This window comes from Eleginops maclovinus, chromosome 21 (assembly GCF_036324505.1).
Source record: "Eleginops maclovinus isolate JMC-PN-2008 ecotype Puerto Natales chromosome 21, JC_Emac_rtc_rv5, whole genome shotgun sequence".
Lineage (NCBI taxonomy): Eukaryota > Metazoa > Chordata > Actinopteri > Perciformes > Eleginopidae > Eleginops > Eleginops maclovinus.
This window is the reverse complement of record NC_086369.1, coordinates 6,091,651-6,380,008: the sequence shown is the minus strand read 5'-3', so window position 1 is coordinate 6,380,008 and position 288,358 is coordinate 6,091,651. Positions and strand designations below refer to the sequence as shown.

The following is a 288,358-nucleotide window of genomic DNA, read 5'->3' as shown; positions in this document are numbered from 1 at the left end:
GGAAACGTTTTTTCTGGAGGAAGTGTTGGATAGTTGGTACAACTTCATTAGGTTTCCAATCACCAATTTAGTTCAGTTTATTAGCAAGCTACATTTACCAGAAGTTGTTATAGTTGAGTGCGAGTTGTACAAATGTCTGTACCAAATGTTATGAGAACCATTCAACCGTTCAGATCTAAAAACATCTAATGTGATCTTCATTATGATGCAAGTGGAAAGATTAGCGGGTCACCAAGGTTTAATCAAAATGAATAACCAAATTACCATCAAACAGCTATACAAATATTTCAGTCTGGTTCCAAAGTCTGCTATAGCAGCATCTTAATTAACTAAAACACAGGGTCTGAGCATGTGGCTGAGGGGTTTCACTGCTAAAGACACCCAGCAGCCCATCCTGTTAACCTTGACTTGGCCTGCCAATAAAAACCCTGAAACACCTTCACCAATGATGCACATGACCTTTCAAAAGCCTGAACCTCTGCATGGCATTTTATTTAGCATACACACACTGTATTAGTTTTGGTCGGCGCCCACATCATTTGCCAGCATGGCTAATTCCTCTCGCACATTAAGCACACTGGGTGAACAGCCCCTATTGATTAAAGGGTGTTTTCAAACCTGGTCGCTCACGGCTCTTCCCTCTTGAATAAATCAATGCTCTCACCTCGGTAGGACACTGAGGTGACACTACAAACACAAACCACTCATTGGGCCCCCCACCCTACTCGTTGACCGCCATTCACCTCATTCAAGCTCTTGAGGCGTAAAGATTGAAACCAAGACGCAAGACTGGGAATGCATTACACCCAGGTCTTTTTAATTACACATCCCCAAATAATAATCCTCCGTTCCCAGAACTCATTGAGCTTTGTTCTCAGCTATCAGTTTTGTCTGTGTATAACCTTGAGACACCGTAATTACACATTACGCTCCTATGAGGGGGGCCCAGTGGCGTAGTCTGGCTGCTGAAATGTGGGTCGGGAGTGTTTTGTGTTCTTTTCTTTAATCTAAAATATATTTAAGGGAGTCGGGGCCGGACAGGACACAGCTCTACATCACCCAGTGGGGTGCCTGTCTGCTGTAGCCACAGGCTCCGGTCGGGTGATTTATACCACAATACCAATGGCCGTGATGGTAATATACTACAGGTAATTGAAAAGAAAATTGAATTAGGTCAACACAGGCAGTGACAGTCATTGGATGTCACACAAAGGCTTTACAACTACAACATTATTCTGCCGCACTGGCCCCATTAAGCATCTCGCTGCCAATTCTAATATCAGGCTACTTGATAATTGTCGCCATATTTCATTTGGACTTAACACACCCTGAACATGTGGGGAGATACACAGAGTGTAGCACTGATAAGGTTTTGTACAAGTTGTCTCGTTGTATAAAAGGAGATAAGACCTTATCTCTGGAGTGTCCCTCTCTTGCTGTGTGGTGGTATCCCCAGGGGAAGAGGCAGGGATAGCCCGTGAACTGTCCTGCTGCTCTGACATCATGTACAGACATTATGACAGGGGTCAGAGTGCGGGACATGGGTAGTGCAAACCCCCCCGGATTCTGGTTTGCCATCGCTAGCCCCCCTCACCCAACTGAGAGGTAGTTGGTTTATTAGTGTCACATATGGGTTGCTAAACAGGGGAACCAGCTACTGGTCTGGAGACCCCCAGAAGCTCTGTATGAGGTGACGGTTAAAATGTGTTGTCGGAAAGTCAATAATATCACCACATAGAGATTAAAATAAATCACAAAGACCAACAAAAATAATTATAAGTCATGAAAAATGACAATAATGGATGCAATAACACACAAAATGACCTGAACAAACTATAAAACAACTGCTTAGAGACACAAAATGATACCAGAGAGGCCAAAAAACGATCACAAAGACACTTATTGAGATACAAAAAATCCCAAGGAGATGCAAAATTGTCAACAGGAGGATGCAAAGTGCCACGAAGATACATCAAACCACCAGGAAAAGGCAAAAAAACAACCGCCTATAGAAGCAAAATGACAACAGTAGTCGCAAAATGTCCATAAAGAGACTAAAAAGAGATGCAAAAGAGACACAAAAAGAGAGTAAACGACAACGAGATAAAGACAAAACCAAATGGTGCGATAAGGCCATTTAAATGTCTGTGTCCAGGGGCCTGTTGTCTCATTATCTAACCACTGCTGCAGCTATTAATGTATTTATATTATTTAATATTACAATGTTTACAATTCTTTATTTGCCATTCCTTTATCCCCTAATGTAATTGTCAATAATGTACTGTTTATTGTTGTCAAGAACCAGAGCTTTATCGGTCTATATAATGAACAATGTATTTTCTAACAGAGTGCACATGAGCCATGAGCACACATGTAGCTAAATGAGCTCCTCTTCAATGTCAAAGACTTAAATATTAATCTACCACTTACAATAAAATGCCACCTAGACTGTAACAGGCGGAGCGGGCCATTATTCACTTTAACCACCTCTAATGACGCAATGTAATTAACAGATAACAAAATTAATTAATTTGGATTTACCGCGACACCTTTGCCGCTTTGAAGTCACTTGTTTACTCGAATTAAGCCGTTTTGTTGATGCGTAGCCACAGGACCTTTTTAAGTGCTATGAAGAGAGCCGTGAGCGGGTTATCGAATGTGTGGGGAGGATATTGTCCAGAACCGGAAGTACTCGTACGTGTTTGGCAAAGCTCCAGAATTTGACTTACAGCAGTGTCACAACTTGTTTACAGCATCCTGCACACTTTACTGTAATCACCTCGTGAGGTATAGGTATTCAAATCTGCACTTTAATGTTTATATAGAAGCTTGGATGATTTGAGTAAGCTATTTAAAGCAACGTATACGGCATAAATGGAAAGGTTTGACTCCATGTACTGAACATGCTCGGCACCATATTACTATTGCATAACCATGCTGTACTAAACCCACTAATGGCTTCAAGACTTTTGCGGGATATGGTTCAACAAGCTTTTCGTCTGTGAAATAAAACTGAAATGTGTGTATGTGGTACACACCTGCTACTCTGTTATTGTACATTATAACAAGAGTCGTGAGGGAATATTGACAGAGCTCCGCCAGAATGAGAACATTACCTTCATGCAGCAAAATGTAGGGATTATTACAGCGTTTCTTTCTTTAGCCCAGTCAAATAAAAGCCCACAGCTGCCTGTGTAGAAAGTGAAAATGAAAATATAATATGCATTGCTTTCATTCACACAATTATTGCCTCGCAATGTGGAAGATGGTAATATGAAATATCCCTACAACAGCTGGGTCGCAGTCTTTTCTCAGCACGTTGAATATATTCATGATATGGCCACAAGATGTTAAGCTCTCTCTCTCTCTCTCTCTCCGGTTCCTTATATCCACTCTGTCGTGCAATAGTGAGAATGATCAGCACGGACAGTTTTGTCTGAAGGGAAACTGGAGAGGAGACAGGAGTGACACAACTGTAGCCTCCTGCTGAGAAAAGAGGGGAAGGTAAAGCAGGAGGAGAGGGTGGCTGGTAGATAAAGATTCATCTAATTTGTTTCCTCAGCCAAATGCATTCCAAACTCTCCTCTGTGCCTCTCTGTCCCAGCTCGTAGGGGATGATGTTAAAATGTTTGGGCAGGAAGGGGACACAACTGGGAGAGAGCTCGCCCAGAGGAAGTTCAACACTATCCCACGGTCGTCTCTGACACAATCTGTAGTCTGCATTTAAAATCTCTGCCCATCTCCGTGCTGCAATGAAATGCATACACTTATGCAAATTGCAGAATAACCTATGATATTCCACTAATGATGTATTGATAGTAATATATTGCCAGTGGAAATTGAAAATGAGAGATTTTGTCTCTTCGGACCAGAAACCAAAGTACAGATCAATTTGAAACGGCAAATGACTGTGCTCCCTGAGCCCATTTCTGAGAAGTGAGTAATAGATCTCTGATCATAGGCTATTACAGCCTGGTCAGGAAGGGGCGAGGCTGCCTGTGGAATACAGAGAAAACTCCTTGACTTTTTACATCAAAAAGATGCGTCAGAGAAAGTCCTCGAAGCCCTGGGCACCGTGGATCTCTGGGGCCACACCACATGAGGAGCACAGGCGAGGCTTTGGTTTCATCTTTCTCTCTGTGCTTTATTAATGGCGACGGGGTTCTAATTCGAGAGTAGTGCTGAGTTCACTGATGCTAATCACACATGCCTGTTTCAGACAGAGAGGGAGCTCAAATGTGGGAAATGTATGCAGGAGAAGAAAGGCTGCGGCAGATTGAGGAGCTAATGCTAGGTGGAGAATTCTCATTACAACTGAGGACTTATTGATAGTAGGAGACATTTATAGGTGAATTCCACCTTTGATCCTTGTCTTTTGTTGACACTGGCCTTACTTCCTTATCTCATGGCTTCTTATCCACACTTGGTACATATAGGAAAACTCATTTCAGAGAAGGAATGAAAGGAAATGCTAATTAATGTGCATTTCCATCCACTACTGTTCCCACTGGTTGGTGGCACTATTTCTTCTGTTGGCAGCCATCAAACCAGAACATGCTGCAGTGGTTTGGAGATGAAGTGCTGTCATTAAAAGAGATGATGCAATTAAATATGACATCTCTGTGAGTTTTAAATTGAAGATTGCTACGGTCTCCTCATTGCTCCACGCAGATTTGACGTTTCGATTGACTCTATTTTTTGTGTCTAAAGTCAACCCTGTAATTTCTTAGTTTTTTTTTTGCATTTTTCTTTTGGATATTCCTATTTCCTAGCCTAAAGCGCTTTTTGATACAGTATCTTCAGGTTTTTGCACACAGTTTTTCCCATTAACACATAAAAAAGAGTGTTAAAGTAGATGAAAGGAAATATACATACTTTTCTATTTGTAAAAAAATAATATATACAGTAAAAATAAACAAGTTAAAATCTATATTAAATCAGTGGTTTTCAAACTGTGGACGAGTTCCCCTAGTGGGGTGCGGAGGTACTGCAGGGTGTGACGTGTCGGGAAAAAGTTGCTCGAAAAACTGACACAATGTTGAAGTTTTTACCACAGCCGGTAGTTAAAAGAAAAATGGACAAGCCCACGACAAGCAATCCATTCCAGATACAAAGCCCAAATTAAGAAAGTACGAGGCATACACCTTCCTCGGCTTCACACCACTGTGTGTCCTCAAGCTGAAACTGGAAACGAAACCACACACCGCAATAGGAATAGTGATGTGATTATTTGCAACCAGCAGTTAAAAATTGAGGTTAATGTTGATTAATATATATTTTTAGAATTTAAAACTCTACTACTCAGGGAAGTAGGCCTATAGCATCAAATAGGCCTAATTATGTTACAGTGGCACAGGATCATATACCAAACAAGGACTTTTGTTCATGTTCAATCAATAATGAAATATCAAATTATAGTAGGATCTTTGTGCCTTGTAGAGAAAATGTAACGTTTGTACAGCTCTTTACATTAATCCTACCAATCTAGGTGGGCTCAAAAATATTTCCAATTACCCAAGGAGGGTAAATGTTGGGAACTATTGGCCAAATAGAAATCCTATATGGTATTTCAATTTTTGGACACCGTCATCAAATGTGCAAGCTGGGTTTCAAAACAAAGGGAAAGGTGTACTAGCTTAATACAGAGAAACATTTAGCAGTTAAAAAATAATGTTTTTAAGCAATTCTCCCAACATAAAGAAGATTTCAGTGTGATGAAACAATGTAAGGTATGCTTTTGAGCTGTCAATATCCCATTTCCACATCCTTGACTTGCATCAGGAGCATTCTTTTCAGCATCACCAAATTGTTTTAATTATTCAAACGCCGCGCAGACAATGAAAACTCTGCATGTGAGAGGAAAATTCATATGAGCCGATGCAAATGAAGACCTTTTTGATCTGACAGTTGAAATTAATGGGTGGGTCCTCAGATCACTTCACTGGTGTGAAGAGCGATGAGAGAAAAGGAATTTGAATTTCAAATCATCCTTCTTATTACGTGGTCTATGTGTTGCAGGTATCAGGCGGTGCTGAGAGTGGACATACAGTCAATTTGGAGTATGCCATATAAATTGGTATTTTGAAAGCCTTGAACCTCGGAGAACATCATTGTGCGGCAACGACCGCTTAGCACTTCTCAGTATTTCTTGAAAAATAACATTCCTGCCTGAAAAACACTCCCCAGGTCAACCTTAAAGATTGTGCACGCCTTTAGGGCTGGAATATTTTGCTTCTAAATGTCTTGTTTGCAGTTTTTCAAGCGTTCAACAGCATGCATAATCATAAAAAGGCCTGTGTTTGTATACCATCGCCTTTAGTGCGTTCTTATTGATCAAAGTTGACAGCTACACATGTTGGATAAAGAGAAACATCGTCATGATGTATTTTTGTTGCATTATTTATCATGGCTGGCCTGGTAGGGCGACAGTCCCTGAGGTAATATGTCTCCTGATACATTATATCAGACAAATCTCTGGCTCACTCTGGAGAGTTTTCCACTCAGAGTTTGTAATACATTCATTGCTGTTATGTAACAGTTATGTTTTTGGTTGGCAAATCTATGTGTGTGTGTGTGTGTGTGTGTGTGTGTGTGTGTGTGTGTGTGTGTGTGTGTGTGTGTGTGTGTGTGTGTGTGTGAGATTGCAGCAGGGGAACATCTACTGCTAATTTCATGTTTTATTTATCAAATTTCAGTCATCAAGGAAAGGACTTACATAGTGTTTGTTTAATGTACGACATGAACAAGCTGCCTTCATGTGTTCAATAAAAAGACCTCTAGATGTGCAAAAGCTGTAAGGCACTACATTTCTGTAACCATAAATACAACAAGAAGAATGCTACAGATTATGTAACGCATTGCCCTAAGATTGGGGTAATAATAACTAAATAAAGATGTCGGAGGTATACACTGGATACTCATAGCAACTGTTAGCATGACCAAAATTGAAAATCTCACGTCCAATTTTGAGATTTTATATAGATTTATGTGATTTAAACAACCCAATGAACTGTCATTTAAAGGGTTATTCCATTAAGACATAGAATTAAAAAAGAGAAGAGTCAAAATACATGCTAGGATATCCTGGTCAAACTCCTTAAACGCTCAATCCTACGTTTAATAGATCTTTTTTGAACAATTTAACTGAAAGTACAACTGTATACACAAACTATGTTTACATTATAATGTATAATTGTTCATTGCACGTTGGTTTTATGTGCGTAAAGTGTCTCATGTTGACCCACCAAATGTGGGTCAACATGAGACACTTTAAAGCCTGAATTCGTAATAACAAAAGGTAGCTTACTGACATCACTCACTTCCTGTAGCAGCAGTTATTTCTATTTAGTCAATTACAAACTGCCAGATTGGATTAACATGGAATTATCACAGTAAAGCTACTTTCCTCACATTTCTTGTAAACAATGTAATGGGTTTATGTACATAATCCGGGTGCAGACAATAATGAGATTATTGCGTGTAAACACAACTGTAGAACTAATAACATCTGATGATACCAAGCCCCTGATGCTGCTCCGATCAGCTGCTGCAGACCCTCCTGGAGATGGAGTATTAGATTTCTATCAAGTGTCTGAAGGATTTGGACGCCTATAGAGTTTATAATGTTTGTGTGAGTAAGAGGTACTGTGTAAAGGCACAGAGGAGACAAAGTGGTTTGTGAAATGGAAGATGTATGGAAGTGTGTTAAACTCTTCTGAGTCGTGTCACAGTTCCTGCCAAAACACCTGTTGTGCAGAGGCTTCACAAATAAAGCTGTTTGGGTGTCAGGCACATGATGTTTGGATCCCAATTACAGAATCAACACGTCAGCAGGAGCAAAAACATCAGCATTTAGAAACAAGTACAAAAGATGTGTGTTTGCCAGCTAGTTAATCTATAGGTTTACTTTTCAGTAACTAAAATGATACATTATTCATAAGAGCCGATGTGAAGGGATCTAAAGTAGATTATTCAAATTAAAACTCACGATGATAAAGAGATATTAAAGCAACAATACTATTTGTTCAAGGAAGATAAATATATATATGCACAGTTGCGTTATTGTAATGAAATACATGTTGCTACCTTTTCTATATATGTATAAAAAACAACTAATATGTGTATTATGGCACTGGAAGTGACAGTGGGGATAAAGTAGTGCAAAGACTAGCATAACAGAATGATGCAAAAAAACAAAGATGCAGAGCAATGCAAAGCACTGTGGGTAAAGTACAAGAGAAACATGCAGCGCTGAGGTTGGGTAGTGTGTTGTGGGGAACAGAGGATGAGTTGTTGGCACATGTTTGTAGAGATCCTTGGAATAATGAGTTTTCCAAGGATCAATCAGAGTTGTTTTCTCTCATGTGATATCCAGCTGCAATCTTAAGATGAGCAGCTGATTTGCATGAAGTATGTTTACAGCTTTCATTACACTCATATACAGTAGTTATCACCAGGCAATTTGCTATTTTCATATCGATTGAAAAATGATGACTTAATTATGATAATTCGCAATCTTCCCCCCTCTCCACAGAGAATTGTAATTAATCCATTACAAACAACACCTGTTATTCAATATGTTGATGAAGACACCTCTGAGGTTGAACATTAAAAATGGTGGCGATAGCAGCACAGCGCATCAATGCGTGCGACTCGTACTCGTCAAAAAGCCGATTAAGCTATCCTGATTGATTTCCCTGATGAATCATAATAGCAGCGGTGGGTAAACTCCACTGCAGACAGGAGATTGAGACACAGAATGAGCATCTTTCATCCCTAAAAAGATGGCTGACATTGTACATTATGTCTATAGTCTACCTGTTTGTATGTTCACATGTGTCTGCTAAATATAAGCTTCAGCTGGATAGCTAAGTTGAGCACAGAGGCAGGAACATATAGATATATTTATATGGTAAACCAGATATCTTTAGGCAACCAAACCTCTAAAATGTAATTTCCTGACCTGAAAAACATTGTGAAAGGGACGAAAACAGAAACAGCATACCAGCTGGAACAGCACCCTAAATTATAGACGGCCTTATCGTTTATTTGACACTAAATGGGACCCTGATTTACGAAATGAACTGCATTATAAAAAGCTTTGTAAAGAGGAGTGGAAACGATAGCAATACTGACCATGAACGTAATCCGTAAAAGGTTTACTGATGTAACAAATCAAGTGAAATATACCATCATTTTCTCACAGACTTCTATGCAATTGGTAATCTTTTTGCAACCAGTGGAGGCAACCTTTGCTGGTAATTGTAAATATTCAAAGACACTGTGGTAATTAGTGAGCTTAAGATGAGCTGGTTGATATATTTTATAAACCATGGACAGAATAGAGCGAGCTTTTCGCCGCTTTTCTGCAGTTGTCATACCAAGCTAAGCTAACAGGCTTATAAAAGTGGTATCAATCATCTAAGCTGTCTGCAAGAGAGCAATAAGGATGCTTCCAAAAATAACTCCTTTAAGAAACACTGATCATCGTCAAAATTGGAATACCATCAAGGATACCATGAACGGTGAGAGATTGTTAGCCAGCTTGAAGTCGTTGTTATAAATAATGTTTAATAAATTCAGTCAGAATTTATGAGCAGCTAGAAACCGTGATGGTGTCCCGATGAAAACCCTTCAGTTGCTACAGCTATAATTAATTTGGGACTTTGTTCACCAACAACGGTTTCAACAGTGCCTGTCTAAACTTTTACATTTGATTGAGTTTTATATCCGGATGGCGCATTGAATTCCGAGCCACAAATGCATCCTGATCCTCAGGAAATCATCCTGGATTACTGTCAAAGTCACATTTCCTATCATTTACAATTCATTTTTCAATAGATCTGCTCATTGCAAAGTCAGACTGACATTCCACATTATGGCACAGGACATTCTTTTTTCTTCTTTTTGTTGCCGTTATAATGAGACAGAAGCAAAATCTTGAATCCTGTTCACTCAGGATTTGAAGCTAAATATAATATGAAGACGTCTGCAAGACATTTGACAAACTGAGTCTCTCCAAAATGCTGTTGACAATGCACTGTCACTGTTTACGGAATTGTTCTAATCCTTCACATCCACAGTGTAGTCCATCAGTATCATACGTAGCATATCTAAAACACAGGCAGCATATTGTCGGTCACAATTCCTCCACAATATATTAAAGCCTTGGAAGTAATCCCTCTGGATGACATGTTCCTATTTAGCCAGCCTTTTCAAACAGCTGCTGCCTTATTGTCCTGACATTTCCAGGGAATTAGGTATTATTCAGACGTGTTTATTGAGACTTATTGTCTGATCTTGTGTTATTAAACTCCCTCTCTACCCACTTGCCGCCTTTATATTCCACTTCACTAAAGTATCTTGCCTCAGACATAACTTGAAGTTGTATATGAGAAATAAACAATCAACCTCAAGATGACATCCAGCACCAACAGGGGTGAAAATAAAGGTAGTACATATGCTGTGTTTGATCTTTAAACCATGACATATACGTGTAAAAACAGTATGTAACTATTGATAGGAATAATCGGCCCTCATTAAGAAGCAAATAGCAAAGTGTGAATCATAACAGGATGAGGCACAGATGGCGTCAACAAGTGTTAACATACAAATGTTCAACCCAGGTTTGACCTCCAGTTTTGAGCAAAACTTCCCATCAAACAGTTTGTGAAACACCCTCAGAGTCTCAGTAGTCTACCATTTCTGAAAGCCGAGGAGACATTTTCTTTGAACTTTTAAAAATAGAAAAGTGAAAAGCAAAACAGGTTTAAACGGGGGGGATACACGAGGACACAGTGTCTTGTTAACAAGGTCCAAGTGTGAAGAGCATCTTACAAACTGTGTTCTCATTTAGAGATGATTTAGTAAAAAACAGAACGGAGGTTTATTGTGCGACGAAGAAAAGGTCAGGAGTAATTTCTGACAAATGTTGTTTTTATCTCGGGCTTGCTATCTTCCTGATAAATTATGTTGAAGATGAGAATGCAGAACGGACAGACTAAGGAAGCATGTGTGTGGGTGGGAAAGGCACAGATACCCTCAGTTCAGCAAGTCCAGGTAAAAAGAATTGCATTTTGGTTTTTAAAAAAATGCGTTTAACCCTTTATCCCCATGAGGATTGATGTATTGAGTTGCTGCAAACTTTGGAGCTTTGGGTTTGTCGGCAGAAATAGGTCAAATGTTTGGCCGTGGTGGATCTGGCTGGAAGAAAGTTATATTTGAAAAAGTATTCATCATGTATGCTACAAAAAATACTGTTGATATTTATGTTTCATGCTGCAAAATACAATCTTCCCACAACCTGCCACCTATTAACATCCTACATACTCATAATGGTTGTTTTCCCTTTTGAAAACTGTGGTTCCATTATAACTTAGGTAGGTCAAGCATGTAAAGAAATCCATATGATAAAGAGTCAATAAGATAGCCATGCTAGCAGTTGAATCCTAACAGCATGCTAATTGTATAACAATGACAGTGTTAACATCTATGTTTAATAGGTATAATGTGTACCGTCTTCGTGTAGCAGAGGTTAGCATTCTCGCATTTTCAAGTATCACTATAAGTTCTTATTATTTGTGGACATAAACCAAAGTAGTGAAAAAATAATTAACCTGATGATGATGCTAGAAGTCAGGGAACCACCAAATAACATCTACAATTATGCTATTAGGAAACATAAATCCTTTTCTACATTTACTAACAATCTTTTGTCCACGGTTAAGACGCTCAAAATGTCAACCAAGTGTCTGCATTTAAGGAAATCTCAGGGAATCACAAAGTCATCCACCATGCCAACCATAGAGAACAACAATAAATGAGTGATCTGTCAGAGAAGTCATTTCGTTTTATCACCCTCTATTAAGGTTCCAAGAAGAGGAGTAGATGTGGCAGAGAGGGGAACACAAATGTTATAAAACACCGTTCTTTCCTAATTGTAGCTTAGAGCTCTACCTAAGCACCTGAGTGGCCTCTTTAGTGGAATGTTTAGTGGAGTTAAAAGGTTGATCAGAGGAATTAATACCAAGTGGATTGTGTATTGCCTGTCAATATCCATTCTGTAAATGGTCCACGTATTTTGTCATTCGTCTTCACTGTGTGACGCCTCTAGCAGGATGCGGCAAAAAGTCCAAACCATCCCAACCAGCTCCCCTTAATATAGAGTAGCAGACTGCAGTGGCTGTGACTGATATCGTCTTGGATCGCTGAGCTTGTCACCCTGTCAGAACGACTTGACCCCGCAGTGGGACATCATCATTGCCATCATTCCCTTTGATCCCTTGAATATAACTTTAGCCGGACAAGGACTGACTGTTAAATGAAGCGCTTTTTTTCTTTGTCGCCCAGCTCTATTCATCACCACGCTCTGAAATTGCATTACTCCGGCTGCCGCTTCAAACAATTGTAGATGCAGTAAATCTCACAATGTTACTAGGAGACCTAAGGAAGCATGATGAATCCTACTGGGGTCAGCTGTTCATTCTCTATCTTAGTATGGAGCGTTTTTGCAGATAGAGATGTACATTCTGATCCTGACTGTATCACCTTGAGCAGCAAACAGCCTTTAAAGAAGCAAAAGGGATGTCAGCCTCTGAAGATGTACTGCCTAGATATCAAGGCTCTTTGATAACTTGACACTTGGTAGGACATTTTGGAGATTGACCTCTACCTTGAATGAACAAGATTACAGACGTGAAGGCTGTGAGAGTGATTTGAAAGACGAGCACCAACCCCAATTCCTCAATGGATCCCTCAGGGAACACAGGTGTTTTTCCAGCAATCTCTTCTGGTTTTTTCTACCAAAGAGGATTGGTGATGATCTGGTTATTTGAATGTACCCTCTGGGCCCCTTCAAAGACCAGACCACCACCCAGCCTTCTAGTCCTTCCTGATGTCATTTGAGAGATGTATCAACCATGACACCCTGATATCTAGAGCCCTCATTACTTCAGCACCGATCTTGTCCACCCCTGGCACCCTCCCACTGTGCTAACCTTTCCGGTGACCTCTGCCAAAGAGATGAGCAAGCACTCTCTCAGGAATACTTAGGAGACGGTTGAGATTTTTTTTGGTTTTCTGTTGCCACTTTAAGTTGTCAATATGATCATCCGGAGTGCTTGCCAGATGGTCAGTTTATGTCTCACCACCCACACTTTTCTGATGTCAAAAAACGAGGGGTGGTGGGACGGCATTGAACGATATTTGTTACTTGACGAAAACTGACAACCCAATAAGAACACCCACTTCCAGCAGCAATGTGCCAGATGTGTGGAGGTGTGGAAAGCAGCAAGTGTTTGAACTTTCTCTCTCTTTTTTAACACAACCACTTCCATCACTTCGTATCAACAGAGGAGTGAAACACTGTCAGGGTCACATGTTGTATTTTTTTGATTGTTTGGGAGCTTAACAGGGTTTCAGGTAAGGCCTCTTTCCTTCTGTTGTTGATTGGCAACGGAAGGCACTCGGCATAGCTGTAGCCTGTTAGTAGCTGGAACACCCATATGGCTTGGTTGTGATTAAATCCCTTAAACAACAAATCATTACACCAAAATGTCTTCGGGAAAGACAGACTTGGACAGATGCAACAGTGTACAAACTGGACTGTAGGTGATAGCCACCAGCTTGTTCTCGCCTCTGTTCAAGCTAACCAAAAACTGTATTTTCCCTAACTATTTAAAAAGTATAAATCAGGATCTATATATTAAGATCTTACAGATGTGTCACGTGTCCTTTACTCATTTACGGCCAGGAAGGTTTTTTCCCCTCTGTAATGCAACACTGTGACAAGCTTGTGGCTCACAGCGTGGCAAGGGATGTAGATGGCCAGAGCTGAGTAATTGCTCTTGTATCGTGGGAATGAGCCCAAATTGGAATGAGTCTTGGGGGTTGGTGCCACGTTGATTGAGAAGCAGAGCGACGGCGAGAGGGGTCAGACTTCCTCTGAGGGAGCAGAGATGAGGAGGACACAGACAGAAAAAAAAGAGTGTGGAGACCTAGGCATCTATTAAGAGCTGCATGTGTGGGCTGCTAGCAGGGACACACAAGTAAGCAAGAGGGTCAGAAATGTGCTCTCTAATGAGCTGAATGAGTGTAATACTCGGTGGCGGAAAAGTCTAGTTTGGACTTGGCGTGGGAGGCTTCTTGCACCTCACCTAGAGCCCTGCCATTGTTTCTTCAAAGCTTAATGATCCTGCTTTCACAGTGACAAGCACAAGGGTTTATTAGTGACACAGTGCATTCAAACCAGGGATCATTTTAATGAATACGCTGCACAGGCAATGTATCAGAAATCATTTTGACACAGGCCTAAATCTAAGAATGCTACAAGTCAAGAATGAGTAAATGTTTCACCCTCAACAAGCACACAAAGGGCATTTTAAAGCACCTAATGGTAGATTAGCGGTGGCATGGACAGTACCTTAGTTCAACTAAAAATATGATTCAATAGCAGGTATCACCATGGTGAGGCCCATACCTATTTGTCTCCCTATAGTGGGCTGTTGGAAACTTGTGGCTCTAGCACTTGAACTTGCCAACGCGGACTTACACTGTGAAAATAAGTGGTTTTCCAGCTGTCTGCCTACCTATTAGGGTCATTTTTTTTTTAATGCTGAACAAGAGCATGCAGCCCTATTGTCCCTTAGACCCCTAGATAATTAAAAGAAAAGTAAGAGCTTTAGGTGATCTTTATATCCTGATGCACCGCCATGGAGCTCGGCATTCAAGCACCACTTGTGATCTTTCTGGTCTCCGTTGGGGGACAGGAGAGGTCAGCACGATGCTCAGCTTGATCAAGGATTCCTTTGTTCCCCATAGTTTTCCTCTCTGGTGTGCCCTTTTGCTGCAGCAGTCTGTGCTATGTTTGTACCGGCTTTTAATGATGCAAAATTAAAAACAATTAAATGGCTTTAACACACTGTCAGGGAAAATTGGCAATACAAGTTAGTATGATAATTACTATCTGCTGCATTTGTAATCACAGATTGTCTGTTCGAAAAACTCTTTTTTATTCCAACTCTACAAAGCCCACGTAGGGACACACAGATGTCAGTGTCTCTGTGATGCATGGTAGCCAGCCTTTTTCTTTATCAGTGCAGCGTACTGTACTCTTCGGCTCCCTCCCAGCAACATACCTCCCCTGACTCTTAGATAAAACATGGGGTCTGTCACACAGACTTGTGCTCAGGCCCGGCAGGGGAGCCCTAATGATTGCAATAAAAAACAAATGCAAATGATTACCTTGGGGTTCCCTCTTGTGTGGAATCTGTCGCTCAGCCTCTGGCTGTCAGGATGGATCACTGCCATAGTCTGTGGACATGGAGTGTTAGAAAAATAAACACCAACTGGGCCAACGCAGGCAGCAACAATGCAATAACAATAATACTATTATCTGCTCTGTTGTAGGGAGGCAAGTGAGACCATTTTTGGTGAAGAATGATGGGTTTCGCTTGAGCAGAATCACAATCTGCTAGTCCTAGCGCCCAAATTAGCTTGTTTACTTTGTAAGTTGCTTTGTGGTATTGCATCATTTAACTTTTATACTTTAAGATTTTACATACAAAACGTATATCAGCTGATAAAAAGGTGTATAGTTAATGATAAAGCTGTCCAAAAGTAACCTAAATACTGTATGATACAGGGGAAAATCCGGATTTAGAGTACTTTAGTCTACATTTTTCTCATAATATATCCATGCAATGCAAGTCACACCCTAAATGCAGGACATTTTATTTGTAATGTAGTATTTTTATAATGTTTGATGGTGACAATATATGTTTTCCCATAATTATAAGAATATATATTCAGATTGATACGCTTTTGTTTGTTAACTTTGCTTAAAAAGTAAACAGAAGATTCCCTTAATTTACTGGGCAAATATAAAATCACCACATTTGATATAGATCCAATTAATGATAATGGACACGCTGTTCCTGTCAGGAACACTCAGGAGCTATGCAATACAGAGCAAATGTATACTTACATTAGAACTAAAACTACGTATAATGATTTATAACACAACCAATCATTCATTTTCTTTCATAATTAATGTCTACTTAAAGCGAAAAATGTAAACATTATGAAAATTAGGATAATATTCCAACTGTAAAATGTCGGATATAATTCAAATGAGAGCAAACAAACATAATATAACTATGTGTGATTGGTTTATTGTTTCAGAACAACATACATGCTGCTCTTGCCAGGTTATTTATACATGCATTGTATGTGCAGGGCTTCTGTGAATAGAAGATTTTTAAATGATTATCTTTTTCAAGCTTCCAACTCAATAGCCCAACAACGCTGTGTTATAGCTTCTTTTGTTTTTCACATTCCATTCCCAAGTCGGGCTTAGAAAGAAACAAATGATCCTCTTCCATCCACTTTGTCAACTTGAGGATCATCAGCAGTTTTTATTCCTTTTTTTCACTGCAGGCAGAGAAAATGGAAATGAGTCCCGTGCCTGTTGTAGAAGGGCCAGATTTATATTTGAAAATGTTTTGGCTGCAGTAGGTCATAACGAAAGAGCAGAGTCAACATAAAATAAGAGGCCCATATAAAAAGATTTTTTTTTTTTTGTAAATCAGGCTTTTCGATTTAGAGGACAAGAGAGGTCAAAGCAGCACAGAACAGTATGTCATTCTGTGAGGAAAAAATAAGTCATGGATTTCTCAAATTAGGCCTCAGGGGCTGCATGTTCCACATGAAATCTCCTTGGTTGGTCCTTGGTGAATAAAGCGGAGATGTGATGTTTGACTCGGGGGGGTAAAATCCGCCTCCAGCTCTCCGTCAACAGGTGAATTGAGACTTGTGGATATAGCGATGTGAGATTAGTTCAGGGAAGGGCGAATAAGACTTTCTCTGCAGACAGATGGATCATGCATTGTCTCTGGTAAGCATTCCACAGTGTAAGCCGGGCTAATCCCCAAGGCAAGATGTATAGCTCCAGTTGCATTTGTCTGGAAGTAGACAGTTTTGCAGTAAAAGAACGCCTGTAATACCTAAATGACTTACACAGAGACTCAGTATTCAAGGTCAACACTGACGTTTGTACAGACCTATAAAATATATAATAGTAAGATTACAAGCTTGAGATCAAATTACAGTGGTGAAATACAAACATACCTGCAGGAGTATTGCTGCAGCCTCCCTTTTCTATTTCTGCTATTTTTAGTGTGTGTGTTGTAGTTATTTGGTTGTTTGGCTCCTCCGGGGCTCAGGGTGCCTATCGGTCAAAACAATCTAAACAACAATTTTATGATTGATTTGTCATGCAGTTATATAAGAGGCTGATATAAAGTACACACAGTGTGTCCAGGAAGTCCTGAGAAAGACATTCGTTTGTCATTGATGGTTTCTTGAGAAGAAAAACAATAAAAAGGGTGTTTTGTTTTAAGCTCATTTTGCTAATGATGTCTTTATCATTAAGCAAATGGCCAGTAAGACACTACAAGTGCTTCTTAAAATATGAAAAGACTTATTTTTAAATGTGAAAAGTTAACTTCACATGCCTCCTTTGATATTTTGGGAATGTATATGTCATTATGAATAATAGTAAATGGCGACAATATTCCCAGAGCATTACAATGAAACATAATGTCATTAGGGCAGTTCTCCAAGTTTGAGGTGGACTTAACTGTCGGCTGAAATGACTTTTCTAATGAACTAAATTTGAATAATGTATTCACGGACGGATTTGGAACGCCGATATGGTGATGATTAGGATATATGACTAAAGACCAGATGCGGCAAACCACCTCTGTGTGATGCATGACACACTCGCGTGATTAATGACGACTGGTGACGTGTGCGCTAGGTTACTCAAACTCAGAGACACCTCCTCTTGTAGAGAAAAACGAAAGTATCCTGAGAGCATGGAAGAGGATCATTCCCGCCCTGCTCGTAGATTCTCTACAGCACCGGGGCCTGGCAGACAAAATGAAGGCACGTGGTGATCTATATTTTCTGCTTACTGTTAAACAATTGCGAGGATTTCTAAGCACGCACATTCCTCATTCAAGAAACATTAGCATGCATATGTATGGGCTCTGTTTTGATACTAGCATGTGTTGAATCAACAGAAATGCAGGGCACTCATTAATGTACAATTTATGAGGCCAAGGATTTGTTTTTTCCTCTACTGCAACTTTCTAAAAATCACCTCTATTCAAGCCTGCAAACACCTCAGTGGAAGAGGTTGCGTCATCACTCAATATCTTTGATTCACATACAGATTTTTAATCACTTGCTGAGAGAATAGCAGGACATTGTTAGCCCACAAATAAGCATCTCTTTATTGCTGATGATGTCCTTGAGGACTTCGCGGCAACTCTTAACGGCGGGAGATTAAAAAAAGCCACCTGCAGCTTTTACTTCCTGTAATGTAGAGATGTGCATCACACTATCAGCAACCAATTAACAAAGGGCATTACACTTAAACTTAGTGTTAGGTTGTATTTTCAGACTTCTCAACAGTGAACACACACGTTTGAGATAGACATGATATGGCTTTCAATGAAGCAGTTCTTCTAATAAAAGAGGATTTGTTTGTGTCACAGAGACACCTACTGGATTGGATGTTATTTGGGATATTTCTGTGCAGAAAAGAATAACGTGTGGTCGTCTGGAGTTCACATGTTGTGTAGAATTGTTTCCACATGTGTATAAAGGATAGACAAAGTGCGTGTTTCATGCGAGTGCAGCTTGTTTTTATTCCGCAAACAAAAGCAGATGTGTGTAGATTGGGATTTAAGATTCTGATTTAATTAGCTTTGACTCTTGGGGCTGCCTCTAAGGTAGTTGCTCCTACATGCTGCAAAACTCATTATGGATGAATTAATGAAGTGGGACGTACACTTGGCATCATCCATGTGGCATGCACTAATGCATTATGTATTATTATTATTATTATTTTAAAGGCATGAGCACATCAGATGTGTTTGTCGGGTGTATTTCAGGGACAGCTATGGAGAGGCTTATTAATTCTAACATCAAAATAACGCCATAAACAATTGTGGTTCTTTTTAATCATATCCTACATCATTATATAATATACGTACTGTACGTGGCGAATGCTTTTAATATTGACTCCTTTTGATCTGCATGACAATGTCCTCTTTCAGTACTCCACAGCATCTCAATTACATAAAATAATGTTCACTTCAGGTTCCATTTATTCAACGGAGGAAGGTGCTTTAAAGTCCGTTTCCATTTCCTTTGATTAGACGTGGTTTCAACTTGAAAGAAAGTGAGGACTTGACATGTTCTCAAGTATGTCTGGGATACTTTAGCAGCGCACTTTATTTGTACGACCAGGAAATATCTCTAACATTTATTCTTTGTATTGAAATAACAAACTGAACTAACTTGATGGTTTGAAGGTTGACGTTTCAATATGTTCACGTTAACTATGGATCAATTCACTATGGATTGTGTGAAATTGAATTATCTGATAAGTGCACTAGAGCTGCAACTAAGGGTTATTCATTAATCAATTCATCAAATAGTTGATGTTGATTGGATATCAGAACATTTGATATATTTAGTCAAACTCACACTCAAAAGCCTAAAAAAATACAAAAAATAAGTCAACGGAGATTATTTAGGAGCAAGAGCTTGTGTATTTGGGGTACTGGAGATAATACATGATGACGAATCAACTGTCAATAGATACAGATTATTTTTGGGTCGAACAACTAATGGATTAATGGACTTTCCCTTGAGCATCTTTCATTAATGACTCATTTTTGGTCAAATCAGCTCCGTAAACAGAGTGCTCGCTCCCTTGTTGAAGTCTACTTTTAGAAAACTGATTGACAGTTGAGATTGACAGCTGCTCTGCAAGGAGGTGTATGGCGTTAACACCCTTCGCACAAGAAGCATGAAGCAGGTTTGACTGTTAACAGCAGCAAAGACAGTCGTAATTAGTAGCTCAAAGAAACTTTTTTTTTGTCTTAATTGATGGAATGCAACACAAAGCTAAAACACGTCTTCAAATTAATGTGTGTCAATAATCCCAAATTGTAAATATGCAACCATTTGTTAGAATGTTTCAAAGGCTTCAGTCACGTTTTCATAAACCTTCATAAAACAAACTAAACCAGTGGAACAATAGTATGTCATACATATGTAATGTGTAAATGAGCCCTGTGCACCTGGCATGAGCTCTACAGGAGGTGATAAAGCTCACCTCGGCATCATAAATATCCTTGGCTTGTTTATAGCATCTTATCGCACCGTGTGGTTGACAATGCATCATTAATTTAAGAACCTTTTCTAATGAATGTGAAATGAAAGACTCTCAAGCAAGCAATCTCCCCGCACTTATCAAGCGGGGGGAGAGACTATAGTGGGTGAATTTTCCTGAGTCTTTTACCCGAGTGCTTGTGAAACTAGTGAGGTCTGCCATCCCCGCTTTGCTAGCCCCCTCATCTTTCACCCGCGACAGAAATTACATGATTCAATGGTCCTGTGGAAGAAGCTGATGGACAGCCAGCTTTAAAATGTTAATAAACACACTGTTTTATAACGCAGCCTTTCAGTTTTTCACCAACAAATACAGCTTTAACCTTGTATGTTGATCCACCTAGGTCCCCCCCTCCCCTCTCTGCTGCAGAGGTTATAGCTTTAGTGACATCTGCAATTCAATTCCCGCCCACAAAAAAGAAAGACATATGTGAATATGATTCAAAATTAAATTCAAACACAGAGTTCTTGTCCTTGTCACTTCAGATCTCATCGGGAAAATTGAAAGCAAATAAAAGGATGGTTAATGATTTGCAGTGGCGCTTGACCTTCCTTATACAGTAGAGCTCGTCCTCGAGGAAACACTCGACTCCCGCCTGAGGCAAAGTCTACCAGGCAGAACACATAGAATCCCAGATAAATGCTTCAATAAAGAGCGTGTTTTCCTGCATCGCTCAGTGTACTCGTTCAGATCAATGAACGACAGAGTTTCAGTACCCTCTCCTTCAGAATATCGAATGACAGATTTGCTCGGAATATTGTTATGGGGTCTTTTCATATTGTATTGACCTTCCACTATGATGGATGCTCTTAGCTACTGTAAGAAGACTACACCACAGTGTGGGAGATGAGTCAGAGCTCCTTTTTTCCCTTAAGGTAAAAGCAGTTTTGATGAGGCACAGACACACCGTAACACTTTTAGTTGTTGTGTGATATTGATTTGTTTCTTTAAAGGTTGCCTAAATATATTACAGTACTTTTTACTTTGTTCTTTTTTTAACTGAAACTGATATTTCACCTTAAATGAAGGACACATTATTAATTATTTATATAGAAATTATATTTATTATGACATAAGGGAGGAAGAAAAGGAGGAACTGGGTGTATATTGGAAAATTCAATGCTTTAATTAATAGACAGCACACGGTTGTTTACTGGTATACAAAATGAAAGACTGCTAATGTTACCAAGAAAACATGGACTTGACGACACTGCTACCTAGTGGTCATTATCTGCAACTACACACATTCTCATAAAGGAAAATCTAAATTGTTTAAGATAAAATGCCACATAAAAATTACATATAGCATACATGAAAATGTAGAATCAGATCATAACATGTAACTATAAGCATAGTCCTGCATGTGTATATATATTGGGGAAGATATGTGTCAAGTAAATCAGTTTTCCTTGTCATTCTATATGAGAATAGGCAAGAAATAATTAAGAAATGCTTGTTTGTGTACGTGTGAATTAATCTGTTTTCATTTTTGGGGCATATGGTGCAGCTTCTTACACATACTATAATTATATATTAAAAAACAGAATATAATAGCGGAATAGCAGCATTTATCCAGTCAGATATTTCTTGTTTTGTACTATATGTTTTGGCCACTAAGGGGTGCTCTCCCCCCTTTATTGTTCCTGGTTCCTCTTCAGAGTGACAGGATCTGATGAGGATTCAGCTTCATTAAAGGCCCTGCTCACCCTAACAGGTGTTTCCAATTATTGTGTCTGATTAGACCTCAGGCTGGGAATAACTCCATGTCACCGACGTCTCTGTATCATGAATATTGATGAAGAGTCATTTGTGCCACCCGAAAAAGTTTGCCAAAAATGAGTGGTCGGATGTCGCATACAAGCAGATACACATGAAGGGGTTTTAGATCATATCTATTTACTCAACAAATATGCTTGTTGAGAGAACATAATGTTCAAACGATGCTTCATTAACATTAATATTTCAACAGTTTAACAAAACAATTGACTAAAGGGCCTACCACAGATCCTAAGCGTTATGTTGTATCTGAAAGGAAGCCAAAAAAAAGTCATTTGCAGGAAAAAGAATAGAGAAAATGTTTCTTCATACAGCGAATTCATTTACACATCAATGCAGTTAAGTGGGAGCTTTCTTCGGCTTCTGTTGACAACTATGTTGCCATGCATTTTAATGTGCTTTATAGGAGGGAAATAGATTGCTGTAAATGATCAGAGATTTAACGAATGAATCCTAATCAGGGAGTCAGCATTGTGGAAGGGTGCAGTATGCTGGATGTGATCTGAGAGAGCAACAAACATAGTTTGCATAATAAGCTATATTTTAAAACCATCAGAGTTGAGCTTATTATGTCTGACATTTAAAATCGGACTGAAAATGCAAATGAGGGGACTAAGTGGTTCCATGCCACTATTTCACATTACCAATCAGAAAGTACATTTGCAGAGTCAAAACAAATAGGACAGCCAGCAGAGCTGCGGGGATTGGTTTTATAGGAGCTGTCAAATCTGTGAAGGATCTATCTATCTACAGTATAAGATGTGTTGTGTGAAACATCCGTAACAAATGTAAATACCATATCAGTGAGATATGTTACATATTAATATACAATACAGCTAGCAACCAATTAGCTTAGTTTAGCATAAAGGCTAAGAAATAGGGTAAAAACTACTCACTTTAACTAGATATAGTTTATTAAGTCAGCTTTAGAGGTGCAGATAGCTGTCTCCGGCGTCATATTTAATGGATTTTATGAGCATGGCGTTTAGCTTTTCATTTAATTTTTAATAAGTGAGCAAATAGAGAGCAGACCTGAATTCCTGTCCGTCCCAGAAGTTTCAAAAACCTAATTAAAATTCCGTTCCATTGAGATGTGCAATAACTAAATCCAGCACTGCACAAACCTCTCTATAGAATATTATGAATTGTTCATTTCATGATGGAAGAAGTACTTAGATATTTTACTAAGGTACAAGTAGCCATACTGAATTGTAAAAATACTCTTACTATTAAAACTCCTACATTTTTACGTATTAGTGAAAAAAAGTTGTGTTTAATTTCAAAACAATATATTTTGAATGATATTGATATAATGTGATATACATACATATTAATCTATCTTATCTTAATGTTTAACGTGACGTATTTTCTTAAATAATTCTTCATAATATTTTTTTTTCTTTCTATGTCTAAACCTATTTGGCAAAATCCAGTTTTTGATTCTTCTGATTCTGACTGATGCTTTATGTGTCCTTCAAAGCCGCTAAAGGAGGAGCTCATTTAACTGACCTGTGAACTGCTGCTGGATACCTCATCCTATAATAGCATGTCAATGTTCACTTATTAGTTGACTTGTATTTTATATAGTAATTACAGCTGTCAAATAACTGTGGTGAAAAAAAAGCGACATTGGCTTTCAGAATAAAGTAGCATAAAAGTGAAATACTCAAATAAGAGTAACTACAATACTTGAGTATATCCACTTCATGATGTTCCACCAGTGCATATGTACATTTATGGATATACATGTCTGGTCTTGTTATTTCTTTCAATATGTTATAAGCCTTTTACAAACACCATTTCCCAAAAAGCCCAAAGACAAGTCATGACATGTCTCTACTAACAGCAAGACGGAGAGGACTTAACTCTGTTTCCAGAACCAAAGATAATACAGATGAAACGTTGGAAATTATTTATGCATTAAAGTACTAATTGCAGATGCTGCTGTGAATGCCAAACATGTAGTGTAAGTCCCGGGAACAAGCTTCATTTTATCACAATGAGGACATTTGTGTTAAATGAGAGATTGCATTGAAGCTAATGGGACAGTGGCTAGCCTGGATGTGATAACCGGATTTGAGCTCTATAATTATAAACCTCTTCAAATAATGCTGGATTAAATGCATTATACAAAGACTGCCCCACCTTTTAATTCACCGTTTATCTACATGGAAGGAATTTGGTAATTCATTAGTCAGTTAGGCTGCCAGAGGTTTAAAAATCATCCGTGGACTTTGAAATGGAGACTGAGTTTAGTAGGTTGCAGTGTGTGTGGTTGTGTGTGTGTGCGGTCTCCTTGGAAATAAAGGGGAAATCACTTGTAATGGATACTTAGCGTCGAATGAGTTATTGGATGTTTGTTATTCTCCGTTGAGAGAACCAATTTGAGGGTTACAGAGCAATTAGCTATTTATGCACAGTGCCCGGAAAAATAAGTGTGCAGACTCCTAATTGGGACCATCGAGGAGTCAAAAGCCCTACATCCACCTCTCTAAAACCACACATTTTCTTTTATGTTTGACTGTAAAGTATTATCAGTGGATTAAATAGGGTCTAGATAGGAGGGAGCTTCATAATACCCTACATTAAATGCAGAATCATACCCCTCCACTTTAAGACCTGCCATTAAAACTCAAGCCAGGTTATGTTATGGCGCCACGAGGGGAAATGGTGGGATTCAAGTCACCATAAAGTATCCGAGTGTCATGATGAATATTCATAAATTGCTCTAATGAAGACCTCACATTGATTAAGGCTGTTCTAATGGGCTGTATCATAGTGAATGCCAGAATATAATTGGATTACGGTGACTTTGGGAAGTACTTTGAGACAGTGCCCACATTGGAAATGAAGATGTGCAGCCCGCTAACGGCGGTAATTGACAAGGATTAAGATGGATGGTTCCAGGCAACTCCCAAGCTCTTTCTGCCCAAAGCAGAGGAGCCTACAGCTGTGGCCCCTTGCACACCAATGCAGGACTTAATTAGATCTACAGGCCTTCTGCTATTCTTCTTAGAAAAACCTGTGAAAGTATCAGCTCAATAAGAAAGGGAAAAGGTTTATACCCTGTTTCGGTAAGAGTAGATTAAACCAGCGTCATTTAAAGAGATAAGATCTGTCTAAATGACTCATTTGGGATTATTATTTAACGGATAAAAGTTCATTTTCTGACTTGAATGTAGACAGTGGACATGATATCTGATATTAGGTAAGTAGATTATAAAACATAGAAGAAGTGTAAGGGCTCAAGATTCATACCATCCAGTTTCCCTGGGAACGATTAAGATTTGCTTTGAATAAGAAGAGATCTTTTTGGGATAATTTGTTTCCCTCATAATTCTACATTGTGATGCAAACAACAAATCTGTAAGAAATTGGCAAGACAGCTAAGGTTAGCTGTTAGCATCAAGGCTAAATTATTTGAAATTACTTTTCAATAGTTAATTTGCTGCTAAAAACGCTGAGAATCAAGCTCTCATTACTTTCTACTTTACTATCTCTCAATGAGATTGTACAATATTCTGATCATCTGTTTCAATAACAACATCTATACCCTCAGTCATAAAGTCTTGATTGAATTGGCTTTCTTTTCAAATCAATACCTACGGTAAACATTCATGATCTCATTTGTATTCCTGGCAGGCAGAGCATTAGCTAATGTCAAAATCATCCCTGATCAGATTTCAAAAAGTGTCTCAAGCTAAGCTCATTACAATCTAAGAAGCCCTCTGTGTATCCATATCTCCATACATTACATAAAAGACACCACTGTACAACATTTTGCAAATCCCTTTCTTCCTTAATGAAGTCTACATCCCATAGAGATTGGAAAGCCTATACCTGAAGTGGTGAATTTACTCTGGGTTGCCATTAGGAAGCATCGCTGTGAGGAAATAGTCTGCTGTTGCACATTACCTGCTTATGTATGGAATCTAGCATTGGCTGGAACATTTCTTGTTATTTTATAACTTAGAGGAGCAGAAACACAGCTGGAATGTTTCCTTATCAGGTGATTGACAAGCTGCAGAAGCGAAGCTGAGGTCTCCGAGGTCCAGTTAGGCTTTGGGTTTAATAAGCTTTTTGGCAGAGCGACATAAATGCTTCCTCATGTATATTATTGCGTGGATAATACTCACTTCACATTTATATCTTCTTCTACTCTTCTAATGCAACACAACAGAGAAGGTGGAAATATAAATAAACACCTGACATCACCGTCCTTGTAGAATCAGTACCATCAAATATCTGCTTGTCATTATGGGTTCCTTCCTGTATGCGTGTGTGCGGAATTACTGTAAGCCTATACACTCAAGAGTCTGAGCGAAGTCTTAGTCAATTACATCAGTGGAGAATGTTCCCCTCCTGCTCGGAATAGGAATATGTAGTCATCAATCTCAATAGTCATGTGGATGAACAGCTTGAAACATGCCTAAACACACATTTTTATGGATGACACGGTACTTGAGCATGTTATGCAATCCTGTTGGAGAGTTCCGGGATGTGTGTAACTCAACAGTTTTTTTTGTTTTCATTAGAGGTCACAAGCCAAACAAGTTGGGAACCACTTAAATGTGAACAAATCATGTGTTTGAAAATGGATTTAAATCTAAATAGGGTAAGTGGCTCCAGCTGTGACACAGACGTCAAACTTACGAATAAGTAAAACTTTGTAATGGATATCAAGGAAAAAGTGGAAGCAATACTTAGAGGAAGTGAATTTGTGAATTTGCCCTCTACCACTGGAGCAACCATATGGAAACGGAAAGGAATTGCAGGTCTTGGGGCCATCCAGCAGATGGCAGTCACCACAGCCACTGATGGAAGTGGAGTCTCACTGCCTTATTGATTGTCTGGTATTCATTGATTTGTTTACCTGCAACAGACAGGTACTCCATCAAAGTGTTATTAGACGCTTCATAAAAACAGATTTTTTGGAAGTGTGAGCTAAGCTACTGTTGTACTTGCTATCGACAGCTGAGAACATAATCAATCACTGCTCGGACCAACCTTGGGCGTCATGATGCCACTCCAAAAAACAACATCTGCCAAAGTGTATAACGGTAAAAATCAACAAGTGAATGCTCATGTCCAAATGTGTTCCTTGGTTTGGTTTTGCTGTGGAGAATTATATCATGCACTGTGCTCATTTCGCAAAATCAACACTGATCAGGGTAATTAAGCGCTCATCAAGTGTGGCGAGAGGAAGAGGAGCGCAGTCACACGCCAGTGTTCTACGGTTACTGTGCGTGACAGGGGAAGGGTAAAGGTGTCTCGAATGCTCCTCTCATTCGTCAAACGTCGCAGGAGAGACTGAGGAAAAACATGACAAATGTGCGGGGGAATGTGAGCCTTGTCATCCTCTGCAGGATCCCTTAGGAGCCACAGAGGGTCATATAGCAGGGAGGTCACAACAGGCAGGTTGTCAGTGGGGAAATACACTGTTTGTGTCTGAACCATGACCTTGGGTCTGAGATATAACCTAGCATACATTCAGTGATAGACCCGCAGACATGATCCCTCATCACTGACAAATAACACTTAAAGAGGCACTTTCAATCTGTGCATGAAATCAAGAAGCCTGAAACTAAAACAAAGGCAGCAAAGGATTTATGAACACGAGATTTTCTGAGAATCAGGGCCGTCAACATGTTTCACTAGGGCCCCCAGTACCCAAAACAACCCTCCTCTAGTAGCCAAGTCATTTTCATATCACCAAATGAAAATGAATGACAAGGCACACATTAAAGGAATAGAAAAAAGGAAATATTTACTGTTTATGTTATTTTACTTTTAAACGTAAAAAGATAAGAAAAAAGGAGGAATGATTTGAAATTGTAAGGGATAATACAAATGGAAAATGGAAATGGAAGAGGAAAATGGTATGAAACAGGGAAATTGGAATTGGAAAGGAAATGATGGACTTAAATCAAGTCAACCTTACATTGCACACACAGTAAAATGTAGACTTTGCACCTCACCCTTCATAGAATTAGTTGAGAGCTCTTATATAAAACAGTACCCAAGGAGCAGTTTGGGGGTCCTATGCCCCAGAAACTCAGCCCTAGACAAGTGCAAACGAACTAGGCTACCGCGGGTCTAAAACGGCCCTCTGGATTCAGCAGAGGGCCGTATACATGTCAGCAGCAGCTGTGAGGACAGACGGGCCAGTCTCCTGGATCTATTGCTGGGGCAACGGATAGAGAAGGAGAGAGCTGTGGTTGGTTTGTGCAGTATTACCTGAGGTGGGGGGCAGCTGTTGAGTAGATGGACCTTTCCGCATCTCCTGTTGGTTGGGTGAACTGGCAGTGCTCTGGTTGGGTGATCCATAAGTTGCGGCTGAAACGTTCATGATGTCTGTTGGTCTGATGTTCCTAAATCTGGACCAGTTGATATAACAAACAAATAAAAGACATGTTTCATTAAATGTCTGTATGAAACCAACTGTTTGATACTCATAGTATGTATACTATAGCCAATTGACATGGTTTTGTTATTTTATCATTCTTTATTACTTTGTTAAATGCTACATCAGGACTTCAAATCAAATGTAATTCGAATTTCCCCTCCATTCATCGTTGTAGAATTGATAAATGGAGTCGCTACGATATTAATGTTAGTACTAGAGCATTTGCTTTCCCTGAATTAAATACGTGATTGCTGTGCCTGCTTGTGTTGCTTCTGGTGCTTGATGTGTACGATGAACAAAGTTATGCTGATGGAGAACTTTTTAACCAAGGTCTTCCTGAATTGAGTAATGATTAATCCACCATGTTTGTTACTTTTAATGAATATACACACACTGATAGAGATCCATCTCAATAAAAGTAAGAGGTATCAAAACCTAAAGTGCCCCTATGAGACACATAATGCTTTATATTCATATGCTAATTGCTTGCAACAATATAGCACTGATCATCTTCAAACCCAAACTCATAGCAACATCATAATGTGAAACTTAATTCAAACACGACCTGAAAGGACCTATTCCATTATAGTGAGCAAGCACACTAAGCATGTGTTCAAACAGCAGGAAGAAGTTTGTAGCCTACCTGGCCGCAGGATCACGATGGTGGACTTTTTCCAGGTGTCTCTTCTGCAGCTGCACCAAAACACTTCTGAATAGCACCCAAAACACAAGCATGGAGCCATATTTAACAAAACACAAGCATGGAGCCATATTTAACAAAACACAAGCCAATCTGAGCCCAGGGTAAGACTCAGTATGTGATTATTATTCATTCTATGAATCACAACAGCATCGTTGGAGCAGTGTGGGGGTGGGACCTTGCTGAAGTGAAACCCTGAAGTCCACACTACCTTTTTCTCCCATTCCAGAACCAGAACCAGATTTCCAAGCCAAGTCCAGACTGAGTGAACTGCAGCGGCTCATATTTATTTGAGATGTTATAATGTATTTGTTAGATTACAGCAGACAATAAATTAGCACCAAAGGGCAACCTCCGAGGTTGAGCTGTGAAACACATACGGAAGTGTCATCTGAAACTGCAGTTCATCGAATGGCCGTGTGGCATGGCTCCAAAACAGAGCAATTTTCATAGACCCCCCCCATGTTAAAATGCCACTTTTTACAGCAGAAATAAACATGTTTACAGCATGGTACAAAAATAGCTTTTGGTCTCCATAGCTAATTTCCGTATTCATGACAACTGTGAGGAGGGTGAATTTCTATATAACTCTCCGGTTTTAATTATATTAAGGCTTAAAGTTAAGCATAATTAAGGGCGCTTTGATTGACAGGTTAGCGCCGTCAGTGGGCGCTAGCCGCTAGCTGTCTGCTCTGCTAGCTCTGCTAACAGTCACTGCACTTGACAGGCAGAAGTTGCAGCATATTTAAAAGCTTCTCACTTTAGGAAACAACATCTGAATAATATCTTGGGAGCGCAGGCCATATAGAATTACATAGACAGATAAGGAGATATATAAAACCCAACCAATGGGAAATTTAGTTGACTAAACTAGACTAAAGGAGATAAAGAAGAGGTATACATGGCACTGGAGAGGAGTCTCTAGCAACCTTTGACAGCACTTGCCTGTCAATCAAAGAGGCCACACACTAAGTCACGCATTAGTGTAAGCCTGTACATCACATAACTGGGGAAGTGTACAGAAAAAATGTATTTACATTGGCATTTTACAGGTTGCCGCTTTTTTGAAAAAGAGGCTTTGTATCATGCATAGATTGTATTTATTAAAAACAATAGGTTGTTCTCCCATGACCCCACTAACGTTAAGCAATTAAAAACACACCACTTAAAAAAGGAGAATCGCTCCGAATCTGGAATGTGAATACATTTTAATGCGGCTTACAAATCTGTGATACTCTTTTTGTATATACATCTTAAACAGCACACAGGCGGACACACGCAGGGCTCAGAAGGTTGCAGCTCCTCACTGTACAACACAATGCAGCTCTGTCAAAGCAGCGATCTTTTTGAACCCGTTATTCACACAAAGCTACAGAGTCTGAAAAAAAACCCCGTGTTGCCAACTTGCTCCTATCACCACTTCATGTCTCCAGAAGAGCGAAAACATCTTTGATGTTGCCATTATAGCGAGATGAAATGAGGGATAAATGATCCTTGTCACTTGTTCTTTGTTAGTGTCCCCTTCAGAGGAGTCATTTGAAAGCTCTTTTTTGCCATTGATATTTTTCAAGGGATGAAGCAGGCTTTGTTTTCATCGTCGCTGCTCCATTGTAGAATTCTGATAACTTTTCCTTTTGAAGAATGTGAGAGAGTGTATGAGGCAATCAGTGTTCCTTCAAGAGAGGAGGCCCTGCAAAAGCAGCCATGCAATATTAATCCAATCTGCGGAGGTGGTTTGGCTTCCAGGCTGGCCCATCCTGAGGGGGCTTCTCCATTACCACTCCCGGCTTATCTAACATTCCCCGATACTCCATTAAAAACCTTCATCAAAAGTTACGCCGCTTCCCCACTTTTGACTAATTTCTTTCTTCCTCTCTTGAAGAGGTTCTGTTGTATTATTGATCAATGAGGGTGAAGCTACTTTAACAGTGTTTCATGAATAAATTGTATTTCATCAGCATTTACTCTGGCACTGCAGGTGGAGAGGAGAAATGACTCATATGGCACCTGGCTTAAATGATATCTTAAATCTTTTATAGAAGTTCAACTGATGTATTGCTGGACATGCATACACAGTTAAACTTGTAATAAATCACTGTGTATTACATTTTCAGAATTTCCCTAAATGAAAACTTTGAGAGAATGTAAAAATCTAATTATGAATTTAGGAATTACTCATGTCATTATATCTGATTCACTTTTCCCTGACTCAGGATTAAAAAGGAATTGAAGCCGAGGAGGAGGAATCAAAGAGATCGAGTCTTTGGTGGTTTAGTACAAGTGTTAAGTTACATTCTTTGCAAATGAAATTACTTTAACTAGGGTTAGGGTTAGGGTTATGTTATCAAAGCTGTCAATATGTGTCTTTCACTCCAACAGCCCTGTGCAAAAGAAAAGACAGGTTAACAGTTGTGGCAGCCGGGCTGGAGTGATGGGAGTGGCTCAGCCTGAGGCCAGACAGCTGATCAGAATCAGGTAATAAGACATCTCTCAAGAACTAGAGGACGACTGCATTGTTTATTATTTCCTGTTGATTGCCTCAGTTACTGCATACCCGGCTTATCTTTGTTTTCGGAACCCGCCCTATCCTTCCGTCATTTTTAAGTGTGAGCCCGAATGCTCCCAACAGTAAACCATAGAATGCTGCAATCCACTTTTATATCATTAGTTAGATAAAATGAAGAAATTAAATGTATGCAGTAGAACAGAAGTAGATTTTGTGATCATTAATGATTTGTTTACCATTGATTGTTGTCTGGAAATGTTATGGGTAGAGCCAGGTACATAAAACCAGCAAATGATCATTTTACAAAAAATATTGTTGGGCTTTTTGAGATGATTGATTCCCACCCCAAAACAAAAAATACTCCAATGTGATAATATATACAACAAGATACTGCAATCTGCCTAAACTCCGATGGTTACTAGAACAGTATTTAAGACTTATTTTTTGGGGGAAACCTTCCACCGCTGCTCACAGCCAGCCCTATAATTACATCTAAAAGTCCATGTAATTAGGCGTAAATGTCCATGTAAAGTCCATCCTCATTTCCCAGCACTTTATCCAGAAATTGATACTTTGGAAAGCAGACAGGCTGACCGCACAGATTTAGAAATATGATCTAATTTCAACAACTCAAAGCTGATTGATTGGATTTAAAACGGCGCTGATAAAAACGTCACTGCATACATTCGGGTTGATTAGGAAAAATTAATTGCAGACGTGTTTGCAGAGCGATACAGACAGATGATTAAATGCCATCTGGCCTTATATTAATAACTCAATTTCTGCTGTGACGCTGAAATTAGGAACAACATGGTGGGAAAAAAAATGAAAGAACTTCAGTTGGTATTTATATTGAGGATAATTGAATGCACACGGGGGTTTGGTTTCGAGGCAGGAGGAAATTAACAGCTCTTGTCCACAAGGCCTCTTTAGAGCGACTGTATTCTAATAGCAGAGGAACACTCTCCGGTTGCACTATCAACACTTTTAAATATTTAATCGTGCCTGTCACAGGATAGCACTTTTGACATTGACGTCAACCTCTACACGAGGAGCTGCCAAGTGTTTCCATTACACGGCTCCTCGTACTCCTCGAGTCTTTCTCAAGCATCTCACTTCACTGATCAAATGTAAATGCATGGTGTAGAGCCAAATCAGAGAAAAGTAAATACACGAAGCCCTGACTTATTTATCATTTTTGCAGGGGTAGTCATCAGCAGGAAGAGCCAGGAGGTAAGAATAGAACTTCTGTAATGATGCCTGGAGAGAGTCTTATGAGTTCTCTAAGGGCGCCTTGCTTCCTTGTCACCTGGGCGACTGCATCTGTGACAAACTTCTCGCCGAGCATCAGGGACTCGGGGGGCCAATCCCAGTGTCAGCACGGCTGTAAATAGCAAGCTTCTTTTCCCCCCATGTGCCCTTGCTCCTGTTGTTTGGTTTTTGCTTCGACATCCAAAGGTCACCACACAACCACAATGTAAAAATACAAACTATATGCTACCCAAAAGCTCTCTGTAGGGCACTAAAATACGAGGCATCCCAAAGTTTCTTTCTTTTAGTTCCCATTTTTAAAGCCACCTCTCATTTGTGATTTCATGATCATTTGTCTGGCCTATTTTTTCGACTTGCCATTATTTCGTAGCTCATCTTGTATTATTCATTGGGTCAGATTGTTGCTTTCAATAATCCTATTGTTTTCATGCAAAAAGTAATCCACATTGCAAATGAGAAAACCCAGTGTGCTCATTTTCCTGTATTTGACAGTCCTGCCAATCCTTCCCCCTCTCATGTCCCGGTGCTTAATTCCCGCTCATTTTTTAATTACACCTGGTGCAGTTCAATATCACAGCCTGATTAAAATGTTATAGGACCTGGGTTCAGCAATAATTACAGATGGGCTGGCCATGAATGCAAATTAGAGTAAATTATTTTATTTGAGGAACATAATTACATCTACAAAATGCATCACTGTGGATAATTTAACAGCACCTATCAGTTCTACAGGGGGGGTTTAATGGGTCATTTTAGCAAGCTCTGGGCATGATACTGGCTTGTGATGGGGCTCTCTGTTGTATCCGTCGTAACGCTGCTTATGGCGGATATTGTGGAAAAGCAGTGAAATGGATCTTGTATTTGTGCAGATTAGTGCCGCTGCGAGACACATTCATGGATATTAATATTAGATATCTGTGCCCTATTGTTTTACTAAGTGCGGAGCTTAAGTAGCTATGTTCCTGGTGTTCTTCACCCCTGTTTTAGAATATATGGATGTAAGAGGACTCACAAGCAAAAGCAACATATTTGTAAAAAGTAAGCAAAAGATGTTTAAAGAAATTTTAAAAAACGTCAGTTGGACGGGATGTTAGTTTGTAATATAAGATCTATAGTAACTGTTAGAGCCAGTCGTTAGTTTTTATTTAAAAAAGGCCACGTAATGGTGACGTATGTAGTCAACGCAGTATAAAGGACTACAATTCCCACGGCGCCAGACTCGAAGTGACAGATGGGCAACCTGTCGAAAAGACGCCGTCGAGGCACAGTTTTCTAAAGTTTCGAAGCTATAGTAGCCTATAAATAGAAAGAAAGGAAGTGCCCCCAAAGTTGTTTCTTATTTTATTTGATTTTTGACTCTTTTGTTTGATTTGTTCTGACTATTGTAAAGGCCTGTTTTCTTTGTTACCCGTGTCAAAAAGTTTGTTGTTTTATTTTGAGCAAACCCATTGTGCAACATCACCGCCAACTGAGGCAAAGCAAGTCAACAACAATGTTAGTAAAACAAATGACTAGGTGTTAGAAATGTCTGTTTAAGGCTTCTAGTGTCTTGATAGAAAAATAGAGAAGGAAGCCACGACAGTAAAACCCTAGAGTCCTGACAAATATTTAAATTATTTTGTCAAGCCGAACAGAAGCAAAAAAAAAAAATGACATTGCTCTTGGTCATAAACTTCAGAAAGTACTTTCAAGTCACACATCGTTATGATTTAGGTGATGTTTTCTGATTGAAGTCTCCACTCAGCTGTGAAGAGGCTCAGCTTATCATCAGTGTTCCGTGTAGATGCATTTTATTCTTTCATCAGTGCCTTTCAGCAGAGAGCCAAAAAAAAAAGGAGAGAATAATTTGACTGATTAAAATCATATTAAAAGACTAGATTTGATTATTTGTGTGGTACAGAACAAGTCGTGCTGAGATAATATGATTCATCAGCAGGAGCCATACTGTGAAATTAGTCTAGTTATCACATATCACTGCAAATATCAGCTTCACATGTACACAGGACACTGGCACTGAGACTTTCAATAACATGAGGGGTGGGAATGAAGATGCTGTGGATGTTTTGACCTTTATCATTTTGATTTCTGCCAGCCAACTTTTCTCTCTCTCTCTTTATCTCGGTGGCGCCACAAACTGGAGCACAACACAACCATAGCTTACATCATGCATCATCAAAACAGTCAGAGATGAGAGGAGCTGCTTTGATATCACTTTTTGGCTCGGCACCTGCAAACAGAAACAGTTGAAGGGTGGAAGAAGAAAGGGAAAGGCTCTTTCAGACAAACACCACTTACTGGCAGAATCCTAAATGCACCCAACAAGAGCTGTAACTGCTCTCCATGTATTCACAGGTCCTTGTACAGTATGTTCACAGTATATCATCAGCTTCCGACAATATACTGGCTGATAAAATGTCAGTTGGTAGTCCTAAAAGACCCAATAACACATTTGTTTTCATGATCTCTGTTCTCACAATTGTTTACCAAGACTATAACCTGATTTTCTTCTTTTACGAGCCTACTGCCAGTTGCAACACCTGAATCTATCAGTTACTGCAGCCTGTCTGGACAAGTCTCAAACCCTGAACGGTTAAGTTATTTTCTAAAAAGCAGCAAGAAACTAAATTGCTACTGTCCAGCTAAAGAAAGAGCCAACATACAACACTTTTTGGAAGTCAGTATTAGGAACTACGCTTGTTAATCATCTCAATTGTAGAAGAACAGATGAGAAGATCCCTTAATAATAAAGTTGGAGCCTGTTGGCTAACTCTAGCTTAGCATAAAGACTGTACACAAGGAAGCAGCTAGCCTTGTTTTGCTGGACTGTAACAAACGTTTATATTAACAAACACGCAAAAGGCCAATTTGTAATTAAAGAAGTGGTTTCACTATGTTTTTAGTATTAATGCTAAGCTAGCAAGCTAACTGACTGCTGGCTCTAGCTTTATATGTAACCGACATATATTACAATGATATTCATCTTCTAATCAAATGCTTCCAAATTAAATAGTGACTAGGTAATCATGGAGAAGTGGGGACTGTTCAAATGACCAAATGTAATTAAAATCCAACAAAAACAACAAAGCAAACACCAGGAGAGAAGATCTCCACCTGCTTCTAAAGCTGAGGAGTAAATCAGCACAGGTGTCAGCCTTCACCTTTCTGACTAGCTCCTCGAGAGGAGTATTTCGACACAAAGGCAGCGTTTTATGATCTATAGACAGCGCCAGACAGCTGTCTGAATAGTGACAGAAAGAGTGAAGTCCTGAGAATAGCATTTATCGATTCTTTGTCACCTGTTAATGACGGCCTAGGTTCACAGTAGACCCTTTGACAGAAACATGACTCTGTACACAGCTGAACAATCAAAACAGCAGACATATTTGTGTAAAACATTGCTTTTCTTCTCTGTTCTTGATTGTTATTGTACATGCTATTGTTGAACATGTGAATTCAAAAATAAAACGTATTCTTAGTTGCAAGCCCAACAATTGAACTCATACTTAGTGAGATTTCTAAGCTTGTTTTCTGCCAACCCTAATCAGGGATTTCCACCGCTGTGTAGCTTTGTAGGAGCTGTTAAAAGGCGTCTGAATTTAAAATGCTTTTGATGAGTGAATGAATGCTGTTATAAGTCACACTTTTTCAGTGTTTTTGTGTTTGAAGTCTGGCTTTGAAACCTCTTTGAAGCCTCTCTGCCAAAAAGTTGGATACTGCTCCAGACCTATAGCCACATTTGAGCAGCCGGCATCACCTTGAACTGAACCCATCAAGTGTACATTATATTGACTGGAATATGACAAGGCAAAGAAATTAAGGCATTAGTTATAATTTTTGCAGAGGAAATCATTCTATCTACATTGTGTATAATCAGTGCTCTTAGTAATGCCCAAGTTTATCCACTTAGTGTTATTCTATTGATCAATGCACATGACCCGATCACTTTTACAATGACTTAAAGGAATCTAGCAGCTAACAGACAACAAAGATGAATTATAAACTTTAAACATCCAAAGCATCTTTCTTAAACTCAAGGACATTGCACCAAAGTAGAACATAAATGGACAATGCATACCGAAAGTGTGTATTCAGTACTGAACGTGCTTCAGAAAAGTGGATCTCTTAACAGCATTGCTGTTTTTAAAATGTGTTTTACAATCCTTTACTCATAACATCACATCAATGTTCATTTTTAAATGCTGCTGAAAAAAAGCATCTGTGAGTTGATTGATGTTGATAAGCCGTCAATCACTTGAGAAAAATTGGATTTCCTAACGAGAACTGTCTTGAAACAGCAAATGACCTGTTTCATTTTTCTTCTTCCCCATCAAATATTAACCCGGCTACCTCGCCAATAACCCTGATGAGAGTCTCAAGTAAATTGGCATGGCGACCAAAGGAAACACAGCTAACCGGGTTGATATTGACATTACATCTGCCAAACGTTGGCTCCGGAATCTGCCCGGGCTGAGGAGCCTTGATGAAAAATGACAAGAAACCTAATTTCAAATCCTTCAAGCTTCTGCACCAACCTTGAGGGAAGTAGTGTATTATCAAAAAGTGCAGCGGGAAAAAATGTCATATGCATGTTATCAAATATGTGATGTTGAAATGATTCTGATTTATAATAGTCCGTTCTTTTTTTACAATCATTTGGATCCCTTTTGAACAGGAAGTGAATGATGTTAGCAACACTTTGTCAAATTGGTTGAAATGGGGAGAATGTTTTCCTCCTCTCTGCTAACATTAAGTCGTCCTTGAGGGAAAACACCTCAGTTGTCGAGATGAGAATACATATAGATGGCCTTTATCTTGACGCTCAGAGGTTGGCAAATTAAATTCAGTGAGTTTTTCAGTAGAAGGGCACGATTCTCATTTATTATGACCACACTATGAGCAAACACCATTACTAGCAGCAAACCAACACGCAGGCTGACAATCTTTAAAGAGAATCTGATTGATTTTTGGGACGAATAAGCTATTATCTACAGTCAGTGGTCTTTAGATGAGAAAGGGCCATTTAAAAAGGACACAGCAGGGGCCAAAACAAATGATGTGATCGCTTCAAGCCTTTTTTTGACATACAATATAGCAGAACATTCTCGAAGAAAGGCAAGAGGCTGATTCACAGTCTTATAATTCAACTGCTTTTTTGTATTTATCTGCAAAGATGTTTACTTTTGCACGCATAAGAAAGAATAAAAAGCATGTTTTACATATTTCTCTAGGGCTGTTAAATAACTGGATATGATTGATAATGTAGTTACACAACAAAACAATATATATAACTAAAATGTAGTCCCTCTTTGGACATTACTGCTGAAATGTTACAGTTCAGGGGGTACACTGGATTTATTAGACATATGTGAATCCAAAGACAACTTTCCGTGATGGAAGGAGGCTTAATTTACCTAGGGGTCCTCTTCTATAGTGACTGAATAATATAAAGAGTTGTATTGTTCGTAAAGAATATAGAAAATGCCTGAAGTATGCCATCGGTATTGGAGTTAACACATTCAAGACTTTCCTAAAGAAACTGCAAGACCTTCCATTTCATTCGGAAGTTATTACTCTACGTGATTTAAAAAGTCAAACCTGATGGTTAAAGATCATGAATCATCAGGAATACAAACTTCTAGTACTGCAATGCAGATTTAACTAACCGTGAAATGGAACAAAATATATTATGAAAAAAACGATAATCAGATCCTCTGTATTGGATTTTATAACAAGTACCCTCTAATAAGGGTACAGTTGCCATAAATGGTTGTGTTTTTTTTGTTACTTATCCATATCCTGATAAAGGCGCAAAACAGCTGAAGTTGTGAATTTAAATGCTGCGTTTGAAGCTAACGAATGAAATCAAACACTGCCGGGCGTTTCTCGCAGATGTGGACATGTGGTTAATGAACTACATTATATGGGTATTGAAGTCGGTTAATACCCTAAGGAGCCGAGAGGCTTTCACATCAGTCTGGGGCGTAATGGATTATTTGCATTGTGTGGCCCCAAAGGGGTTTGGAAGAACAAGGATCTCAACACTTTTTCTTTTAATGCGTTAGAGGTCTCCACAACAATATGTTGATGGGCTTTGCATTTGGATTTGTTTCAAGATTATTATAGGCTAGATTTCTCCTGCTTTGGGAGTTGAGAAAGTGTTTGATTGCACACCTGTTTGTCTTGCACACACCTGCTCTCAATTAGCTAATCAGTGCCGGCTTTAAATGTCTGTGATTCGTTCTCTGGCACATACTGATCATTTCAGGACCGGTTCGGATGATAAACTGAGTGTTGTTTCCATAGTTTCTTTGCTGTTTATCTGACGTTTCTCCAGAGGGAGCGGAGTACTGCTTAAGTTGCCAACCTTTAACACAAATGTAAACAGGGTGTGACTGCAGCTCCAGCTCCGGGACTCATTACGCTGCATTTGCTGACACACTTAGAGAATAGAAATCTCTTCAAATCCTCACTTTGCTTCTATAGTTTAACATGTTTGGACATTTTTTCCTCGTTTGCAGCACTAAGTAGTAGTGTATCTCTTTCTTATCACCTCATATTTTAGTGGCATACTCGCCTCAGGGCTGTGCTTAAAGCAAGGTTTACTCCACACTTGGTATCACCTTGATGTACGGGTGCAATGGAGGTAACTGCTGCATATGCAATGATGTTCATTCGAGTCAGTAAATGTCACATCAAACTCTGAGGTAAAAATGAGTTTATGTCCTTAAAGCGTTTTAAAAAGCGAGTCAGATGATAATTTAATCTGCCTTTATGAATTTCAAATCAATGTGGGTTTATATATAAGTCATTTGTTATTGGCTGTTGCCAGGAGGGCTTGTAATTTCCCCTGGCATGACTTCAGACAGAATCCTGATGGGTCTTAATGGAAGTTCAGTGAGGAGAATGGACTGAATTTGCATGTTGACAAAGGATGGGATGGAAACACGATAGTGGAGGTACTTTTGGCTGCGTCCAAATCAGGAGCTGGATCCTCCAAAGTCCACGTTTGTTTCAGCCAGAGAAAAGGCTGACAAGGCCGGTCCGGAGCCAAGAAATGCATCAAATGTGGGACGGATGCTTGAAAGAAAGGAGACCGTACATGTTGTTGGACCACATTTAAAGCCAAATAGTTAGCTGTTACTCAACACCCAAAGGGGGACAAAAACCATGTTGCCAAAATGATTGTTAAAAGGAAAATGTACCTAATAGTGCCTAATGTCTCTCCAAGAAATGCATTCATGGTTTTTTTACCCGTCTGTTGACACGAAATGTGACTGAAGTACTTGTTTGAGAGCTCGTAACGGTTCAAATTCTGTTCATTTTCAGGTTTCTACACACCTGGCCAGTACTAGCGAGAAAATTAGCGTGGTTAGAGTTGTGATGAAGGAATCTGAGACCTTTACAATCCTTGATCCGGATAGAAAATGTTGTTGTAGTTTATAGTAGTGTTCTGTCGACTTGTAACTAAATATCCCCATGCCACCGTAGGTCAGAAAACTATGGAAAATTGACTATGGCAACAATGTGAATAATACGTGCTTTCACTGTCACCAGATTTGACCCAACTGGGATTTTTTTGGACTGTCATGTTGGACATCGTTCCCATTCTCCACCATCATCCAAACACCACAGCGGGGACTAGGTTTGGAAAAATGCTGTTCATTCCTCCAGTAGAGAACACATGAGAATCTATGACAGGAAGCCCTGAGGCTGTTTTGGCAGCTCATGGTGGCCTTGTGGTGATGCCTATTTATGTTGGTGTTTCCCCTCATTTGTAACAAAATATTGCTTTAGTGTGTGAACATGAGCAGTTATACAAAGAGTGAGTCTTTTTTCCCCTTTTTATGTTGACTTTTTGCAACATTTAGAGGGTTAGAAGGGGTAAGGTAGTCCAATAATTTCAAGGAGAAAGCATACAATTGAGAAAACACACTTTGTAAATGATTGAGTGCAGGTTCTTTTAACCAAAATAGCCACTGTAGGATGCAGATGATTACATTTATTAAAAACATGGTATACTGTATGCCCTGAAATGATGTCTATCAGCAGGTTTAGCAAGAATTGTATTTATTTATTTATTGTTTCATACATATTGCAAAGCATTTGTTCAGATGACCTGTATTTCTTCCTGTATATCTTATAGTGAATAGATAAATACACTAGCTAGTTTATAAAAATGTGACTTTCTGACTTTTTCTAGCCTTCTCGTTTTGGTATTTTAGTTTTTATACGTTATGTAAGTATATGTGTGGTTGAAAATTCCCTGTTGTAAAGCAAAAGCAGTACTTTAAATCACATTGACAGTGTTTAAGCTTAACAACCACACACCGCGACACTTTACCTCTGCGTTTAAACTCTGTAGTCCATTTGAAGAATCTTCCTGGTGATTAGCTTGGAAATTGTCTGGCTACGAGTTGACAAGCAGCTCCCAGAATGCATCGTTAATGTTAGCCTCTGTGAGGAAAAACTGCCTCCTCCTCAAGAGAGACATAGCTTCAACCTGGCCTTCAGATCCACCTGAATTGGAACGCAGCATGTAAACACCCTCTCTGATGCTGTTCGCCAGTGATTGCTTTTGCTAATTCGTTTTGGCCCTCTCTTGACAGCTTCGTCTTTGATTTCCGTCACTTGTCCCTGGTCGCAGGTGCGGGACAACAACAACAGGGGATATGCTACACAAATCTCTCCTATTGTTTAATAACAAGTGACATTCTGCAGATTGCCTCGGGTTATTCCTCCCACCTTGGTTTATATATGAATAATATAATTCACATTTGCGATAGGGTAAATATTTTGCAGTGTGCAGAATTACAAACTGCGCTATAGGCGTCAACTGATTATAGTTAAAAATGAAGCCACTTACTGCACACACACACACACACACACACACACACACACACACAAATACGCCCACGTACGCACACACCCTCCCCTGTGGTAGAGGATATTTTCAATTAATCAGGCTCTCTCATCAATAATTCATCGCCCCTGCAGCCAGTCACTCTTCTCCAGCCATTTAATGAGGCAGCCCGGCCAGAGGGACAGCATCCACACATTAGTCCTATTATAGCCGACGCTCAGGAGCAAAGCCACTATGACCGCGGCTGGTTATTAAAGTAATGCCATCATTTGTGCCTCCCAGTCAAATCAAAACCTGTCAAAGGGTGTTTGCGAAAGCACACAAATGACAATAAGTAAACACCCCGAGAGCCAGCAATGCAGCCGTGTCACCTCTCAGGAAAAAGCTCAGGTTGCTAATCTCTGCTGCAGGAATCTAAAAGGGACCAGAGGAGGTTTGTAAAGGAGTGATGAATTATTAAAAGCAACGTTGCTGTGACAGAGGAGAATGTCCCGGTTTGATAACATTTTTTAAAGTGAAATTGCAGCACTGATTTGAGACAGAGAGCCAGAGAAGGAGCTGGAAATAAACTCAGAGTAAATCCCCAAGCTTATTCATAGTGTACAGTAAATTACCGTGGACATTTTGAGCTCTACGGTTTCTAAATTAGGTGTAGTGTTGTGGACAGTTACAATAATGAGCATGATTATCTTTGTTTTGGCAATCATGCCCCTTCTTAGTGAACTTCCAAGAAATCTAATTGAAGCGACATGTATTTCCTGTTCTCTTTGATTCCACTGATACGTTGGGTGAAACAGTGCTTTGCTTTTTATCCTCCCATCTCTGTTGTCATAAGCCACGAGTGTTGTCTGCATTTGAAACAGGCACAGGAGGCTTTATCTTGGAAAGGCACCGACATCTGCAAATGTTGCTGGCATGGAGGCGGTCACTCTCCTTTTGCAACATGCTTGCCAATTTACTCTAAACAAACTACTGTGACTGTGTTTGCATAAATCCAAACACTCCACCTCCTGTACGAGAGGATTTTTACAACACACATTCTAAGGTATCAGATAGAACAAAAAAATAGGTCCAACATAAAAAAAAGAATAGGGTGTGAATTCTTACAGTTTTATTGTGAAAAGTGTATTTTAACGTTAGATTTTTGCACCTGCACTATGCATTGTGTCCGTGAGTGTGTGGTCGGACTGAAAGCAAAGCATATTTTCAACTTACAAATTGGCTTGCAGGGCTGTGTGTGTTTCTGTTAAAAAACACGATGATTATCAGAATCACCAACCTTATTCCTCTTCCTACACGCTTGATTGTTTCTTTTACTGTCCTTTTCAAGTAACACAATCATAACTCGGGGTGTATTAGTTGTTTGAGGTGCAATATATCACTCGGCAGCTTTAAGACATGAAGAAACTATTATTTTGTCCTTCGCTCAAATGCATTTTTTTCTCCACCGGAAAGTGGGCGGGGCTTTAATTTTAACCAGAAGTGACGTCAGTGCCGTCATAGGTATGTCTTTGTAGAAAAACCCCTGCTAATATCTCCCCTTTCTCATGTGTCATGTCTTCATTATCACTATATTAGCTTGTCTTTGTCTGTCCTCCGTGTTAAAATGCACTCTTCCTCTGGAAACTTCTTCCAAAGGACATCAGTCTTATTGGGTTGAGGCCTTTAAATCCAAACTCATCTTTAATTCCTTAACTTTCAATTACTTTCATTATTTCACTGCCGGGTCAGTCTCGGCCGTGATGTATTATTTAAGCTTCCTAGTCCTGCTGAAGAGATAATGATAATAACTTTCAGTCGCTGTGTGCCTCTCCCTCCCCGTCCCTCTCCTCTCCCTCTGTGTGTTTGTTTGTCCTCCTATCTGTGAATGATGTGCTGGAGATGTGCTCTTGCGTGTTTGTGTAGCCTGTCCTCTTTCCAGGTTGGAATACGAAGAGGGGGTTTGTGTGGCTAAGGCCAAAAAGCTGCTTGACATCCTCATCTTTATGTTCACATTATATTTGTCAGTTGGATTGTATTATGTTATTTATGGTTATTCTGCACACACTGCACAAGATGCCCCTCCTGATGTGTCTTCCATTTATTCCCTGTTTAATGTTTGTTGGTCTTTATCTGCTGCGAGGGTCTAAGGACAGAGGGTGTTGTGCAGATTTTGAAGCCCCCTGAGGGTTACTTAAAAAAATGACTCGACTATTTCTGTTCATAGAGCTGTGTTATCTGTGCCTAGTCAAATTACCCAAAGAGCAAATGGGGCTCTGTGTGTACTGGGTAACCAGAAGCTAATTTCTGCCCCATGGTCCACACAGTTTAATCCAGCTGTGGCGGTGGTGGTGGACAAACTGTCCTGTCTCCTGCTACAAGACGCACCATTTGCAGACTTAAAATAGCTCTTTCTGGAGGCCGTTCTGTACCCTGCTTGTCATTTTATCATTTAACAGTTGGTATCAGCCACAAATCATCATCACTCTGCAGCAGCCATGATGACACCTTTGACTATCACCTCTCACAAGGCTGCAACACCTTTTTATTCTTTTGTTTTTCAGCCTTTTTCTCAGCCACCTGTGAAGTGTTGTTTCACATAAGGAATAGACGTGCAAATGAGTGAAATTCCCTCTAGGTGAAAGGAGGGGTGTCATCTTTTTCAATTATTTCCATTTCTTAGCATCTCCTCACTGTAATTTCTTTTTCTGCCAAGCAAGTGAAGAATGCTGATCTCTAAGGAACGCAACCATATGAGCAGAGAATCTGACCATCTGGCTTCCTCTGCAGCTAAAAATCGCAGGGGATAAGAGAAGAGTGACAAATGTCCCCTGTCTCCTGCCGCCTGTCAGTGTCGAGATCTCTCTTTTAAAAATAAAACACTGTTGTCGGAAGCTGTGTGGAGCCAATAGTGTGATTGCGAAAACAAATTCAGTTTAGGTATTTTTCTTACGAAAGGAAGGGCACCACAAGGGAAAAATAACCCAATTTAAGTAACTTATCTTGGGCTGTGTAGATAGCCATGCTGGGTGGGACAGTTATGGAAGCGGGTGATATCAAATCTGTGTAGAGTATAATGATTGTCTTATCTCTGAAGCACACACAGTGCAAGAATCCCACTTCTCCTGCCAACTCTTTGTTGTAGCAAGTATCTTTCCATTTCCTCTCCATCAAAAGCCTATGAGATGAGAATATGTAAGTGAGGACCGGGGGAAAAAGAACCCTGCATTCCATTTTTAAAGACTTCACATCAATCTGTTGCTCTGCTGTAATTTCCTAGGCAGACTGTGACCAATGTCATAGAGGCCGTTGCTCCTCCTCAAGACATAAATTCCACTAATTGGGGATCAATGACTCATGCTTGATGTAATTAGGCCGGATGGGACACCCCCACAAAAACTGTATGACATTTAATTAATCTCCATTTTTTTTCTAACCCCTTCTATCAGTACAATTGTGATGTACATGGAATGATCTCCTCTGCCTGCACATGGTTCAGAAGAGTGGTTGCCGCGGCGGCACTTTGACAAGCGGGTTATGGTTTCTTGGTCCCGGTAATGAAGGACTACAGAGTGTGTCATCCAGGAAGAAGGCCTCTCCCCCGTCTGCCTGTCCGGCAGCCAGCTGGATTCAATCCTACCCCTCGGAGTAACACCAGGCCTCTAACGCTGTCACTCTTTGCTTTAATAAGCACAAACAGTTTATTAAATTACAACCGTGGCTAACCCTTTCCATAACACAATCAGTGAACTCACATTATAAACAGCTAAATCACTCCTTTTCATCCTTTTTTTCCCCCGGCTTACACATCATTCTACTCGTGTTTTTGCACTGCAAGCAAACCACATCCGCTGAATTAGGAGAAAAAGAGGAGCTCTGCACACAGTCATACTACAGTGGCTCAATTTCCACGAGTCAGAGCTCCGCCTGCCCTGAAAAAACGGTCCGTTATATAGAGAACAAGAGAGGGGATTAAGCAAACTGTCAAGGGAGACAGGTTAGGATGGTTTATACTGAAGGGCCTCGCTTCCAAAGTCAAAAGTCAGAGATTTCTCAAAGGCAGCAGTCAGAGCGTCATGTTGCAATGCAAGAAAAAGAGTTTGATTTGACCTTCAGACAGAAGCATGGTCAAATAAACTCTCAACTTTTAAGAACAAAGCAGAACAGGTGTTTGCAAATTAACGAATTTGAAGAATTATATTTGAAAAGCACAGCAGAGCTTGAAATCTTTATAGACTTCTATGGAATAGTGTAGCTTGACGGTTAACATGGAATTGTCTTAATTGACTATTCAGGTAGATTACATAGTCTGTCAAACTGAAGCGAGAGAAAATATCAATGAGGACTGTGTAAAGCCTTAAGAGCTTTTTAGGTTCTGATCTGCCTGAAGTGGAATTCAAAGTGCCTCATCGGGTCTGATTTCCCCGTGCTATAAATCCAGACTGGGCTTCATTAGGAGTCTTGCCGGTGTTCTTTATTGGCACGGAGGATCCCATTTTCACTACAGAAATGACTCGCCTCCAGCTGCAAATTGACAAAGCGCCATATTTCCTCACAAGTCAACTCTTATTAATAGCAATTTCCCCGAGACGCGCGCCTTCCCGTATCCAAAACACAGCAGAATAATCAGCAGTATAATCTGCACAGTGGGATGAGCGGGACCTCACAGGCATTGTTTATCAAAGTGACTGAACACAGCAGAGTGGCAATGTCCGTGAAGTCTGAATGCATCCTGTGCCGTGTCATCTGAAGGACGTGGAATTCATAGTGAAGTTTTAAAACAATGATGCTGCTGCTCTCCATCAGCGGCCTAATTCTCCAGCACAATTGTCGGTATTGATGATTGCTCCTCTTCAGAATATCAGCTGTCTGAGCCATGGTGGCTGCAGCAAAGGTTAATTAATGAGCAGCGGCAGGGATGATGGCTGCCGGCGAGGGAGAGGCTCTCCTGGGACTCGGACTCACAAGTGGCAAGAGATAAAAGGTGGAAGGGTGAAGGGTATGACTACTCAGCTGAAATTGAGTCCGCTTTTCTATCTGGATAACCTCCATGTGCTTAATAGTCTGAGAGAGCTACTTGATCAGTCACCCGAGCCGCCGCGTGGAATTAGATTATAATGCAGCTTTTCATCATTTCCTATATGAAACCTTACTTCATGCAATGATTACGTATTGCTGATCAAAACGTAGAATATAATCTGGGAGACAACCTTGGAGTTTAAATTCGTTCTGCAAATCTGCTTCTTGTGATCACACATCAAAAGGTTTACATAAAGCATGTTTGTCTTCCCGTGCTGAAGCAGGGTTATTTCCGGATGGGGAATAAACACTCAGACATACAGCTTCATTTAAATCTTGTTCTTAAGATTGAAATTGAATTCCATTGGTTCAGGGGAAAGCAAGGCAGTAGATAACGTGTGTTATATCTCACAAAGTTTTCTTTAAGGCTCTTTTTATAAAGTGTTTAAAATAACAGCTTTATTAATGATGAATACATCAATTACAAATGCTTAATAGATCAGTTATACAACATTAATAAACATCAAATCTATGTCAGTAAAGTTTTTTTCGACTTCAATTTCACAACCGGGGAAACAAAAGACTGTTCTCAGTCATGGCTTATGAAGTGTTAGTATTCTGAAATTTCAAATTAAATCTGAATTAAATAATTACAAACTAAAGGATGACCTATTTTAAATAGTATGATGAAATATAACACAGTCTTTATACAGCTGTAGACAAAAGACTTATTGTGGTTCATAAACTATTTATTGTTTCTTTATGGATTAGTTTATAAGCCAATAACTGGATGATGCTGGCTAGCGTCTCTCTGGCTGCTGTTCCTTGCCGTCTCTCAACACCCTTACTCTGCCTTTTTCAGCCGCAGATTATCTGGATTTCAATCGACTTGTGAACTACGTATTAACGTTTGCAAATAAGCCATCGAGTCTGTAGTCATACATGCTAATAAAGTCATTTATAAAAGGGTCAGAGGTCAGTGAGTCAGTAATCTACATTTAGTAACTCCTTTGGTAGGATAATAAGTTATTGATTTCCATCAAGTTGTCCAGATGTATGTGTTAGACGTGCATAAATACACTGTGTATTCAGAACAGAAGTGTTACCAGAAAAAGGTTGAACAAGTACCACAATATTTTCCTTCTACAGAACAACGGCCACAGCCAGAGATATTATTATAAATTGCATGATTAGATTCCGATCTTAAAATGCAGTAAAGAAAAAGTAACATAAGAAGTATATTCCTGCTGGAGGACAATAGCTACCAGTATTAATCATTTTCAAAACCTGGCAACCCCAAATGTTATCAATAAGGGCTTATAATTGATCCATATAAAGTATCTGTAAATGATTATTTATCCATTAATGAGGCAATAAGTTGAAGCTGCAAGATATCTGGGAGAAAGTTGCACCGCAAAGTGAAATACTAGTTGGAAGAGGATGCATGATCAGTCACAGAAACTAACTGTGATGTAAATACATACGGTAACATAATTGCATTTGCTCAAAATGTACATTATACTCCACTAGATTCATTTGACTGATATTTACAGATTTGGATTATGAATACACAATATTAATTATGTCTCATTGACGATGCCATTTAGATTAAGTAATATGTAAAAGTGTCAAAAACGCAATTGAATCAGTTTCAAACTTTAAAGTGATGTACAATACACGGTAATGAATCTATTATAATGAAACATTATTATACACATTATCCGGACGGAACATTGTAAATGCACTTTTAGACTTCAATGACATTCTGAGCACTTAAGTAGAATTTTGAATGCATGGCTTTTACTTGAAACAGTATTTCCACACTTAATGCCACTTACTATGTCAAGACTTCTCCACACACTTGAAATCTGAACATAAGAAGGATATATTCAGGCTTGATAATGAGAATACTAATGCACCACTATTTCCTAGATGCAGAATAAATCAAAACAGGCTGCCTAACCGGCGAGTGCAAGCCTGAACTGGAAGGAAACCTCAAGCATTTGCCTGAGGATTTTCTCAGTGAATTATGTGTCTCTGCTTGTAAGGATTAGGACTGAGGACCCTGCCAAGCGTTAGAGTGTTACAGGAGGGATCAAGAACAAATGAGTAATGAAATGACTGACTCATTGAGACCAGTCTGAGATGCGAGACACGGCATGTGCTCTTTCTAAGACTGCTCCTTGTAAAGTCCCATCTCAGTCAGTACGAGACAAAAGAACTTGCTGACAGGTTTTTAATTGTTGGCTCCTCCTTGTCATGCACGTCACCCAAGCAATTAGGCGCCTGTCATCCATGTCTAATAAAATGGAGATTTCACTGCTGCATAATTGTGGCAGCACACAAGTTTTACAAGTGGCTTTGCAGTAACCAACGGGAAAAGACTATTCAACTATGCAGTGATAGAGAATCAAGTTTAAACACGAGTATAATAACATTATATGCAGCTAATGAGGATTTATGTCACATAATCACATGGCACACGATGATTCAATGCACCAAACAAAAGAGTGGTTGCTGATATATTTATGAATTTATTGTCTCCATTACAGTATCTCCTCCTCTTGCTCCGGAGCCCCCACAGAAAAAAAAAAGCATTATAAAGAAAATGATTGTAATTCAAGGCCACATAAGCAAGGAACCATATCCCCACGAGCAAATACAAAACAGAGTTGGTAACAGGATTGCAACACCAAAGTGAAAGCATGTCTGCCAAGTCTACACATTCAAAGACCAAAAACATCAAAGGGTTTTTCTTTTTTTTTTCCAGGCAGTCAAGGGTTTCAGTGTTCGTAGAGAAAGGAAAACAAACAGGACTGTTGAGGAAAGATGGATATTTCCAAATGAGCACAGTATGGTTTGTTTGTGTTCAGAAAGCAAGGGGACAGTTTATAATTGCGTCTGCATGTTACATGTGATCCAGTTACAGTATAGAAATGTCGAAGCATCAAAAGGTTACTGAGGACCATTTTTCCAAAGAGCAAAACGTCACAGAGTAATGGTCTCTGAATTCTTTTTTACTTAATATTCATCCCATGTTTAGTCCCCTGCTCAATTCACTGCTCGCTGAACTCTCTCAAGACAAAAGGCCCAGAAAGATTATGGATATCTGATTGACCGCGACAGGAAATGGAAACTGTTTGCATTTCCTCCAGGCTTTTTAGACAGACAGCACAACAATAACACACTGGGCGAGACTCCGTTATGGCATTTTGCAGATTATTATGAGTAGCTGAGGGGGGTGTTTTGGAAATTGCTTTGACTGGAAATGTGTCAAGGCTGACAGTTTCTTCAGTTTGATCCCTATTAAGCACTTTCCTCTGATCTAATTCAATAAATGCTAAAAGGGAGTTATAATAACCATATTCATATCTGATCCTCTGGGATATGTGTGTTTGGAATCCATAAATACTTCTAACTTTCTTCATTATACATACAATATCATCTGAGGTTCACACATCTTCAGACGGTTTATATATCCGCAGCTCATTGAGTAAAGTTAAGTTAGCTTTGGAAATGCACTGTATCCCACATACAATCAAAAGAGTCCCTGCGCAAGTGCTAAGCCACAAAAGCTATGCTGACATCTTTGAGCTTCAAATAAATCCCTCTAGTGATGAAAATACAATCCGTGTCATTCATAAATCTATAATAAAGCACTACTATCTTTTTCACTGCTTAGCAAAAGAGTCTATACATTGCAACATGTTATAGTTTTAAAGGGAAACAGCACACCACGATCAAATATTAGATTCCTGACAGCCAAATTACTCTTTGGAAATGATCTCCCAGAGCTAGAAGACTGTCAATAAATATGAATGTTACTTCTTAATGAGCTTCATCATTAATTTGTTCCAAACCAGCAACAATCTTTTGATCAACGCCCCAAAATGCAATCACAGATATGGATTATGTGCAAACATCTCTCTGACAATCACAGATTAGGGAACAGATAATCTCATCTCTTACTAAAACAAACATTAAATAATCTTCACTGTGAAACTGAGCTGTTGTCCAATAAAATGTATTCTAAAATGATTCTCTGCATGTAAGACAGCGGAGGTCTTAAGTCTCACTCGATAAAAGAGTGCTACAAGTGAGTGTGAAGGACTCCTCGGGGGAAAATAAAAACACAAGCTCCGTTCCACTTATTTTAATGTAAAATATTCCGCCCTCGCAAACATCTGTTTCCGTGGTCTGAACAATACCCAAACAAACACAACAAATGACAGAAATGCTACGCAGTTTTTCCTCAACTTATAGCATCTTATTCAAATTTAAAGTCAGTGCAAAAAAATGTTTGTTACAGAACTCAAATGGAGGCAACAGTAAACAAGACAGCTCAACACCAGCTGACCAGCAGCAGCAAGTTAATTGGCAAACCTGGTGTAACCCAGCCTCCTCATCACACTCCCACACACATCTTCTATGAGTTTCATGTCCTTCCGAGACAGATTCTGTCTCCACCTGTTAATGTTGGCTGGTGAAATGTCCCCTTCATACATGAGATTGTAAAGGTTTGTGGAAGTGGTGAAGAGAAGCTGGTTGAGGGCTGCGGGTGTCACTGGCACCCCCAAAAACGTGTGTATGCTCTCCGCCGTATCCTGCGGGAAGTTGACCACGTCCTCAAACTTCACTTGGAGGAAGGACTCCTCGGGGAGGCTCTCGCTGACTCTCAGCAGCGCTGCGGTGTGAGCCAGCCACAGATGAGCCAGTATCAGGATGGGGTTTGTCTCAGAGCGGGACAGGACCCTTTGGATTGTTTTGAACTCTGCTGCAGGAGACGGGCACCTGTCACTCACAGCATCCTCCTTGAATATCAAGGAAAGGTGCTGAGGGATGTTTTTGAGAGAGTAAAGGCTGGGTTTGCTGTTGTAAACCATGAGATAAATCCATGCTCGAGGGTCCCTCACCAAGTAGATTGTCCTCAGAGAAGGTCCCACCACCTCCTGAATGAAAGGCAGTTTAAGCGCCCAGCTCCCGCTCCGCATGTTGAGTACCACCCGGGCGTTAGGGTACTCCGCAACCTGGCGTCTCATCTCCCTAACATACTCTGCATCTCGGTCCAGACTTGCTCTCAGCTTGCCCTTTAGCTCAGACGCTGGCTCTCTCCTCCTAAATCTTTTCTTCCGGTCCCTTAAGGGGCCACCTCTCTGGGGCTGTTTGACCCTACTGCCCTCTACCAGCTGAATATTCTGCAAGTGCAGCTTAGTGTTGTGGACCAGCGAATGCAGCCAGCCCTGAATAATCTTAAACCGTCTGTGCGTAGCGTCTGACCTTGACCACTCACAGGCGTCGACTAAAGAGTCAAACTCAAACTCCGTCTCAGGAATATCCAGGTGCTCGGTGGGAACTCTAATGTAAACAAAGTCTGAGTTGTTGTAGAAAAGGTGCTTGAGTATTTCTGACCCCGATCCGGGAAGGGTTGTTATGACAACGGTGGGGAGGGGGAGCCGGTGCTGCTCGTAGAGTCTGATTTGTTTGTTTACTTCACTTTTGGCGCCCGCACCTTTCCATTTAACCCCACAGAGAAGCTGATCGCAGCTGTTAGACACAAACAGCAGCTCGGCTATCCACAGAATGAGCACAGAGAGGAGGGCGTAGCGCATCAGCCTGCTGAAGCAGACATAAAACTTTCTCTGAATAGTCAGAAATCCTATGGCCACACACAGAACAACCCCTGCTATCACATTGACTGTGAAGCCAAAGTCAAATAGCTGATTATCGGCGCTGATTTGTTTAGGGATGAGTTGAGACCCAAGGCCATAACGAGTGATTTGATATACATCCTCTACTTTACAGTGACCTCCGAATCCTAGATAAGTCATCCTAGCACCTATGTCTTTGTAGTTCGTAGCAATGGACACGATCGTCTCTGTGTTATTTATAGTTAAGGAAAGTCTCACTCCATTTTTGCTATTGTCCACAAATTTACAGCCAGACACTTTGACATATGGCCCGTGTAACACGTAAGCTACTCTGCTGACAGTGCCTGTCATTGGAAAAGTGACATTGACATACTGCGTCCACCTCTTTTTAAACTCAGCCGCCTGCTCTGCCTCTTGTATCCTGGTTTCAGGGCTGTGACCCTGGCTGTCGAACCAGAACATTTTATAATGAGCGTCCCACACGTCCATCATGGCGCCATTATATTTGTCCATGAATCTGAAAGGAACGTATTTAAAGTCAATGTCGAGGTTGTGGAAAAATGCACTGAGGGACTTTACAGGTGAATCACTCCACTTTTCTACGTGATCAAGCACCAACAGAGTCTGAGAGTTGAGCAAAACTAAAGCTCTGTACACACTCTTCAGTCTCATAGCAGGAGAGTAAGCCAACGCCGCTTCCCCACTCACGAACATGGTGTCCCTGTGCGAGGACGCCACAATCACCTCTCCTCTGGTATCACCCACACCCTCATCAGTCCAGCGCAGCCACTTGGCGCACTCCCCCAACTGACCCTCCCACGGATTGTTACATTGGCTGGTAGGAGACGGACTGAACACCAAAACGTTGTTAAGGTAGCTGTATTTTGGACCATAAAGTGCTTCAGAAACAAATACTTGTCCATTAGGAGCAAAAGTGAACGAGTTCTGGTCAGGGTGCTCGTGACCTGGGTTAAAGCTGTTCCAGCCCTCTACCCAAGAGTAAGGCTTGTCATGGACAATGTCGTAGACTGCACGGCCACCCAGCTTGCTAGACTTAAAGGAGACAAAAGTGTTACCCTGGCCATTTGGTAGCCCTGCTCCGTAGGTAACCACACCCCAGTTTGAGAAGATATGCATCTTAGCTTTTCCAAAGTCTTGTGGAGGCTGTGGAGCGAGGTGGGAGTTGTACCAGATGTATTCTGTGTGAAGTGTAGCCCAGCGCTGGGCAGACGAGTGCCCCATGGGACCATCTTTGGCTCGGTGCTTTCTAATCTGCTGAGCCAGCCAGTTACCCGTGCCGTTCTTCATGACAAATGTGTCGAGGAAAACAAGCTGGCTCTCCGGCCCGTAAAACCAGTTGTAGTTGGAGTCTGCGATGCCAACTGTTCTCTGAAACCCCGGCAGGAGAGTGGCGTAATAAAACCAAAAGTGTTCCCGCAGCCAGTTGTTCTGCATGTTGTCAATGTCGAAATGTCTCTGAGCTAAGAAGACATACTGCGTGATGGACTTGGCTGTGTAGCTCCCATAAGCTACTCCCTCATCCAGAGACCCGTCAACAACATGGTTAAGGAGGAACATAGTTTTCTCCATGTAGTTCACTGCAACTTGTTTCCAAATCATTGACTCCGGGTAGTCATGTGATCCAACCACTATTGCACCAGTCAGGATAGCCAATATGTTAGTGGTTTGATGATTTTGGAGGTACTGTTTCCCCCACCCCCTGTGCTTTGACAACTCAAGCATCTCCTCTGTCTCTGATCGAATTTTCTTAAGGTAAACATCCCTCCGCCGTTCATCCAGGTAAGAGTAAATAAAGTCATAAGCCGTAGCAAACCCAGTGAGAGAGTGCGCAGTGGGGACCTCGTCGTTGGGGGCACTGGTTACCTTCCAGTCTGGGTATTCAGCCATCCTATCCATAAACTTGATAAGAAACTGCAGGGCAGCAGAGTCCTCTGGGCACAACAGGCAGTAGAGAGCCAGGGGAGGCAGGTTGTTCCCATAAATCTCATTCCACTTGCTTGTAAACTCTGCATGTTTCACAGGGGGCATGTAAAAGGGGACACTAGACAACATTGTGAGCGCAGCCGCTCGGATGACTTTAAATATGTGACTGTGGGTGGTGGAGGACCTTTGCCTCAAGTGCAACACATCCACTTGGTTAAAATATAGGTTGGGATGGGAATCAGTCGCCTGGAGTTTCCACTGCTCAGTCGCTCTGGCTTCTGTGAGCTTGACCTGCAGCAAGTCATCTGTAAAAATGTCTCTGTCTGTGGCGTTGAAGACCCCCGAGAAAGCTGTCCCCACTGCGAACAGCGGAAGTAAAAACACGGAATATACAACCCAGTTCACTGCCATGTTGCCAGGCATTTGTGAATACATTTTACTGCATTTAAAACTAAGGGAAATTATTTTTTTTCTTCATAAAAGCATTGTTGAAATGTCCCATATCTCTAGTTGTTTTGTTAGAGTTAAAGTCCAGGTGAGATTTGTTGGAGGAAAAAAGAGTTTGAAGAATCTATATTTTATAAGTCAAATGGTGCAATATCATAGTCCCATGAATGATAGTCAAAAAGAGGAAAAAAAACGTGGGTGCAAAAAAGAAACCCTATCCACAACAACCTTCCAACAGTTTGCAAAGGCAACAAAACGCATCACATAAATTGCACATAAATGTCTGACGATAATAAGCTGTTTATGGTCTGTTTTGAATTTAAATCCAAGAGAAAAAGTCCTGCGCGTTTGCCTCCGTCTTCATAGTAATACGTGTGCTCGTAAAGACTGGCAATCTCCCCTTCTCGCGTGCGCCAGTAGCTCATATTGATCTCCTCCCCAAAACATTTCCTCGCTGACAAACATCAGTCAGCCCCAGTCTGTGTCCGGTCCAATCACAGACACCCAGAGGCTCCGTGTGCAGCCCGACCGAGCCGCATCATCCACGGACAGGCACCTCAGAAAACAACGCATCTCCGCAGATATCATGGCTTGGTATCCCCCCGCTGCGGAGACTCCAAACTGGCTGCTGCTTAAAATTGCAAATCCTGATCGGGAAATTGATCCGTTTGCATTGTTAAATCCGGCACTGTCCTCTTAAAAAGCTCCACGTTTCTTAGATTCGGCGATTAGTGTAGTGAAGTCCGAGACGAGGAAAGTTGTCGTCACTCCTCAAGTATTCAAAGAATGAGGCATTTTTGGGGTTGTCCGCAGGAAACAGTAAATCAGCCTCCCGAATGATGAGCGATCCAGATGCAAATGTCGTGGTGTTTGTGTATCCGATGCCTATTGAGACACACATCTCACATGTGGAGCTGCGTGTGTGTGTGTGTGTGTGTGTGTGTGTGTGTGTGTGTGTGTATCTCCGGACGCGTCTCCCTTGTGTGTGTCCCCCGACTGTTCAACACAGTCAGTTTGATTGTTTTTCCTTCACTGGATGGAAAATTTCCACTGTACAAACTGTAGAGGGAGCCGTGACTTCAGAAGCCCAGCCTCATCGCCCCTGAGAGAGAGTGGGAAGCGCTCTCTCTCTGTCTCTCTCGCTCTCTCTCTCGCTCTCTCGCTCTCTCGCTCGCTCTCTCTCTCTCATAATAAAATATATGCATTGCTCTTAATAGACACACACAGTTGTTTTTTTAAAGGAATTGCTTGTGATCATGGAAAAATACACTCAAAATTGGATGAGAAACGATGGAATGATCGGTTTTCAAAACGATGTCAAACTATGTATTTAATTGTACATACATTTAGCTGACCTAGGCTTGCTGTTTCCCCATGCTTATAGTCTTTATGCTAACCTAAGCTAGCCGGCCACTGGTTTCAGCTTGACGGCAGAACATCAGTCATATTTATTTAAATGCACTCTTAAGAAAACAAAGACGTGAATCCCAAATTGTTGTACAAGCCTATTACTTTGACATTAGTAAGGTTAGGCTAGTCCTTTCCTCCCTGCTTGCAGCCTTTATGCTAAGCTAACTCGCTGCTGGCCTTATAATACACAGAAAAAAATATATACGATTATCCTGCTATAAGTAACTTTAAAATAAAACTCTAAGAGTGACTATGATTAGCCTTGACATTTATACAAGCCTTTGTGTGGAAATAACATGAACTTGTATACTATGAAGATAATAATCATTTCAGTCTACTTTTTAAATTTAAAATCACGATTTCTTTGCATAAAAAGGTTCTTTACACAGTTTTATCTTCAGCCTCAGTTGAAAGTCTTTGTAACACATTTCCTGAGGCAACCGAAAAGGCATTCGATAACCTCAAAAGCATCTCCCCTTAGAGAGATGTGTGACATTTGACTGTCCTAACACAAGGCACTATGCTCTCATTGATCAGCTCATTCTGTGTGTATTAGGTTCCTGTGCGGCGTCTACATTTAATGATGGATCGTGTTCTCTATACCCAGCTCACACGTGTCTTCTGCAGCATGCTATCCCTCGGGGAACACTGTTGCACAATGTTTTTTTTTACTTCCCTATGCTCAAACGCAAACCCTACAGGCACACAGTTGGCCTTATCAGGATGGCTGCAGAAAACACAAACAGTAATCTCTCTTAGGACCAAAAAGTCCATATGGAAAGGAGAGGCACTGCTAAACAGCTGCCTTCATTTAAACACTGATGATAATCTTAAACTCATCAGTCAAAAAACTTCACAAAGATTCTACTTCATGAATCAAGAGGAGGCTTAAAACTCTCTAAACAACCAACAGATTTTAATGACATACCATCAAAAAAAACAAAAACTGATTAGACTTCAACAGATTTGTTTTAGTGTGGCTGCTCTGCATCAACTGCCCACCCTGCAGAGGAACAAAACAGGACCAACTTGCCAATTATAAATACTTATGACGATCTCAAATTTTCTAAATTTCTAAATAAAACCTCAGGACAAAGGAGGCAATCAAAATGGCATTCAGTGTCTCTAGATTGCCAGGAATTCAGTAGAAAACAAATACAATGTCTGCTTATATTATCACTTGATGTACTAAAAAGGCATCTTGGTGGCATTTAAAAAGAAATCCTATTGCATAAAGAACCTACTGATATAAGGTGGATTGACATGAGTTTACACACAGACTCCTCAGATTGGCCAAATTATAATGCTGATGTGATATGATTTTTGGGGTGGTAATATAGCAGCGAGATGTAAACGTAAATCCATGCTTGAATTTCCTTAATGACAGCTAAAGTTGAGATTGTTGATGCAATGTCCTATAGCTATGTCCACATTTCTAGCGGTTTAAATAGTTGTTATTAAAAAGCACAGAAAACTAGCATTTCTTTTTTTAGACGTAATCAAAAAAATGGTGAAACAAAAACATATGGTGGATCAGGGGAGTGCTGCAAAAAAGCTAAGGCATCGAGTGAGTGCATTTCATTTGTATATTTGCTCTGAAATCTGAGCCACTATCCTACATCCCTGGAGATAAAATGACGGTTGCGTTCCTGCGGGCTACGAGTTTTAACCACATTGAGCTTTCGGGCCAGACCTTACTCAGTTACACCGAGGCTGGAAGAAATTCTTTGGCAGCAGCAGCTTGAGAACATAAAACTATTGCCTGGTCCAAGTCTAAACGTATGAACTTAGAAAAGTATATCCCGATTTAATGTTGTTCTGCCACCTTTTCATGTGTTTGACTTCAACACTCAGAGATCGTGTTTCATATTGCCAGGAATCGGAGAAATCCTCGGATGCAAGTCAGTCACAGCAGGTTCAATCCTCACCCAAAGTCCTCATATAAACTTGTGCTGTTTTATTTACACAGGGTAGAAGGATTTATTCAATATTAACCGGTTTATTTATATCATTTTTTGATTTATGTCATCAACCTTTCCTTGTTATAAGATATTTCCTGATATGAAGGAAACAGTGTAAGTATCTGTTTTGCAAAAGGTCTGATTAATTCAACTGATTTAATCTAGTTTCAAACTTCAAAAATATATCTCTTCTTGCAGTGCGCTCCCCTCTGCTCTAACCTCTTCCAGACTTGCACTTCCATTAACCGTCCATCTGTTCCACCTCCCATGTTTCTCAGCAGAGTACTTCTGACTAATTTGATCTTCATTTTGTTGCCTCCACTTGCGTTATGTCCTGTCGTCACTCGAAAATCGCTCTCCCTAAATGGGCTCTGAGTGAGAGGAATGTTTTCCTGTTGAACACAGCCCGCATGCTTTGAAGTTTTACTCCAAAACTAACAGGAATGACTCCTTATCGCCACAATGCCGCATGTCGATTCCACCCTGTCAGACTTTCATTGCAGAGAAGACGACCAACGGAGCATCTTAATTAGAGGAGGCCTCTGTTGGTGGTGGAATGATGGAATGATGTCAACCCGAGTAAACCGACACTCTAATCACCCTCACCCGCAGCTGTTAGGGCCTCTGGTTGAGCAGGAGGTCCTTGAGTTGGTCCTTGACGCTGCCATAGCGCCATTTCCAGCACATCTGATCAGAGGAGATAAACAGTAGATTGCCAAGAACGTGTCCAACATGGATCCTGAATGCACCGCTGATTGACAGGTGGCACCTAGTGTCTCTGTGCCGCCTGTAGCTCCCCTGCTGTTTACGCTGTCTGTTTGAAGCTTTGCAAATCTCGGCTTTGCTTGTTGAGAACAAAAAAAAGAATCTCCAGGCATACATATTGAAAGGAGAGTAGTGTGCTGACAGCGAATGCCCTTATTAAAAATAAGCCATGCTGGGAGCAAAGGGTGGTGCAGACCTGGCCTCCTTGAAAGACTCCCCTCTTTCTTTCCCTGCAGAGAATTTCAATTCCCACCCCCACCACCCCCAATGGTCTCAGGTTGCTCGGCATGCCTGTGTCCTGTATCCGGCCCTCTGGGTAAAGGCAGAGGGGAAAATTGGCTCCAACTGTTCAGGTTTCAAAGATGGTTTCTGTGAAGCCGCCTGTCAATCACAGCAGTCTCCTCCAAACAAAGCATGCAGCTGGAATATCCTCAAGGTACCTCCACTGGTCCCTGAAACCATAACATTGTGTATAGAACAGGAAAAGGTATACCTGGTGTAAAGGGAAATAGGGTATTATTTGTATGAAGTCCATACACACATTTCTACAATAAAACAATTGTGAAAGCTCTGTTTATCACACCATGATATCAGACCTCTGCGAGCAATTCTCAGTTCTTCAGCGCCTCATTTACACTGTTTTTGTTGTTGATCACACCTGAACATGATCACATTACAAGGTTATGAATGTGTGTGGCCTTAAGCATAACGTATCAAACTCAATGTGGATTTTTTTTTCCTGTCTGTAAAAAAAAAAGCAAGGCTGTGTTTTTGCCAGAATACAGTTTTTCCTGAAGATTTTAAAGCAAGAAAATGTTTCTACATTGTTTGTTGAATTGCTATTTGGCATGTGTTGTGAACGACTGCACTGTGTTACCTTTCAGTGGCGTTTGCATCTGTCTGATGTCCCTAATACCTGCTGCTTAATGTGGACTGACATCTGCTGTGGCTTTTTCCGTTTGCTGAAGTGTTCGCATCATCGTTCACCCCGTTTGCGTGTTTTTTTTTGGTGCTCACATTATTCTGTCTTTGCAGCTTGTACATGACTTTTGGCATTTGTGGTTTTTTTCTCCATAGCATAACAATCAGAAAGATGCGTATAGTAGGCACTTGTGTTTCTGCTATAGCTCAAATGATGGTTTTTATTTCCAGTTTCCTCTTACTCATCCCCAGAGTTCTTTAGTTGACCTTGTAGTACAGAGAAGTGCTTCAATTTTTTATTACAAAACAGACAGAAACTAAAACAAATTCACAAAGCTCATGGTGGAGGTCATGACCTGTGCAGACACACAGTTTCGGAAAACTCTGAAAGTTTTGGCTATTGTTCCTATTGGTGATTATTATATGAAGTACTTATGAAGAGGATTTAACTGAAAACCTTTTAAGGGACATTTATATATAGTTGACCAAATGTTGAAAGCATATTTACAAAAGCAGTCCTATATGTCCTTCATTGTAATGTCTCATTACTACAACTTATTATTCCATATTTTCTAACATTGCTTTAAATTTGCATGAGGTCACTGCCAAGGACTATCAAAACAGGAAACAGAAAACAGGAAATAAGGCTGTCCTTTGTCAAAAGGGTCAAGAAAAGGGTGTCAATGATTGTCAGTACCATCCGTGTTTGTTTTACTTCCCTATCATTTTGCTGACCAAGATTAAATCGTTAGATTGGTTTGTTTGGATTTGTGATTTATCTTTCTATCTTGTTCTATTTTTGGTGGTGTGTATTTGTTGAATTGGGTGTTGAGCTTTGAGGGAAATGAATCTGAAATCTGTTAAATTAGTAACACTGTATTCAACAAGTCATAAAGCATAAACAGCATGAAGAGATGGAAGAGATGAGCAATGAAACAGAGCAGCCAGACAATGAGACAGTCGATAGGTTAAAGGGTCATAAGCTACATTTTACTGTACGTGCGCTTTTAAAATCCTGATATAAATAAAAGTTGTATGTTAAACATTGTGAGGAAAATCACTTGTAAGGTGAAATTGTACATACCAATCAATTACAGAACAATAGATCACATCTAGCAATTGCTTTGTTTTTAGGAGAACAAGTAATAAGTTATAACTGGTCTTATTCTTTCACCACTCAGCTTTCTTGCCTCTTCTGATTCTGTTGAAAATAAGTAAGGTTGTAATAAACCAGGAAAGGCATTTAAGCATACATGGGAGCAGTTGCTCTTAAAGGATAATGATTTATGGCAAATAGAATATATCTGACAAGTGACTGACATTGAGTTCCGTCTGATCTTAGTTCTGCTGCACAGCGGCCATGAAAAATGTACAAACACAAGCTGCGTTGACACAGTACCTGTTCAACTCCTCGAAGGTGTACAATACAAGTTCTGAAACATGTCGTGAATATTTCAGGATGCTAATTTCAGCCTCCCAAAAGTATCATTTGAATTCAAAAAGGGCACACTTATGAGAGGTGACAGGAAGATTGTAAAAAAATCTATTTAAAAAGCAGCGTGAACCACACAGAGCCAATTGAAGCTCACAATAGTGCCTGGCAAGCGCTGCGGTCACAATACAGTGCCTCCTCTGCTGGAATTGATTCGGTTCTGTTTCCCCACTTGCTGATACAGCTATGCAGATATTGGTTTGTGTAACGCGACACGTTGACTCTGTACAGAAGCGAATAAACAGCTCTCAAAACTCATTCCAATCCCAAAGAGTGACATATGATTTTCTCAGAGGGTGCCAAAGTCAACATCACACTGGGTGATACACCGTTTACTGCCAGGGCTGTGGTTCAGCTCTCAGCACGGTGACGATATAAGGCCCCCACCACAGAGTCTGCGGTTTAATCTGAAACTGAAAGTTGTTATCGTCTCGCAGTGAACATATCAAAGAGTCTGGGAGAGGATGTGTATGTTCTCGAAGGTGCACATTATTCAAATGTTCAAAACTTGCCTCTCATAGTTGTATTCCTTGTCAGCTCGTGCGGCTGACTTGTTGACGTGAAGCGGGGGAATAGGGAATGAGTTTCTAGTGTCACTCACACCAGCATCCAGTGGGAAAGTGCAGTGTCTCTGAAAAGGGACTAAAAGAGGAGGCATGGAGCAGAGCGAACTGCTTCACTTCATGCAGTCTTTTGGCAGGAGAAAAAAGACCTCTTCCACATCCTGCAACCCTAGCCCCATTCCCCCAGCTCCGTCTGTGATGTACGCAGACTAGTGTACGAGGGTTTTACATAAATTCATGAGACTATTTGGCCCTAATTAAAATCCATAAACAAGCGCAAGTGCAAGTTCATCTGCAGTTCACAGCAAAATGTCTCATTGATCTCCTGTGTTCTTGTAATAGCCAAGGAATTCTGAATGGTGGCCTTTCAGGGCAAATTCATTGGCTTGCAAATAATCTTCCCCTGAGGAAAACCCTTCACTAAATGGGAAGTCACGGTGCAAAGGTTTCATCTCTCAAACTGTCTTTCCTGTGTCTTACCTTTATGCTGTTATTGTGTTTAGAGAAATAACTTTAAGGGTTCTTGCATCCCTTTTGGCCAGCCTGATTCAAAGGATAGCGATTGCTCCAGATCTCAACTACTGTATTGGATGGATTGCCATGACCTTTTTTGCAGATATTCAATGTCCCCAGAACATGTATCATAATGGCTTTGGTGGTCCTATGACATTTCCTCCAGCTATACTACAAGGTTAATATTTCTGGATTTTAGTGAAAATTCAACCCCTATTATATGGAGTGTCATAAACTGTTGTAGAGATGCTCATGGTCCCCTGATTAATGCACTTTAGTGGTCCCCTGACTGTTGATCTAACGCCACAGAAAGGTCAAAGTTTTCCATAAAATTGTATTTATATAAAAGGGATATATTTGGATGAATTAGCACAGACATTTCTTGTGTCCAGAATTCATTTCAAGCTACTGAATGGATTGGTATGACATTTGTTTCAGACATCCATGGTCCCCTCATAATGTTATGTAGTAAATCTGGAGATTCCTTCACTTTAATGGCAAGTTTACTCGCAGCTTTAGTCTTGTTGCAGTATAATTAAACTTTATATCACCATTTGGGTCTCTTGTTGGTAAGAGGAAAAACTCATGAAATCCATCGAGCAGTCTTCATTTCCATCTGTCCTTTGAGGTTTGCTGCATGTCCTTACTGTTGGACAGTCATCATTTCCTCCCTGGCAAACCGAATGGAGCTTGGAGGCCTGGCCTGAAGAAGCAGCTCTGCAGACCACAGACATTCTGACTTCAAAGGGAGTTAGGAGTAACCGTATTCCCCTGCATAAGTCTCTGGTTTCCTGCTTTTGTTTAGGTTGCAAGTTTGACCCTACTGTTTTTTTGAAGAAACCTCCAAGTTCCTCTTCAAGTGATGCTCCTGACTCACACTAAATGCATTGGATTCTGTCATTGGGAGTCACTTCCACAGCCAAATCATGAAATTAGGAAAATCTGAAATGAAATTACACACAGTTAGCAGTCCTGTCTTCCAATTTGTTGGAGAAAATCTTAAAAAATGTTTTGAAATTGCTTAGGCAAGACCAGTAGGGAATCAAATAAATGATAAGGACAGTGGATTCCCTGTTAAGATTTGTCTGCAGCTTACTGAGGATGTTGAGATTAAAACACACTTTGATGAAAAATGGAATTATGAACACAGGCTGTCCTCACTGAAGGATGCCTCACCAGAAAAAGGGCCGCCTTCCTGAGCCTTGAAGTAAATCCCTTGACATCTCCTGATGGGATTTATAATTAATTCTGAAGTTTCTAACAAACCACAGAAACTTTTCCCTCACAGGGAACATATTTTGGCTTTTAAGGGCATGTCTTCATTCAGATGCAAAATGTCACATAATCAATTTAATAGCAACAGGGTTTACACACCTGAGACAAGTTTCTGTCACTTCCTGTTTAAGGCTCAACATCAGATACACTGCCAGTTTGCCAAAACTGTGTATGATCAAGTAATCTGCCAAATCCTGATTAATAACTAAATAGCTGATGTATTGATTAAGGGAACATTTCATTTGGACCACGAGTATTGCCTTTTTTACAGACATATTTCCACCCATAGTACTACTGAGTCAAAGGGACTAATTTGTCGTGTTTGTAAGTGCTGAGGCGTGTCAACTCCATTACCTCTTGTGAATAAACTCAGCAAGGTAAGGAGACAGCCTTTAGCTGGTTGGCTTAGCAAAGCTGGAAACAATAGTCTGAATCCATCCGAAGCATCATAACAACAGGAACAGTGACTTCCTGCACTCTTTACATAACACAACTTGTAACTTATCCACCTCACGCTCATCATAAGCGTGTTTTGCAATAAAATCTCGAACTATTCCTCCAACCATATGCCAACCAGAAGCAGGTATCTGACATCATTATTATAGTCGTATATTCTAAACTTAAAGTCAAGAGCAGGTTAGACGGTTGAACAATTTTTCAAAAGACTCATTTCTTTCAAAAGGAAAAATAAATGGTGTGCGATTATGGGAGAGACAAAGGTTAGAACATTCAGTTCAGATTAGCAAAGGACTTTTCCTTTTTGTCGTTTTAAATATTGTTCCATGTCATTAGAGAATGATGTTACCATTTTTGCAAACTTGTATCTCTATCTAGACAAATAAACACTAATTGGGTTCTGCATAAAAAAAGCATAGCGATGTGATTAAAAAGTCCCACCAAGCAAACTGTCCCTTGTCCCATTTTAAACTGAGAGTGTTGTTGTTAGGCTAATCACAGCCAGTGCTTATCACTTACTTATCATTTTATGTAAATTTGGCAGCAGCAGTGCGGCAGCCTTTTTAACAAGGCGTGCAAGAGACATTTACCCGTGTTGGACTGGCTCTGTGATTCAGGCAGGCTGCAGGAGGTGAGCGAATCCAGCCGTCCTACAGGCTGTCAGGCTGCTCAGCTCTCCACAAGGAAGGCATCACATCATGGCCTGCTTGGATTGATTAGCTTCAGGCTCCTGCCTCTTGATTGGCAGCTTCAATTCTGCACTCCACTCGGCAGAGTAACATAGTGTCGTGTCAAAGTGCTCCGATGATTGAGTCCCACAGACCACAGTGAAGACAGCGAGGGTTGGACAACATTTTTTAAGAGATGACTTCTTGTTATTTCTATTGTTCAAAAGTCTGGCTGCAGCACTGATCACAATGTTAATTAAGGTAGAACTATACTGTAGACACAACTTTGCAGTATAGCGCTGATAAAACATACTATATGAACTGAGTGTTGTTCTGCTTTGTGCAGCTGACCGTGCAAAACAATTGCTTCCATTTGGATGCATTGACAAGGACATTTTCTAGCATTGCAGACAATTAAAATACTCGCTGCGAATCATGGTCTGAAAACATCACGTGTAGCATTTAATACTTCTTTGATGATTCTGCATCCATAAATATTCAAAAGACTTGAGAGAAAGTTTCTTGGGAGGAATGCCACATCATTCAGTTCAAACTGATTCAAAGTTTTCATGTTATATAAACTCTGTGTTGGTATGATGCTAACCACATTCTTTTGGAATGATCCACCAATGCATTTTTTGCTCCTGAAAAAGACCTTGCCCTCAGAACTCTTTGATTCATCCTTCACACATTCCAACATGAGCCTGGTTCTTACTAAAAAATAATTTTTTAGCATGCTAAAAATGTAGCATTAGAAACAAAGTACAGCTGAGGCGGACGGAAAGGTCATTATTTTTCCCAATTAGTAGGTCCAAACTAAATTATTTGATTGATTTGTTGCCTGATCTCGAGTAAAAGTGAAGTGATTCACAGTTTTACAATTGCAGTATGAGGGCAGGATGTTTATACCAATGGTTTGCAATCCATTGAGGCTCATCTGGGGAACATTGATGTCAAAATACAAAATGTTCTGCTGCCAACATGGCCATCCTTAAAAAGAGCCTCACTGCTTAAAGGGATTAACAAATTAGTGTAATTAAGAATATCAATAGTGTCTTAAAAACTGCAGAGTGAGAGTCATTTCCATTGCCATATGTATCGATTGCATTTAACATCAATTATCACTATTTGTTGGGTTTGGCAGTTCAACTCGCTTAGTATTTATAGAATGCTTAGCCCAGCATATCTGTTGTCTTTGTTTATTCATTAGGCTGCTCTATAGCACAGAGGTCACAGCTCTGGCTTGATCAGGTTGTCTTTCTGCCCTCCCTACAGCTGATTTGATTAATCAACATCAATTAGCGCAGCTTAGAGCCGCCTGCAGGGAGAGCCCGGTCTCTCTTCACTATATCTGGATGACTAGGTGCTAATATATACGAGGATAAAAGCACTTTCCTGTTCTGCCTCAACTCCCCATTACCAAATCGGATGTCACAGGGACATGGCCGCTCATACATTTAGGATTTCTGGGTAGTTCTGTAACGATGGCATTTGTCTGCAGGCAGTGTAATTTATCCCGGCAAAAACGACTTCTAGCCAAAGATCAGTTGAAGAAAAGCATGCTTTTCTCATTTCTGCATTCTCACATTCTTGGATAAATGGCACCAGCGGTAAGCATTTGCATGGTTAGGCAGGGAAGGCCCATTCATCTTAATCAGGACTAATATCGCCATCAGGGAGATAGAGGGGCAGAGCTATCTATCACATTCTTCCCTGGTTTTCTTGGGGCCAAAAATTACTTTCGATCAATCTCCAGAAGCAGATAAGTCTACCGCAGAGACCCGGGGCCTCATCACTTCAAAGGAGGGCATTTTTGGGGGGGAGCTGCCAGGTCAAATTCCATCTGGGATGAGCTATTAGCTGCTAGAGACCACACATTCTGCACTGAATAAAAAATGATTGCTGATGGTAATGTTTCCCGAAACATCAGAATTGCTATTTTCTCCGATTTATTCGACAGATTGCTCTCCTAACCTTACACTATTGATTTCAAATACCGTGAGATTCTGCACTGCTGGGCCTAACCGGACATTGATGTAAGCATTTTAACACATCAACGTATAATGATGTAAAGAAAAGTCCATTCACTATACTCCAGGCATCTGGGGATAAGTGGTTGAGTGCTGCAGCCAACAAATCTACATTTCCGAGCTGTTCATATTTCCCCTTTCAATCATAGCACTTTCATTTAGCTGGTAACTTAATAGCACTCCTAAAGCAATTAATTTGGCAGTGATTTGAAACTTCTATGGTGTCAAATTGTTCCCTCATTATTAATCATCATTTAGATGCAAAGTCATTTTAAAACTAATTTAAAACCCACCCATGTTGTGAGTGACAATGTTTTTTGAGAGCGCCTAAAAAGCATTTCATTACGGAGGATGTGAGAGCGCTGTCAGCCGCTGTCAGATGCGAGTGCTATGCCTCGCAGGATATGACAGATAGGTGCTTTTTATGGTTTTATAAATGTATATTTTCAGAGAAGTGTTACACGCAAACACATTTCCCAATCAATCGGTGCAAGAAGCGCAGCAGAGCAGATGGCATATGTCAACAAAGCGACGCTCCACTGTCCAGGAAAAGTGGCGGAGCAACAAGACAGGAGATCAAGCGTCGCGCTTGACACAGCGGAGTGGCTCAGCAGACCCGGGCCACAGCACCCAGCTCTCCGGAGCCTCTCATCCCTCGTCACAATCAATCCACCACAGACCAAGCGTAATCCTATTTGTTCAAATAAATAATGAAATAGCTGCAGCCCCACATGGAGGCACGCAGAGGGTGGTAATTGCTGCGTTTCAGGCTGGATCAGATGGGCTCTGTGGGAGGCTGACGTGGCTCTGCTGTGACCTTGTGTGTGTTTGTAATTTTCCACAAGCTTAGTGGATATGCAGGAGCCCCTCGGTGTGTACAGGAATCCAAGCACCTAGGGACTCTGCCAAGGCTATCTCAGTCAATGCTCCGGTAAGATGGAGCCTTTCCCATGAAAAAATAAAAAGAAGAAACACTATAGGACAGGAAAGATGACACGACAGCCATTAGGCAGGTGCAGGCGGTAGAGTGACTGTTACGTCCTTTGCTGTGCTCTGATGCGCTGCGATGTGTCTTGTTCAATTTGTTTATGTGTGCTGCCTCAGTGCATTACAAGGACTTGCGAAGGGGGCCAAAAACAAAGGATTTCTAAAGCTCTATCCTCCAATTGAACTTGGGCTTCACACTTACAGGCAGATTAACCTGTAATTCCAGACCTCTGAGTTTTACAATTAATGTTTATCCTACTCTGCCAGGCTGTGTTTGCCCTCATAATCCCATTATCCCTGAAAAAAATACTCTATCTGGAATATTTCCAAAGTCGTCCACACCAGTAAAGCTTCGGGTCACGCTTTGTTCCTCCCAGCAGAAATCTGTGCAGTGGAGCGTTGGCGATACATCCACGTGCGAGGTGAAATGTTGCAGTGAGGTATAGCTTTTCCCTATTGGTCCAAATGGCTGGTCATTTCATGAAGTTATGGCCCGTTGTTGTCAGTAAGGTGTGATTGCAGCGACTCTTATGGCCCATCTCTCTATATTGTTCAGACGTTAAGCAGAGTCAGCAAAGGGTCAAGTCACCAAGTGTTGCTAGAGAATGAATGCGACTGATCTTTCGCCTTAGCTTTCATTTAATGAACATATCAGCCTCCGGGTTCTTTGAAGAGAGATGTCTACAGCTGTGAACAGATAGTGTCTATTTACTGTGTGTGACTGAATTAAAATGCACATTTTGACAAATTTATTCTCTTCTTGTGAGAGTTAGAAATATCAATACCACCCATATGTCAACGCAGAAGATATGAAGCTAGTGCCAGCTGATTGTTAGCTTAGCAAAGAAACTGGATACTGGGTGGAGACAGCTACCTAAATTAATATGGAATTATTGTATTGTTTATTCCACATTTTAAAATATATATATTTGTTTTAAATGGCATGACTCATTTAACCAGTTGTTACATCTGGAAACACATCTCCTTTGATACAACAGTTTGATTATAGCATGTAGTGATGTTATTTTATTATACAGGAGAAAGAAATTACTGCGTTCCATGACAGTTAACAAGGAAAATAATATCAGAGCAAATCACAGAGGGGGATTTGTGAAATCGTAAAAGATTTCCCTTTAATGACATAGTTAGACGGTTAATTGTGAATTATACACACAGTAAGAGGTCCAAGCTCTTAATGGGATAAATATGAAGATGTAGAGAAGCTGAAATTGAACTGACATCATCAGAACAAAGTCGGTGCCAGAAACACAAAAGGTAATACTAAGCAAATATAAATGAGCATTATGAGAATTCAAGGTCGAACATTTTCAGAATATTAAACACTGAAGCTAAATGATGGAGCCTAGAGAGCCTCTGCTCAAGGTGAAGCTTGCACCAAATCCAATTTCACCACGTGCAGACATCGTTTGTGGTAAAAATAATTTCTTGAAATATCCTGTTGTTATGTTTTTGCTCGAGGCACTTTACTCTTGAGAGAACATGTTACAGAGGAGCAATTTCTTGTCATGGTTTTATTGGACTTCTAATTCCATCATCCAGGCAGGAAAGTGCATTGCAATTGGGGGGATACAAGAGAAACTTGGGCAAAGATAAAACTGCAATTTTGATACAATTCAAGTCCTTTCTTTGAGCTGTTAACTTGAAAATCAATAAACAACCAGCAGTTTTGATGTCTTGTCATAAAGTAAAACTATGGATTGACAATTCAAGATAAGAGTTCTCCAATGCTTGGCATTGTAAACCTGTAATCTTGGATTCATTTACGTCACATTTGGTGTCAAAGCTTGGCTGTCCACTATAATCAATCATTCATTGCTTTACCGATGTCTCGTGGTTTTCCGAGGCTCCACATCTCCACCCGCCCCGCAGCTAAATAGCAAAGCTCAATGCAAGTCTATCCGACAGACAGAAACTAAATGTTACCTGTCACATCGAATAATGGTGCAACTTTTTCTACACCATTTATCTAAAACATTTGTTTGGTGCCAGCTACAAATAATTGTTGTTTGAAAAGATTTTTTTCTCATAACAGCTGTGAAAGACATTTCATCCACTGTCATCATCCCAAGCCATTAGTGAGGCTATTTGATCAGTTCTGAAGCAGACTGCGGACATGGATGCCAGCCAAGCTGCAAATCACACTCACACCACGGAGTGAGGGAAAATGATGTGCAGACACATGTACAACAAAGTGTCCAAGGCTCTACCGCAGCACAGAAATGACTGTGGTTTTTTTTTTTTAACCATGGAGTGCTTGAAGAGCTTCACGGTTCAGTAACTGGCAATGACCTAAGGGGGTGCAGTGGCAGCACGATGTGCAGAGCTGCGAGGCAAGAGATAAGAATCCAGGCTACGGCCTTTTGGCAGGAAATGGTCAAAAGTGAAGGAAAGCTGGATTTGACAATTTCATTGACCCGTTCCACAGGACATTTCTGAAAACCACCTCATGAAGCATTGCTATGAGCACCTCGGCATGAGATGTAGCATTTTATGTGACCTAAGTTCTAAGAGGCAAAATACATTCTGTTCTGTCACAGGCACACCCAGTGCGTCTACACAGGAACTCCTCTCCAAACTGTTGTCAATCCAGCTGCACTAGAGTGCCCTCAGAGAGTTGTGCTCATTTCAATATTTATTGAAACGTTATCAAATCCACTCAGAGCGACTCACAGCAATCAATGCTGTTTAGGCGCCGTGCTGCAGGGGCAGGTCCCCCCCCCACTCACGCTTCTATTGTTTGTCTTCATGCCATTCACGCTCATTGCTCTAAAGGGAAGACGGAGACACACCTCCGTAATTCCTGCCCCAAAGGACGTGCTCAGCTTAGATTGCATGCTGGCTGAGAACAATGCGTTTAATTGACAGAGCAGCACAGGAACATGTTAAAGGGCAGGGAACACTGTGTTGCACAGAAGGCCTCCTCTGCAGGGTTCCTTTATATCTACAATGAAAGCATTTGCAAAAACTCTCAATTTTCACTTAAAGCTACGAAACAGTTGGCCTGAAGAAGATCCTCTGGCAAAATCGAATGATAACTGATCCTGGTCTGAAGCTCACAACGTACCTGACAGGTACCAACAAACTGTTACACTGTGAGCAATAAAGAGAAACAAGGGATGATAAATGATGAATGAAACAGTAATCCACTGGGTGACAGTATTCATGTGAAAAGGATACAAAAAACACTTAGTTCCTGTGTTGCACCGTCAGTACCCAGACTTAAATGGAAGTTTGTCACGATGAACAGCGCTTTACGCTCCCAGCTAAAGATGTGCGTCTTTCGTTGCACTCAGGGCAAGAAGAGGGAATGGATTTGGCTTTTGGGCTAAGTGGTTTGAATGGGGAAGTATTAAAGAATCATGAGATAAACAACTGACAAACTCAAAACCTGTAGTCTGGGTATCGCCAAATGTGCAAAATGATCCTCGCTTTGCATCATGCTGTTACATCTTTAGCTTACATCCATAAATCCTTATATATAAACCCCAATGTAACTATTTAGCCATTAAACATTTATTACTAAGGCCGCTGAAGAAATGAAAAGGCATATAACACAAAATACGGTGAGGCCATTTGGAAAAATCATATATTACAACGTTATTTTGCAATATTCACAATAAAATTGACGAAATCAGAACAATTTAAAAATAAAAAGACAAAAATCATCATCCGTAATTTGATCTGTATAGATAGATAGATGATAGAACAGCCTGGTTAGTTAAAAAAGAGTCTATAAAACAGGAGCCCAGTCTGCTCTGATTGGTTAGCACGGCTCTGTTGCGATTGCGCAACCACTTAGAGATGTCCCGCCCCTTAGACAATCACGTGCAATGTGTTGGAGCGCTAGACATTGGCGTGAGTGCTACGTAGTGATGTCACCATGTTACAGAGGTAAAAAAAATGGGTCCAAGCGAGACGTTTCAGGCAAGGGTGACTTGTGTGTCTGTCTTTGCAGAGCATTTACATGAACAAAAAACTACGTAGCACACTAAAAAGGCTGCCTAAGACAATATCTCGCCTCATATCACCCTGATAATATATCTAGAGTAATATTATCTATGTTTTGCCCAACCCTAGAACAATACATATTTTTCTCCAGAACCCATTTTTTGCTTTAAGAACTTTGACTGTGTCCAAGCTAGCGTTAGTTCTCTGTATTGAGAAACTTGAGGTTTTGTTATGTGACGCTGTCAATATGTGATCGGCTGTTTCGAAATGTTATTTAAAAAGAGAAAAATCCAGCCTCAGATCTGGACAGTCCAATCGAAGGAAGCATCTGTGAGCCTAAAGAGAAGAGTGTTCTCTCTTTTGTAGCTGTAACTTAAAAGACTGGCTGTATTGTATTGTTCTATTGGCGCTGCTGTTGGTGATGAAATTGGTATGTGTGTCTCTGTTCTCTGATGGATTCCTCTCAGTGTGAATGTTGAATACGCTGTGGGTTCAGAATTGTGAGATTATTCATATCTCTTTCTGTTTGTAAGAGATACGCAGATACATATGAAAGAAATGAGCTTTTGCACTGAGTTTAAAAGGCATTTCATATTAAATTCCACTTTAAATGTTTTGGAAATATGTTAGTGGTTTGTAATAAAAGAGGGTTCTTCATATTTAAAGGACAAACAGAGTGTATCCATCTGGTTCTTCACCTTTTCTCTCATCTTCCTGCCAAAATACAGATTCTGCTGGATGTGAGCCAAGCATAATGGGTGACCTAGCCTAGCAGTATCTCAGCAGCACATCAAGAGAAGGTTTTTCATTATCTGTCCTTCATATTTCTTAACACTTGTGTACTTTTTTTCCCCCAGCATAGTGTATAACATGTACCGCAGAGGTCATGCTAGAAGTATATCACAGCATCCCACATAATCACCACGGAAAGACAGCCGATGTATGAACAGGCCGGGGATCTCACAGGACACTGAGCAGATGGCGAAACCACACAGTGTCAGCACTTTCCCCCCGGCAACCTGAGAAACTCACTATAGTCGAATGAAACGGGAGACATAGCAGACACCTTCAAACTCTATTTATATAGCTTTCTGCAGAAAAGCTCCTGCTTCACGAATCAGTCCTCCGACGTAGGATCCTAAAAAAAAATAGGGCTATCCAAAATAATGGCCAGTTAGCTTAGCGCATATTAAGTTATTTGTTTGATATCTGAATGAAAAATCAAGTAAGTAGATTATGCAGCCTTGTTTTTTGCTAAGTTAACCGGTTCTCGATCCGGCTGTTCCCCCTAAATCGAGACAATGAAGCAAAATACTGCATTTCCCAAAACGTTACACTTTTCCTTTTAAATTAACTTCGATATCAAGTATAATTTAGGGTTTTACTACACCGCACATTTATAAAAAGGTAGTATTACATGTAAACGCAGCTTCAGGACTAAAAAGAAATCGGGCCTCAAGAAACGCTGCTATCTATACACCCATAATGTATGAGGGATGGAGTTACAATGCATGATATGCGGCTGAAGCAGTGCATGGTAGAACAGCGTTTAGGGAGGGATTGTCCTCTCGCCAGTGCATCGATTGTCTCCCACTCTAATTCCATCCTGTCTCCAGTGTCCCAGAGAAAGGTGGCCAGGCTGTCCAGATCCATCACATGCAGTAAATGTATTGTTGGACGTGAAACAATTGTTTATTGTTTTTCAGCTCAACTTGCTTCCTGATGAAGTTCATTGATCTCTAAAGCAATCCATGGTCCCTGGATCCAGATCATTTGTTCCTGTGTTGAAATGATTAGTTTGATCTTAAGGCCGGGCATCGGCTGTAATTACTGAGATGGGATTTCAACTGTCAGCATGATAAATGGCCGTTTGACTTTATTTGTCTTGGCCTGCCAGTGCAGAGCTACCAGTCACTGAGGTATTCTATTTCCTTTACTCAGCGTCACATACACAGAAACATACCGAATACCTCTCCCATCACCTTAAACAGAAAATCTTTCCATAATAACAGAGATCATTGTCAGAGCAAAAAGCCCCTCGGAGAGAGGCCTGGCTGGACGAGTCAACATCTTTTTCAGAGAAGACCTTTTGTTTGTTTTTTTGCCGCTGTCAGAAACTTAGTTTACCTAACTTTCCCTCTCTTGTCCTCCACAAACATCGCCTGAGACACACTTTTTCTGGTTTCATTTTGCTACAAATCATTAGTCGGGGTTGCAGTGGGAATTCACAAGGGGGCCAGATGCTTGCAGGTGCATATCTCTGGAGGTGTTTTTGTGAATCGATAAATACTGCCTGGCCCTGGGTGGCCTTAGCTCTCAGCCTGAGAAAGAATCAATTGTGTTTCCAGGCTCCCCATGTTGCCTGCTCGAATAAGAAGAAACACAATGCGTACAATAACCCATAAACACACACCTGAATACATTTGTTTGTTTGGAATGTAGATATTCTCTGAATTAAAAGGATTGCAGTGTGATTTTACTGATAGGGATGTTTTCCTAACAGCAGCATACACACCCTTCCATGCACCTTTTTTTAGAAACGTATTCATTAGCTGGTAAATAAGCTGTGGAACATTTTGTCTTTCTGAATGCAGCTACACTTTAAAATGCATTTCCTCCCCGACAAATCGCAAATTGTTGTTTAAAACATTTATTTGCCGGTGCACAGCCAGACAGCGGCGAACAAAAACGCCTCAGAATCTCGAGTTGTCAAAACCATAATAGAACCTCTTTTTTTTCTGCCCAGCTCCTCGGAGCCTTTCATATCTCCGTGGCAGTGCTCTTTCCAGATCAATTATTCCCACTAAAATAAGTAAGAGGAGGCTATGAAATATTAAAGCAGAGGCTGAGCAGAGGTTGAAAGCTTCCCTAACGCGGGGGTGTTGTATCTGTTTTATTTTTCATGCCGATGGAGGGACTCTGGCGAGGAGGAGGCGCTGCAGTCGCTTGGGGCCGCTTCATGGTAGCTAATTTTGTCGTCGGCCGCGGTCCAACCAGAAGAAGGCCCCATTCAGAGTTTAAAGTGGACACATCTAACGGCCGGGCTCTGACTCTTCCGTTACCTATTACCCACAGAACTGCTGTTTATTATTTAATGCTGCCTCAAACTGCGTCCTCCAACATACTAAATTAGATGTGAGGCAGTCGCATGTTTACTCCGTGTGCCTCACAGTTAGTGTTTTCCCGCCTTTCATCTTCCCACTTCAGCTAAGCGCCACATACAGGAGCATAAGCGTCTTACTAAATAGGCAGATTTGTTTGCCTGATTGAAATGCAGATCAAACTTCCAAAGCAGTCTGGTACTGAGTTTGACAAATATATCACTTTAAATCATTTTTATTTGGCAGGCCACCGTGTTAAATGAAGACAGATTTAACCAGTTTTAAAACTCCTATTTCTGCCTCTAGCCCACGCACAGTGACATCACGCCCGTGGCGCTAAGTTCAGCCATGTCTATTACATTGTTTTAAGTGTTGCATGAAAAAAGCATGAGCCTATTTTCTGTAACTGTTTGAATGTACAATGCCTCCACAGGTCATCGTTTTCCCAGCTTCCATGTTTTATGTATTTATTCTCCTCTGTTCCCATCCCCTCTGCATTATGGAAATGTGGTAGCTCAAACTGAGAAAGACTCACATGCTTAGTACAGTGTGTGTGTGTGAGTTTAAAAAGGGGGCAGCAGTGACTAGGCACATCTCAGTGATGCAGCTTCAAAGCATATTGTTATCACTGTGTGCAAGCCGGGCATCAGTCTGTCGGAGATCAAACAGTTCATTTGTCACTCTGAAGCTGACGTTGAGCAGACGGGATTTTTTATTCATCAAATCTACGGAGCATTTTTCAAACAGCGCGGTTCACCGACTCCCTGGAAATGCTTTTGTTGTAATTCAACAATGCGTGAAATAAAAGTCCTTTTGTCTTTATTATAAATAATACAAATAGTGGCTGGAATCAGGAGCCCGAGGTGAGATAGGTTTGGGCCGAACACAGCTAGGTGGAATGCTAATGCCGGTATTGGGTCAGGCCTCATTTTTCATGGGGTTTAATATGTTGATCATGTCTATGATGTAGCCAGGCGTAAAAAAAGGGGCAGCTTACTCAATATGAATAATTCCTCTTACCTTTTATGCTTTTTAGCCATGGTGATGGTTTGGGGGATTCTTGCTCTGGTTTGATGAAGTCCATCTTGATTTCTCCTGCAAATAAAAAGCAGATGAATGCTTAAATTTGGAATACTACTTTCCACTATGAGGAAAATAGTCCCTCTGACAATAGCAAAGTCTCGGGAAAATCCAAAGTAATGGGAGCACATTTGCTGTTGGATGTCTTAAATGTAAAAAAAAAAAACAGTAGAAGGAACTCTCTGTTGTTGGTGGAATTGACAAAAAAAATACACAGCGTGTGTATAATGCAGAATGAAATGTGCTTATTCCATCCCTCATAAATCAGATTACCATATAGTAACTCAGCAAGGATCTGGAATACATTTTCAACATGGTTTCATGTGCTTATGCTCCAATGACCCAACACTATGATCAGATTACACAAGACAGATTCATGCACATGTACTTCATGAGCAGCTTATATTAAAACAACTTCTAATAAAACCTAGACGTGTAGACAAACATGGCCTAACAGATTGTGTCCTGTTTTAAACCCAAGTTCAATGCTGCAAATCTTTCAGCTTTATTGAGAAATTAATTTGCTGTTATTTCCAGCGCAGTGACTGTAGCGGCGAGCTGTAAACAAACACCCGAGAGAAAGCTTGGGAGTAGTATGACAATCGAGATCCAGAGCTGGAGTGAGCCCCATGAAGCAAACAAGGCAATAGCTGTTGCAGTGTGTGAATTACACCGGCAGCACATGAATATTTAAAGTGTGATCAGGAGAGACCTCCATTATGTGAGCTACTGAGCTGTAATGTCACGGCTGATTATGGGCGCGGGAACGGTTCACGTGCTGCATTTCAGCCGACGGAAACGCGAGCAGGTAGCTGTCAAGTCATGCATGGCTGCTCCTGTTCCAATCTCTCCAAACATAAACATGCATTAAAATAAACGTAATGAATGGGTTTGGAAAGCATGTTGGAAAATTGTTTTTGAAAACCCCCACAGGTGATTTCTTTTTCTCTTCTCACCGATCTACAATAACAGTACTTATCCATACTCAAGCACTGTGTCGGAAGCCGTGCCACTTCCTTTACATCGCTGCTAATCTCAGGGGCACCACTGCAAATTACAATTTAAAATTGATGAATTATGGTGTCCGTCTACACCCTGAGCTCCTCTGCCCCCACAATCAATTTCACTGACTTTCCCCCCACAGTGAGAAAGGACTTTTTGTGAAATGACTTCTTGAGTAAAAAATGATAGCCATAAATTTAGAGTCAACTCCAGCTGTTATTAAGATTTATCGCCGTACTTTTGTATCAGAGGCCACTGTAGGTCAACCGATAGGATTGCTGGTTATTCTTGTTATTTCTTAAGTCCAGTGTAACAGGATTTCACATTATAATGGTCGAGAAAAATCAACAGCTTCCGCGATAATTGTAAGTTGGGAGTGTACGTCCTTGGTGAACCTAGTTGTTAAAAAATTATATTCACCACAGTCATATTCAGAATTTTTCATAATTGACTCTGGGGTTTGTGAAAACCCCCAATTACATCATCTGTTTGTCCGTTTCCTAGCAGTAAAACACTGAGGTTCACACTGGGAAATATTTTCAAGACAGGCAATACAATTGTGGAACACGCCAAGCTTAGGTCCTTTTTATATTAACTCATAATCTAAGTCAACGAATCATTTTCATTATGACACAAACAGCTATGGTCAGTTATCATCTCAGCCATAGCCATTGTCAAAAGTTGGTTAAAAAAACCTTTCCTATCCTTTGTTATATCTTCGACAAACTTCATTATAACTGCACTTTGAGCCTTTCCCATATGTATGTTATTATTGTATTTCATTTTTAAAAATAGCTTTTTATTATATCTTACTTTATTATATTTTGGTTGATAGTGCTTGCTGTTTGGAAATAATATATGCCTGTTCTTTTCTTTGCTCAATCCAAGCACATTATTACATTAGTGTCTGAATTGTGCTTTATACTATAAATAAAGCTGCCTGTCAATATAATTGACTTAGCCAGACGTTACAGATTGTTATGATTCCTTTGCAGAGAAAGCTTGGTAATAAATCGCAATGCATTGAATACAATATGTACCAGCACCAGAAAGACCCTTTACATATCAAGCTAGCGGCAACAACTCCAATAACTTTTCGACTTGTTTTCTGACAATTCTACTTGACACCTGAACTGCCTACATCAAGAGAAGAGTATTGTGTGCTTCTACAGTCTGCTCTGATTGGTTAACTGGCCAGCTCTGTTGTCATTGGTCAACTGCTTAGAGATGTGTCAGAAACGTCCAATCTCTTATCAGATCGAGTACGCTGTGCTGGAGCGCTAGCCAATAGAGGTGCGAGTGTTACATACTGTAGCATGTCACTATGTTACTGAAGAAAACAAAGGATTCCAATCCAGGTGTTTCAGGGGGGGGGGGGGGGCTCCCTCTGGCATGTACTCTGAGATTTTAGCCTTTGCAGACCATTTACAGGCACAAAAACCTGTGGGCTTCTTTAAGTCAAATGTTGACATCAATGGTTGAAATTAAAACAGAGAGCATGTGTTTTCGGGGGGGGTCACGGACACAGATAAGACCCACAGCACGGTCACACCATGGCAGAGACGTTCTGAGGTAACTGAAGAATGCGTAAATGCGTAATTCTGTGTCGGCCCGGGGAAAAGAAGGTTCTGCTGTGTTTATTTATAGCCTCAGAGACTTCATGGGCGATTGGGAGGGAGTGCACTCAAGGCAAAATACATTCTTCGTCTTAAAAATTAAAGTCCTCACCACTGTAGAAAAGAAAGGACAGAGAACGGACGACAGAACTGTTTAAGCGTTTAGTGATGTATGTGGGGGCTAGGTGAAAATATGGGATTGATTTCCATTTTAAACATTATCATCATCAACTGTATTTAGATTTGTCTATTGTTTTTCAATCATGGCTACTTCCCCTGCTCTTATGTTCATTCTGAATTTATTTTTCTATTTCCATGTTTTATGAAATGTGATACACTAAACATATGTATTATTATTATCATCCATAGCTTCATAAGAGGGTGACACGTATCACGGGTTAATTCTGTTTGTGAAACCAACAAACACACAAAGGACATACAGGAATATCATAACGGGAAACATCCAACACGAGGCCAATAATCTGTTCCACAAATGCAATTTGTAAGCACTGCTCGCATGAATATGGTGACATGTTTTGCAAATGATCGTCACTGCTCAGCCGCAGATACATTTGCAATTCCTGCAGGACTCTTCCACACTCATTCATAAGCAAGAAGAAATTAACTTGTGATTGTAATCATAGTGTGGGGAATTCGGTGGAGCATTTGGTGAAACATTCCCTCCTTTCTCTGGTTGCAGGCATGATAAACTCTCCTATTGTGTCTGTATCACAAATACTGGCAAAATAAATAAAAGATCATAACCGATATGAGATCTCAGGTCATTACCCTGCTTTGTTTATATTTGTACAGACTTAAAGAGCACATGCTGCTCTTCAACAACTCCAGCTGCAATAGTTACATTTATTTATGCTTATTGATTTGAATGCCACCTCCAAGGACTCCAACTCAATGACATTTAAGTAAATAAAAAAACCGGCTATTTCATAGTATTCAAACTCAGACGCCCACCTGACCACAAACCGTTGGATGGATGCCTGTGGATCAATAAGGATTGTCCCACACAGACTGAATGTTTTTCATTTCTTCCCTTCAGTGCTCACAGTGATGATGCTTATCAGGGCTGTCTGATACACGTGATGGAGTTTAACATGTATGTACGTGCAGCAGGTGGTGATGTGACTTTGAATTACATTTATCCTACAATCTTTGTTTCCTGAGTGAGAGGAGATCAAATATTCTTAACGTTGTATACACCTTACATTAGTTTTGCCCCGAGCGTCTGAATGTGAAATCCAATGATACAAAGAGGGGTTTTGCTCCACATCTCGGGGCTATAACGACATTTATTTTGTTATTTTCCCTTTTGTGTAGGCCTTTAATCAGAAAATATACACCCACATTAAGAGAAAAATAGAAACACTAAACGCTAACGACACCCCCTACCTTCGACCCTCACTGAGATGAAGTAAAAAACAAAAACTCATTAAGGAGTTCAAATCAGCGAAAAACAAAGTGAAAACAATTAGCAGGCTATTCCACGGTGGGCTTTTATTTCAGCCGTTAAGCCGCATGCTCCTCTTATTGCTTACAAGGCTACGAGGGGGATATCATTGAGATTCACTTTAACGTGGGGGTTCCAATTGTGTCATTAGAAACACTCAAGACGCTTCATCCTGGCACACGCAGCAGTCAGACTGAGCCAGAAGCATCGGCGAGGAGCCTAATTGAACTCTATGTGATTCCCTCTCAAGGGCTATTCTCAGTCCTCATTATCTTACCCTTGTCCCCGTAAAGATCAGATGACTTCGCTTTGACTTTGAACCTCCCCTCTCCAAACAGGTCACTCGAGCTCCCTTTGTCCTTTCATCTTCCCTTCGGCTTTTATAAATAAGCTGTTCCGCGTTTCTCTCCGGAGGCGTGGTTGCATCACCTCAGACAGCTGCCAGCAGTGACTCTACTCAGAAGCGAGTGGATCCAGACAGCTCGCCTCTAATCACTTCTGTCGTACCGTGCGTGGACTATGCCAACAGACAAAAAACATATATGTAACAATGTGAAAGACTACTATTATTCATCTCGTCTTTACACAATTGTACTGGCTGTGTTCAACCTCCTGTCACTGAAAATATTTTTGTGCCCCAACTGCTGTCGCAAGGGAGGCAAAGAAAGCTGACTCTTTATTTTGAAGCCACTAAAAAACACATTGTCGTATCACAAAGCAGCCATGATTAAACAAACAGTACACAGTTGCAGCTGGAATCATCCTTTATGATGCCCTCAGCCTTGCTCACACATCTCTGTTTGCTGAACATTGGGAAGGGATCTCAGTGGTTGACGCTGACCTCCCTGTAGATAGCTACAGCGATGCGATACAAAGCCTCATCCAAACACCATCTGAGCCGGGGAGATTGATACAGCAACTCGTGCAGTCATTCTTCCCACATTTTCAGGCATACATTGTCATGGAGCATGCATTCCAAAATAAGAGCTAGATAAAGATTGTTAGTAAGCTGGATAGAGAGGCCTCACTTTGCGTGTCTGCTGCCGATTTGTTTTCTCAAGTTCAAGTTTTGCAAACATGAAAGGATGTACGCTGGTTTTTGTTATTTCATTTCATCCCAAGTCCATGGAAAGATAATTGGAACCAGTCACAGGTGGTTGAAACCCCCTTTTATGGTTGTTTGGTTTAGGGAAAAAAAAAACGTTGCAATCACACTAACTTCGAAAACCTTTTAGTTGGATGTGGTGAACCAAAGGAACACTCGCATGAATCATTCTTTGGAAGGCATAGACAACCTTCCCTGACTGAGTGTGTGTATTACTATGAGTGTGCTTCACTGCCTGTGCTAAGCAGGATGTACTGCAGTACCCTGTGATCTTGAACACAAATAAAGCCAGTTATTTTTCACTTACATGGGTTATTTATTAAAAGTCTCCGTGGTTGCCCTGTTGCTTGTACAGCTCCACAGTGAAAGGCTTCATATCTTCTGCTACACCCTCCTTGCCCTCTGTAAGACATCAGTGTAAAACCAGCTCTGGTCCCTGAGCTTTGAAGGCAGTTTCAAAAAAGGTACATCAAAGGCAGCTGGAGATTCATGGATGGACGCACCTCATGTAGTCACGCAGCATTGCATACATTTCCGCTTAAATTGTTTGCGATGGATACAAGAACAGTAATGATGCTATACTATTAGCAGCATACATTAGGGGATCAGTCTTGTACATTGTTATATAGACGTCAGAAAGTCATTTGACATTCGACTGAATTGAACACCAATTTTCTTTGAATGCTCCTACTCACGATTTAGAACGCCTCACACCATTTGCTGCAAACTCCAACAACCTGTCACTCACCTGTCAGCTATGTCAACACACACACACACACACACACACACACACACACACACACACACACACACACACACAGAAGGTTATTAACTACTCAGCTTTACAATCGGCTGACAGGCAATTATACTGTTTAAACATACATGAACACTCTAAGCGGACCGTTTATCTTAGATTAAAAAGCGTCTTTTTTTAAAGTGTTTAATGGACGAGGAGGAATTTTGACGCAGTGTTTATCTGCTGGGAAAATGAGTCATCAATTATGGATGTCTCTGGATTTATATTTGAGTTTATAGAAGTGGTAGAGAGCTGACCTTTCCCGGATGCAGACGCTGGCCTCAAGACAGAACGGAAACACAAAAGAGAATCTATCATTTTAAAAGTACGATGCGTCAAATTTCAACATCTAAAGTTGTCTCCGTGAAAAACCTATAGGAAGTATTCTCCCAAATCTGCAGCTCCACTGGGCTTTACATGGAGAAATATTACTTGGGTGCAAGGGGAAATTCATTTGAGTCGCCAAAAAGACTAAAAATATATAATAATTGTGAAAATATTTGAGTTAAAGACGGAAATAAGAGGCCTAAATGGTGTCATATGGATATTTACTCAGTAAGCTTTCCATCAACTTCGTGAGGACAATAAATGAACTGTTGTAATAAATAGACTGACTTTTGACTTGTATAAATAATAGCTGTTAGTTGGTTAATAATTATGATTAGTTAAAAGAGTAAGCTACGTTTAATCTTTACAAATAGTCATAAACAAATATGGAATGGTTGAAAGGTCCAGCTCTCGCCCCTCAAACAATGAAAAATAATATTGGTATGTACTGTAATACGTCATCCAGATTATAATCCATACCACGATAACGTGACATTTTGGTGTCAATGCAGAGAACCTGAGATCAGCTGATAGGACTTTCAATCTAAGAAGGTTAGGAACCACTGGTTCATCCCATTATTCCAAAGTTAAACCTGAATGGCAAATAAGATTGAATTTCCAATGTGTAATATTCATCTGAGATTCATTCCAAATTGCTTTTTGCACTGATGTCTAATCTGAGTGACATTGTTCGAGGGATGAGAAAGAGTAATAATCACCAGGTGGCAGATGTGAACATCACGAATGCAACTTCGGAATCTGACACAGATTGAAATCCCACAGTCATTTGAATACCCACCTTAATGTGGTACATTTCTGAAAGCCCATCAGATACAGATTTGTCCTGGTTACTGAAATCATCATCTACCAGCTGGCACCTACCAACCGCACTGATTCATCCCAAAAAAAACCCAGAAAAAACGACTTCACTTTAAAGTTATCTAACACTCAGCACTTCTTGTGAAAGCTTCTCTTTCAAGGTGTACTTTGAATTTTTAAGTGAGGCTTAAGGGGAGATAAAGAAAATGACTCAATGTGCGGGCTCCCAAAACTTCTCTGTTGACTTTTGTGGAAAATCTAAATAAACCAAACAAAAGAAAATACATGGATGCTACATCTCCAAAGTCCCTGCAGTGCACTTTGATCCGATTTAAATAAAGGCTACCCTCAACAAAACGGCCTCTAATTATTGTGTGTTTGAATGTGAAATGAGAATACTCGTGGGACTCTGGTGGAGGTCTGAGAGGGATGCATGCAGCTGAAAGTCATTTCCTCGCTTCCCTGTAAGCTGGTGTTCCCCGAAAACGCAGACAAAAAGCAAATTTGATGCTGGATTAAATCATGCATTTAAAAGTTTGGGAGCACAGAAAGGCCTCGAGTCAATGTGTTATTTCTAAGGGTTTATCTGCAGCCGTTCCAAATGGTAGACACTTATTGAAACGTATAATCTGCTCTCTTCATAAACACGTCGCCAATGTGTTATAGGCGAAAATTAAAAATACCTGGCAGAGCCTTTCATCATCACTTCCCTCTCAGATAAAAACACCCTGGCAGTCTGCCATGTCTCTGTTGAATCATTATATGTATTGCCACAACCAGAGAGGAAGTGCATGGAGGTGGGGGGGGGGGGGGGGGAGCACACAGATATGTCTCGCAGTCTTTTTCTCCAGAGGCCAACTCCAGCCCTGCGATTCTCACCCCTCAAATGTTCGGCTTACCTTGACATTTCCAGCTAATGACACTGACTGAGGGCTTTGGGGTTTTTTTTCAGGGCTTTGTACGTGTGCGTGCCATTTCTATGATTGAACTAATAACGTATTCCTGGATGTAATCGTGCAGGTCGACTCGGTGTATCTGTGCAAGTATTCTCAGCAGAATGACTTTGTGTCTCCGGTGTTTTCAACAAAGACTATTTTTTGTTCAATTATTTGTATTTGTTGAACCATCTGCAGCGCATAATTACATTTCTATATACATAGTTTGTTTTTAATTGCCACTGCTGGAGTCCTCCATTACTAATTACATATAGATGCATAGGGGATTCACATGAAACAACGCATGCGTTTACTTTCATTTCTCGTCAGTTATTGATGGATGTCTCCCTGTGTATTGATTCCTCTCTACAGCGGAGATGCAATTAAGTTCCTGCTAATGCAAACTGCTGTGCCTTCACGTTAGAAAACCGTCATAAAGAGAGCATCATAAAGAAACACAGAGGTTAGGCAACCCTTGCTTTTGTTCATTAAATAGCTTTGCAAATTAAGACAATTTTCATTTTCTGCACTTAACATGAGCAGATCTTTATTCCAGAAGAGTCACGGTGAGAGGCTAAATGAAGAGCTGCTGGTGATATTTGTTTCTATACACTTCTGCAACATCATAAGGGTAAATATCAAATGTTACTACCATGTTGTGTAGACGAAATTTCAAATGAGTTTGACATTTTGTAAAATACTAGATTTCCTTTTCCTGGCATGATTTAGAACATCAGTGCTCTTCCATCATCTATGCTGTAAATGTGTCGCTTCAGCCAGCAGCTGGTTAGCATAGCTTAGCATTAAGGATGGGCTGGGTCTGTCCAAAGAGGTAAAAAACTATCTACCTAGCATTATAAACACATATAACGTGGCAATAAGGATCCAGTGGTGCTGTTTGTGGTATTACATTACCATACAACTGAGCAAGACTAGCTGTTTCACTCATTTCCAGGCATAATGCTAAGCTTAGGGCAGTGGTGGCTAAGTCCATAGGGACTTTGTTTGGGAATCCAAAGGTCACCAGTTCAAGTCCACACAATATCAAGTGCTACCGATGTGTCCCTCAACTTAGAATTTGCATACATTAATTCTGCAGCTTGGATCATTTACAAGCCATTTTGCTAAAATGAAACGAGTCATTTATGACGTTATTCGATGATTGCAGTTCTTTTATCTCAATGAAAGTATAATGTAAAACACAGTAGCTGTAAAAGTTGTGATCCAAGCAATGCGCTGAAGTGTTTTTCTCATTTGCACTCTCCCCTGGGGTTATTCTCCATAGAGAACACGACGCCTGTAAATGTGTCATCTGAACAGCGGGAGATAACTGCTGTGCTTTCTTGGTTTTCAAGCCTCTGAAGCCCTACCTTTGATTTTCCTCTGCTCTCAGCTTTGCATTGATACCATCTGGCAGGAATAGAGAGCCAGTGAGCTGGGGGAGAGCGAAGGGGAGGGGAATCGTGGAGTGCCTCCACTGTCTGATTAATCATGGTAATCAGTGATGAGGGGTTAGAAGTCCATTAACCTGTTCGGAAATGCCACAGACTGCCACACGAGCCACAGATGGGGGGAAAGCCAAAAAACTGGAGGCAAAGTGGAGAGCTAAACACCTGACTCAGAGAACTGGCAAAACATGGATTCATCTTTCCTGCTATGCAGCACACACTCCTCCCTCCCACCATCCCTAGACATTAAGAAATGTGCCTCAGAGGGGTCAGCTGTGTCCACAAAACAGGGGAACAAGGATAATCACGTGTTTGGCTGACATGTGGACTAACATTAGCATCTGAGGTGGTTGGTGTTTCTATTTAAATCATAATGTGCTGAGAGACTACAGAAGCAGCAGTATTCTACCAATATTTCCGATGTTCAGGCATCCTAATTTCTTCCAGTAAATATGTTAAAATTAATTGAATTTTCTTTATTTTGCTCTCTTTTTTTATAAAACTCAGTGTTTACAGTTGAGATCAAGGCAAGGATTTAGCCCAGGTCCCTTTGTAACTGATGTTTTCATTCAAGTATAATGAGGAAAAAGACTTGTAAACAATTTTAGTGTGAAGGAAAATGTCATGGTGGTCAAACTACCCTTAATTTCAACTGTATTCTTTTGAACAAGTGAGTTAGCACAAACATTTATCAAAGCTACGGCCTGAAAAGCCCTTCAAATGGAAGCAGCTCTGTTTTTATATCCTAAAAACAACGCTGCTGAGCATACAGTGAACAAGGGAGGTTGGCTTTAGATGGCCATAGATTCTTCTTGGGGAATATTCAATTTTTTTGTGCAGCGATTTAAAAAACACTGGCAGAAGGCATCTAATGCTTTTTATCAGACATCTCTCAAGTCACTTAATGTTGCATTATCCCACATAAAAATCCCCTAAAGCAGAAATCCACATAGCCAGAGGTATCGTTGGAATATGAAAGCGCTCAATATTTGTGAACAATTCGTCCCGCAGCCCGGTATCAGTTTACCACGGTTTCTTTAAGCCTTCCAGCAATAAAACTCATCCAGAGAAAATAACCTGGAGATGCTTCCACTGGTAGCATGGTTCACCAAGTGACTGCCCTCTGCTTTGTAGTTTCTCCCTTTTGGGAGAATTGATTTGTTTGTGTTCACAAATCCAAATTGGGGACAGGAAGGTTACGTACTGTAAATGCACCACCCTCCTGACTAATACTCTCAGTCTGTTTGTCTCTTTGCTCTGTAAGTGTCTGTGTGTGGGTACGGCAACAAGCATAGGCGGAAAATACAGACTCCAAAGATGATGGGTCTTTCAGGAGGGGTGAGTAATTTTGAAAAATAAACCACTACACCTTTGATTCTGTGCAAAAGTGCCTTTACCCCGGATTTCAAATTTAGTTTAGTACAAATACAGTATACAGAATGCACATCTGTTATTCATCAATAGATCGATTTTTTAAAAATATATTTGAGCTAGCATTTGTTTTTTATTATCTCTTTATTCAATTTGTACCATCCTGTCCACCGCTAAAAGGCGCTCCCTTGAGATACAAGGCCTGTAACCAAGCAACTGTTTTCCAATCTTGACCTTGCCAAGCCACAAAGAGAAGCGCAAGCCGATTTTTTTTTTTAAACTGGCGAGAGAACCATGTCTCCAATCCAAGATGGTAAACGTTCCCTTTTGTGTTAAGGGTTTAAATGCCAGAAAATATGTTGGTTTCCACTACAACATCACACAAACAGAAAAATGACCTTTAAGAAAAAATCGGAGAGTCTTTCTACCAAAGTAAGGACCTAACAGGAGTCCTCACTGAAGATATCTCATGTAGTTAACTTTAGCTAGATAAAGAAAAAGGACATCTTGTCTGGAAAGCGGTGATGCAATGAGCAAAAGAAATGGTTAAAGCTTTTGGAGATGAACAGTGATGCAAAGAACCTTTAGACAGAGGAAAAAACCGCAAGTACTTCTTAGCGTTGGATGGGAGTGTGGATGTGGTAGATGTTAGACAAGCATCTCATTTACATAAGAGCCATTAACAGTTCATTCCAAGAGCAGCAGGAGTTATCGAAAGTGACGTCTTTGCATCACACTACCAAGGGCAACAATGTGTTTAACACTGTTGGAAGGCGTTGGAAGTGAGCAGGAAAGGTTCGACAAGCTTTTCAGTTGACGTCAATGGCGCACTTCAATGCCAGAGAGTTGGGGTGGCAATCTAGCATAAAAACTTTGTTCTAGAAGCCATCACTCAGATGAACTAGTTGTAGCAACACTGTGTGATGCCATGGAAGTGATGCCAGTTCATTTCCTTATTCACCATTTGTCTTTTGTTTATGTTCAACAACAATGTGTGTTACAATGTGCTTTTACTGCAAACCAAGTACATCTACACGCATTAATCCAGTAACGTGAACCAGGACGAGAAAGGGGAACAGGTCTCTTACTCGCAGAAAGTTTGATATGAGCTGGAGTAAGATCTTGGAGGGTTTTTTTGTGCTGAGATTCCAGTCGTTGTTGAGGGCAGCAATTGATGCGATACAAGTTACAACACTTAGAGGATTTTCATTTTGGAGACAACTACAAGTGTCTCGCTCTTCACTCTCAACGGCAAGCATGTTTGGGAGCACTTACATCTGCGAGAGCCGCTTCTCTATAATGAAGCCCATCATGTAAAAGGCTGACAGATGAAACGCGGTTCCAGCTCGACTGGAGGCAGAGAAATTGACGCCAACAGGAGAGGCCACAAGTATCTCATTAAGACAAACTTTAACTGTGGGAGAGAGTCCATGGCATGTGAGAATAACTTACTTGAGACATGAATAAAATGAAAGAGCAGGGTAGACATCCACTAATATTTATATAAGACAATGCACTTTGTTGGTGTGGGTTTTTAATACTGTTTAAATGGATGTTTTGTTTCTGTGTTGACTTAATATAATGAAAATCATATTGCAATCTGAAAATCTTTGATTAGCTGTATATACATTAGAAGCTATAATTGGCTAATTAAGGGATGGGGTTACATAGTATCTTGCTGGAGAGGAAATAGGTCATCAAGCTACCCATACCTGCTGTATTTAGACAATTAAAGACCATACATTATGTTGTGCTCTTGGCCTTTCTGTGGTATCTTTCTAACTATTGGAATCAGTTTGGTACATTACCCTTATTACACAAAGTAAATGGAAAAATCGGCCTGTTTTTAACTTTACCATTCATGTGTGTTTATCTTAAATAATTGTAGGAGCACTGTGTCATTAATAGCAGAGACATCAGAAAAAGGGTCTAAAGCAGTGGTTCTCAACTGGTTGGTCGCCCACCATTTTGAGTGGGTCGCAGCTATGCAGGTGGAAAAAAATCACGGAAAAAAGTCAAACTTTTATTTTGAAGGCTGAAATTTCTAATGATTGCGCGTGCATTAGCCGTTTCATTGGAAATGTCGGAGACCAGAAACGGTTTTCAAAACTGCTGTATAGGAAAATGACTAGAAGGAATTGTTTTCCTGGCAGGCATTCAGCCTTGCTAGCCAGCACAAAAAAAGCTATAAGCATCTTCACATTCAGCTCATACCTGTAGTGAACGCAATTGGAGTTTCTTTCGGGACAGTGCCAACCATATGGGAGAAAGCAGCAGAGGGTTCCTTAGAAAGGTTACGGAAGCAGCTTCGTAAACCAAAACAACCAGTCAATGTTCATCTGTAAAATACAGTTTGAAGACACTCAAGATGACTATAGCTCAAACCTTAACTATAGTTTATTTGCCACACAGTTAGCCATCTAGCCAACAAGCTAGCTGTCTACTAGTTGAGGAGAAGGTCAAGCAACAGGTACCAGGTTAATTGCTTTTCTGCTAGTTAAAGACCACGGAAAAACAGCTAAAGTCTGTTCTAGTATCTCTAAAATGTTCAAATGTGTGCAGATAAACAAAAACAAATACATGATCAATGACAATAAGCCTCTATTAAGGTATTTTGCATCTGTGTCACATGTTAACTGGTGGTAATAAGTGGTATTGTACACTTAATGTTCTGATCTAAATGGCTTGCCTCACCATACGACTCATTGAGATGATAACTGCAATAACTCGTAATTTCAAAGTAACTTTATTGTTTAGGGTTACAGGAACAGCTTGGGTTAATGGCCTAGTTATTGTGGATTCATCCCTGTGGGGGGATTTGTCCTCTTTCATTTACCCCATCCATAAGAGCAATGTGTAGCCCCAGCGCAGCACCACGGGACACACTCCACTTCTGAGCAAAGTGCTTTGGTCAAGGGCAACTTTGGTAGCATTTATAATAGCTACAGCAGCATGCATGTCTTTTAATTTGAAAATAAATAGAAAACAGAGGCACACAGAAAGTAAAGCGTTGGATTTAGATTTCAATTTGGATTTTCTTCCTTCTCTCAAGTACAGCGGAACCTAATTTAATTTCACACCCGGATTTGAGTGTGCTTTGCTTTGTGTTTGTATCGAGTGTGATCTGGTTTTGTGAATACAGAGTTTTCCCAAAGCTGTGCATGAGAGATGCTATCATCTGACTCTGTAAGCAAACTCTCTTTTTCTGTTCTTTTGATAAGAAACAAAACATCCCACAACATAAACAGGCTTCCTACCGGCGCAGATGAAGAGAGGCTTTCCAGTGACTCATTTGTAGATACTGCTATGAATAGAATAGCCTGGCTGTGAACTTCCCGATCGTTCTCCGTGTAACAAAGGACTCACTGTGCGAAGATATATATTAATTAAAGGGCATAAAGATCTTACTTCTGGTCAAACCTGCGGTGTACACGAATCACTTAGTGCAGCAGACCACGCTGGTTATAAATGCCAAGGCCGTTTTAAAAAGAGTTTTTTATCATTCCTCTGCAGCTCTGAGGAGTCCCAGATAACTGTATTTGTCCAGACAGCGGCTGTGCAGCACACTTTGATCTGAAACTTTCTAATTCTAATACCACTGGGATTTCTTTTAACTTTTTCCCAATGTTTTAATGACCTTTTAATCCATTTGTTCTAACTAAATACTTTGATCACTTCCTGAGTTGTATTTCCTTTCATATTGTCCCTTTTATCAATCCGCTAATCATGGCCCAAAATTCACAAAGTAAACATAAAAAAACCCACAGAGGGAGTGCCTAAAGGCAGCCCAACGGCACTAACATAACAAAAAGCTGTCACAAACCCAACACGGTCAATATATCACTCCATGCACTGTGTTTCTGCTCCAACCCCGATAGGACGCAGGCCAGGAAATCTGGGCTCTGACGAAGGGAGCTGAACATTGGATCTGTTATTTATCACTATACCCGTAAAACATGGAGGCAGACCAATGGGAGGATATGGGGAGGAGGGAGGATGGAGGGTGGGAGTAGTCATGTTACGAAGGAGCCCATATCTCCATTGGAGTGATTGATGGGGATGAGGAATCGGTTCTGTCATGGTGCAATTACAGCAGTCGGACAGGATGTGTTTGAAGGACGGAGCAGGAGAGTACACACTGGGAGGATGAAGTGATTCATGCTGGAGGAGAAACTCAGCAAAACAAATGGTGTTACCGTCTTGACCTTGTAACGGTGACACAATATCATCTCTCTTGCTCATTTTAAATGATTTCCTGCCTGAGGGTGTTTTTTTTTTTCATGCGGCAGATTTGTTCATTCAAATTTGTCAAAATGGCCATGGCCTCACTGCAGGATGGGGTTAGGTCTGATAGCTTGGCCCTTTTTGCTACTGTCTGATCTTCCTTGGCAAGTTATAAGCTGGGTGTGTAGCATTAATTTACAGGAGGTGCAGATCTAAGCATTAAGGGTACCATGTGTGGGGACCAAGAGCAGGGTAGTCCACGCTTCGATTGTGAGAACCAGGCTATTTTATGAGTGTATACATTGTAACATTTTAAATGACAGTGTTAGCATGCCAATATTAGAAAGGCAATGTTCACCATCTTAGTTTAGCGTTGTTAGCATGCTAACATCTGCTACGGATTACTACTTCACATAAAGCACAACGGAAAATCTCTTCTCATCTTGGAAGGCTTTTATTCTGGGGCAATGTCAATGTTTTGGCTCAGGGGTATAGGACAAAAAAAATGTAGCTCATGAAATGTAAAGTAAAAGCTTTCATAATTTGATTAGGTCATATTGAGTTAGATGTTTCTCCATGAGTTGGCAAAAATGTAGCATTAAATATAATTTGCTACTTTCATTACTAAGCCTGAAATTTCTAACTTTCCCAATACTCTATAGACTCGCTGCTGATGGGATCAGCGGTGGCCAAAGGGACAGCTGACCCCTGCCGGATGGAAGAGCCCACTCAGCAGTTCTGCATGGATAACACAGTTGCAAGTCTGGAGATGAGTTCAGCTCCCCGAGTGATTTGGGGCAGCTTGTGGTGGATTTACAACATCCTGCCTTGCTTTTAAATCCGCTCAATACCTGGCATTACTTTCTTTTCTTATCTTATTCCCTCCATCTTTTTTCCTCCATGTGCCACACATAAATCCCTCTGTCCAGCTCGACTCCTTGCCTGCTGGAAGTTTTTTGTCTAAATAGGACGATCAACATCTGTTTTCTGCCTCAGCTGGACTTAATGTAGATAAACAGTCTTTGTCGGTGGAAACATGACGAATGATAAATGAATGAATATTGATCTTAATAAAGATCCACACCCATGCTTCAGTCAGCTTTGAGAGCTTATGATATTTCACAGCATATTAGCATCTGTCACTAGTGTCACATCAGTGACATTGTAGAGGATTATCTAAATTGGCCAACACGAGGGAATCATTCATTTCCTCAAGCACTGCATTTATTCTATGGCGGATCTATTGGCTTCTTTGGTGAAAACAGCAGCAAAATCATCAGACACACACACACACGCTTTGTGCTGCCTGATATGCTAAGTTGTAATCAAATTGAGTAAATCTGGATAAGACACGCTGAAGCACTTTGTGTTATCTTGAGTGGAACAACCTTCAGTGACCTCCTGTCAGGGAAAGCTCTTTAAATGTGCATTAGTTAGAATATTAAGACCGACAATGATCTTTCAGATTGCTATAGGGAGCACAGTCTTTAGGACAAATGAACCACGGAAGTATATTGCTTCTAAAAATAACATATCCTTTGCATGGTTTTATATTCATAAAGTGTTGGAATGATTAAAGAAAGGGGTGTTTTAATTGTACGTGCTACATTTTGGAAGTGTGGTATTTAAAGCCAATTCTTTTTACCTATGTGACTAATGGTAAAAGAGGACTAATAACTGAATTGGTAGTTGGTCAAAATGTTATTTTGGTTGAAAAACAGATTAATGTTAGTCCCTCAAACACAGTTGACGGCCTCCTTGTATCTACATCTCTCCTTAATGCCATGTTTGTTATTTTTTTGTATATTTGTGTGCTCAGCTGCCAGTCTTCATGATTTTTACTGTTGCTTATGGCCAATTGTCAGTAAGAAAACACAGTTATAATAATTGCGAGGATATAATGTAGGATTTTATACATGTTTTTACAGTTATGACACCTATTCATTCCTCCAAATTTGCAGTAGTGTTAGTTGAAAAAACTACAGACCCATACTTTCGTTTTCTTGTCCATAAGGAAGACATTGTAGATACAGAAAACTTTTCATAGTCTCAGGAGGAGCAGTAATTTGCATGAGTAATGCTCTTGACAGCTCCTTGAATAAGACACACAATAGCGTACTAAACACCTGCACATATCACGCAGTATATAACTGTCAGTTATGATTTACAGCGAGTCATACTGGCTCAATGAGGATTGATTTGAAAATCTTCAGGTTGGAATGGAATACATTGGGTATGTGTAACATACACAGCTAAATTAAACAACGCATTCATTTTGGAAATGATGTCTTTTCACGTTATCACTGATGCCTATAAATCTCAACCAGAGCATCCCTGAATTGTGATCCCAGCCGAGCATGGAATGAGCCAACATGTCTTGTATTCATTATCTTGGGACAGCAATCTTACACTGAAAGACCGTGTGGCTCAATAGACTTGGGCATTAATATGCAATGCTGTTTTAACTTTCATTATTAACCTCCGAGCACAACAACAAAGAGAAGAAACCCCATCGCCCATGTTGAGCTTGGGCGAGAGAATTCAATAGTGAGCTTAGGAAATGAAAAGAGGAGTTTGATAAGAGAAATGACTGGGAATGATTCTTTCCCTTATTGTGAGCCGTCTCTATGAAAGGCAACGAGAGTCTGTCACGAGTGATTCTGTTTTCATAGAGTGGTCTAATCCCGGCTCTCCATGCTGTCGGCTCCAATGCCTCTCATTGTGTCCCTTGCCTATCTTATTATCTGCAGCATTACAAGTGGCCAGAACCACATCACCTCGTTGTTACGGCCATAATACATTTTGGCCATGATCTGAGCTTTTCAGAACCATGGCTATGAACTACTTTGAATGAGTTCACAAGAAAGTCCACAGAGGGCTGTAATGACATTCATAACCTTCCATGTCCCCTACAGCAGCCGCTGATGGGGTTTTTCCCTTCTGGTCGCAGTAATGAAAGCAACTCGGCTCGGTTAGAAACTGTTGGTGGTACACTTTGGTTTATGAATGAAAAGACGCTATCGCATCACTTGCATTGATTTTGATTGATGTATCCGAAGAGCTAGGATCTTATCAGTCTTCCTTTTCAGTTAAAACTTCAATCTTTTTTGTGTAATCTTAATGATGCTGTGATTATTGTGTAGGTTTAACAGGATAACAACATTTTTGGACTTTTATTTTACGGAAACAACATCAAGCCTATACGTGACCCTTAATGGAAAAAGCTGACTTGAGTTGGCGTTGCTAGGAGACACCGTGTCAAGTTTCATATTTAGCTCGTTTGTGTATAATTAGTCATTTAAGCTGTGTGTTTCTTTATACCTCTGAACCTGTGCGAGGACACATTGCACGGCTGTTTTCAACCAGGCGCGGAAGCTAGCAAACTGAGCTAACAGCTGACAACCAAGAAACTTTGCATGTTAATTAAACACCTGGTGAGCGCTGTGTTCACCTCACATTATAGAACAGAACTAATGATGCAAGTGGAACTGGGATACGGCTTAATGCCACCCTCCCCCCCTTGCTGGCTGCCTGTGTGTTCCCGTTATGGTGTGATAGTACAGTCATCGTCAGGTGGAAGCAAATGTCCTTGCCCCATGGAGGAGTCGAATGCTGGAGGAGTGATCGCTGCGGAAGAAATAAATATCAACCCATTTAAAGAATGATGTATTAACTATCTGTATCTGTCAATAACTAAATAGATAACACATTGCTAAACACAGGTGTATATGCTGGTTACTAATCAAATATACATTTAAACTTCGTGACCGACTGTGACAGGTGAGGGACATGAGGCGTGAGGCTTGTCCAATAAAAATAACTCTTGTCAATCATTACTGAGAAAAATTCCCAAACCCTATCTTATTATTGCTCACACACCCGTGTTCGGAGTCAGGCTGGTTGTCATAACAACCTTGTTATTCAGGCTGATGAGCGCACAATAGGCTCTGCATCAATGGCAGCTGAAACATCACTCTGCAATCAGCCTGATCGCAGTGCGAGCCTCTTATCAGGCCGCATGCACCGACGGGGCCCCGAAGCGCAATCAGATCCAGCTCATGAAAGAACAAGTCCCGACGCTGACTGCCACTTTTCATTTGATTGGGCAAACAATGAATTAATGGAGGCTCGCTGGGAATTAGACCAGTTTGGGACGGCGAGCATGAGAAAACCTCAAGCAAATTGCATTATTAATGACGCCTTTGCCCCTTAAAGGCAGTCATTAGAGCACTTAATCATAACATATTGGTCCTTGGATACCCAGTAAGTCCTGCTGCGGTACAGCAGAATGTGCGCCGTAGTGCACTTCATGGTAGCGCATGCATTTTTTATAGTACCAGACCTACTATGTTGCCATTTATTACTCTCAGAGGGTCATTTGTCTTATGTGCTGACAAAGCTCTTGTCTGCATCCTTTTAAATTATTGAAATGTCAAGTATTTATTTAGAACCAACTTTATATGTAGGGTGTATCACAGACATCTCAACGCACGAAGGATCATCACATCTCCTTTCATTTCCAACCAAGTGCAATGAGGCTCCACTGTGTACAATACAACATAACAAAAATAAGTACCTTTGAAAGAAATAGAAGTGATTTCTAACGGCCTTTAAATCAAAACACCAACACGCTCAGTTGTCCTTTAAAGTTTCACAGCACAGAGCTCAGATTTTGTCCCGAGCTACAGAACCTTTGAATTCAAATGATGATGTTGAGTAAACTATATTTCTCCTCGAGGTAAAACACATCATCTCTTTCCCATGCATGTAGAATATCTCCTAGCTTCAGTGAGCTGTTTGGCGTGTATATTTCGTTATAATTAACAGGGTCTCACAGAAATTGCACTTAGTTGTCAGGATGTGATGCGGCTGTGAAATCATTAGTGAAGATACGGAATTCAGTTCATTATGCACATGAACAAAACACATGGCAATTTTACACATCTAATGTGATAATTGTTGTGACCTCCTGCTTCCTATTGCTGCTGTGCCTTTATGGCGGAATTCAGACTCTAAATCTTAATTAAAACCTCTTCCCTCTTGTGAGAGGAGCACCATGTTTAGCTGCATATTCATCATGCAGTGCATTGTGGTTGATTGATCATATCAAAAGAACTTCCTGTGCAATCTTCTCCAGAACTTCCTGATTGCTAAAACAGCTCAGAGAGTCATGCAAATGCCGGGGTATGGATGAGCTTCTCTTTGTTGCCTCGCAGCTGCTCTCAGAGAAGGATTTTAGTTTGGATACTGTACACTATTGGCACATTCATGTTCGCATTTCAGCCTGAGGAAAATGTTTAGATATCAAATCCAGGCTATATATAGTTGTCTTATCAGTTGCATTCCTAAGTTGAAGCTCTGATGAAAAGATATCACATTTTCTGTTAGTGTTTATCCATTTGAGTTTACTCATGAGAAGTGGGAGAGGAAAAGATAAAGCGAGAAATTAAAATTGTCCCATGAAAGCAAACTAGTCAAACTCCCATTCACAGACATTTTTGCTCGTTTGCCTCCTCATCCTTTGATCACAGCTCAGTGTTGTGTGTGCAGTTCATTAAATTGTGACTTTCCTGTCAACAGGAAAGTAACTGACATGTTTCAAGGAAATACCAGCCCAAAATCCCCATCATCCATCAGATGCAGCTGTGGCTTCTCGCCACCCACACATGTGGGGTAACATTGTGATTGACAACTCCAATTAGTTTGAAGCGCTTAGTTCAGCTAGTTTGCAAAGTAACACCAATCTGTTGTTGTTACAAACAGCTTTTAAAGTGCTTACAGTTTAACACAGTGCCAATAGTACCCGAATTAAAGCCGTTTTTTGGTCATTCTTGCAATAATATTGTTTAATATTACGTTTTTTTGTTCTTTAATCCAATGCTTTCCACTCAGTTGGTTACACTTTGTCGGTGATAGAGTGCCTTTGAATTTACCTTGTTTTCACACTTTTTTTCACAAGTTGTTAAATCAAATAAGAGTAGAGTTTGGTTCATGTTGTGCCACCTTTGAAACTAGACTTCCAGTTTAATGCAACTAATGGATTTATGTTTAAAGAAAGCGTGGCAGCTGATATATATCAAGGATATTAATGCAGTACAGATATTTTTAGTGGAAACAGGGTGAATGAATCAGCGGCCTCCAGCCTGGCAGGAATCCAAAATCGGAGGATTAATTGCTGCAGTGTGTGTGATTCAGCACCTGCAGGTAACTCATCTACAATTTTAGCACGCACCTGTAGTATGAAAGTCTCTGCTATCAGGCACAGCAAACGGTGCTAACCTGGTTTCATGTGTGCTACATTAATGAGAAATGAACCGGCTCGGATTCTGACATTTCTGCAACTATTTTTCTATGTCGAATTTAAAGCAGTGGAAAGAAAGAGCTTGTTATCTGTGAGGCAAAATAATTCAGATAAAATATAAATTCATTTAAACTGATGCAACAGAACAGAAGGAAATATTTGTGGATCTATACAGCAGATACTTTTTCTTAAATCTGGAGAATACTAATTTGTAGAGCGATATGTATGTGCATAACCTTAATGCTTAACTCAGAATGGTGCTGTGCCTTGTGATTGGATATCACAATAGGACAAAAACCTGCCAAATATCTTCATTCAGCATCTGTTTTCCTTTTTAGTGCAACATGGTAGAAATCTATTTCTGCTACCATTGTATTGCTTCAGGGCCCACCCACTAACAGGACCCAGCGCCCACACAGAAAGAACAAAACAAAACAGACTATTTACCTAATTAATGTACGCTTGTTTCATCGCAGTTGTCATTCTTGTTGTGCTCGTTTCCCTCGTCTCCTGTTTTTCATCCCTTCTGTGTTTCACCAATGGATGGGCTTTGAACACAGCGAAGCAGAGAAACAGCATTCTCTTCAGTCCGCTCCCCCCTCCCCCCCACCCCCCCGCCTTATCCCTAAAGCAGTCAACCCAAGGGAAGCCCTGCACATGGTGACTCAAGATAGATCGTTTTATGGTTAGATGCGCGCGCTGTAACTAATAATTTTCCACCGAAAAGCAACATCCTCCAGGCAGGCACTAATACAGCATAAGGCCGCACCAACACACCCCAATATGACACACTCTGAAGGACATTTTTAGCACAGCAATCATTAAATTCAGAAACACAACCAAGTATGGTGTAAAAAAGAAATGCATCTCATTTATTTCTGCTGACTTGCTGCTTTTAAAAAGCAACACAGGGCTCGTCTTTGAGCGTTTGTACGACATATCTAAATATAACTCCCTTGCTTCATGCACTTATCCTGCTCCGAGCAAGCAAGCATTAGACCAAACCTCTAAGGTAAGTAACAATCAAGGAGATGGTTTCCACCAAAATTGCACGGCACTATAAGATAGTAACGCAGGCCAACTTCTGTGGCCCTCCTTTCACATAGTTCACAGGGCGACACAGAAAATAACCTGGGTGAAGCCGATGGAAATGCCACTTAAGCATCACAAAAGTCCCCACATCCTCCGTGCAATGCCATAAAAATAGAACCACTGTTGAGATGTTCTGAGACAGGAAAAGTAAAAGCAGTAGACGGTATGTTGGGGCAGAAAAAATAGGAAAGAAGGCAGCCTTTCTCACCCTCCTACAGAAACAGGGGAATCACAAACAACTGACACCAGTAAACAATCTGTTTGCAAGTCTTTTTCTGACATTCGATACAGCTTAATTGCAATTCCAAACCATGTTCTGTAATGTTTTACTTCTTCGGTACATGGATTACAGGTCAGAAAGAAGAAACAGGGGGTTCCTGCCCCCTGCCTTCCCTTTCAGCCTTGACTCTGCCGTCAATGTTTCAATCCTGAGTAATGCTTGCACTGGGTCACTCGCTGAAGGCCACTCAATCACTCCTTCAATCTCCGTGTTGTCCATGACAAATACACGTGTTCCTGCCGAGCCTTTTCTTAAACAAATGAATGTGTTTTCTGCAGAACACCAGCACAACGGACTTGTTTAGTTTTTTTGCTGAACAAAGCAAACCACCTCACGGTTTGTCACTTCAGGGGTGTACTGTATATCTCACTCTGGCAATAGGTATTTTTCAGGAAGACGGATTGATGCATCAGTTCTCTCTACCCGCTGCACAACAAATAACCTGCTTCCATCTATACATTGTCTGCCTTGCGCACTTGGACCATGAACTGTCTCTGTTAAATTTGTTATCTAGATTTCCTTTCTTAATATTACACTGACTGAAAACCCCTGAGTTTCTTTGCATGACAAAGCAAACTGTTGTTGGTATTCATAAGCTCGACAAAGATGCACCAACAGTTTCTACTACTTCACTGAAGTCTGATTGATGGAAACCTTTGTTGATGGTTGGGACAGTAGTTAAGGACTCCCACACGATGTTGGACTGAAACCAAGTGAATTGTCGGGGGTTTACAGAGTTAAAAGACCATAGTTTCTGTTCTTTTTAAAACTACTTACTGCTTTTTGGGTGGAAGTGAAATTGTGAAAAACAGGGACACAGATGGTCTGGTTTGTTCCAAAGGGAACATAATCAAATCCCATTTTAAGAACTTTTCCTAATTGCTTTGTTATTGAATCTTTAATGTAGGTTATTTCAAGTCTAGTTTTTCTGTGACATTCCTTCCTTTCTACAGCAAATGTGTTTTGTGACACTCTATAAAACCATTTTAAGTCAGGAATTGTATAATGTAATCCTAATTATAGCATCTATTAATTGCTTATTAAAAAATAAAGCATGGAGATTGTGAGAAGGACACCATTTCTATAAGTAACAGGAAGCGCTGTGTAAGAGTAGTTTACCAGCATTATGATTTCCTCTATTTTCCCACTGCACCAGGATTATCAAAGACTTCTTTAAAAGCTATAAAAAATGCCATAGTGGAATTTATAAATTAGATGCACCATTGCCTTTTCATATATCAAATAGACCTTGAAATTGTATTTCCAGTGGGAGATGTTATTGATAATATAGAGCCTTTGATTGTGTTTAGGTGGGAAAGGAGGATAGTGGCTTAATGTAGTAAAAACAATCTCCATCACTGTGTCCTCTCAAGCTGTTCCGAAAAGGCCCATCTGTGTTGCAGCACTACAAAGGTGTCGCAGGTTTATTCTCGACGAGAGGTAGAGGGGTTTTATTTGTGAAATGTGCACAGAAGTGCAGTTTCACTCTTTGCAGGCTCCCGGATAAGCTACAGTTTGAGGAATTCACACAGAATTAATAAGGTGGTATGTGTTGTTCCTGCTGTGGCATAATGACTGTTTTGACAAGGATCAAAATAGAAGTATTTCAATGCATCAGTGAAGTCAATGTGTCTGTTTTACTAAGTGTCTAATGCAAACCCCAGCTTTGACACTTTATAATTCTATACTTGATTGTAATTCCTGTGAAATTCTGTACATACATTTATTTTCCCCCCTGAAATACAACTTTGGTGATACCCAAACTTTTCACTAGCACCACCATGAGGTTGACTTTGTTACCTTCAACAAATGTGCTGGGAGATATAAATTCAGAAACTCCCCTAATTTTAATTTCTCCTACATTTCTGGTTGATGACTAATGGTCCGGCTAGCAACCCAGCTAAGATCACAAGCTAATGTGTTAGCTCATTAGCTGGGAAAGGTTAATGTCCCCTCTTCACTAACTTCAAATTAAACAATATAATCTGCAATTGTGGACAAAATGCCAGGGGCAAGCACGCAGAACAGCAGGGAGAAAATAAAGAGAAACACCGGGAGCTGTTGTGATTTAGAAGCACTAGTGAGTTGAAGCACTAGCTCAATCTGAACAACAACGTGTAGCCCTGCCAGAAGTCCTTACATTAGCAGGCAGGCATGTCGGAGACTGCTACTACTCCTTTTATCATTTCTGGCAGTGAATAAAGAGCATCTGCATATAGCTGCCATCCTGCCACCAGTCTAAAGAAAGACAAATAAAAATGGCATCAAAGGCGCCATTGTTTGAACGCCCTGATGTAGGCTTCTAGTGATTACAGGGGAGTTACAAGAGAAGATCAGTTAGTAGTTGACGGACAAACGTGCTAACATGCTACTTCTTCTCCTTGTCTGGCAATTATTTTTCTCTGTCAGAAGGAAAAAATATGATATCAGCACGTGGATACCTTAAGTATAAGTGGTATTATATTATTTTCATGATGACAACTGTTATTGTCAAGCTAGTCTGTACTGCCAGTAATACAAAGCTCCATGTCCACTCCAGTTCTCACGTTTTAATAGAAACCTCTTGGCGTAAAAAAGGCCAAGGCACAGGTAATAAATTGAGGTGTCAAAGAGAGCAGCATTACGAGAACTAGGTGAGTGTTTTGTTGATGCCTGGCAGCTTCAAGTAAAATAGCCATCGTTTAATAAATGACTTGTTCTCTTCTTTTCTTTTTTTTTTAACTGGCAGCAATCTGTCTGGCTCTTGGCTTCTTCCTCTCCATCCGATAATGAGGTGCCTACAAGCTCGCCCGGGGGCTTTTTTTGTAGGTGCTCTGCCAATTTAGCACTTCTGAACAACTTTTAATTATACTCTCTGGTATGGAAATACACCAGTGGTTGTCTACCAGCCTTGGCAGGGCGGGTAACAGTTGAAATAATAGATACATTATGAGATATACAATGGGTTAATTATAGCAAAGCGCCTGTGTGCACATTTCCTCCTTTATCTTTCAGGTGTATTATTGTTAAAAGGTGCGTGATTTCAATTTCAAAGTGGATGCCTGTGTTTTTCCCTGCCAATTTAGCTCTCGATATTGGCTGGTTATTAACTGAACATTAGTGGAGTCAATGATAAATAGCATATCAATAGATAAAGAATGACTGATGATAGTCATTAAAGGTTCATGACAAGACTTTGTCATTAGGAGATCTCTCCTATTGATTTTAGAGAGGTTGCTGAATATTAATTATGCCAAAGGTGATTAAAACATACTGCCAAGCATAATCAAATTTGAATTATACGTATGTCAGGAAGATTAAGTGAAATGTCAGCAACTGGTAGGGAACACCCAGAGTCAACGTTTAGGGTATATAGAAACGAATGATTAACTGTAATGCTGATGGAGATATTGCACACCGAAATAAGTTTTATATGCCTTTACAGAAATGATGTTCTGCCTCAGCCCACACCTGAACAGGATCATGGTCTAGCTGTCATGAACAACTCCGCTGCCTGTCAGTCACATGCGTTGACACTGCACTGCCCATATGGTGCATTATAGACGTTTGAGCGCGAACACTGCGGTCATAAACCCATGGATCATAAAACTTAAGATTCCCTTAAAATGTGGCTGTGATTTAATTAAGATGCAGAAACCGCAGTCCGCGTTACTACAAAGGAAATTGCTGCTGACTCCAGCGATTCCAGACACTTTTACCACAGTTGCACTACATTGCTGTTGTTGTTAAAGTCTGTAATTAGATTTAACATTCGGGGGGTTGGGAGGGGTGTAAGGCTGAGTGGGTGTTGTTAAGCAACAGTAGAGGAACAGGGCAGGCTCGAGTTGCACTTTAAAAGGAATTTCACCTTATTTGCCGTTTCTCTTGGCGAGAAAACACATGCAAAAATTAGCATTCCATTACCACTGTGGAATATATCCAGCCTGTTTGTGTCTCATGTAAAATGATACTCTGGAAAGGGAGAATAAAAAGGTCGTCCATCTATTTAAATGTGATAGTTGTTTGTAAAGAAAGCACAGTGACCTGTTTTATTTCTACAATTTTGAATAAGGCCTTATTTCCCTGATATAGCATCACCAATGTGTGATTAAGAGAAACCTCTTGTGCACCTGCACCAACACTTCAGTCCTAGTGTGATTTAAAGCTTCATTTAAACCCATGATATACCCAGTTTCCTTTAACACTGTATTGGTGGGATGGGTCAGTCTGCTTAGAGGAGCTACTAGCCCATCCATGACAACTATATCCAAAAGAAATAATGAGGTTTTTAATGTTTTAGGTTAAATGTAACAGTGAATAGAACTTGGAAAAGTAGAAATCTTCTTCTACCTGTATGGAAACTGACACTATTCTCTTATCGACCTCAGTAAGCAGAACTAGCAGTGGGAGGCATCCTCCCTCCTCACAGATCAAACAGGATGCTTCCATTCCTCTAGTCTTCCTTCTGTCAGAAGGGCAGAGCCTGCCTCTACGCCTCTTTATCTTCCCCCGCAGCCACCCAGACGAGGCGATGGGCTGTGTCTGTTGACAAACGCTTCACTTGTTACAGATAACGGAAACATGTAAACAGGAAATGGCCAGTGGGCAAACCATTCAAATGTTTGAAGACTTTGATTCATTCACTGTGATATATTAGCGTTAGCCAGTCAACCAGACCTAAAACATTTCACCGGGAAAATGTTGATCATCAATTACTTAGTAAGAGTGTTATCCAGTGAAACACTTCAATAATATATCCTTGGGGTTTTCAACTGTTGGTCAAACAAAACATGAAAGTTGGAAACGGGCTTTTGAAACTGATCTTTCATTACCTTCTGAATTTAAATAATAATGTAATTTAAAGAAAATAATGAATCAAATAATAAATAAAACCATCTCAGCTCAGCCATTTTTTAAATAAATATAAATAAATAATAATGCACTCTGCTGTTTCAAATGCATCCAGGAAGCATTTCAGACAAAGTAAAAAAGGGACGCACACTAGGCAAATCTTGAAAAAGTGTAAATGCTTCCATCTATCCAAGACACATATGTAATCTTGTTGTGAATAAAAGGAACATCATGTTTTATAAAAACAACTTTAAATACATTGCTTTTGCTTCAAGGTGTCCTAGTATGCTCTTTTATGGTATATAGTATAGGTCTCAAATATTAATATATATATATATATATTAAACATGTCTGATGGGTTTTGCTCAAAATACCAAACAGATCATGCATTTTAGCATGTCCGCTATCCCCCCCGTTTCAGCCCCGTTTTCTAAAGTGCAGATTCTGTGACTTATCTTTTCATGCAAATGAGCTGAAGCTGGCCGCGCCCCTTTGGAGCGCCTGCAGCTCTGTCTGAAGAGAGAAGTTTCTAAAGGACACACTCAGCTAAACGCTGCCGTGATTAAACCCCATATTATGTTCAAAACCACATCAAGCATTGTTTCTGAAACAATCTCAGTGTTTACCGCTAGAACAGAGACATTATATGTATTATATACACAACACCTCTAAGTCCCTCCTGCAGACATCCTGCGCAGACACACAGAGCTGCTGCGGAGGGGATTCAGCTAGTGACCTGTATCTTGCGGACGATAGGTTGGGACGTGTCACGTGGGCGGGACGTTTCCAGGTGTTCAATGTAAAGCCAGCCCACATTTCAGTTCTGACAGTTCTGTCATATCAGCAGCAAATCTGGATCAGCTCGTTTGTACCCCCGTTTTTAGAGATGTGGGTAAGGAGGAGAAGAGAGAGGGTTGTATTTTCAGACACTTTGGGAGTCTCGTTACACACCAGGGACACATACTTATGTATAAAAGACATCAAAAAGGTGCATTTTGCCTAATAGGGGACCTTTAAAGCAATGGTGCAATATATGGATTTGTTTGTATTCGTTTCCTGATAGCTGTTGGTTTGCAAGCTATATCTCTTAACTGGATTCCTGTATTTATTACCACAAACCTCTGGACAGGAGTATTACAATGATTTGCAGGTAGCCCAGAAACATTAAGACGGATTACAGTGATCTGGTACATAAAAACATGGTCTTACAAACAGGGCAGACTTATATTACGTCTCAAAACACCTTCCAAGTGGGTTGAATCTAAATAAGCTTGTGTCTCACAGTAGGATTAAATTCAGGGATTTCAGTCATGAGTGAAATGTGAATAAGCTCTTTTCTATTCCATTAGAAAATCCCCTGGGTAGCCCGTACATTTCAAACAGATATGTTGCTTTGTGTGTTGGTCACGGCCAATACTCTGTCATGGCATTATAGGAAAGGTGGCCGCAGCACAGTCTGCCATTTATTGATGCATCAGATGAGAGACAGAAAATAATGGCATTGCTACAGTTAGAAATTTGGGAGCACATTGTGTTGTTAATGGAGATCATGATTGGAGGATGAATGCAAGCACGGCAACCTTCATTAGAGGGTTTACAAGAACTGGTCATTCAAAAGCAGTAATTACTGAGGACACCGTGATGATTAATGGTAATGAATGTTACTAATGAGAGGCATCTGTCGAATTTATTTTAAGATCTAAGAAACCTTTCCTTTTACGACATGCGTGTTGTCATTCGATTCCTAACAGCAAGCGCAGCTATTTGAAATTTGCAGCCTTTTCATTGAGAAATTACATTAATATTCTTCAAATCCAAAATGTTTTCTGAAGGAAATGTTACTTCCCCCTTTTTATGTTTTAACAGTGTCATTTTCAACTATAGAAAACCTGTTGGGCACTACACACTGTACTGCACCAAAAAGCAAACATACAAAAGCAACAAAGTGAACATAGCTGGGACACATATTGGAACATTGAGCAGCGAGAGGGATAATGATTTTCCTCAGAAATTGAGTGACACCAAAATCAGAGATATAATCAAATTGAATATTGGACTTGCACACTTGGGTGGACAACACACAACTTAAAGGAATACAATTGTTGCAGTGTATCAAAAATCTATCCCTATCTATAGTAGGTTCAGTTGACTAAACTGAACGCAGGCAGCTGTCTTTGTCAAATATGAAGACAGAGTTGGTATCTGTTGTTGTACAGTAAGCCAATCACTATGTTTCCTGTCCTCTTGCTGTCCCTGCACATATCCTTCTTTCATTCCCAGCACAGGAAAGTGAGCGGTGTAAATCTGAATAAATGCACCCACTGCAGAAAGAATGAAGCTTAATGTCACATCGTATTCAGATATGCGAGCAAAATGCTTGTGAATGTATTTTCCCGGTGATGCAATAGCGATGAAACATCGCCAGTCGTAGAAGTGGTGGGTGGTTGACAGTTATGTCCATATTGACGTATGGCGCTATTAAGAACAAAAGCTCCACTCCGCCAGAAGAGGCATGACAACAGTATCGCCACACATCTGACAGGAGCACACATCTTTCCAGTGTCATCTCTGACCTCTATATCTCTTAGCTCAAGATAGATGCATTTTTATGCCTGGCTTCAGGCTCTAATAGTCCATTGATTCATTGGCAATATGGCCCACAGTCACCCAGGTCTCTGATTATTTATTTTCCTCTCCCAAACACTCTCCCCTCTCTCTCTCATCTGTCTTATTAAAATGTAATGGCAAACAAAACCCCAGTCTCCTTCTATCTGATGGCAAAGAGAAAAACAATTTTAAGGGATTCGCGACGGTTTATAACCGATGGCTCGAGAGGAGAAAACACTCAGACGTCTAAGATGAGATAGACCTCCAAATCAATCACTACCGCCAGAGGATTCCTCGCATTGATGCTGCTGCTGATTGACAGAGCTCAATTCTTTTTGAGTGACAGTCAAACAGAACTAAACTCGGCCACCTGCTTAGGTAGTTTAGCCTTTATGCCACACTGAGGTGACATGTTTGTGAAATGTCCACAATACAAATGTAAACTGGAAGAACATAGGGTCCATATAGAAGTCTGTGCAGTATGTGACCATTTAGGTTTCTAAATTCCTGTCAGAAATAACATACCGGCATCCTCTTTCATTGCCATATGGAATCATTTTCTACCATGGTCATGTTTGCTTTTCGTGGAATTGGACTTATTTATATACGGCTGGCATGTAATCAGAAATTCTTAAACATAGATGGCTTTTCCAGACTTTACTCTTGCAGCTGGTGGTAAAGTTTGGCCTCCTTACATTTTCAGGGGGATATAGCTGACCACAAGGTTTGGGGCACGCCCTGGGAGTCCTGAAATGACAGATGAGGGAAACGTGTGTCCCTAATGCCCATCCATCAGTGTGGGAGGGTGGAAAAGTTAACTGAATTGAAACCTTTAATTGTGCAGACAGGAAGAGATAGAATGGATGTGGCAGCACCGGCTTGAAAGTCTGCCCTTTATATAGAGTCAGGAGAGATGTCCTGAGGAGAGGAATTTCTTCGTTTAGCTTCAGAGACGCTCTAGCTGCTATAAAGAAGAGCAAAGTCAATATTTGGAATAATTCAGGGAGGGGAAATGAAGTCCGAGTTGACAAGGACATTTCATTAATCGAGTGTTTGTTCAAGTTTTTTCATTTCTACAAAACAATTTAAAACTTAAATACACGGGTGCTGGCAAAAAACCATTTCTAAATACTTTTAATAAACCTGTGATTGATCCATAATATTCCCTGTTAACTTTTTTAAACATTGCACAAGAAAGGTTTCACTTAAAGCAGATTATATTCCACAAAAACGCATAAATAATAGTATCCGGAGGACCCAGTTTACGGAGGACCCGAACTCCTGGAGGACCCAGCATCCTAAGGACCCAGTTTACAGAGGACCCAGCCTCCGGAGGACCCAAACTCCTGGAGGACCCAGCATCCTTAGGACCCAGTTTACAGAGAACTCAGTTTACAGAGGACCTAGTTTATGCAGGGCCCAGCCTCCTGTAGGGCCCATCATCCTTAGGACCCAGTTTACAGAGGGCCCATCATCCGTAGGACCCAGTTCACAGAGGACCCAGCATCCGTAGGACCCAGTTTACGGAGGACCCAGTTTACGCAGGGCCCAGCCTCCTGGAGGGCCCATCATCCTTAGGACCCAGCATCCATAGGACCCAGTTTACAGAGACCCAGCATCCGTAGGACCCAGCATCCGTAGGACCCAGTTTACGGAGGACCCAGCCTCCTGGAGGGCCCATCATCTGTAGGACCCAGTTCACAGAAGACCCATCCTCCGTAGGACCCAGTTTACGCAGGGCCAAGCCTCCTGGAGGGCCCATCATCCTTAGGACCCAGTTTACAGAGGACGCAGCATCCGTAGGACCCAGTTTACAGAGGACCCAGCATCCGTAGGACCCAGTTCACAGAGGACCCAGCATCCGTAGGACCCAGTTTACAGAGGACCCAGCATCCGTAGGACCCAGTTCACAGAGGACCCAGCATCCGTAGGACCCAGTTTACGCAGGGCCCAGCCTCCTGGAGGGCCCATCATCCTTAGCACCCAGTTCAAAGAGGACCCATCATCCGTAGGACCCAGTTGACAGAAACATTTTGTTTCAAAAGTAGGTTTCATGGGGGGAGGGGGTTGCATGCCAGGCATAACAGTCACATGTAATACTTCCAGCCTGCGCATCAACAAAATAATAAACAAAAATAGATCACCATTTCTACAAAGAAGCGTCTGATGTTTTGAAATGCAGATGGTTGCTGGTGGCAACATAACAAGACGTACTGCAGAAAAGCTTTTTGAAGGTGGTATTCTTCTCTTCCAAAAGCTGTTAGGATCATTATGAGCATAATTGTCAAGCACAGCAAATGAAATGCTGGTTTTTGCATGAAATTATTTTTGTCTTTTGATTAATATCCAATCATTTCACCTTTTGGAATAACCTGCTGATATTCACTGCCCAGTATTAACCCTGTCAAATAAACCTGACATGATGCTTTACTGGAGGATATTCTGCAGTGTCCATGCAAAGGACAGGGGCAAAGCACTAAATGTGTTTCAATAGGCCATGCTTCTAGGAGCTCTGTGTGTGTTGTGTTGTCTGACCCCCTGTGAGAGGACAGGTTAATTGCCTGCCCTGTTTACCCATCGGAGATGGTTAAGTTGGCCGAACACGCCCACAACACAATCTTACCCCGAGGCTAGAAGGGAATTACAGGAGTGAAAAACAACAATAACAAGCTGTGGGTGAGACCTGACAACGTGTATGTTGCATATGTGTTTAATTACTTATTCCAAGGCTGCCAACATTTCTCCTTTTATGTACAAGGTCAAAAGGGTCAGAGCTAACATTTCTCTGAAATAATGCAACTATTTTATACAGTTTACTTCATGACTTGAAGGTTCCCCCCATGGGTCAACAGCTCCCCACTATGGGGCAGACACATTACAATATTTACATATCTTGTATCATTAAAATTGTTTCTCTGTGAGGTCACTAATTATCTGTTCATACACCAGCCTTTACATATGGGTCAACTGGTGGTATGGTTGACGACAACCAATTAGTAAATGTTTATTTATGCTAAATAGTGGAGTTTAAGTAAAGCGTTACTTACATGGGTTAACACGGGAAAGAATAAGTACTGCATATTACCAAAACACACACACAAAAAAAATACACTGTCCATGTCCTTCCTTTTTTCTGTACTGAGACATCACTAACAAATGATGTCGTACTGTCACTAAACTAAAGATTAAATATGTTTTAAAATGGTTGGTCTAGGTTTGATAGCTTTCTGAGGTTATGTAAATAAAGTGATACGGGTTGAACGTGCAAGTTTGCCATTGGGATGTAAATCGTCCTACATATGATAACGACATAGGTTACGGTAAGGCCAGCATTGATCCTGCTGAGAAGAAACGTTCTCTCTGTCGGAAATGGGAACGTTACACTCGTCTTTTGCGTTACAATAGAACATCTATCCATCCCAGATGATTGCCTGTATGAACTTTATCGTTTTTTAAACTATATAACTTCCTCTTTCGAGTCATCGTAATCACTAGAATCAGAGAGTTTTGTCACTTGAATGTAGGCTTGGAGTTGTATTGCAGCATACCAGGTCATTTAGAAATCCAGATGTGATGTATTGCAGTGCACAGCAGGACTAGTAAAAAAAAAAAGGCTCACTTAAGGTAGACTGACCTTTAAGGTGGACCAGCTGCACTCACTATAGTGACAAGCTGGAGATGCTCAAAGGCCTGCAACAGCTAAGAACAGAAAATCCACAGTGCCATAGTTATCCAAGTTAGTTAAGTAGGGGTTTTCGGAGCAGAAATTACATACATTACGTACAGAATATATACTATTCTTTCATACCACCGTTTCAGTTAGAGTCCCTACTGTGTATCACAGGAACAATAAACTGCCACCAAATTCCAGGTGTGGTTAGCTTAAATTGTATTTCTGAATGTTGGGCGGTTCGGTCCACACGGTAATAAGAAGCATGGACACAAAAACCAAGTGAAAAAAAGGAATCATGAAATATAAAATCACCTGCAGTCCAAAGATGAGAGTAGCTATAGGGTTTTGTTATCAGTCTGGTTGCCAGACTGAATTACGGCTCCCCCTCAGAGGCATGCCGCCTCAGGCAAATTAGGTCTCCAGGACGGTGTTATGGAACACAATAGACACAATACATCCATCACTGTAGGCACCTACTCCATATCCAAATTGCAATAGTGCAGCCACAGCAAGAGACACCTGTTGCTAAGGCCACTGTCCTGCCTTGCAGAGAGCTGACATGAAAGTATTGGAGAAACAAAGTGAAAAGTACCAACAGGAAGAACCACATCCACCTGGGGCTCCCAGTGGATTCTGGGCATATTATCTCCAAATACATTCTCTAAACTCTCTCGTGTCCAACAACGGGGGTTAATGCTCCCCAGGCTTTTCTGAGCATGTGTTTGCACATTTAAAAAGGAGGCTTTAACACTGTGGATAATTTATGGAGAAAGACAGGGCAGTACATTTAAAAAAGGACAGTAAAGTCTATAGCCATTTATCAAAAGCTACACCTGACTGCTCTGCCAGACCTTCCATTAGCATTAGCCTCAAGCTTAATCCTGCCAAGCATCTTGTTGGATATTAAGCCTTGAAATTGTTTAGGTTTTGGAGCCCTGCTGAGGGTTATAATTACTTAGGCATCATCTCCACAGGAGGTAAATGGGAAATAACTGAAGGTTCAATGTGGTTTCACTGTGCTTCAGCTAAAAAGTAGGAGAGTAGTAGGCCAATATGAACACTGTTTAAAAATAAATTATTCAACATCCTCAAATACTAATCACTTTCCAACCAGGCTGAGTGAATTCACCCTACAGTATTCAACAAAAGACACTCCGGCCCTTTCATATGGAAATGCCAGTGCCTTTCTCTGGGGATCATTTCACTCTGCACCTGTGCTTTACATTATCCACACGCTAATTCCTGCTGTGTAGGGTTTAAGCTGTCCCCTACACTGACATTACACCGCTGACTGCAATGACATCATGAGCAAACATAATCTAAACAACCAAAGCCTGCACATCCCTAATATAAACAATCTGGGTGGAATAAAACCTGTCAAACTGTTATCAGCTGCAACTATGTTGTTCCCAGCGCTGGCATTCATTAAAATGTTCCATATCGAGGAACTTACTGTCACAGATATCAAATTCGTCCCGTGAAAAATGAAAGCTTTTGCTCACAGAATTAATTCTCTTGCAGTGGTGGATTATAACTTTGGATGGCTAAACTTTTCAGCAGTGACTTCCAACGAAATACACGAATGAAACAATGTAGGGGATCTCATGATGTCGTTCTTTTATTTATGTGCCCTGGATGTCCAGCTACAGTACATGATGCTGTGCTGTTGTAGAGACATGGCAAAAGCTGGTGATCACATATCAGTGGGGTATGTCATTAAGTCTGATCATTTTATACATATGTATTTGGTGGGGTTCTTTTCTAAAAGTCATGCAATAAACAAGTGAATCGAGTGAGTCTGACCTGCACGGCATATGGATCTGTGAAGTCAATTTAAAATAATGAGTTTCGGTGTTTTCAAAAAGGCAGCATATTTTTTTCTGCAATCCTTAAATGTAGTTTATAAAAATGGTGTCCATCTGTCCTTGCAGTACCAGTCTGTCTTCCCCTGCTTGCAGCAGCTGTTGCAAAGCAATAACTCACACCCACACTGTATTAATTACAAAAAAGTACATTAATAAGTTATTCAATTTCAAAACTGTTCAAAAAACAACATGGAATGAACACACAACATCAACACTGGGAGGAAATAAAATGTGCCCCCTTATTCAGTCATGACACAGTTCTGCTGTAATCAAACACGGTTGCATTTGGCTGTAATTCTGTTCCCAGTGTGTTCATAGAGCCAGTGTGTGCAAACATGATAGACTGGCTCCGAGCACACAAACCAGACGTATGAATCACGTGTTGAAAAATGCATATTACCTTATTATAATGACTATATAGCAGACGTAATGTTTGTTATATTGCATATATCAAAACAGTACGACTTCATGAATACTAATGCATGTGGAGGCTCAAGTGTGGGGAGAGATTTACAGCAGAGGAGCTGGAACATGCAGTGGTGTTTGGCAGGAATATTTTACAAGTAGGTTTATGGACCAGCTATAATATCTAGATTGCCAGAAATACTGCAAGGATTTATTTCATCCCCCGTGACATGCATAAATAAATATGTTGAGAAATGTATTTTAAAAAAAGGGCGAAGATATTTACTAAAAAGCATTCTGCTAAAATCTGAACTATCTTTAAAACCAAATTGGTACAGAGGAGAAATGTTCTCTGTGCACCAAAGAAAATCACAACTCTCTCAGCAGGCCCTTCTGTTCAAATGGATTCCAATCATTGTCGCGCAAACACACTGTCATGAGGATAACGTGTCTTAGTGAGAGTCTTTGACACTGATGAAATGAAACAACGAGACCTTCCGTCCCTTCAGTTGGTCTCACGTGATTATAAAAAGGAATTGAACTAGCAGCTTCCTATCCACACTATAGTCTTTGCTTTGATTTATTTGTGAATACCAGCACTATACTCACTACCTTATACACTGCCCGGCCAAAAAAAAGGTCACAAGCCTGTGGGAGGCAGTGCTATGATCTGGGGTTGCTGCAGTTGGTCTGGTCTAGGTTCAGCAATGTGCCCAAAGAATGAGGTCAGCGGACTACCTGAATAAACTGAATGACCAGGTTATTCCATCAATGGATTTTCTCTCCCCTGATGGCACGGGCATGTTCCAAGAGGACAATGCCAGGATCCATCGGGCTCAAATTGTCGAAGAGGGGTTCAGGGATCATGAGACATCATTTTCACACATGGATTGGCCACCACAGAGTCCAGACCTGAACCTGATTGAGAATCTTTAGGGTGTGCTGGAGAAGACTTTGCGCTGCGGTCCGAGTCTCCCGTCATCGATACAAGATCTTGCCGAAAAATGAATGCAAGACAGAAATAAATGTTGTGAGGTTGCAGAAGCTTGTGGAAACGATGCCACAGCGAATGCGAGCCGTAATCAAAGCTAAAGGCGGTGACCTTTAGTGTGACCTTTTTTTTTGCATACACACAGTCTATGGTACCAACCAACTTAGCCCCCTACTCAATACCTATTCATGCTAAATCAATCAATGCAACATTTATGTTACTGAGAGCTCATCTGGGTGAGCGAGTATTTATCACAACTGAAATAAAAGAAATGATGGTATTAAAAGACACAAAGAAAAGGTGCTTTTGGGTACTTACACAGCTCTTCAACTGAGTTTATAGCATGGCTGCTTATTATCTGTAGCAGTGTGTTTCTTCTTGTTCTGACACGTGAATTTCGCTACGGGGAAAAGTAAAAGGTCTTTCCTATCTCGTCTTATCTTTAGATATTATGCCCATATTGGGTTCAAATGTACGGGCTCTATTTATGCAACTTTCCTCTAAAAAGACTTCTTTATCTAATTGCTCCTCACTTCACATTCCTTGGCACATAGGAGTAACTCTTACTAAGTTTTTGCATCATGAAAAGTATTCAGATTTTCCCTCTGGAATTATCACAACCTAACCGTGGGAATAAAAAACGAAACATCCTAAAGGAAATATGTGGCACTGCTTCACTAGAACTTCAAATCTTAGCCACTTCCTACAGTTCTGTCAAGCTCCTGTTTGACAAGCACTTTGAAGCGTTACTTTCGCTTTCTAAAAGTCTGGGTTTGCATCACATGCCAGTTCAGACTTAATTGCACAGGCCCGAAAGGAAACCACAACACATTTCTGAGTCCTTTTTATGTGCGAGCTAGTGTTTCCGGTGAACCAAATAGGCTAAAAAGAATGCGTTTGCTTCATTTGTTTACTAATGAATCTTTGATGGGAATTATATTTGTTTCAGCTAACTGTACCCAGACACACTTTTCGCTGGAAAACACAGTGCTGGAGGGTTCCCACACATTCAGAGTGTGCATAAGAGAGGCCATTACAGACACATCACTGGGTCCCTCTCCTCTAATGCACAGTGATTCATCACATTGAGTAATATGATACTCATTTGCATATATGATACTAATGTGGTGTTTGTTTATGGTAATGAGCCCTTGTAATTAGATTTTAATTCATTATACACGAAACGGCCTATTGGTGGGAAAGATTGCCGCTGTATTAATGTCAGTGAACGCATCAATCTTAATGTCAGGGTATTTCTTGAGCAGAAAGGTGTCTCTTGTTTCCAGCGGGGCCCCGAACTAATCTGATTTCAGCAAATGCAATACCTCTTTAAAGAGCTGTTTAAGGTTGTCAGTGACTCAGTTCAATCAAATAAAATTGTTCAGCTCTCATTTCGACTATCCCCCACTTTGTGTTGAAATTCATGCATCATTTGTATGTTCGATGAATCCTTCTGTGCGGCTCAATCGATGCAGCCCCACAGCTTCCAGCAGCTGTTAGATGAATATCTCTCCCCCCCCCCCCCCTCCCCCTCGACATCACCGCTGAGCGTTTCAGGAACATCAATGCAAGACCACCAGTAGAGCCACATTGTGCCAAATGAAGGAAATCATTCCGTGCAGCTGCCTCGTCACAAAAGAAAATGTTGTTTCGACATACTGGGAGAATCTTAATTGAGATAACCAAAACGAGTTGCCGGTGATGGAAAGAAAACATGGCGCAGTTTCTTTAGAGAAGTGGATTCTCAAATTGATTTCAATTACGTGATTCACATTTTTACTTGCAAACAAAAGTCTTAACTGTTTGACAGTGCCGCAACGTTCCTTTGTTCTTCCTTCATGTATTTATAATGTTGCGATGAAAGTTTAAAAACAAAAGATTTTGACGTATTGGAAATACTCCGATTTGATTTCTTGTGGAGGGCTAGGTCGATACGGCTCTCATACACTATGAATGTTTTATGATGCAGCATCAGTGCCAAAGTAATTGAATTTGGTCTGGTAGCCTTTTAAAGCCTTTCTGGAATTCGACATCCTTTCGTGATCATTTACTGAACATTTTTGCTAAATGATTTTGAAAGTGAAACCCAAAAATAGTACCTTAGTAATCTGCTTCCTAATTTACAAACACCAGTTGCCAGCAGTTGAAGCGCCCAAAACTTAAAAAAACCAGCATGGAAAGACATCGATTTCTAATAACTACACATTGTTGCAATCATCGAATTGGACTCTTGGGTTTGACAGCTACAGCGGACACAATCATTTGATGGTTAGTACATGAATGCTCACTGTATGCTCACGATCTTTGTTTGAGGGTTTTTTTTTTCTCACTATACTTGTGATTTCGGGATCAGATTTGTGACTCAAAAGCAGAACACTTCAATCACACAGACAATCCTGTATTAGGATGCCATCACCAATACATGTCAAGACTAGATTACAGCTGTATACCTGTTATGTTTCATTGAGGGAATTAGCTCTTTTTTAAAAAACCTTGCTGCATGGTTTAGATTTGATCTCCTGAGCAGGCTTGCACACGAAAAGAGGCACAGCTTTAAACCCCCATTTTTCAGAGAACACAATGGTTTAAACTGCCATCCTCTTAGCAAGAGTGAGCTGCGGCTTCAAGTGCAATATAAAACCAGCAGCTTTTGCTCCCAGCTCACGTTGCCATGGAGATATTGGTAGAATCCATAGTCTGTCCTTTGCCATGATGGTAATTTGGTTATTTAAGCGTGAGACCTTATCAGTGATACAGTTGAGCCGCAGAGACCGCGTTGAAACGGGTATTACATTTAAACGATAAATGGGTTCACTCACTACATTCAGCGTGATTGACAGACACACAAAGAGTGAGGAAGGGTTCATGGACGGACTTAAAAATAACAAATAAAAAGCTCCATAAATCACGGTCATATCTTCCCACTTTCTACGCAAAAGCTACATTCATTGCAAGTACGCAACTGGCACTTCTTTCCCTCGAACATTAAAAAGTGTTGGATTTTGTGTGAAATTACATTTATGCTGTGAACCCCTCATCCTGTTTGAAGCTTACCTTGAGCACAGACCATGAACATAAAGTAGTGAGGGAGCCATACGTTCATTATCTGGGAGCTCCATGTTTTCCTTTTTTATATCAAAGTCAAATACATAGCAGGAACAAATTACATGTTTCCTAATGAGTGTACAAACAACCTAATTTTAGCCCAATTACAGCAAATTAACTATCTGCATTTAATTATAGTATCTTAATGAGTGCTATTACGATAAACACCAGCACAAATACATGCATAATACGCCCATAAAATCTGCATTCGTTTTCAAATTGTACGTAGCATAAAGGCTTTCCTTTGTTTCCTATATGCATTTTGCAGTGGCGCAAATTCACACAATGTAACCCTAAAATAAGCAATAAGAAGGACAGTGAAATGTATGAAACAGTCAATAGAATATGCACCTCACTTGTGAAAAACTGCAACCACGAGAGGTTCTGGAGCATACGGTCATATAAGAACACTAACTGTTAGGGTCCAGTAGAATGTGAGCAGCAGACAAAGCTGAGCATGCACTCACACACATGACCGAGAGAACGAGAACTTTGAAAGATGTTGTTTTCAGACGCTAATGATTATAAAACTAATTCATATAAAATAGGGCTTAAAAGTCAGTTATAAGATCTAGTTTGATAATATTTATCAACTCCAACTTGAGCAAATACATTTTTCAACATTCATTTTCAACTTCTGTCTGACTGATGTGTATTGTTCTTCTTATAAGGAACTGTTCTGGCTGTGCATTTATGCTTCGCATGAGCTTGGCGTGGTGATGTCCCCCATAAGAGCCCATTGACGTTAACAGTTAAACTGCGTGTTCTCCTGGGCTCCGTGCTGTATGGCGTGTAGAGCCCCAGCGGAGCACCATACAGTATGCTCGGAAAACAAGGAACGCTCATTAATGTTGCATCTGTGAACACAATAGTTCAATTTAAAATAAAGCTGCATCCCAAGTGTAAGAGCTTCTCCGCCATGTCTCTCTAACTATACACGTGTCGATACATACTCTTTGAAGGAACGCTCTCCTTTCTGGAAATCAAAAAGCAGATTCCGAAAACCAAAGAACATACATATTCATTTTGAAGTTATGAAGAACATTTCTGTTTATTACAAAAATGAACTTGCTTATCATATTTATAAAAAGGCAATAATAAAAATGTGCTCAAGTATCTCAAATGTGCAGCATAGCAACTGTGCCAAGTTGATTCCACCAATGAGATGCCGTTCCTAAATTATTTTGTTTTCCTGATTGATTCACCCAATTACACATAACTATTTACATAAACAGAATATATTGTTTCTCTAAATCAAACAGATACACAGCAAGCAATCCAAAGTATTCCACTAATACATTCTTCACATTTCATATTCCTAATTAATCGCAACAACCGTTCCTAGCCAACAACCACCTCTGCACAGCTCTGGCCAATGAGGCCATTTAATCTTCCTTCTGCTTCCCAAAAACCGTCCGGAGGATTCAACTATAAATTGTCTGCAAATCTTCCAGTCAATACTCAGACATTGAGCTTTTAAATCCAATTTTAGCTGTGTGTGTACAGTGCTGTGGCTAGCGGCCAGATGGGCATTTCATATCCTTAAATTGAATTATAATAAATCAAGATATGACAGTAAATGGACTTGGATGTTATCATTAAGGAACGTATTCTGAGAAATAATTCCATTAAAGTGTAAGAGTCCTTGAGAAAGCCTGGCATGATATTTTCCATGACTGATATTATGGATCCAAATCTACAGTATGAATGAATGATTTCATTATGAGCTCAATCTGTGGAGTGCGCTCTCTCACACAAGCCAGTGAGGAGGCTTGAGGATGGAGCCCACACACATGCTACTGTAGCGGCTCTGTAAAGGAAGCTCCCTGGCTGCACTTAAATCATACGGCCTGATAAAGACAGGCACTAGACGGAGCCTCATTGGAATTTTAAAACTGCAAGCTCCACAACCATAAACAAGGGCTATGCTACTTTTAGAGGTGGCATTGGAGACATAGCATGAGCCATTACTCTAGGGCCCACCGCTAACTGGCCGGCAGTCCTGGTTCTCCTCAATTATGTCCCACCCTTGGGAAATGTCGAAGAGCCTTACATTCCATGAAGCTTTAAAATATTCTACTCGCATACATTACCACAGCGTTCTTCACCTCAAAAGTTGAATGCTAGCATGTAGAATACAAATGCTTCACAGGCAAACTTCTGCGCTCTTGATACAAGGTGTAACATTGTGATAGCAAAGAGAAGTGAACAAAACGTGACAATCTCCATACGCAGCTGCCACCTCGACTGCGTGGGATTAATGAGAATTAAATAAATAAAGTTGCCGTTTCCCTTGCAACCTCACCCCAAGGGACGTTATCAGTGTGACAGGCCCGGCTTCATGTAGCTCTGAAATGTCACACACGCAGGCACCAGTGCTGTGGTCCATTCTTAATGATTCGAGACACCAATCAGGCTTGCTCAGTACCAGCCAACTTCATATTCTTCCTTTGGAAACACACAATGGGCAGATGAGCAGATGGTTGCTCACAGAGGATAAAAAAGGAGAGTGGTAGTTTCAGAGCTGACATGAAACATCTAGGAAATCGCTGCCATCTCCGAGACACTAAAAGCAAGGAGGTGAGGATGCAAAGGCTTGCGCTGTCACATTTACGCTCTGCTTCTTCCCTTTCAGGGTGTACTTTAACAGCCCAATCTGTGCGTTTTTTAATGTATAAACAGGCAGCAAGATGTAGGACTGCTAATTTGGGAAGTGTGTGTCTGTCTGAGACAACGCGCCATCGTCTGTAATGAGAGCTGTCAGAAATTGACTGAAACTAGGGGGATGGAACGTGGGTTTCCGAGAGCTTTAATCATTCCATTTTGTCAGGATTGAGGTGCATCCTGCCTCTCTTCCTCCTGCTCGTCTCCAATTCAGGCCCATTGAAGGAAGTGTTCTTGGTTGCTATTTCAGACAGTGAGCCGAGAGACCGCGTCGAGCCACTCTGGTTGAGTACCAGCTGGGTGAAATGATGTCGTGTGTTTTGTCAAAGAGGAGAAATGACCAAATTGGAGCCTTAAATCTTGAAGCTTTCAGAGGCCATGTTCACCACTCACACCCACATGATAATGTATGCTCCCAGAGGATGTGTAGAGTGGTGAAAGTGGTTGGAAATGAAATGGGCCTCAGTCAAAAAGGGTGGCAGGATGACCTAGTGATTAGGGGCACAATCAGAAACCCAAAAAAAAGGGACAGCCCAACGGCAGAAATTCAAGATTGCTGCCTGCCTTGACTCCTTAATTGTTGGCAGGTCTTTTAATACAGGGAGTAACACTAGTCATTAAAGCAGTTACAGGGTAAATCCAGCAATTTAGTATCACACAATAACTATTAAGAGTTGTCAAGAGGTAGATTTAAAGACAAATGTTTGAAATTGAGAGGCTGATGCCGATGTTTTTGACAAATGACACAGAATAAGAAGCTGCTGCCAGCATATGGGTAGCCTAGCTTAGCACCCACATAGGGACAGTGTTAGCACACACAACTGTCCATATTCTAGAAATATTATGAACTTTTTCGGGGGGGGTTTTGTACAGAAACCAAAGCGTAAAAGATAAATAGTGTTTTTTCAACAGGTAGTCGTGTGTGATTATATTTCCTGAAGGTTACGTTTTACGATAGGATACGATAACACTGAAATTTCTCATGCATGACAGCAGCTCCAGTTGCAACAATAGGACACGTGTTAAAGAGAAACATGTGTCCTTACAACATGTTCAAAACTCTTCAACGTGAACCTAGGATTGTATAAAGCAGGCTCTTTTATAAGACTTTTTTAATTGTAATTATTCAACCAACAAACAAAGGGCAGATTACTATCCTTCAATTACTTCATGTATGTTGATTTGTTAAAGAAAGTACAGAATGGTGCTGACGATACTCCTTTTTAGCTCCTAACTCCTCAATCGCCTGCCAGATCCAGGTACTGCTCTGTAGCTGACCCTGATCTCTGCTCTCCCTAGAAGACAAAATGTCGGACTTCTTTCTGCAACAAGGAGTTCATCTGACAAGGCATATTTAGCTCAACTGATTCAGCTGTTTTTGAAACTTTTTAAGAGCTTAACCCATCAGGACGTTTATCCTTACTGATGTCATGATGCTATATGCGTCAAATTGACATTCAACATCTCCCTGTTATTATCAGTGACAACGCCACATTTGTTTTCAAACGGAGCGCTCAGAAGGAAATATATATATATATTTAGATAAAGGGAGCAATATCGGAAGCTTTGAACGTACGATATAAATATGCAGGATATTTTTGGAATCCTTCCGCCTCACATCCTCATTTCAGGTGCCCTCAAACAAGAAGTACTTGTGAAAGTCAAAGGTATTCTGTGACAGAAGTACAAGGTGAAATGTTCAATGTGCAAGACGGCAAATGTCAGACGTTTGCTTCGGAGAAAGGCAGCGGAATATCAGCGCTCATTTGCTGCTTTTCAGCTGCAGTATTTTTGTGCTGGTACTGAGGGAGCACCATGGTGCTGTTGGGAATCAAATGTGGTCCCTTTTTAACCTGCATCGTACACAGCGCATTAGGTGAGACGTTGTGATCACACACACCTGAGATGCTAAACACATGAGAGGCCCTGACAATCTTGACAACTTTCTTTCCTCAAGTGTAATTTCTACAACTATTTCAAATGTTTACCCCGTAACAAAACACAAAGTTTGTATTGTTGGTTGTCTAGAATAAATGCATAATGCATGAGTCTGCGCCAACAGTTCTGTAGTCTGCCTTTAGCAATGACATCCTCAGCTGCGGTACCTGGCCATTAAAGCTGTAATCACAGGCATGGATTCGCATTTTAAATCGTCTTTATATTGTTAAGGCCTTTAAACGGCCTTCAAGAACAGTAATTAGTGGTCTTTGTTACACTATGTAAAGGTGTAATGATGACATGCTTGTTTATATACCACCAATCACAGGCTGAGAATAAGAATGCATGAATTGTCTCCGTAACTGCGGACTTCTCACTAATCACGCGGATCAAAGAACAACACAGACATTTGTTCATATTAGTGGTGAAGCTGCAGCACTGGGAGGGCAGGGGAAACGGGAGTTTTTCTCTCTCATGCATTAACCACCGGTAAACTGTACACTGCGCTCTCTGCAGATAACGTTTACCTTCTGGAAAATATGTAAATGTGTGCTATTAAACAAAAGAAAGAAAGCAGAGATTTTACATCTCAAGGTGCGCGCATCAAACCGCTCTCGTTGCTGTACATCTACCAGCAGAGGAGCACGGGAAAATCCTCCTCTTGCAGTATACAAGCCTGGAAAGAGTTGACAGTATATGTTTTTCTTGTGAATATGACGGCTGCAATAAACCTGGGAATGTAAAATACTTTCCGAGCGCAGAAAGAAAACAATTTTTGGGGTTACAGCTCACTCTAAACTTGCTCGTTATTATTTCCATAGCTGCCTGAATGTTGTTGTCATCATGTCCTCAGGCACTGAAACCACAATTCAGCCTCTAATATACACTACAGTTGACCAGCTGGCCGCAAGATTGTTAAACTCACTTTTTCAGCCAAACAAGTCTGCGCCTTACTCTAATCCTCCTGGCCCCTTGTGTGTGCTCCTTGGCCTGAAAACTGGGAATGTTATCATTTCTCTTCAGAGCGCCGTCTAGCTCTGGCGTCCAATTGGAGCAGGATCCCTGGGCCCTGCAGTGCTCCCAGTAATGCCACTAATGAGCATGAGGAGGCTTGGTAGCAGGGATCAATGTTCTCAGCTGTGAGTCAGAGGAGCGGCTGGCCTGTCTGACCGGCGGGCTGCTGCCCTGCATGCACCGCAGCCCTGCTGACACCAGCACTGCTGACGCTGTCTTGGTGATTGTGGGCCCACGGGTGTAGATGTTTCTATAATCACCTGTTATCTCCCTCAAACCAGCACCTGAGCCACTGATACTGTGAACCACTGTACAACAACTACGGCAGTTTTCACATACAGCCTTCTGCAAAAAGGAAACTATCATGTCAACATACTGCAGATAGAACGAATTCTGTCGTGTTTGCTGCAGGCGAAGTAAAGGCTGTTCATGAAGCAATGATATAATGGATTCGATCAGTAATTAGACAGGTATGTCACTGCAATATAAGTCCAGTGCACACTTCCTATAAGGGCACTGTATTCAAGCCACCATTTGCTGTCACGCCGGTAACCTGAAAGCTACAGTCATTTGCAGCTACTGCTGTTGATAGAGCACTACGAAAGCCTCATCTCCACCTAGGGCTAGGGGAAATGGAGTATAACAGATTTGGAAAGGATCTGTTTACGGGAGTACTCCAAGTGTCCGTGTAGCAACAAGGATTATGCTGAGAGAACGAGTGCCCCAAAATATACATGAGTTTGAATATATTTATCAACATGACTAAACATTTTGGCTAGAACATAGTTGAATAAAACAAATTACAAGTATCTTCCAAACTATTTGTACAAACAAAAGTGTAAAATCGTGTTAAAGCAATGAGGTTCCCAACCCATTTTGGCTTATGAAAGCAAACCCGCATCGAAGATTACAGTTTCTTATGACACTTTGTTTAATTTGAATACATTTTATAGGTCTGTGGCGAAAAAAGCAATACAGAACTGCTAAGAGAACATATCCAAAAGACATAAGTATTTCTACAGCTGAAATGTTTAGCACTTTTATTGTGTGCTCTGTCTGACATGCTGCGATAATAAAAAACATGCTGTGTAACATTAGCTTGGAAGCATCCAGCTGCTCCTCATACTCGTTTGCAAGGGATGTCTTCAAACATCCATAAAGCATTTAATATGAAATCTTCATCAGTTCATTTCTACTGACATCTTGACATCTAATCTAATAACTTTTATAGGAAAGAGAAAGATGGTTGATCCAGCTTCTCCCATAGTTGCATCGTTTGCTTTCCAGAGTATGTCGTGCAAAACAAATATCTCACTTTGAACACAGTTGGAACCCGTACATAAACAATTTGTCTCACCACAATGTAAAAACCACCACTTGCATCCGGGCCAATTTGAGAATGGATTAAGGATTTTTAAGTGCCTCTCAAAAACAGATTGTGATTTCGCTGAGTCATCGAGCGGTTCAAGCAGCTCACACAAGTGGGTGGATGTGCGCTTCATGAGTGGATCCTCACACGGAATGAGAGCGCCGCAGAGTACGGCTTGAAACAGCGCGGAGCGATAATTGTGCTGTCAGGTCACCTGTGTTCACAACGTTTGTTTAATTGTGTAACATGTTGTGCTTTAACATTTCATGACTGTGTTGGTCGGATTGGTTTCTCATCACAGCACAAAGATCATTAGGGGAATTACAAGAGTAGAGAACAGTTGAATACACACAAGCTGCTCTACTGCAGATTCCAAAATAATATTCCCAGCAGCATGATTACTCATTAGTCATGTTATACATGAAAGCAGTACTAAAATATTTTACTCAAGTGAAAGTATGATATGAACAGTAGGTTGATGTATGTAATATGATAGAAGAGGTGAAAGCCTTCAAGTTGCATGACAAAGAGCATTAACCTATCAATATATACGATGATGGAGGAACATCGGACCATTTCTGGGATTGAAACCCACCATCCAAGCCCTTATGTACAAAGCAACAATACATTCCTTCTCTGTAGAGGGACATTTGCAGTCTGCGCAAACCATTATCAATTATAAAAATACAACAACCTTCCTTTGCGTAGTCTGACAAGAATCATTCAGGAACCTGGACAAACTCAAACAACAGAGCTGTAGAAACTGCGGGGGATGCAACAAGCATATAAGGCCAAATAAATTAAATATCCTCCAGTTTAAAAGCAGCATAAAGCATCACAAACGGGAGACAACACAGAGATGCATTAACAATAAAAACCCAGTGGAAGCTACGCCCCCGAACCATATTAAAGCAAGAAGAGAGCCTGCACAGTGGATACACACCACGGATTGCAACACACACACACAATGCTACATTTCAAAGGCACAAAGAGGTTGTTGACTTTTTCCTCTGTATAGTGAGTTACAAAAATCAAGGTTAAAAATGGTAAACAAAACAGGACAGCCAGAGCTAGTCAATTAGCATGCTAATTTCAGTACCCCTGCAGCATTGACAGTCAACACTGTAACGTCTTCATATTCTATTTACTGTTGTTGTGGTTTTTTTCTGTACGTTATCTTACACATTGCACATGTTAAAGCAACATCCTGGGTTTGTTCGACTTGGGTGACTTACAGTAGGGTGCACATCTGGGGGTTGCAATAAATCAGTGACACAAGGTATGTGCAACCTTTTGTTGACATGCAAAAATTGTAATCCGAACAGTAAATCATGATGACCTTCTCCTTTTATTAATTGCACTGTTATGCATTCAAGTTGTTCATAAACTGCTAGCATGGCGCGACCGCATCCCACACACACCCCTAACACCTTGCCAGAGTAATCGTACGAATCAACATTTCATCAACAATGACTCCATGAGTTTGCTAAGTATTTGTGATGTTGTGCCAGTTCACTTTATATAAACCAAGACGACACTCTCATCTAAATAGGTTTAAAAATGTCACAACAATTTGTTTCCTTTAGCTGGATTTCGATCTAGCAAAGCTTTGCTGTAAAATATGGTGCTCCCACAAAGCTCACCTGGGATCTTTCCCCTTTCCTGTCTATCTTCGTCGCTTAGTTATAGACATCAGTCCACATGAAACAATATGTATCTAGAAAGTTTCCTCCACGGTTGTAAACAGCCATGTTAGATGACCTTTCCCCATCCATTGATTCCCATCATTGGTTCAACCTTTGCGAGTGCTTTGGTCTGACCTACGCGGGCTCCGCAGGGAGGCACAACGCCACTGAGCCTCATAAAGCGGCCTGCTATCGATCAGCTCTCGCCTAAAAATAAAGTCCCGGCTACGACAGAGACACAGGCAAAAAGCACTTGGCTGCTTATCCATGGCAACCTACAATTTAGTGTCCTGAATCTTTCTTCCCATGATATGATGTCCTTCTTTGACACTCTTGAAAAGTGTTTTTATTTGAGCCCACCTATAAAGTGGTGTTAGGCTGTGTCACACTTATTTCCACACTTTATAACCCATATTTTAACAGATGCGACCTTTCCGGGGAAAGTACGTTTTAATAGGCACAGATAGATTTACAATCGTGAGGTGTTAAGTGCCTACTGTTCATTCTTCCTTCATCTGTTCTTCACAAAATGTCTGATCACATTCCTTCTAACTCTCCATTATTCCCAGTTTTTCCCGATCTTCCTATATCTCTTTCTCTCCCTCTGCATCTCTCACACAGCAGGAGTCAGGCTCGCTCAAGGCTATGCGCTCCCCATATTTCTCTCTGGTGAATATTTTTATCTTGCCTTTCAAGTATCATCTTCATACCCAAAGAGGCCTGTGTCCTGCAGTGGTTTTACCCGCACCCTTTACAACGGAGTATCTCTTTTTCAGACCGGCTGGCAATCTGTTTGCACATTTCAGGAGAGCTTTAGATCAGAGAATGCAGATCATGATTATGAATTTTTAGCAACAGGGGGCTCATGAAAAAGGCATTAGCCAAACTGAGGTCATCTGGCATAGAGCCACAGATGACAAGCTTAAATTGAAATGCTTTTCATATTTACTGTGGCCCTTTGTGGCCCTGACGATAGATTACTACAGAGAAACTCCTTATTTCTTTCTCTGTTTCCTTCTTTTCTCTTTCCATCTCCCTCATTTTCTGTTTCTCTATCTGCACCCTTGCCTAGAGTGACAGTGATTTAAGCTGTCAGACATTTCAAGGCCTACATTTTTTGACTTAGTGACTCAGGATCAGCGGATCACTTGTTTGCATTTGACCAATTTATATCCCCAGGCTGTGCTTCCTGAATGCATGATGGTAATAGTCCAATTCATTTTTTGCTGATAGCAAAAGGGTGAAATGGAAAAAGGGAGATTGAGAAATATGCTAACGTCAGTGATTATGGAATAATGGGTAAAGGGAAAGGAGAGGGACAGAATCTCAAGAGCAATCTATAGTGTATTCATGGAGTTATATTTAAATCAATATATGTGTTTATTCGCAAATGTTTTATTCATCAGGCACATTTTCTACGGAAGAGAGAATAAGCAATAACTTGCATTTCGCAATACTCCAGTGTGAGCATTAATTCAGTTTGACACTCTCCTGTGCATGTGTATTTGTGTAAGTGCTTGTTCCTGTGCATCCCACCATGAACACATGCTGGGATTGACTTGTGTCAGTGTTGTATGGGAGGAAACATCACATACCTGCAGCTTCTGATCAGTCATACGAGCTCACTGAGATCACAGGAGGATTCCCAGAACTTCCGCATGTATTAGGATGATCCATCAAACTTTAAATTGCATCTTCCCGGCATGACCTCTAAAGAGGAAGAGACACAAAGCAAAAGAGACAGGAAGAGGGGAAGAGAAAGAAGAAGAGTCAGAAAGCGAGACGGCTGCAGTGACGGTGACAGAAGCAGTGACATAAATAAGATTTGGGTAGAATAAAAAAAAAAGAGCTCAGCCATAAATCATTTAGTTTCCCACCACTCCAAGAACTGATAAATCACCCATTCAGTGATCTGTGCTATGTGCCTAGCCAACACACCAGATCTGGGGTGGAATTCAGCAGAGACCAAATCTGGGTTAGCAACTGATTTAAAAGTGCTGAGACCACTGGAAATGGGCCTTTGATAGAATCACATGTTCAGTATTAATGTAGGCAAACTGGGGTACACAGACTGTGTTACTGAAATATGTCTTAAAATTGGTCTTTAAGGTTTTGAGTCACTCAGTAAAGCAGCAGGATAAATCTTATTAACCATTTGTAAAAGTAAACTTAACCAAAAATTACCAATTTCCTGTTTATGATCTTATTACGACATTCAAAAGTTGTAAACTGGTATCCCTTCTCTTTGCCTCAGCCTGTTCTTTGATGAGGAGCCAACAATTCCTTACATAAATTACACTATGCACACATACATGTATTCATGGTGTTTGCAAAAGGCAATTCACATTCAATTTAAACAGTTATAATGTTGTATAAAACTCCAATAACAACAAATGAATCTAGAGTTATTTGGGGTTTATGAGGCTAATTCTGTCAACACACACATATAGACTGTTTGACAATCCACATGTTGTCAGGGTTGGGGAAACAGGACCCAAGTGCAGTAAATCTAGGGGAAGCAGGTAAGGGTCAAAAAACAAAAAGCGAGCTTTAAAAAAGCTGTTGATGAAAACATGAAGCAAGGTTTAACACAGGACATGAAAAAACACTTAGCTCCAGACATGAAGGGCGACAGGAACAGGCAGGTAACATGGACAAGATCAGGGGGAAATGACGACGACCGAACAACAGACAAAAGGGAAACAGGGACTAAATACACATGGGTAATCACAAGACGAGAGACACCCTGAAGGGGGAGGAGAAACACAGGGGCAACAGGTGAACACAATAACGCAATCAGGCACAGGAGGGAAACGCAGACAGGAAGTGAAGCTTAACATGACACAAGTGGGGAAAACATTTCAAAATACAACACACAACACAAAGACATGATAGATACGAAACACGGATCATGACACATGTAGCCATTTTTCCGGCAATTGGCATAACATTTGGAGAGTTATGGAAGCTTACAGGGAGATAAAATGGTGTTTTTATCAACAGGCTTTTGACTCAACAGTAAAAAGAAGCCCTTAGACTTAAAGGTACCATAGAATGGAAAACTGTATTTACCTTGGCACAGTTGAATAAGGAGAGTTCGGTACATTGAACTGACATACTGTGAACCTCAAACACCATTGTTTCCTCCTTCACGTGCAAATCATGAATATCACAGCGGAGAAACGGGGAATTACAACAGTCCCTGTGTGTTACGTAACACATGGTAGTCCAGCACCAACATTTGCATACACCTGCTGCTGGAAACACTAACGCTAACACTTACCACTCCGTAACGTTGCTCTCCAATCTCCGACCAACTGGCTGTTCTTCAAATTCATCGGTTTCCTCCTCTGATAAAGGCTCAGACATGTAAGGTCGGATGCCAATAGCCTCCATGGTTCATCTCTCACAGTTTTGCGAACTTCACTTACTTCTGTGGGCTCTGAGGCAGTCTTGGATCGCTCCTTGTAAACCAGCCAATCAGAGCAGAGCTCGTCATCATTATTTAAATGAGCCCCCAAATAAGGCAACTCAGCTTGTTTCATTCTAGGACCAAATCATAGGGTTGTAAATGGGCCTGTTAAACCACATCTTTTTTGGAAACTTCACGTCAAGTCATGCTGTTTTCCATATTTCGTGACATATTGAAAGCCTTTTCTTAACCGGGTACCGTACCGTCCGAGTAACACCTGTTGCTGACCATAGACTGTTGCTGACTAGCTAGCTAGCCATTACAGTTAGCCTTTTTACCAGAGAGTTTATAACAACACCGCGGGCACATAGTGTGCACTTATGTCTTTCCAGTGTTTGTTGTAGAAATAATTCCCCGTCCCTGCAGTTAGTCTTCCCTCTCAAAGATACATAAACGCCGGTCAACTACGACGAAATTACGATAACAGTACCTGGCTGTCAGGTAATCAAATTTCCGCTAATTAGCTTTGCGCGTTGTTATTACCCCACGCACGAGGCACTTGACAACAGCAAAGGGAAGCGTAGTTAATCAAACATAAATTGCACGAGCCTTGATTAATGGCAGTAGCCACCAACAAAGGTTTATGTCAAGGACGAATCAAGATCCACTCGATGTTAAAAAACGTATATCAAATGTAGCAAAGAAATAAAGATGACTTAAATATTATTATGAAATATAATGTCACCTTAAATGTTATCACCTATTGCAGGTTATTGGATTATTCAAATTATTGATCGTTCTACATCAATTCACACCCTTTATTATTGTTTGCAAATAATGATAATGTAGTAAAAGCTGGTCATTTGTTGTTGAATTAAACTTGACTATATAAGGCCAAAAAATATGAACGAGGGTGGTTAAAATTCCAATATGCACCTCTCTAAAGGAGCCTTGTTCAATAAAGTAGCCAATATCTGAAAGAATTGGTCTTCAAAGTTGTTTTAAAGTCATCTTCATAAATGCTGAATAGCTCATAAAATATATACAGGGAATGACTTTAGTGATTTGGCCTACTTGCATGTCCTTTTTTAGAATCAAAGTCACATTTTTGATTTATTAAAAGCTTTAATTACTATAATATAAAATACCAAAAAAAATGAGCGATAAGACAGGATGTGGCCAGGATAATCTTAATAATGAACATCTTCCTAATTTATTGTCCATGGGCTGAACAGTCATGGAGCCATCCTCTTTAGTTTTGTCCTGTGAATGGAGGTCTTCAGTCTCATCCTATCATGCAGTACGTGATAACTGCTGAGGCTGTGAAACCGTCAGCAGTGGCTCCACATAGACACACAAATCTGCTAAAACCTGCTGCTTAACTTGACATAAATCCAATCCCTGGGCGGTTGTGTAACTATGAGCATACACTGAACTCATCAAGGCACCGACGGGGATGCCAGCCCACGCCTGATGTTCCCTGGACACTGTGTGGAACCAGGCTGGACCTCTGATGACAGATGGGCGGTGAGATACCAGAGCCCTGCGTGTCAGACACTTTCCCCCATAGACATTGTGTGCTGACAGCGATGAGCCACCTATAAAGCATGGGGGAGGAGAAGAAGGAGGGACATGTGGAAAGAATGATGGGTACAGTGCTAGGCAGCGTGGCTTATGAATCACCCAAGGGTATCAGTAACATAAGTCAGAGACAGAAGCTCAGGATGAGAGAAACTGCCAGAGGAGAGGCGTATGATAATATCCAAATTGGTGCCATTTGCAATTTTGACCCCCATCTTATTATTCTAATCAAGTCTGACGCAATGTTGACGAATATTTCACAGTAATGCAACTTCGCTAAGCGATTGCACTGCTCAGAAATGACAGGTGGAAAGAATATCCTCAAATCTCCTCCAAGCCTTAGGTTCCTGAGCTCCCGAGCACAGGGAAATCATACTGAAGAGTGACAGAATTTGAAAATGAATTATGTTGTTTAATGAACATAAATACAGGGATATACACAATGTCAAAGCGGAGTGCTTTTTCTCTTCAAGCATTACGTTTGTGGTAATAAGCCTCCAGTTTCTCAATGCTTTCATGACTTGTGTTGTTATATGTCAACCACCTTGCTATCTTAGACTCCTTTAAGTCAACCCCAAAAACTCCAAAGCTGCTTATTTTTAATGACTTGCTGCAACATGTTGGAAAATAATTCCAAATATTATGCCACAATTGCACCAAATAAATATAGAAAGCTGTCAGGCCATGTACGTATACATTTAAAATACACAGTGTTGTTTTCTATTCATTACAGCATAGGCATGAGGACTTTAAGGTGAAGGAGAAAAAGTGTAGCTAACTTTGCTGTTGTATCGTAACACATTTCAGTGTCTTCATATTCGCAGTGTTAACTCTATCAGTGTGCTTTATTGCCACAATAGTTATAACAGACATGTGATAGCCTGTCATTACACCCCTTGAATGATGTCACAGCTCATAGATTTGTTTGGTCCAGTGAATAATGCCACAGTATGTGCAGTGGTGCCAGTAATATTCCTGCTGAGGCACACAATCCAACATTAGTGAAGTGGAGACAGAAGTCACTCCATTGCAATCCCCCAGATGAGTATTTTTGTGAGATATGAACCGAGAATAAAGGGAGAGAGTGCTTTCCTGCTATGATCACAGAAGTGTCAAGGCCACGATGTTGCCAACGATTCATTATTCACATAACAAGCCAACATGGAGGCCTCCTGATCATGGGCTGTTAAGGATTTCAGTGAGAGAGCCGGCGGTGAGAGAGCGCTTGTTAGTCAAGACAACAACACTTCATTATCACAGGCAGAGACCACAGCCCAGACACTCGAGTATTTGACATCGGGAAAGCAGTCATCATCGTATTTATCAGGCAAAGTGTGATGTCTGAATTTCAGAATTCAGAGCAGAAGACATATTGGAGAGGATGTTTGACGAAGTGCCGGGCAGTTTACCACAGCTGCTGCTTCAAGTCTTTTCCATCTTCAACAATTCCTCAGTTTTTGACAGGACGATGTCTAAAAAACAGACAACAGCTTCACGAGCTGTTCGTCTTTGTCATTTGAGTTATGAGAAGCAGAATCTCAGCTCGGGAGAAGTGCAGGGAATATGAATATTTCCACTTCACTCTGAATGAAATCAGAGGCTTCAATTCAAAATATGAAATAGGTAACTAAGCTTCATTTCGAACTGGAACAATGCACTCCATTTATGTTTTGGTACAATTGAAGTGACTGGGTTCACAATATGATTTTCCTTTAAACAAAATGAGATTCAAGACAAACAAAATCGATTTTCTCTTATGTTTAAATGATCAAATAGTCTTTATTCTGAGGTAGTGTATGCAAAACAATACATGTATCCATCTCTTTGTAAAAATGTAGTTCAAAGTTAATTAAAACAGAGCTATGAATAGAAACTAGTAATAGACTCCCCTAAAAAAGTACACACTGTCCCTTTCACAGTTTAGAATAACTGTATAGTAACAATTTGGCAGACCGTACAGACATTTCGATCCCACCTTATACGTTTGTTTAATGTAAATACAGTTCAACTGCTTTCGGATCCATTACAGATTGATCTTTTGTGCATATTATTATCATTACTCCATTTCAACAGCTCATTTGACTTCAGCTGCTAATTTATTAACAGTTTAAAGCAAAAAACCACATGCAGCAATCACACTGCATCTTCTTCAGAAAACAGTTTGTGTATTCATATCATCATTCTTTATAAATGTAGTTTCATTATTTATAAATGCTTTAAAACTAACTAAATGCATTTATAAAACATGCCATCATTAAGTGACGAGTGTCTGGTGGGTGAGTGCACACTGTTAATTTAACTTGCTTTGCATTTTCAGCCAGTAATGAGGATTAATCCATCCCAGTTTGACTGCAGAGCATCAGGTCCACACGGAAATGATTGATGAACATCAGAAATAGCAATAAGGAGGAAGCAAGTTTAGTTCAAAGAGGCTATACACAAGCAAAGTTATTATGCACAGATTGGAACTGATTCATAAAGTACAACTGCCTGGTATGCGAGTGAGTTATTGCTATGTTACACTCGGTGGAATGGGATGATTGAAAGGGGGAAAAAAATCTAATTCTCATTATTAATAGATCAAAAAGTATAACTACAAACAATATAGTCCTCATGGAGTCGTAACCAGTGCTGCTTTTACCCAGGTCGTCGAGTTTAACACTACTTAGATACTGGGTTATTTAAATGTCTGCCCTTTAAAATGGAATCAGACAGTGTCGATCAGTGTAGCTATTCAGTCTCTGATCCTCTCAAGACTCAGACTGTTTTCTAATAACTGTTTATTCACATGCAAAAATATGGTTTTCCGCCAGCATGCTAATAGGCAAAGGAAAGCATCAGATATCAGACACTGTTGACAGAAGCTAAAAAGCGAGAGGTGGTGAATTAAAATGAAATAGAGCGGGTTAGCATCTCTGCGTGTTTCTATCTGTGCATCATAAGTGGGTTTGAGGTCATTGAAATACAATATTTGATAAGCAGTGTTGGACTGGAAAATGTTGTTTCAAAGCTGTGTGATGTTGTCAGTCGCAATATATTTTAGAGAAATGGGGGTTATATACAGTGCAAAGTGGACATGTCATCAAACCAAAGAGAAGTCTTGCGTCGGGTTGGACCCATGTGAATAAAGAGGTTAAGGAGACTTGTGCTACCTGCACAGACCATGAAAATGGACCATTGTGTTTGTGCCACGATCATTCTAGGAAGTCATAAATCATCTTTACAGTTATAGGTTCCTCTGCACCCTTCCATTCTCCATCCACACTGACTACATCAAACCATAAAACATGGCAGGTATTTTAACAACAGCAAAACCTGACAAATATAGGTAACTGTTTAATCCCCATCTCCCTAGGCAGCAAGCCACCTTTCTCCAACTTTCATGTGCTTTAAGTTAAGCCTCTTTTTTGTTGCTCCACAATTTAGTCTGTACAGTGTTGGATGTGCATAATATGAAATCTAATGATGTTCACGTGTCTGAAATATCCGGGGGTTTGCAGTACTTGCATGTTCTCACAAATTGTTTTTTTTATTTTACCTCAATGATCATTCCAAGGGCTCCGTGCATCAGTTTTGAGTTTTGAAATTTAGGACTACAGCTGATAAAATATGCAAGCCACATTTGTCTTTTCCGCTGGCAGCGATGGAACACAGTGTAACAGCAAAAGCAGATTCTCATTTCCAAAAGCTTTTGTTCAACTTTGTGTAAAATCAAAAACTGCAGTCTTTCCAAGATGTTTCCAGATTTCAAGTAGTTAATTTACTGCTGTTGTCATGGTGAACCAAATACTGTGCTGTGCTACAATGAACCCAATAATCTAACCAGCTGATTTTTATCAGCAGTAGCCTGGTAGTAAGGCTCAACCCCAAATGCAAAGAAGGAAAAATACAAATAGTATGAATAGCCCCTGTGTCCTCTATTGGATTTGATGGAGAGGGGTAAGAATATCAAAGCGGAAAAATGTGTAACTTACAAAGAAAGACAAATGGACAAAGCAATAGAGCAGCAGCATCGGCATTCATCATTTTGTAAGATTGTCATCTTAATTGTATTATGGTTTATTCCACGTAAGTCTGAGAGATGAATAAAACATCAGTATGAAGCAGATTCCAAGAACCTATAACTTGTTTAAGATGTAAAAGGTATGCTTTATGGCTCTGTAAAATACCAAATGGGTAGGCGCCATGCTCTAACAAAAGGCTGTGATTACTGCTATTAAAGGAAGTGTCGTTACTGTGGAGTTATAAGTCAATGGCTTTTAAAGGTCACATGGTTGCATCTTTACATCTGATCCTTAGGTATTTTATGTATAAAAATAATTCTCAGACAGACATTTTAAAACTATGTTTGATGACTGCTGTTACTACAGGTTCATTTTTTTATGTCGGCATCTGTTTCTCTTCCTGTCTGGTGTTGCTGTCAGGATAGGCTGATTGATACAAACTGGTGCAGCAGAGGACTCTCTACAGGCAACGCTGCCTGCCTTGACGTGTTCTTGGCTCATGACAAATGCCGCCTTTAAGTAGCTGTGGCAGCCTGTGATCCTGCAGGACCTTTCATGTTGCATATGAGCTTTACATTTTTTTCATTAACTCCAGGTGCGCCTCCCCATCTTTTCCCCCTTCTGTCATCATTGGCAAGAGTTGCACCGCACGGCCCGCTCTGAGCTGCACGTTCACTTTCCGCTCTGTTTAAACCAAGTCCAGATAGGCGGAAATGCATGACAGACAATCTCTGCCCTACTTGCTGCTACACCGCTCAGGCACGCACATCATACGGAAAGAGACACATAGAAGGGAAGTCACTGAAGACAACCCTCTTTGGGAAAAACAGGGCTGAGGACCAGTTCGGAATCTGCCTCTGGCTGTCCTTGATGAACCTCCGGGCCAGATCCTCCAGGGTGGTCTCAGGCAGCGTGGAGCTCTGAGAAGATTTATCTGGATGGTTGACAACTTCTGCACTGCTTATCCAGGCTGCCCGTGTCCCCATAGAGAGCTCATGTCACTGCCTTAAAAGCAAAGCTGCTTGACAAAGGCATTGTGGGGATGTTTTTTTTAATCTGGTATTCACTTTATTTTGCAGCAGTTCTGAGGAAGTTTTAGGAAGTTAAGTTTGAGTTTTTACTTTTGTTTGACATGTCACAGATATTCCTATTCAAACCATGCAAGATATTGTTTGTTTATTTGGATTATTAGCTGCTCGATCACTTTTAAAACAGAATAGCATCACAAAATTCAATGGATTCTTCATTGGTCCATGCTACACTCGTTCAACTCGTATCCTGAAAATCGGGCCGCTAGTTTTTCTGTAATCCTACTGACAGACAAAACGGCACATGTAAATCTACATAATGGCAAAACAAACGCCACCAATCCCTGGTAAATAAGGACAATACAACAATGGCTACACCTCCAATGCTATTGACTTGACCAATCATTATTACTGATGTCAATCATGCAATGATTTAGCAGAATGATAAAAAGCTAGAGGCACATTTGCTTCACTTCATCCCAATCAATTACCCTAACACACTAGTCATGTGTATCAAAACTACAATATACCAGTTTGTTATTTTGATACTCCTAATGAAATCAATGACAGTCATTAAAGCACAGTTTTTCTTTTGAATCGTATCTGGGTCATTTTGCCCTAATAAAGACCAATTAGCCTCACAAGATCTGTGACAGATACATTCTGGATGCAACTTCTAAGGGTAGAAAGGAAGTATGGAAGGCAGAAGACCCTATTAATTAGCATGGACCGGTACATTATTGGCAACTAAATGTCGTTCATTTGTCAGGACCCCCGCTGTATAAGGAACATTGCGGATAAACTAGATTCCCTGATAACTTTTTGACTGAACGTGTGCCTAATTTGAAGTGGAGCATATCAATTATGTTTAGCTGTCTCAGTGAATGTCTTACTGATTTCATAGAATTTCAAATACACTTAAGATTGTAGATTATTTTATTGTTGAGTGAAGCCTGGCATCATCAATGTGTGTATTGTGCTGCATTTTTTTTCCCCCCTGCTTATATTTACCCCACAGTTATCAAATAATAAAGATGCTTTTTCAGTGTAGCCAAGTGCAGTGACAATATTTCCGTGCAACTACCCAAGAAAATAACCTGTGTGTTATTACAGCCTGGAAGGTTTCTATCACATGAATTTACAGAAAGCCCAAAGGAGGCTCACTTGGTTCCTATAAACAGAAAAAGGCCTCAAGCCTCATTATTGCTTGTTATTAAATGTGTTCCTAGGCCATCTCCTATCAACAATAATGTATTTTAAGAGATTAATTTGAACCTTTGGGTCATTCTAAACCAACTAACTGCTCACAATGGTGTTTTCCTAATTATGATTATTTCATGATTACATTACTGAGCTCCCGTGCCATAGCAAACACAACATGGTCTCCAGGCTATTGAGAAAGAGAGGTGACAGTGTCACTGAAAGCAATTAAAAAGCTATCAGAGGGAGCTGAAAAGAAAACATTTCCTATTAGATTGCAAAGTTAACCACTGGCCTGAGTCAAATGTGGCCAAAGGAGCACTAAGATATTATTACTCTCTGCAGGCGCTGTGCTGTTGTTCCTCTGCCGTGCTGGATGCTAAAGAAGGCTCAGTAATGACCACAAACGGCACTTTGCACCGCTGTTCCGAAGAGTGGCTGTCTCAACTTCTCATCGTTCACATGGACCCTCGAACGCATCAGGGAAATTTTTTAAATGCATTAACTTTATTTAGTGGGGTGCAGGGCCGTGTGCAGGAGGGGCCAAGGGGGGGATTGTCCATCCCTGGAGGCTGTTTGATCAATGTACAATTAAGCCCCTTCAAAATAAACTCCTCACTGTTCTTGTCTCTCTACAGTTTCTACTAATTAATAAATCATGCACCTGCCATTCAGTCACTATAATCATTTTTCAAGCTAATTAATTGTTCCTATCAGAGGTGTGAAATGAATAGTTTGACATTTCGGGAAATAATCTAATTTGAATCCTGTCCAACAGTTTCCTGAGAAGATAAATAACATTCTCTGACTATTAGATAGAAAACTACAGCCAAGAGACAATTAGCTTGGTTTAGTTTTGTGTAAAGACTGGAAACAGAATGAAATAGTGACCCTGGCTCAGCCTACCAGCACCTCTAACATGTTGTGGGCTATTCTTGTTGAATGTACAAAACGTTTTGAGATGGTCAAGACAAGAATTGAGGTTTTTTTTGGTGGATAACTTCAGGAAGTCACTGCTCCTGGCTATGGAATAGTCCAGCACAAAAGCACCACCTTGGGATAGAGCCAGGCAAGCCAGGCTTAAAGCTAGACTAACTCAATCCTGCCTTTAGCTTCATGTTTAGCTAGCAGAAATGAGAGTGGCTGGTCTGTTACAAAGGTGGTTATATTCCAAAATGCTAAACCTTTTCTTAAATGCTCTCCTATTTCCTCTGTGTTCAGAAATCTTTCTATTTGTTTATATATATTTTTTTAAATATTTGTTCGACCGTGTAAAGTGTGTGTTTAGCACAGAGTCAATCCAGAACAAATCCTGTACAAACAAGCTAAGAAGACTGACGCTTACAAGCTGCAATCGATATAAAAGATAAAACGTGTGGATAATATCCAAAGCTAAACGGGCAATGAATAATTTAATACACCAGTGTGGGTCCATCTCTAATTAAACTAAAACAGAAGTCCCATATACCCTTTTAGCTACATGGTTATTGGCTGGAGTAGTCAATTAATATTTAAAGACCACCAATAAAGTGATGTAAAGATGGTTTTATGATCACAAATAGGGCAGTATATAAGAAATAGTCCGTATGAACACGGCCCTCTCTTCTGAGCTTTTGACCCCGACCCATCAAAATGTTCTAGACATGCCCTGAAGGGATTAATGTTCAGAAGCTCTTAACTTAAATAAATCCCACTTTATTCACACAATCTCGTGCTCAGCTCCTCATGCTCCGGTAGTATTCCCTGGGTTATCCTGTTTTCAGGGGTTAAAGGGATTCGGAGACCGCAAGTTCTCCCATTTCCCATGTGTTGCTTGAACTGCAAAACTGTGTGTGTACGATATAAGTATCTTTGAGTGTGGATAAGTGTTGTTACTGTCCCATCATTAAAACCCAGCTGGCTACAGGGGGTTTGGGAGTAGCCTAAGCTCTGGACCCAGCAGGCCAGTCACGTAACATCCCTAGAAATCTGAGTGAAAGGACTAAGGATCAGATTAAACTCATGCTATGAAGGCTGTGGCACACATCCATGTGTCGATGAACGCGTGGTTTACCTTGACTCTGAAAGCTGATTTTAATCTCTTTGGGTAATAAAGTTGGAGAAGGGATATAGCTCCTAGCAAGTGACGGCTACAGCAGCTGCGCTCGGGCTCATGTCACCTCCTCCAGAAACAGTTATATCTCGGGTACTGTAAGTCACCCTGACCCCCCCGAGGGGACAGGTCCCTTCAGTAAATGATCAGGACCCGGGCGACATCATTAGGCAGCATCTGTGTGACAGCATATTGGTAAGCAGAAACACTCAACAGGGAAATGCTTACAGTGCTTTTAGAGGTGACAGGGATAATACGGGCCATGCACTTGTTATTCTCTGCAGAGCGTTGCATCATTTGTACACTTCAGCTAAAAATCGAGATTTGTCACAAACCAAGATATGGAGTGTGGAGGCGTCGCTGAGCTGCACTAGTCTTGAATTTTTATCATTTCTAATAGACCATTTACCATACTTCACACTTGAACAGTGAGCAAAGTTTTGCATAGCTTATCGACTGCAAATCCAAACAGTTATGTTGAGTTAATACTCAGTAATGTTGTGAGTAATGTTAGTTATAATTAACATTTTTGAATAACATATATTAAATAATAACAATAATATTGTCATAGTTTTAATACAAATGGACCACAATGGTTTAGCTTAGTTGAAGCTAATGTACTGCATGTATCTTGCTATTTTGAATATGTATCTTCATGGTTTATTGCACTTATTGTGAGTCCCTTTGGGTAGAAGCTTCAGCTAAATGAAATGTAACTTGGACTTCCTATATTTAAGCTGAAGGCTTCCTTTGTTCTGATTGGTTAGTTCAGTCACATGTGATTAAGAAACAGGGAAGTGTTATTGTTGTCTATCGACAAAATGGGGATATCAGGGAAGTGCTGCTTGGGAAAGTTATCTTTCTACATCAAGCTTTTTCTTCTCAAAGCGAGGGGTATAACCATATTGCCTCTTCAAAACCTGTTTTGAACAGGAACATCAATTTGGATTAATGTTCAGTAAGTTTAAAGAAGTGTAGGTATTAACCGTATGCTATAGAATGCCCGCTTCGACAATCACAGTTCTTTAGAATGTCAGCAGAAGGACACATATAAAAATGACCATGGATTTCAATGGGAGTGTGCATTGCACTCTCTCTATTTCTTCAACTACGTGCCAGGAGAGAAAGGAAAATGGTGTACAGTAGGGCGCTGCTATCAACTGATGTGATTGTATGTAGTGTGGCCATTTTCTGGTGACCTTTAACAATGTATAATCACCAGGGAGCACTACTGGAGAGTTTAGATTTTCATAGCACAATGTCAAAACTGAGATCATGATTTAAATTGTAATAAAAATACTGTTGATTTATGTTTCTTTCTATTGAAAAGAGTCAATGTGTTGTTCTTATGTTCTTTTCAGCTGACAGTTACTATCCTCCTCGGTTTGTTTTGATGCAGAAGTTGCAACAACTTTGATGTGCGTCTTCCCACAGTCGATTTCACACAATCCAAAGGAAAAGTTTAGCAAAATGTCAGGTCATAACAACAGCGAGAAGCACCATCAATCGGCTGACAAGCGGCTATTAAACCCGGTTGAACTGTTGATGTGAAGTCACAGCACCAAAAATAGTCAGACGGGGCTATGAGAAATTATAAATAATTGCTGAAGGGGAAAACACACACACACACACACACACAATACAGGAGTTTACTGTGGGGAGGTGACATCTCAAAAGGTTCAATTTGCCAACATTGTTTGTGTAATTAGGCATTGAGGTATTTGTGGCAGCAAACAGATGGACTTTAGCAGCTGCATCCATCTATCAGCCGTAAAGCAAACAATACTGCTTTTCTTACTCGACCAGCAAAGACTTCAGAGGAAAAAGAGTGGGTTGGTTTCCATGGTGAGCAAAGCTAATAAGCCATTGTTGAGTGACACAAACCGAGCTCAGAATTCCCCTGAAAAACTCATGCTCCAAGGACCAAACATCTCTCATTTTGCCTTGACCCTCCACTATTAAACACCTCGGCGAGTCAGAAATTAGATGATTACTATCATGCTTTTACATTTCGACCAGAGACAAGACGTCTGAACGAGAAGCGAAGTGTAATTGCCCTTGTCTAGTGCATGAGATTGTTGGTTCTCCGATGAAAAAGAGACAGCAGGCCTCCTTCATTTGCCACGCAATGAAACTCATTCGCAGAATATATAGCGAGGTAATTGAGCGATGAATTACTTTTTGCATCAGCACCACTCAATGACACTGATTCTGATGTAGTAATATATTATCTCCCCCTTTGCAGTAATTTATCCCTAAAATTACATCCAATGGAAAATGAACATTCTCCTGCTTTATCAGACCTGAAAAATAACCTATTAAATTTCCCAAAAGCAACATTTTCTTTCCTTTCTCTCTCAATTTGTGCAAAGGTCAAACCTTTTAGAAAGTACGCCGGGACTTGGTGATTTTTCATTATGTAAAGTCACGTATCTAAGTTTGACTTTTGAACGCTGTCATTCCCTAGAGAGAAGAAATAAATTAGTTTCACATCAAGTAAAGCAATCAGGCGCGGTTTAACTTGGATTTCCAAAAATGTGATTACATCTGCTGTAATTGAGACACCTCTACCTAGGATTATACTGTAGATGGAGGAAAAATGCATTTATACGTGTGATACTTGGAGATAGATGGAGAAATAGATTGTCTAAATGGAAGACGGATAAAGAATATGTACAGGAGATGGACAAAAGATAACAGTCGACGAGAAAAAAAGAGGACAATCTTTATTTCAATCTTTCAAACCAGTAATAAAGTGTGACAATCTCAATTCCAACCCAAAGAGGAAGTTTGGCAGAGAATGGTAGGCAACTACAAAGACCAGAAGGCAAGGCGAGGGCATGGTTTCCTTTAGTGCAGATTCACAGTAACAATACAGAAAACCTCTGTATATTAAAAACAACAGGTATGCTTAGGTTGAGGTTCCTAAGTTGATCAGGTTACAATATTTACTGAACTACAAAAGCACAATGAAATGAATAACAAACTGTGAAGTGTATTTATTTCTTAGCTACACTTTTTTTTTTAAATGGTTGCAAAATATGGGGGAAGAATTGAAGATTACCTTTACACAATATTGGCATAAACAGCTTAAAACATTCATTACTTAGAGTCATCTTGATTCAAAGTCCATTTAGGAGTTCAGTTGTGACTATAGGAGAAGCGATTAAAAGCTCAAGCTAAAATTAAGATGTGGAATTAAGAGTTAAGATTTATTTTGCCAGGTTACTCTTCCCAAGGTCAGGGACGAACCTAATGCTCATTCATCACCATGTGTTAAAGATCCCTTGAGGGAAAGCCGGTTATATATAAGCTGTCATTGCACATTTCAAACTTCTAATTACTCCTCTGCACTGTATGTTAAATATAATGAATGAATGTTTCATATGAATAATGTAAAACAAATGCAGAGCGACTAATAATCTGGCAAACCACTCTGGAGGAAGAGTTTGACATTTTAGGAAGAACCCTTTCTTGCCGATAACAATTGAATGTCTGTATGATGGATATACTGGAAACAGGGTAAAACAAATCTTTGGCTGTGATTAAATATGAGAAAGAAAATAAACTGCCAACCAGCTCACTAAAGAACACACTCTATTGTGTTTCCTCTGTGTAATAACAGTATTGTATAACATTTGTGGCTTTACTGGAGTTTATTCGCCAAGGTAAATTTGCCTGGTGCAGCGGCTTCCTGATGTATACCCTGTGAGCTTTCAAGGCTCAAGAAAAAAAACAAAAAAATGTCTACACACATAATCAAAAGTGTTTTCATAATTGACAATTGTGATATTATCTTTTCGAGAGATTCAAGAAAGCTGTTTTCCCCGAGTCATAGTGTTTATGCTAAGCTAAGCTAAGCTAACCAAGTCCTGGAACAAGATTCATATGTTCCCTTTAGACAATAGTGGCTTCAACTTTCCTATATGAAGCTTGGCAAAACGTGAATAAGCATTTATTTATTTTTGCTAATGTCCTCCTCATAGAAGGTTATTTCAGGTTTTGTAATGCACTCATGAGTGAGCTTCTAACAGTTGATGAACATGTGCTTTTGTCGCCATGAAAACCACTGTAAATCAAACCTTAAGAATGCACCCTGAGTTTCTGTGTTAACTTAAGCTTTACCTTTAATTGTTAGTCACAAATATTGAATTTATACTAAATATATTGTGGCAGCGGGGTGTGGTTAGGGCGCCGGCTGCTGGAGTGGTAGGAGTGGCTCAGCCGGAAGCCAGACAGCTGATCGGGATCAGGTAATCAGGCACTGATTAAAGTCATGGTCGTAACCTGGTTCGGGGGCAGTAGACTGGGTCCTGAGGGAGAACTGTCTCCACCTCCCACGCCGGACGAGAGCGACTAGCCAGCAAGAACGCTGTTAACGGGCTGTGCGGAAATAAATATATTTTGTTTCAAAAGTACCAGTGGTCCTTCCATCATTGGGAACCCAGGTGTGAGCCCGAACGTTCACAATAATAAAAGGTGTTCTCAGGTGCTTTCCGATGCCCCAAGAGAGGCCCCAAAATCCAACAAGATGCACTCAACTGTGCATCTTTCACTGGGTGCTCTGTTCATGAAACAAGCTTTCTACTACAATCCAAGAGCAAGCTATAACTTCTTTTTGATTCAAGTCCTGACCCTTCAGTCATGAGGGAACTAAAATAAGACTGAGATTGATTTCTAAGCCTTGAGTAAACTAACAATATTGGGTTATGACTGACAAAAAGCAATGAAACTAAGAAGGAAGACAGGCTTAATATTTTTGTACGCTCAGTGTACATCTCAGTGCATGAGGATTTAAACTTCAACCTGCCTACTGAATTCAATATAGCAGCCAGTGATGGAGGACAGATTGAAATAAGGAAACAGAGAGCCAATCTCTGAGCAATATGAGTTGTTAAAAGCTGCAGGAACTACTGATGCATGTTATGACTGTCTGCTGTACAGGTACAGACCTATGCATGGAATTCTAAGCAGTTTTCATGTTGGCATTTTTTTCATATGCCAAATTCTAGTATAAGATAGACTGATACCCGTTACCACTCTATATTGTTTTATCAATCATTTTCAAAAATGGGACCGTAACAGGTAGTTGGCATGAGAAATAAAGTGAATTGTACGACTATCTCGGCACTTAGCAACCCTAGAAGCAGAAGAAGCAGAATAATTATTTTTCAGGGCGCAACATACAAAAGAAAAAAGCACAATTGATTTATGGCAGATTTTCCTTCTTGGTCACTTTCTTCTTTTTCTACACACTTTAATCTATCACTTTGGGTAGAAGGTAGGAAGCAAACAAAATTCTCAGTATTCAGTTTCAAGATGTATTCAAGAACTGGATTCTGAAGGAAAAAACTTAACAGCCCGGGAAAAAAGGACATAATAGGGGCATTTAAGTGGTAACAAAACAACATGGGAAAGGGTCAAACATCACAGAATAAACCACTGTTTGGTCGATCGTAATAAATAAGTGGTTTGTTTGTTTCACAGTCATTCCTTTTCTTGAACATTATGTTTTAAACTCCATCATTAAAAAGGCTTTTATATTGAAACATGGCATCTCTCAGCAGCTGGCCTTAAACACAGAACTGGAAGATGGGAGAACAGCCTGTGTTAGAGGGGCTTCGAGGGGAAGTGATATGAAAGACAAAGAAGCAGAACAGTAATACATCGATATGTCTTTGAGTTTCATGTCACCGCATTTGCCTAGGCCTCTCATCCTCTCTCCGGTGGGAGCCCCTGTGTTAATCGGTTTTCTTCTCTTCGGGATCCTTCTCCCCTGCAACGTCATCCTCGTTGTCTTCCTCTTCGGGGCCCTCAAGCTCAGCGGCGCGTTGCCTCTCCTCCTCCTCCTCTTCCTCTTCCTCCTCTTCGTCAGTCAGGCCCTCCCTCTTGAGCGCATCCATGTCATCTGAACCATCATCCGACTCGGCTGTGCAGATGCCGTAGCACATCAGGCTAATTACACCCAGTGGTAAGCCAAACAGGAAGCAGCCCAGCATCGGAGAGCTGCGGAACACTGACTGATGTAGGAGAGCAGAAGACAAAAGATGAAAGGAAGACATTGAGAGGGGATGCGTGAGGGAGAGTATGGAGACAAACGGGAGGAGATGGGGATGGGTTGAGGGAGATAATGGAGAAAATGAGGAGAGTATAAGAATTTGTTGCACGATTCAATATTTTTCAGAGGAAGCTTGCTTACTCAAACCACGTTGAGAACATCCTCTTTCTTAGAGCCCTTTGGTTTTTATTGGAAATATATATAAATATACTTTGCTTTGCTCCTGGAGGAAGTTTACAGATATTTTACTCCAGTAATAGTACTTGCACCACAAAATAATCTTGTACAAGTGAAAGTCCTGCAGGAAATGTTACTTAACTAAAAGTATGTAAGTATAACCAAGAAAATATACACAATTATACGTGTATTAATGAGGCCTTACTTTGCTTTTAGGCGTTTTCCCTTTCCTGTAGTGCGTCTATAGGTTTTTGTGCATGTCAATGGTCTGCAAAGGCTAAAATCCCAAAGTTCCCTCCAAAATGGATGGATTTTCCCTCCCTTTTTGAACATTAAAGCATGTATCACAGTAGGGACACAAAATACAAAAATATGAACCTGAAATTGAGAATAATATTTGCTTTTTAAAAGTACAAATAATAATAGTTGCAAATAAATTGTCTGTTACTTTTGTCTCTTTCACTTCTCTCTCTCTGCGTCTTCAGCATATAACAGCACAAGCGAGTTTTCAGGCTGTTTAATAAAAGTGTTACATGTCTCTTAACAGCCAGTGTTTACAAGAGTAAAGAGCCTTCCATAACCTATTAGGTGGAGTGAATTCAAAACCCTTTTAAGAGGTCCAAAAGTGTTTGAGAGAAAAATTGCAGGCAGCCTTTTATAGTTTCAGTGGAGACATGCTTTTTATTCATTCATTTATTCATTCATTTGCATTACGCCATTAAGCTTCGAGAGCGTGTTTAGAAAGCAGGTCACAAATCATTTTCAGAAACCCGAGCAGGCTTTAATATTTAAGCATTAATTACATCTCTGTCATGTAGTTTCCACAACGTCTGTATTATACTGCTGTGTTCCACCTTGTAATGTGCTGTCTTGTTTGGTTTTATTTTGTTTTACGCTGATGACCATACTGGAGAGTGCTACCCTTTTATCTGTAATCCTTTGGTTTATTGTATATTTGGATTGTGTAGTTTGAACTGAAATAAATAAAGAAATGGGACTTTTTCAAACACAGGCAGAGGTGGAGTTCATAAACAAGTCTGTCTGGAAATATGTTCTGTTCCAAAAAGGCTTACCTCTTATTGCTACACAATCGAAAATATTAAAGACAGACAAACATCTGTAGCTTTGTGTATGTAAGTCGCATATGTTGTTGATTACATTTTTTGCTTCAGTAAGAGAAACGGATTTATATTTTTTTCTCTTCACTTACAACCTGTAGACTCAATTTCATTTGGTGAGAGCCCCCAACACTCCCATTTCTGGTAAATGAAAGTATCACTGCATTAAACCCTAAGGATCAGATAGATGAAAATACAGTAAATGCTCCAAGAGCTCGATCACATCCATGTCTCCCTGAACCTGCATAGAAAATTTTACATTTCTGCGACACGTACCACTCCACGATCCCCGCGGGCACAACAATGTCCGAGTCACTGAAGGACAACTTCCTCTTTAAATGATCTCGGTGACAAATGAGTCATTTGGCTTTAATATAGCAGGATACATCAGAGACAATGTACCTAGAAGGGAGTGTTCGGTCACAACTTCTGTCAGGCACTGAGCTGAGAAGAAGAGAGATATTCATGTTGCCTGCAGTCATTGCCACGGGAAGAGGGATGGTAATTGCCGGAGCCGTGTGATGCTGGGTGAGGTAGAGATGAGTATGCTATGCTAACACAGCTGGAAATGAGTCATGGCGCCTAATGTGGCTGCTCCCTCATGCTCCTGTCAGACGTGCATTAAGATAGGCTCACCAGGGGCAAGGTGATAGCTGCTGCCTATCTGCATCTCGAGGCGCTGTTAGCGAGGCTAGCCGTGCTGATGCATTGCAGCTCATCGCATTTAAGAAAGTAAAAAGGTTTAAGACAAGCCCTTCGAAATGTAGGTTACTTACTCTTGAGCAGTTGCTAATGAGAAACAAATAAAATCCTGCTCACTTTGTTCTTATACAGCCCAGAGGATTACAGTTTTTTGTATGAGACGCTCCCACTGATGTGAACTATGAAACCGGATCTGACAACTTTAAAAGTTAAAACATTCCTCTTACTTCAAGGTTAACTTCTAGAAGTCCCTATACCTTCAATTTTCCCCCCTTCTTCCTGTCCTGAATAACATCTATAATTTGCCTTTAAGAGTTCTCCACATCCCTTTAAGGACTGCTTTATCTGTGGTTACGGTACAACCCAGCTGTATTTACATTCCTATCACACCCATTGTAGAAAAAAAAACACTAGTTGCCTTACTTGCCGACTACTTAGAGTAAAAGTGGGAGGAGAAGCACATTCAGCCTCCTGACCCTGTCTACTTGTCTTCAGTCCAACTCATCCTGCTGCCGGGTTGCCTGATTCTCTTTTTCCATAATGAATTTTCTGCCTGCATTGCAGATTCTGGGGCGTTCTCCCTGTCTTGTCCTCTGAATGTTGTTTTTCTTGGATGGGGAAAGAGAACGGCTCGTGGGCATTTGCAATATACAGTGTATATATATATATTTAGGTCAAATAGTATATATACTATTTGACCTAAATTGGCAAACACTGTCAAGGTGAGGCATGGTGTGAAGCATATAAACAAGTATAAGGTGTTGAGTAGTATCGTAAAAATGAATGGTGTTTGGGTTGGGTAGGAGGTTACCATTGTAAATCAAGATATGAACTATAATATTATCCTGATACTAATAGGAATACTTATTTCTTTTTAAAATGAACAATGGACCAATGCAGACGATCCCGTAACATACATCTCATCTGAATCTGTGGTTCGTCTATCAGAGTTTTAGCGTCTTTCAGCTCATTGTTTTGGCGCAAGAGCCACAATTTTCCTTTCTTTGTTCACAATTATTGCTTTTCTTCCGAACCTCAACTCCATATTTATGCAAATGTTGTTACGTCAAACAGATTGCCCTCTTAGCTTTATTTTTGGACTTTTTTGCACTGCTTCCAAGTGGCCTTCAAATTCTATTAATGGCCGTTTACCTTAAGAAACAGTACCACGTTTACCCCGTCTGATATCTACAAAAAATGAACTCGTAAAATAAAACTAAATATATCTGAAATTTTAGAGTTTTAGAGATTTAAGCCAGCACAAAAAAAGCCAACCTGAATTTTCTGTTGCCGTATTCAGTGAAAGTGTATGATGCCGTGTTCTGCAGTTTTCGATTATTTTGCTATTTGGTTTGAATTAACCGAATAATACTAAAAAATATGATTATGGTATGACACATTTCAGTGAGATTGTGTACTGCAGCTACCTAAAAAAAAATAAATCAACAACTTACCATAATGGTGGATCTGGCATCGAAAGCCACGCGTTTGATCCTCTGAATGAAGCCGTCACCTCCTTGCGCCTGCAGGGAGACACCATTAGAGACAGGTGAGTTACTGTGTATAGTCTAAGTTAAAGTATTTGATAGAATGACTTGGGCGCTACACGCGCAGTATGCTCCCAGTTATCCAGGACTTAAGTACCCTCCTGTCTTATGGTCAGTACTTCCCCGACATTTAAAATATTGTTTAATTACCCGCTTCTGTGCACAAATGATCAGATGTGGCCGGCTTCTAGTTTACTCAGTCCAGCAGTTCTCTGTCTGAGCTCATCTGTTAGCAAAAGCACCTGGGCAGCCAATGGGTGATCTGTCCCAGGCGCTAATTCGTCAGGATGGCCAATTAGTGAGCTCTGACTGAGCAGGATTTCTGTGAGCATGCTGAAATGGGAGGATTTTTTTTTCTTCGTGGAAGCAGCTGTTGCACAGACCTATGTGTGCCGTGTGAGGAATGCATAAGTAGTTTGAGAAGTTTTATTTAAAAAATGTGTGGCATGTTGTTGCTTTCTCATCACAAAGGATAGAAGGTGGAAAACTAAAGGTGGCCTATGTAGCACAAAATCAGACAGTGGGGAGGAGACGCTTTTTTTTTTAGGAATTCCCTTGAAATTAGCATGGGAGATTTATGCAAATGTATTGTACGGGGCTCAACAGTAAATCAGCTTTTCCCCAGGAAGAATAAGACTGAAACAACACCCATGGAATCTAGCAGTTAGTATTTTTTTCTGTCCATTTCTACATGAAGCACCAACAAGCCACCTCATGGTATATTTTACAAAGCATGACACGCAGACACTGAAACTGTCCAGGCTTCCGCTTCAACTGGACAGCAGGAACATGGAGGTTTCTGTGGCTGATTTTTTTGGGTGGGAGGAGGTTTGTTTTACCAAGCAAAAAATAGCCTAACAGCCAGAGGTCCTGTCCTTTTTTCCGAGAAAGAAAAAAGGACAGGACCTCTGGCTGTTTGGCTTATGGTGTCCTGCATGTGGTGACTTCAGTGGAGGAGAGAGATGACGTTTTTTTTTCCAGATTACTGTGAACACAATAGAGTTATGTAGTAATCTCAGTGTTTGAACAAATTATTGTAGATAATCCATTCAGGAAGGACAGCAATATGAGATTACAAAAAAATACCTCATCTGCTGGAAAATATCTCGGAAGGACTTCAAATGCAAGACAACATGTATGATTATTGGAGACCACTGGTGTGATTACAATGGTACAACACGCGGGGAAGGGAGGGCAAGAGGCTACTCTGAGCTGAATGCATAAACAGAAAGCAGGGGAGGGGGAGGGAGGGAAGACAGGAGAAGATCGGACCTGTGCAGAGCCGTTCAAAACGCCGTTGATGAATTGGACCAGCTGTTCCATGGTCTCGATGGGCTCGCTGGGCAGGAAGTACTGCTCGTTGGATGTGTTGAGGATGATAACGGAGGGCACCGTCACCTCGCTGAGGAAAACAGGAAGCACAGCTTTTAATCTTCCTCACCTCGGCACCTTGGACTGCCATTATCAAAGTGCATGGTTAAGATGGGAACCAATTGTGATTACTTTCACGAGCAAATTGTAACACAGAGAATAAAATAGCAAGAAAAACAAAGCCTTTGTACTTGGAGCAACCTAACTTTTCCCATGAGCATTATTTCAAAGAGAGGAGGGTTTTTTGTCTGTCTGAGGAAAAAGGCGATGGCCTATTTTAGAGTGGCATTCCTTCCATCTTTTATGCATACAGTGCGCCACTCAGGGGCTTTATGGGTCTGTAACGGTCACAGCTAAAGAGACCTTTACAAATTGCTGCTGACAAGTGAATCGCTAGGAGTCCAGAGGAAAGCAACGCCGCATCCATACTGAGACATATACGAGACGTATACAGAGAAGCCGAGCAGTGTCAGTAGAGACACTGCACACTCCCCAGCTCACTTATTCCCACAAATCAGCAGAGGAATTACAAAACACAGTGCGATAGCGAACAAGGTCATATAAACAGGCAATCCCTCTTCCGGCGTGTCGCACAGCACCAAACCCTGGCTCAGATAAGGTATCCCAGTGCTTAGAACACACACATAGTCCATCACGACACTGCCAACTCACACCCCTGCAGTGTTACTCAACCCGGCAACAAATTGCACACACACGTATCCATCACTGTCCCCATGCTGCGATCAGGAGTGCGAACACACACACACACACACACACACACACACACACACACACACACACACACACACCAATGCGGAAGAGTCATCAACGCCTCACTACCCAGTCCAGCTGAGAACTGCAATGTCTCACACACACACACACACACACAATGAGTGTGCAGTACATCTGACATGCAGCCCACTCCAACAGATGGCACCCATTTAAAGTAAATATGGATTAGCCTATTCACCTCTGTAGGTGGAGGCTGCTGGGGGTTTGCCACCCATAATGAAGGCTCATATACTCTATAGAATTACAGCTGGCAGTAAACACATATTTAAGTCATTTCCCGCCGCTAACAAAACAAGCTGCCATACTGTATAATTAAGGCTATTATTTTTGTCCATTATTATTGTCTGTATGGAATTATAGGGATTTAATGCATGTTGATATAAAAAGAACAGCTCTAAGGCGGTCACAATATCAGATTTAATAACATTAAAGCACTACGAATAGACATTTTTAGAGAGATTGTAACCATGACTGCACAATTAATTATTATTCATATATTATTTATATATTATTTATATGCTGGATTTTTAAACACAGTATTATCATGCGTACATTTTTACCATGGTATACATTTTTAGTATATTTAGAATTATATCGATGTTATTGACAATACTTGTGTATCATGACACCCCGCATTACTAAATGCTAGTAATACATTAAAAGAAAGGCGGTGTTTAGCTTGGCATTAGCATCGTTGAATTTATCCTTAAAATATACAAGTGGTTTTCTTTATGCTGAGAATTAAACACTAAACATAGGAAGGAACACTTCTTTAAAATGATAGACACAAAAAATGTAAAGCTTATCCTGGTGAAGGCAATATTTGGAATATACCATCTGTATTCCAAACAATCTGTAGAATACCGATTTTGGGGGTATTTTAATGTTGTTGTTTTTAATTACTTAGTGAGACTCATTATCAGCAGTTCATTAATTTTGTCTTTTCCAAGTTTTCTTTCCACTTTTTGTTACTGGAGGCATTTTCTGGGCTTTAATTATTGCAAGAGGACTTAATTAAAAAGCTCACCGTAAACACTGAGAATGATTATCAGTGTGTCCAGGAAGCATATTTTGGACTCACTGAGACATCAAATCTGGACCATCAATCTGCCTAAAAAAAACATGGTCTGTTGCTGCTGTTGTTTGTGAACTAATAGTTTTTGTATTCACTCACATTCTATGCTTACACTCTCCCTTTCACACAGACTTTTCAGTCACCTCACATCCCTTCAACTTTTTTCACAGCCCACAACGCATTCCATATAAGGGGTTAGCGATAATCCCGCGTTTAGACAGAGGCAGAGGCAGCCCTGGGCTTAGAGCGGTGCTCATGCTGTATGTGTGTGCATGTGTGTATTCATGAGTGTTTCCATGTGCCTCTGGTGAATGCAGGGGCAGCCTCACGCCAGACAGAGCGCTGCCAGAACACAGTAATCGCTGTGATGACAGAAAGAGGGATAAAAAGCCATCAGATTTATTTCCCTGGCTCTCCTAAGGGAGAGAATTAGTGGCCATCGACAGGCCAGGATTTTATTCCTCAAAGGAGGGCAATTAATCCCACGCTACAGCCGCCAAATTCAGTCCTGGAGAACCCAGCAAATACATACTGTATCAAGTAATACAAAATTAGGAAGGCTAATCACCTCTTTTATCCTTAAATACAAAAAACAGTGCCTGTCTCGTTTCAGCCGTGCACCAGGAGTCTGTTGTTATCACGTGGTGATATTTCCGACGTGTCTCCTACTGTACTTACCGACACTTTTAATTACACAGGACTTAGAAGACCATGTCTGCTGTAATCTCCCCTTATACAAACAATAAAAATGCTCAAATTAAAATAACACCGTGCAGCGGTCCATTACTCTCAGAGATTCTCACACACACATAATTAGACACTGTACTTTAGTGGATACAAAACAGACACGCTGACTGCTACAGCCCTGTTACACTAGCGGGGTTCTGTCTAATTAAAAGTGTGTGATGTCAGCAGCAGGCCCTCTCCGAGCCCGACACACCACCAGGCGGCTTGGCGCAAAGCTACGGCGGCATGGCTCTGTATCATTAGTGCTGCCCTTTCTCAAGTTATTAAGACACATGACCACTATAGATCTAATCCATGCATAGCCTTATCCATAAATCCCTCATATATTCCTCCCACTATCATGTCCTCGCACAAGCAGATTTGTGGGAAGCTGGTGAGCTCTTTTTTATAGCGTGCGTGTGGGTGATGGTGGGGGGTTTGAATGTTCGAGAGCGCTAAAGAAAGAAAATGACAGTTTGTGTAATTGACTTCTCCACAAGAGAGCATCTTTAATGGCAGAGGCTGGCATTACAAGTCAGTCCGGCGCTGCATAAGTAGCTGACAGAAGGTAATATGAAGTAGAGGAAAGAGCAGGATGACATGAAAAGAGAGAGGTGGGCTGGATTTGAAACACTCACCCCATAATGAGGCTGTTAATGTAGTCGTTCCCATCCATGTGGCCAAACTGGAAGTCTCTGTAGAGGGAAGACAAATCAGTGGGATGAGAAAGTACACCAACGTACAACAACGAACAACATAAATATTTCCCATTCCTTTTTCTTATTTTGATGTTATTTTTGTATTTCTTCATTGTTTCTCATGCTTTTGGTACCCACTGTCATAAATGATAATAAATATGTATATAAATCATGCAACAGAGCAGAAATAAGGACTTTTCCCTTTCTAAGCGGACTCTATAACATCTTGAATACAATCGCATGTTTCCGCTATGGGAAAAAATTGGATTTTGGCATTGCAGTAAAAATAAATATCCCTAAAGCTCCGTCCTGTGCCGTCTCCCGTTTCTCCTCATCTTTTCCCATCACAGAAAAGACTCAGGTGATTTATCTAAACGATAAGGCGGGAGGAGGAATTCAATTTGTATCTCATTGTGCTGCACTATGTCTGAGCAGAGTGTATTGTGGGAAGATTCGGAATGTGTGGGGGTGGGGGAGGGGGTTGCAGAAGTCCAGGAACAGCCAGTGACTTCCATTGAATGACTGATTATAGGGCCTCTACATATATATTATATTCATATTGAATCATAGCTACATCTCGTGCCTTTGTCACCTGGGTGCTTCGCAATGCCGCCTGCCCTTATATCAATGACACCATTATGAAGAGAAGGAACTATATCATAACTCCGGTGAAATGCATTATTAAAAAATAGAGACTGGGAATAAATCTCTTCAAGTGCGACTTTAAAGGAATATATATGACCATGCCCCGGACACACAAAATGTGAATTCCTCTTTACTTTATTATCAATACGAAGAACATTTATATTTCCGGGTCCCATGAATTTTCCCACTCCCACTGAGATTTCTTGGCGAGGCTGTTGAGCAAACCAGCCAAGACGGGGTGAGTCAAATTACCGGGAAACATTCATGTGAGAGGAGGCATGGAGCAAGAATGCACAAGAGTTGGAGATTTGTGCTAAATGTTCCCTATGGTGAATGCTCAAGTGTCTGCTATTCATTTAAGTCAATGCATTTTTACAACTGAATGTAATTTTTATTGACGTTATCGGACACGCCATGTGGTTCTTATGAAAGGAAGAGTGTTTTCTAAAAGCCAGATTTACATTCCAGGGAAAGTGGGTGTCATTGAGCACAGCATTATAGCCATTGCCACCATAGAGAAGGTGGTTTAGAATACACAATGACAGTCTTCAAGGAAAATCACGTCACTGTCATCACAGTGAGGTTCTAAGCTCTCACTTTAAAAACACAGTGTGGGGAAACTGTATTTTTTTACACTAAATACAAGAGTATAAGGAGAGGAATCAATCACGCATGCACAGATCGCAACCAGAAATATTGCATGGGGCGATAATGTCACTTCCGGATGAAACTATGGCCCCGCCCACTTCTCGTAAAGAAAACCTCATTAGAGCGAAGTGGAAAATAATATTTTCTTCCCGTCTTTAAGCTGCCGAGTCATATATTGCACCTTCCTCTACAGATAAAGAAACAAACACTTTAAGTGTAAGCCTGCTGCCTGCCACCCATCCACCGGCAGACCGACCGGACATCCATCCCCTATTTATTCGGAACTCTGTAAAAACAAAGCTGTCTCTGCTGCTGACGCTCTATATTCATATTTGGAGTATTTATACGGTTTTTGACAGACAGAACTATTGTTTCCTGGCATCACTTTAGGTTTTACGGGGTTTTAGGCATTTTTCAAATAACTCAGATGGCCTGATAGGGTATTGGCTTGCATTGCTGGGTAATATTCATACTAGCTACTTGGGTAGCTGCTTTCAAATATTCTTATACCAGTGTTATTTGTGTTAAAGAGTTTAAAAAGCATAAACATTCATTTAGCTTTTGATTTGGCCTTCAAAGAAATTAGCCTCTTCAGTTGTTAAATGGTCTACCTTGTTACCCAGCCAGTGGTAATAACTTTGTTTGCTGTTGCTGGGCAGGGAACATAAACTGGGTTAAGGGGTTTTAATTGAATACAGCCCGTGGTAGAAAAGCACAAGAACGGTAAAGTTGCCAACCAGAAAACCAAAACAAAATGCTGAAAGACACTTTGATAATCTGTGGAGTTGAGGAGGACTACAGAATGGAGTGCTCATTCCCTGTGGATTCCCGTGAATATTACATTTTAAAACATAAAAGATAATGATTTGTGTGCTGTTGAAGATGTAATGAAGTGTTGCACAACATCTACCTCCCTTTATGTAAAAGCATGTGAAAACTAAAGACTCCTACGCAGGTTATGGACAGGACAGGAAGTCAAAGGTTATCATTTGTGAGAAACTCTCAAGGCTTCTTGTCCAGTCTCGTTGCATCAAATGTCACACGTAAATGCCAAGACAATAGTGAATGGTGCAGAATTCCAAAGCAACACACCCACTAACTGACTTTCCCACAACTGCGATTTGCCTACATGTAGTCATGTGCCTTTCCACACACACAGAGGCACACTAGTTCTTAAATCTGAGAGTTGCATCTATTGTTCTGTCAAAATGCTACCACGACTTAAGACGGCATGAGCTCATTTAAACGTCATTCAGCACCTACGTTCAGTTGATTTGCCGCCGCCACCCACCACCAGCCCACGACTTGTAATTACAAGTACCGTTTAGGTGTGTCAGAAGACTGCAGGCATCTCTGATCTCAGTAGGGATTCTGAAACTCAAAAGTCTTCAAAAAAACAGAACTGCGTGGCGGAGAGTAGTTCAATTGATGATAGGGAGCTGTGTAATTCAATCAGTCCTAATGGGAATGCCTGGAGAGGGAGAAAGGCTTTGATCATGGCGGTTTGAGATATAACTCTTCAATGAAACGCAAAAAACCTGTCTGATGAAGCAACGTGGTCAATGACGGGCCACAGTGAGCATTCTAAACACAACATAATGATGAAGACGTGATACTTTTTTTTCTATTAATCCTTTTAAAAGATGTCCTCTTGTCGCCTCGTGCCCCGCAGGGAGTGATCAAACATGAAGGTCTTTTTTTTTTAAAACGGCGCCTTTAACAGATTCAAATTCAAGCCCCTTCATTTAAATCACGGTTTCTTTAACCAGCCGCCTACTGTACTCACTGAATCGATAGATAGATAGAATCGGAGGATGAAACCCTCTTTATTAGTCACATACATGCACACAGCAGAGCTCACACAGTGAAATTTGACCTCTGCATTTAACCCATCACCACAGCAGGATCTAGGAGGTGAACTGGGACCTCCTCAAGTAGCAGTCCACCTTCCATATTCGCAAGTCTGTTCGGGGACTTGAACCGGCGAACCTACGATTCCCCTGCTGACTGAGCCACTGCTGGACCCTGACTGAGCCACTGCTGGACTCACACGTACAGCAGTTGTTTCAGGAGCCTTAAGTTAAACATTTAAGTGTCTGTGCTGTTGCATCATCTCCATTTTCCACCGTCTTGCCTTACCGACCTTTACATTCCACTAACAGCGAAAATAACTATGATACAGTTGCGAAATGACACATTTAAAGTGTATCTCCTCTATTCAAAGCCTTGTTTAATTGGTTCCTCTCCGGTGGGTGTACTGGTTGAACAAGGCGGAACTGTAACACAAAGTCTCATATCCAATTGTTATTGCACGATTGGAGCGGGAGAAAATTATGCAGTTGTACCAAGCAAGCTGAGTTTTTGACTGACAGCTGAAAAGAACACCTATATTTGGAAGCTGACATTTTGCATAATTACCTTTCTACTGAGACTCGACGATAACAGGCATGCCCTAGCAAAGGCGTAAAGTTGCTTGTGAAAAGACAGGCGGTGCTCCCCAGTGAATGCACCATCCTCGAATAAATGTATGAATCGCATATTCATCTTTGACCCCACGCCGTATCCGTGCCTTACCTGTTAAAATGTTCTCTGTATTCCTTCGACACCCTCTGAATCAAGGTCTTTAATCTGAAATGAGAAGAGAGAGAAACACCACATGAGTCGAGGTCTAACCTTTATTCTTTTTTTTCTGCCTGTAATTTGTGGAAGGATCCAAACAATAACAGCAAGTCTTATCTTATACTTGAGAGCACAACTCAAATGTGAACAGTGGGAGCGATTTATCTTGAGCCATGCTTTTCTTTTTTAATTTCACTGTTCTTTGTACCTGCCGCTATCCTCTGCGGGGTCCTTCTCATCGATGACTGCTATCGCCACCAATTTGCCTGGAGGTGGAAGACAGGGATTACCAATCACAATCACACACACAAAAAAGAAGGTGAGAGGACAATGGCAGGCAGATAAGAGGCTCTGGAGGAGAAGAATCACCTCTCAAGCCAAGAGGAGAGAGACAGAGATCGCTTAATTCAATCACCACTCGAACATTAAGCTAGCTAAGGATTTCTACTTGGGTGAACAAGTGGTCACTTTCTGGAGGTAGAGCCATTTCGGAAAAATAGGTGTACTATTGTAGAACTCAAAAGGTGTGTATTTTGACTCGTTTGACTTGGGTTTAAGCTAGATAACCCCTTCTTTCTCGGATGAGAGTACCAGCCTGCCCCCTGGTGGCTAGTAATGTGGGTTATGTGCCAGGTACGTGGTTATGTAAAGGAATTGGACAACCTTGTGTCATGACAAAATAAATGCCACCTTGCAGATACCGATTGTGGTATAAATTGAGATAAAGGAAGATAAAGTGAAGCCACAGAAATGATCAAAGTGTAAAATGTATTAGAGAGCAAGGGAAATATTCACCTCATCATATCATTCCCTTTGAACTTTGATTGCATTGCTGTTATCTTTGTGTTTTTTGCTATGTTATCTTTGCGGGGGGGTTTTTTCAAGCGAATACAACCTGCGAACATATGCATAATTTAGTCTTTGTAGTGCCTAACAAGGTGCACAAAACCTACTGTTGTTGTGGCTGCGTCCTTCATAAAAATAGATCCGTTCTGCTATGCTGCTTAACTACAGAACCCAATGAACCACATTCATTTCAAATGGAAAAAATAGCCAAAATCTGAGGTTTTAAAAAAGGGGACTACTTTCTCATAATTTGATTGGCTTCCCTGGATATAATTGTTTTTGATTGACCTTTATTTGAGTGATAAAACCATTTATAATACCCAAAGGATTTCAGTTTCTAAGACATCAAGTTTATGAGGAATCATTTTAATACAGTTAAGGGTATTCCTGTAAAAGCTTGAGGAAATAGCATTCCCACTCTTCACTGTGAAGTGTTGTAATCAAATTCACAAGACATCGGTCTAATAACGCGCACGCATCATATTTCTATATTATATAGTGTATTTATAGACCGGACCAGCAGATGTTGTAATTCCTCTGTATATGGCCTGGCTTTTTCAGTGATGTTATGCAGAAAGTTTAGGATACAAATTTTAAGAAAACTGAAACCAGAAGCCTAACTTTGATCTGTTTTGGGGTAACCATGACCCTCTTTCACTGTGGTTTTGTACATTACTTTGGTTTTAAAATATTGTTAAATGGATGCGGTGTTGTCTCTTTTCCAAAAAGGGGTTGTTTCTTTGCTATCAGAGAAACTTTCCACTCTGCCTATACATCACAAAGAAAACAAAACTTTTGAATCTGTCAAATAGATTTTCTATGTGCCACTTATCCACGCCTGCCTCCTGTCCCTTAAGTTGTGACTCATAAATAGATCTAAAATTACAGCTTGAGACTATTCATTGATTTCAGTCACACTGCCATTAAAACATAGGGACGCAGACTTGTGTGGGACGATGCTTTTCGAGCATTAAATTGTCATTCCTACATGGCAAAATGAGCCCAAGGGCATGAAACTTAACACTTGATTGAAAAGACCGGAACATCGTGCACTGTTTTCACAAAGTCACTTTAATCTAAATGTTATTGAGGCTGAGGCTACGGACTGCGTCGTCTTCAATAACACACATCAGCCGCCCATACAGTGTCATTGCTCTCAGTCAACTGCACATAAAGTAGTAATATACTGCAGCTAATATAAGAAAGCACCGCCTTTCTCTGCGCTGAGCATCAATTTACTGTCGTTTAAGCGACAGTTTGTATTTCACTCCAGCTTAAATTTCCTCTGGGAGAGAAAGTGTATGCACATCTGAGAATTACAGCAACACGGTCCAAATGTCAAAGTGATAGAATTTGCTATCATAGCCCCGGCACACATTAACGGTGATTTTACAAAGAGCTTTTTACAGGGGGGGGGCTTTCACACCTAACCTGTTCACATTGATACAAACAGCTGTCCGGGTTAGGGTGGTTTATTTTCGGCTGGTGTAAAGCTGTCAATCAAAACCCTGGTGTGAACCTAACAACCAAAACCAAGACAGTTAGAAAGGTTTTTTTTCCTCGTTCTACATTCAAGTCATCTGTGGTGTGCGTTTTCCTTTGAGAGCAACCTCATGTTGGTGATTGTATGGTAGCAGAAATGTGTTTTTGGCAGGATTTTGAATTCTTGACTACTTTTGCTGATCATGAAACCTGTTGAAGGAGTGGAATTATAACTGATTGCATAAGGCCATGTAGCATTTTTGGCGCTGCACAATAGCTGCCCACTGCTCCTAGTACTAGGATGGGTTAAATGCAGAGGACTAATTTCACTGTGTGTGCTCTACTGTGTGCATGTATGTGACAAATAAAGAGGGTTTCATCCTCCGATTCTATCTATCTATATGGCAACATGAATGCACATAACCCCAGTAACTCTTGACTGTTTTATAAGTCAAAAGCTTTTAAAAAGGCTGTCCTTGTGTCTATATACTTTGTCAGTTCATCAAGTCCATTAAATAGTATGTGACAGGGGATCCCACAGTCATTACCCTCACTAACTGTCATTATTCACAGCATGCAGTCGATTTGCAGTCTAATAACCATGATTTATTTTTTTTGGGGGGGAAGGAGGCATAATGCTGGAGATTATAGCTTTTAAATAGTGTTAAAGAAGCAAAGCTGTGTGCTGAGAGTGGACTATTGACATTTGTTTCATCATTTTTGAGAGTTCAAAAGTGCAAAACAAATAGCAAACTACTAAAATAAATAGAAAATTGAAGGCGAAAGAAAAAGTCAGCAACTACTTAGAAGATCATTTGCATTATTTCAATTTTTTTTTTGTTCCAGCTTCTAAAATGAGAGCCTTTCTTACATGTATTGTCTTGTGTGATAGTAACTAATATCTTTTGAAGCCCTCACCTTGGAAAAACGATCAACAAATGAATTTATGAACAGTGTGTTTAACCCCTTACATAAAACTACACCTGTGTATATGAATGTGGTATTAGAAACAGGCTATAAAAAGATTAAAGACATTTTGGGAGTGAAGAACATATTGAAATTTGATGCATACCTGTTTCCCCGAGCTCATACAATGTGAAGCCGTCGATCGGAAGGTATCCTTGGAAGCGCTCCTTGTTAACCCAGGACGACAAACTAGCGTCCTCGTACTCTACAAAACAAAGAGACGGAATCTTTCAGAAGCACAAAATTGACATTCGACGCACATCCCGTCGATATTAAAAGCACAGCACAGCAGCGTATTGAAGCCATGGATTGTAAGAAGATCAGTGTTTACCACTTGTAGGCTCTCCGGGGAATAAAGAGTGGGACTCAAGGTCAGTTAAACAACAATGAGATATTGTTATGACAGGGAGCTGCATCTGGGTTGAATAAGCCATTTTGGTGTCTGAAACAACCTATGGATTACGGATCAGATCGAGCTTATAGGGAATCCATCCAGACGTAAACAATAACGTGTCACTTTGGATGTCAAGCCATAGATTCTTGTCCTGTTTATCAAATAACCGGTCACAAAAATAGTCATTTACATTCACAATAGCTGTCGTTTTTTCTGCGACACTGGCTCACCTAACCTCATTTTCACAGCTATTAAGCCTTTCTGTTTAATAAAAACAACACATTTGGTTTGTAAATGGTTCTCAAAGCGTAGGTACATTCGTTTTTGTGGATGCAGTTTTGGCAGATTTTACACATGTGGTGTGAATGCATAATTCAACAGTAGCATTAAGAAAAAAAAAATATTAAGGATTGCCTCCTGACTGTTAACCACATGTTTTTTGCTAGTCTAACATCTGGAGGCAACATGCAAACAGGACCCGTGTGTCCCTCTGGGGTATAAATAGGGTGCAGCGAGGCCGTTTAAACCCTTTTTGATTCAACTGAAAGAGGCTACAGGATGCTTATAATTGATGTCAAACGTAGCAGGGACCTCATTATGACATGTTAATAAGTTATCATGACCCTTCTGCTACTATTACAGTAATTACAACAACACGGATGACTTTAACACGGTTTCTTAAGCTGCTCCCGGAACGAGCTATAAAGAGCACGAAGCTGAACATGACAACCCGAAACCTGAACACGCTTTTAAACCCCACGAGTTCGTAGCTTATACTAGAATCAGAATGGCCTTAATGCAATGCAATCTATTCCTCAGTGGTGCTGCTGCTGCTGTGATTTGTTGTAAAGCTGCTGAGTCAGTCAATCCAGTAGACATTCCAGTGAGTTCTTTCCACAGATGTTCTGGCTTTGTAGACAGCATGCAGCTGCTGCATTCCGAGGAGTGAGAGAGAGTGAGCTGAAGGCCCCATGCTGGGATCGTACAGCCTGATGAACCTCTACATCCACTGAACCTACTTCACCTTGAGGCAAATTAGAGCTGCTCCCGTCCTGGGTGCCAACCTCGCAATCACCATAGTGCTCTACAGGAGCCTGTCAGCCCAGAGTTCAAACAGCGGGAGACTAGAGAGGAAGATGAGGGCAGGATGGGGGCGGGGGGGGGGTAACAACAGACAGTGGGTGGAACGAGGAGGATCCAGTGTCAGAGTTTTGAGCTCAGGGAAGAGGCAGCTCTGACACGTCTCGAGGATGAAGGTTAATGGCTCAGACGACCTCCAAGACAATGCAAATAGCGCGGCAAAAAAAGCAGAGAAAGCGAGGGAGAGGAGGGAGAAAATAACGGAGATAATTCAAACACAGCAAACGCAGGAAGGGGCAGAGGAAGAAAAGATTGATAAAATAAAGCTTGGTGCAATTATGGGACAACAATCACTTTCTTACGATATACAAAATATACTTAAACGCAAACAATGAACATTCTTTACCTAATTTCCAAAATCCAAACAAAAAGCTACAGTGAGGGACGGGAACCATGTCTGGAAGAAGTGTTACTACGTACATCAGCTTCTTGATATGGAGGAAAGCAGGCTGTTTTTTTAAATAACATTATCCAGCCTAGCATGTCAGCATACTAACATTTACTAATTAATACAAAGTGCGGATAGGCTGATAAGAGTGTGATTCTTTTGCCGGTATCAGGCCAGAAACTTCATCATTCAGTAGATTCAAATTCTGATCAGATGATGGAGCGAAATGCAGGGGATCCACAAAGTTGTTACAGTTCATACTCTAGGGACAATGAACGATTGTTAGGTTATGGAAATTCATCCAATTTTGGCTGATACATTTCAATAAAAGCCCAACTCTTCAACCTCATGGTGTGACGAAAGGATAAGTCATTGCGATTCATCCTCTGGGGACCATGAATATTTGTAGAAAATGATGGACATTAACATTATGATGCAATTTGGAAAGTCAGGGGATCCACAAAGTTATTAGAGTTAATCCTTTGGGACAATGAATGCTTGCACAACTTGCAATTCATCAAATATTTATTAAGATATATCACCTAAAACTAAAAGTGGCCTCATGATAAACTAAAGGCCAGGTAAGGCCAATAAGATGCATCCTCTGGGGGCCATGAATGTGTGAAAATGTCATGCTTATATCTGCTTAGATGTATCACAAAACCAACTCAAAAAATGTGTGGATTAGTGGGATGCATGGCCACACTTCAATTTTTTCATCCGTACCGACCTTGGCGTCGCCACTTTAAAAAACCGCCACATGTCATTGGTGTGTTGCCACTTTAAGTGTGATTTCCTCTTGTCATCACAATTATGGACTGTTAATCCGCCTGTCATTTAAGTGCTATCAATAAATACATGCAAAGTAGAGCTTCCACACAGCTGGCTGCGTGATGTGCCCATCCATATTAGGCGCGTCGAGGCCAAACCATAACCCAGTGAAAGAGATTAAGCCTGATGCTCAGCTTACGAGTATTAACTAATGTGTATCACACTCGCAAATGTTTGAAAAAAATAAACATTCCAGCTGTTTCGACTGCACGTACATCCTAATTATATTTTTCAGTCTTCTCACAGCTCTAGCCCAGCAGGTATTAATGCACACACATGATGATCAAAACAGTTGTGGCCCTTGAAGCACAATAACGCTGCAGACCTGTACAGCAGTCTGAAACTGAGGATAGAGTTATTAAATATGTATGAGCCTCTGCACTGTACTATATTTTAACTGCGCTCTTCAAAAGGGATGCTGCTGTTTGTGATGTGTACTAAGCCAATCATAGCTCAATGAAATGTCAAATATCCTTTTACACAAAGCGAGGGGGCCGTGTTTGGACAGTGTTGTCTGCTCGGCGGTGTCTCATGCTTGAAAGTCCAACAAGCCAGACCTGCACAATGAGAAGAGTAAATGTGCTCGGATTTCTAACACACAAAATGAATACAAAAATAAAAGCAAGGGGGGGAGATGGTATATTGTAAAGAATATGCAGGCATCTGTAGCTTGTAGAAAAACAATAAAGCTAATAAAAAAAAATGTGCAGCCTCACACTTCAGTAAACGTCACATCTGCCATTAAACAGTGACTGCCTATGCAAAGGTTTAGCCAAATAGCATCCGATAAAAAGAGGCTGAGAGAACATCATGCAAACTGAGGGACATAAAACCACAGAAGGCACCTCAGCCTCATTTATACCTTAATTTAACATCCAGTCAGGGCTTTCATTGAAAAACCCTCTGACAAACACAGCTGGAGAGCAACCAAACGCAGAGGACTACTGCTGGAGAAAAAGGAGAGAAGAGGCAGACTACGTTCTCTACTGCTGCTGTCATTGTAGGTAAGTGCTTCATGAGCTGTACCTCATTATTTTCCATTCATTTTCACCTACAATAATAACTAGAGCCTTTTTCCTTCAAGGGGAAGTAGAAATCTGCCATGTGAGTAAGGACATGACCATGTCATCCTGCCATGCTGCTGGCCTTCTCAGTGCTTGACGAGCTTAATATGCCATCGCCATGGCAATGCTAGACAATCGCCACATCCTCCGTATCAAGGTCCTGGAGGACTCTGCGGAGAGTGGAGTTTTTGTCATCAACGTCTACTGTGGCGAGCCTCTACTGCTGCGATTCTGGGGCCGGAAGCCGCCCTTCCGTAACGGTCAAGTGGAGCAGACGGAAGTGAACTCGCAGACAGACGAGGAGTTGAATTTTGTTCTGCGGGCCCTGCACCGCGCACCGAATCTCCCCAACAGTCACTACTGGGGCCCGTTTGTGCTGTCATTGTGTCTTGATGCTATTCACTTCTGTTTCCGCCTCCCAGCCAGGGCCAACAGAAGCAGCAAAATACAAGACATCATGGAGGAATGTGGTGAAGTCACGTTGTTGCGCTGAGAAATTGGTGAAACAGAAAAAAGCCTTTCCTTTAAACCTCTTGTCGCAAATGGTTCTTGTAAAGACTTGATGGCTGCTTCAGGGATTCAGTCTCTGGCTTTAAACGACTGGATATAAAGTACCAACTGATTTCTTTGGCCTTAACTGCGGTGTCTCACGCCCATCCACCCTGGCGTGCTATTCATGTCCGCCCAAAGTCAAACCACAACTACACGACTGGCCTCACCGCACACACAATAGTGGGCAGTGCCCTGGGTGCTTTATGATGGGCCAGGCACACCATAACTCAATGTGGTCAGGAAGATGAAAGACCAGCGGCGGAGTCTGGAAAACTAAAGGAACACAGCTAGAGAAAACAAGCATCGCAGAAGGGAAAAAGACAAGGAGCAGGACACACAGAACACCCCACTGGCTCTTTCAACATTTTCTTTTTTTCTAATTAAAACAAAACAGCTGGAGTACAACAGTGGATGAAGACAAGGTAACAAAATACTCACCATCGTAGGTAAAGTAGGCTCCATCCTTGAATACTACAACCGCAGGAAGCTCTGGCAAAGTGACTGACTGGAAAGGTAAACAGATATTCAAGTCAAAACCAAGTCCCATGAATCATTCTTACCCTAGGAATGTATGTGCACATGCAAAATGTGGAACAAGACCCTTTTAAAAGCAAACTGTGAACTGCTTTGCGTATTGCAGAGACAGCAAGGCTGGTACCCAAATGCAGTTGTGGGAGGATGAGTAAAAGAATGAATGATGTACTTTAATCTCTAAATTAGCCATGACTCAAGAGTTTCAGTAACACATGATGAAAAAAGTATAATACTCTCAGGAAGTCATTTCAGAATTCTTTTGTAATTTAACAAAGCATTACCTCCGGGAACACTTCCTCTGAAGCCGAGAAGAAATAAGTGTAGACAATGAGCTCGGAGGCAACGTCGTTGTACTTCTCCTGCAACAGCAAACATGGCTTACAGCAAGTACACAAAGCTTTGGATAAATGAGTGTGTAAACGTTGTACATGCTGTGTCCCTACAAGGTAAAACACAAACCCTATTCTGTGTTACAACAGCTTCTTTTGTTCAATCAATACACAGTTTTAGCATTGTAGCTCTGAAGAGTGCTTGGATGTAACTGGCGCTTACTTTGAGGGGAGAGTCTCCACCGACATACACAAAGAGCACATCATGTCGTTTCATCATGTGCTCGAACATCTGCTTGCTGGGAAGTGCCCTGACGGCCGGGCTGCAGAGGGAAATAAGAACCCACGCAGATTAGTTCAGGATGAAAATGGCCCACTGATGCGTTAACTCATGCTAAAACTCCTGTGTTCTTGATCTCTGTGCTGGTGGCACCACCCAGTGGATATCTAGCAACATGCAGCCCTGAAGTCAGAGCCAAGCTTTTGATCAACCCCTCTGTCACGGATCTAGCTCGATTTCCCTCAAGGAAGGGGGAAATCTGTCAGGCACAGTTGTCACAGTTTGCACAAACTGGAGCTTCAGAGCGGGAAACCCATTGAGCTATGAAAGAAATATGGCCTTTCGTTGATAAGCTTGGTTCTTATTAGTGCAGCTGGGAAATAAAAGACAGTTTTACTTTGTATTTTGAATGTGAAAATGGAAAGGCTTACCCTGCCACTCTGTTGGCAAACTCTACAATATCGTCTTTTGTCCTTGGCCCCTTGTAATTATAGGCGAGATCCCCCTTTAACCTTGGGACAGAAACAAAAAGAGTGAAAGAAAGGCTGAGCATTTAAATAAAAAACAACATCATTATTTTGGGCTGTCAAATTGCTGCTGGGTGAAGCCACTGATAGAAATTAATTGGAAAATCATTTGTATGAAATTTAATTTGTGTGCATAAGAGATAGAATGTTGCAAAAGAGGCAAAGCCCAAACTACATTAAGTCATTAGTGAATGGACGGAACATTTTGCAGCAACTATTTTGATGTTTGATGAAATAAAGGTGTTATCTAAATCAAGCAACCATGGCAAATATTAGCTAGTTCAAGATTGTCTCTGCTTTACACACTCAAGGCAACTTTATTGGTACACCTTTCTAAAGCTGTTCTCCTCTTTGCACCCAGAACCACATTTAAACACACCCAAAAAAGGAGCTGCAAACTGCTGATTGGCTGGCTGCATATTCATGCGGCAAGTCTCCCTGTCCATCACATCCCAAAGGTGCTTTCTGCTGGATTGACTCCTAACGAACGAGGAGCTAATGAGGTGGCCACTGAGTGCGTCGCTGGAAACACAATATCTTTAGGTGTTGGACACCTGGGAACCTAAACCTTGTTTGTGGCATTTCCCCCTGTTTCTTTACAAGTCATAGACTAAGCAATTCATAAACAGAACAAAAAATTATCTAAAGCTTAAAAAACAATCGCTATTGGCAGCGCTACTTCAGCCCATTAAAAGGCAGCACCTGTCTTTGGCTCAATTAAAGCCAAGCACTGCAATGCCAACCTGTCTCTTACAAGGTGTTCTAACGAAACTGCAAATCTATAAAGAACAGCTTATTCATCACAAGAGGTCAAACTAATCCAAAGCCTCTCACCTCCCCTGAAAAACAACAACAAATGACTGTCCCTAATTGAGTTCTATCCAGAGAAACTGCGGGAGTGGAGCTCCTACAAAAAGCAGAATGCATTAAGGATTGCTAAGGTTGCGTCAGCCCACAGGGCTTAATGAACTCAGGGGGTGAGGGGGGACAGAAGTCTAAATCAAGTCACCGAGGGAGGTACCTCATGTTCGTCAACGGGTGTTTCATCACTTGGTTTAATGTTATGAACCCTGCCGTGATCCTGTGGCAGTTTCCCAAATGAGCTTGATTATGAGCCTATTATGGCAGCGTGCAGATAGATGACTCGGTTTCAAAGACACGGAGGAAATTCTTTTATGTGGGATGATCATTTCTCAACACAAGTTCTGAAGTGGAACAGCCGGCGTCTACCAAAATTCATTCATTTGAAAATTTGAAAAATTACGTTTCAGGAAAAAAGTGTAAGGGGATACAAAGGAAAATCAGTTGGCAGGGTTCAAAGTGGAATTAGTGTCCAGCACTCCTGATTTCTTAATTAATAAATCACAACATACATCTTAGTGGTTTTAGAAAGACTTGAAGAAGTTAAGATAAAAATGTATATTGCAAAAGTTGATTTTAAACAATTTATCGCCCGAGAAATGTTTAATCAACGCATTCAAGAGAGCGGGATCTGATGCAATTGAGCTGAAAGGTGTGGACAGAGTCTGCCACTTAGTAATGCCTTAAGGAAGCGGCAACAACACCTTGTTCCCGCCTGAATTAGACATCTAACGGCATCTCAAAAGGCCAAACCTCAAGGGAAAAAAAGACAACAAGCGGGTAAAACGATCCTGATAATAACACAATACAAACTTAAGCCACTTGTATAATATAGTATAATACAACAGCAAATTACACCCTCAAAAAGCACCCATAGATCAATGCCTCTATGACACAGGATTAACAAACACTAAAGGCTTCACAGAAATAGAGTAATCTGCATTTTGTTTTAGACTTATAATCATACTGTGTCCAGAGCCTGCAGGTCTGTGCAAAATTCAATAAGCTCTTTAATCTCATATGGATTTATTCAGGCCTATTCAAAGCTGAGGCTAAGAAAATTGAACCAAAAGAAGGCAAAAGTAAGCTTGGCTGTATGTTATTTTATATATGACTACAGAAAACGTGGCTTCGAATCAATGTAAATAGTCCACTATTGCTTTTAAAGTTGAATTAATTAAATAGTCACTTACAGTTTTATCGTGGGGTAACCTCGAACACCGAACTCTGACGCCATTCCTGCAAAAAAGAAGATAAACAAAGCATCTCAAATGAAAATATATTATTGTATGGAGAACCATCTTTCCCTTCGAAAAGGTCTTGAAGTGATCCTGTTTTCATCTTCTCACAGGGTTGAAATTACTTTTCTAATTAACATTCAGCGAGGGAGTTAGATCAGGAAGCCGATGGAAAATTAGAATCTTTGGGATTTACGCCTATTTGCCTGCCAATAACAAGAGGAGTCAATTGATAGCACTCTCACGTAGCGACAGAAATGTTGGAGTCAAACTAAACTAAGCTAACGGATAGGACACAAATGTGAGTTGAATTAATGCAACTCTGCTACAATCTCATAAGCATAATTCCCAAAGAAGCCGAACTATTCTTTTTAAAGCCCCATGGATTATACCGAAAGGTTTTCACAACTTTTCATTTAGTTTAGTCCGGTTTCAAATGTTAGTTTTAAGGCATATGTAGTCTTATCCTGTGTTTAGTAGGTATTTAATGATACCGTTAGGTCATTGACAAACAAAAAAAAAGGACATTGACATACATATTGTTTTTCTTGTACAGCTGGAGGTGGGGGAGGGAGAGCAGTGGCTCAGTCAGTAGGGGCTTGGACTGGGAATCGTAGGGTCGCCGGTTCAAGTCCCCGAACAGACTTGAAATATGGAAAGTGGACTGCTACTTGGAGAGGTCCCAGTTCACCTCCCAGGCCCTGCTGTGGTGCCCTTGAGCAAGGCACCGGACACCTCCAATCCCCCCTCCCCATTGCTCCCCGGGCGCTGCACAATAGCTGCCCACTGCATCCTAGTACTAGGATGGGTTAAATGCAGAGGACCAATTTCACTGTGTGTGCTCTGCTGTGTGAATGTATGTGACAATAAAGAGGGTTTCATCCTCCGATTCTATCTTCTATCTATCTAGAGGGTGAGCAAGCTGTCTGTTTCTGTGTATCGGTAGTGTATGGTATGTTATGCTGTTTGTCAGTATGTAGTATATGTAGTGTTCAGCATTTATAGTGAACTGAATTATTATAGAGCCAAAAGTACTTAAAGGACAATAATATTGAGATATCATGGTAATGTGACTCCTAAATAAAATCTTTAAGCTTGTTTATGTTGCCTTAAAATAAGACCTGACCTGATCCGAGAGTTTGCATTCAAGGCATCATCATGTTGTCGAACAACACAGTCAATTAGTTTGATCTACCTCGGTCTCCAGCACATGAAATATTCACCTGGGGAATAACAGTCTCCCAGGGAAGACCTTGAAGTGCTTTATCGTCTACTCACCAGAGTAAGCCGTAGCATCCATCTTTCCCACGCGGACCGGCGATCCGGAGCTCTTCAGCTCTGCTCCCACATCATACCACACCGGCTCCAGCTTTTTACAGTAGCCGCACCATGGCGCATAGAACTGAAAACAACCAGAAGGAAGCAAACTTAAAAATAATGTCATCATGTTATATCACGCAAACTATAACATCGTCTATGCAGTCAATAACCAGCTCTGTATTCTATTCACATACATATTTGTGTGCATTATTGTGCTGCGCTCGGCCAGCCAAGGTCTTTCTGAACAAACTCACTCCCAATTAATAACACATTGTCCTTACTTTGTTTTGCCTAATATGACCTTGCAGTGATTTAAGAGCTTCCTTAGTGCTGTGTTGTTGCTCGTATTGTACTTTTAAAAAATAGATATTGAGTTTGACCTCAAGGATGGATTACAACACTGGAAACTCAAATAATGCATCTGCTAATAGAGATCAAACTAAGGGCTTTCTACGGCACATCTTAGACCTGCAACAAAGAATTTATTGGTGATAAGTTGGTTACATAATTTACTTATCATATGCTTTTAATTTTAAAGGGCAAACTTGTAAACAAACAGTTACTTATTTTACATATCTGGAAATAATGGAGCAACATTTTATTCATTTAGAGTCATGTTTCTTTTCTCCTGGCAAATACAAGTCCAAATCTCTACACCATGTTCAGCTCAGTTTTTGGTCTCCTAGTACAGGGGTTTTCAACCGGTGGTCCGCGGACCCCTGGTGGTCCGCGGCGGCATTGCATGTGGTCCGTGACAAGAGCCTATGTTGATCAGTTCACCATTGTTTTTTTTAAATATAAATTCGCTTTGATATTTCAACACATTTCCAGAATACCGTTACATATCGTGAAAAATATGTTTAAAATAATATAAAGGAAATTCAAGCTGACAGAATGTAGCCTTGCGCCTATCCAGTCTATGGTAGCCTGTGATTCGCTAATGGTAATGAGTTGCGTCGCTAACCTCACTTATTATTCATTACGTACAGTCTTGCGAGCAAAGTTGACACACATTTATAAGCATAGCCGACGAGAGTATTTTAAGATAGGTTGTAGAACAGCAAACATTTGTTACATATGTACTAGTCTAGCTATATATCTAGCACCAATGGATCGTTTTGTAGTGAGGAAAGTGCCAGAGGGACAGGCTGCCATGACAGAGGGTCAGGCTGCCACGACAGAGGGACAGGCCGCCACGATAGGGCAAGGACAGGCTTCCAAAGCGTCAACTTCGCAAAAAAGACGAAAAAGAAAATACAATGAGGAATATGTTAAATATGGATTCACAGTGACGATCAGATGACCGGTCAAGAAGGAGGAAATTCTTTTGTGGGATGATCATTCTCAACACAAGTTCTGAAGTGGAAAGCCGAGCGTCTACAAATCTTCACTGGAAATTTGAGAAAATTACGTTCAGGAAGAAAAGTGTAGGGGTACAAAGAATCGTTGGCAGGGTTTCAAAGTGGAATAGTGTCCAGCACTCCTGATTCTTAATTAATAAATCAAACATAACATGGTTTGAAGCACTTGAAGAAGTTAAGTAACTGCAAAAGTGTTTAAAATTTACGCCCGGAATGTTAATCACGCATTCAAGAAGCGGGATCTGTGCATGCAGCCTAGAAGTGTGGACAGAGTCTGCCATAGGTAATGCCAAGAATGGTGCAACAATAAACAACTTGTTCCCCTGATTAGCATCTAACGCATCTCAAAGGCAAATCCAGGGAAAGAAAAGACAACAATGCGATGGTAAACGATCCTGATGAAAACACAATACAAGCTTAAGTCCACTTATAAATAGAATACAACAGCAATTTCACTCAAATAGCACCAATGTCAATGCCTCTATGCAGATACAAACATAAGGCACACTAGAATGGAGGAATCTGCATTTTGTTTTGATAAATCATCTGGTCCAGGAGCTGCAAGGTTGTGCAAATTCATACTTTAACCATATGGATTATTCAGCTTTTCAAGCGAGCTAAAAATTGAACAAGAAGGCAAAGTAGCTTGCGTATGTTATTTTATATGACTACAGAAAACGTGGGCTCGAAGCATGTAAATGTCCACATGCTTTAAGTTGATTAATAAGTGTCCTTACGTGTTTATCGTGGGTAACCTGAACACCGAATCTGACGCCATTCCTGCAAAAAGAAGATAACAATGACTCATGAAAATATATTATTGTTGGAGAACCATCTTCACTAATCGAAAAGTCTTGAAGTATCCTGTTTTCATCTTCTGACAGGGAGTGAACATTACTTTTCTATTAACATTCAGCGAGGGTTGATCAGGAAGCCGATGGAAACTTGATCTTGTGATACGCCCTATTTGCTGCAATACAGGGAGTCTATTGATACACTCTCCGTAGCGAAGAACATTCTGAGTCAAGGCTTCAACTAGCAACGAGTTAGGACAATGTGTTGAATTAATGACTGCTACAACTCTACATATCCAAAGCGAACTATTCTTTTTCAGAGCCTGGATATCGAAGTTTGTCACAACTTATAGTTAGTCCGGTTTCAAGGTTGAGTTTAAGCATGCAGCTTATCGGTAGTAGATTTAATGATACGTAGGTCATTGTGAAAAAAAAGTAAAAGGACATTGGACAATACTATTGTTTTCTTGTACAGTGGAGGTGGGGGAGGAAGCATGACTCAGTCTATAGGGTCTTGGATGGAATTGTGGGTCGCGATTGCAAGTCCCGACACGACTTGAAATATGGACAGTGGACTGCTATGGAGTCCATGTCTGTGTCATGGTATGTATGCTGTTGTCAGTATGTAGTACTCTGTAGGTCAGAGATAAGTGAATTGAATTATATGAGCCACAGAACTTCAAAGGACATAATTTGAGACTCACCTGGTAATTGATCCTAAATAAATGCTTCAAGCATGTTTAAGTTGCCTAAAAAAACTAGACTGAGTCCGAGAGTTTTGCATTCAAGCAATCACATGTGTCGAAACTGTCAATTTTTGATCTACCTCGGTCTCGCACTGAAGAATATCACGGGGAATAACAGCTTCCAGGAAGACTTGAAGTGCTTTTCGTCTACTCGCACATAGTAAGCGTAGCTGCATCTTTCCCACGCGACGGCGACCGAGACTCTCACTCTGCTCCCACATCATACCACACCGGCTCCAGCTTTTTACAGTAGCCGCACCATGGCGCATAGAACTGAAAACAACCAGAAGGAAGCAAACTTAAAAATAATGTCATCATGTTATATCATGCAAACTATAACATCGTCTATGCAGTCAATAACCAGCTCTGTATTCTATTCACATACATATTTGTGTGCATTATTGTGCTGCGCTCGGCCAGCCAAGGTCTTTCTGAACAAACTCACTCCCAATTAATAACACATTGTCCTTACTTTGTTTTGCCTAATATGACCTTGCAGTGATTTAAGAGCTTCCTTAGTGCTGTGTTGTTGCTCGTATTGTACTTTTAAAAAATAGATATTGAGTTTGACCTCAAGGATGGATTACAACACTGGAAACTCAAATAATGCATCTGCTAATAGAGATCAAACTAAGGGCTTTCTACGGCACATCTTAGACCTGCAACAAAGAATTTATTGATGATAAGTTGGTTACATAATTTACTTATCATATGCTTTTATTTTTAAAGGGCAAACTTGTAAACAAACAGTTACTTATTTTACATATCTGGAAATAATGGAGCAACATTTTATTCATTTAGAGTCATGTTTCTTTCCTCCTGGCAAATACAAGTCCAAATCTCTACACCATGTTCAGCTCAGTTTTTGGTCTCCACCACCTCCTAGTAGTGTAAAGTCGGTTTATTTAGAACTTCTTCTGATCTCCGGAGTCTGCTCATAAAAATGATGTTGTTTTTTTTGAGTTACTCACTTGAAACGATACAGTGGAGCTTTTTCAAAATATATAGACAGTAAGTAAATGGCAGTAATTCAGGACATACAGTATATTCCATACAATTAGATCAGTTCAATGGAATGACTTCATTCCCCCCCAAAAAATCATATGAGTTTGATATATTCCATAGTTCTGAACACAGTGTGTGTATGAGAAACAGTAACCAGTTGACATAGTATTCAAAAGACATAAGGACACACTCCTGCAACTCAAACTAGGAGTGAACGCAGCTTTGAGTGGTCAAACTTGATTTGCTTGTATAGAAACAGGCACAAACTCTGATATAAAGCCCTCCGAGCCTCCTGGCTTTGCCCGCCATGCATGACTTCTCATTCTCTAATCACAAATACAGAGGACAGTCTGCACATCCCCTCCGGCCCCCGCCCAGCCTACACCCTACCCCGACCACTGCCACTTCCGCAAGGGATGATCCCGGCAGTGATGTGTTGGATATGAAGTAAAGCATAGCTGAATAGACCCAGACTTGGTGTGTGTGTGTGTGTGTGTGTGTGTGTGTGTGTGTGTGTGTGTGTGTGTGTGTGTGTGTGTGTGTGTGTGACTCACATCAACCAGCCAGACATCGCTCACTCTGGTGTCTTTAAATCTGTCCAAAAAGAAGAATCAGTAAACGTTAAATAAAGTGAACTACATGCCATTTACTGTAAACATACAAATAAGAGAGTCACAGAGGAAGAGTTTATATTCAAACATGTGAATATGAGGGTCATTATTTGTTAAAAGTTGCAGAAGAATACCCTTCATCTCCTTAAATACATTCATAAACATAAATGCACAAGAGACTAAATCCCTACAGACATCCACAAGCATCCAATTAAAAGCACAATGCAACTGGAAACCTGAGATGAAATCAAGATTACCCCCATGCATTGTGCTGCAACACTCCTCTTAGGTTGTAATTATATAATAGCCCTCTTTGTAAGTGATAAGCCCCTTGAAATATGGACATCAACTCAAAAGTGCACATACTCCTCTATTAGAGAGGCTGTGCACATTATCATGTCACAGTAACAGGAAGGTGACATATAGCATTGAGAAGTGCATCACTTACGTGTCATCTAGATCTTCAACAAATGCAAACACCGCTGAAGCCAGAAACGCGGCGATAACTGCAACATAGAAACATACATTAAATCACACAAATAACATGTCATATTAACGTAGCAACAGCTTTACAGTCTCTATTGTCCAGCCCACCAGCCTGAAACCTCATGACTGAAGCATCACCAGCTAAAGCTCGTCCCTGCTAACTGAGCATAATTTCCCCTTCGTTTCGACAACTGGAGCTTTACATGTTATATTAACAGATGCAGTGGTAACATGTTTCATTTAGCGTTGAAGTAAAATGAATAACAAAGTGAACGTACCGCCACAAATTAGGGAAGCTTTCACTTCTGCCATTGCTTCGAGTGGTAACAGCAGCAAAGCAGGAAATACAGCTGCTAAATTGAGCCAGACTGCGCATGCGCGAGGTTACGCAGACTCACAACAGCTTCAGGCCCCAACGGCTGCATTTTATTTACTGTTCAGCCTAATGTTTCAAAAGTTAAACACAAAAAAACCGTAAAACGGGTTCCGTGTATTTTGTTGGATGGTGTCTGAATCCGGAATAAACATGAAAGCCAAATGAGAATACGTTAATGTCTATTAATAGTTGCTTCTTTTTTAAATTCACGTTATATTTATCAGGCAATTAAACTGCATTTAACTGTATTCGGTTATGAGACTGTCAGTAATAGCGGACACTCCCCACGAGGTGGCGATCTAATACAATTAATACAGGCAACAGGCCAACTTCCTCACTTCCTGTCGGCCAAAGTATCATAAAGTACTGCATTCAAAGTTATATTGAAGTGTTTTCACTAATATATGTGCTTTTAATGTAATATTACTCCTATATCCTCGATTTACAATACCTGGCCCAAGGTTTAGGAATTTAAAGCCTGTCATTATAATATAAAAATATATATATATTTAATATTTTCCAAGAACCATTGACATATTGTGTATAAACTTTCATAAGATGATCATTTGTTTTGTATATAAAAGATGAATCTGTGAAGTTACTGTCAGATATATTATGTGAAATAACTCCCTCAAAAATGTAGAAAAGAAACAAAATGCTAATACAGCTGCCTTGAAACAAATATACAATACAATACTATACAAACACAGTACTTCGACAAATCATCAAGATTGTTTGCGCAAATTATCACATCACAACTTTTATTTTATTGAAAACATATTTTGACACATTTTGAGAATAATGTTTTTTTATTTAATACTGTATGAATTGCTTTAAAGTTATTAACAATTTTACAACATGATCTTCCTATTCCAAAGGTTCTAATTATATCTTCATTGTACTGTTATACGCACAAAAATATCTCACATCACACATCACAAAGAAATGACAAGGCATAGAATGGTTAGCTTCACAGAGAGTACTGGATTTTAATAAATAAATAAACATCCTTGTGTAATTTTATGTTACACTGTTCCCCTTTGGTTGACATGATGGCCATATTGATATGCTTCTTAAATCAGCTGAGTACCATTAGTCATAACATCACAGAGACTTCAGCAGAATTAGAAAGCATTAGTCCAGACTGCAAAGGGTTTAACAGATGTCTTGATAAATATGTTATCTTTAAGATGAAATCATACAGCATTTAATAAACATAATGCGGTTCTTGTAAAGAGAGAAAATTGGTAACAACCATATCAGACATTCCAGTTTATTTCTATTGTATAATCTACACCATTATGTATGCTGGAACTTTTCCACGTAAACATTTTAAATCTAAAGAATATCCACCAACTAAAAATGTCACTCTTGGGAAAAAAGGGAAGACAGCTACAAGAGAGAAACAAAAAGAGAGAACCAAAAAGAAGCATGAAATTGTTTCACCCCGTGAGAAAGAGCTGTACTTTTCTCATGGGGTGAATGGTGGTCATGACTGTGTTACTAAACAGACTCATGTGGAGGACCATCCTGTTGAAGCCCTGTGAGGCAAGTTTGTGAGGGTCGAATGCTTTTTGTATTTAGAGGGGTAAGAGGGAGGACCCAAGCTGTTAGCCCACATTGTTAAGCCACAATGACTTCTGCACTGACAAAACTGTCAAAACAATTCACATAAATTGACTTCCTTACAGCAAACCCTACACAAATATACACTTTTAGTTGCATTAAACACAAATACAATGCTCCACAGTTGTATTAGTCGTTACAAGAACTGAAAGTAACCCATAAAACATACAAAAACAAGATTTTTGATCATTTCACACAACGTTTTCCATCCAAAGCCTTAGTACAGCGTTGTTGTTTGTGTCCTTAAGATAAAGAAAGCACTTGTTCCTCCATTGTAGACTGAGCTGTAGACTCCCACATTCAGAAAAACTGCAGTCAGCTTTCTGACTGAACCCACACACGTCATCTTACAGAACGGGTCACATATGACCTCAATTGACCTATGAAACAAAGCTTTCTTTGCCCTATTTCATCACTCATCACATGGCAACACCAGCAGTGACATGATTCAGTTGTCCAAATAATGGCAACCGCTCTGATAAATCAAATGATTTGTTTATTAGCATAAAATCAGCAACGTTACAAGACACTTTACAAACACATACAAAAATCTAACTTATTATTCAGACAAACCTTCATAAATAATCCTCATAGAAATCCAAAAAGGCAGCAGTTGTAACAAAATATGACAACTAATACTTCTTTTATATTCCTTAAATTACCAGCACATTTTTTAATGCTAAAACAGAAAGGCTGTAGACAAAATGTGAACCTATGAATTATATTATTTTATCTGAATTGGTGGTTAAACTTCAAATGTTTGTATCACTGTAGTCAAGTATTACTTGAACCTCGAAGCACTCTCCAAAGAACTGCATATAACAGCATCTGAACAGAAATCATGTCATTAATTTGAAAATGGTATTCAAACAAACAAACAAAAAAAAGTCTCTAAATGCTGGTGGCATAAACATAGATCATACACAAAGCTAGAAATCAAAGTGCTGGTAGATTCAGCTACATTTTCTAAGTAACAGTGAAATTTCCATTACTGTAAATTTGTCTAAATTTGGTTTATGTGTGGCGATGTCCGCTCAGGTTTCAGTCACACATTCCAAACCACATACAATGATGTATTTTTGGGAATCCTTTTGAAGTGGTCCAGCTGCACATTTTTAAACCTCTCCAGCTGTTTGCATCTGCCTCGGGACTAAAGGACCTCCATTGTTGCTGCCACAGGTTGTGTTACAACACCTGAAGCTGTATAAAGTCAATTCTGTCATGTTGCTTCTTGACACACTCACTACGGCTCTGAATGAGGCACACTGGTGATGTTGCTTAAAGTGGCAAAGACATAGTGGTGCTGTTTCTTCCAATATTTTTTCTGCCAACTCAAAAATCCGCTATGAGAAAGTCTACAGTTGGAAAGGATAAGCAGCATTTACCTGGAGCAGCTATGTGCAGCGTTGCATAGCTCAGGTTCCATTTAAAAGTACATATTCTTCAATGGTCAGATGTCCATCAACAGGTAGTTCATTCCAGGATGTCTGTCTCAAATGGAACCAGATGGTAGTAGGAAAGGTTGGTGACATACGCTTCTGTGTCCTCATCGCACAAGTCTGATTCCATCGGCATAAACTCTGTTCCATCCTCATATCTGGCAAACAAAATAAAAAGATGCATTACTCCAAGGATACGAAATACCTGTAAGTTCATGAAAAGGAATCAAATGTGTTGATTTATTGCCGAGTGTTATTGTCCACATCCACTCATAGAGATTTTATTTGCTAGTTAAGTAGGAATTTCAGATATTTAAGAGTTACGTAAGGCATTGTTTTGCATGAAGCACCAAAAGGAACAAGTTCCTCTTTTTCTTCCTACACACACCCAGGGAAGGAAGAGGTGCACAGACACACTTCCTGTTGAGGGCGGAGGGTCCTAGGTTGGGTCATATTCAAAGACTCCTAGAGTTACACTTAATAAACACTCAAGAGCCAAGATTAATGGAACCAATCTTAGAGAGGAGCCAATATGATAAAGATTGGGGTGAGACACAGACCGAATATTAAAAGGAGGGGTCTTATTACTCACGTATGTTCCACTGAGTCTGTGGATGAGGGTCTTTCTTTTTCTTCGGGGAGACTGTGGTCAAACACAATGGTTTCTGTATTGGCCAGACAGAATCCATTGGACCGCATGATTTCTAAAAAGGCACAGAGAGTTGTTTGAGACATCCTGACATGTCAACAGTGGCTCCATCTTTTTGTAGAAAAAATACGAGATAAATACCTGATATTTTGATTGGACTCTGAAAGCATGGTTGGATTCGGTGGACTTTGTCGTTCCTCAGCACCTGGTCCAGCGGCGATCGCTCAAAGAATGTCAACATCACCTCTGACCTGGCATACTGTGGAGCCAGGATATTAGCATTTTAGCATACAGTTCCAATCGTATTAACGTATCCAATCGATTCATTCCTGATACTGGACACCTCAAAGTGCAGTATCCCACCTATGGTATGGTCACTTGCCAAAGAAAAAAATGTGTATACCATTGATTTACATGTTGTAGTCAATCAGAATTGAGTATTCACCCAAAACCTCAAGGTTAAAGTAGAGACCAACCTTGCATGGCATGTTGATGGCATTCTTCAGTAATCTTTCCACTTCATTCAATTTCTCCTCGATGTCGATGGCCTCTTTGATTTTCACCAGCCCTAAAACGAATAAATATGAATATTTAAAATCTAAAAAAAACTAAAAACTAAAAACTGAAACTAAAAACCTTTAGAATTTGGTGTTATATACAGTTTCAAAAGTATGGTATTTTTTACGTCTAGTGTTTTTTCCAACCCCCGAACGTATCTCACTGCAGCATGAACAATAACTTAAAACAATTACCTGACAAATATAATCAACTCTAAACTATAAAGTCTGCTGTAAAAAAAACAACACACGGTTCCGCATTCTTTTTCAGTGTGATAAAAAATGGCGGCTGCTCTGACCTTTATTGCCACCAGACGGTTATCTGTCCACACAAAAAGCCAGACTGGTCTAATACTATCCTATAGTCTTGAAAAAGGTTGCCCTAAATGTGAGTGAAAAGGCATTAGCCTGTTTAAAACAGTAACCTTTTGAGTGACAATGCCCCTTGATAATTACCCAAAGTGGAATGAGGGAAAAAATAGACTTTTGTATCGTCTTTACAATAAGGAAGCAGTGCGCGTCACGGTCAAACTGTTAGTTTAATTGCACACATTTGTACAATAGCAGACATATAAGAGAGGAAAGTAATAACAGTGCCTACATAACACTAGGAATGCAATTTAAAGGCAGTGGGGAGTGTGAAATCAGCACTTAAAGAAAGGCTGCCGTCCATTTTAGCGGGCAGTCAGCAAAGCAACATCTTTACTGCCTTGCTGACAAAGGGATGTGGTGAGGAGAATAATGATGAAGACTGCAGCCACACTGATGAGTCTCCGTCTGATGTAAGTGGTACAGGAGCGTAGTCACACAGCGGTTAGTGTTACATGGAGGAACTGAGTACGAGAGCCTAAAGCAAGGCTGTGCACAGTCACAGTCTCATCCATCTATAATGGCCAGCAGTGATGACATCATACCCAGGGGGATGTGAAGAGTGATTGGGCAGTTAAACCATCACTAGGAACCAAGTGAGACTCCCACCCAGCCTGAGCCTCAAACCGCCTCCAGATCATGTTCTTTTATCTTTTAAACCTGTTAGTCAGTTTTTCTCTGTAAATGTGACAACTGAAATCAGTAAAAGGCTTATACTGGTGTTGTTTTGTCAAGATTGAGCCATAACAGTAATTCAGTACAATAAAAATAGATATTTCTGTACTGATGCTTTTGACAGTTTCTGAGACATTATCGAATAAGGTAAACATAATTCGTTGCTTTCATCAACCTACAGTATTTTATTGGTAGGAGAAAATCATATGTATAGAAATTCGAAATGACAATTAAAATCCCTTCTTTCCAGACATTTCCCTGGAAATTATAGGAAAACATTACATTTGTTTAATTCATGTTTTTACAGTGCATGCTATTTTGTGCGATGGTTGATTCTCGGGGGTTGATACAGATAATTAAAAGGAGTTAACATCTCAAACGGAAACGAAGCCTGGATGATAACATGACTGCAGGGATTTTAAACCACACCCAGTCACGTCAGCTGTTCCCCATAAACGGATTGGAAAGTCTATGTCCTGCCATTTAGTGTACTAATGTTTCCAATCAAGTGCACATTATTTATTATTAAGGGCAGGCTCACAGCACTCCGGGGTGCACATAGAAACAGGGAAGGGAGAGTTAGGGACTGATTACCATCCACATAAGTGCTCTCATTCCCCTAAAAAGCTGTTTTCTCCTCCATAACATACTCACATGCTTGTTTATAGATAGGGATGTCCAGAGGAACATGTCCAAAGAAGAAGCTTGTCTTGGACTAAGAACATATTAGCAGATGGTTCCGAAGATATTACTTTATTTTGACCCTAAAATGCAGTCAACAGCCACATATGAATTCATAAATACTACTGTAAATATATATAATTTAAAAAAAGGAAATTCATGGACAAGCAGGGTGTGTGGAGTGCTAAGATATTCTGTGACTGTTTCACGTGCAAAAGAGAAGTATGAGCGTTTTTTTTTGCCACAGCTTGGTGTTGGTTGAGCAAGATTAAATTGTGATAACCACAGTGGATCTGGTGTGTGTAGCTGCAACTTGGCGTTGTTCTTCTCTCTCTATGGTCAATGTTCTTGAGGAATGGAGATGTTAACAGCAAATTAACACATACCTGCTACCATCAGAACAAGAAAAATGATCTTAATCAGCTCAAATATTTGAAAATGTTGAGAAGATAATACTTGTTACTCTGCCTTCCTAACACCCAAACTATAGTCATGATAAAACCTTGCAGTTAGATGGAATGTTTCATGGTTTGTGTAATCTTGGAGAGGTTAACGTGTGTTGCATCCATGAACTAAAGTGTACGAAAAGGCACAAAACCTGTATGCGTATACAAGCAGGAGGGCGGCCTAAAATGCAGTCAATCTTGACACCAAAATTGCAGCGCACCACTGAACTGACAGTGACACCCCTCCTACTGCGCCTTTCCTCCCACTGAGGCACCAAACAGGAACAGGCAAGGGAAACAAAAAACAAATTCTTCTTTAGCATTTGATATGTTCATTACAGGCTAGCGTTCAAAGAAACTAACAGAGAATGCAGCTCTGTTTTTTCCTGCTAAGGTCCCTAAGTGTATTTCCTTCAATTTCCTGTCAAATTGTCTATTTCCTGCATGAGCTTTCTCCTGGCTACAGTTTCCTTCTTTCTGAGAATATTCATTCAGCCCCCAGTCTTATTGGTTATGGCCTTCACTCTTAGTTATCTTATGTTTAGGAGATTAGCAGTCTTCATGTGCCTTGTGCAACAAGTTCGTAAAATATATTGATAACAGTAACTACATAGAGACATTTTCGTGTATGTGCCCGCCTAGTTCTGTGACAGCATGCCATGTTGATAAGCCACTTCACCTATTAGCTGAAATAACACAGTAGATGTAGAGGCACAACAGGAACTTGACTGTCGAACACATTATCTAAGCAGTCATCCGATGTTGTAAGCACCAGCTATTCACAGCTATCCTCTGCATGGATCTGATAAGCACAAGTCAGCAGCCGAAGGTTTTATCATCCAACCGCTAACTCTCCGCTGTTTCGTCAACGTGTTATTTCTAGAGGCTCAGTGAACAAGCAGAGGACATCCAACCTCAATCATCCATGTGCATGAGGAGGTCCGGTTATGTAGCATGCATTTCTTTTGTTCGGTGTGTGGAACTACCAGAGTTTCAATGTGTGCATTGCTACCTAGTGCACGATATTGACTTAAGGACATTGTACTGACCATATACTGACAGTAAAATCAATGCTATTCTGCAACGACTATGTCCAAAAACCTTACATTAAAAAGTGCTTCTTCCCTTACTTTAGTCAACCAATATTACACATTTAAAGGTAAGGGTTAAAGAAGAAAATTGATACCGTTGATCCACATTTCAGTAAAGCAGGACATACATGTTTTGTTATGTACCGGCAGAGCCAGGCTTGGTTCTGACACCTGTTTTCCAGCCTTTGTTTAGCCTTCATTTTTATTTAACAAATGTAAGTGCGGTATCTATTTTCTCATCTTACCCTTAGTAGCAAGAAAGCAGATATATTTATTTCCAAAGTTGTTATACTATAACACAGATTAAATGGTCAGTTCTAACAATTCAATGATTATGTCAACAAGGAAGGAAAATATTGTGTATATAGTACAAAAAAACATGATTGAATGATATGTAAATCAGCGCTACTAAGCATCCAAGAGCCAACTATTAAATATTTATTATGTAGGGATTAGTGAACGAGTCTAAAAGGAAGTGATTTCGGACAGAGTAACGTGATTCTTCGACGGAATCTGTCTCACAAGGAATGTGAGCAATCACTTCCTGTCTGTGTTCACTCCAGGGTCACATGTAAGGTAAGTGTTATGGGGCCTTTGCAGACCAGAGGGACCAAATATGGGAAGTCCACTCCTCTCTCCCTCTCTCTCGTCATGACATCAGTCTGAGATCTCTGCACGCCTGCCTTGTTGCTTAGACGCAGCACAGAAACATGAAAACATGAGCAGAGCCAGAAACTGGAGCAAAGTGGACTGAGAAAGGCCAGAGCTACACTTATTTTCAGACCAAGTGACAATTTATAGGGGATGCAAATGAAATATTGAACAGAGGTAGGAATTAAGGAAAGGCCATTAGAGGAATGGTATTATCCCTGTGACTTGCTATCCATCCATAAAATTGTAAAGCCAGCTTGAAGGAACACTTATGTCTCTTTCAGTGCGGATGTCACAGCTCCATTTATCTATCAGCTGTAATTAGGGAAGAAAGGGTGACAGAGAGTAAAAAAAAAAGAAGTTAAAAAAGTGAGTCAGTAGGTCTAAAAAGTCTCTTCCCTAAATGCACTGCAGACTGCACCGGCAGCAAGAGAGCAGATAGCTGTCAACAAGCTATTTCAAAGCACAGGCAGGAAGCGGAGCGTTCCAGTCGCCACTAAAGGGATGTTTCCTAAATGTTTGTAGACAATCAGTGCGAAGAGACAAAAGAGAAGTGCCAAGGAACAGGAACCAGTCTGGAGCTCTGCCACACCTTTTGGCAGTGCCACAGTGCCATAGTGTCAGATATCCAGATCCTTAGGGCCAAAGGTTTGGGCTAAATAAGGCAAAAGACTGCCCTCTAAAAAGCCCTGAAGCATTGCTGTAGGAGATGTCACAGCGCCTTTTTATAAATAAATAATTTTCCACCTGTCAATCAATTTATTTTTCATGGATGGTTAATGATGACTAATAAAGAGGTTTCATCCTCCGATTCTTCTATCTATCTATCTATCTATCTATCTATCTATGATACTGAATGTTTTACCATGTTCAAAGTAATACAGCTTTTGAAGTTGTTTGAAAAATGAATCAGCCATCTTAACTTAATAATGAATTCCAAAAGCATTTTGACAAATACAAACTGAATGTTTCTATCACATAAGGGGAAAAAAAGTGCAACTCTAAAATGTCAACTCTTTCCGGACTGCCACAAGAACCATTCACTCACAGCTGGGAATTGTAGCCCTGGTAATTCCTCTGTAAAGCTCAAAGTTCTCCCTGTGTTCGTTTGGGTTCACTCCCACAGCAGAGATGTGTGTTACACATAAGAAGAGATCTGCAATATCTTTGATCAATGCACCACTGATGTTGGTTACTAGGCGTCAGATAATAGCTGCTGAAACATCCCAGCAACATTCATTCTTCCTAAATAGTTGTCATGTATGCAGAGAGCAACTTAACATGGAAGTCAGTGTTGGTTCTTTTGGCATTCTCCCATAGGATTCCAACGTTTAAGCCACAAATCAGTGAAAGCAGCCTTTTAGCTCATGCATATTGACAAGGATTAGATCATTGCTCTCAGTTTGTTTGTCTTGTGGTCTCAGGGCCGTGTGATCAGTCTCCTAATGTGACACCCAAAAGTGGACTTTGTTAAATATTAACCTGTCCAAGCAAAAGCATGTAAGCCTAAACTATGATGCGCTTCATTTTGGATTAGCTCCAAACACTTATTGATTATATTGACAAATTGTTTTCCTCCTTTTATTTTGCTGGCCTAAACATATCATTGAAATCATCAAATATATCCTAAGGACACAGGCAAGTAGGAAGGTTCATTTGTAACAAAGAATGATTTCAGTGATGAGCTATCGATCTGATAGTAATAATAAAAATAATGAATTATACTAATTAATACAAAAAATCATTATATGTAAGTATTTAATAAAGCACATCTGTCAAATAGGCAATTCTTGCTTCTCATTTGAACTTTGCTGTTGAATAGTGTGAGCAATTGAGGGGGCCCTCTACTGCGCATTTGGCCCCCCAATGTAAGGATACGCCCCTGATTCGAATTTAACCATTAAAAAGTGAACTAGTAGTTACATTATTTCTGATGCAATGTTACTGTTTTATATGTTTATATATCACCATTCCCAGTCAACTGTCCCATTCCCATCAGACCAACCTTCTATGAGCGGAGACTTGGAGAGGTCTCTTCTGTCCTCAGGAAAGGACTCCACCAGTCTCTTAAACAGCCGCCCCAGATCGGAATAACTCCGATGCAAGTATAAAATGTTCCTGTCAGACCACTCTGTCCTTATCTCGTAGAACTCCTCTTCCTCTCCCCGCTGGCTGATGATCAGTCGGCGGATCCCGTTGACCCAACAGTCTCGGACAAACATGTTGACCAGCGACGTGCCTTCAAACACAGCCGATGCCATTCCACAGACGTCAGTCCAGCATGCTGGGGCGGGCCGGGGGACAGCACACCGAGGGCAGAAGGAGTCGATGCAACCAGAAGATTTGCAAATAAAGAAATTCAGCAAAGAAGAAGTAAAGACAACTTCGGTAACTTTTCGGTCCGCGCGCACTGACAGCTGTTGTGTGTTTACGCAGGAGTGGGAGGATGATCTTCTCAGCCCATCACAGGCAAACGTGGCATGATCTGAAAAAATAGACTTTTGTCATAGATACCGCCCCCACAATATTGATTTGTCCATCGGTCCCACAACACTTTTGGTATAGGTCGAAAAGATACCCCAAAAAAAAAGTCCAAGGAAGATTTCTCAGAGTTTAAAGTGCAGCTCCCTCCTCCAGTCTGCAGTTAGTTTCCTAAATCCAGAGCATGTCCCTTCACTCTGTCTGGGTAAGCTTTTCTTTCAGTTTCCTCCCCTCTCCTTCCTCCCTCCTTCCTTCCTCCCTCCTTGACAACAGGGTATTATTATGCAAAGAATGCAAAGGGCTGCAAAGACAACACTGTCAATCTGTATAGGATAAATAGCTTATTTAGCTCTTTTCTTTTAACAGCACAGTTTTGTCTTTTTGGATGTGATGCCATTTGCCACGTCTTTCCACAAATCAGCAATGTTGAAATGATATGTTTGAAAAGACCACAGGAAAATAACATTAACACCTCAAATCCAAGCAGCTTTTGTGCCAGCGTAAACATTTGCCTATGCAATATTCTCCATTTCTGATCATAACTCAAGTATCTTTGCAAAATACCATGTAGTTTAAACAATAGCTAGAGCAAGTAGCCTATTATTTGTCCTAGAAAAGATTATATCAGCCTTGCTCCATTGCACTCTTCAGTAAGAGCGTTAGAGGAAGTCATGGTTAAGTCAAGTAATAACGATTCAGCATCAATAAAGTGTGTTGAAACAGTTCTGGTAAACACAATTCATAACAATACAGTCCAGGAAATAGCATGTTCATTGAAAGTAAAAGCAAGCTGAATAATACTAATTAGTGGACAGACACAAATGCATAGGTCTGTACAGAAAACTGATACTGTTGAGATCTGAAAACGCAATTTAGCTATAATGTGCACATAACATTTTACGAGACCCAGCTTGGGGTGGCTTCTAAAGTCTAGATCCATGGCTCCTTGGAGCTCGCAATTGGTCCTTTGTGGGTTTTTCAGTCTTGTTATGGCAAATGTGAAGACAAGATAATATTTCAATTTGCAAAATTGTCCAAAGAGGTGTCCTTCACATGCGATAGTTTCATATTCAGCTGTTCAAGTCCTTGTTGCGCTGCAGTGAGGGGGAATATGGGATGGTGACATGGGAAAACAGATGGCCAGCAGGGAGATATATAAATTATATAGGAAATATTCAGAAAATGTTGACTCAGAGAAAGACTCATGCTTCTCTATGTTGTCTCAGTATTTCATTGTACTTTTCAGTTTTACCGTTTTAGCAATAAGTTGTCAAGAAATGTGAACTACTAATGGAAAGTCTGCTTTAACAGTAAAAGTGTAATTAAATATAATGATTTAAGTCATCCTAATAATATTCTAATAGCAGCTTGTTGAATGCCACTGTTATATACTGGTGAGTGGTAATTAAATCGTATAAATAAATAAACTAATTCTTGCTTTTAGAAAATAATATTTGAGTAAAATATGTGTCACTTAAGCTAATCCAACAGCCATTTGGAAGAAGTTAAATGAATCAGATTCCCTCATTTAAATGACTTAAATACATATATTTTTAAAACATTAAGAAGGTAGTGGAGCCTCAGTGTTTGTTTGCAGAATGGAATCATATTACATAAAACTCCTCTGCTCTGTCCGCACACTATCCTGTATCATTACGATAGCAGAAATTATACAGTCGCAAGGAAATTACTATGATGCGCTATAATAATAAAGTAGCTGTTGTTGAAAAGTTATGTGGTGGTTGAAATGTGAGATGCAGTTTTAGGAAAACCTTTATTAAGGTTTTCGCTGGTAGAGAATAGACCAATCATTAAAAGATATTGAGGTACAAGTTTGGGGTTGAGTGACTTCAACCTTAGTGGACAGTTTTGAAGGTGGGAGCAGGCCTCTCCAACTAGCCTCTCAGAGAATATCAGACATGATTAATGCATGTCTTGTAAATGACTTTCTTACAAAAGTACAAAGCAATTTCTTACAAACACTGTTGTTCAATGTTCTGGAGAAATGGAGATGTATGATGTCTGCTGCAAATTTCCTTTTAAGTACAAATGATTGTGTTACACAGAGAAACTGCCACAGTGAAAACCCCTTCTCCCCCTGTGGAATAGAAGTATCTGTCTGTTTTGAACCAGGCTTCAATATGTGGTGTAGCCACATGTACAGCATCAGCACATTCTGTTTCAATACCTCATTCCAGTGTAATTCCTGTGAAAGAGTAAACCTTAAATGGAAAAATATACTCTACCCACTCATCCTTAAATGCTTTCTCTTGCAGAATTCTAAAACCATTCGTCTCTCGTTACAATTTGAGGCTTTAACTCTGCGGTGGAAATAAAGAGAGCAAAAGGAACTGTTGAGCTTTGGTTTGTTGCACGAGAAACTGATGTGTCTGCACATAGAGGAAAGTTTGTGTATTAAACAAAACGAAGAAATCCTCCAAATTAAGGCTGCCTCTGCACTTTTAATAAACCTATTTAGGATTAGAAATGGGTTTGGATAAGAAGTGACACTGTATTTAGCAAAAGGATTAATTTAGGATTAAGAATTGTATATGATTAAATGAGGCAGTCATGTCATAATGGTTAGGAGTTTTAGTCTACAGTTTACAACAGAGACATTGCAACATTTAAGAAATAAAGGAAACGTTTTTAGTTTTGGATTATGTGCATTCACTTTCATCCATTTAATAAATACAAAACTGGACAACCCTTGCAAATGTTATCAGTAAATTAAATAGCTGTTATCAGTTGTCATATGTAGCTTTCTTATTCTTCAAAGGAGGCAAAACGTGCAAACTTCACATTATTGTGACTTGACTTAAGGTCAAATGTGTATTTCTGAACTTGCTGTGAGGTCTATAGTACAGCCTATGGTTTTTGTTTACCTTGTTACCTAGGTGGTTGGCCTGCAACATAGTTAAATGCCATGTTATCACTGTATTATTTTTCAGTTTACACCCATGTTTAATTGTGCTGTTGAGAAGAGGAAGATGAGGGCTTCTACAACTCCTGTATACTTGGTCAGCCACACCCTAGACCTGCAGTGATGTCTCCAATCAAGCACTTAATGATGGCCCAGCCTTCCTAAAATTGAAAGAACCTCTGCAGATTCATACATTAAAATCTCCTGTGATGACAACAGAGAGACTTTGCTCCGATTGCTTACAAGCCATGCATAACGAGGAAGCAGGTTTATTCTTTCCTTGGAGCAAGCATAAATTTCAAGCTCTGACAAGGCCATATGCTTTTGTCGTACTCCCAAACCTTTATCTTTGCAATTGTAAATGATATCACAGCCCCTGTTCTTTTAGAAATCAAACATCAGAGGCTCTTAAAGCAAAACTGTTCAGAAAGGAAGAGAAAAGAAATAAAAACATAAAAATGGCCACATCTGTCATGGAACAAAGAACATCTGCGCTGATGGTAAAAGGCGTTCTGTTTTCACTGAGAGGCATTGTGAGCTGTGACAGAGCTTCACTCCGAGGAAGTCATTCTGAGCCATAACTCTGTCCTTGTCCGCACCAGCAGACAAAACCCAATAAAGAGTGCAGGAGCTGGGGTTAGTGAACTGCCAGAGAGTTTTTAACAGGCTGTATAATGGACTGTGGTTGTCTTCACCAAGCATCTGTTGGACCTCGTGCTTTATGGTATCATCCTTATTGTGTCTCCAGTGAAGCTTGGAGAGCAGAGGCCCCAAGAGTCAAGGCAGAGTGAACGTCTGCTTGCTTTATTTCCTCTCTATGGAGATCCAAGCTCCAGTCATAAATCACATCAGTGTGTGTGTGTGTGTGTGTGTGTGTGTGTGTGTGTGTGTGTGTGTGTGTGTGTGTGTGTGTGTGTGTGTGTGTGTGTGTGTGTGTGTGTGTGTGTGTGTGTGTGTGTGTGTGTGTGTGTGTGTGTGTAGGTGTGTGTGATCTTGTTCCAACATTTTGGTCATGCTAAACAATGCTTACGGTAAATTAATTTACATCCCATGGAATTACTCAGATAATTTGTGTATTGTACGCATTTAACCAAAACCTTGGCCTTATATGCAAGGGATATACTTCCTTATGGAAATATAGTTTTGTGAATTCTAATCTTTCATCACAATTAGTCTGTAAAGAACGATTCAGCAATGAAAACAAAAGACCATATAGCAACAAACTAACATTCCCAAGCTTCATCTTTACAAACTGGTCATGTAACGTTGTAAATCATACAGTGTATGACACACAGTCAGGTCTACAGTGTCTTCAGCAGCACACAACATTAAACACATACTGTATATGTCCCTGATTTACTGTGCACAGGGGGGCTGAGGTCTCAACTAATGGAATATTTAATGTATCCATGACCGACACTTTAATCTGCGGTGAGACCTCCAGCTTGCAACTTTACCGTATAAATCTGAGATACACTGTACAGCCCAGATTGTGAGTTACAGTATTTAGACCCTCTGTGTATACACATAGACCTGCTCAAGCTAAAAAAAATCAGTCCCAGTTGAGTTTTTCATAATCGGCTTTAAAATTGGTATCCTAATCAAAGGAAACTATTTCTAGTCTAGCCTATACAAAGCAAGATGTCATTAAAACACATCATGATAACACCTGCAGGACTGTTGTCTGCCAAAAGCACTTGTCCCATCTGCCAGGATGTCAACATTAATGCTGTTTTATCTACATGCCTCCATTACTTTCACACAGCTGTGAATAAGCAACCGCAGGTGCCTCACAATAACACAATTTACTGCTTCATATAAAGCTGTCAAGTGTGGATAATAACCCTCTCCTTGATGCTCCTGCATCCTTGAATGTCATGTGATTTTGCAGAGCTGAGTTAGAAGTAACTGCTCAGTTCTCCCAACTTGTGTGTCAGTGTAGTGTGTTGGATCTGTAATATCATGTTTTATATACAAATATTTATGTTTACTTATTCTTCATGTTTTACAATATTTCTTACCATATACAGTTACAGAACAGTCTGTAAATAATACCTCAGAATGTATATCTGCTGTTACAATGCTTATAGAAAATGAAAACTATAGGGCACATTCAGGGGCACCACCCCCACATGCACCATACAGTGCACCAGAGGCCCTCAAACCACATGATACACTAATTGACTTCCAGGACCATCCTGTGTTACGAGCAAACAACCTCCCAGAGCAGCCTTTTTTTCAGGCTGTCTAAAAAATTGCACCCAAGGCTGCTGGTTCAGTCTTAACACTGTACAACACTGCAGGCTTGGAGAGACACTGTGAACATTCAAGATCTGAACACATTGGTGTTATAGGATGTGTTTTTTAATTATAATGCCTAACATCTCTTTTCTTTTAACCTGTGAATCAAATTTCTTCTGGCCAATGACATTTCCAAATGGATTATTTTTAAAACGAATTGCTAAAAAAAATTATCCAATTTGGTTAATACAAAACACGTGATAGCAAACATATTGCACTCTTCATTATTACCCATGCAGGTCCTGTTGACTCACTCTCCTGTACTTTCTGAACACAGTTGATACTTTTGGGCAAGTTATGTCATCTGCAAGCTTCTTTATTAAAACCTTCTGATGTCTAAATTATAATAATGTTTAAAACATAATGGTCTGACATTTTAAGTTATCCAAACATGCGCCCTGGTGGTCAACAGGCACATTTCAGTGCATTCATCCTAATTGTAGTGCACCGCCAGCACAATAGAGGGCACAATAGTATTTGTATATGAATGTACTTTCTTGTTCAAAATAACCGAAGAAAAAAAGGCCCCTCTGTTGAGGAAAATGGCCGACGTTGAGATGGACATCGCGTCCACAATAATGAATAATGGCAACGAACACGTGTAAGTCATTTAATTTAATATAAGACGTTTGTGTTAATAAAGTGCAAGTGCCTACCCCGTCTAACATCAAAAGGGAATTGTTCTGTAAGTTTTAGCTGCGGGGGATAACAGTACAGCTTCACGTTGTTGCCGGGGCTAACGTTAGCTAAATCGCTCACCGACGACTGGCTAACGTTCTTAGCCAACTAGCTAATGTTCTTTAGCTCACCTAGCTTTTAAGTTTTGCTAAACGCATAACATATAGAAGTGTACATCATCAGCGTCTTTGTGTATTTATGTCCAAAATATGTTCCTATTAGACCTTATGTGGTTAAACACTGGTATTTGGTCCCATGCATCAATCCTTCAACGTAAGTTGCTAACTCTAACTTCGCTAGTAACGGTTAGCGTATCGGTGCTAATGAGTGGACAGGGTCTTGGCGGTTGTGTTGGTGGGAATAGTGAAAGAGTAAAGTGTGCATGGTTACAAATACGTTTTTTCGGCTCCATAATATGCAGATATATTACTAAAACGTGTGACTATTCATATAAGCGTTTCTGCATAGTGTTTTTTTTTTGTTTGTTTTTTGCGGTTTTGCTCTTAATTCGGCACATTACGTAATCATGGTTTAGACTACTCGTCTGGTGCTCACGTTGATTTCAAAGCTTACCTCTGACTGATGGGTTGAATGTTATTCTAAAATGACTGCAAAGCTATACGTTTATTTTTGTAAAATTGGCGCAATTTCTGTCAATTATTGCTTGAAGTGGACAGCAGTTCCTATAGTGTTTTGAGAAATAAATTCAATTCAAACAAAACAACTAATATGATTAGTATTTATTTTATTATATGTATTATAAGTGGAAATTCTGAAGAAGATTATAATGAAACGAGTCGATTTCACACCAGTACATACAGTTTCAGTGATCACAAAGACTGTGGTGACCTGGTTGCCAAAGGTTACCAGTGTTGGAGGAGACACAACAACATAAAGCCTCTGTACTACTAAGCTCTATGCCCGGTGCAAGTCTACATCTGGGGGTCATTATCAGTTGATGAACTGATTATTATTTTCAGTATCTGATTATCTTGATGTAGAGTCAGTTTTGTCATGGCCGATACCTGATCCCGCTTTATAAGATCCGGATTCTCTTTTGACTGGGTGTTTTATAAAATGGTTGTCAATAATCATGTTTGGATAGTCATTTCAGCAATACTGTGTATTTGTGTGTGCTCAATAAATTGTTCTCTTATACAGAAAGCCAGATGTGGAGAGCCAGGAAAGAAGTGGAAATGAGGACAGCGGAGATGTGTCTGAAGAAGAGGAGGAGGAAGAGGTAGGGGTGGACAAGAACAAGACCTAAATAACATCAGTGGTATGACGCCATGATTCTGATAAACATTCTAGCTTACATTTATTTTGAAAACACGTTTAACTCAAGCATCTAAATGTATTTGGTTTCAAACTATATTGGCAGTGGTACTTGAAGTCTGCACCATTTAAGATCAATTAGTGTCAGTCATATGCTAGACCTTGTGGCCACAGAAAGAACAGATAAATATAAAATAAATGTAATTACAATTTTAGTTTTCCCCTTAGTTAATTTGTATTCTACTGGCCAAAGGCACCATTATGTCATAACATCATTACAAACAAGCCCAAAATAATATGCTAACTTATCTAACCATATACATTTGAAGACTAAAGCTAACAGCAGATCTATTCATTTAAATAATGGGATGATCTAAATCTTGAAAAAAATGTCAAGCTGAAATGTTGTCTCATCCTAGGAGGAAGCAGAGACTAATGGTGAGAAGACAGAAGAGGCGTCTAAACATCACAGCAGCAGCGGCGGTAAACACAAGAGGAAAAAACACAAGCATCGTAGTAAGCACAAAAAACACAAGCATGCCTCTGACGAGGACAAGGACCGTAAACGCAAGCATCGTCACAAACACAGGAAACACAAACGCAAAGAGGGCTCTTCTCCCTCTGCTGCCGCCGCTGCCGCCCTGTTTGCTGCCGGCCACAGGAAAGTTGAATCCTCACCCTCCTCTGGAAATCCAAGTCTGGATGACAGGGCCTTGCTGGAGGACTTGGAAAAACAGAGGGCCATGATCAAAGCTGAGCTGGACAGCCAGTTGATGGAGGGAAAGGTCCAGTCGGGCATGGGTCTGATCCTTCAGGGTTATAATTCTGGATCTGAAGAGGATGGAGAAGGCAGGATGAGAAATGGAGAACAGCGTCAAAGGGGCAGCTCAGGAAAAACCACATCTCCCAGAGGGGGAAAAGGTGGGAAATCTAGACGGGACTCAACAGAGGCCAGTAAGTCCGCCACCAAGCGCCGTAGTCGCAGTAAGTCTGCAGACAGGCTAGGGCAGGCCAAGGAGTCAAAGCAGGACAAGGCGACCAAACCCCCCAAGGACACTGCTGGTAAAGACAGAGGCCGCGGCAGAAGCAGGTCAAAAGACAGAAAGCATTCGGACAGCACTGATATATCCAAGGATAGAACAAGGAAGTCCAACTCAGGCACCCGCACTGATAAACGTTCCTCTCCACCGCGGGACGAGAGACCAAACCAGGAGAGAGCAAGAGGGCGGTCCAGATCACGAGAACGACCGGGGCGCTCAGACGCTGACAGGGACAAACGGCCCGCCAAGTCCCCATCCAAAGACGCTTCCTCTGGGAAAGAAAACCGCTCCCCTCATAGACGAGGGCCCCACAGCCCAATGAGGAAACGCAGTGCTTCCCCTCGCAACAGAGATGCCCACCATCCCGCAGCTAGTGCCTCTGACAGGACATCCAAACAGAGCCAGTCTCCATCCAGAATAAGGTCCCCCCCCCGGAGACCCCGCAGCCGCTCACCAGACCCCAGGAGGAGGGAAGCTGACAGACAAGACTCACCAATGAGGTTGTTTTTTAACTTTTGCAACTTCTAATAGTAATATAGGTTGACTGTCACATGAGTGTTTAATGCCACACAAATGGTTATTACATCTAATGAATTCTTAAAGATGAACAGGGATCAAGTATTGGACAAAAACATCAGGATAAAAGGAATGCTTAAACCTTATTTTTACTTTTTTGTGACCAACTTTTTACTTTTTCCAGTCACCTTCAAAAGATAACACTTACAGATGTAAATACAGAAAAAGTCTAGAATGTGCGGTTGAGCTCATCTCTCCCCTCCCCTGATGTTTACAGGAAGCGCCCTCGGCCAGATGCAGGGCCAGGCAGAGATCGTTCACGGGAGAACAGCCCCAGAGGAGTAGCTCGGCGCAGGATGAGTCGCTCACCTCTAAGACGGAGGTCCATGTCACCACGACGACGCTCCCGCTCCTCCCCTCGCAGAAGGAGCAGGTCTCCACTGGCACACAGGTGGATGGAACTTTGTATTCACACTTCGATTCAGTTTCGGACCTTTTCTGATTCTTAGATGTTTCTCTCTCAACTGGAATTTGTAGTTTTGCAGTGAGCAAGTAGAACGTTATTTACTAATGTTATGGGCAGACCTTTTTCAGGTTGAATAATAACAAGGTAATAAACTTTCACACCTTCACATCCATGCCTTGCAGGCCAGGGGACAGGGACCGGTATGGAAGACTCAGACAGTACCGACGCTCAATGTCCCGCGACCGGGACAGGAGAAGAAGACGCACCAGAGACGAAGACAAGTTCAAGGGCAGCCTGTCTGAGGGCATGAAGGTCGACCAGGAGTCCTCAGAGGAAGAAGTGTGAGTGAAACAGGATTGTTACCTTTCTGATTGTTACCTTTCTGTTTCTTTGAGTTGAAATGCGAGGTGGAAATGTATAGAAGCAGTGAATGAAGTTTCAGTTTATGTTATGCATTGTGCTGATCTGCCATTTACAATCAACTCAAAGTTAATTATATACAGTGCTCCATGAGTTCTACCTAGCTGACTAATATTAGATCACCTACATTGGCCCTGATAAGGACATAAGATTGTGCATATCTATAATCCTGACCGTTTTTGTTTGCAGTTTGGAGGACTTTGATGGAGAGGAGGTAGATGAAGAAGCTCTCATTGAACAGCGCCGCCAGCAGCGCTTGGCCATCGTCCAGGTCTGTTTAATTCTGATCCAACCCTCCTGTTAAATAAGTCCTATAAATCAGTCTGATGTTGGTGAAAAAGCTGAAAATAAACACCATTAATTGGACCGTGCTTACTGTGTTTGAGATGTTTTCTCATGGTCGCTCAATGTTTACAGAAATACAAGGTTGTGAATGAGGACACCATGGCATCGGAGCCAAGCAGCCCTCAGAGCAGCACACGCAGCCGTTCCCCGTCCCCCGACGACATCTTGGAGCGAGTGGCTGCAGACGTCAAGGAGTACGAGCGGGAGAACCTGAACACCTTCGAGGCCAGCATCAAAGCCAAGCACAACCTCATCGCCCAGGAGAAAGACGGTAAGGTCTTGCCACATGATCGTTTCTGTCGGCAAACAAGGCCAACTGAATGAACAACTCTGCGGTAAACTGCAGGTCTCAACATGCAATTAATATCTCTAAAAGTATAAGGGGAGGTCGGTGGTGCATTGTATATTATCTACTGGATATATGCACAGGAAGTTTTCAGATTTATGTTAACGGTGGCATTGACAGGTCAACCTTCGCTCCAGCACCTCATCACCATTCAAGAACATGTTCCTCCACACCTGCTGGTCAGAAGTGTGATCACACTAGAGGGCATCAATCATGTATGGCTAAAAATCTTGGAAAGAGGAATAGGTCAATCACAAAAGTAACCTGATATATGCCATCTGTGGCAGAACAGGGTTAGCTTGACCCTGGTAACTACAGTTTATTGCAATCTCCCCTCCTTCCAGCCTCACCCATCACTTAAACCTTTTGAAATGTAGCTGTAGTAAAGAGGCGCACGTCTGCATCCGCTCCCCTTCATCCCTGAAGTGCACAATCTTCCCTGAACATGGAGATCAGAACCCGGAACAGCTAAAAGCTCCATCAGGGACAGCAATCACTGTGAATAGTGTCCTCTCAGTTCTCTGGCTTTGATTTTTATAGTAAGCAAATGGCATTTTTTGCAATGCCATTTCCCAAGTTCAATCATGGTCACTTCAGAAAGTCGAGATCACATTTTTGCCCTGCCTTTTTAAATTCAATGAACCAAAAAGGACATTAATGTTTGCACTTCGGAACAGTTCTGTGCCCTATATTACACGGTGATGACTTAGACGGACTAAAGAATGATGGTCCATACAAAACAGAAATGGCTTTATTTGTGTTAGTAAATGCAGAGTTGTGTGATGCAGGGATTTTAATTTTGTTTCTTTCTGTCGTGTTCATTCAGTTGCTGGCTTGTAATCCAAAGCGTGGGTGTCTCTGCCACCTGCAGCATGTTTTGATCTCTGCAGAGTATGTGAATCAAATACATGTTCCAGATATTCTGTTTTACAACATGCTGGATTACTTGAAGCTCATCCTGTTGTTGTTGTTGTTGTTTTATTGTTTTTGTTCGTTTCAGGAGCAAACCCAAAGAAGCCTTCAGCGCCCGACATGTTTACAGAGTCAGATGACATGTTTGCTGCTGACTTTGATGTGAGTATTTTGCGTTAGGGTTTAGGAAAGTCAAATTTAGCAGCACATCTGAGCATTACTCTTCTCTTCTGCCGTTTGTTATCTTTGGATGTTTCAGTAGAGAATAAGGACACACTGATAGAGTCTCGGCAACTGTTACAAGCCACTGACCTCGTTTCTTTTGTGTTTCTGCAGAGTGCCAGGATGAGAGCGGCAGGTGTAGGGAAGGACTTCAAAGAGAACCCCAACCTCAGGGACAACTGGACTGATGCTGAGGGTTACTACCGTGAGTGCTGCCTCGCTGTACCTTAGCAACCTCACATAAACACTGCTTCCTTTCAAAGCCTGTCCATACGGTGGTTACATGGCCTCAGGCGCATGCATCTACATGTTATTTTATAAACGTTATGCCTCACCTTTTAAACAAGAATGCCTATTCAGATACTATCTATCCATATTATTTTCCACTTTCACTCAGTTAATTTCCCCAGAGCGTCAGTCCTGAGCATTACTTCCAATCAGGCATTCCTCTTTTGAAATGTAGCTCCTTTAAATGCTAGGTTTTTTACATAATGCCACAGGTAAAGGTCAAGAAAAGGAAAAAGGAAGCAACCCAAAATGTTAATAGAAAACTATTCTTATTTTGTTAACAGAAAACCAGGAAAGTAGCATGCCTTATTTTCTCATAGTATAACATCTGTGACTCTGTTGATAGAGTAAAAAACTAACATTTTGAAGACCTGATCAAATGGAAGTTTAATTTGATGCTGTAATGACATAGTGATATTTCATCTGGACTTTCTGTATTTTTGCCACACAGTTTATTATAGAGTCAATGTGAGAGCTGATGTTGAACTTCCCAAACTCTGAGAAAAAACGCTTACAGCCTTTCCATAATGAACCAAAAATGTTCCTCGTGAAGCACACGTGTTCAGTGGAGCATCAGCCTTTCTGCTATTGACAACTTTGTGAATTGTGTTGCTTTTTTAGGGGTGAATATTGGGGAGACACTAGACAAGCGCTATGATGTTTACGGCTACACTGGCCAGGGAGTATTCAGCAACGTGATCCGAGCCAGAGACACTGCCAGGGCCGGCCAGGAGGTGGCAGTCAAGATCATCAGAAACAATGAGCTCATGTGAGTCATGCCTCTTTTCTATATGACTAAAAATGTTTCTATGAATGTAAAATGTATATTCCCAAACATGTTAAGACAATAGAAATACACTGTACTATTGGTGTTGATTGAATTTGTATCAATGAACAACTTTTCTTCTGCTTAACAGGCAGAAGACCGGGTTGAAGGAGTTAGAATTCCTCAAGAAGCTGAACGATGCTGATCCTGATGACAAATTCCACTGCCTCCGCCTCTTCAGGCACTTCTACCACAAGCAGCATCTTTGTCTGGTATTTGAGCCTCTCAGGTACTGACAAAAGGAACACCTTCCTTCTCATTATTTCAGCTCCATTGCTGGTGATCTTATTTAATTTCCTGTTCTGTTCTCTTCTGCAGTATGAATTTGCGAGAGGTGTTGAAGAAATACGGTAAAGACGTCGGGCTCCACATCAAGGCTGTGCGCTCCTACAGCCAGCAGCTTTTCTTGGCCCTCAAGCTGCTCAAACGATGCAACATACTCCATGCTGACATCAAGCCAGACAATATCCTGGTATGGTTTTAAACCCCATTCTTTAAAAACGAATTAGTAAAGGTAATTGGACGAGGAAAATTACATTATTTTATGAGTTCATTTTTTCCCTTAAAGGTGAATGAGTCAAAGACCATTTTGAAGCTATGTGATTTTGGTTCTGCATCACATGTTGCTGACAATGACATCACACCGTACCTGGTCAGCAGATTCTACAGAGCTCCAGAAATCAGTGAGTTGCATTATTTTGTACCTCACCATTAATGAGTTGCATCTGGACCTGGCTCACGGTTTTCTTTTCTCCTACTCAGTCATAGGAAAGCCGTACGACTATGGGATTGACATGTGGTCTGTTGGCTGTACTTTACATGAGCTTTACACTGGCAAAATCCTGTTTCCTGGATCCTCCAACAACCACATGATCAAACTAGCTATGGACCTCAAAGGCAAGATGCCCAACAAGGTAAAATGACATCATAGGACTTCACTTCCTTCAGCTATTGTTTCATGTTCCTAGGTGAAGTGGGTCGCGTTGCGTTTCCATGCGGTGTTCCAGAGGTTGGCTGATGCAATATTGTGCTTTTCTCTCCTCAGATGATCCGTAAAGGCTTGTTCAAAGACCAGCACTTCGATCAGAATTTAAACTTCCTGTACATTGAAGTAGACAAAGTGACAGAAAGGGTAAGGACTTTCCTACATCTTCTCCAGCACACTTTCAGCTGATGAATACGTTCAGACCCCAGTTTTTATTGTTGATCTGACTTGACACCTTTCTCATTCCTCTGTTCCTCTACCAGGAGAAGGTGACGGTGATGAGCACCATCAACCCCACCAAAGACCTGCTGGTAGACATGATAGGACACCAGCGACTGCCTGAGGACCAGAGGAAGAAAGTGATGCTGCTGAAGGACCTGCTGGATAGCACCCTGATGCTGGACCCAGCCAAACGCATCAGCATCAACCAGGCCCTGCAGCACCCGTTTATTCAGGAGAAGATCTGACACCTGAACGCCACACAGTCCCAGAGCAGCCACAGAACCGACCACTAAAGCCCGCTCTGACAGAAAGTCTACAGCGAAACAGCCAACCCACTGACTTTTATTCAGAATGTCATGGCTTTCTGTTCTTCCTCAACTCTATTTTGGTTAAGAATTCATCATTTTTGTTTTATTGTAAATAGATTATGAAATGGTAGCCATTCTTGAAGACATTCATTTTCGTGATACATCTTTGTAAACTCCCACCCCACCCCCCCCATACCCGGCAATGCAGTTATGGACTTTTTTTTTATTTAACTGGCATTGCAGTGACAGATGTTTAAAAGACAAATATAATTCCTGTACATACTGTATGTCTATTGCATTAACAATCTCAAGCAGCAGACGGTTGAGTTTTGTCGTAGTTGCAGATGACTAAATACATTGATTCTTTTTATAACAATTCTCATTGTGAGGCGACGCATGCTTTTGAATGTGCACCCTTTGTGCTCTAGATTTTTGTGGTGCAGGCCCGTAAATGCTCTGTATACAGCATCAGTGTCCCAATTGTGACAGAAAACACCCCCCACACCCCTAACCAAGTCTTCAGGCCTTGAGGTCTGAGCTGAAGGAATAGATACATATTATGTACTCCTTGAAAAAGAGTTTCTTTGTTTTTGTTGTCGAAGCAGCTAGTTGTTGTTTTTCTGTTGCTGGACATTTCCATGTTTTTTACCTTCCTCCCCCTCCAGCACTCTGGCTAGGCCCTGGCTCTTAAGGCTCTCACATTCAAGTGCCTCCGGTATGAGCCTAGTGTGTTAAAACACCCAACAAACACTGGCAAATTGAAGCCACACCTGTGACCCTCCTCTCCCGCTGTTGTGTATATAGTCCATAGTTTCTGTCGGTTCATGTGTGATTGATTTGTTTTTTTTTCTTCCATTCAGTGGTTATAAAAACAATCTTGTGATTTCAATAAAGAATAGTTGTGGGAACGCTGCTGACGGAGCACCTTCAGTATAACTTTTTTAGTAATAAAATGTTTCCTATTGTATACAAACCACCTTTCTTCATTTCACACCTAATATGATCCCACGATGTCTTGTACATCCTGTTTGTCATAAGTGCGATTCCTAGAAAGTATTTAGAAGTGTCGGCTAAGAAGCAAAACAGGACCGTGTACTGATTTCACGACTGGATGTCCAAAAATTGCCTTTTTTATCCTTGTAGCTCGGTAAGTGATGTATAAAAAACATCCAGAGTTAAATGATATTGCTGCAGCCTCAGAGCATCGGAAGTACAAAAAATGGTCTTTCTTGTATCCTAGGTATCCATCTCTGCAGTGGAAAGTCTAAAGGTGCCCTTCACATCAGTCACATGATTGCACATTGAGGTGAGCTGCTGAAAAGCATAATGGGAGACTCTTTGCAAAGATTTGCTTTTTCCTCCATCTGAAAAGTTAGGTAATGGTGTAAGAGCTCTTTGCATGCACAAAGCGAATTGAAAGGACTTCAGATACGGGATGATGGGCTATGAGCCTGGAGATACATGTGGGCTGCAGCGGTGTAACCTCTTGTAAAGCTGTCCGTGTGAATAAGCAGGAGTACTAAAACCCGCTGGCTTTAATCTGAGCACAGAGACAAGGTATTCAGATGTGAAAGTGTAACCAAATAAGGTATTTATAATCGCACATTTATGAGGAAAATCAAACACTGCATATCTCAGCCCTTACGATGCAGTTGTAATTTCTTGACGTGATCAGAAGAGGGCATCAGAAGCTGTAGATATTCTCCAGCACTGATGGTGAATGATCTTGAAACTATTTGTAATGACAGGTCTATCTTCCTATGTCAAAATGTAAAGTAAAATCTGGCTTGATATGTACTTACTGTGTATCAAGTTTTTTTGGATGGATTAATTGGGAAATAAACTTGATTTAAGGTGTGTGTGCAGAAGCAGGTCTTCTGTTTGACATTACGGTACATTATACGTCCTCTATATTGGATTGTCTCCATAAAAAACAAAACCACTAATCAAACCAGTACATTGCATGTGTGAACCAAAGCACAGGAAGAAGAAAAGAGACTTAAAATATAAGTTATTTTTAATTTCTTTTCTCATTTTTATTAAAACCATACAAACATTTGTAGTCAGTTATAAAAGAGCAAAGTGGCTCTTCTGGCCGAGAGGCAGTGCTGGGCACTGGCAGCTCCGCTCTGAGCCAGATCTGTCTGGCCTCTACCCAGGGCCTGGGAATCCCTGCTTTCAAAGTCAATTCTTTATTGGCCCCAGGATATTTCCCATTTCCTCTGCTAAACCTACAGAAAGAGTATTGTATTTACACATTATATATAAAAGAGCACAATAAAACGTGGGAACTTAAAAAAACAAAATCAAAGAAAAGTAGAATGCATCTCGCAAATCTGAACTTTTCTGATAGTCTGACTTTCATATATAAATGTTCTGTCATGTTGTCTTTTTTCAGGCCTCACAAGACACTTTACATGTTTACTTTTTTATTTTTCACAATGGAAGATTGGCAGTGATCTTTCTCTTGATCGACAGGCAGATACTGTACGTATAAGGCACATACCTCAATGTAATTTCCTTCCCTCAAAAGAAATGATTTCTACTTCTTTGAAGAAAAGAAACACCAATGCACAGCTACAAAAAATGATAAAGTACCGAAGAACAACAAAGCAATGTGTACCTCATTGCTTTGACGCTGAATAAAAAGTAAACTACTCCATGTTCTGTGTCCAGTCACATAAGACTGCAAGGCAATACTAACACTGTTGACAAAGTCACTGCTACACTTGATGGCAGGACACATTCTGAATTTAAGAGCTTTGGAGAAAACGACAAAGATGATTTCCTATCAAACAAAACACGTCACTTAACAGCATTTACTGTGACTTCATGAGAGGGAAATTCATGTGCTGTGGACCACTTTTGGTCATCAAGACAGATTAAAACATATCTATTTATGTAAGCATACAGAACGCACCAAATGGGACCTTTGATCATAAAGGAGAAAATGTCCATTCTCCAAACAACCGTGCAATCCAACGTCAAAATCAGATTTGAACAGAATATAAAAACACTGTTATATACACTTGTGAGTACCTTACCAGACTAACTAAATCAAGCCATTTAGATATCAAGGGGACGACTATCTACAGTGCCTTGACGACTTGAATGTGTTCGTTACCATACCGCAGTTACTCTCCACAAAAACACCACTTGGTAAAACTTGGTAGAAGCACTGAAACATTTACAGATTCACAAAAGTAACAAACAAAATAACAACAAATGTAAATACACCACTTATTAAAAACCTATGATATATGATACAAAGTTATCATCAGGGCCTGTTAAATAATGACCCATTTCTGACCTGCTGTAACCAGAATGGATTTAGCGGCTTTGTACCTGTGGGATCAGATCTGCAAAAACTTGGCACATGGGCTAGTCTATAAACGTATATAGACTGTGATCATGTTTTACCTTGAATACATGCATCTTTAATGATAGTGTGTACAGCAAAACCAGTGACAATAAACCAAATACTGTTTTAAAGAAGTGAACTTTTTCTCACCATCACATGGAAATACAAAGAGAAGAGCTTCCAAAAATAGCCTACATTCCAGGAACATAACTATTTATCTATACATAATTTTGACACATCCCGTTTCTGTGTGGGATGACCTTTATACAAAATAAATGGGTTTGGCAACTGCCTTTTCCAGAACACTTTAAGTACATGATAAAGTTCTCGTAATTGCCACTTTGGTCTTAATCTTCACATACACCAGAGTTTTTCTCTTCCTTTTTTCCATTTTTCCTAAGGGAGGAGATAGCAGAGAGGGAGAAAGCAGCTACTGCATGATAGCCAGGAACTTGCTCTCCTCAGCCAGTGTGGTGAGCAGAGAGCTCATGTCTCCGATCGCCATGTTGTTCAGTCCAGGGGGCCACACTGTGGAAGGTCGCAGATGCTCGAGGCGTGGTCAGGCGTGACGAGGTCCTGGACATGCCCTGGAAGATGGAGGGACTCAACACCCCTGAGACAAGGCTACCCTGGTCATAGCCATCCTCCAGCATGGCACCAAAGTCCAGACTTACTCCCTCATCTAATAAACCAGGCACATTGCCATTCACTGTGCTGGTCACCTGGTCTGCACCAGGGGAGAGAAGGGTAGCCGTGTTCTCGCTGCCACCACCTTGTCCCACAGACTCGGCTATGGAGTCCAGCAAGCACTGCTCCTCGAGGATAGGGAACACCTTTACATCTGGTGGTTCGTAAGAGAGGCATTCATCAAAGCCATGCTCTAAGTATCCATGGTCTGGGCCCTCTAGTTTCAGCCCAGATACCTGATGTGCAAGGGAACAGTGGTCCCCACTTTTCTGCAATTGTTGCTGTTGGTTAAGACTGGCTTGGATTTCACCACAGTTCTCTGGGTTGAGGTACTGCTGGGTCCGCACTGAATTCCTGTAACTGTTCGGTGGGCGAGGGACGTGGACCTGTCGATTGTGATGAAGAGCAGTTCCCTGGGAGAGGCTGGGGAGGTTGTCCATAGACGTCCTGCTAAGGATAAGGTTATTCCCGATCTGGCAAGAGGTGTTATTGTGGTTCTGTTGGAAGTGGCTCTGCTTCTGAGGTCCATTCGAGGCCTGCTGTTTGAAGGCCTGTGGAAGAGGTGGGTCTATGATCTGAGAGAAGTTAGGCCTTCCAAAGCTGTTTGTAGAGTTGTGACCAGTACCTCTCATCTGCATGCAGGAGTTAGGCGATGTCTCAAGCTTAACCCCAGGGTTAACAAAACAAGCACTTTGAGGCGGATTAGCCTGGGCACAACTGTTCGGGAAATCAAGGGGCGCTTGCTGCTGAACCACCATGTTTCCAAACCTGCCAAAAGGCGCAGATATTGTTCCATGTTCTGTGCCAGACCACCTTCCACACTGTGTTTGGTGGTTTTGTTCTCTCTGAGGTGACCTGTCAACACTGCCAGAGCTCACTTCATTCCACTGGATGGGAAGCTTACTCGGGCTCGTCCGCTCTGCTATCTGCTGGAGACTTTGGGATCCAGGAAAGGCCATATTCAAGCCTGAAGTCTGGATCAGTTCTACCTCCTCAATAGAGGGATGTGAGACGTCCCTTTGGCCAGAAACTAATTGGTCCTCAACATGCATATAAGAGCCACCATCCACCTGAACCTGGGAGTGAAGATACTGCACCAGGTCATCTGGCAGCATATCCTCATCCTCAAGTAACAGGCCAGCCTCATCCTCCATGGCCAGGGCTTCTAAAGCTGCATGTTCTGCGATGCTAGGAGTGTACGGTGAGTGCTGGAGGCCTCTCTGCAGGTTACCCTCTGATCGCGTGTAGTTCTGTAGGCCAAAGCTGCGGGTTTCAGGGGTCGAATGATGGGACAAGGGTGGAAGAGGGTGGAGGTTGTTGAGGCTGTTGAAGCGTTGCACTGGTGGCAGATTGCAAACGTCGCGAGCCTGCGTCCGCACTGGGTCACTGGCCCTCCGGTTCCCATTCAGTGGACCCTCGCCAGGATAGAGGACTCTCCTCCTATGACCTGCATGTCCCGTATACCCATTGGTGTACCCGTTGGTTCCATCACCGCAGCAATGCGGCCTGACTAGTGGCGGTAAAGAGTGGTTGCTACCACCATCATCCATCATGGCCATGCGCGTCTTCAAGCTCATGCGCTCCATGTTAGGAAGAGGCGTGGGAGGTGGGCCGCCAGTGGCTGCTGCATACTTGGCTTTCAGGTGGTAGTGCTGTGCTGGTGTTAAAGTGAGCATCCCCCGTGACCCCGCTACTCCTCCCATACCTACTCCTCCTATACTTCCACAGCCCACACCAAGGTGCATCCCTCCACCCCCTCCTCCCGTCCCACCTCCATAGTGGCTCGCCTCGCTGGACCGGCGAGAGGCATCAGTGGAGATGGGGTCGTAAGAGTCGGTGGAGCTGAGGTTATGGAGGCGTCGGTGGTGGCCTGCAGCCATCGTCCCCTCACTCTGGGAAGCCTGGCTGGAGCGTCGACTGGAGAAGCAGGGGGAGATACCTGAGGAGCGCCGGCTGCTGCTCAGGTAGGCCGAACTGGTGGCGCTACCACTGCTGTCACGCCGGTCCCGGAGCAAATTGAGCACTGTTAGCTCTGTGCTGCTCAGCTCAGCATGAACAGGTGGCTGAGGAGCAGACACCCCCCACTGCCTGCCCAGACAGGATCCTGAGAGAGAAACAAGGACAGAGAAAACGGAATGAGTAAAGGTTGGACGGCAGACACGGATATTGTGTGGTGAAAGGGAGATAACAGTACAAGTAAAGTGTAAATCACGTGTCCAAATAGGGTTACTTCATGCTGAATAAATTGGCATACCCACTTGTACCATACATTAAAGGATCTTCAAACAAGACAAAACTTTGAAAGAAAGTAGAAAAAAGTCAAACTTACCCTTCCCCAGGTTGTTAGGTAGTGTGGAACCTTTTGGGGGCGGTGTAGGGGACAGGGTCCCCAGCCTGGGCAGCGCTCCGTTCACCTGCTTCAGCCTCTCCATCTTGATGTGCTCCATCCAGCGCACGGGGCGGCCGACACTGCGCCTCGCCTGCAGGGTCAGCATGGCCGCTGTTACCGTGGAGACTGTGGAGTCCATGACGGGGCTTGGCTCACCCTCACACTCCTCCTCAAAATCTTCTTCGTGTTCCTCTTTCCCCTCGTCCTCCTCTAGCCCCTCCCCTGGCGAGCGTCCGGCGCTCACAGCAAGCTGGACTCCACTGCTGGGATAGGTGCTGATGGGGGACTGGTCACTGCTGCATGTAGACTGACCGCCAGGGCTTGGCTGAGACGTCTGATAGACATCGGCCAGGGAAGAAGAGAAGATTGAGAGACAGGAGGAAAAGGAATATAAATTAGTAAGATTCTTATCAAGTTTATCTCACGATATGTATACAGTATCATATGTCACAAAACAAGATTCATGTAATCTTTTGACGGATGTATTCCCTATAAAATAGGAAAGTGATCATACAAAATGACAGACCATTATGAGAAATAATGGTATTTACAGAAGTTCTTGCACAACCATTCCAGTTTGAGCTGATTGTCCAACCCTCAGCAACAAGAAGCAGAAAAAAATAGGTGTTTGGAGGACGATGTTTTGTACATTATTGGGGCATAAGTAATGCCTCCCCCTGTGATCCAGTCAGGACAAACACAGACAAAAAAAGAGAAAATCCTGTTTTGGATTCGTTTCAAAGGATAGGCAAATAGGATAAAGGCCTCTTGTGAGAGGCTCGAGCCTAATTAGGTTGTTTACTGAATTTTAGGAAGTACGTTGCACTGAGGAATAATGGAATTACTTTTTTCTGGCATCCAGCTTCAACATTGTTTAGAGGGCATTCCTCCTGTTGAATGAAATTGGCTGCCCACCAGAGCCCTGGGCAGTATGGGGCATACTTTCAGTGTCCTCAGAGTTCTTGCCTGTAGCATTGGGCATTGCTCAGAAAAAAGCATTGCCTTTGGGAAATAACATTGGCATTCTTCAGAGTGATGTAAAATGAGAAGAATAATCTATTTATATAAATGTGAAGGATGAGGGAAACCGACGTAATCACAATTTGACCATGTTTTGGGTGAAAGTCAAGGAGTTGTGATGGGATGAGAAAAAACGATAAACAGAGCAAAATAACGATGATCCAAGACGGGAAAAAGGGAGACTCACACAGAATACTTTACAAATGCAATGTGAAGGGATACCTATCTCACCTGATTACCCACTGTCCTTAGAAAGGGAGGTAGAGAAATGCCAAAGCATTGGATAGGAAGAAAAAGTTGACTCATTAGAAGACTTTAGTGTTAAATGATCATGCCCCCAATTAAATGTTAAGTCACACACTCACTCTCAGTATTAGGCAGTTAAATGTTCTATATTAAAGTGAAAGAATAAGTTAATCAGAAAATGATTAAAGTAAAGAAAAAGGTTTTTCAGCAAAATAAATGAAAAAGGTCCTACCATAGGCTTCTCTGTCTTGATGGACTTGACCTGCATACATTCATCCTGTTTTGAGGTAGCATGGTTGTACTCCCTTTGGTCCGTGTACCCACCCAGGGGCAGTTGCCCTGGCGACCGGCCCTGGGCCCCAGGCTCCCGTTGGGGCGGAGGACGCGGGTAATCTCCCCGCTGTTTCTTGGTGACGTGCGCCTCCGGTCCGTGCACCGTCTTCACGTGCTTGCGTAAGGAGCTAGGATCCGTGTAGCGTTTGGTGCACCCTGGGATTTTGCACACATATGGTTTCTAAAAAGGAAAGGAGAAAGATGAGCTGTGAGAAACACGTTCATTCAGCAAAGTCGAAGGAGCATAACTGCGCTAGATCATGTTTGTCAGTACCTCGTTTGAGTGTGTGCGATTCTGATGTTTCGCCCGGTCTGATGCATTGGAAAAGGCCTTGTTGCAGCCTTCGTGTTCACACACATACGGTTTCTCTCCGGTGTGCGAGCGTAAGTGAGTTTTAAGGTTTTCCAGACGGGAGTAGGCCTTGGCACAGCCCTCAAACTGCAGAAAAGAGAAACAAGGGGGCATCACTCACACAGCCTGAATCTTGTGTTACCAGGTAGCTTTTCAGAAAAAACGAAAGGGTTCTTACCGTGCACTTGTGGGGTTTCTCCCCAGTATGCCTGCGCATGTGGACCACCAGCATGTACTGCGCCTTGAAGGGCTTCTGCTCTCGGGAACATTCCTCCCACCGACACACAAACTCCTTCTTCTCCCCATGGATGTGGTCATTGTTGATGTGCTACAAAAGATGATGAGATAAACGTTACCCAAACATAAATCATTGGATTATTATAAGCTCTATTAAGTGCAATGTAATTTTGCCTTGAATTGATTGGTTGTTTTGCTTGAGGAGTTTTTGCTCTGCAGCAAATATAACATTTCCTTTTTCTGTTTTCCATTTCATTTCTCTCTTGCCATTCTTTTCCATCAGTGTTGAAATCAGCACAAACACAGGGGGAAAAGTCAGTCTTGTGAGTCTCAGTGTCCGATCTGAACAGGATTTTCAAATAAAACCCTGTCACTTCACATCATAGTGGGCCCTCGCCCCTTCATGACAAGTGCTGACAGTTGTGCTGCCGTGGCAACATCCAATCTGAAGGCTTAGGAAGGAGGGGAGGTGGGAGGGAGGTGAGGAGATATCAAGGGGGAGAAATCAAAAGTTCAGTCAAGGCATCGGAAATTTTAGGGCTTTACAACTCCAGCCAAGCATTACATCTGTGAGCACCACCTTACTCTTACTCCGTCCCCTCATCTTATCCTTTTTCTCCGTCTTTTCCTCTTCTCTTCTTACTAACTGTCTCGTAAAACTGGGTAAGTGGTGGATGTTCCAGAGGAATAAAGGAGGTGAGGATGGAGAAAAATGTCACGCAGACCCTCCGGAGACAAAGTCAACATCTGGCTGTTTTTCAGAGTCAACACTGTGGTGGCCTATGAAGTGCCTTTCAGGGAGCAATATAAAGGGGATACAGACACAATATCCTGACCAAAAAAACCTGGCATTATTACATTCCTGAGCAGCGGAGAAGAGCCTTTTCGCCTTTCGGGTGAATGGAGAAGGACGGATGAAAAGGGGGGGAAATAAATAGATACTTGACTTTGAATGCTCTTAAATGTCTGGGGAAAACGTGCTTTCTTTGAGCACTTATGGATTGTTGAGCTATAAAACATGCAGGACCAAAGCAAAATAAAGAATCCAGGGTCAGCTCCCCTCAAGGCATGACACGGCTCTGACAATGCCATCTTTGTTCCTCCCCTGCGCCCTGCCCACTGGCCAGATCATGACCCCACATATAACTATAACCATGACATCCACCAGAAACCGCCCTATTTCCAATCTTTCTTCAAGGCATTTTGACCCTAAGCATGCCACTGCCCTCCCTTCCCAGTAATATTAAAGGGGGAGTTTCGACAAATGAGTCAGCGCCGCAACAGCCGGGTGCGACAGCAAAAGCAAAGAGTAAAATTGACACTAATACATCTGCAAAGGACCTCCATTATTCTCGCTTGACATTTTTTAATTCTAAAGTGACAAAACAAGACTAATTCCAGGGGAAATGATTGGGGACTGGATGACCACAGACGTTAGTGAAGTTTCCCCAAGATTGATCTTCCTCCCCACCTCGGTCCGAGCCTCACACAACCTGACTCGTCTTCTCTTTTTCTTCCTCTCTGTGAGGGAATCCCTGTGGCAAGCAATCGGTCTGTTGTGAGCAGCATTCAATATCCCTGAGCTGAGAGCGATGGGAGAGCGCCGTGGTGTTGGATCACGCGGGTGGCTGGAACAACACGAGCGCATGCACACACAGATGGATACACACTCACACTGTGTGTACAAATGAAGGAGGTCGCTGACGGGTGTGATGCATGAGGCTCTGAGCTGACAGAGAGGGGGGACAGACAGCATGGGGAGAGGGGCCGCTAAGAAACCTAATGGCATGATCTAATAGCAATTCTTATTGAATCAATAATCTCCATGCTGAGCAGACAGGCCCCGTTGGCCGGCTAAATCGACAAACAGGTGCTGATAGCAGCGGCAGGCAGGTTATTCATCTTCCCCCTGCCAGCTTATCGGCCAACAACTGTAAAAACGCCACCAAGATGGATTTAGGAGGGAGTCGCACGACAGGGAGCGCCGGGGACACGGACACAGGGGACACTGAGGCCGTGCGCAACGTATGAGAGGCACACACACATGCACACACAGGTGCAGGGACTGTTTTCCTGGTCCAGATGCTTGGGTGCATGGGAAAAAAACAACCAAATAAACACAAACAAATTAACCACTGGGATTTTTATGTTTTCAGAAAAAACTAAAAGTCTCCAGTTTCAAATTATTTGCATTCTATACTATTCTAAAAAACATGCATCCCTACACATTTAATAATAGACTGTAACACACAGAATCCTATCTTTTGTTGTGTGCTATTTCTCAGCATTTGCCAATTTCAGTATCCATCTCCATGTCTCCTTATCAAACTCTCTCTGGGACATAGTCCTCATGCATTAGAATGCAAGCGTGCATGAAAAGAGGGCCTGTTTACAAGGCAATTTCACTAAGCTGTGGGACCCGCAACACCGTTTAGCTTTATCAAACAGCGCCTAATAAATCATATGCTCTTTTGTGATGTCAGTTGCTGAAGTGCTTTGTGTAAAGAGAGGGAAAAAAAGAGCATGAAAAAGGCAAAGTAGGGAGGGAAGGAGGAGGGAGGAAGTAAAAGGGGGAGAAATTGAGGGAAGGAGGGAGGATGAGAGTAAGTGAGTGAGCGGGCAGGGGGCAGGGAGCTAGAATTGGCATGTGTAATTCAGCACAGTCTTTTCATCTTAGAGTAAGATATTCTTGACAGATAAGGGGCCTAATCCTTCTCCTGATCAAAAAAAATCTGCATTTTGCCAATTAAAAGCCTGCGCCAGCAGCCGGGGGGGGGAGGCTGCCTTCAGACTGCGCCCGCGTTTATCTCCCTTTAACACCGGGGAGGCGCACAGCAGCCGCCTCCACAAGGCTGCACACAGGCAAAGCCAGCTCCCCATCTGAGAACAAGGACATCGCAGCGCCACCTATGCAGATGACCTGGAACAGAATGGTAGACTGTGGAGGGTGGGAAAGACCTGATGAGCTCTGAGAACACACACGTACAGACCACCATCAGACACCACTCATATAAAGTCTAACACATCCCCACAAATCAGATGAGGACAACAGGCCTACACTGAGCTCAGTCGAAATCCAATAAAAGAAGAAAAAAAAATAACCCTAGGACAAATACATTTTAAAAAGAGATTTGCATAAATGTTTACCCTTAAAAAGAAGCTGAAGAATACTAAGATTATTTATTTCTAACACCACACAATGTTTGCAAAATCCTTAAGTCTATAGCCACTAATTACATGTATGCTTACATGTATTGTATTTGTACAAGTGACCTGAAACTGTGAAGATCTGTATCAGATTCCTCCAGGTGAAAGTGTTAGTAATAGATTATTGGGCAAGGCCATATTAGGGCATTTTGAAGTGTTGGGTTGGCATCTCCGGCAACTAAACTGAGCCCCACTTCAAGAGAGACATTAAAGAAGCCACCAGGCCTTATCTTTTAAAGTACTCGCTTCAAGCGGTAAAGAGGGGAGGGACAGAAAATGAAAGAGAAATTGAGAGAGGCAGAGGTTCATGCCCAAACATGGGGAAGCAAAAGAATGTGTAGCTGAAGCAGAGAGGGAGATGGAGAGGTATAGAGAGTTGAAATGAAATAAATACGGCAAACTAAAATTGACACCCGCCTCGCTTTTGCTGACTGGGTAGGCCAGATAAGTGAGCTAAATTGCACAGATCTGATGTTTATCTTATCGGCTGCACCGAGAGCGCTTAAACGCAGATGATAAAGGAACGCCGTGGCATGTCGTGTTGAGAGCATGCTTGAGAGTGTAAAAATATGCATGGAGAGCACGGCAGGAGTGCGTTTGAACAAGGTGGAGAGCGACGAGAGTGGCGGGAAGGCTTAATTCTAAAATTAGGCCAACCACAAAGGAAAGGGGATATTTGAATCAGTGCAGCTGTTACTTTAAATACTTTAAAAACATTTATAGTCAACACAGCAGTCAAAGACATTAAATATGTAAAAACTTTGTGCAGTCGTGGTGGTTCAATTAGTTTTTTTTTCCCTCATCATGTTTTTTTCCCCAAAGCCTTTTCAGAAGACAAGTACAAGGGGGAAGGGACGCTCCATTGTTTGGTTATATGGAAATCCCCCCACCCCTAAACCCCTCCCAGTGTGTGTGGAGAGACACTGTGGTCCAAATACTGTACTTATCCTATTACTGAGGGGGGTGGGGGTGTGGAGAGATAAGAGCGTTTTTCTCGTCCGCTCTGCTGAATTAGAGGGCACGGATTCTGTAGGCGAAGACTTTTATTGGCATCTCTCTGCATATCTGCATGTGCATAGAAAATGAGAAATAAAATGCAATATCAGAAAGTCAAATGGAAAAAAAAAACAATTCTCAGATGGAGGAAATGGAAAACCAATAAGGATTTTGTAAGTGTCTGTCTACACGGGAATCTGATAATAAGGGCAGCTTGGCAAGGTGAGGCTGGATAGTATTTGTGGAGAGATGAGAGGACATTGTTTTGCTCAGATGGCCACCTGGTGTGACTACAGTAGGGGGAGCAAGCTTTTCTTCCATTAAGAAGCCATCCTCCCTTCCTTTCCCTCCACCTTAACTCATCCCGCCCCATGAAACAGGGGCAAGAAGTTGTCAAGATTCTCAACCTTTGAGCCGAGCCCTTCAAACACGGGAGGCAGCCCATTCCGCGCTGAGGATATCAATTATAGATAGGGGTTACCACCGCGGCCGAGGATTGCAATGTCAAGACGGCAAATAGACAGCTGTGAAGAGCTGAGGATCTTTCTATCAGATGTGTGCTGATGTATGTTTCACGTGTGTGTGTGTGTGTGTGTGTGTGTGTGTGTGTGTGTGTGTGTGTGTGTGTGTGTGTGTGTGTGTGTGTGTGTGTGTGTGTGTGTGTGTGTGTGTGTGTGTGTGTGTGTGTGTGTGTGTGTGTGTGTGTGCGTCCCTTGTTCACAGCATCATATTGGTTTATTTTCAACTCCAACTTCAGTCTGCCCTGTGAGCGCTTCACAGGCCACGGGAGAGCTGCAGAGCTAATAGTGTAAGTAGAGGGGGTGACGCGACCCATAATGTCATTAATATTTAGCTTAACATTGAACCCTCTGGCGCACTGTGATGAGAGGTCATCCATCTCCTGGGCTGTGTGAGAGTTCTGATAACAGGCAGGAGGAAGGCCGGTCCAGTGTTGTACACAAAGCTCACATCCTGACTCTGGGAGGCTTAACCCGCCAAATCACTTAGCAGCATTCAGCTGTGAGATGTGCTCTCCAGCTTCTGAGTCCATTACCACCGTCCCTGGATCCAATCAGGAATCCGGCAGCAGTATCAGTCAATGCCTGCAGCACTGGCTCTTTCTGTAGGGTGCTGCTGCACAGACGCACAGGCGAGGTTGTGGCCTGATAGGAGGCATTGTGCACAAAAGCACAGCTGCAGTTCATGTAGCCGGGATCCACTGAGCTTGAGGATAGAAACACTGAAAACTCTCACAGCACAGAAACCCAGAGACATTGTAGTTTTTGTATTTTGAGCCATACCGTGAAAGCTTTTTATGTAAGGCTTCACCCATCTTCATTTGTTAACACCCTGTTATGTTTCCCTGAAAGGAACTTTAGTCCCGGAGAACAACTGGGGCTATGGGAACGCCTCTCAGGAAGGGATGGATTATGATACAAACTATTTTTTATACAGGACATTTCCATTCTTTTAAATAGTCGATACTCACATGTACTAGCTGCTCCTGCGTGTCAAACTCGCGGCAACAGTTCTCCCAGTGGCAGTTAGTCTCATAAACCACCTCTGGCTCCTGTTTGCTTTCATCCTTGTCCCCTTCCTCTTTCACCAGGGTCATCCCGTCTGGATGATCCTGAGGAAAAAAACAGTAACAATATTTTAGTTCAGCGACTAAGCTCAGCGTTTAGAAAATACTGACCTGAAATAAAATAACTGCCTCCCTCCCCCCAATATCTGTCAATCTAAATTTGTCATGAAAGTATTTTTTTTACGACCCTGCTGGTTTACATCTTAGGCCCAGCCAAAAATGATTTGGTCACAGGTCTCAGCCACAGTGCCCCTGTGAGTCTGGCCTTGTCTGGCTGCCTTGAAGAAAAGTGTGGAGAGGAAATGTAGCGCTGAAAGCCCCGCTCTGTGTTTGGGGGATGTTATACGACAGGACTGGGGTAAGTATTTGAGGAATCTAACCCCCTTTTCCTGCTGTAGGTTGCTCTATTAGCTCAGACATATTTCACTGTCACAGTTAGGAGGCTGAGTGGAGCAGAGTCTGCACCTCAGGCTGAATTTGCTGCTGGCTGAATATCGACTCTAATAAGGTTTTTTTTCCTGCAGATGCAAACACTAACTGTTATCACATTTCTCTTTCATTTCTCAAGGCACTTACTTTTTTGATTAAACAAAAACAATTTCCTTGTAGTCTCCCAAAGATCAATGAATTGCTTTGCTTTGGAAACAGCCGCTGATAAGAGCAGGGTGGGAAACACCAGGAAAACAGCCAAATGGAAGTAAATAAATGCAAACTGTGGCTGGTAAGCTTGTGTATTGTTGCAGCTACTTTGGCAGGTGACCAGTTATTATGCGGGCGTCCTATTTTAGTGGAAAAACCTAAAAATAAAAAAACAGAATTCGGATAACTTTGCCGGATAGCTGAAGCGCATCCTCTGGAATACATTTTGATATTAATGATGGACAATCCTCACCTGTACGCTCAGTGCGCCTGGGCTCGGCATCTCTTCCTCTGGTTTCATTTTGGAGCGTTTGTGGTGCATCGGGTCTCCTGTGCTGCTCACCGCAGATTCACTTGTTGGCTTGGTCTGTTAAAAGAAAGAATATTTCATCAGGTTGAGGTTCCTATGATGTGAATTTGACTTTATATATGATTCAATATACTGATATTTCTTATGTTATTCTCTATAGAATAATTAAAAATGCATGTGCTGCTTATAAGTCGCTTAATCATTGAGTTAATCAAGCAGAATAAAAAACAACTGTGGTTAAACTGTAATGATTTCTGTGTACTCAGTCTCAGGCAGTAGCTTTTACTTTGCAAATGAAAAACTATGCAATTGACTGTTTCACATTAGCTGCTATAATCACAGCAATTAAAACAAACGCATGGGCCAATTCAATGAACCATTCACTGAGCCAATGGATGACCTGAGTTTGGCCCTGGCTTAAATTCACCCTTGAGGGAATTCTTGTTACATGCCAAGCTCACAAGAATAAAAGAACAAACAAGAAGGTCCTGTGTGTGTTTTTTTCCACAGGCCTCTCAGTGTTGTACTGTTTCTGTCAGTCTCTGTACCATGTTACTATCTTATATACTGTATATGACATTCAGCCTTGGCCCCGAAGCAATATTCTGTTCATTCAGGAGACGGAAAAGGCAATTTTGGTGTTCCTAATTTGGACGAGGCCTCATTTGTGATAACACAAAATTCGAGCGATGGGAAACAGCAGGGAGGACGGTAATAAACATTGAATATTTACTTCAAATGTGGGCCCGCACATAAAGTGAAGGTTGAGGATGGCGAGAAAAAGCCCTTTTGGATCCATCCATCCATGTCAATATTCCCTCTCTATATCCTTGTTCTCTCTCTAGTGATTAATGGAGTCAGCAGTGGGATTCTATGCTAACAAGCCCCTTGTTGTTTGCTGCAGGCACGTTCTGGGCTGTGAGCGGCAGTCTTAAAACAAGAGACAACACAAGTAGGAGGAAATTCCCAGGAGATGGGTGCATGGAGGGGGGGTCCTGCCTGTACCATGTTAGCTTTCTGCGTTTCACTGAAATGTAGCTGGCATGTGACGCCGCTATCTATTACCCGTGATGATGAATCGCACAGGCGCCTGCTGCCGCTCTCACCTGTGAGGAGTCGTTGGAGAGGACTGAGCGCTCGCTCGCGCTGAGCCCAGAGGGGGGGATGCCGGGGACGGGCCTCTGGGTGGCGAAGGCCGGCGACGGGTGGATAAGAGGCGGGCTGTGTCCGAAAGCAGAGCCCACAAGCCCCGGCTGACGGCCCATCAGTTGCTGGTGCACGTGCAAAGCCACCGGGGTTGGAGGGTAGGCGAAGCTTAATGCCGGGCTGAGGGAGCGGAAAGGAAAAACACATAAAATAAACTACAACTTCACAAATAAAGTCAATGAGGCAAAAATACAGTGAATAAATGGATTGTTCTGGATAGCTTCTCCTCCCTGAGGACAATCTGACAGGAGATGGTGTGGTAATGCTGGAACCGTGGTTCCAGCATTACCACTGCAGGCAGAACCCTGCCAGTGAATGTTCAGCTTGTTAACACACAGTTAATTATCATGTGGTCTGTGTTAGGCAGTATGTCATTCTTCCACTGGGCAAATGATACAGATGATAAACAATCTGGAGTGTGTTGTATAGCCATGTAAATAAAGCCAAATGATTTGCCTCAACCTGAACTAACTTTGTTTATCCTCACAATCCCAGAAACCACCTCTGGGGTCCGTGTAACCACAGGTGAACCAGCGGATAAACAGAACTGTGTGGCTGGCCAGCACGGCTTCCATTCATCCTGAGCCCTGACGCCTCGCTCTCACTGCGGCCCATATGTCTGCTGATCTTATTACGAGCCGAGTGGAAATCAATGGGCCGAGACACATTTGGGGGCCCATCCGCTTGTCATATCACTCATCAGTCTGTTGGCTTTGGCTATTTGGGTCCTGCCACTGGGACAGTGGCTGAGCGCGCAGTGTGATTGATCAGGCTCTTCTTACAGATCGCTGATCAATGGCTGTGGGTGGGGCGATGGATCTTTGCTTTCCCTTTCCCTTTTCTTTTCTTTTGCTTGTCTCTGGTTCCGGGCAGTGATGTATGTGAGGTTTCCATGAGGTGTACCTGATGACTGACACGAGCCGCCGGGGAGGCAGGCTGACTGGCTGGCTGGGAGATCGTCACCCACATGGGGCATTGACATGGACGATAGGCTACACACACTTTTATTCACTCCGCCACACATTTTCTTTCTCTCACACAGTAACTACACTAATGTTACTTGGCCAAGTGTGCTGCATGAAAAATACCAATCAATGATGTTAGAAAACCATCTACATCATCATTCCCCCCCGGGAGGTGCTGCTGTCCGATCTATCATTGCCACATTTTGGTCCCCAAATGACCACCTTGAGCGAGACACTCAATAAAGTCTCCTGAAAAACATCCTGACAGGATTAGTTGTTTTTCTCTAACTTTAAATGGCTGATCTAGGGATTTGTAGGCACTAACAATAGACAGCTTTTAAAAAAGAATATTTGGAACGACAAAAAGATGCCGTTTTTGCCCGGCTTGTTTGTGATATGCTGAAGAGTTTAAGTCAATACTGAGGGTCAAGCTCTATAAACACTAGATCCTACATGTCCCATAATGCAAATTGATTGTGTGTTTCCTTACACCTTCTCTGTAATAAAAATCACAAGTACATCCCTCGAGCTCTTACACTTTAAGTTTGTAATGCAGCCTTTACGTCAAAGGTTTTACGACTAAAGATAAATAAAAAACGAAAAAGATATAAGCAAATATAAATATGAATAATTGACACAGGACAATTTTTCTGTCAGCTACCTGATGGCTCCAGCAGAGAGGTGACCGTAAGAGCCGCTGGTGGACGAGCTGGAGCGAGAGTTGTTGAGCATGGTGACGAGAGAGTTGGGGGAGTTGCGGATTCTTGTCTGCAGGTCGAAGCTGTGCTCAGAGAGGGGCGAGATGGGCAGCGGGCGCTTCCTGCTTGGCCGAGTTGGCAGCCTCGGGCTCGGGAATCGAGAATCTGCAGAGAGGAGGAGATCTGAGTAAGGTAAAGGGAAAAAAATAGAAGGTTAAATTGAACTTTGAAACTGTATTTTAAACCTTATCTGCTCCAGCGTCAGATAAAGTCATGGGTTACAATCCCCAAAACATTGGTTTGCTTTATACTGTACATGATTTCTGTTTGACTTCATCCTAACCTAATCTAACCCTAACAGATGACATTTTTGTCAATCATCACACAAAAGGCTCATCTGAATGAGTGTTCGGCTGTCACTTGATGCACTGCTTGCATTTCATCCATGAGAAAACATGTCTTTTATGTTGGAGAAATGCTCCGACTGTGTATGGTAATATTTAATCAAGTCCAATTTGACTCGTTATTCAAATGCAATCAATGTTGACTGGAAATACTAAAAAGGGGGTTTGAAAAGGTAAAAGGCGGAAACAGCGCAACCATTCTCTCTGCACATACAATGAGCCATGGGTAGAGATTAAAACATGACTTTTGTTGTCTTTTCACATGGAGATGTCACAAACAAGACAGGGAAAAACAGAGGGAGATGGAAGGAGGGGGGAAAAGCGCTGAGGGGATGTCGCGCTTTGTGCACGAACTGACACAATGACTTTGTGACTCAAGACTTGGAAATAAAACATTTTGAGTTATTTTATAAAAGGCAAACAAAACCAGCTTACGCAGCCCCTATAACCCCCCTCCATATTTACGTCCCCCACAATCCATCCATCTCCCAAACGTAAATGCTCCATCTCTGGTTTGACACATCCAACGATTACAGAGCGCTCCATTCACATGGTAATCAGAGTGTGTGGATGTGAATGTGTGTGTGTGCATGCCTCTGTGGTGGCAGCGGTGCTGTTCTGGCATACATAGGCCTGAGTTTCGACTACCGCGTGAAGCTGTATGGAGAGCACGCCTCCTTTACATTGTCATTGTATGGAAAATCTCTTTTTATGTCTCAGTGAAGGGGGTGTAGAGGAGGCATATACTGTATGTACACATGAAAATCCCTGAGTGCACACAATTTCTAAATACAATTATTGTCATGTGACGCTGCACGACATGTCTGTTTTAACACTGTTTCATTCAGTTTAGATAACCCTGCAAAAATATTTTTCATCATTTCATGTTTTAATCCTCCTGACTAAATTTGACATACCTGACATTTTTTAAACAAGCCAAATAAAGTGAATTCTCCCAATTTCCTACAAGTGAGACAGCCGAAAAAGCAGGTCCAGCATCCCACCACTGCAAGGCCTCATGGGAGTGGTGTTTATTAATGCACAGCCCAAATGATAAATCGGCCAACCGGGGAGACAGAGAGAGGAGCGTCCCGGCTCATAGCGGGACTGTCCCTCTAATTTCCTCTTGATTTATGGACGGGATGGCTGGTTATGGGCTGCGTCATTAATTCTCGTGGCCAGGGAGGGTTCAGACACGGCGGACTGACAGCGTTGGAAATAAAAGCTGGCTCCAAAACTGGGGTTGAGCCCTCGCCGACACAGTTTGGGGCCACCTGAGAGGGACGCTATCACAGGGGAGGGCTGAAGTGAAGAGTGGATTTAAGACCGGACAGAATTTCTTTGTGCGGAAAAAACTTACTATAGGAGGGAACAATAACTCCAGTGAAATTAATATGACAGTCATCCTATTTCTCCACTTAAAGCTAATTTCAAATATAAAGATTATGTGTCACTTTTTGTTTAAGGAAGTACATTGTGCTAAACAGATACAATTAGTCTTGGCAATCTTTCATTACCGCTCCAGAAGTGTAATCAGTAACTGCAATTAAATGGTTTGTTTGTATCAAACAAAACATTTAGCGTTCAAAATGTAACCAAGAATGAACCTATTAATGAAAAAAAAAAGTAGATAAATAGCAAGGAAATTAAAATGAACTAATGAAAACCAGGAATAAAGACTTTAGTATTGCGATCTGTGAGAGCTATGGCACTAATTAGGCAGCAGGAACATAGACAATAGCCCATTAAAGCACAAATAGGCAGGACAGGCCCATTGTTTCATTAGCAGCACTCTCTCTGACGGTAATTACACTGATGTGAAATAGACTAAAATAGCCGCAGTAACATGGTAGCCCAGATTATCAGCGAAAGCCTCTTGATAGACTCTTTTCTTTTGTATGTTTTTTCTTTCTTTCTGAAATCCAACAAAGCTTTAAAGTGTTAATTTTTTCAGCTGTTGGAACACACATTGTTGAAACATGATGAGTTATTACCAGCAATGATCACAGGCGTTTTTTTAAGTGAGGAGCATCGCATCTCCACTTAAATGTGGCCCTAATTGTTTTGTTTCAGTCTATTAATCTTAAAAAGTGACACAGAAGAAAGGATTTCTCCAGTGATGAATGGCGGGACATTCCAATTCCCACTTAATAGCAATTAATTTTCTGATACCCGCACAAGTTTGGCTAGTTTTAATTAGTTTGTTCTGAGGAATGGGGGAACTTCACCCCGGATTTCCATGAAAGCGGCGTCTGCCTGACTAAATACATTCTCATCAAAGGGAGAGGGGTGAGGCTGTCTGACCTTTCTAAGATTCAGTGTGCGTTTAATTTCCTATTTACACTTTAAAATAACTCATTAGCATAAGTCCTCTGCACACAGTCCTGAGCCCAGCACATTAAGACAATGGCTCATTTAAATCATGTCAAAGTCAACTTGCAGGTCCCTCCTCACTGTGGTTGAGCTGTAGCTTGATCTATAAATAGCACAAAGAAGGTGTTTGGTAAAGCTGCATTTGAGAAGTGGAATTCCCACTGGGGCCAACCCAACTATAATGTGCTGTTATGAACTCATAATAATTAAAGGTGAAAAGAGGCCTTTTTACCCGAGCCAAATCTGGTTTAACCTTTCTAAGTTAGCACAAACTGCAGTTTAAACATAATTCAAATAAACACCTCATATTTTGTAGTTAGAACATCAATTCCATTGATTAGGATACTGTTGAATGTAAAAACATGATCCCACAAAAACTGGTTGATCTGAATTGCTTCATGGAATAGATAAAGAATGCACCAAACGCAGATAGCTGCCGGCCGCTGCTCTCTCTCTCCTTTTTGCACAGGTGTTCCTGATCTGTCCTAATTGGCCCACAGCTCTGCATTTCCTCAGGTGTTCCTAATCTGCCTTGATTACCAGTAATGGGAATACCGGCGTTATAAATAAAACTTCTTTCAGTAACAAGTAATCTAACTGATTACTCTTCCCAGAACTACAACGCCGTTACCGTTACTATAATTGAAGCTGGTTTTTCATCAGACTCTAAGCCGAGCGGCAAAGATTTGTTTTACTGGTCTTCCTTGATTAGTGGGCACGAGACAATCGCATAAATGATGACGACTGGCTGAGGTAGAGTAAGGCGGGTGTGGTTTACACACATTTTACCCTCAAAGAAATTAAAGGAACGAATGTAATCGTGAAATGCACATTATGCCCTGGACAAAAGTGCCTCTATACGTCGGTGTCAAGTAATTCAAACTTACTCAAACATCTTTCAACATTGCACGCTTCAACGAAAATGAGTGGCCAAGACCACCGAAGGAGAAGGAGACAGTGCCACGAAACTTGATTTTACGGCCCCACCACACGTTTTGTCTCAGACCGAGCTAAACAAACTGGTAGCCAGGTATGTTGTGAAGGACATGCTGCCATTATCTACGGTTGAGTCCGACTCGTTCAGGGCACTAGTTGCCAAAATACCGGTCAGAGAAGGGGTAGCCCTACCATGCAGAAAGACGTTCACAAACTATATGGACGCCCAAGATGCTGAAATGAATGTCGAGCTCAAACAGACATTTCAGAAATTGGAATATGTGTCTACCACAGCAGACATCTGGACTGCATGTAAGGTGAGACTGTCAATGGCCAGAGAAAGCCATGGAGATTTATTTCTAATGCATTTTTTATTTTGAATGTATTACCTGTTTATACTTTGGATGCCTTAGTTTAGCTATACAATGCACTTTTCAGTCATATTGAAAGCACTTCATATTGTTACACTGTGCTACTACCTTGAAGTACAGTATATCTACCAGTTGTCTGAAGTTGTGTAACACTTTGGCCCACAGCAACATTAAAATAGTTTAGATTTGTGTACATTGTTTCTGTTCATAATGAATTGTATTAAGTGTCCATTTCATTATAATATTCAGATTTATCATAAATAATTGAACATGCACATGTCTTTTAAGTTCCGTTAAAGTGGGGGTGGAGGTGGGGTCCAAATTCTTTGACACATTTGAGCATTTAAAAATGTACTTGAAAGTAACGCAATAGTTACTTTTATCCATCTGAGTAAGTAATTTAGTTACTTTTTGGGAGAAGTAACTAGCAACTGTAACTAATTACTTTTTTAAAGTAACTTGTCGAACACTGTTGATTACACACACAAAGAAAGGCTGGAGGGGAAGGAGGATCTCACTTTGTCTTTCTTCTTATTGTGCTCAGTTGACCTATTTTGTTCTTAATTGTATATTTGTTCTCTAGTTTTCTTGAGGATGGAGGACCTTTTAGTTGTAGCAGCTTTGGTTTTGAGTTTAGTTTATCAATGTCAAGGCTGTTCTTATGACTGCAGCACATAATGACAATTTAGATGTTGACACCACAGTGACGATGGACCTCATGTCATGGAGTTTCATGTAAGTTTATGGAATATTGATGAGAACTCAACAGTGGTCCTGGATCAGCTCACCCTGAGAAATGGTCTTGATCTTTCTACTAGCCATGAAAAATGATTGCTGACTTACTTTCCACCGCCTGCAGGTACTCCATGTGCAGGGCGCTGGCGCTGGTGACGCCGGCTGTGGACGCCACAGAGGGGAGCAGGTCGGTGGCGTAAGGACTGCGGTGGCCGGCGAGCAGGGCCATCTGGTGGTAGTACTCGGCTGTGGTCAGACCTGTGTGAGGGGCTGGAGCAGGAGAACAATCGGGTCAGAGACGAGGAAAACAAGGTAGGCAGTAGGAGTAGCAGACAGAGGTATGTGAAGAAAACAACCATGGTAGAAAAAGAATGAGGTGGTGAGGAAAACACGACAAGGAGAGCACCTGCATTGCATTAAAAACCTGCGTTCATTTACACGAGATGATAATCAGCTCAGCAAAACAGTAATGAGCACATTAGCAACACCATCAAGTTAAGCAAAACAGCTGCACAGGGAGCATCACCTGAAGTGGAGAACCTCACTGGGGACTCCTGGATGCTTGCTCAGAGATTACAGTGAGTGTGCATTAGTGTTTCATTGATGCCGAGCACAGCATAACTGATCGTCTTACAATACAGTTCTTAAACAGCCTTCTTCTTTCTGTTCCTTCATCACTTGGAGAGAGAGTGCATGTGTGTGTGTGTGTGTGTGTGTGTGTGTGTGTGTGTGTGTGTGTGTGTGTGTGTGTGTGTGTGTGTGTGTGTGTGTGTGTGTGTGTGTGTGTGTGTGTGTGTGTGTGTGTGTGTGTGTGTGTGTGTGTGTGTGTGTGGTAAGAGTATGTGGGCTGACACATCTTTTGCCAGCGATGGTTCTTGTGTGTTGTTCACATCAGGGCTGCAAGCGTGCAGATATGCAACCTGCTCCTCCACTGTGCTCCCTTTAAACTCTATAGAAAAAAAACAAAAGGCCTAAATCTGCCCGCACGTATCTGCCTGCATAAAGATGCAGACGATTCTGCCTCCACTTCTCTCTTCTCCTCAAAATGCCTCTCTTCTCCAAGTCAGTCCCTTAGTTATAGAGTGCTGTAAGTCCTTGAACCGGAGCCTAAAAATAAACATCTGGTGGTGGGCTTCCTTATGCAAATACTCTAAGAAAGGGAGAAGGAAAAGACTAACACTGTGGTTTTTGGATGCAAATATAGAATCGGTTCAGACCCACAGAGTGCTTCAGCTCTTTTTTTCCCCCCCAACTCAAGACATAAAGAGAAAATAAAAAAAGAAACGCTGCATGAGGAGATTTCCTCTTAAGGCTGGCCTGTATGCCGGCAATATGCATCCATGATTGGTTGAATGCATGTAAGAAAAAAATCTAAATTAATTCGATCTGGGTATTATGTCTTCAGTGGAAGGGGGGAGTCTTTTAATTGTCTCTGCTGTTCCGCCTTAGCTTTGCTTTTGCATTCAACCATAATATGGCCCATTCAGTATCCAACTTGCACAGAAAAGGGCTTTGCAGAATTTCTATATCAGAAATGTTGGCATCCGAGATCGATCCTGGGGGCAAAAAAGGGGGAGTGGGGGCAGGCTGTCGGTGTGGCACTGTGGCAGAGATGTGCCTCGGGACTGGGTGAGCCACCGGGTGCTCCTTCAGCATTACAATAGGATCAGGGGCAATACCTGTGAACCCCACTCTCCCATAGAAAAGAAGGGAAATATTGTGAAGGAGGAGCAGAATAAAAAGAAAGCAAATGTGTGGCAGCAAAAGGGTGGCACTAAATCCCACCCACTTGAAATCTCCATTAGACTGTTAATTAATTCATCATTATTCAAATGTTCATTTTTGTAGGGTAAAAAAATGCATACTGAAGAAGCAGGCTCTGTGTAAGCATGGTGAAATACTAACAACACAAAAGCTGATGGGTTAATTAATCAGCGGATTGATTAAAGGAGTAATTAGGTGCCTCATTCTCAATTCACAGTCTTGTGAGCTGAAAGAGGATCATGTGGTAGGTTGGAGAAAGTACTTTTGATTAAAGCTGAGACTGGTGATCTTTTTTTTTTTTTAGGTAATGGAAGATTGGAGGTTGGGGAGTTTGAGCTTCAGTCTATATTTCCTGACTGTTAGAGTGCAGGAGAGGGGATGAGTGAGACTCTTGGGGTTCACAAAGAGACAGGCTTTAAACAGACCTGGATGAGATGAAGTCGAGTGTGCTGGTGTAGAGGAAGCGCCGCGCTATCTGCCGTTTCAGAAATACACTTCAACACAAGGTGGGGAGCTAAAGTGGGTCTGCTGCCGAAGTGCCGAAGGGTTGATGGCTAGAGACATGAGGGCCACAATCAGGTCATTTCAAGACCTTTAAGGTGACTGTAGATATTTGGCAAAAAAATCTCTAAAATAGGATTTTTATGGCGTGGTAATTTGCTGTACTGGTTTTTACATAATCAAAGATTCATAATTTTTTTTAATTCTTGATTATTTTGTCTTTGTCTGTTTTTTTCCACTAAACACTAAATTATTCATTCTTAAATATGCTCTTGGAAATAGGAAAATGCTGCTCACAGAGTTCAACTCGATGACTCGTCTGTGCAGCACTCTGTTTCAGCTGCGGCTGTTTTTAAAGTTGAGTTGAAAGTTGAGTCTCACCAGCAGTCCATTATTTTAGAGAAAAGAAAATACAATAAATAAACAAATCCTTACATTATCAAAGCTGGAAATATGTGGGATTTCTTAAAATATTATTTAACCAGTTCCTGTTATTCCAGTTCTACTAATTAATGAATTGCGTTGTTATTGCTAACAGCATGCTAAAATTAAGTGAGCGTAATCTTTCCCTTTTTAGTAGTTTTACAATCTTATTTTTTATCAGTTTTTTTGTTGTTGTATAAATCCAGTGGTTGTGTTGTCCACTTTAATTGAAGTTCCCGGTCCAAATCCCTCTTGAGATCTCAGGAAACAAGCGCTCCCTGTAGGTCACCATAACACAACGCCCCCCAACCCTGAGCTTGAATCCCACCCTCCCTTTTTGTGAGCATTGTAACTGTACGTGACCCTGCCGCTCACTGATGCATCCTCCAGAGGTTCTCTGACATGACTCACAGATCAAAAGGATTAGCCTCCCTCCAACCTGCATCCCCACCCACAAAGATGAATCCACCCTCATATGAGTTCCATCCACCTCCTCCCTCACTCCGATAACATCGCACCAACCTCTGGGTCTTAATAGAGATGGATCTAGTTGCCTCTCACCTGACCTCTTCTGATCTCAAACAGGAATTAAACCGATACAGAGAATCCAGATTCCCACTAATAGCAATCAAACGGCACCAATCAATTCCAACAATCATTTTTAAAGGTCTACTGAGGCTTTGATGCCTCTTTCTGCCGTGCAGGGGTTGAGTGCAGTTGTGCATGTGAGTGTATATGCATCAAGCTTTGTGCATCGGTGTGTGTTTCACTTTATTCACCATCTGCAGGGCTGAGGCCCCGGGTGGCTGACAGAACGGAGATGGAAGGGCTGCTGTGGAGCGAGCGGATGTAGTCCATGTATGGGTTGATGTAGGGGTGCGGAGGGTGAAAGGGCGACTCCGCCCCCATGGAGGGGTTCCGCTGGGGCGAGATCCGGATGAGGGAGATGTCGGAGAAAGCCGGACTGCCCGCCAGCCCAGGAGGCCTGTGGAGGCAAAAGGGAGAGAAAATATATTTAAAGAACATGGATACATAATGCGCCAAAAACTCAAAATACAGCTTACTGCATTCACACATTTACTGTGGGAGATGTGTGTGATTGCTGTGAACAATAATTCTGTCTGAAGCTTGATTGAAACTTATTAAGTCACCACATGTGGAATAATAGGATATTCTGATTTGATTAGGCTCTAATGTTGCCAACATTGTGTAAAATTACCACAGTCCAGTCGACCACAATTTCAACATCATGCTCATGTTATTAGTCTCATACAATGTAGATTTTATTGCTGTGGGTGGACTGGCAGTGGCGAGGCCAGACAAATGGACTGTGACACTATCTCTCTCCCTCCATCTGCGAGGCAGAGAGGAGAGCGCTGCATTCCAACTGCTCCCTACGCAGACATTTCCTCAGATCAAAGGCAGCTTTCACCACTGTGTCTTAATCAGAGGGAAACGTTAGACCGAGCTCACCGCTGGCCAGCGCCAGACAAGCAACGCTACACCACTTTACTCAGATGGCTTCGAACTTGGCTTTGAGCAGAAACCATGCACAGAATTGCACATGATGGATACAATGTTGAACAAAATCCATCAGCGAGTCTCACACAAGATGCACAATCTTATTTCTTTAAATAGAAATATGATCAGGCTATTCTGTTCCTAATCAAAAACCTTTGCTGGGAAATGTCTCTATGGTATGAGATGTGAACTAAAGTTGAGAACAATCAAGAAAACTTCTTAGGAGTCAAGTTTGAGATGAACTAATTTGTCTCCCTTCTTATAATTGGCTAGGAGGGCAAGGAAACTTCATAATGATGGCCTTCACCACAAAGGCCTTCCCCTGAGGATGTGGAGAAATCCACATATCAGCCCGACATTAACAGGCTAAGAGATTAGACTGAATTAGCCCCTCCACTTCTCTGTGGCTCCCCAGTGGACCAGTCTACTGTGACAAAATACCCCAGGAGAAGGAGAGGATGAGCGAAGGAGGGAGGCCGAGGAAAAACCGGGGGTTTGAGAAGGAAGTAAGGAGAGATGGAAAAGGGTGGGTAAAGACAGGAGAAGGAGTGAGAGACCTGGCCCAGAGTTTGTCTCGCTGTGACCTTGAGCGAGGCCAGGGGAGTGGAACAGCCCAATTACGACCTCCGCCCCGTCCCCTGATCCCCTACCGGCCCTTCCGGCCCTTTACTTACAGCCCCCCTAATGAAGGAGCTCAGGCCAGGGCCAATAATGAGTACTGAGGAGCGGAAACGACACACACACACACACACACACACACACACACACACACACACACACACACACACACACACACACTGGAGGACAGACAGATGTGTGCACAGGCATCCATTCACACGTAAGAACTGTCGTCGGGAACCTTTCTGTAATGAGCCAAAAGGGGCTATGGGACAATTTTTTTAAAAGCTTGGTGTGACAACATGTCTCAATGAGGCTGAACACAGGTGAAAGTGGAAAAAGACTCTCACTCTCACAAGGGGAAGTCTTGGTGAAAGCCTCATTGTTAAAGTGTGCAAAGGTGAAGGATCGTATCTGACACTGCAGCACAATGGGCATGGAATCTTTTTATTTTACCTCCATTTCTTTTCTGCACGTCTCCTGTCAAAAAGATTCATGAGAGATTGTTTTACTTCCTCCATACCTAGCGAGTCATGCTGAGGGCAATGGTGCACCTCAAAACAGGTGTGTGTGTGAGTGTGTTTATGATAAGCAAGTCATGTGCCCACACACCACCATTACATGCCTCATTTATACACTTCAACAACACTGCTGCAGTGACACTCTCTTTGATGTGGCTGACCATGCATCTCAAACACACATGTACACACTCAGCACACAGGAGCAGTTGAGGGAAATCACACAAGTCAGGAGAATACATTTTAAATCCTTAAAATAACAGATGAACAGGGGTCCATTTAATGGCAAAATGTATGGGACAAACATTTCTGTATCGTGGAAATGGTAGCATATTGCATTTCAGAATTTTGCAATGTAGGAATAAGACCCCAGAGGAGAAGGTATAGAAAGGTTTCATTACTTAGTTTTCTCTCCTGGCCCTATACACCCCTGTTTGAGGAAAGCCAGACACCCACTCTGGCTGCAATGACACTGATTAACCCTGTCATACGTTGGCTGCATCTGCCTACACTGACCCTGGCTAAATGCCTCTACTTGGCTTGTTTTTCCAATTAACTTAGCAAATAAGAACAGAGCCCTACTGGAAGGTCATTGCAAAACAATAGGAAAGAGAGCACGTGTTTTGGTTACAGGGAAGATGGTGGCACGGAGGAAGAGGGATATTTCAGCCTGTTGAAAGGTGAAAAGGAAAAGCTAAGTTTGAAAAGGTGTGGAAAGACTTTTGAGCACCAACAGTAGTAGGGTGGAGGATAAGGAGGGAGCGTGTGAAAATATGGACTACGAATTGGCAAGGAAAGGCGGCCAGAAAAGACTTAGGAGAAAGGGGGAGATGGAGAAGGAGAGAAAAGGAGGTCTCCAGGGGTAGCAGAGCCAGGTGTGAGGGGATTTGAGGGGGACAGGAGAGAGATGGATGGTTCGGAGGAGCGCGGCGGGTCTCTGTTCTTGTGAGAGGGAAAAGCAAGAGAGTGTCCGATCCCCGGCGTTCAGCTGCTCTCTGCAGGGCCCTGATCGTCTTAGCATCTGCCAGTATGCATTAATCAACATGACGAAAGGAAGTAATCTGACAACGTTCAGTGTGTGTGCAGGAATGTTCCCTCTGTGTGTGTGCTGAGTAGGTGTGCACGCCAAAGAAGTGGCGTCTTAGTTACACCTGATTTAAGATTTACATCAAAGCTGTACCGCGGGCTTCTCTGCGTTACCAGAAGAAAACACTTCTCCTTCTCTCCTCTACTTCCCTTCGTAGGGTTTATAATTCCTATAAACCCTAAAAAAAAGAAGACATCCTGCAAACAGGGCACAGGGAAGGACTGAGCTCCTGACATATGGAAGCCATTTCCTTTCACGTGGCCTCGCTTAAAACCAGCCAGTGCCTCTTTAAGACATCGCATGTTTACACGGGGCGGTCTGTGGATTTTAAACTGTCGTCTTATTTCACCGGATGAATACACACTTGCCAAGTGTAAATATGCCCCCAAATGATGTTGAGGTTTTGTGGAGGGGTGTGTGTTCATGTAAACATGCCTTGAATCTTTGTTTGGAACAAGGTTATATCAACACTAATAATTCTTTTGGAAAAGCTGCAGTAGAAACACACAGTTGCGGTGAAGGCTGATGACTTCACCGAGCACAGAAGGTATCATTGTGGTGCAGCAGTTAGACCTGGTGGTATATTGACACAGCAGTCTGCTAAAACAGGAACCGGCTTTGCAAAATACTTTTAGCTCAAGCATGAAATGGTTGCTCATGAAATAAATTCTAACATTTCTTGATGTGTGCCTCACAGAAGGGTACAGGAAATTAGTGGGTCTAAATCCAATTATGAATGGTCATAGGCCATAATCATTTCATCCACAGCTGTAGGAGAGGTCCAAAAAGGAAAAACACTGGAGCTACGAAGTCACGAAACCAACTTGAGAAAATGCTATTAAAAATCCTACAACGGAAATACTTCTAACATCTTTAGCTTCGATTTGGAAAAAGAAAAAGAAATAAATGGGATATCAGGTCCTAATTCCTGAAGACACTAAAATAGCCCCCTGCATACTGTAACATATACGTGATTTAATTCCTTTGACTTGATCTATTTTGTTTGTTTACCAACCAGGTGTATAGTGAAAATAATGAGCATGTAGGCTAGCATTAGCTCATTTGGCCAAAATAATATCTTGTAAACAAAAATGCAGATAGCTGCGTTGGCGGGTGTACGTTTTGGATGAGAGGTTCACTGATCTGGAAAGTTAACAGGGCAGTTCTTTCGTATGTCAGTGTAATGATTTGTGTTGATGATGAGGAAGTACAAAAATACAGCCTATGAAGACCTAGCTCTCTTAACATGCTACACCTCTAGCCACAAGGGGCTAAGCGAGGTGGGAACTGGGGTTTTGGAGGGAACTGGGATCAGTCAGGTGTCAGGTCCTCTCCTGACCGAGGCTGACAGCATCACAGAACCATTCCCCCGCCAACCTCAGCTCAATCTCACCACCTCATAGAAACCTGTGCCCCATCCCCTCCAACCCACCCAGCCACAGAACAAGGCTGCCATCGCACTGAAAGCCTAAACCAGAAAGGAGGAAGAGAGGGGCTCCTGACAGCGGAAACAGAAGCACTTTAAAGCTCCAAACCCTTTCACTGAGATCAAAGGGCCACAGGAACAGAGCCAGCTGAGACCCAAGAAGAGAGGAAAGGGAGCTGAGACAAGGGGAGAGAGAAGGCAGACAGACTGAGACACAAACACAAGAAGGTGGATATATATTCTAGGATCCTAATGTTCCAATAGGAAAGTCTTCATTAAGCTCTGCCAGTGAACCCTATTCCAATGACTTCATTTTTCCACATTAGTAATGACAATTACAGCAGCAGTTAAAAGTCATTTTAAATTCAGATCCTTTCCTGCCCTCAGTCCAACCAGTGGTTTTGGATCTGCACAATTTGGCCAACAATAAATGAGCATGTTGCCTCAAAATGTTGATACATTTAGTCTATCACCCAATACAGGAGTTGGCATTCACATATTTTTCTGTTTCTATGATCAAACAAGCTTGTGAATTGGGTTTCAATGCTTTGAGCACAATATTGCTCTTCATCGAGGTTGGCTTACTCTCTACTGCTAAAGATTTAAATCCCAAGATCTTCAACAGCATAGTATGTGTTGGAACTGGAACTGATACATTTTCCTTATCGCGACCACTTTTAGGACCTATCATCTATGTGGCTATCGCATAGTCCAGCTTGACAGCTGGATTTATGGTTGACACAAGGGGTTTACCAGCAGTCCAGCCCCAGATACCTCCAGATCAAGATTTGATTTATAGTTCAGCCATGGATTTTAGCCATTGAAAGCACCACGGTAAGGCTATATGGATGTGTTGGAGATGTAGTTTGATTTAAATATATTCCATCATAACTGCATCTACAGTCTTTCATTCACTCACAGGCTACAGTGAAAGTTGGGCCTTGGGTTATTACTGATTATGGGCTGTTCTAGAGCCTGCAGGTGGTTTGTTACACAATGAGTGTCATTGGAAACAGTAATTGTGGTGAGCAGAGGGTCTGTAGTAGAGATGACTTTGCTAGATGTGCCCTTCATGTTGTGTTCACTATCAACCATCTTGAGTCATTGTCTTGGCATTTCACTCTCTGCATCAACTTTTCGTAATAAAAAAACCCCCTAAATGATACAGTTATTAGCTGTAATGCTTTCTACGTCTTGGAGCAAACTGAACCAACATAAAGGAACAGAAGTTGCAGAGCTGTAATCTCTCAATCTCTCACTGCATATATGTATTTTTCTTTCTAATTCTACGAACTGAATTTGTATATTTAAGGAAATCGTAGTTTGTTGGCCATCTGATCTTAGTTTCCTCCTCTCTGCTTTTTTTTCCTTTTCACCGTGCTGGGCAGAGCAGACCACGGGCTCGGCATGGCACGGTGAGGTTGCCAGGCGTTCGAGGTAACTATGCCCCCCCGTAGCTGCGAGGGCTCCGTGTGACCCCCTGACATCAAAGGCCTGGGTGGGTTCAGGGAGGTTGGGATGGCTTTCTATTCATGGTCGCATCAAGCAGGATTCCCTCTCGGTGGGATACTTCTGGAGGCGTGCCAGACATTCCCAGGCACTGCAGAGTCAGTTCTCACATATACACTCGCTGTGTAGTTGAATAACCACGAGTCTCCTTCAGTTTCTCCTCCTCCCCCTGTGTCTTTGACTCATACTCACATTGTGTACATATAAGCACACAGTACATCCCCGTAGGCACGTATCAATTCCACGCTCCCGGAGTGATAACATGTGTTTATCACAGGAGCCAGTGAGTGTGACAAGCTCAAGTCATAACAAACGGGCCCAGGTGTCCGAGAATCAGGTTATAACTGCCGACTGAGTCACGAACGTGCTGAAGGTGCGCCTCACATGAAAAACAATTCTTGTTTCAGATCAAGGCTCTTTGGCAGTGCTTGCACTTCAACAAAGTCGTAGGATTATGCCTTATCAAAAACAGCAGATCTTTTCACTGCTTGCGCTGTTTCTAAACTACAGCCAAACACTCGCCGCTATGAAAAGTTTATGTTTGGCTTGGCAAAGCAGCAGGAGTTTTCTTTTCTTCTTCTCAGACTGGTTTGAAAACCATTTTTCCACACTGCAATTAAATGTAATTTTCAGCCATCAAGATAAGAATGTCTACCAAAACGAATCAACAGAGTGTATAGCGAGGGAATGAAAACATGAAAGTAAAATTACACAAAATGAGGCTGCCTTTTTTCCTGTAATTTCAAGGGGGCTGGAATCAGGGAAGAAACGTGAGACCCAAAAAAAACATGTTCTTGTTCCTTTTGTTCCTTCTCCATTGCTTGATTTTGCCCTTTCACAAACAGAGCGATAGTTTTGCACCATTTTACCTTCAACTTTTTACTTGATTGCATTTTTTTTCAAAGCGTACACTGGTTGAATTAACGCTGCTCTCAGTCAGTGTTTTGAGTTCTTTTGGCATGCCCCGGGCTAGAGAGAAAACAGGACGGGACTCCTGGGTGTTGATGTGTTAAACTTGTAAAAACAGGGAGGAAGCACATCTATCTTTCCTTTTCCTCTCAAGTAATGTCTCGATGGCCCCAATGCCTTTACACAAAAACTCAGCTGACGCCTGCAGCTAAAGAGAGTTCAGGTTCCACACCCCACCGCCTCCGTTACCCGACAAGTCTAGGTAATGAGCGTGTGCGTCTGCATGCCTACAGCCTATCTCAGGTGAGAATGAGTGTGGCCCAGGGCTGCGAGGAGCGGCCAGGATCCCCCCCTCAATTCACCACGTCACGCTGGGCTGCTGAAATGAGCAACCGCACGGATGGGCCTGAGCAAATCACAAACAATACACAGCGCTACAAGACAGCAGAGACACACTGCTGGAGATGGTTAATCCTTCAGACAGAGATCTGAGGTAGAACAACAGAAAAAAGAAAAGGGGGGAGTGGGAGGAAGAGGAGGGAGAGCTGAGACTCACAGGGTGGAAAACAGGAGCATCAGGTATAAGACACAAAATATATGTTTCCTTCTTGGCACTGAAAATCTCCTTTTCAGAATGAAATCCATCACGTTTTACTAATACATACTTCTTGTAAAGGCAGAAAAAGCAGACAGAAGAAAGGCAAGTGCTGTTGGGAAAGTGAAAAGACACAGCCTACTTTATTCTGGCCATTTCATCCATCTTGTTGGACTAATAAAATGTCATGTGGATTTCCTCGATATTTAATCATAAAGGGGCTGAGTGCGTGGCGGTGCCACGCTCAGGCTTGATGAAGCTTTGGGACGCTTAAACACAGAACTGTGTACATTTTGGCTTTACTCACAGGAGGATGTTTTACAAAACTGATATGAACGTGGGAATTCTTAATTAGCCTGTTCTGGGAAACTTTTTTTTTCCCGCCCTTTCTTCAGAAGGAAGCACATTCCCCTCTTTGTTGTATATCATTTTATAAACTTTCATTCCTTTGGTAGTAAAGTGATATCTAAAAATGATGGACATGCAACAAAAGTCTTGCTACGTTCTCACACGTGTAGTCACCCTGCAGCTGCGTGCATAACTGCACATATTTATGGACACTTGTTTGGGGGGGAGGACTAAAAAAAACTGACCGCCTCTCAGAAAGAACGAAAATTGGAAGAAAATGACAGACGGAAGTAGCAACCAGTTTCTTTTTGGCTCTCTCCATACAACATTAAACACTAATCACACTATCAGATGTAATGGACGCCACATCTGATAAGAGAGATAACAATAGGCTGAGAGAATGGAATCGCTTTATGTGATATGAATTCATTTGCATTGGTGGGGAGAGTGTAAAAGGAGTGAAATTCTCTGTGACTTAGGAGATAAACAAATAAAAAAAAGGGAGGAGAAGAGGTGCGGGGAGGCGATGAACTAATTTCCTCTAACATTAAAACTGTAATTGCTCTAGCCGGAGTAAGCATCTTAAACATGTGGGAATATTTTACATTGTTGCATTTAGGTTCCTTAAATCATATATTGAAGGCTTGACTAGGAAAGATGGAGAGAGGGATGAAAGGAAAGGGAGGGACGGAGCGAGGGAGGATGGAAAATGAGGAGAGCTGGAGAGGATTTATGGCCCTGTTCCCCTGGTCTCGTTACTCGCTGTAACTGGCCCCCAGAGTGGGATCGTAGGGTCTGGAGCCCACAGCCCAGAGATCAGAGTAATGGAAATTCCACATTTCTACACTGCTACAGCATGACGTCTGTAGGGCAAAGTAAAAAGCGAAAAACTGACTCGTTTCAAAAAGGGTTGAGCTAAAAACGATAATTGTGCATTAGGAGCCAAACATTTCCTTTCTGAAATGAGCATTCCCTCCCACTCACCTGAGGCTCGTTTTTTAAAACTACTCCCCGTATTTGTGAGGAGAAGCAGACGCCAGGACAGCGGCTGCCTGAGGTTGTGGAGACGATGTGAGGCGGCGGGCTGCCAGCGCTGGGTAATATTTTGACAGTCACTGCCTTTCTCTAATAGCTCCCCGCCAATGAGAGGAGGTTCTTTGCAAAAGCCAATTAAGAACCAGCACGGATCATAAAAGTGACAGTCCGCCACACCCATCCACTGAGTTACCACCAAAACCACTAAAGACTCAGCTTTTACTTATGAACGCTTCACCAATGTAATATATTTAACATAAATTAAATGTTGCTCAAGGTTAATATTGCTGCCAATGCTTGGTTTTTATGCTGAGAAAAGTAGCCTATTAATTAATTATAATTCATTGACTAGATTAACAAAATTAAACAGCAACTATTTCTATTATCAATAAATTGTTTGTCATTTTTCAAGCTAAATTACAGAACAAATGGCTGGATCCCAGGTCTCTAATTTGAGGATTTACAAATGTTCTTGTTATATATTTTGTAAAATGACAATTAATTTTTTTGATTTTAAAAAAGCATTAGGAAACGCCACCTTCGGCTCTGGGAACTAAAGGGTATTTTTCACTATACACTTCTGACACTTTATGGACAGAATAATGAATCAAGAAAAATAATGGGCAGATTGAGTGATAAGGAAAATAATCACAGCCCTATTTAAAATGCATATTATAATTATTTTAACAATAATTGTGAAAACTATGAATGATTAAATTGCTTGGATGAAAAATGGAGTATAAATAGTAAGAGGGTTACGATTTTAGAAAGAAATTGGAAAATTCATATGCATTTGAATGTTCTATTATTTAAGAGGGAAAAACAGGGTAAATAACTGCAAAAAATAAATAATAAATACACAAACAAAATGCTCAAACACTGTCGAGAAAAATATTTTTGTGTTTGTACATGTAAGCATGAATGCACAAGCGCACACACACACACCGACATACACACACACACACACATTAGCGGGGAGCTGTTGGCACCTGCCTGTTATCTCTTCCCCTCAGACCTGGTTTTCCATTGTGCTTCATGGGAGAGCTACAAATTGAGATCTCAAACATGAAGAGGGGGCAAATGACTCGGGTATAGAAAATCAAATCCACTAATGTGTAACATGTGCAAATTCACAGGCCTCGTATGAGAGATTAATGTATTCCTTTTTTATCGAAATGTACCTTTTTAAAAGATATTTATAATGGGGCCCTATAATTAAATCAAACGAAAGGACTCACTGGAGAAATTACAAAGAACAGGATGTATTTGTAAAAAAATAATCAGATAGGATTTGCATTAATAAAAGTGTTATGTAAGGAATCATTTGTAGATTAGAAATACTATACTTTCACTTCTTTGGTTAAATTGCTATGCTGTTAATACACTTACCATTTAGCAATGAGCAAAGAAAAACATAAAAAATGCATGTGATATTTAATAACTGGGAATTCTGACAGACACACTGCGGCAGGGTCAGCCTCAGCGTAGGTAATCCTAGCCTGTTAAGTAGAGTTTTGGAACATGTCGGAACAGATCTCCACGGGTAATGACTCAACCTTAAACCTTTACAGGCCTTGTCAAATCTCTGCAGTGCCAAACTCTCTTTTTCCCATCCAACCTGCTGGATCCATCATTCTCAAAATACACAGGTGCCATCAAAATACCATGGTCCTGTGCCCAGGCTGTGCAGAAAAAAAAGACTGCACTGCCCATTTAGGCTTCTGAAACTGGTGTAATACAAAAAAATAGATATACTGTAACTTCAATCTGCCCACATTTCTGCTTAGGCATTTATCTCCTTTCTCTCTAAATCCTGAAATTGCCTCAGAAGAAAAAAGGGGAGAGATTCTTTCCCCCTCTTCGCACATTTTCACAGAGTGGTGCACAACTTTCTTTCTTCCCTTTTTTTTCTCCAGTGAAAATTGAAGAGGCTTTATGTCAAATGCGGCTAAAGCCAGCCTCTCCATATCAAACAACGCAGCGCGAAAATTACTGTGGCGATGATAAGGCTGCCAGATAGAGTGGGAGAGGAGAGCGAGGGGGGAAAAAACTGAAAGGAAGTGACTCTACTCAATTATACTGCAAAATTGGTATGACTGAATATTTTTCATTCAGGTGACTGATAGTATCAGTGAAACTGCAATGCAGATAAATAAAGGAGCCTTCTGTCAAGAATAAACACCATTAATCATGAAGCCAGCTACTGCGTGACCGCCTGTCCCCCCGACTTACTCCATAGAGAAAGTATTAAAGAGGGGGGAGGTTATGGAGCGAGAGTCAGGGGAGGGAGGGAGGGAGGATGGAGGGAAACCAGTGACTGCACCAGAGAGGGGTGACCTATGAAGTCACACAGAATGGGTTTTGGACAGTTGGAGAGGAGGATGAAAAAGTGGCCTTGGTCTCTCTCCCCTCGCTTCTCTGTGACAGCAGCCATATCTGGACAGAAATGATCAGATAGGATTCTAAAATAATAATCAATCCGTAACATAATTTATGGCTTCACTTTACTTTCTGTTTAAGTCTAGACGGTATTCAAATATGAATATTAAAAGTGAGTCGTAAAGCAGCCTACCATTTTTATCCTTTTCCAAACTGAAAATCTGGAAAAAAAGTAATATCACAAATATATATATTTATAATTACAATTTCCCGTTACTGTTTCATGCGGTTGACAAAATTATGAACAGAAATGGAAAAAATTGGGAGTGAAACTTAAATATATACTAATAAACGAGGCCTTGAAACTGCAAAGTCAAATCATAAGAACCTGCACTCTTACAAAACATGTTTCCTCTGGCTTCTATAAAAGCTTTTGCATTGTGTTTTGCATTGTGTGTGTGTGTGTGTGTGTGTGTGTGTGTGTGTGTGTGTGTGTGTGTGTGTGTGTGTGTGTGTGTGTGTGTGTGTGTGTGTGTGTGTGTGTGTGTGTGTGTGTGAGAGTAATGCTCGGCCTCGTCCCATCTGGAAGGAGGTGTTGAGATAAGACTGTGGTCTTTATGCTAAGCAACACTCCGCTCCTCTATTTCCAGATTGGGCGCTCTGACAACAGTTTATGTAAATAACAAAACAACAAGGCATCCACATCTAAAAAAAAAAAAGAACCTTCTCTCCACCAAAGGCAGAGGACAGTAAGGGGAAGAGTTGGTGTACGGAAACAGTGAGAAATCGGGGAGAATGTTAGGTGCTTACAGAAAAGAAAATGTGAAGTTGAACAGGGTGATTCACACATCTGAATGTTCCTGAAGCAACAGCTCACGCCGACTTTAAGTCAATTTAATCCTTCCTGGTTCATGGTGTCGGAGCGGAGGTTGTGCTGCGATGACAGAGACGTGCAGCAGCTCTCCCTCGGTACCTCCAGAATACCTTCCAGTCAGCGCGCAGCTGAACAAACACACTCCTGAATGAAATAACCACACAGGCTGGGAAACACTCCCTCACTGCCCCCCTCCCTGCTCTCTACCTCCACATTGACAGAAACTACACTCCATGACTTTATTCATGAATCCCACTGAGAAGTTTTATTTCTTTCCAACCTAAACTTTTTTTTGGCATGTTTAGATTGCTGCATTTTTCAAAACGTTGTGTAATATTTCAGAGCAGAAAACCACAGTATTCAAATGCGGTATATAAAAAATGTGTCGTTGTGTCGACAGGATTAGAGATTTTATGCGTCTAAGTTATTTGAAACATTTGCCCAGAAGTTCAGATGCTTCAATGAAAAGTCTTTGTTGTATATATTACTACAAGACTTTAAACACAAATCAACATACCCACAATCAAAGCCCAGTGAATTGTATTTGATTTACAACTTAACAAACTCCTAAATAAACTCTGTCATTCTCCCCAATTCTTTCCTAAATCCACATACGGTAACTGCGCAAAAGGTTGTGAGTCAATTGCTTATCCCTTAAGAATGTTTTGTTGTTTTAGTGGCCCCATTCACAGCACGAGAGCCTGGAGACTCCAGAGTAAACTCCGATGCTGATAATTGACTTGTGACGAATACCTCTGTTTGTTCTGAGCGGTCTCCTGGTGACCGAGAGCCGGCGCTGAGCCGCATGAGAGGGCTGTTTTGTTTTGCTGTGTACCGTGGTCAGGCAATAAAGCTGGTATGAAAGGAGCGGTCTCTTCTCTTGGCCCCGACCTCCCCCCAAACTCCCATTAAGCCAAACCAGCACAATGGTGGTGGCAGAGGGGACCAGAGCTCCCAGGGAGAGCCTGCTCTTCACCGATCAATGAGTTTATTTAAGCAGGAAGCATCTTCTCTGGAGCACGAAGGTCTTTCTCTTTTAGGCTGGAGGTCAGTTGTTCCCATGCTTGACTTGCAAAGGTTGCACTAGCGTCAGGTCAGGAAAGACTTTCACTGGTCCTGGATCAGTATAGGACATTTGCTTTTCTTAAATTAGGCGGTTAACGAAAAAAGGAGCATTGTGTTGTGGCTTTGGTTTCTTTTTAAACTGTTAAAACTCTTTTCCATGTGAATATATGAGTTCCTCAGTAAAAGCAAGCACCCATAAGAAGGGACCCCCACCCCTTCCAGACCCTAAGGCTTTAATATTGAATGGCACATTGGTACCTTCCCCACAAGAATTCATAAACTAAACGATTAGCCTCTGTCTGTAATTGCACTCTCCCTTGCCTAATAGAGGAGGTGAGGTAAAGAAAGAAAAAACAAAGGACAGTTAATTTGTGATTTCCTCTGCTCATTTGAAGGCAAATTAAGTGTCAAACAGCTAATACGGAGCATATTTCATTTTATGAGCTTTTAATTTAATTCTACCGCCTCATATCGCTGGAGCCCGTTAGGTGCTCTGCTAACACCCGCTCTCGCCTGGAAACGGGGGCCATAAATAAACATGTTTCAATTAGGCCCTTCACAGTAATAGGATATGATTCTGTTCATTTGCCACATATGGATGGTGGATGTGTCATTGTGGCGGAGAGGAAACAAGCTGCTGGGCGTTCGCAGTGTTTTTCTCCGGCCATGGACGCCCAGTGGTGACTGGCTTGTGTGCGTGGCGGGGGAAGCTGGCTGGATTGATGGAACTGCCGCGGGGCCAACCCAACTGTAATTACAGGCCGTAATGAGAGGCTGCATGGGGAAGTACTGCAATAATAGTCCCTGTGTACTTAGGCATATCTTTGAGAGGGCTAATAACGATTAATTCTGCTCACCGAGGAGAACTTGTCTTAAAACAATTCAATATTTCTCCATAAGCCGCCTCCTGTCCCCTCCATTTCCCTGCAGCGACAGCTATACGTTGAATGCCCCTATTTGCTCGAGCTGGCTACAAGCAACGTTACTCAGCTGAATGCATCACTTTTAAATCCAGAGAGGTTTAGTTTTGGGCTTAGTTTTACGGTCGTAAACTTGCAACAAAAGTCGAACCAGGAAGTGTAATTAACTCCAATTTGCCATCAGGTGGTTAGACCCAGCTGTAATGCAACAACTGATGAGTCCTGCTTCTCACTGAGGAATTCAGTGCTGCTTTTTTAATCAAGAAAGCAATATTGTTGCTTCCCTGCGCACAGACTCAAAAGTAGTTGGGATTGTTTCTGCATAAAACCCGAGCAAGTTCGTAAATAACGTGTGTGACAGTGAGTACACAGATTTGAATAAGGCTGGCCACTAAACAGCTGTCTTATAATCATGACAAATAGTTTCCCTCAGCATGGTGTGTCGTATTTAAACAGCTCTATGCTTAATGGCTCGGATAAATAGGCCATAAGTAGCATGGCAGAGCACGGCCGTGTTCTCAGTGACAGCAAACCGAGCGCAGATAACGCCTGTCCCGACAGAGTGACTGAAGACGCCGCCGCTGCGTAACTTCTCCCCCTTAATTCAATTCCCTGGCTCTGTGTTGTCCCTCCACCCCCTCCTTCATTTCTTTCCTTCCCCTCCCTAACCTGTGCTCCAGATCATACCAAAGCACTCCTGACGGATAACAAGCCAGGCTGTTTGTTCGAGCCTATGTTGCCGGCGCGTGTTCGCCCCATTATCTCTGCATAAGCTAAATGCTAAATTATATTTGCCATTTTGTTTGCAGTGACATGGGGCATCAATCACCTCCCTTTTTTATTTCCTCGCCTCTCCCCCCCTCCACCCTTTTTTTTCCCCCCTCTGCTGCAGCCCCTGAGCAGGAGATGAGGGGTTGAGAGGTAGGGTGGGCCGGAGGTGGAGAGGCGGAGGGGGGGGACATAAAAAATTCATTACGCTTAGTGGCACATCAGCAAGGGAGAGATATGACTCCTGAGGAAGAGAAGGGGGGAGTTGATAATGATGAAGAATATCAAACATAATGCGGCCCAAGTAGCTGCCCCATCCAATTTGTCCTCGTCGCGCGGTGATCGCTTCCTCCGTGTCTGAGGGTAGGAAACAAGCACCGCAAGGACGATGAAGCATCTCCTTATAATACTCTCTATTTGGAAGCCAGGAATACAAATGATGGAGAGTGTAAAATAGACAGAACGAGTGAAAGAGGGTGACTAAAAGTGAGGAGGGGAAAAAAGAGTAATGTGTGCCTGGGTGTATGTAAGTAAAGGAATGCTTTGAAGTTCTCTGCTGACCTGGCCAGCACCGTCAGAAGGACTCTAGGGAAATACGAGCTACTGTAATAAGACATAAATACTCACAGCTCTCTCTTACGAGGCATGACACCATGTTTTACTCTCCTTCATACTTGATAGCCGATACATGCATGTGATTGGCTGAGGCAGGGTGGTTAGTAGTATAGAGTTTGTGTCAGAAACCCATCTGTGTCTGTCAGAGATGGGTAGATGTCAACAGAGGCACTGCTTCCTTCTCTTGACAAGGTTTGATCACTGCTCTTATGAGGATCGCACGCTCCCGGGCTCCCCTCACCCTGCTCTCATTTCCGCGTCTCTGACACATGTTCATTTGCGTGTCTCTGACATGCGGATCATGTTGCTCACGGACAGGGCCGTGCCCTTTGATCCTGAAAGGCAAAGAGAGGCGTGCAGCACCCATGAGGAGGATGCACCACGCCCACAGGCGGAAGGAAGTTCAGGAGCTTGATTTGTATCACCATTAGGAGAGAGAGATGTGTGTGATGCAGCTGAATCAAATGAGGTTCTCAGGTATGATTGGCAGCATTGAGTGTGTGTGCGAGTGTTTGACCACTTTAAAGGACTTACACATGAAGAGGGGGTACAGGGGAAGGCTCGTAGATGTAACGTCCCTGCGTATGTCTGTCGTCGATTGGTACAGGAGGATGGAAGGTAGGGAAGAACTGCGGTGTAGCTGTAAAGAATGACAGGAAAAATACATTTTTATTACACATCACAAGATCAAGAATGAAAGGCAGTGGTTGATGGCTATCTTTCAGCAGACCCACCCAAATGAGACATCATTAAATTCACTCAACAAAAACTCTAACATTTTTGCTGAGGAAGTCTTTGTAAATGTCTCTAGGCTGATACAACTCAAAATAAACAGCGATAAATAACCATAAGAGAAGCAGCTCAATGGCGCGTTTCTCACCGTACCAAGCATAATGTGCTTTTGTACAAGGGATAACGTTTAAGTACAACCAATGAAATGTACAAAACGAGAACAAAAACACCCTTTTCTGTTTCAGTTTTGTCACAACTGCCAGAGAGAATCGAAAAGCTTCTCTTTTTTTTTTGTATTCCCTTCCAGATAACACATTAAAACATTTGCATAATATGAGCTTCCAAGCCTTTCTCTATTTTTACCCCTGAAATTGAAAGTGTTGTTCTGCCTCTAGACTGAATCCAAATATACATGCACTGATTTTCAAACTTTTACTGCAGCCCACACCATAATCTAAGAAACTAAAGCTGGAATTCTGTGTATGAACCGTGCATCCATTGTTGGACAAGTTGCAACGAGCAAACCAGGAGTGAGAATTTTGCAGAAATGCTGCCTACCTTAGGGTCGAATTGTCAAATGGGTTAAAACTTGTGCAGAAAGACAGAAAGCGCAAATGACTAACCCGCACGAAAGGGTCCACAAAGCAACAAATCACTTCTTTATTCACATGCTGTACTAACACATCCCATTGCCAGAACACATGTCACTTTATTGCCTGTTACCGAGCCCGTTGCCAAGTTGCGTATCACCACCCTGAGGCAGAGCATGCGTCAACATCTGCATACCTTCACGCAGCAAGTCTCTGAGGCTGCTAGCTATGTGTTTTTTACTTGTAAACATTTGAAAGTGTGTGCCAATAGGGCAGATGGCCAAACTGCGGGGTGCCCAACAGCTCTACGAGTGTTGCTCCATGCCAAACGCAGCTGCAGCGCCGGGCAAAGCAGCAGGTGTTGATCCCCCAGCACCTCCAAGGTCTGATTACCTCATCACTCACTCATTCATTGGGCTGATCACTGCCAGCACGGGCCAAAACAGTCACGACTAAGAAGGGATCAATGTGGTGTTGTTTGTAATCCTACAGCATTAGAAGCACGTCTTCAAGAGGTACTTTGGAGATTTAGTATTGCTCTTCCATAAAATTGGGGGCAGAGATTAAAACAGAACTGTCAAAAGCGAAGCAGCAAAGATTTCCTGACTTTCAGTCCCCAATGCGGTTCTCTAAGTTCAAAACGAGATACCCAGCTGATGCAACTTGAGAATCTTTCTGAGGTTTTGGAAAGCTAGGACAACATTATACAGCTGTTTTTCGCAGGTTATATACTCCCCGTGATTGACTTTGACATGTTGGTCGAGTGCTCCTTTAAATCTATTACGCTGCATAAATAACCCCCCACACACCTGTGAGGAATTATTTTCCTTTGCTTATTCTTGTTTCTCTGCGCCAGAAAAGCAGCTTCTTTTCTGTATCCATCCCTAATGTGGAATAGTCCTGATGACTTTTAAAGTGACCATTTTTCATAGTATTACATAACCAAACATACCCTAACATCCTCAATATAAGAGCACATTGTTAATGTTCTCAATAAGTAAAAAGAAAACTTTCATGGGGGGGGGGGTTCATCCTGTGTTCACAATAGCAGAGATAAGTGGTAAAAGCCTCCTCCGTGCAGCTCTGGCAAGTATCTGACCACTCAGTCTCTGTCTGTTTGATAGTTTCCTCCTGATGACTCAGTATTGGCTTGGCTCACCTCGGCTGATTCCAGAGCGGCTGAAGGAGGGAGGAATGAGAGCTTTCTGGGAAAGAGGGATGGACGAGGGCAGAGTCTGCTTTGTTTACTCTTCACAGCTCCGCTCAGAGGCTGTCGGCCCTTGGCTGTCAGAGTCGGAAATGAACCCTCAGGTTTACCGGCGTCTATGTTCTGGGTTTTCGCTCGATGGGAGTAAAAGCTTTATGGTCTGTAATCTTACTGATCCTTTCTCACATTGCAGGAACTTTAAACAAACCTCTGTCCTGTTGGGTAATGAGGGATGACTGTAAAGATTACAAAGTGTGAAATCATTTTAAAGACTCCACCCCTTCACCCCTGCAACACACAACTACATGCTCACATCCGCCACTCCTCATTGAATTACCCAGATCCCCCCTATGTTTATGTCTCTGGAGCTCCTCACTCAGCACAGCCCTGTGCCTAGACTGGATCCTTCTTTTGCTCCTTCATCACTCTTTCCTTCCCTCCCTTCTTTCGCTGAGGCCGCATGGCAAACCATTCCGTCGAAGTTTATTTAAATCCATCTCTAAAGTTTACTTTACCACGGCCCTATCTAAATAGAGTCTGCCACCTCTTTTACGCCGGCGCAGCTCTCCATTAGCGTGGCAAACAGCCCTGTGTCACTGGAGGGAATGTGTATACAGTCTCAAAGAACAGAGGGCGAAGGAGAGAGGGGGAGAGACTCCATCCTGCAATCCATCTCTAGTGTTTCCTGTAGGGACTCTTTACTGTTTACTCGGGGACTAAATTGCCCCTGCTCTTCTGGATGTTCAGGGGATATTGTAGTCTCACTAATACAGAATACAGCTGGAGGGCACATAGGAAACCAACGCACGCGTCACAATTTTTACCTTCCCACTGCGGCCACACACCACAGCAGCTCCAGCATTCCTCTGGAAAGTGTAATCATGACGGTTAACTCCCGGTTGCATGGGGTAGACCAACATTGGCAAAGTAAAAGGGGTTTAAGAAAAGATCTCAACCAACAAGACACTGAAAATCAGGAACAACAATTCCACTTCTAAAACTTTATTGAGAAGCATTTTTTGATATTCCGAAAGGAAAATTCTGACTGGATTGATCAGCTCTCAGAACCCTTCTTGAACATTTTAATGACTCTAGCAGAAGTATTAATTTTTGGTTTAAAATTTCCCTTTTTTATTCTTTGATGAAAAGGGATGGAAGTCATTAAGACATGATTACAAATGGGTCTTAATGAAAGGGCAATTAGAGGCAAACTTTGGCCAGGCTCATTAATTCTAATTCTACACAAACACACCGTGCTCAGGACCAAAAGCCAGCTTCCCCTTCATTAAAGGGAGGATGGTAATTGCCTTGTCCTTTATTGGACACTTGAATAATTTCAAAAGGAGGGGGAGGACAAGGGGAGGATAAAGCCTAAAGCACATCATTTGCAATATCCTTATTGGTTAATCTCCTTTCATAATGGCAGTTTTACCACAAAGGATCTTCACTGTGCTTTGGAACGCTTGTGATGTGATACTTTAGGAGGATTTGAGCTGTCACTCACAATTCTGATTTGGGTTTTGATAATACACAAACAATTTCTCATCTTCCTCTTTTGTTGTCAACTCAGCATTGTGAGTTTATTGTCTTGACTGCTAAACCTGGGCTCCTCCTCTCCTCTGGCGAGGGTTCAGTGACTCCGCTCTAACAGAGTGTCACCCGCAGCCGAGGACGAAACGCTCTTCCATAAACACTGCACTTCTCATCGACGCTCTGCTGCGAGAGCACAAAGAGCCAGTGACAGATTGTCATAAGCGACTAAGGCGGAGTGAGAAAAGGGCTGCTGGGGCCTGCTCCAGAGGTTTGTGAATTGCTAATGTGGAACATATGAATCCTGTGCCGGGGCTGTGACTGCCAGATTTCATTATGCCACCTCTCTCCCCGCTCATGATCTCACTGCTCAGGAACGCTCGTCTGCAGCGAGGCCCGCACTTGTACTAAAACTCTGCAGCGCTTAAGCAGAGCGTGCAAAAGATGCTCTAGACTTTGTGTTGTTGGCGTGTATGCAAGCGCATTTATGAGAAATGTGTGTTGTTCCTCTCAGGGAATGAAAACAATAACACTTAAGTGACTCTCTGTGTAAAAAAAGCAGGATAATGCAGCATTTTTTTTGTGTGTTTTTTTTACCGATTCCTGGAGGTTTTACACTGAGAAACTTCTGTTTATGTTTTAAAGGCATTGTGACAACACTGGGGTTGTCCAAAGTTTGGTATGTGTGTGTCTGTGGGTTGTGTTTCAGAGTGCCAGAGATGTAGCACACCTGGCTAGCCTGCATTTAAGAGGGCTGCATGCTTTGACCATGCTTTGGCCCTTTTGCTTACCATGCCACATGCCAGGGACACTTCAGCTTGCCACATTTCCACTACTTTTTAATGTTTATTTGAAGTCAGTTTGGCCAATTACTTTTAATTAGGGTGACTTTTGTGTGAGCTTCCTAAAAAAGGAGAAACATGTATGATTCACAAATAAACAAAGGATTAATTTCTTCCTATTCTCTTTATCAGCTTTTAAACCTCTCAGATTCATCTTGTCCACCATTTGAGGTCTCACGTCATGATTGGAATATCTGATGTAGGCTTTGTAAAGTTAAGAAATTAGCTAAGCATTTTCTTTTGACTTCTAGAATAAAATGGTTTGATGTCAGTAAATCTTTACTGGACACAGTATTTTATACCAATTTTTTATTTTTCTTAAACACAGAACTAAGTGACTGAGAGTTTAGTATGTGTCTGTACTCAGTGATCTGTAAAAGAAAAATGTCCTCCAAAAAATGATTATGAACTTCCTAAAACTATCCGGCTGTGAAGACAAGGAGAAACGGCATTTAGACTTTCATTAGAAGTAGTTTGGACGCCGGCTCTCTTGTGAAGCCAAATTTTCCCTCTGAACAAACCCCTTCACACCCCGTCTCTCATCATGTTTGCTTACACTGAGACCTCAAGCTGTTTGGACATGTAAATAACACTTTCAGGGACTGTTTAGCTAAGCTCAATGGGAGTTGCTGTTGACTTTTGGAGCGCTTTGCTTTAATTACGGGTCCCAGATTGTTTCAGGTCTAATGGCCTAATTACCGCTGTATAAATTAGCCTAATGTTCTTGCTGTGCAGAGCTTTCTTTACTGTACGCGATGCTCGGGTGCTAGAACAGAGAATGTTTTTATTCAACAATGAGAAATAATAGGAAGGGAGAAGAAAAAAGAAAGTAGAGAGGTTAAATAACAGACGAACTTGAAGTGTTGCCTTGCCAATCTCTCTGCCATTCATCATAAACGCAAAGCTGGCAGATCACACTCTGCCCTTCCTCTATAAATCAATAGATTTTTTTTTCTTCTGCTCTGTTCTCTGTTTTCATTCTCTCTGTCTCTGTTGCTCAATTGCACTCAAACACAAACACTTTGTGTGGGTAAATGTAATTAACATGGTGGAAAAGAAAAACAGAACAGAAGAAGAGAAAGTGAGTGGCTGCAGCTCTGCTCCATAAACAGGCTCTTTCTTCAGCTATACATTCCAGTGCTACTCACTGTCAGAAGTAATTTGTTTGTCTAGACTGAACAAGTCGGTCACTGCCCTTCTTCTCTCTTTATAGTTCTACAAGTCTATACATATTTGCACTGTGAATTTGTTCAAGCTGGTTATCTCTTTGTGTCAATCCATGCAAAGTTAAGTTCGGATATTTTTTTCAGTCTATTCAAACTCTCCTCTTACAGTACAGCGTCCATTTTCAACCCCCTCCCTCCTCCATAAGTCACACAAATACCTTAATGGAACTCCGGCATCTGCAAGACATTTACCAAGCCGAGTCAATCTTTACAAATTGCACGCTAGCAAGAGGACCTTTTCCCTTCTACAGAGTGGAGCTAAGCACGCACGCTGCTCTTCCTGGGGCCCCCAGCACCCTTGCAACCCCAAGCTTTCCCCCTTTTCCCAGCTCCCTGTATCCCAGTGTGGATCAGGGAGTGAAGGTTATTTCACGAGGCCTCTGCGGAGCGCCAATCTATCTCCTACATTTGGTGAATTTCTCCAGATTGGGATAAGCTGGGGAGCAGAACAAAGCGCTATGCGTTGGCCCTCCCACCCCTCCTCCCCAGCAACCCCTCTACCCTACCCCACCCTCCAGCCTCCTCTCCCCGACCCAGCTGGGAAGAGATTTACACAGCAGTTTAGTAGCTGGAACACTGCGCTACACCTTTTTTTCCCTACTCTCTCTTTATCTCCCACATATGTCTCCTCCGCTCCAAACATTGATACCTCTCAGAGAGAAGGCAGTTGATTTAAACCTCAGGTTAACTCACCGGGACTTTGCTACATTTATTTTTGCTTCAACTCCCCCCTACGTGATTTACTCAAATACAACGCTGCTTTGTGGTTCCATCTTTTGTGAGATCTTTATTCAGGAATTGGCGTCAAAAAAACAATTTGTTCTGACTAAAATCTTTTTAAGGACTCCTTTAAATGCCTGCATCATAAATGTGTGATCCATTATTTGGATGGGCGTCTAAATATGAGCCAAGGCCATATCAGTGACGGTGTTGATGATTGCCACAGCTGTATCAGGCTACCCAGTGACAGACTGACCCTCCATAGCCCTGTGTCACCGCCCCTCCCAATGCAAGTGATACCAAAACTGCATGTGGCTGTGTGATAGCGACTGTGAGGCTAATATACCTGCATATAACAATAACACTATGGGCTGGACACTGCTTTGGGAAACTGGACTGGTTCTCAATTTCTCATCATACTGAGAGGCCAGTGACCAAACCCGGTCTTATTGTGATGTTAACAAAAATGTCCATGCAGCCATTGTTTTCAATTCATATCATGTGCTATGAATATCAAGCTGCAGAGACTTTCATCTTGGTTATACGAGTGGTAATCCATCACAGTGAGCGTTTTGTCACCTTTTATTTTTTTGTCAAAATTGTGTATTATCGCATGGTAATGTGGTTAAAAGCAGGGGGCCAGTCCCGAAATCCCCTCAGTGGTGCAATCAAGAGCATGCCATTTTTAAGGGTGAACGCAATAATTATATATGTTGCAACATTTAGCTTGTTGTATTTTTAATTTCTTCTGTTGCCGGTTCAGATCCTGGTTCTCATCATAGGCAACTAAATGTTCTGGACGCTCTATCTCAAGCGAGCTGTTTTTCCCTGCACCGTAATTTTCACATGTGTTCAAGTAAGTGGAAACCAGTGGCTGCCACGGAAGGTGGGAAATCAATCTATGAACATATTGTATCCTTTGGAAAATCATGCAAATGTGTCTTTACAAGGTCAACGTCCAAAACCACTAGTGCAATCCTTTAATATGTTTTACATTCAAATGGTAATTCCCCCTGCACTGTAAGTCTATTCCGCTATTTTCCACTGAAACCCATATAGCCATTAAACAACGTCTGTGTAGGCCTCTAGAGGTACGTGGCCATTATTTGGGCTAATGGAGGAAACTGTGTGTCACAGAGCAAAGACAAAGCCCAGTGTCACAGCAATCAGACAAATGGCTGCTGGGCGAAGCAGGGCCAGACAGGGGTCGACGCTTCTGGACCAATTAGGTCTTATAAGTGCAACAACAGCTGGAAATCTCTGATTCTCCCTCCTTTTCCACTGTCTTGTGCTCTTTGCGTTGCTGTCACCTTACCCTCTCTTTCACCCTCTCTCACTCTTGCATCGTCGTCCTAATTCTTCCAGTTAATCCTGCTCGCTGTCTATCTCTTTTTTATTTGCCTCGCTCATTATTCAAAGCGCGTCCTCCTGATCTCTACACTTTCCCTCCTCGCAGCATCCCAAAAACAAGGACAAACTTGTAATCCATTTACTGCACCCCTGTCAACAGATTCCACCCAAATAATCCTAAAAGACTTACAACCAGGCCTAGGTACTGTCAAGGGAAGGCGAGCAAATAGGAGGCAGAATGCACAGGGGACAGCAGTGAGAGCCATAGAGAAAGAGGGAAGAGAGAGGAAAACATAGGGACAGGGAAGGGAGGGAACAAGGGAAGTGGAGCAGTGAGGACACAGACGGAGGGAACTTGTGTCACAGTGATTTGGGTCTTTGTCACGCAGGTGGCGCTCAGGGGTTCCCTCAGCCTGGGCACAGAGACAAACTGGGGCCCATGTAAACCTTAAAGAGGATTAACCCTGCCGGAGCGCTTTAATGAGACCTGAAAGTGCCGGGCACCGGAGAGCCCCACTGATTGAGCCGCGCTCGAGTCGGCTCCCAACGGTCCGCCGGCCCAGTGGCCCAGCAGCGCTGCTACAGCCCCGTGGCCTACAGCTGCCCGCTCACACTGAGCCACATCAAAGCAGCCTGTCTGGGAGAACCCCGAGACAGGAGGGGAGGCGGGTGGGCATGAGGGAGAAAGTGAGTGAAGGAGATGTGGGAGGAGGAGGGAGATGAGGGTGCCTGGATGGAGGAATCCCTTATCTCCTCCTGAGAGGATGCTGCTCTGTGGTGCGAGATTGTCTGGAGCTGCCACCTGTCCCAGGCATCTTTAAAGGCAACACTAAAGCCTGTGATGGGCCTGACCTCCTTGAGCTCCCATTCTTTTATGTCTCTCTTCATTTTCTGCTTTGTTACACCCCCTCCTCCTTCTTCTCCACTTTCCTCTCTTATTCTTACCCCTCTGTCTCACATATACCCTCAGACTCAGCCTTTCCTCTCTCCCTCGCTCTCTCTCTCTCTCTCTCTCTCCCTCGCTCTCGCTCTCTCTCTCTCTCTCTCTCTCTCTCCCTCTCCCTCTCCCTCTCCCTCTCCCTCTCTCTCTCTCTCTCTCTCTCTCTCACTTTTCTCCGGTGATATCTTACATTTCACCAGGCTGCTGGAAACATTTTAATTACACTGTGTTCATCAGCCTCCTCTTCGTGTAGAACAATGTACACTTGCGACCCTCCAGAGACAAGAGCAAGATACGGGTTGTTGGCTGAAGGGATAAGGGTGCTTATCTTTGCCACTATGTGAGAGGAATGCAAATACAGAAAGGAGCGATGAGATTTGGATATATGAGAAGCTAACGAAAATAAAAAAAAGGCATGAAATAACTTTGATTCCTCCGGAGCACACAGAGGTGATTATCCTACTGGAGACTACAGGGTAACTTCAAGAGGAGAGAAAAAGCTCATGGAGCCCCATAAGCATTTTGTCTTTTTGTTTTTAGAACTTAATGTCATTGTTTGCTGAAGTTGATTCTCCTTTTGAATGTTCAAGATGCTGCAAATCTTCATTTTAATTCCCACAACATCAGAGAAGTGCTATTGTTTCTGCTTGCCTCTGTGACTTGAATGATTAACCAAACTCATTTTAAAAGGAAGTAAAACACACTGACAGATGTTGTGACGATGATACCAAGAAATGCTGAGTGTTCTTCTTTGAACATCTTAAGTTCTCTGGAAATTCTTCTTAATTCTTCTTAGCCCCTTCACATTTAATCTTGTCATTGTTCGGAGATATTCTGTTCACACGGATCAGCTTTGTGGTAAGAGCACCACATGACCCTAAGATGGTATGAAAGTGCATTCTCGCAGCACTTCCAACTCTGCTTAACCCCTGTGAATCATCATGCGCTACAAAGGGGCACATGCATGTGAGAATATGGCCTATCTTACAGCATGAGATGCCTCTAATAAGCTGTATAAAAGGGGATCATCTGATTATCCCTGGTGCGCTGGACCAAGGGCCACAGCAGAGTGCGGGCCCATGTTGTTCTTTCTTGATGAAAGGAGGTGGGTGGAAGGGATCCCTCTCCACTGCCTGCAGTGTGCCCCAGGCTTCTCTGTGCCGGCACACCGCTGGGGGACTACATCATGCCACCACGCTCAAAAAGCCAATATCGAAACAATCACAAAGACAAACACTTACCCTTGAAACAGGCACGTGTCTTCTCACCCTAGGCTCTTCTCTGTACTCCGCAGTTCTTCTGGGGGAGGCTGTTTGAACTTATATCCAAGCCAGCACTTGTCATGTTTTAACCAACACGAGGCCAGAAAGTTTGCTCTTTCAGTGTAATTTCAGAAGACTGCTCTGTTGTAACTTACACCTACAAACACACAAGCTTTATAATTGCCCTTTTTTTATTCTATTTTCCACTCCCGCTCTCTCACGACATACGGAAAGGTCCCGTGCAGTCCATATGACTTGAAAGACTGAGCACTGTAATTAACTGTGGAGAGTAGAGAGGCCATTGTTGTGCGGATCACGTTCAGATTGGTGACAGCTAGCTCATTCAGTTCAGTGGTCAGCTGCATTTTGATATTGAGGCAGACAGACTGACGCCAGGGCAGCGGCAGGCGTGTTACAGCCCAGTAGACCTGAGATCAGCCCAGCGCAGCAGTTTAGAGTTTAACCCCTGTGACTGGACACCCACCACCCCCACCACATCATAAAACCCCAGGACGGGTGTTACGCCATGGCTCAGTGTTCCTGCTAGCTTTCCCAGAACACAGGGCCAGTATGATCCAGGTAGCAGTCACCTTTGGACAGGCTCAGAGAGCAGGGTTACTGTGATACATGTAAAGGAATCCTTCAGCCAAGAGATCCATACCTTCACTGGCTCAAGCTTAGCAGGCATGGTTTCTGAGATCAGTCAAGGACAGCAAGGCTTTGGTGTGGGGATTATGCCCTGGCAGCCAAATCTGCGCTTGATTTTTTTTATCTCCCAAAAGACTAGTGGAATGATAGGCAGTCATCGCAGCCTGGACACACATTTAAGAGGGTGTGTCTGCTGCTATTAATGACCTACTGTATCACAAATACAGTAGTGCTACAAAACTTATGTCACTTCCCCGCCAATAAACTTATGAATTGTGTTTAAAGCTCGGCAAACGTATTTTCCTCCAGTTGCCATTGTTTCACTAAACATTCTCGGCTGTTTCTCTGCAGTTTTAACATTTGCAAGACGGCTATTGAGAAGGATGTGCTTTAAGTCCCTCCATGGATGTGTTTAGTCTGGCAAAGAAGGGCAAGTGTTTAAGAAAGAGACACTTTAAAGAAGAAGATCCCCTCGGAGGAAGCAGAGATGCTTTGCCAGCAAGTGGGCTCACTGTTGCTGCAAGACCACTGACCGGCTAATCAGCACACAATGTAAACAGATGTCGACGCTGCGCATCCCATTCACACTTCTATACAATTAAGATCTTTAAAAAAACGACTTCTCCCTCATTAATCCACATCTCAATCCTTTCTTCTTATCCCACAGCAAAGCCCCATGTATTAGTGTTGTGGTAAGAAGGATGTGTGGACTCTTATCCAATGTTTGCCCAAGAAAAGCGGCTAAGACTCAGGCATCACCACAATTAGCTAATGCTAACAATAGGGGCAATGTTTCCTTAGTGCCTCTTCCTTTTTACACTGAAGTGGGTGTGTAAACACAGTCTTAGGCCACAGACGTATGAGGAGTGGGAGATCACAAGTCTGGGTGAATGGAAAAGATTTACCCGAGCACAGGCCCATGAAGATAAACCCCCCTTTGCTCTCTTCTTGTTGTTCGACTCCTACGCCTCCCAGAGATTTCGCCAGCACGTTAACGACCCAGCGACCAGGTGTGGGGAGGCTGCAGGTGCTGTCGCATTTAGGCACATTAAGCACTGACACACACCCGCGCTAAGAGTAATCGGATTTACCTGGCTGTCTGCTGCCTGGCGTCGCACACTATGCAAGCACAGCACAAAGGCTTAGGGCCCCCTCTCAATCACAAACACACACATGCACACACCTGGGATGAATTTAGGAGGTGACAAAGCCCTCATACAGAGGGACTACCGCTGGTGGAGTCACGACTGTGTGTGTGTGTGTGTGCTTACATGTGTATGGAACCAGAAACCAGAACAGGAGCCAATGACTTTTTACACCTTGTGGCGCAGGAGTGGCGACAGACGCTACAGGCTCCTGGTTCAAAGCAGCTGAGGGAGGGAGGGGAAGTGGAGGTTTTAAGGGGATCCCTTTGGTTGTGCTGACCCGAAGACCGCTGAAGCTCATGGGGATTGAGCTCTGGTACTGGGTTCAATCAGACAGAATGGGACCGCCGCCTTTAGGGACACCCCATGTCCTCAACACCTGGGGCCAGGAGGAGGTGTTTTACACAGCACTGCTCTCATCTCAAATCATACGTCTTCCTGAATAGTCAGGATCAGAGAATTTAAATCAATGAAAAATACTAGAAACTGTTTTCATAAAATCTGTGGGGGGTTTTCAACCTTTGTTGGTGTTAGCAAATTGGGTATAACTTAAGTTATTAAATATCTACAGACAAAAGGACAGAAACGTCATTATTGATTATTTTGACGGGTATTATTTCCATTTATTTAACCTAAAATCATTTAAGCAATAAAATGATAGAAAATCTATTTCATCCAATGCCCATGATCAATTTCTAGAGCCAGAGTGAATTGCAATTACATCAAAAATGTCAAAGCTGCAAACTCCCCTATTTTTTAGAAGCTGCTTTTAGTAAATATTTGACATTTCAGTTTGACAATTTTATTCAAATGATTGCAGTGAAATTGAAGTCTTTTTTAAAGACACTAGACTTTTATATAAAAATGTGGAAGAAGCAGTGCTTTAGTAGGATCAAATCTATGTTCATCATGCCTGCAGCTTCCCAGCAAGCATCATTGCGCTCTACTCTAGCGCCTTGTATGATTGCAAGTCTTCCAGCCTCTTGAGCCCCAATGCACAAAGAAAGCCTCTTGAAGCTCTACGGCCCTTTTGACTTTTCCTGCTGCTTTTGAACTCTCCATTTCAGACTGTGACTTTTCCATATGACCCCAAGCCTCAGAGTGACCCCCCCCCCCACCTCCCCCCTTCTCTCCACTCCACCCCACGGCTTCAGTGGTCTGGAACCTCCAGAGCTCCTTCACACATACCCACACACATACATAAAATGAGAAGTGGCAGTGTTGCTGAGTTAGGTCAGGATGTAATGGGCAGTAATGTTCTGCCCTCGAGGGCCCTGTCCACAGCACCATTGCCTGGTTTTGAGTAACCTTTCCCTTAAAGAGGCACCTTGGTGACTCTCGTGCAACCAAGCACGAGGGGAGCAGTAGCTAATGAAGTGGTTGAATAAATGGAGTTACAGTATACGGTTGGGGTCCACTGCAATTTTCATTACTGCCACTGGATTAAAATTGCTCTGTCCCTCTGTGTCTGCCCCAATTCAGAGCCAATTTAACCAAACTAAACAAGCTATCACATCAAATCCTTGTCTGCAGGCTAAGTCCTGGCTACAGTGGTCGCTGAATTAACCTCCTAATCAGCCTCTTACTCCCCAATCATCTATCTCCTGTTTCTCTCTTTCCACACAGCTTCACTTTCATCTAACTCCTACTGTTATCCCACCTTTTCTTGAAACCATCTTTGGTATCTTACTCAAGCCACAGCTTTTCCTACACCTCAATCTCTCAAGCTTCATCTCTATTAGTCTCTCTCTCTCTCTTTCTCTCCATCTGTTAACTGCCTTTCTCTCAAATAGTCTCTGAGTCCCAGAGAGAGAGAAAGAGGCAGAGTAGGGGGTGGTGAGGTTTGACGCGGCGCTGCTTTGGGGCTTTGAAGTGTGTGTTGATGAAGGAAAGCAGAGTACTGTGTTCAGACAGGCCCCTAATGAGGGAATTAAGAACCTACGCTGGCCGTTCCCCATACTAACTTCCCAGGCACCAAACAAGACAAGTGTGCGTGCATGTGTTCACAAATGTGTGTGTATGTGGGTGTAGGCAAGAGTGAGCTCAAGAGAGGCTAAGCTGTCAGACTAAATCAGGCATCTAGCAGTCCTGCCTCTCACCTACAGTAAAGAGAATGGCCTCGATGCTTTGCGGTGCTGCACACATGTCCTTGAGCTTTGTTGTTTCTTTACTTTGCAAGTATTCTGACTAGCGGACTTACGGTAGTGTGGGTCTAGGTAGCCGTTGCGGGGGTCCATCGTGAACAGAGTGCCTCGGTACGGAAGGCCGTGGTCGGGCAGGTGGGGCAAGGACCCATGCATCTCCTTCTTGAGCAGGGAGGGGCGTTCTTCTGTGGAGGTGGAGGGCTCCTCGCTGATGGTCCTGTCAGGTCTCGGTGCCTGGGAGCTGATGGCATTGCGTCTCTCACGGTGGTAGGGCGTGCCTGAACTCTCGTCCTCTGCAAAGGGTAAATAGAAAGAAAGATTAAGAATCTTTTTTTTTTAAAGGAGAGAATAACTAGCTGTGAGTGAAAGGTATTAAAAGTTGGAAAAATATGAAAATCTGACTCCCTCCCTGGTTTAAACACATTCACGTTCTGAACTCCCATGCCCCTCACGAGAAAGTCAATTCACGTATAAAGCACAGGGGGAGAATGTGTGTAATTCTGCCTGGTTTTACCAGATGTGGGGGTTCAGAGTCAAAGGGAGTACAAGCAAATGGACACCGTGGAGAAAAAAATCCCAACCTACAGTTTTCAAAAACTCTGTTCTCAAATTCAGCTTTGTCTAATCTTTCTATAAAGAAATGGATTCCCTTGGAGGAGGCAACACAGGCTTCCTGTCTGCATTCCAAGCTGCCCATTAACCAGCGTCATGGGTTTTATCAACCCCACCCTCCTTTACTCTCCTGTTTTTTCCTTCTCCCCACTCTGTCGGTTCTCAAACTAAATCTGTCTAACTCTAAAGGCAAAATTAGGAGGAGTAGGGTCTCAGGAGAAAGCTTCCCGGCATGCTGGGTAAACAGGATAAATGTGGATTTGAGTTCAAGGGCTGAGCTTCAACAGAAAGGCATGACCCCTGACCCTAAGACTGACCTATGAACTGACATGTATAAAGGTCAGCTAGCCTCCTGACCTGGTATTAGCCTCTTCTGTAGTACATTATAGCCTTACTCAGAAACTGGCAGAGCATAGAACACATTAATGAAAGGATAAAAATGGCTTGAATGCTCTTTACTTTGCGGTCTCATTTGCAGATCAAGGCGCTTAACCAAATGCCGTCAACCCAGGACCTTTTTATTTATACTGTCAGGTCTGTTTAGGCCCTGACTCATTTTTCATTTGCTTCTGTGAATGGACTCCATGTTTAGCCCCGGTTACATGCAATTCACAATTGAAGGAGGTGGTCATCAGTTTAATCAAATGTTCCTTCCTGGGTCCATCGGGCTCACTAAGAATCTGGCAAAATGTTGTTGTGTCTGTGCCAGAGGTTCTGTATTAGGGCTCCCCCACTATGCACTGTAGTCCAACAGAATCCAACTGCCAATTACCAACAGAGGAGGTTCCCAGATTAAAGAGCACTACCTTAAACACTGAAGAGGGCCGACATAATGCTGGACCACTTCACAGAAGAAGAGAAGCGATCAGAAAGGGGGAGGTTAAGAGAGAGAAGCAGGAAGAGAGAATGAGATTGAGAGAGGCGAAGAAGAGCGAGCATAAGGAGCAACCCACAGGTCCCTCTTTTATTCCCCTCACTCTCCCACATCCATTACCGGCGTTCGGCCTAGCCTTGCCTTAGCGCAGCACTGGCAGCAGATTCAAGGATTCTTAACGCGGAACTGACAGCCAGAGAGGCAAGCCACTCTCATCCGCGGGAAATGACAGTGTCAGTTATGATATAAGTATTTAATCCTATACTGCACAGCCAGTGATCTTATTAAGGGAATAATGGCACTTATACGGTTAAAGCTGGATTAATAGGTCTACTCTTGCAAAGCGCAATATTAACATAAAGGGATTTCGGAATTGGGTTCATCTCCTGACTTGGATTGGAAGAAGTCGAGATTGTAAAGTATGCTGGGAGCAAGCGCTGCTAAGGTTGGTGCCTGTAGCTGTGTGTAGCACAGGCTTCCACTCTTTTGCAACTAGATGATTGAGCATTGAAGGGAAGTGAGAAGTGTGTCATTTCATTAGCTCACATATTTATTGTTTTGTAAAATATTCATGAATAAATAAATAGCAGTAAGGCCACTGTGCACTAAAATTGGCATATCATCTTCTGCCGGACTTGTGAAAAACTGCTAAAGACACCTTTACTGTACGCATTTTATATATTCTCTATTTAAATGTTTTCCCTGTTGTTCCACCTTTCTTTCTTCTCCTTATTCAGTGACCCCCAGTGCTATTTAGATATGTCTCTCTCATACAAGGGAGGTCGAGCAACTAATAGTTCAATCACAGCAGTGTCACAGTCCCACCATCCCCCTCCAGTCACCATGGAAAGCCCACAGAGGGGGTTCATCATCCAACCATATACCACCTTAAAGGGCTTCATTACTTGACTTTATAGAACCTTAAATGGTTGAACAGTCAGCAGCACAAGGGTCAATCGACCCCTTGGACTGGTGGAAGGAAACAGAAAACTGAAGGTTTCTTTCTCTGCCTCTAGGTGGAAACTTTTTCTATCCTTACAGCATGTCAGGCTTGTCAAAAATCGGCTAATGAAGACAGACCAGACACAGGTAAACACTCACAACTTTGAAAAGTTCACCCATGCAACACTTCTCCAACTCTGACCATCGGCCCAAAAGATCCTTTCCCTTTTTCCCTCCCTCATTTTTCATTCCTCTTTTATTTTCTTCTCTTTTCCCATGGTTGCCGCATCCAGTCCACCACCAGTTTGCAGGTCTATTCAGCCCAATACAAAGGCAGCAGGCCGGCCCTCTGTGGACCAGAGGAAAGCATGCCTCTCAAAAAAAACGAAAAAAGAACTATCCCGCTCTCTCTCTATGGTGATTGAATTTCTTAACATCTTTTCAAAAAGCGCTTAAATGCCTGGAGGCGAGAGGAAGAAACAAGCTAATGGTGGATGGGGAGCACTGAACAAATTTCAGAGCCCTTTCCTGCTCGCGTTTGAGGTTGAAAGCAGGCTCCTGCCTTTCAAGTTTCAAAGTCCTCCTTCCTCCCGCAGTGTCACTGAAGGATTTGAAAAGAAGGTAATTGTGCTCACTGCCGTCCTGATCAGAGCACACGCCCCAGCTCTAGTATTTCAGGAGCTTTCTCTGCCACTATTATGGTACCTTGTGCTCCATTCCTGCATTCTTCCTCCCTTACTACTCTTTCTCCTCTCTCTCTCTCTCTCTCTCTCTCTCTCTAAACCTCTACAAATGCACTCTCCCTTGCTCTCCCTCACTTGCTTTCTATCCTTTTTTCACCCCCAGCAAGCCACTCATTAAATCCTAAAGCCCAGGTTTTTCCTTTTTCCCCCTTGTCTGGGGTCTCTATTGTAAAACTGTGGTGCGAATACCTTCAGAGAAAACCCTAAGCATGGCCTTTAAAATGGCGGAATAAAAGAGAGCCTGGATGCGATGACAAAATGAAATTTTAAAAGAGATAATGAGATATGGAGTGGGGCCAGTTCCTCTAAGAGTTGGGGTCTAGCAAGGGGGGCTTAAGTTAAGGGTGCCCAGTCTATTCAAAGACATGAGAAGTGAAACAAAACCCGGGTTGCTTGTTGTTTTTGAAGGTATTTTGAAGAGGCTGAGGTTAAAAACAAGGATTGCTGTCTCTTCACATGCCAACTGTCCTTGACTCTGAAGCATCTGAACTGTCCTCCGGCCTGCACTCTGTAAGTCTGAGGCTCTAGAACTGGCACATGTAAGTATCAGGGGCGCACAAAGAGCCATTGCAACTCTTTCCCCCGCTGCAGCCTTTCCTAAACATCAGAGGAGGTGTTGTTGCACCTCTGAGCCAAAGCCAGACATATGCTGTGTTCCACCTTCGAACTTCTCAAAGCCCTGTTGTCAGTGGCACAAACAGGTTTTGGCTGGGGAGCACATGGAGAGCGAACAAGGAGGAGAGGAGTGAAGGATATACAGTGAAATCACAAAACACTTCTTCAAAGCTCCTCTCCTCCTGTGCAATAATCTCTTGCTCCTTTTTTTCTTTCTCTTGCAAATCGACTCCAGGGAAGGACTCAAGACTCCCCAATTAACAATGAGAGGGGGAAGAAAAATTCCAGCAGCTGGCTACAGTTTAATAAGAGCACCTCTCCAAGCGGCTTAGGCTTATGTACCTGATTCACCGGGCCTGGCATTGGCGCTATAGACAGAGGGAATCATTCACGATTAGCGCAGGCTGAAAGACGAGGGTAAAGAGAGAATGCTCAAACTCCAGCAACCCAACACAACAAGAGCATGGGGGATTACGGCAATTGTGTGAGGTATTCTGATCAACTTTTGGGCTGACAGGCTCAGTGCCACAAGGAGCTGGGTACCTTCCCACATCAAAGTTCAGTTTGGCATTATATGAAGGTTATCAAGTCCTAATGGAGCTTCCTGTGTCTGCCTAAAAAGAGCGATGTTCGATTAACTTCTTGACAAACAAATCTTTCAAATGTCAGAAGGCAGAATCAGGTCAGTACCCTGGTAACTGTGGGCAGGGTAGTTTGCAATCCCCAGTTAACCTATTTGACATAACTCTGGAGAACTTCATCATACATAAAGTTCTCTCCCTTTAACTTTGCTCTCATGTTTGATTCTGTCTCTGCAGAGTGAATCCGTGGTGGTACATTATTTAACTATCAGCATGTGACTGATGTTTAGATGAATTGCAGAGAGAGGCATGGGCAGGTCAGGATGTTCCCTCTCCTGGTTAGCAGTCTATTGTCAGCTGCTGATTTCCCACACAGCGCCCGCAAATGCCCTCTTCAATATTCATCTAGGCAAATTCGACGACTCCCACATCTCAATTTGGCTCTCGGCAGCCCACGTCCCAACCCCCTGCTCCACAGCCCGCAGTCCCAGCCTACTCTCTCCGCCGCCAGGGGTCCACTGGGACGCACCCAGAGCTCAGCATCTCACACCAACCAGCCTCCAGGCCCCGGGGCTGGGGAGGGGCAAATCAAAGCCTGCTTGGCGCCTTCCTTCTTCTCTGCGCTCACCTCAAATCAGCCTCACAGCGGGGTTGTATCGTGCCAAGCCTCCGCCTGCCCCTAGCTACCCCTTTTTCACCCATTAGGGGCACAGGCCCACCATAGAGCAGCCTGAAACCCCACTACCATTTCATCAGGGCCACATTGTGAGGGAGCAATGAGCATTGCAGTGAGGGAGCTGAAAGCCCTGAGTCTAAAATGCACTCTGATGCGTTTTTGTTCATGGATAGTTATGGTTTTTAAGGTTTTTCACTCAAAGGGCACCTTGGCCTGCATTCTTTGAGGAGTCAAACACCAAGAGATCCATTTGATCAAGGCTTCAAAGCAAAAAAAAAGGCCATTTAATGCTCTGATTGGCTTACAGACTGTATAAGCATTGCTTCAAATTGTCGTAAGAGAGCTGTGATCAGCCCTAACCTGTAAGTTATGTATACGGTCCCCTCTAACAATATAAAATGATTGTGTGTTAGGACAGACTAGGGCAGAACTATGTCCATTTGGGATAGTGGGTCTTTTAGGGTGGATCTGGGCACAATGCCCACCAGACCAGAGTGGGCCAGCTTTCCACTGGGCCTCAGCATTGGAATCCCACTTCTGACACCAGAGTGATCCGGACCAAGTCTGTGGCACTCAGATTAGGAACAGCTCGCCAACAGAAATGGATATCCAGCCAAAGCAAAGAAACACAGAGCCAACAGTTTGGCGAAAATAGAAAAAATAATACAGTAATTTCAAGCATATCAAATTCAATCCAAAATGCCACTGTGGATGTTTCCCACCTTGCAGTGTAGAATTATAAAGTTCTTTCACTTAACTTTTAAAAGTTCAAACTTTACGGCCATGGTGTGTTTGCTCCCTACATACTCTTATATGTCAAAGGTTTTTTCTTGTGTAAAAATGGGCATTCACACATTCGGGTGCATGTGTTTGATTGCATAACTGTGCGCTGCATTGAGGTATAGAGGCCCCCATTAAGATAGTTAGCCTGCACTTACCAGGAGCTGGATAATTAGACACTTCAAAGGCACCTGCCCGCCATCCCATAGGGGGCAGGAATCACAGAGCCCCGCCCTGTTTAAAAGCATGTTAACTCCTATCTGAGGCTAGCAGGCTAATTTAACTCTTGACATTTGATATCTAAGGAATGAGAGGGATCAGCCATTTAGCTGGAACAGGATTACCCCCCCACACACCAGCCCCCTCCTCCTCCCCTTCCTCTCCCTCCCCTTCAACCCAAAACCCCCCCTCTCCCAGTCGGGCCGGATTCATTAATTTTCCCGCTGCTAAGCACTTTATCAATGACTGGTGAACGTCTAAGTCCAGAGTGGACCGCTCTCTCTCTCTCCTGTGGTGATTAGGCCTGTGGATGTTCAGATCTGTCTGTCTAATTCACTGCCTGCTCTGCTGCTGCTCATCCATTCTCGCACCTGCTATGCAGCTCGGTAAAATAACCATGTTTGAACAACACAATGGTCCATTTCCAGGTCATTGTCATAAAGGTCATACGTTACAAAAATTCCTGGACAATGACGTATCACTCTTCTTATTTCCTTTGGCATCGAATAGCTTTGATGTGTTGTATTTATGCCTTAAATGTACTGCAACACACTCCCAACCAGGCTGACTTTATGGTTTTCCTCGCTCAAGTTTTTGCCATTTTCACACCGATCCAATTGCAATCTTAATTTACATGTCGGTATACTGTGGTCCAGAATCGAGACAAAGGTTGCCAGCTTAGTGTTGGCACCAAACTGTATTTTATAATAGCTGGTAATGATGTCATTCATTGAAACCTGTATTCATACTTGACCCCAGCCAGATATATTCTAATACAGCAAGTAACCTTTGACATATCAAAAGTAGAGAGGTGCTGGAAATTAATTTCCATCCATAACCTTACATTAGTCTCAGTCTAATGCCTTCTGCTGAATGTCTACATTACAGGTTGAATCAGGGGCTACACATGAGTGTGACGGATCTGGGTTAAATGAACAGCATGCATGGGCCTTTGATGCAGCAGCTGGTTATGCTTATAGTTTCTAACCCGTCACATTTGGACATAAGGTCTTTTTACCAGAGAGCATGACAATCAGAATTCCAAACTACAAGCCAAATGCCATAAAAATAACACAACTCAACTGACTTATTCACTCTGCTCCCACAATGAGGGGCTGTTCTGCACATACATTAAGTCACCGTGTGCTAAAAAAGGGGGGAAAAAAGCTAATTAAATCTACATTCTGTCTTTACAGCTTGACACATTAATTATCTAAAATAACATTAGTTCATTTTCCACAGTTTTTTCAACAAGAGCTAAAAGGTGCCAAATCCCCCCACAAAGAACTCTTTATGAACCTTTCAATCAGCATTTGACTTCCAAACATCCTATCATCATTACAGCTGACCCTCACCCGCCCCCAGCATGTGATATGAATGGGAGGGCCCGCTTAATAAACAGGGTGTAATTCACCCTTCTCCCCCTTTAAATACAGGTGAGACCTGGACCCCTTCATTACAGTGTCTGCAGCAGGCAGGGAAAGCTCTGCAGATTAGAGGATCTGCTGTGTTGGCCAAACAGACTTAACCACTGTCTGCTGGGAAGGGGCTGGAGGTGAGAAGGGGAAAGGAAAAGGCCCCGTGTTTTCTATGTGATCAGATAAGTGGGTCTGTGGTGCAATAACGAGAACAATTCAGGGGGAAAGCTGTATGTTTGAATATTATGGCCTATTGGCTGGAGCAATCATTGTATGTTACAGGTCAGATAAGCCAAAGCTCGACTCGTTCACTAAGCCGACGTGATAAAGAGAGTAGTTATTTGAGGGGTCCTTAATTCTTAGCTTTGGAAAGGCATTTCTAGTTTTTTTTTTTTAAAGGTAGACTGTGCAAAACATCAAAATATCCATTGGCCAAGCATGGTTCTTTTTCCTCCACGATTTGTTTTGGGAGGGGGGGCGATGTTACCCCATTTTTTCACTTTCAGATGTTTTGTTTGACCATTGGTAATGGGCGGGATCTTTTTGGTTGAATGATATTAAAATCTAGCCCACTCTCTTGCTTATTTCTCAAATTTTACCCAAGCTTTAAATGGATGCAGCCACATAATGGCCCATTACATTTGTAATTAGTTTGAAAAAGTTGCTCTTTTAGCAGAACATACATGGAGCACATGCCCACATACTATTTAGCTTCCTCGCAACCCTTCCCTTTCTCTTTTGGTCTTATGCTTTACCCCCTCAGTAATGAGCTCTCCTCATGTATGACCTCTCCTGTCACTCCTGCCAGTCCAATCCTCCTTTCCTGCTTCACTCTCGCCTCCTTCTCTAATCTCTGTATTACTTTGCCATTAATCCCACATTCCACACGAGGATGGCCTGTGTGGCTCGGATGACACATCGCCTTCATAATCTGGTGTTTAAATTGAACCAGTAGGATGGGAGAGGAAACAGTGTTTAAAATCATCATAGTAAAAGACTGTTTAAGCTACTTTAGCATTCACCTGTAGCAGGTATTCCCTTCCCTCTCCATCCTTCATTACCCTTCCTTTACCTCACTTCATCCCACCTTCTGTATCTCATTGGCACTTTATTCCCACTAATCTCTTGTTACTCACTCCTGGTTTCCAGATATCATCCCTCATTCTCCCAATTCCCATGTCTTTCTGAAATCTCCTCAATCTCCCCTCATCCCTTTCCCGCACATTCCCTCCCTCTCTTCTATCCACTACCTCCCTCTATCCATCCTTCTCTGCCTCCCGCTCCAGAGCCGCAGTGGGACTGTCGGACTTACGCAGCCCCATGCTGAGCTGCTCCAGAGCCAAGCCAGAACAAAGAGCCCATTGAGCCGTGCGGAGACATAATGTGGGCCGCCTTTGACAGCACCGAAGATGAAGTCATGAGGTCGCCAAACAGTTAATAATGATGGCCCATCCTCCAGCTGCAAGTGTGTGTGTGTGTACAGCTTGGTGCAGTCGAGGAAAGTGAGAGAAGATGAGAGATTATGTGTCTGCATGCACACATTACTGAGTATCCACAGTATGCAACGCATGTGTACATATCTTAAAGCATGTCGATGGATAAAAAGCTTTTAAGAGCGTAATGAGATACTCCATGACACTCAAAAATGTGCTCAATCACTTTGTAAATACCACAGAGGAAAAACAAAACCTTCAGAGAATTGCACTTTTAGTTTTGGCTTCGCTCCAGCTGCGTTGAAGAACACACACCCCACCCCACCAGCGCCCCACTTTCCTTATTGGAGTCTGTCTGGCGCAAAGTCTGACATGAGACACGTCTCCGCGGGACTGGAGCTGTCGCTGCGAGGCCCACACTCCGAACATCATTAGACTCACAGCTCCAGGTGAGATCAGGCAGGGTAAGAGAGGCCGAGAGAGGTGCATGTGTATTTGTGTCTCGCATGCATGTGGGAGATTAAGTTCAAGTATTAATCTCAATGCCTCTGAATGGACATGACCTATTAAAATGCCTTTGCCGGACCACTCGCTTGTCAAGTGTCCTCCAGGCTGAGTTGCGCTCGGGACAGGGGGAGCAGGAGGAGGCCGGGAGAGCATGGTGAAAGACAGCTATGCAATTGATTAACATTAGAAGGACTTGCTCAAGTTCAAATTGCATGGCCCTTCTGCTCTAAGCTACAGACATTTGTTTCCCCGCAAGTAGAATGTTTGTTTCAAACCCTGTCTCTGCTACACATCTGAGTTCAATTCTCCGCATGCCCTCTCTCTGAAAATCAATTCCTCCTCCTCTCCTCTGCTCTTTCCTCCAGCTCTGTGAACAGACCAGGGCGAGGGGATTACACTGTCCCTCCCCAGATCCAAGCAAGACTACAAATGGTTCATATCAACTGACACCCTCCTGCCATACAGGAGGAAGAGGCAGAAAAACTTGCCTGGCCGCCCCTGCACGGAAGTGTTTCTGGGCCGTGTCTGCCAATCGTGGCAACTCTTTTCACACTCAAAGCTGGACCTATTTACGAGAGCCCTGGGAGAAATGCGTACGCAGCACCGGAGGGTGGGAAGAATGGAGGGAAAAGAGCCGTTGCTTCTCAACCTCTGCTTCTAATCAATCACCAGAAATCACTGCCATGGTTTATGGCCTTTGATCCTAGCTCCTCTTTCACACTGCGAGGGAGAGAGTCGGGGTGGGGAAAGGGAGGGGAGGGGGAGCAGGGAGAAGGGAGAAGGGTGAGAGTCAAGGCCCAGAGGGTGTGGAGGTCAGGGGATAGAGCTTATGGAGTATTGGGCCTTTTTGCTCTCTCTAACCTGAAAGCATGTCTTGATTCAATCCAGTGAGTTTTGAGCAGTGAGCGGAAATTGACCTGAAACACACACAAGCCATTTTCAAAATTCTGCTATATTCAGATTCTGCATGTTTTTCGTAACTGGACGTTTTTGTTGACCTTAATAACTTCTTTAAAAATGAAATAGTGATTTATCATTTGAACAGCTGCCACTATGCCAACTGAGAGTGAAATGTATGAGGGGGAAGGCACACAAAAAGGCTTTATGGTACATTTTCTTATTTTGTTACACGTAATGCACATAGACTATAATATATAATATATAATAATATTGTATTATTTTTGGGTCTTAAAGCTACATCACACAAAGAAGCTAGCATATGGATTGTTTACATGCATGTAACATGAATGATCTTTTGTTGAGATACTGAATGCTAAAGATCAGCTCAATAGTAAGACATGTCCTTCTTTTATATAAACTCCAACCCTGGTGGCAACCCCACTAGTTGCTTCTCCATTCCATTCAACGCGAATCCAACGGTGGTAAGGAGGCGTGAGTGGCTGAACAAAATAGAGAGGACGCGGAAAGAACACACGACAATAAATCCTCCTGGCAGGGTCAGGACACCCCTGCTTTGTTCCTCCTGGCAGGAGGGAGGCCACTGATGCCTACCGACAAATGGACAGAATGGTAGAATAATCAACTACTGTTTCCCCACTTTATGGGTTTATGAGTTTATGGGGCCCTTGGTCTCCCCTGTGCCTCCCTCTCAGAGAGGAGTGAGATCCGACAGGGCCGCAGTGCTGCTGGGATGCCGCAGGGCCAGGCTTTTCAGCGTACCCCCCGATCCTCTCACACAGGGCAGGCTTTGTGAGGCCGCTGGTTAGCTCCGAGACTGTTCTCTGACCCGTGTGACCTCTGACTCCAAGGCCATTCTGGCTCTCAGCGTGTCAGTGAAAATGATCTCAGGTTCTCCCAAGGAGCCATTGTGATGGTCAGCATGAACTATCACAACGTATTAGAATTATAGATCTATGACTGAGATGTCAAATTGAGATTGTTTGAATGGAACTTAATGCAAATTCAATTAGCATGGGTCAGATTTGATTGGTTTGGCCCATCTGTAAGGATCCCAATGTATTCTTTAATAATTGCCAGAATCTGGGAATGGGACACAATCATATTTGATACACTCCCAGGAGTCTATTGCACTTTACAGACTGGATTCAATTTTGACTTGCAAAAACTTGACCCAAAATGTAACTAAAAGAGTAGCTGGAGAGCGCCTTCACCAAGGCCAAGTCCATAGGTTAAAGTAACATGTATATTTGGATGCGCTGTGAACTAAAAGTGTTCATTTACTGCCCGTGCTTCATACTTACACCAACTTTCATAACATTTGGCCCAGCAGTTTTTGCTTAATCCTGCTGACAAAGAGACAAATTTAAAAAACGTATTGCAAAACAACCTCCTTGTTAGAAATTAAACATTAGAATTTACTTCAAGGGCTAATGTTCAGGGTCCAAGCCATTTGTCCTGCCACATCCACCAGACGCAAACAAGTAGGAGGATCGCTGACCAAAAAAAACAAAGATGCAATTCCACTACAGCAAAATTCTGGAGGCATCTTCACAGCGTGCAAAAGTCTTGAGGCAGTGGCTTATATTCATCTTCCAGCAGTGAAGGAGCTGTGGAGCTCCAGCAGGCAGATTTGAGCATGCAGAAGTGTGCCAGACTAGGAAGGCCAGGCTGGGCAGGACTGGGCCGGGCAGCTGAGGTTCCCCTCCGCCCTGAGTAGCAGCGGCTAAGCTAATCCTGCGCCTCAGGCCCCTGTGAGGTGGCTCTGCCAAAGCCTGTCCCCCTGCTGCTGCAGGAAATTGCCTTCAGTGCAGAGTTCCATGAAATGGCTATGGCTCAACAGTGATGGCAAAGCACATCCACAATGTGCACATGGGTTGTGATGACTTTACAAACCCTAATCCACAGGTAGATTTTATATTCCATTTGTTTTTCTCTAAAACTTTATGATGTGCCATCATGAAAACAGCCATGCTGTGGATAAACAGGTGTTTTTAACTTTTTATTTCTGCTTATATAATATGTTTTTATGTATTTTATGTATTATTTATATACCATACTGAGGTCTTTTGACACTAAAAGCCAGTTTTCCTCTGAGGGGTTGTGTGTCAGGCTCTATAACGCCTCCTCCATTGTGCTGTTTGACCCGTGGGCCAGCCAGAGCTCCCATGAGGTCCCTTATCCCTCCATCAGTCCTCTCTCATTAGCCCCCACAGGCAGAGCCCAGAGTAGGGTAACACAGAGGGGCCCCTGCTTCCTCCACTGGTCCCCATGAAATACATACAGCACATATACAGATGACAGAGATCACCTTTTAGCAGCAGGATGCACAAACAACAAAGGGTTTTCCTTAAAATAACTCTTGTAAAATATTTCTTTTAAAAAACTGTGAGCAGATATATTTCCTGCATTTTTTGTAATATTTAAATCTTGAAATCCGTTTTATTGTCAGCCCTCTGTGCATTCTTGTTAATTGTCTGTATTTATTAATCTTTCTCTTCACTTAAAAAAAATCAACTGTAAAGATACATTTTTCTAAGGGGGATAAAACGGGGATAAAAGGTGGAAAGCAGAGGTGGCAGCATGAGGAGGTGGGAGGAGGAGGAGGGGATGAGGCAGGACACAGTGGAGAAACAGTTGATTATGAGTCCCATCAAGTGATCAATGATTTCATTAATAAGACGGATCACACGGCTGTCATAGCTGTGACACGGGCTGAGGGATGATCCGCTCCCAATGCTCCATTTCCCCCATGCCTCCCTCCCTTCCTCCCTCCCTGTCCTTCTAATATTGCCTCCCTCTGCCAACGACAGGGGAACGCCAAGGAAAAAAGGGATGGAGAGGGGTGTTGACGGGGGTGGGGGTTTAGTCATGAGGGAGGGAGGGAATGCAGAGGGGTGAGGAGGGAGGAAGAAAAGTGAAAATCCATTTTGAAACCCATTTTCAATTAGGGGTCCACAAGCTGTTATCACAGGTGTCCCAGAATGGGGGCCCGTAAGTGAAAATGTCTCCTATCCGTTTCTGAAATGAAACCTTATCTGGGAGGCACAAAGATGGCGGGGACAGCGTATCTGTAAATTACTTTCCATCCCTGCTGTTAACGGGAACTTTATTTCTGTCAGATGACATTCCCCTCTATTTACTGTTGATCATTTAAATGGCTGCCTAAAAAGAAGGTGGCCCCTCTCTCTTCCACTATCTCCTCTCCTCTCTCTCTTTATCATTCTTCCTTCTCTTCCCATCAGGATTTTTTTTCCTTCTTCTCCTTTAAACACTTTGGCCACGCTGTCTGTTCGCTTAGGGATTTCTCCAGTAACTTACACGAAAGCCTATCATTTGTTGCCCTTTAAGGCTTAACTTGTTTGCCTCTAAGACCCTTGCTCTTGCCCTTTTAAGCATGACCATTAAAAGGTCCCAACACTTCATAACCTGCTTAACAGAGTCTGTGTTGCATTAAAACAGCATTCCCTGACAAATCTCTGAACTGTGTTCAGTTGTTCTGTTTCCAACTTTTCTCTTTTCATCCTGTTACGTCCTCTCTCTTTCCTGAAATCAGCAGCACTCATATCTTTAAACTTTTTCCCTGTCTTTAACCAATCCTTTAGCCCCCACCCTGTTTTTTCTCCTTTTTTTATTAGCAAATTATCCCATGACGACAGGATTTATTCAGCCAGGGAGCATGGACATCTTTTCTTTTTTTTTGCCAGGGACCCAACAAAAGAATCAGGGGACTTTGTGGTCCACCTGCCTGCCGAATGATGAGGGTGGGAGGGGAGAGCAGCCCCCCGAACCCCTCCTAAAGAGCACCAATCACAGCATTGTTGTGGCACAGTCGGCTCTTTTGAGCTGTCAGTGCAAGAAGAGGGGGCACAGAGATGAATGGCACACAGGATGAAGCCACCATTTAGCCAACCATGTGGGAACGCTCTAGCAGGACTCAATAATTACTGCGGGCCTGCTCAACTTAGACAAAACTTACTGACTACAGTTAAGAGAGGAAGGCAGAGTTGAGGAAGAGAAGTTTGTAGTGGAAGTAAAGGGAAAGTTTTAGAGCGTAGTCTGTTTCCAGACAAAACAGCAGTTTGCTAACCGAACATGAGCTACAAATCTGATCAAAACTGAACCCAATCACAGTTAATGCTGTGCTTCTAAGATTGCTTTGGAAAATGAGTATCCACCATGTCTGTACTCCACCTGCCGTCCCTACTTTTTTCAAATTTTCACAACTTATTATAGCATGCTGTTGACTGGGGAACCACGTGGTTTCCTACGTGCTGAGATCAGGGGCCGCTCCTCTGCTTGACTGGGGAAATATTTTGCCCGGGTCTTCCTAAGAACCAGTCACTGGGGTTCCACAGCTGCTCACAATTACCTTTTGTTTGCATGGAGGCGGTGGGGCAGGGGCTACGGGGGTTAAAGTTGAAGCGAGTGTAGGGTTACACCTGATAAGAGGTTATGAGTTCTGGGGGCGACTTGGGAATGTGCTGTAATTATAACAACACAAAGAATGTGTAAGCTATCGTCTGATTCCAAGAGAGCGATTGGGATCTAAAAGGGTCCTTTCTCCGCAGATCAGTATCATCCCTCCCTTCGTCAAGTGAATTATGAGACTACTGTATTCAAGGGAGTGCAACTTTCTCTTCTGACGTGGCTCAAGAGACAAACCTCATGCTGTTCAAAGCTGTAATTACCCGCACATTACGAAGAAAAATCCACAATCACGGAGCCAAATTACATCCATGCTTTTTCCACAACAAACTTTTTTTTTTTATCCTTGCTGTCCCTTTAATTAATAAAACTGTGCTGGCCATCTGGGAATGAGTAAGAGTGAGAGTGTTCCCAAGATGCTTAAGGATGTATTAACTTACCCACCTCCTGTGATAACTCCCATATGGGGAGCAAGTCACAGCAACTTATTTACCCTTTCTTGCACTGTTTGTCTCCTCTTCACACTTGGGATGATCCCATTTGACGTCAGCATAGTTGAAGGGGGGGTGGCGGTTAACTCCCTTACCAGCTCCGGATTTTAGAGCCAAACCTCCATACCCAAAAACCTCCAAATCCTCTCACTGCTAATGAGCACAGCTGCAGCTTAAGCCGCGGTGATCTCAACTCTGGTTTTGTTATGACTTCAGCTTGATGCTCCGAGGTTTTCCAGCCAAACCCAAAAAAGAATATTGCATCTAATATTCCTCATTCCAGCATCTGAATTAAGAATGAAAGGCTAAATGGAGGCAGCCTTGATGAACTGTAAGCTCCACACAGCTTTTAATAGCATGTGTTGAAGACATTGCTATGTAAACATGCCAGAGTTTTGCTACCAGCGAGAATTAAATGTGACTCACCACAAGAATAGGGGGAAAGTAAACATAAGTAACATGTGCAAGGGTTCATGCACGTCTAGATCATTACTCTGTTAAGGAGGTAATGTTTTCAGCTTGTCTGTTTATTTGTTTTCTCTGTTTGTCTCTCACCAATTACATTTGGGAGCAGATCCGAATCACAAGGCAAATACATAAACAATGTTTATTCATTTGGAGCCGGAAAAGTCAGAAAATTCAGTTTACAACCGGAAAAAATCATGGGAAAAAAACTCTGAAACAGCTTTAAGTGTGTTGTATAAGTGTTGCAAGTAATACAAATAACCATTGTTTCCATGATAAAACTTAAAGCAACACAACAAAATGGGAAAATGTACCTATGGAATTGGGACCATTCGAAAAGCATACGGAAGTCTGCGCTGTCCAGGTGCCAAACTAGTCCTTTTATATTTTTGAGAGTCAACTTAAAGTAATTCAGAAACACCTGAGCATTACCTCTGAAGTGTTTTGTATGTGCCCAATCATCACGTTCACTCATGCTTTTTGGCTCCATTATGTTCCCATTACTCCACTGGTAAGCTGATCAATGGTCCAGCCTCTCCAAGACTGGGTGTATTCCAAAAGACCAAAATTATATTGACATTATCCCCGGCGGCTGCGTGTGTAGTTAGAGGTGACGCGTACCGTTTGAGGTGGTGCTGGAGGCCACCGCCTTCTCGCTGATGTCATTGCGCGCTGATGAGCCCTTGGTCGCCACAATGGTCTCCACCCTCTTCTTCTTTTCAGCTGCTGAACTGGCCTGGGACTGGGTTTCCATGGCGATTGCTCATTCCTCAGCACCTCATGGAGACGGGATAACTGATCGGAGAAGAAAATGATGTTAAAGGAAAATAAATAATCCGTTTTTTTAAGCAAACCGATTGGTGCATTAAGTTTCAGAATCAAGTTTGTGTTGCTTGACTGAAGTTAAATATTTTAACAAAAGAAGCCTCGACACTGAGGACCTTGTGAGAAAATCTTCAGATCCAATCCTCCCTTTTCATGATGCCCAAAGCAGACCACGGGTCAATCCACCAGCTCACCCTGATTTATTTTAACTCAAACCTGCTGGGCTCTGATCTGCTTGTCGGGAGTCAGATCTCCTCCTACAATAACCTTGGTTAAATATCCAAATAAACACAATTTCGCTTACCTTATTTTAACTGATTCACACTAAACTTTCGACTTCTTGTCAGAAGACAAACCTATATAAACATAGGACATCCTGACTAGGTTTTATATCTTAGAATAGAAGTAAAGGCAGCTTGTGGTTATACTGATAATCCTGCTATAGCAGTCTTTCCAGAGAGAAAGCAGAAACCTTAAGGGGATACCACAGAGAGAGAAACATTCACAATCCTGAAAAAACAAGGCTTGTTTGAAGGCCCTTTTGGGAATATCATGGTGCCGGGCAATTTTTCTTTCAAAGAATAAAGGTGGTTCAAGTTAATACTGTCTGTGGGTTTAGAAGGGGTTCAGCCAACAGTCTAGCAGACATGCTGCTCAGTTCAGCACCTCAGAGGCTGTCTACAAACTCAACTCTATCTAGGTCATGGAGGTCTCTGATTATGGAGACAACACAGTGATACACCGAAACCACTCATTTAAACAAAGTACAGCACAGCTTCATTTTGGTGCAATACGGGGCCTTTACTTAGACTGCATAAATCATGCATAATTAGTGGAAATATTTAGTCTGACTAACATTTTCCTTTCCAATAAACACTGGTTAATTACCCAACTGTACTATTTAATTGTCCTCCAGCCTATAAACATGCACGGATACACAGGCCGGCAGTAAAGTAAGCTATAATGCCAACAGAGGAGTGCTGCTGCAACTACAAGAGAAGGGAGGTGGGGGGGATTTTTTTACCAACTCCCCAAGGAGGGAAAGCGAGGGGGAAGTGGTGAGGGGTAAACTTCAGACAAACACTGTGAGCTTTGTTTGTTTTTTTTCCCAACCCCCTAAAAAACCAAAGTCTGTCATCCATTCTGACCCGACAACAACATCTGTAAGCAATTGCTGGCTTCCAAAAAAAGAGAAGGGAAAAAAACACAATGCAATTACTCCCTTACCAATCAAAACAGAATTAAACAAGAGCTCGTCCTCTAATCACTCCCACATGAATACATGTGTAGCCGTCATCAACAACCAAAGACATTTTTGTCCTACTTGCACAGATATCATCCTAGTTCTCTGCTGCATTTGTTTGATAGAGGGAATGCTTCCATTTCTTCTCAGTATGAGTTAATCGTCGGAATATGTGCGGCGCGTCTGCTCATGCAATTGTGAGTTCCTACCACTATAGCTGATCATAGGTGCCACTCATTCACTTTCATCGGGAGAAACTGAACAAGAGCGTGATCAAAGAAATCTTTTAGGTCTCCCTCTTTGAAACTGTCATTACATCACTCTAATGACTGAACTTGAGCAAAAGCAGTGAACAGGAAAAAAAAAGCACAGGGAGAGAACCTACTTTACCGCCGTTACTGAACAGCTCCCAACATGCTTTGCATGTATAGTGATCATACATGTATGTATGTGTCTTCCTGTCGCCCCCAGGTGAGGTTAAAATAAGAAAAAGAGCTGAAAGTGCAGTGAATATGAGGGTCAGGATCGGGGTTTGTAGGGGAGGTGAAGAGAAAGGGAGGCATTCCTCTGGTCGGGCAAATACTCACAAGTCCAAGCCACTGAAGCGTGTCTGACCGGTCTTTTGTGTTCCACTAGGCAGGCCACAGTTCCAAAGCAGCAATTAAAAGCAGGACCTTTTCACCCATAATCCCTCTGACCTGAACGCCCACACCCAATCCTGCAGATGTTCCTGTCTCTGCTTACACCTTTCGTGTTGCTCATTTTTGCCCCTCTGCAACTTCAAAAACACTCTGTAACTCGAAAGAGGCACTTCCTTCAATCTTCGTTTGTATCAATCAACATAATTTTCCGTGTTTATCCTTGAGTAACTAATTAGAGGACAGAGAACCTAGTCTGAATGTCATGAAGAGCCACTAATGTACACAGCAGAGAAATTAGCATCTTTATCGAGAGTACCTGCATGAGTGGTGTGTCACAGAGACCTGACACAAAAGAATTACAACTAGGCATTGGTTGCTGTTGTGACTCAAAATAAATGTTAATTTCATATTAATGTCTTTCCCATGAAATGTCTGTCCTACACCCAATTAGAGAAGCGAGAAAGAGGGTGTATCTGTATTTGTGCTAAACTGTAATCCTTCCTCACAGAAAGGGAGACGATTAAACAGGTTTAAAATACCACAATTCAGACTGTTCCCCCAGAAAAAAACATTCTTATTTTATAAGCACATTAAGCAAATCAATTTAACATAAATTATACGCCTTGGTGACAAAGGCATCGAGTTGAAAGTCATCCGCAAATTGTACACATCAAAGTGAAACACTAAAATAAACTTTTGCCTTTGATAGAAAAAAAAATCGGTTTCTTTTTTTTCTTTCTTCATGCGAGCTTAAACGACTGCTAACCCTATCAGAAATCACTGCCTTTTGTTATTTAAAGGCTCCATCTTTACAAGCTTAATTCTATGAAACTGCTTAAGGTGTACTTCCAACGGCACTGCATTCTGTCATTAGGATCACATGCATGGCACACACACACACATACACACACACACACACACACACACACACTCTGAAACTGAGGGACATTTTTATAAAAACTCTTGAAGTGTCTTCTTAGATTTGGCAACCCCCCCTCACAGACGGGGTACTGTATTTGTGTTCATTTCATTAGGGCGACTGTTCAGTGTCGAGGGCCCCCCGAGGGGGGAGACTGGCAGCGCCACAGCATTCATCATCATTACATCAGCGACCACCGAGATCTGCTATCTTAGGCTTATCAACACGGCACAAACGCACCGCGGCGCAGCGAGTTAGAGGGGAGGGGAGAGATGGGAGATGGAGACGATTGAGGGAGATTGTGAGCAAAAGTGGGATAAGAGGGGGAGAAAATGAATGGAGGAAGGGAGGAGCATGTGTGTATGTGTGTTCATGATTGTGTGCATGCATGTGTGTGTGCACCTCTCTGTGCCCCTGCATGCCTGCACATGTTTTCCTGTGTGTACAATGTGTGTTTTTGCACATTTCGCAGCTATGCCAACAACATTAAGGGCTCCTGCACAGCTGGAATAACTAAAACACTGAGGGGCAAAGCGGGAGGAGGAGTCGGAGCCCTATAGCGAGATTAGCTGAATCTAGCAATAAAACAGAATGCGCTGGCTCAGGCTGCATGTGTTTGCATTGGATAAGGTCAGTGAGGGGATGAGGCCCCTGAAGGAGACAGTGGAAGTACTCGCTGGTGGTTGGAGGACCAGTCGTGGGTTCAAAATCCCGACTGAGGAGGTGTTCCCGAACTCAATGGCTCTCAGAGGAAACCACACACTTAGGTTTCCATGCTGTGTTTAACGCTGCACTCAGGGCTTGCCCTTGGCCCTGGAAGGCAAAGGGGAAGAGGGGGATTGGGAATTTGGTGGTTGTGGCTCCCATTCACCAGTGAAACTTAACATTGTGCCCAGATGGCACTAAGTATGGCCTACAGCCGACGGGGACCAGCCCCTCAAGTAAGGGCCATTTAGCAGGAATTAGTCACACCCCGCCACACACACATATCAAATCCCTAATATGCACATGCAAACTGGTTTAGCGCTAGGCCTTCTCACCCTTTTGTCAACTGTGACATGTGTCATTTACATGCTTCCATGTCATCCTACAATGAGTCCACCTTTTTACTGCTGCACTAGGTTTTAAAAAGGTGTAAGGTTGATACTTGTATTGAGATGATTTATTCATGATTTGAACCAGTAAATCATGTCATAAATGCTAGATGGAAAAATCGAATGAATATTTGATGTTTTTTCTACATTACAAAATACCTACCTGTCTTTAATTTATCTTTACACCTATGGTGCAGCATCCTAATTGCATTCCTTCAGAAAACTATCTGGACTGCTATCACTACGCACTGCTCAATATTTGAATAGGGAAAGCTTTCAATTGAGGGGTGTTTGTATTTTGTCAAGGACAAACAGTGCAACGACACAGCCCATCAGTAGCTTTCAGCGGAGCTAATAAGATTATCCTTGCATGCGTCTTGCTCCCTCAGACCTCTCCACTTGAGATGCTTTGGAGGGCTGGTAAGGGACCCTGTGTGCTGCGCAGCAGAATGAGCTGAGTGCATCTTACATTCCTGGGTAACAAACCCAAACGATGTAATCGTAATGCTTACATGATGCTTCTTTTGCGCTTGCTACGCAGTAGATAAGGGGCAAATAAAGCATTCCAAACAATGGAAATCTTGAGCGTTTTCCCCACAGCCCCCTGCTTATTAGATTGTTTATTTATTTTGACTTTGCATTTGTTCGTGAGCCACTTGTGTCAGGGCAAGTGGGGCAGTGAGGAGTGAGACAATGGGTAATGCAGGCAGCTTTGTTGCACTGGTGGCCCAGTTATGCGGTGTTGGTTTCCCCTGCTCTCCACTTCCACTCTGCTCTTTTTTCCCATGCTAAAACGTAGAGGCTTTGTTTGACTCGACACTTTCCCTGATTTTTGAGAAGAAGGGAAAGATGCTTGTGCCGCCATTTACTGGAGCAAACAATGCAACCTATTACTTCAGGAAATGAACATGCAGGTCCTTGGGAATAAAATAAGCATTTTCCAATATGCTAAAGTTGTTGGCTTAAACTTGCCAGGTTTATTATTAGCATGAATACAAATATTGTCCACACTGTATTACTTTTTCTTCTATGCACACAGAGGGTTACGAAATCAGTTGTTGGAGCAGCCACCATATACTGTAAAGCTAACGCGTCCGCTGGAGTGGCCCCTGCACATGGCACACTGTAAAGCAATAGAGATTGAGCTCTGTATCCTGTCAGTGGGCCTCTCATCTCCAGTGAAAACAGTCTTGTGTTTGTGGAGGCATTCTTCATACAAGGCTTTAGAAAGTACTCTGCACGATGTCACAACGGCATCCTTCACAGCGAAAGAGTACATGTAACTGCGTTGTTTGAGAGCACAGTATTGCATGTGTGTGAGAACAGGGAAGAAGGGACTGTTTTGACTGTGTTTGAGAGTGTGTGAGCCGAGCTCCATGGCTCTGTGTATTGGAGTTGGATGCACCAGGTGCTCTGTACGCCTCTCAGTATGCAAGCGTGATCACGGTGTGCAGAACATAAATAAGAGAGGGGACCCCAGGGACGGGATGAGTGGAGTAAGAGAAATTCCTGTACTGATGAAAACCTCACACACAACTCCTCCTCACACGTGTACGCAGAGAATGATCCAGCAGATGAATGGTCGCGTGAGAGTATAGTGGCAGCAGGTATGGCTCTGACAGTAGGTCTTCACACAGACAGAGTTAAAAAAAAGAGTGTTTAATGCAACTTTATAAGAGTATTCCAGAAATGTACAGCTACAGGTTATGGAGTCATTGTGAAACCATCCGGCCTACTCATACTTAAAGCTCCCTTACGTCTCTTGATCTTTCCTTCCTCCTTTCTATCTCTTGCTTCATTCCTTTGTGTCACTGGAATAAGTGTTGGAGCGGAGTGAGTCAGTGCTGCTATGTGATTAATGACGGGCCCTGGCGTCTCTGGGGCCGGGCGCTAACAACAGCCAGGGGGCAGCGCGATAATGCAGAATAATAAAGTCGGCAGACAAACAGCCAAGGCAACGCAAGGCCTATTAGCTAGCCCCATCAGGACGGCTAAGTGAGAAATTAGACCTTCCCAAGCTCCGACACAATTCATCAAGTGCTGCCCCTGAATCCCCCCTCAAGAAGTCATAATGTTTACTTAAATACTGGCCTCGATGCCCCAGCAGCGAGCTTTATTGGCTCTTATTAATTCCCGCTCTGGCCCTCGCGGCCATGCCATTTAAACCGAATTAAAGGGGTGAAAATTGGATGAGATGAAGTTGTCTTGCTGTTTGGCTCTTGCATGATAAAGCCGGACCTAAAGAGAGGGAGACTTGGGAGAAAGAAAAAAAATAAGAGGGGAGGGCAAACAAATCAGCATGTAAAGGAATGCTGAATGAAGCTGTCCTGAAATGTGCCGCAGTCAGTCAGAGGAATGCGGGAGAGAGGGGGGAAAAGGAAGAGAAAAACGGGAGACATGGCATCGCTTTAATGCTAGACTTCCTGTGTGGATGGGAACAGATCCAAAAGGGTAACACTGGGTCACACATTCCACAGATGCAGAAACTAAATTATTTTTGATGTATCTAAGCATTCTTATCTTTTATCAGACCGGTTGAAAAAAATACCGTAAAATAAGGTCACTCTCTCAGCACTCCAGCCTTATTTCGACATGTCAGTGATGGACAGGAGTGAAAGGGGAGGGAGTACACTCAGCATGAGTAGGCTACATCCCTTTTAATAAGGTGGCTGTTCTGGTCTTGTAATAACAGAACAATGAGTCATACTTAGGAAAAACGATAATGAAATTGGTCAGTTTTCATCAACTTGTTGAAATAACAGATTACCTAGAGATTACGTATCTAGTGCTGAATTTTTTAAGAAAAATGCTAAATATTTGCTGGTTCCAGCTTCCCAGAAATGAAAATGTCCAACTATTCTTGGTTTCATATCATAATAAACTGAATATATGAGTTTTGAACCATAAATTAGGAACAACCAGACATTTTAAAGGCATTAATTACGTTCTGAAGATTCAAGATTCAAAAGGTGTATTGTCATATCATGGCTACTTTAACTGATTTCTGTCCTTTTATACATTTATTGAGTTTATTGAGTAATGGTAAAAAATAATCGCATCAATGGATAAAGTCAACAGTTCAAATATTCTCCTCATGTGTGATAAGTTTTCCACCCTCTTCGTTGTGTCAGTATTGCTTTCATCTGAAACCACAGCACTGAATGGGTTCACTGGCCCTTGTGCAGGCCTGTAAGTGGAGTGTAGAAGATGAACTGACGGTGTGTGTTGCAGGCTTGGCGGCAGGCAGAGTGTGTTCTATAGAGCAGTATGGAGTGTACGGCAGCTGAGGTGTGAGATCAAAGACAACCGAAGCTCACAGGGAGTCCCGGAGACTTCTAGCTCTCTGATGGCTCTCCCCACGGCAGCGTCGGGAGACAACTCTCTCCCTTCACTTTCATATCAGCCACAGAGCCCCCCCATCCCTCTGCATCAGCTTGTAGGCTCCACACACACACAGGAAGTCTCAGAGGAATTGGCAGTGCTGCAAAACCTGTACCCCACCTAAAGCAACAGTACACACACAGGCTGTTGCTCATCAGAAACACACAGCGGAATATCTTGAATTTTGAAAGAAGGAGTTGGGAGAAACTCATTCTCCCAGTGAGAGAATGTCACGCAACTCAAATACCAAGACGATATCGCACCGCACAACACCGGAATGAGATGCCATAAAGCTCACAGAGCTGCCAAGGGTTCAACAAAAAACTTCCCATAAACTCCAAAGAGCAGAGTCACAAAATGGCCCCCTGAAAATCCCCTGCATAAAGAGCGAGGAACAAGACTGTCATTAGAAAGGCGGCCCCCTCAGGCCCCGCCGACTCTATCGTGAGGAAGCCAAACATCTGGGTGTATTTACGCGTTTCAGCTGTTTGCAACCCCGCCTCGAATAAATCTGGGAGCTGTAACACCATTGCTTAGGACAGCTCCTAAACAAACATGCTCAACGCTTGCCGGCTCACTCACTCACTCCTCTCCGCACGTTCATGCACTCTGAACGGAGCCCGAATAAAAACAGGAAAATACATTTGTGGAGGAGGAGGAGGAGGCCTTAATTGGAGCGCTTGACGTGTGCCTGGGGTTAATTGGGAAGCATGGAGAGCAGCTGGCTCCACGGTGGAAGTTGAGACAGGGATAATAAGTTCACCCGTTGCAGGAAAGACAGTTAGTGATGAATCAGATCATAGGAACAGTGTATCATCCCCACATCTCCCCTCCTCCAACCTGCTCTCCTGACAAGCAGAGACAACCTGGCTCCCAGCTACACAATCTGGCACCTATCACGCAGGACTGGCAGTCAGAGGGAAGAGATCACCCGGCGATGGTTCACACACATTCATTCAGCTAATCACTCACACACACAATAATTCTTACCTCTAGGACACGGAACCTAGTTTATCAGTTCGCCGGTCGATGTATGTAAATCTCTCCAACAATGTGTGTACTAATGGCTTATTACCCCGCGTTAGCTGGTTTGCATTGATCTCTACGCCAGAGGGAGACGGGGAAACTAGAGCAGTTCGCTGCTCATATGTACAGAGCAGGACTATAATCACATCCCAGCTTGTTTCAATAAAGGCAACATTAGCATAAACCATCTCAAACACACTAAAACCTTCACCCCCGCTCAGTCCGTGCAAGAAAGAGAGGGAAAAAACTTCCCTGGATTATAGGGTAATCATGGCCATATGGGATGGGTCGGTATAACTTTGCGTGTCTGTATAGATTGTCTCCACAGATTATGACTTTCAAAATGAGAAAACATTTTTTTTCAGGAGCCAGTATATATAGAGAGAATAGAAAGTGCTTCTTGCAGGATGCTAATGGCTGCAAAGGGTTTAGATATAACACCAAACTCAGTTCCTTGTGCTGGGAGGGTTGCTGAGGGAGCATTTGGGGGCTGAAAGAAGCCCAGGTAGAGTCATAGGCAGTAATGGGAGGAGACAGCGACTTAGAGCGCCACACAAAAGCCAGGCTTTATAAATAATTCCAAAAGCTAACAGGATCCCTTGTATGTGTGAATCTGTGAAATACATTCACACATGAATGCACACACACCCGCAGACCCACACACACACCCCGCCACCAGGGGGAATAGGTTATTCACACTCCTCCACTGGGGCCGCCGTGAGACTGACCGGCCTGGATTGGTGAAATTGGATGAATATGTTTCTTGCATAGATGATGCAAACTAAAAAAAAAAAGTCCTGAAGAAAAACTAAAGGGTCTATTTGAGCAACACACACATTGACACACTCACACACTCCTTCACTCATAATGCAAGGCAGCAAAGCACACCGGAGACCTGTCTTGTAAATCTCTTTGTGAAAGCAGCTTTGGGGGGTAGACAGGGGCTTACATACTGAGCCCTGAGGTAGCGCTACAGACTCCACTCCCTCTAACCCCCCCATGGTCTTTCTCCCTCTCCCACACACATACTCTGCGCTCTCCTCTTCTCTCTTCCTCACTTTCCGTCTACCCCACATTTTCATCCTACTTTCTTGCCCTTCTCTCACCTTATCCATCGCTCCCTCCCACCCTCTATTCTTTCCTCTCCCCTCTTTCCTCCCCTCTGTCCCAGCCCGGGCTCTAGAGCACTGGTCCTTAGCCCTGCAGGCTCCCGTGGTGTTGCGGTGACTAATGTCCTGCCTTTGCTCAGACAATGAGTTTGAGACTGAGCCGGGAAAGTGTTGAGGAGGGAAAAAGACTCCAGCACCTTTTGACAAATGGAACCCTTCGCACACCCAGGCCCACTGAGGGAGGCTTTACAATGTCGCGCTCCACGCTCCACGTCCTCCGAGGGACGGCTGCAACCCGCAAAGCCGCATCTGGGGGAATATAATGAATTCTTTGGGAAGTCTAACCTGGCTTTCTTCATGAATAAGATATATTTCCAAAGCATGTCGACCCCTCTTAATAAAAACACCAGTCTGGCAGGAATAGCCAAAGCCGTTTTAGGGCCCCATGTACACGTTAATATTTCTGTTTCCCTATACATTTTCTCAGGCCTACTCCTCTCCAGTCCTGTCACTGCAAGGCCAGCCCTGCACTTCCCCTGTAAGGTGGAGGAGCCATGATGACAAACTGTCCTTAAAAATGGCTGGAGTCTTTCTCTTTCAAGGAACTCAAACTCTTGGATGCTCCCTCTTCTTCCCAACACACCCTACCCCCCATGCAACCCTGAAAGGAACTGGGCTTTGTCTGAGGAGCAAAGGAGAGAGGAATCCCCCCCCCCACCCCCTTCAATCCTACCTCCCCTTCCCAAACCCTGTTCCTCACTCCCTGCGGAGTATTGTTAAAACACAGCCCCCTCTCTCTCTGCGGCCCGGGCTCTTAAAACAGCGTGCTTTGCATGAGAAAAAACGATTAGTCTTCAAATGCTCCGCTGTCAAAGGAGGGCTCTTTCAGGTTGGGGCAGAAATTTGCTCAGATAGTAGAGTTCCCCCTTTTGTTTTTCTAACATGAGGCATTATTAGAGCCAGGGTCTGTTAGCATTCATTGCTGAGAAGAACACACCAGAGGGGTTTATACGGGATGCCCCCACCCCTCCCTTTTTCCAACTTGCCCCAAGTCCGACGGAAATGAAGGAGCAGAGTGGGGGAAGAGGTACTCATCTAAACATGTTTGGAGAGGAGAGAGAATGTCCGGGCCTGGTCTTCTTTCAGGTATTAACCCTGGGATTTACATTTGACATTCAAACAATAGACCCCTCCTTGACCTCCACTCCAGGGCCCAGCAATACTCAAAGATAACTGCCACTGAAAGACAACCACGAGCAGCATGGGATTGCAAACACATGGGGTTCACATTGTGAGCATTATATCATGACAATGCATAACTTAATTAATGGTGTAAGGACAGGAGTTGCTAAGTTAAGAAAAGACTCTGTTTTTTTTTTGCTTAGTTCAAATAATGTTGATAGGAAAAAAAGTGCTGGTGTCTTAGAGCAGACAGAGCCTGACTCATGGCTTCACACATCAAGAGGCAGGGGTAAGTGACAGATCATTGTTCACAGCAAGCGGCCAGTTCATCTGTCCCCCCGTCACCACCCCGGCAGGGAAAGCACAGACCCCCTCACGGATGCCACAACTTGCTCCCATCAAAGCTGACACAATGCCACATCTGCAATAACAGCCTCCGCCGGCCCCGGGAAACTGTGTCTTTAGGTGCTTAACTTTACACGCAGCCCGCAAACAAATGGGCCCCAAAGCAAAGCACTTCACCTCTTGCTGCTACACTTCACACCGCAGACTTAAAGACAGTTTGACGGCAGCTACAGCAACAGAGGAGGGGATGAGCGGCGCCCACATGCAGGCGTGACCTGTCCTGTTTCTTCTCAAGTGTGTGAGAAAAGAAAACGCAACCACTAGCTGGCACACTCTGCATTCTCGCACACAAATCAGCATTTCTGCTATAAAATTTACCATGACCTTCACCTGGGCTTATGTTAAGCTGTCAGGTACAATTTGATCGATCATAATTCAAATCACTCAATTCAAATGTGCTGTTTTCACTGCCTCACTTTGGGAGGGCAGTTGACCAGACTCAGTGTCAGGTCCAGTTGGAGTTTCCAACAGGCCAAAGCAACGGAAAACAAAATAGTCTCTCAGCCCCTGCTAAGGCAGCTTGAGCTCCCACTCTTTTTTCCTCCTTTTCCTATTTCTATAGACAAATGAAAAAAAGTTGCACCCACAAGAGAGGGGGAAAGAAAAAAAGACTAAATAAGAGCTAAACATGTATGTTAGTGTGAGAGAAGAAGAAAGTTTGAATGAGCAGCATGTACACGCATGCTGTTGGAGTGCCGCGAGGGGTATTAATGTTGTGTCAGTATGCTGTTTGCAAAACCCTCAAGTGTATTAAGATTCCTGTGTGTGTGTGTGTGTGTGTGTGGGTGTGTTTTAATATACATATCTAAAATTACAGTGTGATATCTCACACCCTCTTCATCGCCACTTTCCCCTCATCGCCTTATCCAAAGACATCACCCGGCTTGAAAGGTGCCTTTAGCAGGCTCCTTGAAGCAGGGAGCGGGGGTCCCGCTCTGGGACAATGATGGTTGAGGTGGAGGGGAGTCGGGGGAGCAGGAACACATAGCATATTAAATCTGCTGGCGGAGCTGGGTCGTCCGCGCGGAGAGCCAGATCTGAGGCATGCCCTGAAGGGATGGCTGGGCCTGGGGATTAGGAGGCCAAGGAGAAGCCGTTGCGCGCCCGAAGACCCCTTCTTGTCTCTGCTCGCACGCAAATGCATCCAGACGTTTTGACGCGTCTAAGGTTTGCCATCTCAGCCCAACTTTTCATAGCACTGCTCCGCGCCTCGCAAACCACACCAGCAAACACACACACACATTTCCACCCGCTCTCATGCAAAGCCTTTTTTTCCCTCAATCACTACCTCTGTCTGACTTGTCCTCTTCCTTTCCTCACTGTGTCTGTTTCATTTGATGTCAACATATCAAAGTACCAAATCATCAAAGTGAGAGTTTTCTTTTGGGGGCCATCTACTCAACTACTCGAGTTACTTGCAAGGGAAGCAACAGCTAATCAAATTATACAGGGAATTGCTCCAAACTCTCTCTGGTCAGATGGTTTCACTGTATTTTTAAACGTAATAAATGTTAGTTTTTACACCTCTGTGGAGACCCTGAAACCTCCCCAAAAATATCATTAAAAAAATCTTCATAAAAGCATTTTAACCAGCAAGCTAACACTCAAAGAAACTGCAGTCCTCATTATCTTAAGGAAAATCAACTTCCACACATTACCCTCGTTTTAACAAAACATTTGCCACCTCTTTGAGGGCTTCAGTTTGCAGCATTAGCACAACAACAAAGCTCATTAGGGCTTCTGGCATAAAAACCTGATAACAGGTATTCTTCCTGCAGGGTGTAAAAGGCCTGAGGACAGAACCCGCCTTTAGCTGTGAATGCAAGGCCCCTTAAAAAGAGGAGAGGGCCATACCTCAAAAGCTAATAGCATGTCATCTCCCTGCATTAACATGACAGCCCTTATTCTGCCAGGTCGCCAGGTCATGGAGTACCGGGCCAGTGTCGCTATGCATAATTCTACTTAAAGAATTGTTTAAAGTTGAGATAAGAGAGCACGCTGCTGCTATCTGACGGACTGACTCCTGCAGAAGGGAACGCTATCCGCCTGATCCACCCGCATGGAGCTGAAGTGCGACTATGATACATCTCTGCTGGCTACAGTAAGCGAGTGGCTCCGAGTTGTGCATCTCATTCCAGCAGATTAGCATCTTAAACACTGCTGCATTCATCACTGCTGCTGCATCACAATGAGACAATGTGCTTTTTGGGGGAAAGGTGCACCTGTTTGACATCAGTTAACCCCTTGGTAGTTGTTTTAGATAAAATGTAATAGTACAAAATAATATTTTTAAGTTTCCTAATATATGTACCGTACATATTAATTATTGAATTGTGTTTTGTGGCTTTTATATGTTTTATTCTGTCACATCCTTGAAATATTCTGACAACCTGATTGAGGGCAGAACAGTGCAGTAAAATAAATAACAAAAGGTCTCAGATGTATCTGTCATCACTAATTAATTTAAGGCTCATAGAAAATATATCATATGCTATATATATTTTATATTAATACAATCCAATGCCATCTGAATCTTGGCCTCAAATATTATTTATATAAGCAATTATATCATATTTTAAATCATCACTTTGATTTTTAAAAATGGTTAAGAGGCCACAAAAATATTTTTAAAAAACAGTAGGGGATAATTGTACATCCCTGTTTGTTAAATCAGAAATAAAAGAAATTACAATTGGAAATTATTCTCATGATGATTCAAAATATAAAATATTAAGCCTTAAATCTGTGCGAGGCCTGATCCGTCTCCTAATTCTTTTCCATATTAACTGACCTGAATCATTGACATGACAGTGATTTATTCCCTAATAAAAGGCCTTGTTATTTTGTTATTATAAATAAAATAGGGGACATATTGAATGACAGTTTATGTGACAGTCCAATTTTTATTTTATAAGACAAATGGAAACAAGACCTGCAAAAAAGCTTGCTCAATGCCAAAATCCACAGTAAGGATGAATGATGGAGCAGCCTCATAAAAATAACTAAATGGAGATTTTTATCTGTATGAACTTGTGCTGTTAAACATCTTATTTGGTGTGTTCGCTCACTGCTCCGTCTCAAAGCAGCCAGACCTCCGTTAATAATTTGCCAAGTGTCAAAAAAAGGAGGATTTGAGCAGCACCGCATGGCTGAGCACCTCGGACCCTTGTCGTCTGTGTGAAACCCGAGAGCAGACAAGCAGATAAAATGTGGAACAGCTGGCGAGCACAGGAGGGAAAGTTTCAAACAAATATCCGCACATGTGGAGGCTTGGGGGTTCTCAAATGTTTTCATGTCCCGGACCCCCAAAAACCAAGACTGACTTCTGTTAGAGATTTGTTTTTCACCCTGAAAATGTCCAATGACACTTTTTTTTTTAATGTGTGTTTGTATTTTATTTATTTGTATTTTTCTGTAATGATAAAATGGACACACCTGTTATTGTAATAGCCCTTCTTATACATTTTTAATTGTGATAAATCCAGTGAATTTTACATCTTAACAGTGACTTTGCAGCATTTCAAATTTTGCTTGGGGCCCCATAAAACTCCCCTCATGGACCCCTGCAGGGCCAGAGACTCCCACTGTAATGGGCTTACATTTTTCTGAGCACATGTACATGCTTTCAAACACGCTATGATGTCTCCTTGCACGTTTTTCCTTTTTGAAGATGAAGGAATAACATGATAATACTAAAACTACCAAATTCAAATCAAATTGCCAGATATAATTTAAAAGATGTTCTGAATGTAAATGATTTGACTGAAGTTTATCCTTGTTTTAAAATATATCTTTATATGGATTTTGTTTTTTGTTTTGCAAATCTTCCCTGTTATAAAAAAAATAAATGCCTACACTGACAAATCACATTTTGAAAATACTATGAAATCCAGTGATGAAGAAATATTTTGAGTTGTACAATTGTTACAAATTTAAATATGCTTTAAAGTAAAAGGTCAAGTAGAGGCTCAGACTCAGGCTCTGTTGGATTTAGAAAATAAAACAGTATCTGTGAGCATGTGCATGTAACTGTTCCAATAAATCAGCACACTCTAAGAGGATAAACCGAATCAATAACAGACACTGAAATATGATCACACATGCACATAAATATGCATGCCTCCTTCCCCCTCCCCCCACGCGCGTTTCTTTAAGCAAAAGTCCAATAAAGTTTCATGTCTGCAGAAGTTCAGTTAAAAAATCCCATCAGAATTACACGTGTGTTTTTCTGTCTAACACATCAATAAGTAAAAAACAAACACGTTTCCTATTTCTCCCAAACTTTATGCAACTTTATGCTTGTTTAAAAAAAAGCACATCTGTCCGTTGGATACTTGTTAAGTGTGCCATCCGGGCTTTCCAACAACCAACACCTATTTCACAGAGCATAAATCACACACCCAGGCCAAGTGTAAAACAAGTATGTTCTGCTTTTTCTGGGGCTCGAAGCTTTTTTCGTTGTTGCTTTTTTAAAAGCTGGTGTTTCGTCCCAGTTTTTCTGTTAATCCACTTCATGTCTACATCTTAACTTGTATGAAATTCCATCGTTTTGAAATGTGAAACCTCTCCTGGTTCAAGTCTTACTGCTCTTCCAAACTTTAAAAGTGGACACATAAACGCAACAATGAGTGTAAAATGTTTAGAGACTACTTACTTTTGGGGGGGATTCCCCTTCTAAGTCTTGACTGTTAAATCTTCACAGGAAAAAAAAGACTGGTCTTCTTTCTTCGGCTTCTTCTGTCGCTAACTTGCAGATGTGCCTTTGGAGTTGCCTGGGACTTTTTTTTTTTCACGCTGCAACTCCAACTCCGAAGCGTTGCTGCCAGACTTTTTCCTCTTCTTTCTCCTCCTTCTCACAGTTTGCTGTGTGCAACAACCGCCGGACTAACACCATCAGCCTGCCGATAATATCTGCCGATAGCAGACCACAGATGTGCGTAAAAACAACATAAGCGTCAGAGAAGCGCATGGAGAGTTGTTATTACATTTAGTGCGCTTTTTCGAGGAGAAGAGAGAGGGCGAAGTGTGGGACTCCAGCTGCTCCTTCGCTGGCTTGACTCCTCCCTTCGGATTGCTCCCTCCTTTCCTCACTGCCTCCCTCCTTTTCTATTTATTTTCTGTACCCCCTTTTCTTTCTTTTTTCTCTTTCTTTAAGAAAACATTTGTTATATTTGAATACTAGTAATTCATGTGTTACAAGTTGTGAAAAAACACAAACATTATACTCAGTTTACCAAATAGCTTTTTCTAATGGGCCATTGGTACACAATTCTATAAGTTACACAACT

General features: G+C 41.8%; 5 protein-coding genes across 6 annotated transcripts; 1 reads left to right on the top strand and 4 right to left on the bottom strand.

Annotated features, from left to right (window-relative positions):
• Positions 1 to 49,277: 49,277 nt before the first annotated feature.
• Positions 49,278 to 55,755, bottom strand: LOC134857989 (dermatan-sulfate epimerase-like protein). The gene has a single exon (XM_063873796.1). It carries the CDS (start codon positions 54,788 to 54,790, stop codon positions 51,134 to 51,136), a length of 3,657 nt encoding a protein of 1,218 aa, XP_063729866.1. The 5' UTR covers positions 54,791 to 55,755; the 3' UTR covers positions 49,278 to 51,133.
• Positions 55,756 to 140,948: 85,193 nt separating this feature from the next.
• On the bottom strand, positions 140,949 to 174,525 carry LOC134883988 (protein disulfide-isomerase TMX3-like). Its single transcript, XM_063912543.1, has 16 exons — positions 174,447 to 174,525; positions 174,131 to 174,188; positions 173,626 to 173,665; positions 169,124 to 169,247; positions 167,801 to 167,846; positions 165,651 to 165,731; positions 165,163 to 165,262; positions 164,892 to 164,969; positions 164,515 to 164,581; positions 159,814 to 159,912; positions 156,622 to 156,679; positions 156,369 to 156,422; positions 152,442 to 152,498; positions 149,112 to 149,241; positions 147,747 to 147,815; positions 140,949 to 144,257 (listed from the first exon to the last, which is right to left on the bottom strand). The coding sequence occupies exons 1-16, from the start codon at positions 174,478 to 174,480 to the stop codon at positions 143,979 to 143,981; spliced, it is 1,374 nt and encodes a 457-aa protein (XP_063768613.1). The 5' UTR covers positions 174,481 to 174,525; the 3' UTR covers positions 140,949 to 143,978.
• A 763-nt stretch (positions 174,526 to 175,288) lies between these two features.
• pxdc1b (PX domain containing 1b) lies at positions 175,289 to 185,402 on the bottom strand. The gene is made up of 5 exons (XM_063912917.1): positions 184,734 to 185,402; positions 178,735 to 178,826; positions 178,400 to 178,517; positions 178,202 to 178,313; positions 175,289 to 177,767 (listed from the first exon to the last, which is right to left on the bottom strand). The coding sequence occupies exons 1-5, from the start codon at positions 184,987 to 184,989 to the stop codon at positions 177,644 to 177,646; spliced, it is 702 nt and encodes a 233-aa protein (XP_063768987.1). The 5' UTR covers positions 184,990 to 185,402; the 3' UTR covers positions 175,289 to 177,643.
• Positions 185,403 to 190,931: 5,529 nt separating this feature from the next.
• Positions 190,932 to 200,255, top strand: prpf4bb (pre-mRNA processing factor 4Bb). Its single transcript, XM_063873900.1, has 16 exons — positions 190,932 to 191,034; positions 192,273 to 192,351; positions 192,806 to 193,926; positions 194,220 to 194,393; positions 194,591 to 194,749; positions 195,018 to 195,099; positions 195,246 to 195,444; positions 196,520 to 196,593; positions 196,768 to 196,858; positions 197,563 to 197,710; positions 197,859 to 197,996; positions 198,086 to 198,239; positions 198,336 to 198,450; positions 198,530 to 198,681; positions 198,813 to 198,899; positions 199,016 to 200,255. Exons 1-16 carry the CDS (start codon positions 190,976 to 190,978, stop codon positions 199,217 to 199,219), a joined length of 3,036 nt encoding a protein of 1,011 aa, XP_063729970.1. The 5' UTR covers positions 190,932 to 190,975; the 3' UTR covers positions 199,220 to 200,255.
• A 1,038-nt stretch (positions 200,256 to 201,293) lies between these two features.
• gli3 (GLI family zinc finger 3) lies at positions 201,294 to 288,116 on the bottom strand. Of its 2 annotated transcripts, none has more exons than XM_063912176.1 (15): positions 287,725 to 288,116; positions 271,867 to 272,040; positions 255,600 to 255,836; positions 241,742 to 241,847; positions 225,800 to 226,005; positions 222,441 to 222,602; positions 217,477 to 217,696; positions 215,751 to 215,970; positions 214,588 to 214,701; positions 213,600 to 213,740; positions 207,849 to 207,998; positions 207,593 to 207,757; positions 207,218 to 207,499; positions 205,660 to 206,053; positions 201,294 to 205,434 (listed from the first exon to the last, which is right to left on the bottom strand). In XM_063912176.1, exons 2-15 carry the CDS (start codon positions 271,997 to 271,999, stop codon positions 203,105 to 203,107), a joined length of 4,860 nt encoding a protein of 1,619 aa, XP_063768246.1. In that variant the 5' UTR covers positions 272,000 to 272,040; positions 287,725 to 288,116; the 3' UTR covers positions 201,294 to 203,104. The 2 variants fall into 2 exon arrangements, with proteins under 2 accessions (XP_063768246.1, XP_063768247.1); XM_063912177.1 differs by having other exon boundaries at positions 217,477 to 217,678.
• Between the last annotated feature and the right edge of the window lie 242 nt (positions 288,117 to 288,358).

Excerpts from the sequence above, each read along its gene's own strand:
- LOC134857989 (XM_063873796.1), bottom strand. The coding sequence starts at position 54,790 with ATGTATTCACAAATGCCTGGCAACATGGCAGTGAACTGGGTTGTATAT.
- LOC134883988 (XM_063912543.1), bottom strand. The coding sequence starts at position 174,480 with ATGGCAGAAGTGAAAGCTTCCCTAATTTGTGGCG. Across the intron at positions 164,970-165,162 it reads GTGGAGACTCTCCCCTCAAA|GAGAAGTACAACGACGTTGC; the intron begins GTAAGCGCCAGT and ends TTGCTGTTGCAG. Across the intron at positions 152,499-156,368 it reads TACAGAGAACATTTTAACAG|AGACTTCCAGTTTGGCCACA; the intron begins GTAAGGCACGGA and ends TTCCCTCTACAG.
- pxdc1b (XM_063912917.1), bottom strand. The coding sequence starts at position 184,989 with ATGGCATCGGCTGTGTTTGAAGGCACGTCGCTGGTCAACATGTTTGTC. Across the intron at positions 178,827-184,733 it reads CAAGTCTCCGCTCATAGAAG|GGCTGGTGAAAATCAAAGAG; the intron begins GTTGGTCTGATG and ends TATTCGTTTTAG. Across the intron at positions 178,314-178,399 it reads GAGTCCAATCAAAATATCAG|AAATCATGCGGTCCAATGGA; the intron begins GTATTTATCTCG and ends GTGCCTTTTTAG.
- prpf4bb (XM_063873900.1), top strand. The coding sequence starts at position 190,976 with ATGGCCGACGTTGAGATGGACATCGCGTCCACAATAATGAATAATGGC. Across the intron at positions 196,859-197,562 it reads TGATGCTGAGGGTTACTACC|GGGTGAATATTGGGGAGACA; the intron begins GTGAGTGCTGCC and ends TTGCTTTTTTAG. Across the intron at positions 198,240-198,335 it reads TCAAGCCAGACAATATCCTG|GTGAATGAGTCAAAGACCAT; the intron begins GTATGGTTTTAA and ends TTTCCCTTAAAG.
- gli3 (XM_063912176.1), bottom strand. The coding sequence starts at position 271,999 with ATGGAAACCCAGTCCCAGGCCAGTTCAGCAGCTGAAAAGAAGAAGAGG. Across the intron at positions 217,697-222,440 it reads GTACCTGCAGGCGGTGGAAA|ATCTCCTCCTCTCTGCAGAT; the intron begins GTAAGTCAGCAA and ends TACCTTACTCAG. Across the intron at positions 205,435-205,659 it reads ACCTAACAACCTGGGGAAGG|GATCCTGTCTGGGCAGGCAG; the intron begins GTAAGTTTGACT and ends TTTCTCTCTCAG.